We start from the raw sequence: 251,778 nt of genomic DNA on the forward strand, positions 1-251,778 counted from the left end.
TTTTTCACTCCAAAATACCCCTTTTTCACCAACAAATACCTGTTTATTACACCAAATCACCCTTTTTCTCACACAATACCTGTTTTTACACCAAATTACCCCTTTTTCTCACACAAATACCTGTTTTTACACAAATATACCCTTTTTCTCACACAAATACCTGTTTTTACCCGAAAATCACCTTTTGCTCACGCTAATACCTGTTTTTACACGTAAATATTCCTCCTTTTCTCCCCTCAAATACCTGTTTTTACCCAAAAATTAACCCTGTTACTCACACAAATACCTGTTTTTACATGAATAAAATAACCCTTTTTCTCCCACATATACCTGTTTTTACACCAATATCACACTTTTTCTCCAACAAATACCTGTTTTTACACCAAAATACCCCTTTTTCTCCCACAAATACCTGTTTTTACACGAAAATACCCCTTTTTCTCCTAAAAATACCTGTTTTTACACGAAAATAACCCTTTTTCTCCCACAAATACCTGTTTTTATACGAAAATACACCCTTTTTCTCCCACAAATACCTGTTTTTACACGAAAATACCCCTTTTTCTCCCACAAATACCTGTTTTTACACGAAAATAACCCTTTTTCTCCCAAAATACCTGCTTTTTACACAAAATACCCCTTTTTCTCCCACAAATACCTGTTTTTACACAAAATACCCCTTTTTCTCCCACAAATACCTGTTTTTAACACAAAATACCACTTTTTCTCAGAAATACCTGTTTTTACACCAAAATACCCCTTTTTCTCCCACAATACCTGTTTTTACACGAAAATACCCCTTTTTCTCCCACAAATACCTGTTTTTACACGAAAATACCACTTTTTCCTACACGAAATACCTGTTTTTTAACAGAAAAAATACCCTTTTTTCTCCCACAAATACCTGTTTTTACACCAAAATACCCCTTTTCTCCCACAAATACCTGTTTTTACACCAAAATCACCCTTTTTCTCCCACAAATACCTGTTTTTACACCAAAATACCCCTTTTTTCTCCACAAATACCTGTTTTTACATGAAAATAACCCTTTTTCTCCCACAAATACCTGTTTTTTACACCAAAATACCCCTTTTTCTCCCACAAATACCTGTTTTTACACCAAAATACCCCTTTTTCTCCCACAAATACCTGTTTTTACACAAAAATACCCCTTTTTCTCCCACAAATACCTGTTTTTACACGAAAATACCACTTTTTCTCCCACAAATACCTGATTTTACACGAAAATACCCCTTTTTCTCCCACAAATACCTGTTTTTACACCAAAATACCCCTCATTCTCCCACAAATACCTGTTTTTACACGAAAATTCCCCATTCTCTCCCACAAATACCTGTTTTTACACGAAAATACCCATTTTTCTCCAAGAAATACTTGTTTTTACACCAAAATACCCCTCTTTCTCCCACAAATACCTGTTTTTACACGAAAATACCCCTTTTTCTCTCACAAATACCTGTTTTTACACGAAAATACCCCTTTTTCTCCCACCAATACCTGTTTTTACACCCAAATACCCCTTTTTCTCCCACAAATGCCTGTTTTTCGTGTATAAACTGGTATTTGTGGTAGAAAAAGGGTTTTTTTTTTGTAAATACTCTTATTTCTGGTAGAAAACTGGTATTTTCTGTATACTAACTGTTATTGTGGGAGAAAAGTGGGTTTTTTTGTGGAAGTGAACAGGTGTTTCTTGTTGATTATTCTATCCTTTTGTTGTGAAAGTTTTTTTTTGGTTGTAAATGTCTTTTTTTTTATAAACAGATTTTCTGTAAGGTAATGTCATAGTTATGGGAGAAAACTTGTTTGTTTGTGATAGTAAGTCATATTTTTGCTGTGAAAGCAGTATGTGTGGGTAGTAATATTATTTTCTGGGAGGACAATATAATGTTTTTTTTGTAAGATTTGGTTTTTCTGGGTTAAATTGTTCTGTTTTTGAGATGAAATCTGCACTACAGTGTCTGATGTCTACAAGCCTTATTTTGAATAGGTTGCGTTAGGCACAACAGATTATAATACAAGAAGAGAATAGAAAGAAAGCTTATTTGTATCCTGGGTTCAGTCACCAAGCTCCAGCAGAGCAGATCTCCAGCAGAGATCCTTCCCCCCTGCAGCCAGCCCTTAAATGGGTCCAGGAGGGTGCAGCCAGGCTCCGCCCCTTCCTGCAGCACAGGTGAGTTGCCTGCAGCTGTGCTCATTGCTGACTCACTGCTGCCTCAGGTGATCCATCAGAGCTTCAGGCCACGACTCAGCAGTTTTCATACAGTCACCAGTTGGCATCAGGGACAGACTGGGATTAAAATATGTGGGTTATCGCAGGTCCTCCAGCTATAAACCCCTCAGCCATTCACGTTATTCATTTTCTTTGCCCTATGGCTGTACCGGCACTTTAAGGGCCGGCCTGAAGCTGTGATGGAGCACCTGGGGAGGGGTGCAGCCCTGCAGCACAGCTGGGGGCAGTTTGGCCGTGGGTGGGGCAGAGCCAGGCTCCACCCCTCCCTGATCCCATTTAAGGGCTGGGAAGGGCAGGGGCAGCATCTGAGCCTGGGGAGTGCTGCCTTTGGAGTGTGCCTTGTTTGGAGTGGTGTGAGTGGTTTTTTTCTCTATTGTGGAGCTGTTGTCTCTCTTTTTTGGCAGGGAATCCTGTCTGTTCTTAGGGGCTGGTAGCCGTTTGTACCTGGGAGTTGTTTCCTTCACTTCAGAGTGTGGGTGAGTGTTGGTCCTTGGAATGGGGTAAGTGGTTTCTTTTTTGATTTCAGGGCTTTGATCTTCTCTTTTTGGGGGATCCTAACTGCACTGAAGGGTTGGTAGCTGTAAGGTAGCATCTGAACCTGAAGACTGCTTCCTTTGGGGTGTGGGGTGAGCCCTTAAAATGAGGTGAGTGATTCCTGCTTTATTTCAGAGCTGTGAGATCTGCCTTTCTGGGGGATCTCAAGCTGGATTAGAGCAGCTGTTTCTGCTATGTGTGTTGTTTCCTCTTCAATCCAAATGTGATTTTTCTGCTCCCACATCATCCCACTTCATGGCTGTAATTAATAGTGTCATGTGTTAATTGCATCCATGCAGTGTTTTTTAAGGGCATTCTGTGCATCATTGCAGTGTTTTAAATTATGTTTAAGTTATGCTTTTCATACAGAGGGTGGTGACGCACTGGAACATGTGCTTTAGAGTTGCTTCTAGGAGGATCTGCTCTGTGATCGCTCTCAGCACAGAGGTGAGACTGACATGGTGGTAGTTCCCAGGGTCACACTTCCTATCCTGAATAAGAGGTGTGCTGTCACCTTTTTTCTACTCATCAAGGACTTCATCTGACTGCCTCGACTTTTGAAATACCATTGAGAGTGGCTCAATGACTGCAGCAGTGAATTCCCTCGGAACTCTGGGACTCATCTCGTCAGGACCCAAAGACTCCTGGATGTTTGGGTCCTCAGGTGATCCAGAACCTGATCTCCCATCACAGTGCGGGATGGGAAGGGGTCTGTGGGTCTGGCATTGCTTCCTCAATCCCCACCTACCAAACCAAAGGTGAGGGCAGTGCATAATGAGCAGTTATCAGAGAAGATGGAAGCAAAAATGTTGTTGGGTACCTGAGCCTTCTCTGGTGGTAAGCAGCGTCATGCACAGAGTGCAGCCATGTTGCTCTGAGAAAGGAGCGCAGGTTTGTGAAAGAGGCTACTTTGCAGGGCAGTGCCTTCATTACTGTGTTGTGTCCAACAGGTGGCAGCAGAGCTGCGGTGCTCCCGAGTGCCGTAATGACTGTGTGGAGATGTGGGTCTTCATAGGAACAGCAAGGAGCTGGAATCTGCATTTCCTGGAATGCCCTGGAAGCTCACTTTGCTGACTGGTAATTGTCTGCCCAGCAGGTAAGGGCAATGCACAGCCACCAGTGTTTACCCATTCCATAGCGTGGCACAAAATGGTGCTCCCAGATCTCTTAATTGCACTTCATGGTGCCCAGAAGGCTGCCTGTCCTTTTCTTTCTGCGTTCTCCTTGTCTCTGGCCTTTCACTGCAGTGTTTTCCTTCCCTTAGCCCTCTGTGTTCCCTACTGCATTCTCTTGTCCTCCTGTTTTTGTGTTCCACGCCACATTCTCCTGGCCTTTTCCTCTTGCTTTCTTTGCCACGTTCACTTTGGCATTCAGTTTTGGCGTTCCCTGCTGCGTTCTTTTGCCCTCCTGCTTTGGCATATCCTTCAGTGTAGTCTTGGCCAATGACCTTTGTATTTCCACGCCACGTTCTCTTGGCCATTGCCCTTGGCTTTCTGTTGCCACATTCTCTTCAGCATTCAGTTTTGGCGTTCCCTGCCGCGTTCTCTTGGCCATCATCCTTAGCATTTCCTTCCACATTCTCTTGGTTATTGCCGTTGCCTGGGCATTCCCTTGCTCTCCTGTTTTTGTGTTCCGTGCCACATTCTCTTGGCCATCGCCCTTGGCTTTATGTTGCCACATTGTCTTCAGCATTCAGTTTTGGCGTTCCCGGCAGCATTCTCTTGCTCTCCTATTTTGGCACTTCCTGCCATGTTCTCTTGGCCCTTGCCTGAGCATTCCCTGCAGCATTCTCTTTGACCTCCTGTTTTGGTCTTCCAGCTGCATTCTGCATTGGCCTTCTTTGCAGTGTTCTCTTTGGCCTCCTATTTTGGTGCTTCCTGCCATGTTTTCTCTTACCCTTGCTTGGGCTTCCATCCCATGTTCCCTTGGCCTTCGGTTTTGGCATTTCTTGCTGTGTTCTCTTGGCCTTTGCCCTTGGCCTTTCCTGCTGTGATCTCTTTGGCTGTATATTTTGGCCTTTCCTGTTGCGTTCTCCTTGCCCTTGCCTCACCTTGGCTTTCCATTGGGTGCTCTCTTTGCTTTTGGCCTTCCTTTAGATTGGCTGTTTGCTTTGCATTTACCTTGGCTTTCCATGGGAGTTCTGCTTCCCTTTGCCTTTGGCACTCTGGGATTGGCTGGGAGGCAGCATTAATGTTAACCTTGACCTGAACCCGTAGCTGAATTGGAGTTCTGATGATGATTATGTTAACCTGCAGTGTATCTGTAAACCCTAACCCTAAACCCTTAACCCAGTATTAAAAATGTCTTTGACCCTAAATGTTGCCATAAAAACAATGCCCCATGTTTTCTGTCAAAGTAACCTGAATTGTAATTGTAGTGCAGAACACTGTTAAACTAACTGTAACTTCAAACCTATCAATAGCATTAATTATATCCCTAATGCTCCCTTGCGTCATCATTAGAGCAATGTGCGGAGGGTGCAGCCCTACATATGTGGGGCAGTGCCTTCATTACTGTGTTGTGTCCAACAGGTGGCAGCAGAGCTGCGGTGCTCCCGAGTGCCGTAATGACTGCACGGAGATCTGTGGGTCTTCATGGGAACAGCAAGGAGCCGGAATCTGCATTTCCTGGAATGCCCTGGAAGCTCACTTTGCTGACTGGTAATTGTCTGCCCAGCAGGTAAGGGCAGTGCACACCCACCAGTGTTTACCCATTACTTAGTGAGACACAAGGTAGGGTTTCCAGAGCTCATTTCTACATTTTGTGGTGCCCCGGAAGGCTGCCTGTCCTTTTCTTCCTGCATTCTCCTTGCCTCTGGCCTTTCACTGCAGTGTTCTCCTTCCCTTTGCCCTGGCTTTCCCGTTGCGTTCTCTTGCCGTTCTGTTTTGGCGTTCCCCATGGCATTCTCTTGGCCATTGCCCTTGGCCTTCTTTGCCACATTCCCTATGCCTCCTTACGACTGTGAAGTAATTACTCAGAGGAGGGGCTTCTGATGGAGCACAGCCATGCTGGGAGGGGGGCTGTGGGGCTTTTATGTAAACCCAGTGTTTATCAAAGGAAAAAAAAAAAAAAAAATGTTTATCAAAGGAAAAAAAAAAAAAAAAACGAAAATAAGGCCTTTAATGCCTCTGTTCCTATAAAAAACAAACCATGTTTTCGCTGTCTTGAAGAGCACTGCAGTGCTGGGGTCCACACTGTGACAGGGAGGGAGGGGTTGAGGCTCAATTTCTCCTTTAATAATTACTTTTTTCCCCTTTTTTCTCTCCGCAGCTCCTGGGCCGCCATCAAAGCCTTCTCAGCACCCTCAGGACTCCACGTAGCGCAGCCCATCGCTTTGAGGCACTGCTGACCCTGGTCCCACAGAGCCCTTTTCCTCCCACCGTTGGTTTTGAAGGCCCCCCCATCACCGCTTCCCACTGTCCCCCCATTTTCTGGGGCTGTTTTTTGGTTTATTTTCCTCCCTCCTTCCTCCCCCTCCCCCCCAGCTCCCCTCCCATCGCAGCTGGAAAGTTCTGCCGTCGCCTGCCATGACCTCACCGCACTTCCAGCGGAACTCTTTTATTTTTGCTTTCCATTCCTGGCGGATGGCGAACCCCAGAGTAACTGAAATAACACCGGGGGGGGTGGGGGCAGCCCCAGGGAGGTGGAACGGCCCCACCTCACCTCAGCATTGTGCTTTTTGGAACGGCCCCCCAGCTGACAAACCCACAGCGTTGCCCCCACAGCCTGCAGGGAGGGGAGCTGACGCTGCCCGCTGATTGCAGTCAGTAATTCATTGGAGGAGGGATGTCAGAGGTCCCCGTTCCTTCTGTCCGCAGTGTGGCACAGCTCCTCCTTGCCTCAGTTTCCCCTTAGCGGGGCAGAGCACAGCCTTCCTCCCCAACAAAATGCCTTAAAACTTCTTTCGTAAGACAAAAAAAAAAAAGAACTGTGCAAGAAGGGAGAGGCCGTGTTCCGTGTCCCCCGCCCCCCCCCCCCCCCCCGCAGGCTGTGTTCCATGTCCCACCATGTGTCTCCTTCCCCCCATGGGGGCTCTGTGTCCCCCAGTCCCCACTGCAGCACAATGCTGGGGGCCCAAATCGCAGCCTCCCCCTCTCTTCTTTCCCTCCCACCCCACACTGCAGCCACAGGGATGTCCCCACTGCTGCTGGCACCCAAGGACACAGAGCAGTGGCCCTTGGCCTCTTTGCCTCAGTTTCCCCTTTGCCTTACAGGCAGTGCTGTGCCAATGGCGAAGGGACGAACCTCAGTGCTGCTGTGTCCCCGGGGTCAGTGAAGTTCCCTGGAGCTGTGCCCACCGGTGGGGCCAGGCCTGGTGCTGGGGAGGGCTGTGGGGCTTTATCTCCTCGCTGCGTGGTGTGGGTGGGGGCACAGCGCTGTCCCTAAACTGGGTCACAGCCAGCGCCGTGCAGGGCAAAGGTTGGCTCTGCCCCATTCCTCGGCCAAAGGCTGCTCTGCATCCCGGCTGCTGTCCATGCTGCCTTGGTAAGGGGGGAAGGAGGAGAAAGGGGGCAAATCCTCCTCCTGGCCCATTGTGGGGGGGCACATCCCCCTCCTGCCCCACTGGAGCAGTGTAAATCCCCATCCTGCACAACTGTGTTGGGGCGAATCTCTGTCCTGCTTCCCACTGCTTCCTGGTGGGAACAGCTGGAGGCAGATCTCTGTCCTGCTGCAGTATTCAGACGGGGTTGGGGGGATCTGGATACAGCCCCCTCTTTAGACTCCGCCCCACCAGCAGCTCATTACCTTTATCAGCAGCTTCCCGTGAGCACCCTTCAGTAGCTCCCTCACACTCCTCATTAGCACTCATTAAGACTCCATTCCCACTCCCCCCCAGTTACCCCCTTTTTCCTCTCCCCATTACTCCCATCCGATTACTCCCCTTTCCCCTTCACTCCCCCCATTCACCCCCTCATTGCTCCCCATCCACCAGCACCCCCTTACCCTTTAGCACCCCCCCAAAGTGGACACCACTATCCTCATTACCCCCCAGTATCCCCAGTAACCTCCCAGTCTGCCCCCCAATACCCCTCAGTTCGCCCCCCCGGCTGCGCTCTCGGCGCCCTCTGGTGGCTGCAGGTGTCGGTGCCCCTCCTGGTTGCGGTTCTCTGCTGCCGCCTGGCGGCCACGACTGACACTGCCACGTCCCGTCTATCCCATCCCTGTCCTGCCTCGTCCTGCCCCATTATTGTCCCATCCCACTGTCCCATTCCTGTCCCGTCCCTGTCCTAGACCCCATTTTGCCCACGTCCCCATTCTCATCCCTGTCCCCTTCCCACATCAGTATTAGGGACACAGGACAGGGATTGAGGCACAGCTGTGCGGGCACGGACCATAGAGGGCACTGGGAGCGGGGCTGGGGGCACAGGGACCAGTCTGGGTGCTGGGGGGATACTGGGATGAGGAATGGGAGCACTGGGATGAATAATGGGTCGCAGGGACCGCTGCGGGCAGGGATAAGGGGGCACTGGGATGGGTACTGGGGGCACTGGGATCGGTTTGGGGGGAATGGGTGCACTGAGGTGGATAACGGGGACACTGGGGCCACTCTGGGCCCTGGGGTGGTTCCTGGGGGTCCCCATGCCCTCGTGCTCCTCCTCTGGGACCGCCCTTCCCAACCCCCCCTCCGGCGGGTCGCGGCCGCGGAGGAATGAGGGCGACGCCGGGCGGCTCCCGGCAATTTGGGGCGGGGAACCGCAGAATGCGGAGCGGAGCTGCCGGGCCCGACCGCGGGGACAGGGACAGCGCATGGCGGGGGGGGCACGGGGGGGGGTCTTGGGCATCCCGAGGGGGAGTCCTATAGGAGGTCTCGGGCGTTTGAGGGGACCCAAGGGGTCGTAAAGGGGGGTTTCCTGTGTCCACGTGGGACACTGGGGGGACCCGAAGTACTGGGGGTTGTTGGTGTTTATGTTTTCACCCTGGGGGGGTTCTCAGGCCATTAGATGGGGGTCTGTTTTTACCCTGGGGGGGTCTGAGGACGTTGGGGGGGCTTCCCATGGAGGCCTCTGGCATCTGGGGGGACCCAAGGGGTCATAAGGAGGGGTCCCTGGCTCCAAGTAGGGACACTAAAGGGACTCAAAGCTCTGGGGCGGTCAGAGGGGCTGGGGAGACGGAGGGGGCACTCAGGTGACCTTGGTTGGGGGGGGGGAGGGGGGCTCTATTGACAGAGATAACCGGGTGGGGGATCAGGTCCCCAGTGCCCCCCCAAGGCCTCCCCCCCTCTCAACGCCACCGCTTTGATGTGGCTGCGGCACCGCGGCGCAATGAGAGCCACATGGCGGGGGGCACAGGGAGACAGATAAGGGACGGACGGACGGGGGTGGGGGGCGTGGAGCGGTGGTCTCACCGATCCCGGGGGTCGGTGCTGGGGGGTCCCTTCTCCCCCCCCACCCGGTGTCCCTGTGGGCCGGACCCGCCCCGGCGGTCGCCGCAGGTATTTATAGCCGCGGGCGGGGGATAATTACAGGGGGGGGGAGGAAGCGCCCGGGGCGTGGGCAGCGCTCGGCCCCGCGGTAACCTCTGCCCCGGCATCCCCGGGTCCCCCCCCACCTCCGGGGACCCCCTGAGTCCCACCAGGGCCCCATAGGACCCCCAAAGCCCATAGATCCCTCCCCAGGTCCCCATAGGTTCCCCAAACGTTCCCCCATAACCTGTAGGTCCCTTCCCAGGTCCCCATAGGTTCCCCAAACTCCATAGGTCCACCCACACTTCTCGGGTCCTCCCCAGGTCCCCATAATACCCCTCCAGTCCCCATAGGACCCTCAAATCCCATAGGTTCCCCCCATGTCCCCACGAGTCACCCCAAACCCATAGGTTCCCCTCAGGCCCCTATAGGACACTCAAACCCCATGGATACCCTCCCCCCTCAGGTCTCACTCGGTCCCCCCAATTCCCTACACCCCCAACTCCCCTCCTCTCCCCCATACCCCGCGGAACCCCCTGGGACCACCCCTCCTCTCCCCACCCCAACCACAAAATTAAAGCTCCTCCCCCCAGGTCCCACGACCCCCATCCCAAATACATCCCGAGGTGTGTGTGGGAAGAGGGGAGGGGAGGGGGGGTCGGAATAAGGCAGTGGGGCGCCAGGGGGTGCCTAACCCTACACGATCCCTTTGAGAGTCCCCACAGCCCCCCCTCCCCCACCGCCCCCCCCCGGCCCGCGGCCGCCCGGAGCCCGTGGGCGCTGGCAGCGATGCCCGGCGCACCCACACGTAATGGGGCCGCCGCTATTTTGGGGCCTCCGACCGCAAAAGAAACATCCGGGGGGGCCGCGAGGGGATGGGGAGAGGGAGGGGGAGGTGGGGGGGGGGGAACTCGGTGGTGGCTGCTGCCACCCCAAAAGCCGTGGGGCTGACGGCAGCCCTGGTGGTGTCCCCAGCCAGGGGAGGGGGGCTTAGGGTTGGTGTCCCCAATCCCAGTGTCCGTTATGGGGGGGGGGGGGGGCATGGTGCCACTGGGGACACCAGGCTGGGGAGGGGGATGGATGGACTTGGGGACGGTGAGAGGGGGGACATTATGGGGTGAAGGGGTTGGGGACACTGGGATGGGGGATGCTATGGGGTGCAGGGAGTGGGGACAGCGGGGGGGGGGGTGCTATGGGGTTGGAGGGGTTGGGGACACGGTGCCATTGGGGATGCCGGGCTGGGGGGCTTGGGGTTGGGGACGGCACATTCCCAGCACCTCCAGTGCTGTTTTTGCTCTGCTCCTCCTCCCCAGCGCCCCCAGTCACCATTCCCAGTGCCCCCAGTGCTCCTCATTCCCAGTGCTCCCCATTCCCAATGCCCCCAGTGCTCCCTTATTTCCCAGTGCTTCCCAGTGCTCCCCATTCCCAGTGCCCCCCAGCCCCCATTCTGAATTTTCCCATTGTCCATTCCCAATATTTCCAATCCCCATTTCCAATTCTCCCAGTTCCCATCCTGGGTGCTCCCATTCTCCATCCCCAATATTCCCAGTCCCCATTCCCAGTGCAACGTTCCCAGCGCTCCCCCCTCCCAGTGCCCCCACTCCCCCCACACACATGGAAGCCATTTGTGGATGGTTCTCTCCCTTTGAAGGGCTGCACAGCCCCCAGCCCCACTGCTGCGTGGTGACCACAGGGTGTGGGGGACTGGGGGGGGGGTGTCCCCCACCCTGGGATGGGGATGTTTCCATCCTGGGCTCAATGAGCTGCAACCTCTGTCCCATCCAAAATTATGGTGTGGAGGCAAAGAGCCCCCCTAAAGCTCATGGCATAAGGGCTGAGCCCCCCCCCCCCCCCAATTCATGTCACGTCCTGAGCCAGGTGAAGGAAAGGTGGGGATGGGGGGAGGGAGGCAGAGGGAGAGAGGGTCAAAGGAGAGAAGGGAGAGGGATGAATTGAGAGGGAGGGAGGAAAAGAGGGAGGGTGATGGGGGTGATGGAAGGGGGTGAGGAAAGGATGGGGAGATGGAGAGGGACAAAGTGACTGAGGGAGGGATGGGAGGATCAAAGGAGGGGAGAAGGTGCTTAGGAGGGTGGAGGGAAGGGTGGGGAGATGGAGGGATGGAGAGGAGCGGAAGGACGATGGGGAGATGGAAGAGATGGAGGGATGGTTGGAGTACGAAGGGGAGGATGGGGAGATGGAGGAAGGGAGGAAGAGATGGAGAGGTGGGAGGGAGGAAGGGAAGGGGAGATGGAGGAAGCGGTGCAGGAGGGATGTTGGGTCCTGGTGTGCAGAGTGGGGCAGCACTGAGACCCCCCCGGCACAACCCCCCCCTCACTGCCCCCCACTGCCCCAAGAATCATTGGGTCCCCACTAATTGCTCACACAGCAGAGCGCAGCTGGAACTGCCCTGCAACCACTGGGGCTGGGGGTCCTTCACCCCCCTCAACATCTCCCCCAAACCCCATAGGGCCATGACCCCCCCCCCCCAAAAAAAAAAAAAACCATAGGGTTTATCCCCCCATAGGGCCATGACCCCCCCCCCCAAAATAAAAAACCCATAGGGTTTATCCCCCCATAGGGATCATCCCCACCTCAGGGTCGACACGTTTGTTCCAGTTTGGGTGACGGGGATCAGTGGGCGCCCCATGGAGGTGGCGGGGGGGGCTGGAGGGGGGAGCTGTGGTTGTGGTGTTCAATGGGGGGAGGGGGGGACCGTGGTTGTGGTGTTCATTTAAAGGGGGGGGGGGGGGGCCGTGGTTGTGGTGTTCGGCGGCGCCGGTGGTTGGGGCCGTTATTCAGCGGCTGCGGAGCGGAAAACCCTGAGTCAGGGCTGGGAAAGGGCCCCGCTGGCTCCAGAATGGGACATTTGGGGGAAAAAAGAAGGGGAAAAAAAAAAAAAAAGGCCAAAAAATAATATTAAAAAAAAAAAAAAAAAAAAGTGGTTCGGATAAACTCTGCTCACAGGGAAATGGAGGTCCCTGTCCCCATCCCCATCCCCGTCCCCATCCCTGGGACCCCTCCATCCCCGTCCCCCTCCCCATTCCCTCCCATTCCCATCATTGCTGCCTCATTCCCAGCCCTCTTCTACCCCAGCCCAGTCCCTTTCTGTCCCCATCCCTACTTCCCCACTCCTGGTACCTCCAACCCCATCCGTGCTCCATCTGTAACCCCATCCCAATGCCACCCCCATCCCCTCTCCCCCATTTCCCATCCTGGATCCCCCTCCTGTTCCCACCCCTGCTCCCCCATTTCCAGACCCTGGCTCTGTCCCCATCCCTGCTGTGTCCCCCAGGCACCATTTTGGGGTGGTTTCACTCCACCTCACCCCGGAGGCCGTAGGGTTCCCCATCCCTTCCGTCCCTTCCCCTTCCTGTCCCTCTTTCCCTTCTGCCTTTTTCTTTCTCTCCTTCCCATCACTTTTCCCTTCCATCTCCCCTCCTCCTCCCAGCCCTTCTCTCTTCTTTTCCTTTGCCCTTTTCCTTTTTTTTCCTTTCATTATTTTCCCTATTCATTTTTCCTTTCCCCCTTTTCTCTTTCCCTTTTCCCTCTTCTTTTTCCTTTTCCTTTCCCACCTCTCCTTTTCCTTTTTTGCCCTTTCCCTTTCTCCTTCCCTCTTCTCTTTCTTTTTTCCCCCTTTCCCCTTTTCTTTCTCCTTTTTCCCCCTTTTCCTTTTTTTCCTTTCCCCCTTTCCTTTTCTCCTCCTTTTTTGTTTTTACTTTTCTCACTTTTTCCCATTTTTCCCCACTTCTTTCCCACTTTTTTCTACTTCCTTCCCCTACTCTTCCCCCAAACTTTTCCCACTTTCATCCTCATTTCTTCCCCTTTCCCATTTCCCTCCTCCTTCCCCCTCCTCCCCCCTCTCCTCTTTTCCTTCCCCCTTCCCCTTCCCTGTCCCCTCCCGCCCCGGCCCCGCCGCCCCCCGCCCTATAGGGGCGGTTCGGGGAGGGCTCCCGGCCCCGGTCCCGGCCCGGCCCAACCCCGGCGCAGCGGCACTGCGGGGCGGGCGGCGGCGGTGCTGCTCCGGCAGCGGACCCGGCACCCCGGCAGCCCCGAGCCGGCACCCCGGTACCGGCAGCTCCGGCCCCCCCGGAACCCCCCGTCCTTTCACCCATAGCACCGACCTCAGAGCAGCGGTAAGGATGTGGGGACAGCGTGGGGACGTGGGGACACGATGGGGATGTGGGGACATGATGGAGATGTGGGGACGTGGGGACACTGTGGGGACATGGGGACATGATGGGGATGTGGGAACGTGGGGACACGATGGGGATGTGGGGACATGATGGGGACGTGGGGACGTGGGGATACGATGGGGATGTGGAGACATGATGGGGATGTGGGGACGTGGGGACACCGTGGGGACATGGGGACATGATGGGGATGCAGGGACATGATGGGGATGTGGGGACATGGGGACACTGTGGGGACATGATGGAAATGTGGGGACATGGGGATATGGGGACACAATGGGGATATGGGGATATGGGGATACAATGGGAATACGGGGACACAATAGGGATATGGGGACACAGGGATACTGTGGGGACATGGGAATACCATGGGGATATGGGGACACGATGGGGATATGGGGACACGAGGACATTGTGGAGATATGGGGACAGACTCGGCATTGTGCGATTCTCTAGGGCTGGATGGGGGACATCTGGGGACAGGGACCCCACAGGCAGGAGAGATCCCACTCTCCCCATCAGGATATGGGACCTCCGTGGTAGGGGGACCATCAGGATACAGGAGTCCCCCAGTGGGATACAGAACCTGTGGGATATGGGATTCCCAGGATACAGGAATCCCAGGATAAGGGACCTCAGCACAGAGGACCTTTGGGATATGGGACCCCATGTGATGCAGTACCCTCAGCTTTGGGACCCTCCCTGGACAGGGACCGCCAGGATAAGCAGCATTGGGTTTTGGTGGATACGGGGACTTGGGGTTGTTTTCAGACTGCTGTCCCCATCCTTGCTGCTGTGAGGACCCCAGGGATGGCACACAGGGGACAGCGGGGAGCCGTGACTTTGGGGTGCAGTGGCTTTGGGGTGCAGTGGCTTTGGGTGCAGTGGCTTTGGGTGCAGTGGCTTTGGGGTGCCGTGACTTTGGGGTGCAGTGGCTTTGGGGTGCCGTGACTTTGGGGTGCAGTGGCTTTAGGGTGCAGTGGCTTTGGATGCAGTGACTTTGGAGTGCCATGACTTTAGGGTGCAGTGGCTTTGGGTGCTCACAGTGTTGACGGGGATGCAGTGCTGTGGGAGCTGCCACTGGGATATGGCTGTCCCCAGGAGCTCCGTGCCCCACACCTGGGGATGGGGACACGTCTTCCCCAGGACAGCGTCACCCCAGGATGTGCCTATGGGGGCATGTCTGTCCCCAAGGCGGTGCCACTCTGGACCTGGTGACAGGGCCACGTCTGCCCCTGGCACAGGGCCACCAGGACAGCCGCGGTGACGCAGCGCGGCCACCACAGCCCCTGGGAGCCGTGGGGACCAGGAGATGGGGACACACACACACACACACACGCACACACGTCCCCACTGTGTACTGTGTGTCCTTGTCCCCACGCAGGGTCTCATCCTCCCTCTTGCTGTCCCTGTGCCCACCTGGCTGTCGTCCACCCCAGCAGGGTCCCAGGGAGGGGACAGTACCAAGTGCCACCTCTGCCCCGTGCTGTCCCCAGGATCAGATCCACCCTGTGAGCAGGGACAGCCAGGGCCCGGACGGTGACATTTGGTGGCTGTGGATTGAAGGGAGGAGTAGGGATGGGGAAACTGAGGCAGGGGACAAGGCTGGGCGCTGGGTCTGGGACAGGCACTGAGGTTGGGGATGGGGACAGCGGCATCTTGGGGACGGGAAATGGGAATGGGGGCAGAGGACTGGGGGGTGAGGACCCAGAAATGGGGATGGGGGCACGGGATCGAGAATCTGGGATGGGGTTTGAAGACATGGGAGTGGGGACAAGGGAACAAGGGCATGGCGAGGATTATGGGCCAGAATGGGGACACGGGACCGTGGATGGGAACAAGGGACCGGGGACTGGGGACAGGAGATGGGGCGTGGGGACATGGGATGGGGGGCAAAGGATGGGGGATCAGAGACCGGGAAATGGATTTGGGAACATGGGACAAGGGGTGAGGGACTGAGAACGATGGGCCAGAAATGGAATTCAGGGACAAGGGAGCAGGGATTGGGGACTTGAGATACTGGGATGGGGTTTGGGGACATGGAACTGGGGACATGGGATTGAGGATTTGAGACCAGGGATTGGGAACATGAGATAAGGGCTGAGGTCAGGGGACAAGGGGAACTGGAAATAAGGGGAACAACTTCTGGGGGTGAGCAGCTGAGGATTGGGGAGCACAGATGGGGGACCACAAACCCAGGGGCAGGAAGCTGGGGACGGAGCGACCCCGACAGCGGCTCCGCTCGGGGGCTGAGGGGCACAGGAGGGGTTCAGGGGTGAACCCAGAGCCACCCCATCCCACCCATGCACTGAGCTCACACCGTTCTCAGCCCGCGTCTCCCTCGTATCCCGGAGCTGATCTATGGGAGCTGTGCACTATTTTCAGCTCCTCGTCGGACGCTGGTTTCAATTAGCGCGGCGGGGCAGCGTTCCCGGGGCACAGCCTGGCCTTGTTATCCTTGGAGGGCCGCGAGCGCTGCGGCCACGGCTTAAAAATAGGAGCAATAACCAGAGAGGGGAGGGGGGGTGGGGGGGATTATATATATATTTATATAGATAGATGTATGTAAAGCTGCAAAAAGCCATAAAGTGGGTGAAAGGAAAAAAAATAAAAGGGGGGTGCTGGTAGTGGGGGGGTGGGGGGGTTGCAGCTCGTGATGCCGGGTCTCAGCCCGCCGCCGTGGGGCTGCAGGGAATAAAGCAGAGGAAGTGGCTGGGGGGGGAAGGAGGGGAGGCCGCAGCATAATTTGATTAAAAGGGCATAAAGGCATCGGGAGCTGAGATTGGGAGGGGGGGAAGATGGAGGGGAGGGGGGGATGGGGGTCTCAGCACAGCCCCGCTATGAGCCCTCCAAGCAGCCCCTGTGTGTGGGGTGGGTGGGTGGAGGTGGGGTGGGGGTGGGGGTGCCCTCCTGGTGCTCAGATGCACCAGGTGCTGCTCCGCACCACGTGCCCCATTGAGGTGGGTGCCCCATTGCAGTGGGTGCCCCATTGCAGTGGGTGCCCCATTGAGGTGGGTGCCCCACTGCAGTGGGTGCCTCATTGAGGTAGGTGCCCCATTGCAGTGGGCCCCATTGAGGTGGGTGCCCCATTGCGGTGAGCGCCCCATTGAGGTGGGCACCCCATTGCAGTGGGTGCCCCATTGAGGTGGGTGCCCCACTGCACTGGGTGCCCCATTGCATTCCGTTGCTCTGAGTGCCCCGATGCACCCTCCCCCCCCCCTCCCCTCTCTCTCACCCCCCTTTTCCTCTCCCCACAGACCGCCATGGCTCCGTGCCCGCGCTGACGGCCGCCCCATCCCGCAGCACCTCGGGGTGCCTCCCCGCCATGGGGGATTCCTACACCGCCGCCTTCCCCAGCGCCGCGGGGCTGCTGTCCCCCTCCGTCAGCCCCCAGGCGTCCCCCGGCCCCTACGGCCCCGACTACGGCCCCTTCGGTCACCCCTTCCCCACAGGCACAGCCACGCAGGAGGTGTTGGGGGCTCCGGTGGTGGTGGCCACCAAAGGCCACCCGTCGGGCGACTGCTTGCCGGGGGTTTTCCCCCGCTGGAGATGCCCCATCCCTACGGCTCCTGGTATAAGGGCGGCCTCGGGGGGGGGCTGCCGGGGGGGTCGGGGCCGGCGGCCCCCGCTTGGTGGGACGTGCATCCGAACGGGGGTTGGCTGGGGGGGCCGGGGGGCGCCGAGGGGCTGCAGGGCTCCCTGCAGGCTCAGCCCGCGCTCAGCCCCCCGCTGCCCGCCTACGGCTCCGATTTCGGGGCCCTCAATCCCCCGCCCTACGGCGGAGCTCCGGGGGTGACCCCGACGGCGGCGGCGCCCCCGAAAAGCGAAGCGGGGGGGGGCAAAGCGCTGCGAGGAGGAGCCGGGGGGGGCGGCGGCTCGCCGGGCGGGCGCGCTTCGTGCGACTGCCCGAACTGCCAGGAGATGGAGCGCATGGGGGGAGCGGCGGCGGCGGGGGGGCTGCGGAAGAAGGCGGTGCACAGCTGTCACATCCCGGGCTGCGGAAAGGTGTACGGCAAAGCGTCGCACCTGAAGGCGCACCTGCGTTGGCACACGGGGGAACGGCCGTTCGTTTGCAATTGGCTCTTCTGCGGGAAGCGCTTCACCCGCTCGGACGAGCTGGAACGCCACGTGCGCACCCACACCCGCGAGAAGAAATTCACGTGCGTGCTGTGCAGCAAACGCTTCACCCGCTCCGACCACCTCAGCAAACACCAGAAGACCCACGCCGACCCCGCTGCTCCCAAAGCGCCCTCCGAGCCGCCCCCCCCCGCTCCCCCCGCCCCTCAGAACAACCCGCCCCCCCCCGGCCCTCCCGGATCCCCGCGCCGCCCCGTCGCTCCGTCGCCCCGGCGGGATGCGGGCAGCCCCGAGGCGGGCAGTTTGCTGGAGATCTGACGCCCCCCCCCCTTCCTTCCTTCCTTTCCCCCTCCTCGGTATTTATTTCGGGGTGCCCCACCCCCATAGAAAACCCGTCCGTCCCCCCCCACCGCTCACCCACTGGCCCATAGGCAGCGGCGCCGCGGTATCGTTTATAATTTATGTCTTAAATTATGGCGTGGGGGCCGTGCTGGGGGGTTAGAGGTGGGCACCCCCTTTGTTCCCCCCCCACCCACACACTTTGTTTTCTCTCCCCCCCCAACTTTTCTCACCCCGCACAGAGCTCAGGGACCGGGTTCACCCCTTCTCCTCCGCCTCATTAACCCGCCCAGGTCGTTTGGCGCTGATGTACCCCCCCCCCCCCTTTTAGCTGGCTACCCCCACTCCCAAAACATAAATAAACGATAAACGCAATAAAGGGATTCAAGGAGCAGCAGTAGCACGCAGCCCCCCCATCTCACAAGAGGGGAAACTGAGGCACGGGGGACACAGTGCAGACACAGCCCCGATATGGGATGTCCCACACTGTGAGGGTGGGGGTGGTTCTGCTTTGTCCCCTTCCCCACCCTCCGGTCCTTGTGGGCCCATATCCCTGTGCTCTTGTGTCCTCACGTCCCTCCATCCCCATGTCCCTGCGTCCCCATGACTCAGGGACCCCACAAACTGCCACAACCCTACACACACGTGTCCCTGTCAATCTGTCCCCAAACCCCAGGAGCACTCATAGAGGGGATCCCGCAAACACGTCTGTGCACACAAACACACACGTGTGCATCCCACCTTCACCCCGTGCTTCAGTTTCCCCCACTGCACGCAGACCTGTGACATGTATAGGGCCACGTGTGACCGAGGACACCCCAATGTTGCACACTGTGGAACACCCCCATGGCTCCTGCAACACCTTGGGGTGGTTTTTTTTTTTGGAAAACCCAAAATAAAGCCACGGAAAAAGGCAGAGGGAGGCGGGACAGGCCAGGTGCCAACACCCATAGGGACAGCGCTGTGTCCCCATGCCAGCGTGGCGCAGTCCCGAGTGCCACCCCCGTGTGCCACGTGTGCCACCACGCTGAGTCACCACCGTACGGCTGGGAGAGAGGGGGGGGAAACCCACGGGGGGAAACTGAAGCAGAGGACACCCCCAGCCTGCAGTGCCACAGCGCCGTCCCCACGCTGCCACCCCCACGAGGGTGGGATTTAGGGTGGTGGGTGCCAGCTTGCATCGTTAAGCCCCCAAACCTCCTGGGATTTATTTGGTTTTTAGGGTTTTTAGGGTTTTTTCCCCCCAAAACGCCGCTCGCTGTGGGTGGGCCGCTGCCAACGGGCGCCGAACACATCCGTCCACATCCCGGAGCCAAACCCCAAACGGGAGCCTCCCCAAAACCACGCTGGTCCCAAAGCCACCCTCGGCCCCTGAGCTCCCCCTCCCCCCCCCCCCCCATCCCTCCCGGCTTTGGGGATTTGGGGGGGGGGGGGGGGGGCACACCAGCGCTGCGGTGGCTCTGATGTCTCCCAGCAATCGGCGCCGTCCAAATCGTTGTCTCCTATCAAACCCCGCTCGCTCCGTAACGGGTGAGGAATGCAGGGCCCCCCACCGCAGCTCCCCCCCCCCCCCCGCCAGAGCGTTTATTTAATATCCTGAAAAAATTAAAATAACTCCTGCGGCCGCTGAAGGAAAACACGGAGATAAATGTCATAAAAGCGAACCTAAAATGGGATTGGGGCGGGGGGTAGGGGAGGAAGGAGGGAGATGAGAGCCCAGGAAGAGGGGCTGGGGGAGATCCAAATGGAGGGGATGGGATGGGGGGGAGAGGGGTGTGGGAACCCAGGGGACCCCAATAGAGAGGTATTTCCATATGGCACCCAGGGGACCCTAATGCAGGGGGATTCCCATAGGGGAACCCACGCAACCCCAAGGCACAGGGATGCAGGTATCCGTGCGACCCCCGTACAGGAGCATGGGCACCCATGGGACCCCAATAGAGCGGGATGTGGGACCTCGGGGACCCCAGTAGAGGAAAATTCCCATGTGGGGCACCCATGGGACCCCGACACGTGGGGATGGAGATACTGATGGGACCCCAACAGAACGGGGCTTCCCATAAGGGCACCCACGGGACCCAGAACAGAGAGACGCGGACGGAGCGAAACCCGCGCACCAACAGCGCCACGCGCCTTATTCCCGCCCCCGAGAGGACGCACCGCGTCTCTTAAAGGGGCAACGCTCCCCGGCCGTGGGCCCACCAAACGATCAGCTCCCGTTACAGCGCGACAGCCCCCGATTTCCCATTGCACCTTTGTACCAGGAGAGAACTGACACAGAACTGGGAGAGGGAAGAGGGGGAAGGGTTGGGAGACCTTCTGTGCTGCCCGAGCGCTGCTCACACAGAACCGCGGCCCTTTAACGCCTCCCCCCCCTCCCCCACACATACACACGCACACTGGGCGGAACGCGGCGCGGTTTGGCCCTCGCGGGGCTCCGTCGGCGGTTGAACGGCGCCCGCGGTTGGCGGTGCCGCCGGTGCCGGTTCGCCATGTGCTCCCTGGCGCTGTTTCCCCCTCCTCCTCCCCCGGGCGCCGTCACCCTCTGTGAGTTTAACAACGTTCTGCAATGCGGGCGGCGGGGGGAGCCGCTGCCGCTCGACTTCCAGAGCCTGGTGAGGAAACCCCCCACCCCACCCCCTCCAACACCGCGGACCCCCGGCGGGGGCTCGGGACCCCCAACCCTTCCCCCAGGGGGTGGTGGTGCTGGGGGTCCTCGGACCCCCGAAAGCGGATTTGTGCCCCCGTTTCTGCCCCTTTTTTTCCCCCTATGGTTATGCTGGGGACCACCCTCACTTCCCCTCAAAAGCGGGCTCGGGATCACCCACTTCTGCCCCTCCCCCCTCCAAAGTGTGTTTGGGACCCCCCAGCCTTCCTCAAAAGGTTGAGACCACCCCCCCCCCCACCCCTTTTCCCCTAAAACGGTGCCCTTCCCCCAAAGTTCTCTACGGGCTCCCCTCAACCCCGCACTTTTCCCCCACAAGAAAGCAGTTCGTCCCCCGTGCTCCAAGCAAACCCATCCCACACTGTAACCCCCCCCCCCCACCACCCCCCAGCTGGCAGCGCTGCCCACTCTCACTCTGCCTGAGGATGGTCTGAAGGGTCCCGGCCGCCCCGAATCGGGGGCTCAGCCCTTCCTGCACCACCGCGAGGCCCTGTGGAAGAGGGTCCTGTGTGCCTGGTGAGTGCCCCCCACCCCATAACAGTGATGGTGCTGAGCCCTGCGGAGCCCCGTTTGTTACTGCTCTGCATCTGCTGGGTCTGCGTGGGCTTTGCTGCACCTTCAGGACCCCACCGAGGTCCACACAAATTTCTGCAGCCTCCTCGCCTCCCCTGCTGCAGCCACGGCCCCATCCGGGACTTTGTGGTTCTGCTCTGAGGGCTTTTTTGAGAGTGGGGGGTTAGGATATAAGGGGGAGCTCAGTGCAGTGGTCTCAGTGCTGGGCCTGCAGTGGGGGAAAGGGGGGACCTTGTGGGGACACGGGGAAGGCGTGGGGTCCCCGCATCCACACTGATTTACTTTTGCTGCAGGCGGGACGGGGGGCTGTGTGGGCTGCTGAAGGAGATCGTCAGCGCCGAGGAGGAGGGTGAGTGGGGCCCGGGGGTCCCTGCAGCTCCACATCACCGCTCCGTGCTGCCCCATTCCCGGGGATCCCCTCCTGCTGGGAGCAGTGCTGATGTTCTGTGCTCTCTGCAGGGCTGCAGTGGGCGAAGACGGCCCTGAGCTGCGTTCTGACCGCGTGCCGATGGCTCTCCTCCCTGCACGGCTCCCTCCTCCCACACCTCTCGGTGGGTTTCAAAACACTGCGAGTTCCCTTCTGCGATGGGAGGAGAAACGGCGCTGAAAGGGCGCTGGGACAGCAAAGGGATGCGGAGGGGGAAGGGACTTTCTGCCCGCTCAGCACTGACTTCCCCACGTCTGTCCCTTCCCCTGCAGCTGACCAGTGAGGATATGATTGCTGCCTTCTCCCAGGCGGTCGACTGGTGAGTGCTGTGTGCTGTGAGACCCCATCCGTGCACGTGTGTGTGCATCACCCCGTCCTCTGGTATATCCACACCTGCAGAATGGTGCCATGGAGCAGAGGGAAAGGATGGCATCACCCCTCTCTTCTGTGCTCAGCCTCCCCAGCACAGAGATGCTGAGGGGAATAATTTCCTATTGCCTGGGGCTGCTTGGTACCCTGGTGCTGTGTTGTGCACGTAGGAGGAACAGCATTAAACCTAACCAGGGCTTGGTTAAGCGGTGAGCAGTGACTGTTTGTTGAGCAGCCTGTGAGAAACTGCCAGGAAGAGGGAAGTTAGCAGGGGATACCACCTTGCTGAGCAGTGAAAGCTGAGATTTATTTTGGTGGTGGCTTTGGGAGTTGGAATTGGGGGTGGCAGATGTGGGTCCGGGTTGCTCCCTGTGCCCCCTCCCTCCTGCAGGGCTGGCTGCAGCGTCCGTGCCTTCGCCTGGCATCCACACACCAGCAAATTCGCCGTGGCTCTGCTGGACGACTCCGTGCGGGTCTACAACTCGAGCAGGTGAGGAGGGGGGCAGCTTCCAAACCCACCATCCCAAACTCACCCCGAGCACATGCCCAGCACCCTCCCTCACCCCTGCCCCACTGTGCTCTCGCTGCTCCCTGCCCCCAGAGCTTCTCCCAGAGCTGTGTTAGGACCCTTCCTCACACCCCCAGCCCCCAGCCAGGCTTTCTCTCGCCCTTCAGCCTCATTTCTCCTCTAGGTCTCCCTGCTCCCCCGGCGGGTCTCGGCAGGCATATAAAGCCCTCCTTAAGAGAAGACTCTCCCGGCTCATGCTGCGGCCCAAACAGCACTGCCCCGCTGAGCCGCTCTCCCCCAGTTGGGATTTCAAGCCAACAAGTGCCAGATCTCCCCCCGGGCTGTGGGCACTGAATCACGCAAGGTGTGCTCCAGCAGCGCCGGTGTCACCTGCTTGGGTCCCCTCTGTCCCCCTCTAAGGGCACAGCTCACGGTGGGTCCCCCTCCCCGTAGGCTTTAGGCACCCACCACAGTCAGGGCTGGGGAGAGGTCCCCGGGGATGTCCCCTGTTGTGACCCCACTGATCCCACTCGGCCTCCCGTCACGCTCCCTCCTCCCCGCAGTGCCACCATCCCGTCGCTGAAGCATCGTCTGCAGAGGAACGTGGCCGCCGTCGCCTGGAAGCCGCTGTGTGCCTCCATCCTGGCCGTCGCCTGTCAGAGCTGCGTCCTCGTGTGGCACCTGGACCCCACGTCCCTCTCCACCAGGTAACGTTCCCCTGGGGTGACGTTCCCACACGGTGACAGCCCTACACTCGTGCCCCTGAGCCCACACCTCACAGCGAGGGCTGTCCATCCCATTTCTCTGGGCTTCAGGTTAAATTCAGGCTGGTGTCCGTCCGGCTGGGGGTACAGAACAGTGTGGTGCATCGCCAGGCCTTGGTGTCCCTCCCATCCCCCATCAGCTCTGGCTTCTGTCCCCGCAGACCCTCATCTGGCTGCGCTCAGGTGCTGTCCTACCCTGGGCACAGCCCTGTCACCAGCCTGGCGTGGGCACCCAGCGGGAAGCTGCTGCTCTCGGCCTCACCTGTGGACACGGCCATGCTGGTGAGTGTGGGGCGATGTTTGGGGGTCTGGGGCCGTTACCCCACCGCTGGGACACTCAAGAGGCTGTGTGACCACGGGGGACAGCAATTCCTCAAAGGACGGTCCTGAATTTGGAGGACTGAGATCTGAAAGCGTCAGCGCCCAGCAGTGTGCCACGTCTGGGCTCTGGCTGATGGTGGGAGCGCTGCGATCCCCCCATCCCTCTGTGCCCCTCCAGGTGTGGGATGTGTCCACTGAGAACTGCGTCCAGCTGCAGTGGTTCGGGGGCGGTGGGGTCACCTTCTTGGCGTGGTCCCCTGACGGCAGCAAGGTCCTGGCAGCCACTCCTTCAGCAGTGTTCAAGTGAGCTCCTGGCCCTGCTCCTTTCTCCTCTTGTTCACTCTCAACTCTATTACTGTTTCATTTGCCTGCCGTCAAAGCAGACCTGGCTGCTTTATGTCCTCACTGCTCCCCTTCTCCCCGTGTCAGATATGGGGCTAAAGTCAGGTGCAAAGCCTCGGGCTCCTCTCAGAGGAGCTGAATTGGGGCAGGTTTGGGGCAGTTTATCCCTTTCACGTCATTCTCTCTCTCTTACAGAGTGTGGGAAGCTCAGATGTGGACGTGTGAGAAGTGGCCCACGATCAAAGGGCGCTGCCAGGTGGGGCGGGCGCAGTGGGAAGGGGCATTTCCTACCACGTGGGGGTTCTGACATCCCCCTGTGCCTCACAGACGGGGTGTTGGAGCCCTGATGGCAGCCGGCTGCTCTTCACAGTGCTGGGGGAATCTGTCATCTATTCCTTGTCCTTCTCTGAGTACAGGGGTGAGTACCCCCCAAAGATCCCATTTGCTCCCCCAGCCGTCGTTTTGCTTTCAGCTATGGGTGGTTGTGGCCAAGAGAGGCTCTGTGTCCATCTCCATCAGGGAGAGCTTCCAACCTGCTGTGATGTAGCAAAGCCGGGACAGCAGGGAAAGGAGTGGAAGGAGGAGATCTGTGGGGGCCCTCAAAACAGTTGGGTGTCCGTATTTCCCCCCTTGTGTCACTCCTTCAGCTTGGAGCTTTGCAGGGAGATTTTCACAGCACAGCTGCTCAGCTCACGCGGCTGTTTTGCATGGAGGCAGTGGGTGCTCGCTTCTGTCGAGGGAAACCCTTCCCTGTGCACCACCCCAAACACCGCAAATGCTGCTGGGACAGCAGGAGGCTCCACAGCTCAAAGAGGCAGAAATTCTGCATCATTTTGGGAGCAGAAGAACAGATTTAGGGCAATAAGACAACCTGCACAGAGCAGGGAAGCAGAAGTGAGCGTGCTCTCTGGGACTTCATTTCAGGGGACATGCAGGGGCAGGTGGGAGGTTCGAAAACAGCTTCGATCGTGGCAGATCTGTCGGAGACCACCTTCGAGACGCCCTATGGGGAGGAGAGGTGGGTCTGACTGCATGCTGCCCCACGGAGAGATGCTGGGAGGTGGAGGGGCTCTGTGTCCCCCCGGCCCTGGGCTCACTGTGCTGTGCTGTGCTCCAGGATCGGCGGAGCTGTGCAGTCCATGGTGTGGGACCCCACCGGGGAGCGGCTGGCTGTGATCATCCGAGGTCAGAGCTGTGCTGCAGCGCTGCTCCCTGCCGGCTTTGCTCCGAATCTGCCCTTCCTGCAGGGAAACTCCTCGGGGGTTGGGGAGGCAGCGCCCGCCTTCTCTCCACTCTTCCTCACTGTGACTTTGCCTCCCTGCACAAAGCGTCCCCCCGCATCCCCACGGTGCAGTGCTCCTGGTTATCCCCTGAGGATAGAGCACTGTACCCTCCTCACTGCCAGACAGAATCACCTCTCCCAGCCCCACCGCCAGCTCTCTGCGTTCCCACAGCACCCACATTGCACCTTGAGCCCCCCCCCAGCCCCACTTGAGGAGCAGCTTTGGGATAATTGAGCCATTGAGGCCCTCCTGGCTGCAGAGACAGCACAGCTTTCACAGCCCCGAGGTGCAGTGTTGGGGACGCTGTGTCGGACCTGAGCTCAGCCGCTTGGTTTTGTCCTGCTTATAAAGCTGCTGGGGAGGAAATGGGGAGGGAAAAGCCCCCGTCCTGTGGGGGATCCCGTTTGGAAGGGAAGGGAGCGCTGCAGGCAGAGGTGGCTGCACTCCCCACATCGCTGCCCCTCACATCCAGCACGGCTCACGGCTGCTTCCTTCCCTCTGCAGGAGATCCCAGCGCTGTGGGGACACAAACCGTGGTGGCCGTGTTCCGTATCCGCAACAGCCCCGTGTTTGAGCTCCTGCCTTGGTGCGTAGCGGATGGCTTCGGGGCTCCTCGTGGTGGTTTGGGGTTGGTTGGGCGCCGTCCGCCCTCGGGATGCAGTGGGAAAGATGCTGTGCTGCTGCCATCCCACGCCGCTGCTTCAGGCAGTGCTGCAGTACCATTTTACCCCCAAAGTGGTCACGTTTTGGACGCGTTGTCTGTTATCCTGACAACCCTTTGTGGTTCTCTCTGGCGGTGCAGCAGAGATCCCACTTAACCCCGCAGCGCTGCGTCGCCTCTCACTGCAGCTCTCCTTTCCCTTCCAGCGGATTCCTGCGGGGGGAGCAGAGCGCGGAACCGCAGCTCATCGCCTTCCACCCCTGCTTCGAGAAGGGAGCGCTGCTGACCGTGGTGAGTGCAGCTTCGGCTCTCAGAGCTCTTTGCCGCATCACGGTGTGGAATGCAGCGGGTCAAATTGCCCCGTGGTGCAGAGAGAGCAGGGAAGGCGATGGTGACCCACTGCTCTTTGGGACGGCGGTGCCCTGTGCTGATCTTTGCTCCTTTGTCCTCTCCAGTGCTGGTCCACGGGGACCATCAGCCACATCCCCTTCTTCTTCCTGAGCTCCCGTGTGCCCTACAGCAGCCCCGGCCGCAGCCCCGCCGTGGTGACGGCCAGCAGCAGCGTGCGGGAGCAGCCGCTCTTCTCGGAGCTCTGACAGCAGCTCAGAGTGTTTGGGGTCTGTTTGCAGTTCCCTCTTCCCCAGGACACCGCAGGGCTGCGGTCCCTTCCTGTGCTCCCCCGGGTTCTGCACAGCTCCGTGCGCTCATTCTGTGGAATGTGGGGTTCAGCAGGTGAGCGCCGTGCAGATTAAAGGTGACTCTCTCCCCACGCCTTGCTCTGCTCTTCGCTCTGTCCTCATGCAGGGAAACAAGGGAACTTTCCCTGGAAGTTCTTTGGGGGATGCGTTCTCAAAGCCACTCGGGTTTGCTTCTGGGGCTCTGTGATGTCAGGTCATAGTTTGGAGTGCACCTGCAGGAAAGAGCCATTCTGTGCCTAAACGAAAACAGATTTAAGGCTCCTGCCACAACGTTTGCGTGCAGTAAACAAACACTTGGGGAGCCCCCAGGTGTGTGGGGGGTTTGCTCTGTGGTTAAGTGGCTGCACTGAGGGACGAAGGGGCTGCGAGGGCTCCTTGGCCCTAAATGCAGCCTTTGGGCTTCACCTTGAGGGCGCAAGGAACCACCAGAAGCGCTGCAGCTCAGCAAGACCCAGCACAGCACAGACCTTTCCCTCTCAGTCCATTTGATGAGTGCTGCTGCAGCCCCGTCCTGGCCCACGTGAGCAGATGGGCCAGAGTGGGATTAGGGGGAGGCTGAGGGGGGCAGTGCTTAAACCCCAGGATTACACGTGGTTAATCCCTGGGATTACGCTGTAATCGCTCTGCAGTGGAGAAAGGGAGGGCCCTGCTCAGCCTGCACTGCCAACACCACCCCCAGGACCCACATAACCCTCCTGAAAACCAAACCCCAAAATGAGGCAGGGAAACTGCCCCTCCACCCCACGGAAAAGATGGCAGCAGCAGCCCCCCGTGCTGGGAGAGCCACGAGGACATGGGGTAAACAACACGGTATGAACTCACACCAGAGACGTTTAAGGATGCTTCACCCGTGGGGATCCCCAGTTTGGATCTGCTGCTGGGAACTTCTGCCCATGGTGTCACAGGATGGTGCTGAGGGTCTCCTCCTCCCCAGAGCTCGGCCTCCGGCAGGGCAGTGCCCGCAGGTACTCGAGGTGCAGGTGGGTATCGGCGCGGCTCCTCCTCACGTAGCGTCCCACGTAGGCCAGGACAGCACCGAGCCACCCGCCCACAGCCACCAGCATGGCCACATCTGGCACCCGTGGCTGCCCGCTCCCTGCCAGGGTCTCGTTGTGGCCGCCAGCAGTGGGGGGAAGGCCCTGGGGACCCCCCAAAGGGCAGCGGCAGCCTCGGGAGCAGCAGGGTAGCCCCAGAGCCAGCAGGAACAGCCAGGCTGCCTGCATCGCCCCGCAGCTGCGGCGGGAGGCGGGGAGCGAGGGGGGGTCCACGTCCTCCCCAGGACAGCTGGGCTGGTGACGTTCCCCTCTCAGGGGCAGCTGGGATGGGGGGAATGGGGATGGGGAGGCTGCACCTGCTTCTGCACCCCAGCATGTGACCTTTTGGAACCCCACGTGCCCTCCTGTGCCCCACAGACACCTCCAAAGCAGCTTCCACTACGTGACCAGCAGATGTATTGGGAATGCACTGGTTTTTACTGGTGTTGGCAGCCAATGCATAACGGGCCAAGCTTCAGAGCACTGAATCCTAAAACCCTCTTGGTCTGCTCTGTGCTCTTGGACAAGTCCAACGCTGTAACTGGGACCAGTGGCAGCTCATAGCACAGCTGTTTTGGTGTCCTGCTGTGACCGTGCCAAGCGGGAATGGCATCAGCCATTCCCAACAACAGTCCATGGGAAGTCCCAGCACTGGCAACTCATTGGGGATGGCCTCTGCGGGGGTGGGGAACTATCCGCTTTGTGCTCCCACCCCTTGCAGTGCCAGTGTCCTCCGGGCCATCTCCAAAGCCCCCTCCCGTGTACGGTTGCCTCCGATGAAGCCGCTGGAGTGCACGAAGACACAGCCGGGGATGCTGGTGAGCTGAGACAGCGCCTCGTCACGAACACCCCGCCACGGCTCGGGGAGAGGAAGGCTGCAGTGGTGGGAAAAGGGGCAGGGGGTGAGATTCCTGTCCCCTCCTGGCAGGGGATGCGCTGGGGACGGGGCTCACCGGCTCTCGAAGCTGCGTGGCCCCACCGGGACGCTCTGCACCCGCCACTGCCCGCTGCGGTCGGGGAAAAGCACCAGCTGGAGCGGGTTGGGCAACGCCAGCTCCTTCTCCAGGCTGAAGAGGTGCTCCTTCCAGGGGCAGCCGCCCTGCGGGAGCTCCAGCATCACCCCGCTTGTGTCCACCTGGAGAGGGAACATGATGTGGCTGCGTGGTGGCACATGGGGTCCTGCCCTGCGCCTCAGTTTCTCCCCCCTTCATGTACATTTTTCCATCTGAATAGCACAGTCCCCCCTCCAAATGAGACCCTGCGTTGTGGGGATGCACCACCATCTGTTGAGGGTGCACGGAGAGTGGTGGTGGAGCACGGCAACGTGACAGTGTGTGGTGTAACAGGGGTGCATATAGGGGAGTGCATGTGGCTAAAAGGGTGCAGAGAGAGAAACGGGGTGCACAGCTGTGCCCTGAGCTGTGTGGGGAGGTTAATATCAAGGGGACCTGGCCTCCCCTTGCCCCAGGGTTCCACCCACCCTTTAAACCCCTCTCCAAAAAGCATAGGGAGCACCTCAAAGCGGCGCCGGATGGCGTCCTCCACGAGCGCCCGCGCAGGCAGCCAGGCACGGTGATAATAGTCGAGCCTGTCCATGAACTCACTGCCCACCAGCTCCATTGCCCGCTTAAACCCAGCCTGGGGACACAGCAGAAGATCAGCAGTGACCCCAAAGAACGCAGCTCTGCGTTCCCCCTTTCCCACGTGTCCCCACCTCAGTGTCTTGGTCGGGGTCGTTCCAGCGGGGGTTCAGGTGCCCCACGCGGGCGCTGAGGTTGGTGGTGAGGGCGTAGCGGGGCTCCCCGTCCGTCTGTGCGATGCCGTTGTCAATGGCGTCGATCTCCTCCACGAAGTTCTCATAGAGCTTGGGGACAGAGTGGGGTCAGAACACCTGGAACCCAACCCCTCTTATGGGGTGGTTTCCTCAAGGGAAAATCATGCTGGTGGGTCACAAATCCCCCATACCTTATCGTAGAGTGCAGTCACAACGGGGCTGTCCTCTGGCTGCCCCAGAAGCCCAGCAAGGATTTGGGAGCCAAAGTGGCAATAAACCAAGCCAGCGCTGCTCAGTTTGGTGGTCCAGGGCTTGCTGGGCTGGAGGCTCCGCATGGACTGGGTGAAAGACCTGTGGGGTCGCAGGGTCAGCCCTTGGGGGGGCTCCCTTATGTGGTGACCCCAATGTGGTGGAGTGCCTCACCTCTGGTGATGGTCGTAGCGGTGCCTCTCGGGGTCGTATTCACCCCCCACATCCACCACCACATCGCACTGGGCCAGGCGCTGGGGGTCCCGGGTCCGCACCACCTCTGCGTCCTGCTGAGGCATGGGGTGAGGCTGGGAGGGCCCAGAGTGGGACGGGGGAGACCAGGGACCTCAAGGGGGAACTGGGGACATAAGGGCAGGCACCACGTGGGATTGAGTACCCCAACAAGGAGCTGGGTAGTCCAGTATGGGGACTGGGGACCTGAAAGCGTCCTCCAGGTGGGACCAAGAATTCTGACAAGGCCAGGGGACTGCAGGGTGGGCCCTAAGTGAGACTGGGAACTCCAGCAGGGAGCCAGGGATACGAAAACGGTCAGTGGGTGAGACCGGAGACATTATAAGGGAAATGAGGGCAGGAGCGGCCCCCAGCGCAGACTGAGGACCCCAAAAGGAGGCTGAGGACTCCACTGTGGCCCCAATTAAGGATGGGGGACCTGAAAACGTGGGCCTGGAGACCCCAGGGAGATTCTTCAGTGGCACTGCAGGCCCCAGCAGGGCCGAGGGACCCACGGGCGGCCCTGAGGAAGGGCGGGACTCGGAGAGTGGGACCAGGCCCGGGTGCAGAGTGGCCCGAGCAGGCCGCGGCCGTACCCGGTAGCGCGGCAGCAGGCGCAGCAGGAAGCAAGCCAGCGCCTCGTCGCAGTGGAAGGTGCCATCGTGGGTGCCGATGCGCGGAACCGGGTCCGTTCGGGCCCGCTTGGACCCGGCCCCGCTCCCGGTGACGGCGGCGGCCATGAGGGGAACGGCGCGCAGAGCGCCGCGCATCAGTGCGCGTGTGCGGCTCCGCATCCGCGACACTGCGCATGCACGGTTCCGCCTCCGTGACACTGCGCATGCGCTGCACAGCCCCCAACCCCGCCTTTTGACGGCGCATGCCTCGCCCGACGGCCCCGCCCCGCCCTTCTGATTTGCACGTGAGTCGGCTCAGCCCGCCCCGCCCTTCCGTACTACGCATGTGCGGCTCCGCTCCGCCCTGACTCGCCCGCGCGTGCGCAGAGCGCGGAGTTTTGGACACACGGAGGGGCGGTGACGTGGGGACATGGGAGGGGGGGTACGTGGGAAGGGAGCGGTGACGTGGGGCTGCGGGGAGGGGAGGTGGGAAGACACGGTGTGACACAGCGATCCGTGGGGACACGTACACATGGGGACAGAGGGACATGCGGACACGGAACAGCATGAACAGACAGGAGGACACCTAGAGCAGCCCCACCCAGCCACAAACCCTGACAGACGGACACGGAGGGACATACGGACACTTCCAGCAGCTCCACACAGAGCCGGACAGACGGACACAGCCCCACAGCGCAGCCGGTGCTGCTCCCAGGCCACGTTTATTTGCACGGCGATGGAGCCCCGCTGCCCCGTGTGCCCCCGCGCAACGCCCATCCCCAGGCACTGTCCCCAGGTCCGGCTGCCTGCAGGGTCCCCACCCCCCGCTGTCCATGTAGGGAACCGTGACCTGGGGGTCCCACCAAGGCACTCAGCTCCCGCTGCTCCTCTGCATTTCATGGTCCCAAATCCGTCCTCGTGGCGGTGCTGCTCCCATTGACCCCTCCTGAAGGACCACCACCCTGCAGAGGTGGCTTCAGTGGGGTCAGCGGGGATGGGGCACCCTCCAGAGCTCCAGCATTGCACAGGAAACTTCAGCGTGCCCGATTAGCTCCGCCTGGCCTCGTTAACACGACAACAGACAACACCTGCACAGGATGCTGTCAGCAGTGGGGCTGATGTGGGACACAGGGTGGCAGTAGTGCTGGGAACACACATCACAGCCCGGCTGGCTGTTCCTGGCTGTGGTTCCCTTCTCCAACCTCTCACCACTGTCTGTGGGGCTCTGAGGAGCAGCCTCAGCATTTTCCTGCGTGGATCTGGGGTGTGCAATTCCATCAGCATCACATTTCCCAAACTGGGGGTGAGCGTAGGGGTCCCTCAAATTCAACAGATGCCATCGATGGTTCCCCAGTGCCATGAATCTGCAAAATGATCTCCTTCCGAGCAGCCCCAGTTTATGGTCAGAAGGAAGTGGTTCAAGGCAGCCCAGCCTCAAAACATCCATAAAGGGATAAGTCAGCTCTTGCAGATGAGTGAAAAAAACACTCATGGAGGGGGGGAAATGCACAGATCTGGGTCTGCAGCGAGCAAACCTCGGCCGCCGTGGCTAAGAAAACAAAGCAGGACCTGCAGTAGTGTGAAACCAAACTATGTACAACCTCCTCCCAGGGTCACAGCTCTCCTCTCAGGGCCAAGGCTGACTTATCCCTTTATATGCGGGTGCTCAAACCCACGGCTGGAATCAGGAGATCTCGTTGCCGAAGACCTCGAGCACCAACGGCGTGAGCTGCATGCTGTGCTCGGGCTGGAAGGAGAGGCAGCGGTACTGCTTGGAGTGCTCCTCGTTGAGGCTGCGCAGGTCGGCCAGCTTCTGGATCATCTTGGCGTACAGCAGGCGGCTGCCGGGCGGGGGGTGCCTGCAGCGGATGTAGGTCTGCAGGATGTCCGAGAGGCGGTCCTGGATGGATTCCACCAGCGAGGTGTCCTGAACGCCGGGTCGATCTAGGGAACACCAGCATCATCAGATCGGCCCTTGGAAAAGACCTTGGAGGTCATCGAGTTTGGCTGTTAGCCTGGCACTGCCAGGCTTGGGGACGTTGGTGGAGCCTTCATGCTGCCAAAGCCTGGCAGGGTGGGGAGTTGGGGACGAGCGTCCTCCTACCTGGGGACAGGATGCAGATGGCCATGAGGAGCACGTGCTCTTCCTCGTGAAGGTTCAGCTTCTTCAAGCCCACCTGGAACTTCACGAGCGGCTCGAGGAGCTCCATGCTGTGGCCGGCTGGGGACAGAGAGGAGCTGTTAGCACCTGGATGAGACCTCAGATCTGCAGCTGAGAGATGAGCGTGGAGCTCAGCACCTCCTCCTTTAGTGCAGCAAAGCGCCCGGATCACAGAATCGCAGGATGCCAGAGTATGATTTTTGATAGAGCTTTAAAAACATTTCAATCTTTCCTCCCCAGCGGTGTCGTTAAGGCAGGAGATTATGGAGCAGATGACTTCAGAAAGACAATTAACCTACAGGCAGTTTGCATCCTTATCACTCCCACGCTGCACCACGTTGTGCAGAAACACCAAAACACCTTTTGTGTGCCCACAGCACGCAGCAAGCAGATCCCATCCCTGCCCTCAGTGGCCCCACACCCGGTCCTGATGTGCTGTTTGCTCTGCCTGGGATCTCTCTGGGGAATCTCTGCCCTCGCACCAAGGATCTCAGCATCCCAGGGTTACTCCAAGGCTCTTCCCATGCTGGGAGAGGTTTAAGATCCACCTGAATATCTCCAGTTTACTCAGTACGGTTTTCTTACACCTGAATTTCAGGCTGGGGTGCCGTCTTTGGGCCCTCACCAGCAGCCCAGCAGCACCTTTACCTTGGGTGACATCGCTGACTTTGTACTTGAAGTCATTGCTTCCGCAGGTCCACGACATGTCCTCCATGGTGAAGGACTGGTTGGAGCGCAGCATGATCACCTCAATGGCGCTGGATTTCAGCAGGGCAATCTGGTCCTCTGCAGTCAGATCCCTGCGGGAGGGAATGAGGAGATGTCCACAACCAGAGGCATGATCCAGCTTCTCCCTCACCCTGAATTTCTGGGTAATTAAGCAGCGGGTATTTCTGCAGTTCCGTGTATCGAGTGGCAGCACCCGGTGCCCTGGGCTCCAGGCTGACTCTTACTGGGCTGGTGTTAAGTGGACACACAAGCAAGATAAGCACCACTCACATGGCCTTGAGCATCTTTCTCAGGGGCTCAGGCATTTTGTCTACGTGGCCAGGGTGAATCCAGCTAAAGATTAAAGAGGAATAACCCCAGGAAGGGAGAGGGAGGGAGAACAAGAAGGTAGGAACAGACCTGGGAAAAGGACAGTGTGAAATGGAGAAAAATGACTGTTGGAGGCTGGGACTGAATTCCTGAGAGCGGAAAACCATGGTGGGCACCTGGCGTGGGGACAACATCTCACCTGAATCCGGGGATCATTTTGGCGAAGCCAATCACCTTCTGTATGCTGTAGCTGACCAGGTCAGCCAAGTGTGGGAGCATGGGGAGGTGGGGCAGCTCGATGCTCATGGAGGGGCTCTCATCGCTGTCCTCGGAGAGGTCCAGGTTGGAAAACATCTGGGGCTCCATGGGCTCTGGAAAGAAGGAGGTGTCCACGTGGGTGAGATGTTACAGGGACAGGGAGGGGTGTCAGCCCGAAGCAGGGACGGTGCCTGTTGTGCTGGGAGGTCTTTGTGTTGGGCCGGGAGAGCACTTTGATCACACCAGCTGTAGGATTTGTGCAGAGGGATTTTTAGTTTAGGTCTAACTGCAGGCAGAGCAGCAGCAACACAGCTCACGGTCCCGATGCAGCCAAGCACTTAATGCTCTCAGGAGCCTTCTAAACACTCTCAGGAGGCTCTTAGAGTCAAATGCATTCCCTAGGAGAGCTGAGACAACTATTTCGTTCTCGGCCAGGCTTAGAAAAATCTCTTCCCCTTTTGTTTCCATAGCATATGGATGCCTGGAATGCCGCACGGAGAGCTGAGTGCAGTACCTGGGAATGCACCGAAGGCATCGGAGCCAAAAACATCACTGGAGTCCTCTGAGGAGAAATCCTGGGACACGACACAGGAGGATTCCGTTGCTGTCCTGCTGCTGACTTTGCTTCTCACAGGGGGCTGGAAGAGAGAGCGGGGTGTGAGGAATGGGGCTGGGAGAGCAGCTTGAGGGGAGCAGCGAGATATTTGCACCGGGTTTTATTGGGATGAAACTGATGAAGTTTCTTGGAGCTGCTGATGCTGAGGTGGGAATCGGGACTGTTGTGCCCCCGGCGTACCCGAAACTTGTTGAAGTCGGAGTATGTGGTGTCGAAAGTTTTGTGGTGGGCCTCGAGGAGGATGTCAATGACTTTCTGCTGCTCCTCCGACAGCTTGGGCTTCAGGCTCTCCTTCAGCGCTTCCTCCTCTTTGCGCTTCAGGATCATCTCACGCTTCCTCTGCACCTCCTCATCCGTCAGGATGACTGCAGGGATGGAAGGAAAGAGCAAAGGGTCACAAATAGGCACTGGGAAACCAAAGTGCCTCAGGTGTGTTGCAGCATCCCTCAGCGTTGCTAATGAGTTATTGAACCTGCATCGACCCTATTACTGAACGCCCTCCTGTCCTCGTCTGCTGGGTCACGGCTCCCTGCTGTGCACCATTTATGGCCCATTCAGGTGCTGTCGGGTGCAGTCAGGTCACGTCAGCACCGCCACGGGTTTGCTCCAGACCTCACTGTTTGCTCTGTGCTTTCGGGTGAAAGAAATCTCGAGATGTGGGCCAATGGGTTCACCCACACTGCCCTCAGCTCCAACAACAGAGGGAGCACAGTGCGCTGGGCTGCAGCATCACGGCTGTTTTTAAGCTGAGGGGACACGCAAACACGGTGGCGATGGGTGGTGGTTGGACCAGATGATCCTAGCGGCCTCTTTCAACCTCAGTTATTCTATAATATACCAATTTATTGCTTGTATTATGGGCAACAGCCTTCAGCAGCAGCCAAAGGTCAGATCCAAAGGCGACCATTAGATAAAAAAGGTTAGATCCAGAAGTGAGAAATGGGAGACCAGCCTTCTGGCCAAAAGCAAAGCTTCTTCTCCCATTTATTAGGGATGTGGGAACATCCAAAGGCAATTTGGGCTCCAATGTGACCCTTCTAAAGAACCTAAAGTCCTGAAGAGCCTCACAGGGTTGGAAAAGCAACAGCAAGCACCCACCCTTGCACCCAATGGCTCATTAACGCTCCCAATCAGCAAAGCACATCCACTGGTGGGTCCTATAAATAGCAGCGCCCCTTCATGGAGAAGCCATTAGCCCCAGAACCAGTTGTTAGCTGAGCGTGTTATCTGATGGCCGGGTGGAATCTGGAAGGAGAGGCTGACGAAGGCAGCGGGGCTCAAGGAGCCGTTTGCACTTCTTGGCCCCTTCTGCTGCCTATTGCCAACAGCATTTTTCCAATACGTTTTCAAACTTGCACAACAACCTCGGGGGGGATTTAAAGATCTGGAGGTACTGAATGAGCAGCTGAGGCCGAAAGGTCGCTCCCGTGACTGGCACGGTACGGTCAGTGCTGCAGGGGGCAGCCCGGACAAAATGGGGAATTCGCCATCTCCATCCTATTAGGAAAGTTTGGGATCCATCTAGGCGCTGCATGCGAGGGGGGAAATCACTCCGGAATGCAGCAGCATCGGGAAGCATCACGTGGGGCTGGAAGAGGGACAGAGCTGAGATGGGGTCAGCAGCTCCTCACCCACCCCAGCATGGAGGAAAGTGAGGAAGAGGAGTTGGGATGGGAGGAAGAGCGCATGCACCGACCCCTGTTCAAATCCTCTAAGGCAGATGGATTTCCCTGTATGGGATCTGTACAACAAAGCATCTTTCCTTATTTGACCCGGGGTTTCAGCGCTTTGAGGCCTGGCAGACCGTGGTGTGGGCTGAACCCATTGCAAAACCACTGCCAGGGATTTGGGTCGGTGCCGAATGCCCTGATGGGACTTGCCAGAGCCTACAGGAGTCTAAAACCCGAAGGAAGCCCCGCAGGCGGATCGAAGGTGTTTTAAAGATCAGATTGACATGATAAATGCAATTGCAATTCCCTTCCAACTCATCTTGCAAACAGAGGCGGTGCTGTGCGAGCCCCAACAGAGCCCAGCACCGGCTCAGCCAACGGGGAGCAGCAAAGCTGAAGCTTTGGGGTGACAAATGGTAACGGCGCAACGTCAGCGCAGGACTGATGGGCTTTATACAATTCCTGGGAAAAAGGCTTCATCTGCGCTCACCTCGTGCACACAGAAGGATGGATGGGGCCAACACGCCCCAGCCTGCATCTTCAGCTTGAGATCAGATCCCAGGGCTGCTCCCTTCCCCAGCGCTGAGCTGGAGCTCACAGCTCCTGGCACAAACAGAGCTGCAGCGGAACGGCTGTGGGCTGCCCTGACCCGAAGCACAGGAGGAGGAGAAGCCAACATCTGCACATCACTTCTATGCAGACGCAGAACGGACCTCTGCAGACACCACAGGGACAGAGGAGAAAGCCGCAGGGCTGCTCTGAGGTTACTGAGAGCACGAGGGCACAGCTGGTGGGTGAGGATCTGACCACGCAGCCTCGGCCAAAGCGGGGAGCTGGAGGTGCTGGGGATGGCATGGAGGGAGACGTGCTCCACTGGGAGAGCAAAGGGCAGCCGAACACCAACCAAAATGAAACGGAGCAAATATCAGTGCGAGACTGCTCGCTGGATGGCACTCAAGCACTGCATCGAAGCTTGGCAGGCAGCATTTCAGCTGGACGTGGGGACACCACGCAGCCCCCAAAAGCCCCCTGGGTTCCCTTCCATCCCCAGGGAGTGGCGCTGAGGATGGGGGGAAGCAGATGCAGTGATCTGCAGGTGGGTGAGGGCTGGGCAGCACAGTGTGTGTTTAATGTGCCACGAGGCGCTCACATCAGGGCAGGAATCATCCCCAAAGAGCCCTGCGGGGCGTTGTGACCCCACTCCATTGCCAAAAGCGCCCAGGATCGCTCTGCAGCCATTCTGATGAGATGCAGCCTTCACATCCAAGGCTGCAAACCTAATTCCTCCCCACTGCCTCTCCCACAGCTGTGCCTTCGCTTCCCCCACATCCCAGCTCCCATATAACACTGCAATCCGTCCACAGACAGACAAACTGCAGCAGGACACTGCAAGCACAGCTGGATCCTTCCCAAGGAGACTCTTAGATCCTGGCACGGTGACAGGCACCCTAAATCCCCCAGCAGCAGCACAGCAGGGAAAGGAGAGATGCAGTGAGGCTGCTGTGGCCGCTCCATTCAGCGCCGTGTTTTTTGCCTCCCTGCTTTGCACCAACACCTTTAGCCCATGCAGCACAGGGCAGCCAAGGGGAAGCACATCCCCTGCCCGTGTGTGCTGTAATGACTGCAGAGCTGATAAAAGCAGGGAAAGAGAGGGCAGCGAGGCCAAGAGAGGTGAGTTACCCACAGGTAACGCACGGCCCTGGAGGGATGGGGGCCCCTTCTGGAGCACCACGCAGCTGGCAGGAGGCAGTTTTGCGGGATGGAAGGGATGAGCTCAGCACTGCTTGGGCCATCTGAAGGGAAACATCCCGAAAACATTTCCAAACGAAGCGGCTTTCGCCTTCGCCCATGGCCTGACGCTGTCCCCTAGCTTGCCCCGTGCTTTACCCCACGCAGATAAGATGGGTGGAAAACCACAAATATTTGCTAACGCTGCTTGCAGATTGCAGCTGTGGATCAGCCCCCGGCCCTGACCCTCACTGCTGGGCTCAGCGTGTTCCTATGGCTGCAACTCATCCCCTCCTGGGTCCCTCTTGGGGACAGTGGCTGTCCTCAGCTCCCCAGGGAGTGCAGCGAGCCAGGGCTTCTGCTCTGTGTCAAGAAAAGCCTTCACCTTCTTGCACCTCTTTGAGAGCCCCTCACTGCAGCGTCGAGCCTGGAAGTGACGTCCCTGCAGATGTGGCTGGGGGAAATGCTAAAAGCCACCCAAGATTTAGGACAGGAGGAGGAGACGGAGCTGCCTGCATCGGACCTCAAATTAATGCAAGCACAAAGAGTGCCCACATCTGCCTCCTCCCCCTTATCCCGTTTTGCTCTCATTTCTGTTTCAGACCCATCAGCAGAGGAGCAAACCAAGCCCATCCCTACCCGTGCCAGCAACCGCAGCCCGGGGAAGACAGGAGCCCACCCCAGGAGTTCAAAGATCCACGATGCCACCTAAAAATAACAGCAGCACACCTTGTTCCCATTCATTGAACCAGCAGCAGGGGCTGCAGGAAGGCTATTTTTAGGCTCCTCGGTTAGGTTTCATTAATACAGAAACCGTCTGCTAAGGGGGGTCGCTTACAAGTTAACTCCGAGGCGGGCAGGCGAATCCCTCGCTGCATTTTCTGGCCCTTCCTGGGTAATTAACTGCTACAAGTCAACACGTTTCCCTTGTTAGCAACGGTGATGCCAAACAAGCTGCAGTAACCAGGGCTGGAGGCTCCCAGCCAGGCAGCCTCGTGCACTGGGGCATATCAATGCTCTCCTTTTCAAGAAGCTCAGTGCTTTTTCTCCCTCTGTGAGATAAGACCCATAGTATAAGCATACCATCAACGAGGACGGCTCTCCTGCTGCTCTGGGAACACCTCAGAGCCGGGTTTTGAAGCAGAAAGTGCTGTCCCAACCAAGAAATCAGATGTGACAACAAATGCCAAAGCAGCAGAACACCAAAAGTGTGCTTTGTGCAGCGCTTCCCACACCGCTCGGCCAACTTCAGGGAGCAGCAGTGGCTCTTTGCTCTGTCCCAGCCTTAAACCAAAGGGAGCAGCTGTTTCTGCAGGGCAGAACATGGGATGCAGACCTGCTCCAGTTTGCTTCCCCATCCCTGTGCTCTCACAAGAGGAGGATTCACCTGATGCATTGCCTGCTCTTTGCTTTCCTACCCCTCTACAGAGCACAGCTCCCACTTTACAGGATTTAGGGGCCTCCTATTCCTCAGGATCTGTTTGATCTGCGGGGCTCCTGGACATTTAGGCGTTTTTTCCTTCAAGTTCTTTGCAAGTTCTGATTTGCAGATTTGCACCCCGTGCCACCGGGCGCTGTTTGTTCTCTGCTCAGCACATAAGGAAACTGTCAGCACTTCCATTTGCCAAGCCAGCTCTGAATTTTCAAGCCCATCAATCATAGGACAGGCTGTCCTGTTTGCAGTCTCCTAGCAGAGGGCTGTTATTTTGGTTTAAACTCCTGAAGTCCCGGGGCGTAGAAAGCACGCGTGTGTAGGAGGAAATGTGCCAAGCAGCTTTTATTTTTAAAAGCCGCTTATCTATAAATACAGTTGAAAAAAAAAAATAATAAAAATAAATATTTGGACAACATTAGCCTGTTTGGATTGGGTTAAAAAGTACTTTACTTCCCTCTGCTATTTGTTTAAGTCTCTGTGGTGCACGTGGCGGGATGGACGGACCCTGCTGCAAGAGCAGGGGCCTGAAATAAAGTTATTGCAGAGCAAAAGGTGGAGCGTGAGTGCAGCTCCCCATCCCACACCATCAGCACTCAGAGGCTCTCCAGCCCTTCCTGCCTGCTCGGCCACGTGCTGACGGTGACTTTGCACGGACAGGACGTGAATGGGCTCCATCATGGGTTAATCAGCAACAGCCCCGGATGTTCAGCAGCAGCTCGCCGTGCAGCTGCCCCCGGCTGCCAGCAAAGCCAGCTCATTAATGCCTCAATCATTAAATGAGCCCCGCGCAATCATTACCCACACCGTCCCCTGCCCTTTGCATCCTCTTCGAATCCTCGTGCGGGTTTTAGAGCTTTGAGCACAGAGGTTTATAATTGAGAAGGAGAAGGAGGCTGAGCCCTGCACACCCAGCGTACTCACACTCCTTCATCATCCCAATGTCCACGCAGCGTTTCAGCCGGCAGGCCTGGCAGTGCCGCCGGTTGTCCTTGGTGATTTTGCAGTCCCCGTTGAACGGACAGGTGAACATCGCTTTCCTCTTCATGCTTCTCCTGCAGAGGAACAGGAGGGAAAAAAAAAAGAAAAAAAAAAAAACACACCCTGGGTCACACAGCGCTGTTTTCACTGCACGAGGGATGCTCCAAGCAGCGGGAGGGGGAGATGCAAGCACAAATCCAGCAAACTGCTGGAGAAAGGCTGCTGAGAGGGAATGACTGACCTGACACCAACAGCTCAGCTGGGCTCTCGGAAAGGCTCAGCTTGGAAGGCCACAGCTGTGTGCGTTGCACATTTGGGTTTCATCTTCCTGGTCTGGACAGCATGGAAAAGGTGCCCTCTCAAAAGGACACAACCTGTGGGCTCAACACTACTGAAACAGCTTTCTGGTTTCACGTTGTTTTGAAGCCCAACAGGAGGTGGAACTGTAGAGAAATGTCCATCTGAGCCTCCAGGGACAGAGAAACCAGAGAACGGAGCAGCATGTACTAAAGCAGCGTTATTAAACATTTACCAGCCTTTAAAGCCTGGCTTTGCTAGAATAACTGGCTGGAGTGCATGCTTGCATGTGCACGAGAAAAACCTCACTGCAGGACACCAGAGAAACAACACTTCACATAATAACCTCTTTTCCACCAAAACCACACCGTGCCACGTTAATCCGAGCAGGACTGCAAACCTGCCAAGTGCAAAGGGTCAAAGCCACAGCTCCCAGCTACAAACTCCTGATATCCCCTAATGACACATTGCAGGACATTGAGTTTGTTCATTAAGGGTGGCGATGCCTCATCTCTGCTTTGGAGAAAGTTACTCAACAATCTTCCATCGGCGAGCAAGGCTTATCTTTATGTGCATTTCTGCACACAGCACTCGTTTTAAATGGAGATGTGAGTTTGAATGGAGGCAAACCAAACCCCCGGGCTGGAAATCAAATCGAGGATTTGATCAGAAGGGTAAACGCAGCAGAGAAGCAGATGGAAAGAGAGCAGCACTGAGACACAGCTGGAATACAACAGTGAGAAACCAAACACAAGTGCCTGAAATTAATGCCCCCAGATGGAGTTCTGCAAGGAGGAGCAGTGATAAAATCCTCTTGCAATGCCAAGTGGACACGGTGCAGCCCTGAGCTCCGTGGGCACAGGACAGGGATCTCCAGCCAGGGCTGTGCCTATAGGGAATAAATATAAATGGTGCTCCTGGGCTGCAGACCCGTGAGGGTGCAATTAGAGGCAGATGTGAACAGCGAGGTTTTACTCTCCTCTCACCTCAGAGATGAATAAATGCATCTGGGGAAATGAATTCAGGGGAAGCTGATGGCAGAGCCTCCAGCACCTGCCTCCGCAGCCCTAACTCTGCACTCTGCCCTGCAGCTGGGTTTTGGTTTTATTGCTTTTCTCTGGGTTTTCCCCTTTCACTAAAACCAGCATCGTTCCAGGAATGAGGACGAAGACTGCCCAGCCCAGTGGCAAAGCAGGGTTTGGAACCAAACCCCCCTCAGTCCCCCAGTTTCGGTGAACAAATCTTTGTATTTTTGGGTATCTGGAGCAGCATCTTCTGCCCCACAGCCCAGGGCAAGGCTGGGGAGGACACAAACAAGAGGAACACGAGGCCCTGGGGCAGGGAAAGCTGCCCTGCGTGCAAGCCAACATTATGGTTTTGGAATGAAAATTGCAGTTTATTTGAACCCAGGGCGGCGGGGCACAATGGAGGGTTTCTGAGCAGCGCTTCCCTGCCCCGGGGTCGGCGGCCCCGCAGCGCCCAGCCTTGCATCAGCAGAGCGAACGCAGCCGTCTGGCTCTGGTGTATTTTTGTACAGCCCCACAAGTGGCTCATTTTTTCAGGGCTCATTTACAGCCCTGTCCCAGGCAGGGCTGCTGGATGTTAAATATAACCTTCCCTCCCTGCTCTGAGCTGGCGGCAGTAAACAAAGCCTCAGCTGGGGGGGAGAAAAGAAGGCTGCAGGGAGTTTGGGGTCCCAAGCTCTGCCCGTGCTGCGGTGGGGAAACAGGGAGAGAATTTCCACCAGCATTCCCAAAATTATGGCTCGGTGCCTGCAGAAGGAGGGATGGAGGCTGCAAAGCCTGGCAATGGGACACCCAGCCTACAGGGATAGGCAGAGCTGTGCTGAGCCCCATGGCGCTGATCTTTGTGTGAGTGAAGTGAGACCTCAGCACACACAGCAGCTCTCACACTTACGGAGCCCACGTGATGCTGCAGTTCCCAAAAGCAGCCCTACTCATAACCAAACCCCACTGCCTTCCCGACTCCACATTTCAGTCACCAGCCCTCTAAGCACCACTGGGATTCAGGATTCATTTTGGCACTGCCTTTACCCATGAAATGGGGCGAAGCTGTCACACTTTGGGGTTGGATAATCCTTATTTCTTCCTCACTGCACCCACACAGCCCCCAGGGAAGCCCAGCACCAACAGCAAGTCCACGCTTTGGCCCTCTGGCACCACTCACATTTTCTCCCCTATATCCTTCTGGGAGCTGCCAGCCCTCTCCTATCCCAACCTGTCTTTAGAGACCCCTTGGAACGTTCTTGTTGGGAAACAGACTTTAGGATGAGCCCTCGAAGCAAGCTGAGGAGTAAGGCTGCTGTGCCTGGTTTCTGCTGCTCACTTTCTACCACTTAAATCACCATTTCGGCACATCCGAACCATTCTCACCTTGGCCAGGTGCACATCTCCTGCTGGATGCACAACCCCACTCCCCAAGGTCTGGGATCACTCCTGGACTCTGCATCACCTGGATTTCAGCCTCCTTTCTCCCATGCATAGAGTCATAAAGGTTGGAAAAGGCCACTAAGATCACCAGTCCATCCATCAACCCATCACCCTCACGCCATCAAGTCAGCACCACACACAAACCAAGCAGCAGCTCGCAGGTTGCTTCCTTCCAGCAACAAGGACAACACAATGGGATGGAGACTGGAAGCTGAACAGCTCACGGCCCCGGGGATTTATTTCAGAAGAAAAGAATCATTAATCTCCCACTTCCATGTAGGACAGGGCAAAGACCAACTGGGGAGGATTACAGGAGTGGGAGAAACGGTGATGCAGACAGGATGGGTGGGGAGTTGTTGGGTTTTGAAACACGCAGAGCCTTTCCGAGCAGCTCTGCTATTAACACCCAGTGTCATTGTGCTGGAACTTCAGAATAAACCAGAGAAACTGTGGATGCTTCAGCCAAGTCGCAGCAGAATAAATCACCCTGGCTTAGATGCATTTTAAGAGCCCCTGAGCAAACAGCAGAGCTCAATAAAAGGCTACTGTTGCCGTTGGCATCATTAATAAACAGTGGACTTTGAAGCAAGTGGCCAAAGGTTGCCTCATGCCTGGTTGTGCTGCAGCTTACGTGCACGTTTGAGCACCCAGAGGTGCCAGTAAATTCCTGACGCCTTTTATAGGGCCATTAAAACCCTAAAGCCCAGGTCATGATTTCATGCTTGGGAATCATCCACACAGATACGACCCAAAGCAGATGAGACCGACCGGGAAGTCCTTCACCCCAGGTTTTGCCTGGCATCCCCTCGCCCCTTCTGCTCCTTCCAGGCTCAATTCTGACTTGCAAGGCAGGTAAGAGCCACCAGGAATTGGTGTCTGTGCAGTTCTTCTTCAGAAACCTGCTCAGGGAGCTAAAACCAGCCGCTGCACACAGGCACAAAGCGTTACAAAGGTGCTTGCAAAGAGATGCATAGATTTTCTGGGTGAGTTTTAAGGGGTCCAGCTTCCCCCATAGCAGTGCTGCGGTGTTTTCAGGCAGAAAGCACCTGCATATTGTGGCAGCAACAAGAATTACTCAATTCAGTGGTTCTAAATAGCTTGTAAACAAGCCTGGTTGGGCAAGAAGGAACACACCAAGACCCAGCATGGGGACAGCGTGCCTGGAAAGCAAGATGAAGGAAAAGTAGAGCCTTAAATTGAAAATCAAAGCCTTATATGGGGCATGAAGGGCGAGCTGAAGATGAGTGCTTTTCACACCATTAAAACATCTGCTCAGAAATGCTGTTGCAGCTGCGTGTCGTACATGATTACACCGGCGTGGTGACAGAGATGGGGAAGCAGCAGAGTGCTAAGGAGGGTTGGCAGCTGCACTGCAGCCAGTTAAGGACCAGCCCCATCCACCCCATGGCCACTGCAGGGGACAGGGAAGGCTGGGGCCACCAAACCAGAGCATGGAGGGCAGCACCTGAAAGCAGAGTTACTGACTGAGCAGCAGTAATTGAGGAAAATGTCGTTGCTCAGGTTGGCCAGGCTGCAAGACTGTGGGATGTGAAAACCTCCATCCAGCCCCAAAATTCCTGCAAGGTGAGGAGTTACGACTTTGCTCTGCAAACCTGGTTGCTGTAGCGGCCCTGCTGAACACACAGGGATGTGCTCTGGTGTCTGCAGCCCACTGCCTCCATCTCATTGCAGCACACAGTGCTTGAGCAAGGCTCTCCCCTGCCAGTCCCACGCCAGGCATTATCTCTCCTCGTCTCTCTTAGTCATTCTCTCACTTGGTGCAAGCGACCTGAATTCCCACGTGAATGGTTTGACACCATCAGGGCAAGTGAGCCACTAAAACACCCACCAACTTCCAGCTCATCAGGCCCTGGGATGGTTTTGCCTTCATTAGGAGCAGCTGCAGACTATGAGACACTCACCTGACTGCTGAAAAAAGCCTCAAATCAGCTGCAAACAAAAACTACAGCTGTTTAAACTCCCAGACCGCTGGCTCTGGCTCTGCTCTTCCCAGCCCAGGCTCACACTAGAGGCTGGCATGCTCCTATCTATGTGAAGTTTGCAAGGCTCCTAACAGATGGCTGACAGCCCCTGGTAGCCACAAGAAGGGAAATACAGGGAAACACCCTCCGAGGTCTGAATTATCGAGGACACGTTGGCTGTCTGCAGCGCAGACATGGGTCCAGCAAAGCCCTGCAGGGCTGCACCCTGAGCACCAGCAGCTCTCTGTGTGTCTGTGCGTGGGGTGGGAATCTTTTTCCCTCAAGCTCAGCTCACCTGAAGAAGCCTTTGCAGCCCTCGCAGGTCATGGCGTTGAAGTGGAAGCCGGTGGCTCTGTCCCCACACACCCCGCAGATTCGGGGCACGTTGCGGTCAAACTCACCAGCTGGGTCGGGGAGGGATGTGCTGGCAGCCATGGTTTCCATCTCTGGAGGGGCAGAGGAAAGCAGTGTTTGTGGCAGCTGTCACAGCTTTACAAAAAGCAAATCAGATGCAAATAAAGGATTTTTTTTTTTTTTTTTTTTTTTTTTTTTTTTTTTTTTTTTTTTTTTTTTTTTTTTTTTGCTCGTATTCAATGTGACAAGAAAAGCTTCTGTGTTCCTCTGGCTCTGCAAAATCACACCATCATCAAGCAGGCTCCAGGTGGTTCTTTGCACAATCACACCATCATCAAGCAGGCACCAGGTGGTTCTTTGCACACATCTGTGGATCTGCCTGGTGAGGGTAGGACCGACCCCCGCAGCAGAACCTGCTCACGTTTATTTGCTGCACTTCAGCAATAAGACCCCAACAGCCCACTCCAAACCCCGATCCTTTCTCCCCCACTCCTTTGCACTTGGTTTCCAAAAAACGAGCCTTGAAGGAAGCCAAATTCACCCAAAGCAGAGATGCAAAACCGCAGGGAAGGAGGTCACAGCCGGAGCAGAATTTCCCCCATGCAGACGGGAAGCAGCGCCAGCACTCACAGCAGCTCCCGTAAGTCAGACAAATCCCAAACACAAACCGAATGAGCATTGTTCCAAAAGTCCTCAAAGGGACAGAAAGAAGGAAGGAAGGAAACGGGGCTCCCAGTGCAGAGCATGCGAAGCTGAAAGGAATACCGGAATGGAGCTTGGCACGGGCTGTTTTCCTGGCTGCTTCTTTTCTCCTCTTCCCCATTTTTTTCTTTCCATTTCCCCTTCTTCCTCCCCCCCACCCCCTTTCTCCTCTCCTTTTTTCCCTCCTTTTCTCCCCTCCCATTTCTTAAAGTTATTTTTTTATTTTAAAGGCCACTAAATGCTTTCTCGAGAGGCACCACAAGCAGCTGCTGCCTCTTTGGCTCCACGCTGCTTTCTTGAGCCTCTCAGCTGATGCTGGGGATTTCCTGCATAAAACACCATCAGACAACGAAATCTGGAACAAAAGTGAGTTAAAAAACCCCAAAGAAATCGAGAACTAAGAGCACAGCTCTTCAATTTAAGGCTCAGTATGAGTGTACCCAACTGCTAGGGCTTGATCCCAGGGCAGCCCGGGCTCCTCTCAGCCCCTTTGAGGTGCAGTGGTTCTGCACAGCTTGCACACACAGCCCATGGGGGAACGGCCACGGGGCACCTGGAACCCAGAGCTGCTCCGGGTGCTTTCAGTTCTTGCTTTCACACCCGCCTTAATGGAAGCTCAGGACAAACAACGGCTCTGAGAGCCTTTAGAGAAGAGTTCTAATCTGCTAAGCTTGGAGAGAGAGAGAAACAGAAGGAGAATCCTGCAGGTGGGGTTACCTGCATCGGGGAGGTACGCCATGCTCTGCTGGTGTAAGTCCCAGGAGCTGCAGAGCTGAGACATGGAGGCACCTGCAAGGAAGCACAGCATGCAGTGAGACGGCCCAAGGGAGAGCACCCACCCCACCCCACAGCCCCCTCTGCACCCCACGCGGGGCACAAAGAACTGCCCCACGCAGCACAGCGCTGGGAGATGTCACAGCTCTGCATGCAGGCACGTTGCTAAGGGAGCAGGGAATGCAGTGCAAGGGCACAGGGAGGAAAGGAGGCAGTGAGGGAAGCACAAGGCGTGCCATTCACCCCGGTGATGTTTCCCCATAAATCTCAGTCCCACCATTCTGCCCGTCAGGCGTTCAGCGCTGTGCGACCCGACGGCGGCGTGGGATGGCACAAAGCAGAGCCAAATGGCTGCTATAAAACACGGGGCATCACAACAGCGGAGCACAGCTCCTCAATGTCAGTGGGATCACCGAGAGCTGAGGACGGGGATTTTGCTCCCACCTCGCATCACTTTGTTCTTTCAGCCTGCAGAGGGGAAGCACCACAACGACACCAGGCTGACAGCGGGCAGGGACACAGCCAAGAGGAGGCTTTAAGACGCTTTGCCTTCCTGAAGTTCTGCTGTCTTAAAGCAAGGAGTGGGGTTGAGGTTGTCCTCATCGCAGCACAAACTCAGAGCGCAAATAAGGCACCACAAAACAGCCCAGCCACGATGATCCCGAGGCATCCCTTAACGCTTCCCCAGCACCCAGTGCCAATCCTCGCTCTGCCAGCCCTTCCCAGCGCCACGCACGTGGCTGCTGACACCTCCAGGGTGGGGAAAAGAGGCACTGATGGCACGGAATCACCATCGCGGAGGTCCCCCACATCCCTTGCCAGCTCTCAGCTAAAGGGGAGCACGCAGCAATGAGGTCAGCAGCATTCGTGAGGCAGCAGCACGCCAATGCCAGGCAGTTCCCCACGGGATGCAGCTCTCAGCTGCCATCTCTGACTTCTTGGAAAACGTTACTCAGCCCCATAATGGAAATGACGTCGGTGTGGGGTGGAGCACATAAAGGAGTTTCCCTCCGCCCCCGTGAAAGGGCTCATTCATCAAACGTGACATTTAGCCTTTGCCTCCTGGAAGGAGCAAAATCATTTGTTGTAAAAGTGCCGACTTCTTCCAAGCGGGCACCTGAAAGGTCAAACTCATTTTGCAGCTGGTTACAGCAAAATGACAGCAGGTTCTGTCCCAGCAGAGCCTGGGGCTCGGCCCCAAACAGCTGCACCGTGCTGAGCTGCAGGTTTCAGAGAGTCACAGAATTGGGTTGGAAGGGAGCTCAAGGATCACGGAGCTACAACCCCCCGCCACACGCAGGGCCACCAACCTCCACATCTCACAGCAGCCCAGGCTGCCCAGGGCCCCATCCTTGCTGGCCTCGAACACCTCCAGGGATGGACGGGGATCCACAGCCTCTCTGGGCAGCTGTTCCAGCACCTCCCCACTCTCACAGCAAACAACTTCCCCCTGACAGCCAACTGAAAGCTGCCCTCCCTCCGCTTCCAGCCGTTCCCCTCGTCCTGCTGTTTCTCCCCTTCCCAAGAGCTGATCCCCTCCTGTCTGCAGGCTCCCTTGAGGTCCTGCAGGCTGCACTCAGCTCCCCCCCAGCCTTCTCTTCTCCAGGCTGAACGAGCCCAGCTCCCTCAGCAGGGCAGGAGCCGTCACGTTTCTGACGCTGCTTTTTGCTGCTTTGTGCACAGCTCTGCAGCTCGAAAGGCTGCACTCGGCGGCTCTCTCCCCTGGGATGCAGCCAGGTGACACCTGGGGGAAGAAGCAGCGCACAGCCGAGCTCAGAAGACGTGGGAAAAGCTCAGCTGTGGAGACAGCGAGCAGGGAGAGGAGCACCGGTTGGCCAAGCGCCACAGCTCCCAGCTCCGCTCCAGCCTCCTACTAAGCAACGAGTTATCTGGGACAGGGCTGCAACAGATCCCTGCTATTTGGGACGGGGCTGGGATGCATCCCGCAGACACGGGCAGGGAGGATGTGGCAAGGCTGACCGGGGGCTGCTCGCCCCACCGCTCCCTGTCTCACCCCGGGGCTGAGTCACCGCAGCACCGACGGCTCACCTGCGTGCAACCAAGGCGATGTGGTCCTTCCACTGCACGGCCCTGCGCTGCTGGGGCTGCACTGTGAACCCCAGCGGTGCTCAGAGGGAGCAGCAGGAAGGCTGAGAGGGATCGGGGGGGATGAACGCATCTGCTTCAGGAGGGGTTCGGTGCTCCCCAAATATAACCCAGCTCGAAGGAAGCTGTGTGAAGGCACAGATGAGAGCTGGGACCTCTGCTGGGGGTGCACCTGAGTGCAGGAGTTACCTGTTCTACTGGGAACACGCACACAGCATCTGCTCCTCTTCCTCCTCTTTAAAAGCAAAGGACCCCCCTTTAGGCTCAGTGTTATCACAGTTACTTCTGAGCCCCCCCTGTAGCCCCTCAGGCTTTGATAGGCAGCATTTTGCTGAAGTATTTTCTCATGCTTTGTCACTTTCCTTATTCTCCTGCCAACTCGCCGTTGCAAAACTCCCAGCTCCTCCAGACTTGGCAGAGGGGAAAAAGGCTGTGGAGAAGGACTGCTCCCACTGGCAGCCTGAGTCATCTGCACAGCAGCAGGTTTCCTTCCCAGCGTCACGGCGCTGAAACGCTGCCTTCTGACAGCACGTTTCTGCATCAGCTGCAAAGCAAAGGCCAAAGCACAGCTGGAGCCAAAGCACAAACCTCACTGAGGGACACAGCTCAGCAGCCCCACGCTCAGTCACTGCACAGAGCCAGAAATACAAAAGCCCAGGATAGAAAAAGCTTTACAGGAACGGTCTGTGGCTTTGCATGCATGCGAAACGCGGCGAGCTGAAGGCAGCAGTGCTGAAGCTGGGGGAAAACAGGAGATTGGATGGGAATGGGAGCCCGTGGGCTGCATGTGGTGGGGTCGGACCCCTCACACCTTGCACTTGAATGCATTTACACCTAAAAAAGAGAGCAGGAATTTGTCCAGCCAAGGATTCCAGGGTGAGGAACTTCCCTCTGTGCCAGGAAGGCTCCGACTTTGGGGGGAACGAAGACACTTTGGGAAGATCCGAGCCCTGCCCAGGCAGCAGAGGGGACATCTCAGCACGGAGGGTTTCAAGTCTGCAACGTTTGGAGACCAACATCCTTAAACAACTCCAAGATGCAGAAAATAAACCACAGCGATGCCACAAAAGCATCCGTCATGTTCTCAGTATCTTTGTTTTGCACTGTTGGGTTCATTTCTTTGCCAAGGAAAACAAAAGCTTTCCCCGCTCAGCCTGGAAGGAGCAGGATGGCTTCTGAAACCTCCATAAATCCTCAGCCCAGCGCTGCTCTGAGCGCTGCTGAGGGCTTTGCTGAGCCTTGGAGAGACCCATTCGCTCTCAGGGAGGCTTCACTATTTTCCTGGCTCTCACGCTCAATTAACACCTCTGTGACACGTCAAAACAAAGCGATGCTCCCTGAGCCTCTCCAGAGCCTCTGGCAATGCACTTGCATCCCAAGAATCTTTCCCAGTACAAATCAGCCTATTCAAAGCATCCAGTCGCAGCACGCAGGCAACCCCTTTCTCTATTAAAGAGGCAATTAAATCATTTCCTTCTGTAGCTCCAGGGAGCCCCGTTGCTCCGCTGCTTTCCACGAGATTTATTAGGCAGCTGACTGACAGCGTCCTGGGAAGACGAAGCACAGCCTCCACGTGCACACTTGGAGCTCAGCACCGCTCTGTGGATGCAGCCCCACGCAGTGCAGATGGATGGATGCACTGCTACCTCCTGCCCACAGAGACCAGCACCGTCCTTCCCAACTCCTCAGGGAGGGATGGTCGCCTTTCCCAATGGGTCAAAGAAACCCAAATCCCCCCAGAGTGGGGCTGGGAGATCTCTCAGGCACGGGGGAGCACACAACCCACCAAACACATCTGGACTCCCTCACCCACAGCGCAGCAACACGGCCCTCAACATGCACAGGGCAGCTCCAAGGATCGTGGATGCGTTCCCTCCTCATACCCATGGAGAGCAGAAGGGCTGCAGTCTGGCTGCAAAAGGCATCAGCAGCACGGAGAGGAGCTGAGGGAGCAGGGAACCCCAAGGCCAGAGATGAGCATCGTGGTGCAAACCCTCAGCAGCTTTCCCAGCATGGGGAGGTAGGAGAAAACCATCTGGCCATAGACAACCTCTTTTGCCACGTTAGCCAAGTATCTTCATGGGATCTCCCGTCACAATTAGGCAACAAATCCTTACAAGCACAGGTAAAAGCAGAACATCTCTCTGAAAGCTGTTTCCCTGACGGGTTGGAATGAAGTAAACAGATTTCCAGATTACTGCTCGGGCACCACATCAGGAATACCTCCAACCTGAGTCCTGGCTGGCCCAGTGCACTCATTGCAGCCGCAGGACTGCAGCCCACACTGCAGCAATGCTGCTGGAAATCCAGAGGGCACCACCAGCACTGCATCAGCAGCAGCCGGACTGCTTTAACATGGGGTTTGTGTGAGCACCACCACCTTCCTACAGCAAAGAGATGAACAGAGCTCTGCACATGGCAGAGCTAGCGGAGTTCCTCTTCCTTTCCCCCCTCCTCACATCTGTATTATGGCTTTGTGGCACTACTGCTGGGCACGAGGGCAGACAGAGGTTTGTTTTGCAGTCCACCTCACTCAGGTTCTGCCCTCACCCCAACCTTGAGCACGTAGCTTGCTGCAAGAGCCCGCAGACAGAGGCAGCTCCCTGCACCGTCTGCCAACCCGGATGAGGAAACCTGGCACACCCCACCAGGCCCTCGGCTGCTGATAAGGGCTAATGATAGAGGAGCAACGGGTTACAGCATCGCCAAAGCGCCCACAGACCCCCTGCCCCCACCCCAAGGGTTGGGTGTGAGGTGAGCACCGACGCAGCCCAGTCCTGGTGCTGCAGCAGTGGGGCACAGGAACGGGAGAGAAGCACAGAGGGAAGGATGCAGCAAAGCATCTCCAGACCTGGGGCTCTTCTTCTGTCTGCATCAGGCAGATCCTGGTGCCCCCTCCTCAGCCACGGGAGAACCACGGGATCAGAATAAGTCAAGTTGGAAGGGACCCACAAGGATCAGGGACTTCCACGGAGCATTGAGACCTGAAGCTGCTCAGGTCTTCGCTCTAGGCTGAAGGAGCTGCTCCATTTTAGGGTTTCCTATTCTCTGTGTTGATTCATTTAGAGATTCAGAGCCCAAAAGCATTTCTTGGGTAAAGGAAGTCCAAAAAAAAAAGAAAAAAGTTTTTGGACAGGAACACCATTCAGCAAAGCATTGATCTCACTGGCTTCTAATTCAAGGAAAACATCGAGCAGTGATTCAGCACTGACATCACACTGAATGGCCCCGAGAGCTTCACACACATTTCAGCCCTCGGACACATCGGCTGCCTTTATGAATTCGAGTTTCCTGGGCAGCTTCAGCTCTTTGTCCCCAAAAAGGCCAAAAATGGTCCTCCAGTAAATGCTGTTCCCAGCCCTGTGCCTCCCATTTCAGGCAGGTACTGAAAGCCAATCGCTCTGCAGGTCTGAGCAGCCCCAACCCAGGGCCAGCCCCACAGGTGGGGTCCTGCAGCACGGGGGTCCAGGTTTTGGGGAAGTTTGGGGGATTTACAGAAGGCAGACAGCTCAACGCCCCGCAGGGCTCTGCCACAACGGGGCTGATTCCAGGAATGGGACAAACTATTCCCATTTCCCTTCGTGGGAAGGGACAGGAGATGAGCACTTCTAAGGGAAACAGGAAAACAGGAGGTGCCTCTCCCAGCCCCGTCTGAGTCCTTTTCCTTTTTCAGCACCAAACTTCAGAGCAATGCAGCAGGAAGAACACCCCCACCTAAGGGGGGAGGGAAACGACAGCATTCGCAGCAGCTCCAACCATCACAGATAAGAAAACAACGAGCAGAAGGAAGGGTGAAAGTCTGCCAACGGACAACGCCAACAGTGGGCACAGATCAAACGGGACCGTGTGGTTCCCAGGGAGGAGAGATCAGCACCTGCCCCTCTGATCCCACCGAGAGGGGCTGCGTGCCATGGGCAGAGCTGTAGGGCTGCCATGGGGGGCTGCGTGCCATGGGGGAGATGTAGGGCTGCCATGGGGGGCTGTGTGCCATGGGCAGAGCTGTAGGGCTGCCATGGGGTCTGTGTGCCATGGGCAGAGCTGTAGGGCTGCCATGGGGGGCTGCGTGCCATGGGCAGAGCTGTAGGGCTGCCATGGGGGGCTGCGTGCCATGGGGGAGATGTAGGGCTGCCATGGGGAGCTGTGGGCCATGGGCAGAGCTGTAGGGCTGCCATGGGGGCTGTGTGCCATGGGGGAGATGTAGGGCTGCCATGGGAGGCTACGTGCCATGGGCAGAGCTGTAGGGCTGCCATGGGGGAGATGTAGGGCTGCCATGGGGGCTGTGTGCCATGGGGGAGATGTAGGGCTGCCATGAGGGGCTGCATGCCATGGGCAGAGCTGTAGGGCTGCCATGGGGGGTCTATGTGCCATGGGCAGAGCTGTAGGGCTGCCATGGGGGAGATGTAGGGCTGCCATGGGGGCTGTGTGCCATAGGGGAGATGTAGGGCTGCCATGAGGGGCTGCATGCCATGGGCAGAAGAGCTGTAGGGCTGCCATGGGGGGTCTATGTGCCATGGGCAGAGCTGTAGGGCTGCCATGGGGGGGGAAGGACCTCTCCTCAGCTTCCTCTCCTCTGGGCTGAACAAACCAAGGGACCTCAGCTGCTCCTTGCACTCTTTGTCCTCCAGACCCTTTCCCATTTTCATATTCCTCTTCTGGACGCTAATACTTTTAATATCCTTCCTTTATGACTTATAAAACAGCCCAGCACTGATCAGAGCAGGGAGAGCAGCACCGTGGCGCTGAGCTGAAGGATGCCTCACTTCCCGAGCAGAGCTGTGGGAGGATGTTAATCACTAACCAGAAGCAACAGCAGCCCCCGACAGACCGGGATGCTTGGGTGTGAGAAACATCGGGTCCGTGCAGCTGAAAGCTGGGAGCAAAGGGAATCTGACACACAGGTTTGCAGTTTGTTTAAGTAGAAAAGGTTGCTGTGAGGTGGTAAACAGGATTATCTCGAAAATAATTCGGGCTCTGGTCTGCACTGCCTAAAACAGTGCCCTGATGGTGCCCCAGCCCACTTACAGCACATCAGAACAGAACCAGATTCCTCCTGACCTCCCAGGAGGAAATCAACAACACGCTGAGCTCCCCAAACTCATCACTGTGCTGCTCCAGCCCTGCCTGCACCCGGACCTCCTCCTGCACACAGCCTGGCAGCTGGGACGCTGCTTTGTTGGCTTGCCTGAGACAGATGACAAAAAAGTCACGTGTTGGAGCTGAAAAACAGGTTGGTTTCGGCCCAGCCGTGCCCAGCAGCAGCACCAGCTCACAGCCCCGAGCACGCAGGGAAGCTGCAGCCCATGTAACTGCTTCAGGGGGCAGCTTTTATCCCTACGAGAGCACAGCATCTCCGTGCCCACGGGCACAGAGGCGGTCCCCAGCACTGCGGCTGTCGGCTGAGAGCGAAGGCTTTGGTCCGCGCACGCTTCCATCTGCCTCCAAACGCTCTGCTGTGCCTGAGCTGCTCCGCAAACACACGTGGCAGGTTCACAGCTCCTCACACCGCTGGAACCCCTAATTTCTCATCCTTTCGTGGCCGAGGATTCACGCAGGACCTCCCAGCTCTGAAGTCAGAGGGAGGCGGTGCGGGAGCGGCGGTTCGCAGGAAGGATTCGGCCCCGTCCAACTTCCCTTCTGACTCAGCGCAGCCCACAAACTGCTCTGCCCGGATTCGATGGAAAAGCCCAATCCCAGCCGGGCCCCGGGCTGCGCTGCTCACCGGACCCGCAAGGGCTGCGCACGGAGCGGCAACGGGAGGAGCTGCTGCTCTGCAGTGACAGCCAGCATCGCCCCGGCCCTGAGAATTCATTAGCTCAGGGGAAAAAAGGGACAAAGTTCAGAACAGAGGCAGTCCTGCGACATGGTTTTTCTCCCCTGGGTCTCTCGTGACAGCACAGGCTGTGGAAGCAGCCACGCTCAGCCCGAGCTCCAGCTGTGGAGGTTCTGCTCAGCAGCTCTGTGGCGCTCAGGGGCCACAGAATGAAGGCATGGGAAGCAGCTCAAAGGCATCAGAACAAACTCAGAGGAGCTCTGAAAGCACCTGGGGCTGTGAGCACCGCAGTGCCACAGGACTCTGTTTGCTTTTCATACCCATTTCATGAACAAATGTGCCCGCAGCCCCAGCACTGCACCCCCATCCTCCCCTATGGGTTTACCTCTGCTGTTGGAGCTCCCAGGTGGGAATGCAGCAGCTTGCAGAGCTGTGAGAGCACAAAGCGCTGCAGCAGCAGGACATGAACGCATCCAGAAATAAACCCACACAGCTGCACCACGCCATGTTCAGCATCAACAGCTGCAACCCTGACCCATTCAGGTGCTGTCAGCAGTGCCTGCCTCTCCTGCCCCTTTGCCTCACAGTTTTGACAGGCAGGAGAAGCAGAAAAATCACTGTTTTCTTCTCCCGCATTTCCACTCTTATCTCCAGGAGCGATTTCTCCAAGCTCAGAGTTTTCCAATGGAAACTCTGCCTTCGAGCAGCGTCAGTGTGATCTCCGTGCTGATATCGCTGTTGTTGTGCTGCACCACATCACTGCGGGGCACAGCGAGGACAGGGCTGAGGGAACGCTGTGTGCCAAGGAAACCACAGCAGCAGTCACTGCCACCCCAGCAGCATCACCTGAACCTTCCAAGATCCCGGGTCACCCATTCCCCTCAATCCAAATTCATTGCGCGCTTCGTCCACGCCTTCATTTCCCAATCACTGTTTCCACAGCACGAGCAGACAAGGAATCCTGGCTCTCACAGTGCAAGAATCCAGGAAGGACGGACAGACAGACAGACAGGAGCTGTTCCTGCACGTGGGGAATGCAGCAAAGGGCTCTTCCCCATTTCGAAAGGTATGCAAACAGGTTCTGGTGAAGAATGCAAATTGCTGTCCTCGTCCAGAGGGAGGAAAAAAGTCACACTGCGAATATGTAACACCCCCAGAGACTCTGAAGGAAATTCTATGTGGGGAACACGTTTAACATGAAGCTCGCTGGGTATTTTTGCTGTTGTTGAGTTGCGGAGGAAAAGCGTCAGCAAACACAAGTGGGCAGAGAAATAACATCTGCTGAAGGCATCACCTGGATCTGTGAGATCAGCTGGAGAGCAGAAGTGGAGCCTTCACCTCCTCACACACAGCAAGGATGGGGAGATGCTGCTCTGGGGGGCTCAGGGCTGGGAGGTCTCCCGTTTCAGAGCAGTGGCAGAGCCAAGGAAAGCAGGTCAGCTGTTACAACACAGCCATACTGCTCGAAACAAACACATTAAGCTTGGAATCAAGGGCTGGAGGAGAGCAGCTCCTCTTTGCTGAGTGCCAACTCAGAGCTCTGCAGGAAGAGCCCAGAACTCAAAGGTCTCAGCATTCACAAAATCATAACGCACGGAGCAAAGATAGAGCCCTTCAGAGGCTGCCGACCCACTCTGGTGGCCTTTGAAATAATAAACTCATTTATTAAGATCCCAGTAGATAGAGGACAACATCTGAAACCACTCCCAGAAGCTGAGAGCGTGCAGCTTTGGCCAATCCTGCTGCAATGGCAGGAGCTCAGTGCGGGGTGCCCACAACCCCCAGCCTTGCTCATGCACCCACCCTGTGGCAAGCAAAACCCATTCGTGCAAGAAAAGCTCTCTGCATCAATTTTAGCTTGCCCAGCTTTGCTGCGATCACAGACTTCCCATCCAGCTGTGTTTTCAGCTGTGTTAAGACATTTATTTTAGGGAAGGAGCAATGCAGAGAGAGCCAGGTTTGGAGAAGCTGAGCGACGGGTGCTGATGTGTTGGATTAATCACCTCAATCAGCTCCATGGAAACACAAGCCTTGACCAGCCCTCCTTACAAGGCACAGATAAACCCTCCAGGCTTCCCCTGTGGTGTAAAACAGACCCAGAGTCACCGCTGAGCACATTTCCCATGAATGTGACCTTGCAGCACACAGTAAGGGCCGCCACGAGTCTTACTGCTGAAGGAAAGTTTTAGCTTCCCAAATAATGAGTAACAGAACCCAAATCCTCACAGCAGCCTTAGGGTAAGATGGGACATGGAGTCATGGCAGCCCTGGGCTGGAGATACACAGCTGGTGCATCTCAGTGGGATATTTCTGCTTATGAGAGCAGAAGGCTGATCCACATCACCCCCAAGGCCATCCAGCAGTCAGGACTATTTGCATGGGAAGGACAGAAGCTGCAAATGATTATCTCTAGGACCAAACTCTCCAGCCTTCCCCGGTCCTTCCAGGACAGATTTCTGCCCTGCACAGGCTCCAAGAATCACAGAACCATCCAGGTTGGAAAAGACCACTAAGATCACCATCAGCCCATCACCTGGGGCTCAGCCTGTTGGAGCACCTCGTCAATTTTGTACTCATGGACTGACCTGAGGGCAGTTGGGATCCCTCCAAGCCTACACACCCCTCCTTCTCTCTATCCAAAGTGCTCCCAACAAACCCCACGCACAGAGCAGCATTTTCTCAGCAGATCTCTATCAGCCACACCGAGGGCAATCAGAAACCCAGCAGGTTGAAGACAGAAGGGAAGAAAAAAAATGGAGCAAGAAGCAAAACCTGAGTCAGACAAAAGAAAGAGGACTTCTCAAAGAGAGAAGACGAAGCAAAGCGGCCGCTGAACATCAGCGCGGATTGCTGCTCTCGATAGCACCTGCCCAAATTGCAACCTCCTGCTGCAGCTCCCTGAGGAAGAGAGCAGAACCACAGGCACGGAGCTCCTGCAGGTCCCTGGGTGGCTCCTTACCTGCAGAAGGAAGGTGGCTGTGAGGTGCTGCTCCTGGGGCTCTGCCTCTCCTGCCTGTCCGGGCGAACGCGGCGCTGAGCGCAGCACGTGACAGCCGTGCCCTGCCCTCCATTGCCAGCTCCTTCTCCAGCAATTTGACTGCTGCTCAAGGAAGTGAGTGGGTGAGCAGGGTGAAAATTGTTCCCCTCTGCTCAGAAACAGCAGAATTACCCACAGATTTCTCCTTCCCAGAGATGAGCCGCAATGATCCCATTACCCCACGTTGGCCAATTTCAGTTCGCCTCGCGCTCGAGCAGCGCTCCAAGCAGGTACGTGGGTTATTAGAGCTGGTAAACAGGGTGAGAGCAGAGAGTCCAGGAGACATCATCCCCACGCCGCCAGGTATGAGCAGGTTCACATCACCCATGGATGCAGGCACTGCCTCATCCTTTTGTCCCCGCAAAGGTTCTGCGGTGCAGATCGCCATGGTCAGGTTTTGTCGCAACGTGCGCCACTGGTTTGAAATTATGTCAGCCATGCAAAGCAAAATAAATGGAATAAAGGGCCTCTTGCAGCAGTTCTGGTGCAGACAGAGGGTTCCTACCTTTAGATATAATTGCTATTTGAAGAGCAGGCAGCCCAACCACCCCACTTTTTGCATCCCAGCAAAGCACCCTCAGGACAGCGTGGGGAGGCAGCAGGCTGAAGCCACCCAACGGGAGCACAGAAACTATTTCCTCCCTCTGTCCAGCACTGAGCAAACCACAGCAGTACACAAACATCTGAACACGATGCAGAGATGCTCAGAAAGCCATTGCCTCTCCTCTGAGCTCATCAGTGCACAACTTACAGGCAGAGGAACGCTCTGCACTCAGATCCCAGGGCATAAGGCTGGAGGGAAGCCACGTGCCACAGCTGCTGCTCCACTCCAGGTGGAAAAAGCTCCTAAGTGGGGACTGAAGCTCAGCACCCAGAACTGCTTAGCACCACCTTCCCATAGAGCATAACCCAGAGCTATCAAACTGTAGGACCATGGGATGGCTTGGGTTGGAAGGGACCTCAAAGATCACAGAACGTTTCTACACAGCGCCCAGCATTCTGCCCACCCTCACTCCCAAAGGTGAACCAACCAAGGACAACAACGTGTTCTGCAGAACTAAGCAAGTCTAAATATAGATCCCGCTTGTATCTTATCTACGTTCTGTTAAACAGGCGCATTCATCAGGTTATAAGAGTTTATCCATAAGAAACTTTCCAAGTCAGCACTATCCACGTCCCCACGGCAGGGCAAGGGAGAGGAGCCTCTGCCAACCTCGATGTGATGCCCCCAAAGCCCCCGTCCCATCTGCATCCCTGCACCACAGGGCACAGCCACAGCACCCATCACCCATCCCTTCCTGCCCAAACAGGAGGCGGTGGGGTGGGAACTCTGATAAAGCAGGAGGTGCTGCTGCATTGCAGGCATGGGTTGAGAAACCAAAAGGCACCAAGCAGGATGGGGCGCAGCACAGCACCACGAAAACACATGGACTTCTCAGGAATAAGGAAGAGGAGCATCCAGAAGAGCTCTTTCAACCACATCTCGCTCAACCAGAAGCCTCCATGAACAGAACCCATCAGGCTGGAGGCACTCACAGTGTCTGACTGCTGGAGGACCGCAGACGGGTCGGGTCAGCAGCTCCCTGGTGTTCCTGGCAACAAAGGAACCGCCTTGAGATACACAGATAGAAGTTCTGGGTATTGTTTTTTTAATCACTCCTACACCCCATTTCCAATTATTAGCAGACAGAAGTCACTTCCATGTGTGAGATGGTTTAACCACAGGTGAGAAAGTTGTGTTTTACAGTGGCTGATTCAGCTCAAAGGAAGGCAGACGCACGCAGGAGCTGCGCCGGTGCTCACCCCACCGCCTCGATCCTTTGGGTGAAGCCATGCTGAGCTCTCCTGGCCATGCAAAACCCACTCCTTGGCCACAGCATCTTTCTCCTTCAGGTCACTGAAGGCTTACTTTAAACTCTACGGAGTCATTGCCTTCCCTTATCTCCCAGACCTTTGCTCCCCTTGTCATTTACACCTCTCATGCCCTGCACCAACGTTCCTTCCCCCTCCCAGCCCCACGCCAGTTGCCAGATGCTCACACAGCCCCACAGCCCTCAGCACAGCAAGGGCTGAGCAGGGCTCTCACATCTGCATCACACAGCCCATGATGCCCACACTCATTAACCTCCTTCAACCATCACTATTTGCTCAGATAAAAGAGACCCATAGCTTAAAAATAACAATAATAACAACAACAACAGTATTTTTCCTTTCTGTGTGGTGCTTTGGTGTCCCCTCTGCAATGGGGCACACAACCTCATACAGAGCCCAATTAAAGAGACATTGCACAGCTGCAGCATAACACAGCTCTGAGCTGCAGCTCCCCCTCCAATGGCTCAGGGTCTATTTTCACAAGCTCTTCTTGCTTCTCTCTTATTGGGGTGTTATATTTTAACCTTGCAAATCTGCTCCAAATTCATGCCACCGCCTCTCCTCCAACCACAGGGTGCTGCACAGCAGCAGCAGGAGAGCAAACTGAGCTGCCACATCACAGCAGCCACAGAGCTGTTGGAACGCTCACAGAGGAGCTGCCACATGTGAGACCACTCCGGTCCCCCAAAGCAATCTTTTGGGTCAGAAAACAGCAAAATAATAATAATGATCCAAGTCCTGCCTGCCAAAGGCTGCGAGACAAGGAGCAATGGCTCGCAATGACTTCCACCTGCTGTCCAAAGAGGCAGCTTTGCTTCCAGCAGCACAGCGCTGTGACACTGAGATGCTGCTTTCCCTCATCCTTGCAGCCTCCTCCGATAGGGAAAAGCAGCACAGACCCACACAGAAACTGAGATTTACCCCTCTGATGCAAAGTCCTTCAGGAGAGCCCCTCTGGGCAGCGCCCACCCAACCCACGGAGGGGCAGCACTCAGTGACAGCCCCCAGCCCCCCCCTCCCCACTCTAACAGTGCACGCAGAGCTGTTTACCACCACTTCTATTTCTCTCTCAGTGACATCTCAGCGTTTCCCCCTTTGAAAGCCACAGGAAGTCTGGGCCGGACGGGCTCCCTTCAGCTCCGTGGGTTAAACATTATTCTGTGGGGCTGGAGGTGTGCTCAAGGGGGAGGCAATTATCAGAGTTACACATTAAGAGGTCAGATCATCCACTCGTTTTGCTTTGAGGACAGCAGGATTTGGGAGGAGGACGCCAAGGGAGAAGCTAACAAGTTCCTGACTAATAATAAACCCATTTCTGTGCTTTGTGCCTTTGATGCTGGGTGAGATCTTACACCCGATCTGCCAGAAGACGTCAGGCAGATGAGCAGCAGAACCCGGATGGGATCCACCGAACCTCACGTGGTTCTCACCCTACCCCTGGATCGGGACACCTTCACTGGACCCATCCAAAAGCAGCTACGAACCCAACGCTCCGAGTGCAAGAAGAGGTTTGAGGAGCAGCGACAGCCTCAACCCCCCTTCAGTACAGCAGATGGGTTAAACGCAGAGGAGGCAGCGGTGGGCTCCTGCCCCGACCACACAGCCAACCCCGTCCCGACATCACTGAGCTCTGGAGGAAGATGAGTCAGTGCCCGGCGTGGGAGGCAGCGCAGCACGGGGCGGCTGCTGGCACAGAGCGGCTTCTGGGGAAATTCTGCTGAGTGCCCCAAGCAGCTTCGGGCTCAAAGAGGGGTGAAGAAGAGGAAGAAGAAGCTCAGCTCCTCTGTAGCCGCCCCCCCTCCCCTCAAGTCCCTTTGGGCGCCCTACAGAGACCACCCCTCCCTTTAGGTCCCTTCAGATACCCTACAGCAGCCCCCACCCCCTGCCCCTCTTCCAGGTGCCCCCCCCCCCAGGCTCTTTCAGATGCCCTGGCGCTGCTTGCTGTAGGGAAAATCCCCCCCTCGTCCTCACGTAAATCCCCAGTGCTTTCCTTTTCCTTGCTCTGGGATCTTGAAGAGTCACAGCTGTCACATCCAACGTGGACACAGGCAGCCAAAGAAGTCACCGGGAAATTACAACCCAGTGCATTTACTGTGCTTATGATCCCACCTGGCAGAGGTGGTCTCCACATATCCCTCCAAAAAATAACCCAAAACAACAAAAAACACCCAATTGGGCAATTAAACTGAAGGTGCTCTTTAAGGCTGGTCATTCATCAGGCTCTGAGCTGAGTCAGAGAGCAGCACGTTGTTGTGAAAAGAAGCTGAAAGCTCTAAAACACAAAACAGGTACCCAGAGAGAAGGGGACTTGGGGACAGGGCACAGGAACTGGAGTGACAGCACACAACAGGGACGCTCAGAACAGAGAGATGCAAAGCTGGGGAAGGGGCTTTATGTCAGCATGGGATATAAGAGTGCCTCCCCCAGTCCTCAATGCATGGAAGGGGGAAGCAGCCCAGAGTAGTGAAAATCAGACAAACTTGGGGGGGGGAAATGAAGCCTTCCAATACAACCTTATCTACCCACCTCTGCTCAGACACCCCATGGCTCCAGCTGAACCCGACAGTGAGGGGGACTCTGACCCACACTTCTAGTTAAAAGCAACACCCAGAGGGATGGCTAGAAGGGGCAGGATCCCCCCCAGCCTAATGAGCCCCACTGGGGAAGAGGGGAATCCTTAGCACCCCCTTGGAAGAAAGTGGGGCAGAGCTCACAACGAGGAGGTAAAGGGGATCACATGGGACCCTAAACTAGGCAGGGGTGCACAGTGCTTCAGGGGGACAGATCTGGGAGGACAGAGCACCCCCCAAAGCAAGAGCAGAGAGACTGGGAGGCAACACAACACAAGCACACAGCAGTACAGAACCCCCAAGCTCTGAGAGCACCATGGGGTGACTGCGGGCCCCTGTAACCATAGGAAGCACGAGGGGATCCCCCCCGTAACGAAGAAGCCCCTATAGAAGCCCCCCAGCAACCACCAGAACTGCGACCTCCTCCCCCACGCTCCGGCACCGACACGAGGCTGCTCCCACCACACGCAGCACTCGGAGCCCACCCTCCCCAGTCCCCACAGCCCATTACCTGCACTCCCAGCGCTGCCACCCCCTCCGCCCCGGAGCCGCCTTTTGACGGGAACCGCCGGCTCCGCGTCCCGCCCCCTCCCTCGGCCACGCCCCCTCCCTCGGCCACGCCCCCGCTCATCCCACCAATGACAACGCGACGCCTCCTAGGCCACGCCCTCTAAGGGGTGGAGTCGCCCTGACACCGCCTACCGTTGCCATGTAAGGCGAGAAATGCGCTAAGCCCCGCCCACTATGGGCGTGGTGTGGGCTGGCGGGAAATTGCACGTGGCTGCCCGGCCCGGGGACCCCAGGAGGCGGCAGCGCGGCACCCCCCCGTTTCGGCCCAGCTTCTGCCCGTGCTGCTCCGCACCTGAGCCTTGTGGGGAGCCCCATGCACTGCCAGGGCCTTCTGGGCAGCTGCTGCTGGTTCTGCTTTGAGCTTTTGGGGTTCTGCTGCCTTGCATTTTTGGAGAGACAGACACTCTAGAAGGCGCAGTGGGGCGTGCAGTTTTGCTTCCTCCTGGCCTTCCCTCCTAGCTGCTTACCAGACAGAGCAAATTCTACCAGTACAAAAGTGCCCTCCAGAAGTCCTGGGCAAATCATCTTGCCGTTATAACAGCTCTTGAGGACACCCAGGTATCCTTGCAGAGTTTCACCTTTGCTCTGGTGGCTTCTGGAAGCTCAGGTGTCACATGGCTCTGTCCACAGAGCTGGCAGTGCTTCAGAGGCTGCTTCCCTTCCGGAGTTCTAAGTAACAATCCACCGTGTACTAGGAGCATTCATCACCTGGCAAATGAAATTCATTTCATTTATGTGCCTGCAGCATCTGCAGAGCTGGTCTCCATCCTCTCCCATTTTTAGGTTTACACTCAGAAGAGCTGCCACTGCAGACTGCAGTTCCTCTCCCTGATTGCATCTCTTGGAGAGTTCATGGATTTTTCTGATGCCTAGATCAGATTAAGGGCAGAAGGAGAGCTGATTCATCCCCTTCCTCCAGACCAGAGACAGAAGCATCTGCAAGTGCCCAAGCACAACTCCAAGCACAAGGATCAGTGTGGGCTCCCGGCAGTCAGGGCTGTTTGCAGCCCCCACTTTGTTTGGACTCTCTGCTCACCGCCGTCGTAGTTGGGGCTCCACATCCTGCACATGAACTGAGCCCATGCAAAGCCCTCACATGACTGGAAGTCAGGGACCTGCAGGTGGGGTGTGGCTGCCCTGCATGTCCTGGAGGTATCTGGGACTGTGCAATCAGCCATAAGTATTGATCATCATAAGTACTGATCTCAGCCACCCCAGATCCCCTTCTTGATGATGTAAATCAAACCTGGAGCACAGGGGTTCGAGCTGAGCCATTTCAGCTCACTGCAGCCCCAACCCAGACCTCTCAGTGTTCTGGGCACCTTACAGCCCTGCTCTGAAAACCTCCAGATATTTGTCAGCTTCTCCTTTTCCATCCTCCAAAACCTGTCCAGCAACATTTTATAAAGCGACAAGAAAGGCATCGAGAAAGTCCCCTCGTGATGTTCCAGGGTTTACCAAATGTCCCCTAAACCCAAACTCCCCAGAGAAACTGAACCCAAGCGCGGGCGGCACAGCAGACAGCAATCACCGCCCTGCAGCTGCGCTCATCGAGTTCAGCAGCTTTAATTTGTGTGGGGAAAGTGTTTTGCTGAATGTTTTCAAATTGATTTAATGAGACCAATCAGTGGGGAAAAAAAGAAAGAAAAAAAAAAGATCTGGGAAGAAATGAGAGTTCATTAGAGACAATTGGGTCGTATAAAACTTTTTCAGGGAATGAGGAGAGTGTTGTGGTAGAGGAGACAGACGGGGATGGTGATAGGGATGGGGGAAGGAAAATGGATAGGGATGGAGATAGGAATAGGGATAAGGATAGGGATAGGGGTAGAGATAAGGATAGAGATAGGGATGGGGATGGGAAGGGGTTAGGGATGGTGATAGGGATGGGGACGAGGATTGGGACTGAGATAGAGGTAGGGACAAGGACGGGGATGGCTCTCATACTATTGGGATAGACTTGTCCCCTACACCCAGACTGGCTTTGAAGGGAAAACGCCTTTAAAACTGGAACAAAAGGGATTACACCAGGACACCTGTCCCCTAACACGACTTCACGGTGTTTGGCACCCCCCAGACAGGACCTCACATTGAGGTTTCTCACCCATAACTTTCAGTGCAGCTTCTTTCTTCCTGTGGGGATTCTTCATTGTCTGCTACAGGGCTAAGCTCACCTTTCAGCCCCCCCTTAGTGGCTCAGTGAAGGCTTCCCTCTCCCCACCCCCTCCCCAAAATGCCCTGTGCAAAGCCCATCCATCCTCTGTTCACTTGAGGGTGATGGGATATGAGCAACTCACCCAATTAGGGGAGCAATTAGTGCGGACTGCAAGGCAGGGAGCCTCCCTCACGCCGGCGTTTTGCTCTCAGGAGGAAGAGAACAAATGATCCATTAAGCAACGCAGAGTTGGTACAAATATTTTCTTGCCATAAATTTGATTTTTATGGTTTGAGTGATTACGAAGGGAAGGAATTTGGTTTCCCATTGAGCCCACACATTTGTTGGGGCAGCAAAAAACCTGGGAGATCACAGCGGAGGCTCTTTGGGGTTATGTGAGCATCAGCTGACCCCAAAGATTCATTTCTTTTTCTGCTTCTGTCCCAGAGATGCAGGGCTTGGGGTGAGGGGGATGAAAGAGCTGGTTTGATTCTGTGTTCTCCCCCCCCCCCAAACCAATTGTGTGCTCCTATGCATCCATTTGTAACTGGGGAACGGGGGAGTGGGGAGGTTGGATTTTCCCCCTATTATCTGTGCATCCAGAGTGCAAAGCCCCGAAAATCCCAATAAATCGATGCAGATGGATCAGCACCCCCATCAGTGCGGAAATAAACCCTAAGGGACGATGCAGGAGAAGGAAGGGACAGCTGGGAAATGTGAATTTCTGCAGTAGCATGAGAAACCCTATGAACCTTAGAACTGCCAGTGAGAGGCAATTTCCCCCTTAAACGCTGCGTTTTGGGGTAATTTGTCTGCAGCGGTGCTTTTCCCCTCCAAACCCTCCGCAGCAAATCCCCGTGTTGGGAGCAGCAGCTCTGAGCTCGGGGAGGGGGGAAGCCTGGAGTCGAGCTTTTAGCAGAGGGCGCACATCTGTGCATAGAGCGGTACAGGAGCCGCTGTGCGCTGGGTGAGGCGACATCTAGTGAGCCTGCAGCGCAGGACAGAGAGTGCAGGGCTTGCACGGCCCTGCAGCACGGCCAGAGCATTGCATGGACACGCACAGCCCTGCACAAGCATGCACGACCTTGCACTAGGATGCACGGTATTGCATGAGCATGCACAGCCCTGCAAGAGTGCACGCAGACTTGAGTGTTTTGCACAAGCGTTCATGGTTTTGCATTGCCTCACAGTGGGAGTGGTGAACCTACAGCAGTCTGGGGGCTCATACTGGGATGGGTGTCCCCGTACTGGTGCAGGAAGGGTCCATACTGGGATGGGTGTCCCCATACTGGTGCAGGAAGGGTCTGTACTGGGATGGGTGTCTCCATACTGGTGCAGGAAGGGTCCATACTGGGATGGGTGCCCCCATACTGGTGCAGGAAGGGTCCATACTGGGATGGGTGCCCCCATACTGGTGCAGGAAGGGTCCATACTGGGATGGGTGCCCCAATACTGGTGCAGGAAGGGTCCATACTGGGATGGGTGCCCCCATACTGGTGCAGGAAGGGTCCATACTGGGATGGGTGCCCCCATACTGGTGCAGGAAGGGTCCATACTGGGATGGGTGCCCCAGTAATGGTGCAGGAAGGGTCCATACTGGGATGGGTGTCCCCGTAGTGGTGCAGGAAGGGTCCGTTCCGGGATGGGTGCCCCCATACTGGTGTAGGAAGGGTCTGTACTGGGATGGGTGCCCCAATAATGGTGCAGGAAGGGTCCATACTGGGATGGGTGTCCCCGTAGTGGTGCAGGAAGGGTCCGTTCCGGGATGGGTGCCCCCATACTGGTGTAGGAAGGGTCTGTACTGGGATGGGTGTCTCCATACTGGTGCATGAAGGGTCTGTACTGGGATGGGTGTCCCCATACTGGTGCAGTAAGGGTCCGTTCTGGGATGGTGCCCCCATCCTGGTGATGGTTCCATACTGGGAAGAGGTCCCACGCCCTGGGTGGGGGTCCATAATGTTGCTATGCACACACCGCTGCCCAGAAGCTCGTTCCCCCCAGCGCATGCGCACCCTCAGCGCTCTGCGCAGCACGTACGCATGCGCGAGGAGGGCAGCATCTGCTGCGCAAAGCGCATGCGCACACAGAGACGTGTCCTCAGAACACGCCCTGCCTCCTCCCGCGTGCGGAACCCTCGCGTGCGGAACCCCCGCGTGGTTGCGGCGCATGCGCAGTGCGGGACGGAACACACCCCCTCAGCCCCACCCAGAAGGCAGGGCCGTGCGCACCGCCCTAACGCTGTGCAGCGCATGCGCACTGAGGAAGCGGCACACCCGGGCGGGGCGCCGCGTTTCGTCACCGCGGGAGCGGCGCCCTCCTCAGGCCCCGCCCATTACCCCGTGGGTGGGGCGGTGACGCAGCGTTCGCCCCCCTAAGCGCATTGGGCGGAGCGTCAGCGCGGGGGGCGGGGCCTGCGGGCACCTCCTCTTCCTTCCGCCCTGCGCCGGAAGTGGAGGGGCGGGGCGAGGGTGAGGCGTCGTCGTCATAGCAACGGCGGCTGCGTGGCCCTGAGGCCATTCGGCTGCGGTGGGTGCGGGGGCCGCGCTGGGCTGCGGGGGTCGCGGTCCTGAGGGGTCTTTGTGTGGGGTCCTTGGGGTTCGTTTGAGGGAAGCAGTGCTTTTTGTGGGTGTTGGTGAAGGGGGTTTGTCTCTGAGGGGGCTCTCGTGGGTGGGCCTGTGTGGGAGGGGTTTGGGTTTGTTTTGGGGGGGGGGGGGCGTTTAGGAACGTTTGGCTCCTCGGGAAACGTTTCAGGGAGCGCTGGGTGACTCTGTGGGGTTTCTGAGGGGGTCTGAGACCCTCTGTGTGGGGGTGTCTCTGCTTTGGGGGGGCTGTGTGGGGCTGTTCCTGGGGGGAGATGTTCCCAGTGTGCTGGGAGGGACCCTGTGGTGGGGGATGGGCACCTGAGGGTGGGTGGTTTTCAGATAGGAGAAGGCTGAGGAAGTGGGGGCCTGTGTGTGAGGGTCTGTAGTGGGTTTTGGGGTTAGGAGGGGTTGTTCCCCTCCTGCCCGTGGTTCAAGGTGGGGTTTCTCTGTCCGCCACCAAACGCACTGAATTCTCTGCTGCTGTCTGTGCAGCTCTTCCTCAACAGCTGCAATGGGTTCTGCACTTTCTCTGTCTGCTGACAGCGCTGCCTCCAGGCGGAGGAGGAAGGCTGACGAGGATGATGATGGTGATGATGATTTACTCGACAGCCGAGACCGCAATGAGGACATTGCCAAATTTCCATACGTTGAATTCACGGGTCAGGACAGCATCACCTGCCCCACTTGCCAGGGCACTGGCTGCATTCCCACAGGTGAGTGCTCCTTTTGTCCTTAGCACAAAAAGCGAGGTGCTGCAACGTTCCTTACTTACTTAAAAGGTTTTGCAATTGTACGGAGTTGGTCACTGTTCCTTCTGCTTTCCAGAACAAGTAAATGAGTTGGTGGCTTTGATACCCTACAGCGACCAGAGGCTCCGTCCACAGAGGACGTAAGTGTGTAGTAGGAACATAATTAAACCTCTGCAAAGAGCAGACAGGGCTCTTCTGTCACTGACTGCCACAGCTCAGAGCTTTATGCGGTCTGCAGCTTTTCAGCTTTTCCTTCATCTCATGCCTTGTTTTCACTGAAGTGTGCCAACAAATACAACTTAAACTTTCACTTTAAATATTTTCTGTTAAGTCCCATCGTAGGAGTGAATGTGGAAACAGTCACACGCTTTGTTTTTGTGCTCTTTACAGAAGCTTTTAGAAAGAAACTGCGTTCCCAACAGCACCATTAGTAGATTCTGAGAATGCTTTGGGGGGGAAGAAAGATTGCTTGGTTACTCATTACCGAAAAGTGAACTGTGTAAAGGGTGGCTGTTTTGAGCAATTTCAGACATGAAAAATGTTAGAGCAGCACTTCTATGTATCTTTTAGGGAAGAGCAGATGCTTGGTTTTGCTGACAAGTTTGGGTTTCGGATACAAGATGTCTTGCAGTTGCAGATGCTGTGTTAGGGCAAAGGCTGTGACCCATTTCCTGCCTCTTCCAGGAAGCTCTATGTCCTCCTGTCGGTGCTGCTCTGCCTTCTGATCTCAGGGTTGGTCGTTTTCTTCCTCTTTCCACACTCTGTCCTGGTGGATGATGGAGGCATTAAGGTGGTTCAAGTCTGGTTCGACAGGAAGAACTCTGTTGTCCTTCTTGCCATCACGGTAAAGTTTTTGTGCATCCCTGTTCTTGAGGGGACGAATCCTGTGCTGAGCTGCCAGGAATGTTATTGCTACCTGTGTCTCCCTGCTGTCCTTTCAGGCCACTTTACAGATCAGGAACTCCAACTTCTACTCAGTGACAGTGGACAGTCTGACCAGTCAGGTGCAGTACATGAACACCGTGGTGGGCAGCCAGCAGATCTCCAACATCTCCAGCATCCAGCCACTAAGTGACAAGCTGGTATTTGTCTTTATTTGCCTTTGCAGTGTGTACTGTAAGCATCACTAAGTCATGTGTGGAACTGATGTGGTGTCTCAAGCTAACTTGAGGGCACTGCATCTGTGCCTTGAAGCTTTGCTTAGCAAATAGTCTCCTGGCTATGCTCTTTGCACAGCAGCTGAAATGCAATGTAATGCAGGAAATACTCTGACAGGGGTGTTTTGAAGTGAGTAATCAAACTGCAAGTGGATGTATTTTTGTCTTACAGGTGAATTTCACAGTGAAGGTGGAGATGGGAGGACCTTTCTCCTATGTGTAGTAAGGATTTGCTGTTCTTTGTGTATAGCAGGTTTGAGCTGCTTTAGTTATTGCTTGCTTTGGAAATGACTTGCTTTCTGCTAACTTTCTGGCAAACAACCATTTGCTAGAAATGACTTGAAAGGCCACTTTGTCAGGATGTTGTGTTGGGGTTTTGGATGTTGAGTTAACACCAGAGGTAAAACTACATCAGAAGATTCCAATAAGTGCAGTCATTTCTGCTAGGCTGCTTAGCCTGTGCTGACCACTTTCTCTCTTTTGATCTCTTCCAGTTTCTTTTGCACGTTTCCCAAGGTGAAGGTGCATAATATAGTCATCTTCATGAGGTAGGTTTAGCTCTGCTCCTGACTCAGAATGGAACTGGTGCCGCAGCAAGTCTGGGGCACACAGAACAAATTGTGCTCGGCAAGCACCCCAGCCTGGTTCACTGTGTCAGCTTTAATCCAGGCCAGGTGGCACAGGCAGGTAAAATGTAAGCTGGAGAGGAAGAGAAGATGCCAGATGGCTCCGAATGGAGCTTCTACATGATGGGTGCTGTGTTCTGGGGTTGGACTCAGCAGCTCTGCTCACCACTGCTCTCTGCAGTGAGCGCTCTTGGGTAGGTTTGCGAAAAACCTGAGAAAATCCCCAGCTTTACAGGGGGCACTTATGAAATGACGATGAAACCCACTGATTGCATTTAACGGAGGGATCTCCCCCTGGCCCCCCGCCCCCACTCAGCTGCTCTCCTTTCCCTCAGGACGTCGGTGAAGCTCTCCTCCATCGGCCGCAGGACGCAGAGCTCTGTGGAAACGTACCACTACATCGACTGCAGCACCAACTCCACGGCTGAGCCGCCCCCTCTGCCGGCCCCGTCCGGGCACGGCGTGGCTCTGAGCAAACCCTGAGCTCGCTGCTGTGTTCCGAGGGTGCTGATGGTGCAGATGGATTTCCCTGGTGAAATATGAAACGTGTAGCTGTAGAAAAGGAACTTTTTGAAATGGAAGCAGAAGGACTGCGAGTGACTTCAGGAGAGACTTGAAGGCTCTGGGTCCCTTTTGCACTTTGCAACCTGCAGCTGGGCTGCGTTGCTGGCCTGTCCCTGACATCCTTGGTGTTCACGTACAAGCCTCCAGGTCCCTTCCGAAGTGAGAGGCCTGACTTCCTCTTGAGTTCTTTAACTGGTTTTTGTGTAGAACTGAGGACTTGAGCTCTGTGCCTTGGGGTCCAAGGATCTCAAAGACTTAGATTTGAGTTTTGAGGTTTAACGGTCTGCTCCTTTCAGGGCAAGCTAACTGGTTCTGTGTGATTTATCCCAATTTTGTTTGCTGGCAGCCTGTCACTGGCATCTTTCAGAGCAGAACTTGATAAAAAGGGATAATTCTCTGCCAGGAATGAACAGATGAGGTGTTCAGGCTTTCACCTGAGTAACTTGCACTAGTAGGAGGAAAGGGAATTGAAACCACCGAAATGTTTTCTCCTTTGCTGGCAGCTGAGGCTGCCTCCAGCGACCCGATACTAAAACACCGGTCTTAATGAGGACAGCCTCATTAAGCAGGGTGCTATTGGTGTGGGGAAGGGTCCCTGTGGCTTTGACCCTCTGATCTATGCGTGGCTCTGAAGCCGCTGCTTGGGGCGTGCGGCATTCAGCAGCTTTGAGTTCCCTGGTGTTGAACCCAGGGAAGGTGCAGCTCAGTGCTGCTCTGTGTTTGTGCCTGCTGTGAGTGAGCGCAGACCTGAACTGATTTTTGTTGAAGATTGGGGAGTTTTGTGTTTCAAAGGCTCACCTCGCCGGAGCCCATCGTTCCCAAAGGACGGCAGAGCAAACAAACCTGATGCTGCAGTTCAGCCTGCTGCAGTTCTGCAGTCTGCTTGCTGTGTTTGCAGCTTGGAGAACTTTGTTCTGCTTTTGCCCTTTGTAGTTTTTCTGGAACCACATCACTGCAGCCTTCCCTGTTTCCTCTGTGCGCACCCTGTGCTGTTCTCCATCCATCTCTATGTGGAAACAAAGGGGCCAAAGGCTGCAGGGGAAGTGGCTCTGGTGTTTTTTCAATGAAGGAGGCTTTCTTTTGTGCAAGTGTGAAATAAAAATGCCCTTTGGTTTTTAAGAGGTGGAGCGTCTTCCCAGCAGAGCTTCTAGAGCTGAAGTCTGCTTACTAAAGCAGGGCCGTGTGATGAGTGGTGTCTTTACATCGAAACTGAGGAAATGCTGTGTCTGTGTCCTATGGAAATCAACCTTTTGTCCTAGAGGGAGCGCTCAGCGTTGTGACTGGCATCGTGTCACCTCTTGCCTGAGCACCCCTTGTCTCCTGCTGGTGATTTGGGGGAACGAGGGCTGAAATCCTCACCAGCAGAGCAGCCCTCCAAGCACCTCCGTTCCCATGCAGGCTGCAGGATTTGGGTTCATGGACCTCAGCTCTGCGGCTGCCGCTGCTCCGTCCCCATCTCATCACGAGCTCCTCACCCCCCATGCTGATAAACCCCCCATCAGCTTCTGACTCTGCTGAGTTGAGTTTTCTGTAAGGAAGCTGTAGGAGTCACACGCTCTGCCCTTCCTCGTCCTGCTGCCTGAGCTTCCTGCAGCCCTCAGCGTAGGGTGACTCTGTGCCCCCTCGTGGGTGGCAGCAGAGCTTCCTGATGACCCCCAACCCTTTGCTGTGGTGCTTTGGCTGCAGATAACAGATGCTCTCCTCCTCCCTGGAGCCAGGTCCTAAAAGCAGAGCTGCTTTTACCGGGTGAGGGAGAGCTCAGAGGGCTGCCTGCGGGATCCCCCCATCCTGCTGCTTATTTGAGCAGGGAAACAGCTTGTGGAGAGCCCTGGTAATTGGGGGTGCCCTCTGGGTCATGTGGCACTTGGCCTTATAAAGGGCGTTTATTTTGGAAAATCCTTCTTAATCCTCCAATCCTTTCTAATGAATTTCTTCTGCCAACGTTTCTTGCAGCTCCCAGCCCTGGAAAGCTGCCTCAGGTGCTTCAGCTGCAGCATTGCCAGCTGCCAGCACTTAAAACTGAGACCAGGGCCCCAAAGTAGCATTTCTTTAAAGGGGTTTTTAATCCTTTCAAGTTATAATTTCTCTTAATGAAGGACTGCTATCAGCTGGTGCAAAAAGCTGGCCCTGTAACAGCAGTGCTGTGGTGAAACCTGTGGGCCAGCAGCTCTCACGGGGTCACTGGGCTAATTTTTTTGAAGATAGTTAAAAACAATTAAACTTCCGGGGCTTTCCCTCCAATTAGCAAGCTGCTTAAGAGCAGCATTTACATATGTCGTGTTTTAATAAAGCTTAAAGGCAGAGCTGCTTTATTACAAGGAGTCCGTGTGTGCACCCCATGGCCGTGAACTCTTCCACTTTCAGTTCTGCAGAATCTGTCCTTAAATTGTACGTGCACAAAATGGGACCTGAGGAAGGAGTGTCAGAGGGATTTTTTCTTTGTCTGAGGGATTTGTTTAGTCGTGGTTTCTTCCTCTTTCCATATCTATAACCTGTAAGTCTGAGATCTGACCCCAAACCCTTAGAGGGGGGCAAAGGGAAGGGGCTGGACAGCAAACAAACACAAGAAGGACCCGCACAGCTGCTTTACTTTCCACCAAAAGTTTTTTTTTGTTTTTATATCAACTGATGTTAAAAAATACAGACTTGTTTTACAAGAATAGCACCATTTCTGTTGTATGATACATTAGCACTCCTGCTGTGATACACGGGGAGGGGAGGGGATTCACGATACCTGCGTTTGCCAGATCCCTTTATGGGGAGGGGCCGTCATACCTGCCAGATTGATTCCCACCTCCACCCGACTTAAAAAAAATAGGCCTTCCAGGAAGGCAATAAATAAATAAGCCCATGGTTTTATGTCGCAGTCTGCCCGGTGACGGCGCTGGAGGGTCCCGAAGGGGAGCACGGGGTCGTGCCATCCGTTCAGTGCAGAAGTTGTGATGGGAACGTACGGGTCCTCGGGGTGGGATTGGTTTGCTTTTATGGTATTGGGCTGGATTCCTTTTTTTAAAAAAAACAAAACAAAAACCAACAAACAAACAAACAACAAACACACAAATAAAACAACTCTTTTTACAAGAAGCAGACTGGGCCAATATCCACGCCAAACTCCTGCTCGGCTCCGCCAATGTCCATAGGTGCAATATCTACAATGGGCAGGCGCGAGGTCTTCTGCGACCGGTACTCGATGACAGTCTTGCCCCATTTGCCAGTGTGTTTCTGGGGAAAAAAGGAAGGCAGGGATGCTGTCAGCTGCTCCGGACCCATCCCCACAGCCTCAACCCCACCTCCCCATCTACACCTTTCTTTTGCAGGCGCCCGGCAACCTACCGTGCAGCCGTCCTCCAAGACGCTGTAGGTGAACCTGCTGTTGCCCTCAGCTCTGATCTCCACGTCGTTGGATCCCTGGATGAGGATGGCTTTCTTCAGGTTGCCCGTCTCCTCGTCCATGTAGGCGATGCTGTTCTTGCAGTGGTAGGTGACGTTCTGGGAGCCCTCGGTGGACAGGAGGCGCAGGAAGGTCATCTGGATGCTGGCGGTGTTGGGGGACAGGTTCTCATCGCCGTAGCTAAACTGGAGGGAAGAGGTGAGGAGTTAAAGCCTGCGGGCTTTTTGGGAAGACTTCCACACTTCAGGTTCCCAGATGGCTGAAAAAAAATCATGGAATGGTTTGGATTGGAAGGATCCTTAAAGATCATAAAACCAATAGAATAGCAGAATAGTTGGGTTAGAAGAGTCCTTAAGGATCACAGAACCATGGAATGGCTGGGTTGGAAAGGTCCTTAAAGATCACAGAACCATGGAATGGCTGGGTTGGAAAGGTCCTTACAGATCACAGAACCATGGAATGGCTGGGTTGGAAAGGTCCTTAAAGATCACAGAACCATGGAATGGCTGGGTTGGAAAGGTCCTTAAAGATCACAGAACCATGGAATGGCTGGGTTGGAAAGGTCCTTAAAGATCACAGAACCATGGAATGGCTGGGTTGGAAAGGTCCTTAAAGATCACAGAACCATGGAATGGCTGGGTTGGAAAGGTCCTTAAAGATCACAGAACCATGGAATGGCTGGGTTGGAAAGGTCCTTACAGATCATAGAACCATGGAATGGCTGGGTTAGAAAAGTCCTTAAAGATCACAGAACCATGGAATGGCTGGGTTGGAAAGGTCCTTAAAGATCACAGAACCATGGAATGGCTGGGTTGGAAAGGTCCTTGAAGCCCACCCATGAGCTGATTGCCCTCTGTACATCAGGATACACAGGACCTGACCCAAAACCCAAACTCGATGCCTGAGAGCATTTTCCCAATGCTCCCTGAGCTCCAGCACCTCAGGGCTGTTCCATGCCCAACACCCTCTGGGGCAGAACTTTTTCCTAACACTGCTGTAGGGCCATAAGGGGTCACAAAGGGCTTTAGGACCGTGAGGCCTCCCCTCATCCTCATCTTTTCTGGGCCAAACAAACAGAGGGACCTCAGCTGCTCCATCCCATCCTTTTCCTTTGATTTGTGGAGCTAAACTGACCCAACTCTATTCCTTCAAAAATCACCCTCTAAAACTTCATTAAAATCCATCAACATAACTGCAAGGAAGGACATCCCAGGTGGGATCAATCCTCCAAAAGGACGCCCGGGGGACACTTACGTGGAAACCGCCGTTGATGGTCTCTGCAAACCAAACGTGCTTCTTGTCCTTTGACTTGCTGGTCCACCAGTTCTTCTTGGGGATGCTGCTGGGGGTCGGGTAGACACAGGTCTCGCCCGTCTCCATGTTGCAGAAAACTTTGATGGCGTCCAAGGTGCAGCCCTGGTTCGGGTCAATCCAGTAATCTCCTGCAGCGGGGAGGACAAATGGAATGTTCACGGGGTTGGGGAGGGCTAGGAGTCATTAAGACCTCAAAGATCACCAAGTCTAAATGTCCACCCATCACCACCATGCCCACTGATAGAAGCACAGAGTCATTAAGACTGGAAAAGACCTCTAAGATAAGTCCAACTGCTGCCACATCCCCACGAAGCCACGTTCCCAGGTGTCACATCTCCACAGCTCCCCAACACCTCTGGGGACAGCGACTGCCCCACCTCCCTGCGCAGCCCAGTCCGGTGCCCAACCACTCTTATGGAGCAGAAGCCTTTCCTAACACCCAAGCTGAGTGCAGGTCGGTGCAAGGATGCTGGGGATGCTCTTCTTTGGGGAGGAGGGGAGGATGGGAGAGGCAGACACGGAGCTCTTACCGCTCTTCCAGTCGGGATGGCAGAGCTTGATGTCACGGCAGGTCCTGGCTGGGTTCTTCTTGGATCCCTCAGGGCTGCGGATGCTCTCGATCTGATTGTTGAGGGATTTGAGCGTGGCGTCCACCTCCACGTCGTGCTGTCGCAGCCCTCCGGCCGCCTCGTCTGCCCTCATGTAGCGGATGGGGTCGGGGCCCTTCTCTGTCTGACCCAGTCCGGCAAAAGCTGACATGTCGATGCCGGTGCCCGGGGGACCGGGAGGACCGGGAGGACCGGGGTTTCCAGGAGGACCCTATGGGAGAAGGAAGTGATGCTGATGGGCTGCTCTGCGAGCTGGACTCCATTCCCTGCCTCCCCACACTGGGACTCACCGCAGGGCCAGGTTCACCGCTCCGTCCGCGGGGACCGGGAGGACCGATGGGGCCAGGCATGCCATTGGAGCCGTCTTTGCCAGAGGGACCGACGGGACCAGGGGGACCCTAGGAGAGAGCCCCAAAACGGGGGTTGAAGGCATTGCACGGCCTCAGGTCAGGGAAGGCGATGGGGAGCCGTTAACTCCTGGTGCTAACGAGCAATCAGGAGCTAACAGAGGCTGCAGGTGCCCAGAGAGGGCACTGCTGCTCCTTCCCCTTTCACCACCCCAAACACCACTGCCAGGACTTACTCTGGGACCGGAGGGACCAGCGGGACCGGCAGCACCTTGGTCTCCAGAAGGGCCCTGAGGAGGAAGCCGGGGTGGTTACAGCTCTGTGGTCAGCATATCAGCCCTGGCAGAGCCTCGGTGGCCACAGAGACCCCAAAGGAGCCGCATCCCACAGGGGGGCTCAGCGCTCCCCAAACCAACTTACGGGTGGTCCAGGCAGACCCTGCAGACCGGTGAAGCCGCGGTGGCCCTTCAGCCCTCTCTCTCCAGCCTCTCCTGTCTCACCTTTGTCACCACGAGGCCCTTGGGGACCCTGAAGTGGGGACATGGCCGTGTTGGGCTCAGGGTGGGCAGAGCCCTGCCCGGCACGCAGCACCCCGCACTTTGCACGTGGGATGTGCTGGTGTGCTCAGCATCACTCACCGGCATTCCTCGAGCTCCAGCGGGACCAGAGGGACCCATGGGCCCTTGTGCACCCTGCAGGGAGAAAAAAAAGGACATCAGAAGGTGCCAGTGACCTCAAACACCACCTCGAAGCCGTGAATTTAGGATTTCAGGGGTGTCTGAATCAGTCCCTCCCACCATACCCCAAATCCAAGCAACAGTGACGATCAGCAGCTGCCCATGCCTCAAAGCATCTTTAAATGCCCTCAGCTGGAGCACTGGTGCAAGGAACAAACCTCGAGGGGAATCACAGCAGATTTTCAGCCATAATGAGACCCTAAACCCTCATGCAGCACTCACCGTCTCGCCTCTGTCTCCTTGTTTTCCAGTGGGACCAACGGGACCAGGAGCACCGGGGGCTCCGGGAGCACCAGGGGCACCCACAGGGCCGGTCTCACCACGATCACCCTGTGAGCAGAGGGTGGGGAGGTCAGATCTGTGCAAAACCCCATGGCTTTTGGCACAGGGACAGTGAGCACTGATGGGGTGCGAATGGGAAGCCCACCTTCACGCCAGCTGCACCATCCCTGCCCGGGGGTCCGTCAGCACCGGGGTTGCCCTAGGAGGAAGAGAGGATGTTACAACCCTGGGGTGGAGCAGCATTTGTGCAAAGTCTCCTTTCAACGCTGGAGAAAAGACACCAGGGAGCTCCGGGAGCTGAGCTGTGCCATGAGGTCGGTGATGCCCGGTGCTGGTGTGACGATGCTGGGGTTTTGCTTACCTCACGCCCGGGTTCTCCAGCGGGACCTGTCAGCCCAGGGGGGCCCACGGGGCCGGGGGGACCTCGGTCGCCTGCAGAGCCAGGTGCTCCTTGTTTTCCAGGTTCTCCCTGAAAGAGAGGGAAAAAGTGCATGAGTGGGAGAGACCCCAGCGCAGCCCCTTCCCCGTTTTTTATGGCTCCCAGACCCCCCTGCAACAAATAACCACCAATGGTTTTCCTGCCCCGGCTTTACGCCTTGCACCAGCGGCTCCTGGTGGGGAAAAGGAGCTTTGCAAAACCCCAAACCACCTGGAAACGGTGTCTCCACGGGCTGCACCGAGGGGCTAGAGACCCCTGAGACGGGCTCCAGAGCATTAAGGCCCCCACATATCTGCAACCACATAGGATTCAGTGCACCCGAATGAGAGCCACCCACTCACCGATGGCCCTGGCAGTCCGGGGAAGCCTCTCTCACCACGCTGTCCTGGGAGACCCACGATACCACGCTGTCCTGCCAAGCCTTGAGGTCCGGGGGGGCCGTCGGGACCCTGCAGGGCAACAGAGAGGGGGATCAGACCCAGAACAATGGCACCGTGCAGTCAGGGGGTGCACAGAGGGAGGAGACCCCCGAAATCCTCACCGCAGGGCCGTCCTCGCCGGGTTCGCCCTTCTCGCCGGGGGGGCCGGCGGGGCCTTGGAGGCCGGGGTCTCCAGCACGGCCAGGGGGGCCGGCATCGCCACGAACACCCTTGGGGCCATCTTTGCCAGCAGAGCCAGGGGGTCCAGGGGGGCCTGGGTTACCCTAAAGGGAAGGAAAGCAGCGTTGGCGCAAACCAGAGGTGGCCAATCTTCATCACCCACATCACAGCGCCGCTTGGTCGGGGAGCTCTTTTCCTTGGAAAAGTTCTTTTCTATCATTGGAATGGCCAAAAGTCGGCATCAAAGGCTTGAGGAGGAAAACCCCAGGTGCTCGTGTAGGGACACAGTGCCCCCTCCAACACGCAGCACAGGGAAGCAGCACCCAAAGCCCAGGTGGGGGCAATCCCAGAACGCCCCCAGACTCACATTAGGGCCGGGTGGTCCCACGCGGCCGGCGGCTCCGGGGAATCCCGTGGCTCCCTGGGGAGGGAATCATAGAATCAGTGAACAGAGAGAGAGGAGAAACAAGGCTCAGACACAGCTCAGCCCCATGACCACTCCTTCCCCATCCTGCAGCCCACCCCTCTGGTACTCACAGGGGGACCCTGAGCCCCGCGAGCTCCTTTGGGACCAGTGACACCAGTTGGACCCTGGGAAGGAGAGAAAAACAGGTTACAAATACAAACGGGAGCTGCACTGGGGCTGTGATGTCCCAAATTTGGGGATTTGCCCCATTTTGGGGCTGTACCTGAGGGCCAGGAGCGCCGGAAGGACCTTGGGGACCGGGAGCGCCGGCGTCACCCTTCTGCCCAGGCTCTCCCTGCTCGCCTTTGGCACCAGGTTGTCCGTCGGCACCCTGATGGGGACAGCAGCCACCATGAGTGGGGTGAGGACACGGGGTGATAACGTGGCTGTGTGATGGGGGCTTTGGGGTGAAACACTCACCGGGGGACCAGCAAATCCAGCAGGACCAGGGGCACCGGGCTCGCCACGCTCGCCCTAACAGAGAGAGATGGGGGAGGTTGATAAGGGGGGTGATGGGGGTTTAGGGTTATGGTTAGAGGCACCCAGGGGCTGTAGACATTGTGCTTACAGGGGCTCCACGGGCACCGGCAGCACCAGATGGACCAGGAGGGCCGGATTCACCCTGGAAAAGAAAAGATGGAGAGGTGGAGGCACTGGGGTCATTCCATGGGGCGCACCGTGGGGCGTTGTGATGCTGCTCTCACCTTCTCGCCATTGGGGCCAGCGGGGCCAGGGGGACCAATGGGACCCGTCAGACCCTATGGGAGAGAGACAGATGAGGACGTGGTCTCTGTGAGCATCCTTTGCCAGCCCACCTCATGGCCATGTCCCACTTACACGTGCGCCGTCCTTGCCCGGAGCTCCCTCAGGTCCTTTCTCACCAACATCTCCCTGTGGGATGGGATGAGTGTGAGCCGAGCCGAGACCTGATCTCACTCAGGACACTTATGGGATGCATCACCTTACCCGGTCACCCTTGGGGCCAGCAATGCCAGCTGCTCCTCTCTCACCAGGCATTCCCTGCAGCCCTGGGGGACCCTGGGCACCGTTGGGGCCAGCCGGACCGGTTGCACCCTAAAAGCAGAACAGCGATGCGGTCATTGGGGCTCCGATGGCATCACGGATCCGTGGTGGTGGCACTGTGCCACCCACCCTCTGTCACCCACCTTAGGTCCGTCAGTGCCAGGTGTTCCGGGCAGCCCACGGGGACCCTGCAGCCCTTGGGCACCAGGAGAGCCACGTTCACCGGGGAATCCACGTTCACCCTATAGTGGGGGGAGACAATGAGAGAGAAGCCCCCCAAGGTTATGGTGAGGGAGACAATGGCACTGTCTTCAGGCCAGAGGGCAGTGCATCCATCCCAAGTGGGATTGGGGTGAACTGGGAGGAGAGGGGACACTGAGTCACTGGAACTGTGAGGGTCCAGTGGCTTTGGTGGAGTTGTTTGGATTCTGCTCCCCCCTGAGCCCCCCAAACCTTTGTGGGACAGGAGGATCCCCGTCCCCAAGCAAGAGGATGAGCAATACTCACTCTGGGACCAACAAGACCGGGGGCACCAGCTTCTCCAGGAACACCCTGCAGAGAGGAGGGGAAAGCCAGGAGTCAGCACTGGGGGGAGTCAGTGCTGGGGGGGGGGTCAGAGAGGGCAAAGCCCCCCTTGCAGCCCAGGGATGAATGGCCTCACCTGGTCTCCGGGTTTGCCGCTCTCTCCAGGGGGACCTGGTGGTCCAGGCAGTCCCTGTTTGGGGACAAGGAGAGGTATTAGGGGGGTGCCCACCTGCATCACCCCAACCCCCCCCCCAAAATGTGTCCCCACTCACCTGGAATCCGGAAGGACCGGGGGCTCCTTGCTCTCCTCTCTCACCCACAGGACCCTAAAGGAAGGACAGCAGTGATGGCTCTGAGACACTCCCCCCCCATCCCGGATTCACCCCTTTGCAGCTCCTCACCCGCCCCAAGATTTTGGACAAAATCAAAATCACATCGGGATGGGGCATCTGGGACACAAAATCCCCAACATTTCAACACTGGAGGTTTTGCCCACCCTGTATCTCCAGCACACCTGGGGTGGTCTCCCACCCAGATCTGGGGGCTACATCCCCCAGCCCCACCTTTCACACATCTGTCCCCAAAAAGAGAAGCAGTGACACTCACAGCGGGTCCGGGGGGTCCAGCAGCTCCTGTCTCCCCATCCTTTCCAGGAAGACCCTGCAGAGGAGAAATCCCCGGCACTCAGCCCTGTGCCTCAGTTTCCCCAACCACACACAGAGCACAGTGCAGGGGAAACCCCAAAAGGTGATTTTATGGGGTCAGAGTGGCAGAAGGAGCTCACCCGCAGCCCTGGGGCACCAGGCAGTCCTTTCTCACCAGCTTTTCCAGGTTCACCCTACAGGGAGGACAGAGGATGGGATCAAACCTGCACTGACCTTCACTGCTCCATTTTGGGGCAGAAAACTCACAAAGATCAATACTCACATTAGCACCTTTGGGACCGGGGAAACCCATCACACCGGGCTGCCCACGAGCACCCTGAGGGCCGGGAGGGCCGGGGCGGCCATCCTCGCCAGGAGCACCCTATATGGGGAGGGGAACATCAGCGTGGGTCACAACAGCCACCCCCAACCCTCCTTCCTCCCCCTTCTCCCCCCATGGAGCATCACTTACAGTCGGACCAACTTTGCCTTGAGGTCCCGCATCGCCAGGGCGGCCGGTGAGACCCTGTGGGGGAAGGAAGCAATGGGGGCTGCAGCAGGTGGGGACCCCCAGCCGGGAGGGGGACACACTGGGAGCCCCTGTCCTGCCCAGCTCCAAGGCTGGGATGAGGGATGAAGGGCACAGGGGGCTGCATACCCTTTAAGAGCTTCTTTAGTAACCCCAAGGTGCATCTTTGGTAACCCCAAAAAGCAACTTAACTCATCCCAAATGCATCCTAAGTCACCCCACAGAGAACATTAATTAGCACCAAAGAGCACCTTCACCCCAAATGCACTGTAATGAGCCCCACCTGCACCATAACTACCCGTAAGTGCATCTCAGCTGATCCCAAAGTTCACCTTGATTAGAGCCAAAGAGCACCTGAACCAACCCCAAAGAGCACCTGAACTAACCCCAAAGAGCACCTGAACCAACCCCAAAGAGCACCTGAACCAACCCCAAGTGCACCTGAACCAACCCCAAAGTGCACCTGAACCAACCCCAAGTGCACCTGAACCAACCCCAAAGAGCACCTCAACCAACCCCAAAGTGCACCTGATCCAACCCCAAGTGCACCTGAACCAACCCCAAAGTGCACCTGAACCAACCCCAAAGAGCACCTGAACCAAACCCCAAAGAGCACCTGAACCAACCCCAAAGAGCACCTGAACCAACCCCAAAGTGCACCTGAACCAACCCCAAAGAGCACCTGAACCAAACCCCAAAGAGCACCTGAACCAACCCCAAAGTGCACCTGAACCAACCCCAAAGAGCACCTGAACCAAACCCCAAAGAGCACCTGAACCAACCCCAAAGAGCACCTGAACCAAACCCCAAAGTGCACCTGAGCCAACCCCAAAGTGCACCTGAACCAACCCCAAGTGCACCTGAACCAACCCCAAAGTGCACCTGAACCAACCCCAAAGACCAACTCAACCAACCCCAAACTGCACCTGAACCAACCCCAAAGACCACCTTCATGACAAAGCACTTCTTGGCTAAAACCAACAGAATCAACCCCAAAAGCTCCTTAACCAACCCCAAATGCTCTGTAACAAACCTCAATTGTTCCCTGACCAACCCCAAATGCTCCTGAATCAACACAAATGCTCCTTAACAAACCCCAAATGTTCCTTAACCAACCTCCAATCTCCTCAACCAACCCCAAATGTTCCTCAACCAACCCCAAACGTCCCCTAACCAGCTGCAAAACCCCCTGAACTGCCCCCAAATCCCTCCTCACTGACCTCAGCAGCCCCCACCACCACTCCACATCCTTCTGCCCCTACCTGAGCCCCCCAGCACCCCCACCCCCCCCATGGGGAGGAGGCTCCCCCCAGCTCTCACCCTCGCTCCGGGCAGCCCAGGCTCTCCGGGACGTCCGGGGTCACCGGTGGCACCTTTGGGACCGGCGAGACCAGCGGGGCCGCGTTCACCTGGAGCACCCTTTGTGGGGTGGGAGGGGGGCACAGGTTGGAGGGGGAGGGGCACAGGGAGTCAGCACTCCCTATAGGACCCCCCCATAACCCCATGATCCCACCTTGGGTCCGGCCAGCCCGTCCTGCCCGGGGAATCCACGATTGCCAGGAGCGCCCTATGGAGGAAGAAGAGGGGCGAAGTCAGGGCTGGTTGTGGGGTTTTTCTGTTTTCTTTTTGAAGGTGGGGGGCAGCACTCTGCACGCACCCTTTCTCCGGGGGGGCCCACAGGGCCAGCGGCACCAGGTTCACCACGAGCTCCTCTCTTGCCTTCCTCGCCAGCCGGCCCGGGGGCACCTTGGGGTCCTGCGGGGCCCTGAGGAAGAGGAGGAAAAGGGGTCAGAGCAGCAAACCAGGACGGGTTGGGGGCTGGGGTTCAGCTCGCAGCTCCCCCCCCCCCAACCAAAACCCCCCATCTCCGGGGGTCCACACGATGCCGCATGTCACGACGGCGCCGGGGCTCAGCGGCCCCACAGTGGGAAGCGGCCCCACGCATTGAGGTTGGTTAATGAAGCGATGGGGGAATGTCCCCGGCCCCGGGGCCGAGGGGGGGGCACAGCGCGGCCCTAACACAGAGCCCATTGTTCCCCCTCCACCCCCTGCTGCAGGAGGGGGGACGCTGCCCCTCGAGGGGCCTCGTTAGGGGAAGAGGTTCGTTAGAGACGCGGCCCCGCAGCGGGGTCCTCCCCAGATGGCGGGGGCTGGATGGGCCCCCCCAAAACTCACCGTCTCGCCCTTCGGTCCTTGCTCGCCCTTGAAGCCTGCGATGCCGGGTTCACCCTGGGGGAAGAGGGGGAGGTGGGCAATGGACTCTCAGTGCCCCCATCGTGGTCCCCATCTCAACCCCAGCCCTGTTCCCATCCCAATTCTCACTCCCATTCCTGGCCTCATTCCCATCCCATCCCCATTTATATCCCCATCCCATCTCCATCTCCGTCCCCATCTCTCCAGCACTCTTCCTGCCCCCTACCCCTATCTTCACCCCTATCTGCATCCTTGTCCCCATCCTTGTCCCATCAAATCCCTGTCCCCATGCCTTTCCCATCCCCATCTCCATTCCATCTCTGTCCCCACGCTGTCCCTGTCCCTCATCCCCTTCCTGCTCCCCAGTTTTGTTCCTGTCTCTATTTCCACTCCATCACTGTTCCCATTTTATCGCCATCTGTACCCCTGACTCCATTCCTCTTACTCTGCTCATCCCTCCCACTCCTGTCTCCATCTATTCCCAGCTGTGTCCCCATCCTCATCTCAATCCCAAACCATAGCTGTCCCCTTCTTAATCTCCACCTTATTCTCCAGCCCCATCCCCTTTCTCATCTCCCATTTCCCATATCCTCAACCCTATTCTTCTCCCCATCACCATCCATGTCCCCAGCTCTTTCCTCATCCTCCTTCCTGTCCCTATACCCATGTGCCCATCCCATCTCCATCCCATCCCATCCCCATCCCATCCCCCATCCCATCTCCATCCCATCCCCATCCCATCCCCCATCCCATCCCATCCCATCCCCCATCCCATCCCCATCCCATCCCCATCCCATCCCATCCCCATCCCATCCCCATCCCATTCCATCCCCATCCCATTCCCATTCCCATTCCATCCCATCCCCATCCCATTCCCATTCCATCCCATCCCATCCCCATCCCATCTCCATCCCATTCCATCCCACCCCAATCTCATTACCCATCCCATTCCCACCCCATCCCAGTGGCCCCTTTGGGGACAAGAAAAGGGTCTCCTGGGAGAGACTGTGGGGCATTTGGGGAGGGGGCAGAGAGTGACCCACAGCGGGGTCCTGCACGGGGGCGTGTCCTGTGGCACGATGGGCGGGGGCTGTGACAAAGTGGGCGGGGCTACTTCTGCAGTGGGCGGAGTCACACGGCAGTGGGCGGGGCTTCACCCGCGGTCCCCATGTGGGGTCTCAGGGGGTCTCTTACCGTCTGTCCTTTAGGTCCCAGTGGTCCGGTGGCACCTTGGGGTCCGGGGGGGCCGCGCGGGCCGGGGAATCCTGGAGCGCCTGCAATGCCTGGGGCGCCCTGCGGGCAGACAGCAGCCGTCAGGGGGGGGCACGGCATAGCCCCATGTCCGTTAATGGCCCCATGGCCCCCAGCATCCCACAGCATCCTGCCCACGACTCCACGGCCCCCAGCACTCCCACACATCCCCCAGCATCCCACAATCCTCATCATCCTCCCATACCCCCCCAGCATCTCACAGTGATCCCCGCATCCTCACAACCCCCAATGCCCCAAAACCCAATCCCCCCATCCCCCCTACAGCACCTCCAGTGTCCCCAGAATCTTCACCATACCCCCCAACCACCCTCCATCTTCCAGCATCCTTATGACTCCCAGCGTCCCCACTGTCCCACCAGCTCCACCCCAAAGGTTCTGGGACCCCTCCCCTCTTCCCACCCTGGTCCATACTCACCGCTGAGCCCTTGGCACCGGGGATGCCGTCAGTCCCAGGGTTACCCTAGAAGAAGAGTGAAACATCTCTCACCTCGTGCCTCAGTTTCCCCATCCCCAAGCACAGGATAACCCCCCTGCCGCTCGGATCCACCCCCACAGACTCCCCACAGCTCCCGAGCCAAGGGGGATGCCACGAGGATGGGACATCCCAGGGATGTGACACCAGTGGGGACACTTACGGGTGCGCCAGCGGGGCCGGGAGAGCCGGGGGTGCCGGATTCGCCGCGGGGTCCTTGGGCACCCTCGGGACCCCGTGCACCAGTGGGGCCAGCTTCACCCTGGGGGGAGAGAAATGGGGTGAGATGGGGCACCGTGCCTCAGTTTCCCCCCCCAATCCTCCCCGCACGTCCCTCTGCTCAGCCCTTACCTTCGATCCGGGGGCTCCGGGGAAGCCGGGGGCTCCGGCGGGGCCGACGGGTCCCTGGGGGGACAGGAAAGTGTGGGGGGGCTGCCCAGGCTGGGGGGGCTCCCGTACAACAGCAGAATGTACAGCAGAATGTTGGGGTGCGGGGTCAAAGCGGCCCCATACTTACAGGGGGTCCAGCAGGGCCGGGGAGACCATCATTGCCACGAGCACCCTGGAGGGAGACGGCAGTCACGGGGGGGGTCACAGCACCCCGATCCCCCCTCCCACAGCCCCGTGCCATAGGGCCATTGTCACACTCACCGCAGCGCCGGAGGGGCCGGGACGTCCTCTCTCTCCAGGCAGCCCACGGGGTCCCTGCCAGGGTGGAGGGGGCACAGTGCAGAGGTTATGGGGTCTGACCCCCCATTCTGTGCCTCAGTTTCCCCTACGCCCGCCCGCCGCACTCACCATAGGGCCAGGGGAGCCGTTCTCACCCGGTGAACCAGATTCACCCTATATGGGAAAAAGGGTCGAGAGAGGATGAGCCCGGGTTGGGGTGCACATCCCCACACCATGGAGGTGGTCGCCCCCCACTCACCTTGGCTCCGGGAGCCCCAGCCTCTCCTTTGGCACCGTCCAAACCGGGGTAGCCCTGGTTGGGGGGGGGGAAGGGAGAGAGGCAGAAACAATGTTATGGGGGGGGGCACAGTGGGATATAAGTGATGGGGGGGCAGCGTGGGGTGGGGGGCACTCACTCGGTGGCCTTTCACTCCGGGGAGACCAGGAGTCCCAGGGAAGCCACGAGCGCCCTGCGGGGAGGAATAGGGTGAGGATGAATTTGAGATGGAGAGGGGGGGAGAAAAAGGGTTGGGGGCAGCGAGGGGGGCAGCGTTCAGCCCAGTGCTGCCTCACCTGGGGGCCGGGGGGGCCACGTTCACCAGATTTGCCAGGTTTGCCTGTCTCACCCTGCAGGGAAATAATGGGGTTTTAATGGAGAGGAAGCAGCACTTGAAATGGGGGCATCAGTGCACTGAGCTGCCCGTGCTCAGCACCGCTGTTATGGGGGGACTCACGTCGTCACCGGGTTTCCCAGGTGGTCCCGGAGGTCCCCGGGGACCCATCGGACCCTAAAAGGGACAGAGAGACAGCGGTGAGGGGGGGGAGCAGGAGGTGTGTCCCCAAGTTGAGGGGGGGCATAAAGGGGGGCAGAAGTGGGGACAAGAAGGGGACACTCACAGCAGCACCGGGTTCGCCGGGCTCACCGGGGTTGCCTTGAAATCCTTGGGGACCCTAAAGTGGGGAGAGGGTAGAGGGTGGCATTGAGGGGGGGGGTGGGACACCCAACCAGAGACCCCCCCAGAGCACAGGGGGCTGCAGGTACTTACAGGTGCACCAGTGGGGCCAGGGGGGCCGCGGGGTCCCATGGGGCCCTGTAGGGAGAGAGATGAGGGACAATGTCACCACGGGGGAGGGGACGAGGTGGCTGTCGTCACCATCATCCCCCCCCACCAAAAACAGAAGTTACCCCCCCCCCCCAAGTTGTGGTGATGCTGCAGGTCCTCCACGTCCCACAGTGAGGCTGCAGGGACGAGACACCCCCTACATCCCACAATAGGGATGAGATACCCCTGCGTGTGTTGTTTTGTTGGTTTTTTTTTTGGGGGGGGGGGGAAGCAAAGTGGTCATCACTACCATCACCTCCCTCCCAAAAAATCAGAGGGTGACCCCTGGGAACGGTGGTGATGGCACAGGGTCCCCTATGGGACTCCCAGGTGTGGGTTTGGAGTGTTTTATGGGAGAGCTGGGAGGGGGGGCGGCTGTCACCACCATCACACCCCCACCCCAGACTGCAAAAACAGAGGGTACCCCTCCCCAGAATGGTGGCTATGCTCTGGGGTCTCCCGTGTCCCACAGTGGAGCTGCGGGGATGAGACCCCTGGGTTTGGGTTTGGGTTTTTTTGGAGGGAGAGGAGCTCGAACTCTGGAGGGACCCCTGGTTTTGGGGTGGGAGGGGGCTTTGGGAGGGGGAGGCTTTACCATGGGTCCCTGCATGACACCCATCTGCGCTCCACCCGCCTTCTCATCGAAGCCGCCCGCCATCTGCGCCGCAAAGTTCTGCAAACAGAAAAGTGCTCAGCCCTAAAACCGCCGTTTCTCACCCCAAAATGCCCCCCCCAACCCCCCATCCATCCCTCAATACTCACTCCGCCAAGTCCAGGGGGGCCAGGAGGTCCGGGGGGGCCGGGGGGCCGGGGTTCCCAGGGGTGCCAGGTTCTCCATCCCTTCCACGGGGGCCAGGAGCACCCTATGGGGGGGACACAGCACCGTTGTACCCCAAAACGCTCTGTGTTGGTTGGGGAGGGGTGGGGGGGGTGGGCTTTGTGCCCCCCCCCCCCCTCCCACCACCAGTTCTGGGGGTGCGCTCACCTTCTCCCCCTTCTCACCGCGGTCCCCTCGCTGTCCCTGCTCTCCTGCCGGGCCCTAAGGAGGTGAGGGGGGGATCAGTTCTCCCCAGCTCCACCCCCCCCCCCCCACCCTAAAAAATTCCCACCCCCTCCCACAAATATTCCAGCAATGCGCCCGGAGAAACGCGCTCCCACCTGCGGTCCAGGAGGCCCTCGGGGTCCTACAACCTGCATGGGGGGGGGGAGAAGAATGGGAGGGTGAGAGAAAGGCACGTGGAGACCCCCACGGTAATAACCCCCCCCATCCCATTTGGGGGCCCCCCCTGCTCCCCATCACTTACATCTTTAATATCTCCGGGTTCTCCCTTCTGTCCCTGCAAAGCAAAGATGGGGGTGAGAGAGAGTGGGGGTGCCCCTCTTGTGCCCCCCCCCCCCAAATTTCTGACGCCCCTCCCTTCCCCCCAGAAGTGACCAACCCACCCCAGGAGGTGAAACACCCCCCCAGGAGGAGATGATTCCAAATCCCCATGCCTAAGGATTCTGCCCCTACCCTTTCCCCACCTCCCCCGTTCCCCCCCCAAAAAAAAAATAGGTGAAAATCCCCAGAATTTGGGATTATGTTGGAAACGAGGAGGGAGGGGGGCACAGCCTCACCTTGGGGCCAGGTTGTCCTGTTGGGAAGGGAGAGAAATAATGAGAAATTAGATCGAGGAGGGGGGGGGGAGGGGGTGGTCAAACTGGGGGGCACTGGGGGGCACTGGGGGGGTTCAGGGCCCCCCCAGAAGCGAAGCACGCAGAAGCGGGGAAACACGCTTGGGGTTGGGGGGGGGATGCTCAACCCTTCACCCCTCCATGGCTGGGGGCAGGAAAGGGTTAAAAAAAGGCAACTTTGGGGTTTTGGGGGGATTGGGGTGGGGGGGGGGGGGCGTTGGGGTGATGTGGGAAAAATGGGGTCAGCGCCTCTTCCTGGGGGTGGAAATGGGATTGGGGTGAATAATGGGAGATTTGGGGCAGCCAAAGCCCCGTGGGGATGAAAAACAAACCCAAATCCAACCTGAGGCTGTGACCCCCCCGTGGGGTTTGGTTGGGTGTGCAAAACTGGGGGGGGGGGGGGTACTGAGAATGAAAAAAATGGGGAGAAAGTGGTCAAAACTGGGGGGAAAAGAGGGCAAAAAGGAGGGGAGAAGTGCAAAGGGGGGGGGACAAAAAATGGGAAAAGGGGAAAAAAACACAAAAATTAAGGGGGGGAATAAAAGGAATAAAAGGTAAGGCCAAAAAAGGGGTGAAAAGGGACCAAAACGAGGTAAATTAAGGCAAAAAAAAAGGGGGGGGGGGCAGAAATGGGTAAAAAAGAGGTTAAAAAAAAGCAAAAATGGTTAAAAAGGTCAAAATAGGGCAAAAATCAACAATAAAATGGAAAATAAAGCAAAAAAGGGGAGGAGAGGAAGGCCAAAAAGTGGGAAAAGAGGAGAAAAAAGGGGAAAAGGGGGGCAAAAAAAAGCCTGAAAATGGCCAAAATAGGAGAAAAACGGGCAAATGGAGATAAAAAGGGGCAATAAGTGGGGAAAGGGGGAACAGGAGGGACAAGAGGGGCTCCAAAATGGCAAAAAATGTGCAAAAAATGGCAAAATGGGGCAGAAAAAAAAAGGGGAGGGGGAAGAAAAGTCCCAAGAAGCCCCAAAAAGGGCTAAAAATCAACAATAAGGGCAAAAAAAGGGAAAACAGAGGTGAAAAGGGGGCATTAAAGGAGAAAAAAAGAGGCTAAAAGAAGGAAGAAGTGAGAATAAAGGGCCAAAAATGGCAAATAATGGGCAGGAGGGGGAAAAGGGGGCAATAAAAGTTCCCCAGGAGCCCAGAATGACAAAAAAGTGCCAAATGGGGGCAAAAACTGGGCAAAAAAGGGAAAAGGGGGGAAAGGGGGAATGAAAGACCCCCAAAAGGGGCAAAGAGTGTCAAGAATGGGGTAAAAAGTGCAAAAAAAAGGTAATGAAAGGATAAAAGGGTCAAAAAAGGGGGCAAATAAGGACAAAAAAGGGGAAGATGGAAGAAAAAAGGGGCAATAAAAGGAACAAAGGGCAAAAAGGGGTAACGAAAGAACCCAAAAGGACCCCCAAAAAGGGCGAGAAGGGGCATAAAAGAGTCAGAAAGCGGCTGTTTGGGGGCGAGAGGAGATGTCTGGGGGGGTTCCCTATAGGGGGGGTCCCTGTGGAGGGGTCCCTATGGGGGGGGAGGGGTCCCAAGTTGCCTTTTCCCCGCCGTCCCCATGGATCGGCCCCCATCCATGGGGCGAGAAGCGCACGGTAATTTATTTATCGGTGGGGGGAGGGGGGTCAATTAAAGTGATTATTTGGGGGGGGGGGGGCGTCATAAATAAATTACGGGCGGCGGCGGGCGGCTCTGCGGGGCAGACGGGGCAGCACTCTCCGAAGGGGATTTCGGGGCTGGGGCAATCCCGCAGCTCCTCGCAGATGATCTCGTCGCACAGGACGGTCCCCGTGTCGCACACGCAGATCCGGCACGGCTCTGGCTTCCAAACGTCCTTGTCGCTGTAGCTCTGCCCGTCCTGCACGCAGCCCCCGGCGGCCTCCGCTGCGGGGTTGATGGGGTGGGGAAGCGGGGGGAGGAGCGGGGAGGGGGGGGGACGGCATCACCCCCGCGCCGTGGTGGCATGGGGAACCCCCCACCCCCCTCCCCCCTTCTCCCCGATCCCACCCTCCTTCCCCTCCCGGTTTGCTTTTCCCGTGCGCGATGAATGGAGCGATTCATGGGACGGAGCGAAACGCGGGGATTTGGCAGCGGGGGGGGGGTGGATGTGATGCCCCCATCCCATCCAGAGGAGGAAAAGGAGGAGGAGGAGGAGGAGGAGGAGGAAGGCTCCCCAAGCAGCGAGGCGGTGCGCAGCGGAGGGGGGGGGAAGTGAGGAGACCTCCCCCGGAGTGTCCCCAACCCCGATGGCGTTTGGTGTCACTGTGCCACACGGGGACCCTCGCGGACAATCGGCACTTTTTGGTGGGATTGAACCTGGAGGGGGGGTTGGGGGGGCCATTCCCGGTGCTCCCAGGGAGCCCAAAGGGGACGTGGGGTCTGCAGGGTGTGTCCCCGAGAGGTGCCCACAAAAAGGATCCTAAGGTCCCCAGGTGATGCCCCAGGGTCCCCAGTTGTGCCTCAGGTCCCCAAGCGGTGTCCCCAAGGTCTTCAAAAGGTGTCCCACTGTTCCCAAACTCAGCCTCAGCATCCCCAGGTGGTCCCCTGAGGTCTCCAAAAGATGTCCCAGGGACCCCAAGAGGGGCCCCGAAGTCTCCAGGTTGTTCCTTGGGGACTCCAAGAAGTGTCCCAATGTCCCCAAAAGATGTCCCAGGGACCCCAAGAGGGGCCCTGAAGTCCCCATGTGGTGCCTGAGGGTCCACAAGAAGTGTCCCTAACTGGGGTCCCCCACAGGTGGTCCAAAGTCACCGTGTTGTGCCTTGGGGTCCCTCCCCAGGCTACACCCCAGGGTCCCAAGAGGCAACCCCGTGTGTTCAGGAGGCGCCCCAGGGTCCCTGGGACGTGTCCCCACGAGGTACCCCTGCATGGATGGAAGCTGTTCCTGAGATCCCCCCCAGGAGGTGTCCCCGTGCCTCACGGATGTGTCCTGGTGTCCCCACGAGGTGCTCCAGAGTCCCCAGAGGCCCCCTGGGGTGGCCAGGATGGACTCACGTCCCCAGTGGGACCCCACGTCCCCAGTGGGACCCCACCTCACATCCCCGGCTGGACCTGTGCCCCCAGGCTGTCCCCTGCTGCCCCACACCGCAGCTCTCTGTCCCCATACTGCGCCCTGCTGTCCCATCTGTACCCTATGGTCCCAATGCTGCCCAAACACCCCATTCCCAGGCTGTCCCCCCCCCTCATCCCAGACAATTTCCCCCCGTCCTTACACAGCCTGCAGTGTCCCACGCTGTCCCCACCCCCACTCACGCTTCCCCCTGTCTCACATCACCCCACTTTGTCTCCATCCGTGTCCCCCTATCCCCACACCGTCCCCCCTTTGTCCTCACACACCCCCTTCTGTCCCACACTGTTCCCTGCTGTGTCCCCCCCCCACCACCCTCACACTGTCCCCATTTATCCCACACTGTCCCCACATATCCCAGTTCCCCCCAATTCCCTCCGCAATCCTCACACTTTCCCACCTGTCCCCACTGTCCCCCTCCATCCCACGCTGTCCCCCCCACCATCCTCACGCAGTCCCCACAAATCCCACGCTGTCCCCCCCGCTTCCCGCTGTTCCCCCACTGTCTCTGCACCGTCCCATCTGCCCCCCCCACCCTCACGCTGCCCCCATCACTTTCCCCACTTATCCCAAACTTTCCCCACGTATCGCTCACTGTCCCCCCCGCCCCACGCGTCCCCACTGTCCCACACTGTCCCCCCCCATCCTCACACTGACCCCCCCACCCTCACACTCTCTCCATCACTTTCCCCACATACCCCAAACCGCCCCCCCCATCTCACGTTCTCCTTCACGCTTTTTCCCCCACCCCCCTCCACGCCACGCTGTCCCCCTCCCCACAACTTCCACCTCCACCCCACTTTCCCCCCACCCCGCACCCCCACCGCACCGCAGGGATCCCGCAGCTCCGCGTCCCGACGGGGTGGAGCGGGGGGAGGGGATGGGGGGCGGCGGGCGGCACTCACGGAGGTCGCGGTCCTGCGCGGCTGCGGCGGCCGCGAGGAGGAGGAGGAGGAAGAGAGCGGCGGAGCGGGGCGGGCGGCGGCCGTGCATGGCGGGCGGCGGAGCCCCTCTCACCGTCCGTCGGGCCGAGCAGTGCCGCACCGCCCCGACGCCGCGTATATGTCCCGGCGCGGCCCCCCGGGCTCTGTAACCCGAGCCGGGACGGCCCCCCCGACCCTCCTCCGGGACGGGACCGGCGGGTAGAGAGGGAGGGAGGGAGGGAGAGGGGAGAGGGGGGGTCAGGGTGAGTGCCCCCCCCCCACACCACCCACCCAACACATGCCCGCACGCACACACGGACGCGGCCGTGCTCGCGGTGATCCGACGGGTTGGGGTGTGGGAGGGGGAGAACCCCCCGTGCCGTCCTGGGGGGGGTTGGGGTGTTGAGATTCCCCGGTCTCATCCCGCCGGGAGGGATGGGGGGGCGGGCGGTTGAGACCCTCTACCGTCACATCTCGGAGGTCCAGGGAAGTTGAGACCCCCAGGTCATGTCCCATCCTGGGGGTCCCGCTGGGCTGAGATCCCCCCCCATCACACCCTGGGAGTCTCGGGGAGTTAATCCCCCCATTTCATCCCATCCTGGGGGTCCCAGAGGGCCGAGACCCCCTCCAGTGCCACCCTCGGGGTCTCAGAGGGCTCAGCTGCCCCCCCCCACCCCCACCCCCATCACATCACATCCTGCGGATCCCGGGGGACTGAGATCAATCCCTCCATCCCGTGCCATCCCGGGGGGGGGGGCAAGGGGCTGCGATTCCCCAGTCCCACCCCATCAAATCCTGAGGGTCCCACAGGGATGAACTCCCCCCCTCCATTTCATCACATCCTGGGGGCTCTCAGGGAGTGACTCCCCCCACCTCGGGGGTCCTAAAGACCCCTATTGAGGCGTTCAAGCCCCAATTCCTGACAGAGGACCGCCTTGCCCCCCCCCCCCCCCCCCCAGCTCGACAGAGCCCCCTCCCCTCGGCCATTCCTCTGCCTGGAATTGGCCCAGTACGTTCTCCCCTCCTCGAAAAAAAAGGGGGGCATGAAAATTAGGGGGGGGAGGGAGGGGGACAGTACCCAGCATGACTACCCAGCCCTCACAGCTTTATAAATGTGCCCCCCATCACAGGGAGGGGTTCAGGATGATGGTGGGGGTCCCCTCGCCCCAAGGCACTGTATGGTGTTGGGGGGGACATTTTACAGATCATATCAAGCTGCAAAAATGGGGGGGGGGGAGGGGGGAGCGATGGACTCTTCAAACCTCCCCCCCTCCTCCTCGCCACGTCTGCACCCCAGCTCTGCACTGGGGGGGGAAGGAGGGGACGAGCCTTCTTCGGACATCTGTGGTCCCCCTCCCAGGCAGGTCAGCCCCCCAGCCATGGGGAGGGCGCTGGGGGCTGTCAGGTGATAGCAGGGACCGCCCCCCCGGGTTTAAAAGAACGTGGGGGCTCCTCGAGCGGCCCCGGGCTGCAGGACGAGGGTCTCCAATAAAGGGATTCCCAACAAGTGCGGGGAGGGTCCCCAGATGTCCCCCTCCAGCCATGTGTGACCCGTGGAAATGAATGCATGGAGCTGGGGGGGAGCACGCTGAGATCAGGCTGTGCGTGTGTTGGGGAGGGGGGTCCTTGGGGCATGGGGGCTGTGTATGGGGCGGGGAGGGGGCTCACCCCATCCTTTCCGCCCCCGTTGTCCGGGTCGGGATGGGGTGTGGGGCTGGGGGTGGCGGGGAGGGATGGGGATGGATGCAGGGAAGGATGGGACCGGGGAGGGATGGAGACGGAGGGGGGGGAGATGAAATGGGAAGGGATGGATCCGGGGAAGGGGTGGAGATGGGGAGGAGTGGAAATGGAAAGGGATGAAGGTGGGAAGAGATGGAGATGGGAAGGATGGAGATGCGGAGGGACGGTCAGCAGCAGCAGAACTGGACCAGGGAGGGGTGGATGGAAGGGAGGAAGGATCCGGGAAGGACGGAGCCGGGGAGGGCAGCGCGGTGCTGCGAGCATCGCTCACGGCCGTCCTCATCCTCCAACCCCCTCGTCTTCTCTATTGCGCCCTCAGCCCTCAGACCCCCACGACCTCCCCGACCCTCTTCGCTTTCCGCAGCATCCCGACCCGACCCCGAACCTCCCGCAGCCCCGCCGTGTGTTCCCCGCCCCCCTCCCTCAGCCAAAACCCACCCACCTTTGGGGGATGCAGCCAGGAAGGTGACCCCCCCCGGACCCGGCTTTGGGACAACTCCCCTCCTCCCTCCCTCCCTCCCCCCCCCCCAAATAACCCACCACAGGTAGTACAAAACCCCCCTTTTATGTGCAAAGGGGATATGGCGACGGTCCGGCACAGACCCCTCCCGTGCCTCAGTTTCCCCAGGTGGGAACGGGCAGTGGGGGCCGTGAGGGGGGGTCGGCGGGAGTTGGGGCAGCACCGCCACGCAGCCCCCCCGGCCCTCTATGCAGCAGGTGGACCAACCCGGCCCTTGGCTGCATTATGGGCCGGGAGTGGGGCCAGGGCTTGGCTGCGGGCGGGACTTTCCAGTGGAAAAAAGGGCCGGGAATCAACAGCGACGCGCCGGCTGCCCCCCCCCCCCCCCCCCCGGCTCGGGCCCCTCCACCCCCCACCCTTTGTGGGGGGGCACCGCTGTCACCTGCAGCTCCCGCTGCCATCAAACCCTGTGGTGGGAATGGGGACACAGAGCAGCACGGCGAATGCGAGGATCTGCTCATTTTCACCCAAAATGGGGATGGTGTCACCCACTCCTGCTGCGGACCCCCCCCACCCCCCACAACGATGCTCCCATTGAGCACAATGGAATCATTTTTCTCACCCGCCCCCAAATGCGCTGCCCACGGCCCTGATCCCGTCCCCCATTTTGGGGCAATTTGTTGCTTTTTCCCCATTTCCCCGGGAGCGGAGGGCTCTGGAAAGGCAATCAGGGCCGCGCAGGGACGCATCCAAGTCAGCTCAGGAATTCGGGTGGAAGGAATGAGAGTGGCCTTAACTCTGCCCATCCCGGGGCTGCGCCGCTGCTGCCGTTGTCCCCATCACCAACATCATCACCACCATCACCACCATCACCACCATCACCAACACCACCACCACCATCATCACCGCCATCACCACCATCACCACCATCACCACCACCATCACTGCCATCACCACCATCACCACCATCACCACCACCATCACCACCATCACCACCACCATCACCACCATCACCACCACCACCATCAATCATCACCATCACCATCACCACCATCACCACCATCACCACCATCACCATCACCACCACCACCACCATCACCACCACCATCACCACCATCACCACCACCATCACCACCACCTCACCATCATCACCACCATCACCACCACCATCATCAATCACCACCATCACCATCAATCACCATCACCACCATCACCACCATCACCATCACCATCACCACCACCACCACCATCACACCACCATCACCACCACCATCACCATCATCACCACCACCATCACCACCATCACCACCACCACCATCAATCATCACCATCACCCTCAATCACCATCACCACCATCACCACCATCACCACCACCACCACCATCACCACCACCATCACCATCACCATCATCACCACCACCATCACCACCACCACCAGCCCACAGCAGCAAGGTTCCCCATTCCCAGGGATGCTCTCTAGTTGTGGCTGTCCCCATCCTGTGCTGCTGCCCAGGATGTTGTCCCCATCCCAGTGCCTCCGACTGCGATGTTCTCCCCATCCCAATGATGACATCCAGGGGCACTGCGGTCGTCCTGATGCCACCAGCCATGGAGAATGTCCCACTGCCACCCCCCAGGAGCATCATTCATCCCCATTTATCTGCTCTCACTTTGGAGATTTGGGGACAAACCACTTCCAGGTAGAACACAACACCCCTCTCCCTCCTCTTTCCCCACACAAACCCTTTGTTCCAAAATCACCCCAAACAGCCCCAAAACAAACAGCTCTTCTTGTTCTCCATTGGAGTGGTCTCGGGTGGGTTGGAGGTCTCCATTGGGTGTCCCCATTGAGGTGGTCCTTATGGGGACCTTTATGAGGTCCTTATTGGGGTTGGCACTGTTATTGGGGTCCCCATTATCATTGGGGTCTCCGTTGGGGTGGGGGGTCTCCATTGGGTGCCCCATAGGGTCTTCCCAGCATCTTCCCCTGAAGGGAACTTTTAACTCCCAAAGGGGGCTTTGCAGCTCCAAACAACCCGGGGATGTTCAGACAATTTGGCCCCATTTTGGCCCCATTCTGATCCCATTTCGGCTCCAATTTGGCCTCATTTCGATCCCATTTCAGCCTCATTTCTCCCCATTTCTCACCACACTCCTCACACCTCCCAAAATACATTCACCCCCCGCAAGGCCATCCATAAAAATAGCCTCAAAATAGTGGGACTTCCTCGAACACACGCTCGGTTGTTTGGTTTTATGGGCAAGGAGGGGTGACCCCCCCCCCCCCCCCCGGAGCCTTTTTTTTTTTTTTTTTCCCATATAAAAAGAGCGTTTTTCAGCAAAAGGCAAAAAAAAAAAAAAAAAGAGTCCACTTTTCTCCCCGGTGCAGCATGAGTCCAACCTGGCAGATCCCATTAACCTCAGACCTTCCCCCAAATATTTCCCCTGGCTCCACCATGGGAACAGGGAGCAGAAAGGAGCTTTGTCCCCGCCGTCCCCTGGGTGCGAGTTTGGGCCAAAAAAAGGCCATTTCAGTCCTTTGCACTGTGCTATCTTATTTTTTTTTATTATTTTTGTTCTTCCCAAAGATGCTGGGGTGAGCCCAAAAATTGGGTGAACCCAAAAGTTGGGTGATCCCAAAAGTTGTTGAATGCTCCAAAACCTCCTTAATGGCACAAAGGGCGCATGCCATGCACGGACTCCAATGGGGTGAATTTGCCCCAGTTTGGGTGAATTTGCCCCAAAACAGCCATTTTCTGCAGTTTCACCCTGCTGAGATCCTCATGGGTGTTTTGGGGCTCCAAACAGAGCAAACCCAGCACCGAATTCTGTTTCTGGGTGGGGCGATCCGAAGCATCCATCCTTCCTGCAGGAACCGTCCCCCCAAACCCCAACTGCTGTGTGATCCCCCAAATCCCAATCGTTGGAATTAACCTCAAAATCCCAATTGCCAACCTGAAAATCCCAGTTGCCAGAAACCTGAAAAAATCCCAGTTGATGTATTACCCCCCCAAATCCCAATTTCTGTCATCGTCCCTCCAAAATCCCCATTGCTGTATCATCCCCCAAATCCCAATCTTTGGAATCATCTCTCTAATCCCAATTGCTGGAATAATCCTCCAAATCCCAATTGATTTATTATGCCCCCCAAAACCCCATTTGTGGGAATCATCCCCCAAAAAATTCAATTTCTGTATTATACCCAAATTACCAGCATCCCATCCGGACCCCACATCCCCTCCTCACCTCCAACCCCGTTGGGTCAGGATCCAACCCCACAGTCAACCCAGCTCCACGAACGCACTAAAACCTCAAAAAAAAAAACCAAACCTAAAACCCACCCCATATCCCCTCGCTGTTTCTTCATATCATTTTTTCTCACGCCCCCCCCACCCCCCACCCAACCCCAAAACCCTTCTGCCCCAACCCCGTATGGCGGGAGGGGGTCCCTGTATGGCATTTTTGTGGGATGATGTCAAAGAACAGCGGCCGTCGCTCTGCCCCCAGCGCGGCCTCTTCCTCCTCTCCTCCTCTTCCTCCATCGGAGGTGGTGATGAAAAGGGGACTTTTTTGGGATCGTGGCACAAAGGGCCCTTTTGAGGCACGCAGACGCCGGTGCTGTCCTGCTGCCTCTCGGAGGAGGGGGAGGATTTTGGAGCGAAAAGTGGTGATTTTAGGGTCTTTGTGGGAAAATCCCCCCCACCCTGCAATGACACACTGGGATGGGGTGGGTGGGTGGGGGCCAAAACTGGGGGGCCATGGTGTGTTCCTCCCCCCCCCCCCCAAATGGGGTGTCTTGTCCCAACCCGTGCCAGGCTCTGCTCTCACCTTTCAGAAAGGGTTTTATTTTGGGGGGTGGGGGCAGCTCCCCCAAATCCCTGCTCCCAACAAACCCCTGGGGGGAGAGGGGGCTACAACCCCATAGCAGACAGCAGAGAACCCCCAGAGCTGTATAGCTTGGGATTTCTGCATGGCTATCCTGTAGGCTTGAAGCCCAGACCCTAAAGGATGGATCCCTTCATCCCATGGAAAAATCTATTGAACCTCTCCTCTCGACCCCCCCCCCCAAAAAAAAAACAAGAAGGAAAATGGGAAGGCGGCGGCGGTGCCAGGGAGCGCTGTGGGGTCGGACACCCCGCTAATGAGAGCGGCGATTATCCCAAATTAATGAGGGCTGGAGGGAGGCCGGCAGCATTGGTGGGGTCGGAAGGGGGAGGGTGGGGGGGAGGTGCTGGGGGGGGGGGTGGGGGGTGGCTGAGCCCTGCCCTCTGCCCCATAGATGTTGGGTTTGGGGAGAAATCCCTCCTGTTTGGGGCAGGCGGTGCAAAAAATGCCATTTTTGTTATCAGAAGGACAGAATCGGCTTTGATGTCCTGGGGGGGGCTTTGATGTCCTGGGGGGGGCTTGAGTTTGTGGGGCAGAAGAGGGGGGGGGGGAGGGAACGACTCTTCTGAGTGTCTCCTACAGGTGATGTCACATGGATGGAGGCAGCCCCCACCCCCCCAGCGTTACACCCCGCAACATCGGGTGAAATATCCCTTCAAAAAGGGCAGAATGAGGGAGAGAAACGCCCCATTATGGGAACAGAGCAACCCACCCCCCCAGCCCCCCTGACCCACACACGGCGGGGGGGGTGGAGGGGGGGGGGGAGGGCACCCACCCCACGAACCCACAGCACGGAGCTGAGAGGCAGAAGGGGATCTGGGGATCGTTTTTTACCTTTTAATTGATTTCCCCATCGAAGGAGCAGTTCAGACCCACCCCTCCCAAAATCTTAGAAACACTTTTCAAACCCCCCCACCCCCCACCCCCCCACCCCCCCCCACCTCCCCAAAGCCACCTATTTAGGGTGGAACGCAGCCAGGGCTCAGCCCGAAGCGCTGCCCCGCAGCGTCCTGCAGCCACACAAAGCCTCCCTCTGTGTCCTGTGGATGCTGGAAAAAAAAAAAACAAGAAAGAAAGAAAAAAAAAAGAAAATAAAAATTAAAAATATGTACACGTATATATAATAATAATAATTTTTAAAAAATCCTAAAAGTGGTGGGTTTTTTGTTTTTTTGGTTTTTTTTTTTGCAGGGGTCCCGGGGTTTGCATGGAGAAAGGGCTCCTGGGGGTGTGGATGGGTGTTGGGTTGTTGGGTTTTTTTTTGGGGGGGGGGGGGATGTGGATTTTTGGCTGCTTTTTCGCAGCTCCAACCCCACACAGTGCAGTCGTGGGGCCTAATGAGGGATTAGTGGGGGACCCCGTTGGGATGAGGTGGGGGGGAAGGGGGGGAGCACATCGTTAGCAGAAATTACGATCAGGAGTGTTGTGGAGTGTGCAGCCCTCCAGCTGGTTTTTGGGGGTGCCTTTAGGGTGCCCCACACGTTGGGCATGACCCCAGATTGCCCGATTTGGGGAGGAGGGGGGGTGTAAAACAAGGCAGATGTGGCATTTGTGGGGGGACAGTGACATCTAGAGGTGCCATTCCCCCCCCCCCTCCACCCCCCCTTTAATTAATTGAGATGGGAAACTGAGTCACGGCCCCCCCGCGCTGGGCTGGGTCACCCAGTGCAACCTCATGGTACGACGTGCGTCCGTCCCTCTGTCCATCCCATTCATCCCCTCCCCCCCCACCCCCAGAGCTCCTTCTGCAACCCCATGGGGGGAGGTTGGTGACTGGGTGGTGATGGGGCTCCGGTCCCATAGGACCCCCCAGACGTCACACAGCACCCCCAGATGTCACCCCTGGCTATGAGTGGGATGCAGGGGTTGATTTTCCACGCTGAACGCTGGGGGGTACAAATGGGATGGGGGGATTGATCCCCCCCCCCCTTCAGCCCCTGAACACCCCAAATTAACCCCAATGGCTCATCCTCACATCACAAGACCCCAAAAACACCTATTTAGGGTGCCCCCCCAGCCCCCCCCCCCAGGCACAAGGGCCCCTGTGTCCATACATGCCATAAATCTGGGGCTGGGCTGAGGACCGAGCCGCAGAGCCGGGAAGAAGCCCGGAAAGGCTGATGTTCCCGACAAAGTTTACCCAACAATACAGATGCCAATCGCAACACACAGCCGCGCTGCAACCTACAAAGGGTATTTTTGTCCAGAACGGCTTCTTTTTAATTAATGCTTCATCCCCTCGGTCGAGCTGATGGCCTTAACGAAGGCAGAGGGGAAAGGCACGATCTGAGATGGAGAAATCGGGGTGTGTGGGATCGGGGGTGACACCGTGGTGACACATCATTAGGTTGGGGGACAGGTGGGGTGTTGGGTTGAGTCGGGTCCATGGTGTGTCCTGGTGTCCCCACGGTGAGTTCAGGCGTCCCCATTGGATGCTGTGGCATCCTGGTCGTGTGCCGACGTACTGGTGTCCCCACGGGGCGTCGTGGTGTCCTCACAGCGCGTCGAGTTGTGCCCGCGGGGTGTTATGGTGTCCTGGTGGCGTTTCCAGGTGTCACCGTGCAGCGCTGTGATCGAGGGGCCCTGCGGGGTCCCCGTGATGCACAGAGGTGCCCCCACGTGTTCCCGTGACTCAGGTTCCCCACTGATAACCTGAGGTTTTCCCATGGGATCCCCATGCTGTGCTGGGGTCTCTCCGTGACTCTTTGCAGCCCCCACCCCCCAAAAACGGCCCACCAAGGACCCCGTGGAGCTCAGGGCTGTGCTGGGGACCCTCGAGGGCAGGGCGCATGCACGAAGACCTGAGCCGTTCCTCCTCACCAACCAGAGGTGGGGACTCAGCCCTGGGATCCTCCAGACGTGGCCTTTGCACACCTTAAAGCACCCAAACGTCCTGTGGGGCCGGGCCCACGGTGCCACCTCACAGCTGAAGGGGCAGAAGACCCCAGAACTGCAGCTCTCTGCTGGGCACAGCCTCACTCCAAGGGAGGGACAAGCAGCTCATCCCACCAAACCCAGGGGAGGATTAAACACGGAACAGCAACGTCCTGCCACTATGGCACAGCTGGGAACGCAGAATCCTAAGATCCTCAGTGATCCCAAATTGGAACCACAAGGACCGTGGAGTCCAACCTCTTGGGAACCGCGAGCCAAAGCCAGGGAGGAGCAGGTGGCGAAGGCTCCCCAGGCACGCTGGTGCAGGAGGGAATCTTTGTGATAAAACCCAAACAAAAGGGATCCGTTTCACAACCCGTGCAGGTTTGTAGCTGGTGCACGGCTGCGGGCAGAGAGGGACGGGAGCGTTTCAGACATCGATTTTGGGGTTGTTTCGCGCAGAATAGGCGATGGAGCGTCTTGCAGCACACAGCCCACGTCGGTCCCCACCTCTGGGCACAGCTCCGTGAGCAGCAATGAATGCAGCATTGAGGCTGCACTGGGGGGGAGGCAGCGCCGGGGGTGTTTGCAGAAGCCACGTGTGAGCTGGTGAGGAATGTCAGAGGAGCTCATAAGCAGCTCTTTGCAAGGATCAGGGAAAAAAAAAAAAAAAAAACACGTCTAGGAATAAGGATGGAGGAAGGAGGAAAAAGTCAATATGACCTGAAAATCCCCAGCTGGGGACGGGCGGGCGACGTGATTTATTCTATTAATAAGGCAGGGATAAATGCTGAATGCATTTTTGGTGGCCGCAGAGGCTGGGGCAGCAGTGGGACGCGGAGGGCACAGACCCCCTTTGACAGAGCGCTCCCTCCGTGGCTTTTTCGGAAGGAAAACAAAGGGCAGCGTTGAGCTCGGGCCACAAACTGCACTTCTGGAAAGGGGGGAAGAACTGAGAGCCTCCGAAATGAGAGCGGAGGGAGCTCAGCACGAGCTGCAAAGGGCCTTCGGCTCCCATTCGCTGCAGCGTTAAGAGAAAGCTGGGGCTGTTTCCTCCCTCTGCCTCGCCGAGCACTGAACTGCCTCTGTCTGCCCAGCGCCCCGACCTGCTGAGAGGGTTTATTTTAACGAGAAGTGAATGATGCAGAGCAGCCTTCCCCCCCAAAGCAGAGCTCGCAGCCCGTCCTGCAGCGGGCGGACAGGGCAGCACCACGGATGCAGACGAAGGAAAGAAAACAGGTTTTTGGATTTGGTGGTTTTGTTTTCTTTTTTCTCCTCTCAGATCTTTACTTGCAGTAAAAGATAGAAAAAGGTAATAAATGGAACTCGGTACAAAACACACAGAGGGGAGAGGGAGGATCCAAACCAGCGTACAAAGAACACAACCTGGCAGGCGCGAAGGAGGGCGAAGTTTTGTACAAAACTACTGCTTACAGGTACAGAAAATGTATAAAACGTTACTCCCCCCCCCCCCCCCAACATCTGGAGACAAAAATACAAAAGTGGACATTATTCCATTCTTTCCTTAGGCTTATAAAGGTTATGTACACGAGAGAACAGAACCAGGGGCAGCTGCAGGGGAAGCCTGGCACGCACCGCCGCTTCCTCCCACATCGCCACCGAGAATAAATTAAAACAGGGGAAAGGATCAGCACAGCCCATCGGAGCAAAACCTCCAGGAGCCTCGAGGGCCCCCAGTCCCAACTGCTGCTTTGAGTGCTTCTAAATGTTTCCCTTCTCCCGCTGGTTGGATGGGGATGCAGAGCCTCAGCTCCGAGCACCACGGATCCCTTGAGAAGCACTCGGCTGAACGCTGCAGCCTCTGCCCTGCTGTCAGCATTCAGCCCCCCCCCCCTCCTCCCCCCAACGCCCCCGACCACGGGTGAAACATGTGCAAAATATCAGGGAGAGAGGAGCGATTCATTCTGCTGGGCCGGGGCTGCCGGGCGAGGACAAAGGTGGCAAAGCCTCAACCCCCGCCAGGAGGAGAAGGGAATGGTGCAGATTTTGTTCTTTGTTGCTCTGAAAAACTGCCTGGAAACAGATATATGTGCAGAAGCAGCCGGTGGTGCGTCGGCTTCACTCTACAGTCAAAAGTGTACCTGAAGTTTCTGTAAACAGTCGATGCTCCACAATGGGGAGATGGGGTCCACGGGCAGAAAAGTGGCTCTGCAAAAATGAAGTGACACACAGAGCCCCCAGCAGCTCCTGCAGAGCCACTCAGGACACCCCCAGAGCTGCCCCACAAAACGCTGGCTGTGAGAACACAACGGGGGGGGAACACAGAGGGAGAAGATGCAGCAGAAACGCTCCGGATCAGAGCCACCTCCATTGGCAAAAAGGGGCTGAACCCTTCCCTGTTTTAACAGATGGAGATCCAAGCTGCTCACCTCACACTGGATTTTAAGGGCAAATCCTCCCTGCATCTGCCCCAAATACACTTTTGCCCACATCACTCAGAAGGGAGCAGAGCTCTCTGAGCGTGCTGAGCACCCGGACCCACATAAGTGCTTTCTCCTCCCCCGAATTCCTCCCCCCTGCCCCCCCAAGCACACACCCCAGAGTCACACCATCAGCACAAAGCTGGCTGCAAAAAGGGCTGAAAAAGCAGAAAAATAAGAGAGGAGTTCCTCCCATGGCCAAAGCTGCCCCCCTTGAATCTCAGCACCTGAAAATGCTTGTAAAAATAGGTCTCGAAATACAAAAAAAAAAAAAAAAAAAAAAAAAAAAAGGCAAGTGTGCTTCTGAACATTTCTATTGCGCATTGGTCCGTGAACGGTGGTTTTTATCAAAAATAACAGAGTTCATTTGCTGTTTCTTTGAGCCCTGGGCTGAGCAGAGCACAGCGGGGCATTTCTGGGGCAGCCGCACGAGGCGGCGCCGGGCATCAGAGCAGCTTGCGGTGCAGGATTTCCCAGGCCATCCGCTTCCGGAAATAGGGCATGTGTTGCTTTGGAGGGGGAAAAAAGACAAAGAAAACAAACATCAGTGCATCCTCAGCATCTCCTGGGGCAGCTTTTGTAGGGGAAGCCTTTCTTGGAGGGGGGGGGGGGGGTGGGAGGTGAGACTTTGAGGTTATTGAAAACAAAGCGGTGAATGAGAATTCAGAATTAACATCGCTTCAGTGAGATTCCCTGATCACAAAACACTCATGCAGGGGATGCTCCACGGGGGCTGACATCAGGTAATCCCAAATTCCTTCGGATTCAGGCTACAATGACCCGCTTTCATTACAGCTATGACTGGGACCCATTATGGGCTGACGTCGGTGACGTGGCTGCGTGTTTTAAGAGAAGACATGAGGAGGGCTCTTGAGGAATTTGGCGTGGTAGGAAGAACTGCCCCAGCGCCCCGTGTCGGCTCCGCTCCGAGGAATGGCAATTCGATCCCCACTGGGGGGCTTCAAACCAAGGGAGAAGGGAGCAAAAGGCATTTGGAAGCATCAGAACGGGTGCAAATACGCACCCCGAGCACGTGGCACGCGTCAGGGCGGGGATTACCTGAGTGAAGTTGATGGGTTTGTCTTTGGTAATGCAGTCGGCGTATTTGCAGGCAAACATCCCGCAGTCGCTGCCGTTCATCTGCTGTGGGATCTCCTGGAATGAGAGGACACAGAGCTGAGCATCGCGCCCTCGAGTCGGAGCCCTCCTGTCTGCTGGGAGAACCAGCAGCTCCCAGCAAAGGGCCTCCCCCAAACGAAGAGCAGGTGGGAGCTGCACAGCAAACGGGAGCTGAGGACAAGAGGGTGGGTGAGCCCCGTGCAGCAGGAATGGAGGGGCGCTGGGGCTCCCCCCCATGTCCTCCCCGCAGGGCTGGATGGGAAACTGCAGCAGAGCAGCCTGCCATCGAAGACCTGTGATTTGCTCACCCCCTACAGTTACCACGAGCACAGATCTGCCAGGAAAAAGCAGCCAAGGACAAAAGCAAGGACCAACCCAGACCCCTTCCGCACACCTTGACTGCACAAACCCACCTGGCTCTTCTTACTCAGCAACGACCACCCGTTGGTGTCGAATTCTTTCCTTTTCTTATCAAGGCTTTCCTGTTTTAAGTACTGCCTGTAGGAATGAGAGAATGAAAGAAAAAGAAAAAAAAAAAAAAAAGCTTATTTAGAAAAACAGGCAGAACTAGCCAGAACGCTATATGTCAGTTTACCTAAAGTGTCCTCTGCCATGTTTGCAGAATTAATGCAAAATGGAAGTCCAATATTTTCTTCTCGGTATCGGTCATTTTAATAAGGGCTCTGTAGACCCGGGCTTTGAGGCTGTCCAAAGAAGGACCGAGCAGAACCCAAAAACTCATCCAAAACAAGTACCTGCCAAGCAGAGAGTCAAAACCACAAATAAACCAGGGAGCACAAATCTAATTCATTGCAGGGTGACTCAGAGCAGAGCAAAGCTCAGCAGCCACCGGGCTGCTCAGCACTCTGCAAATGGAGCCTTGTGCTCAAGGAGACGTCTGGGATGGCTTCCGACACGTCCTGAGTCGCTGCCTCTCATCTTTTGAGGATCTTGCTTCGCAGAAACAGAGATGGCAGCAGATGTGTCAGAACCATAAGAGCGTCCCAGCAGCTCTGCAACAATCGCCCTGTGTGTGAGGCACCAAAGCACAGCACGGAGCTGCTCTGCAGGCTGGCAGCAGGTCGGACACGCTGGCAGATGTTCTTCCAGAGCTCTTCCTCCTGGTTTCCCTTCCGACACTGATCTGAGGTTTTCCTCACTACGGTGGGACAAACTGAGAGCGCTTTCAAGAAGAGACACATCAGGAGCTGAGAGACAAAAATGAGCCCAGCAGCCCTGATTTTCTCAAATGAGGTCTAAGAATGGAGGGGAAGGGATGCAGCCACAAGGACCCCCGCAGCCAGCTCTCAGACAGCCCCTCACGTGTGCTCTGCTCTTTCCCACGTAGACACAAACACCTTGTGCCATTTCCTTTACTGGGATGGATGGAAGGGGAGCTCAAGAAGGGCACTGACACGAATGTTCGCTATTGTCTCCTTGGGTGACCTCAAGAGCTGGGCCCAAGGTATTCTTCAGGGCCTAAAGGTTGGCTGCCACGTCAACAAGTGGCTTTCAGGTTTGTAGATGCCCTCATTTCATCTTGGTTAAGGACTGAGATGATGTGCGAAAACCACCTGGTTTCTATTTGGCATCTTCTCAAAACAATTTGAGAGTCTTCTCACTGCTGCTGCTGTGATCAGGAAGCTTGGAAAGGAGCAGAGGGGGCAATAGAGCCACCTGGCACGGACATGGCTTTGGTCACCAGTGAGGGGAGATGTGCCATCTTTTGGAAGCGTGATCCCCAAAGACTTGGCTATAAACCATCTCACCACGAGAAAACTCCAAAACAAGATGGGAGAAGGGGGGCACGCAGCCCACAGATGAGCCCAAGAGACGCGGGGGCAAGCTGGGCACGTTGGCTCCACAGCTCCAAATAAAAAGGGAAAAGAATACGCACGTGGCTCAAGGAAAGCTTTAGGCAAGTCAGAGGAAAAGCACTTACAGACGAGGGCAGACCTCTCTGAAGGCCTGAAGTGCCCTGAGATGAGCCCTTCCAAAGCTAGTGTAGCTGCTGGGGAAGTCACACTCCCGAGGGTCAGAGCTGCCACCTGCTCAGCACCACCATCCCCCTGCAGGATGCTGACCCCAGGCACATCAGAGACACAGAAGGAAGCAACAGAAAGAGCAGCAGAACCACACAGCATGGAGAGCCCCTCTCTCACCATCACATCTCTACAAAAGAGCCAGAAGTAGGTTTTGCTGGGTGTAAAAATGACGAGAAGAGAAGCCTCCCTTCCAGCCATCCCCCAAGACTCCATCAGGTCCAGACAAATGTTTTCTATCAGCCCTCATTAGCTGGACACACGCTCAGAGCCCAGTTTCCCAGCACAGGGGCTGCTGGCTGCCAGCAGCTGCTGTAATTGCTCTGGGGAAGCTCTGCTGGGCTGCTTTGACTGCTGCAGTTTGGACAAGACAACATCAGCAGGGGGTAAATCCCAGAACAGAAAAACTTTCATTGAGCATTACAAGTCTCCATATCTCACACCCAAAAATACCCTCGTGGATAGAAAGGAAGCTCCTTGCAGCAAGTTCAAAGTAAGGGTGAGCTGAATATCTGCAACCACAACACAAACACGGCACAAATGTTAATTAACAGCCTCACTTCAAAACAGAACAGGAACAAAAATCCTGGCAGTTACTGCCTGCCACCAGAACCCGCTCAAATCCTCAGATAAAGCAAAGAGCAGCACAGCACAGCCCAGGGAAGGGCTGCAGCCCACAGGGATCCGGGATGAGCACCACAGGATGCTGAGTGCAGAGCAGTGCTGCCCACAGAGCAGGGATGGAGCTGAGCGCGAGACTCCGTCTGGCACGGAGGGAAGAAAGCTGTCAGATTTACACAGCGTGGGTTGGGCAATCCGGTGCTTTCTGCCTCCCCTTCTGCTTTATCTGCAGCTATCACAAACCCACAGCTCCACTGCCAACACACACAGAGCAGCAGGAGGTTCTGAGCTGTCTTCTCAAAGAGCAAGGCACCAACCCGCCAAGCACAGCTCACAGTTCCTTGTGACCATCACCTCTGCTGCTTCCCAGAAGCAACCTCCAGCAAGCTGGCAGGCACACGGAACAGAGAGCATCACCACACGGCGCTGATCCCGCCTGGGTGACAGCTTGAACAACTTCCTAAGGAGGTAACTGAAGGAAAAATGCCTCAGCTTCAACCTGTGAGCCTGCCCTGGGAGGCAGGACTTCGTTGTGCCAGGTGAAGACCTCGAGGAGAGAAGCCTGACACAAAAGGCTTTTAAACATGATTAACTTGCCAAATCAGAAACCAGTACGCCTGACACCCCCTATCAAACACCGCAGGCTTTTCATCTCATTTTCCTGAACCTGAAGGTGGATTTTTGCCCTCTACACCTCACGCGCAAAATCCTGAGCAGGTGTCTCGAGGAATTATTGAAATCAACAACTGCAAATGTCTAAAAGCCCTGAAGAAAACGGCACACGAAGGTGAGCACTTCCAGTGCTGCTGCTAGCAGGAGATAAGATTTCACAGGCAGGACCAGCTTTGCGTGCTCTACCCCTTAAGCCTTCCTCCTCCAGCACCAGTACAGCAGAATCAAGTAACTGACTGTAACAGGTTGGTTTACATCTGCTCCAGTGCACGACCTTCCAGCAGCGCCAACACGCTGCTTTTCCTCAAGGAAAAGCCCCGACAAAGCAGGGGCAGCTTTCTGGAAACTCTCTCCAGGACTCACAGCCAAGCTGTGTGAAAGCCCAGATGCCAAACCAGGCACAGCAGCAAGGCCCAGCTACCAGGCTGCAAACATCTGCAGTCCCTGCAGCACCCAGCGGGCATTGTTTGCATCCACTTCCCTCTAAGGTCTGGCTAGTTGTGAGACACTCACCACCTTTAGGAAGCTCTAAAGATTGAAAGCATGAAAGGGTCACTAACCATGAATAGGACCTCCGTCCCTTCTTCCCGGAGTGATCCTCCCACTGCATTCAACCAATAAAAGCCTCCTAAAAGGAAACAGAGGGAAAACAATTACGTCCAGGGCAACAGTGACCTGAAATCCTGGGTCTCTACCACCGATCCTGCACGGGACCATACACCTCGTATCCTCTGGTGCTCACTACAGCCAGCTTGGAGACTTGCCTCCTCACCCCAGGCCCCTAAATGAACTGCAGATGGGACTCCTGCGTCCCCCTCTCACCTCCCAGGTGCTTTGCCTCACCAGCTGTCCGTGCTTTGTTCCTCAGACTCAAAGAAATTTGGGCTGAAAGGAGCCAATTTCACCCAGATCATCCCTGCCCCAAGGCAGGCCAGCTCTGCTTGCATCACTCTCAGACAAACGTTGAAGAAAGAGGTACAAGGAACACAGCAAAGCTAGGAAACACTGCTCTGAGCCATTTCAAAAGATCTCATACGTTTCCATTTCCTCCCTTCAAACCAACACAACGCTGCAGAAAACGGGAAACAACCATTTTTTACAGTTATTTAAATAAGCCCAGTATGTGCAGCCTGCAGAACACCTGAACTGGAAAAGGCACTAAATGGACTGGAAGTGATTAAATGGCATTTGTCTCCTGTCTGCCTTTATCATCATTAACATTCCTCGACTGAATGAGTGGCACCTCTGCTGACAAACTCAACCTCACGCCAGAAGACTCGGGATCAGGTTCCCAATCGACATCAGAGCTGAGATGAGAAACAGAACTGAAGGACGACCCGGGGTCAGCACTGCAAAAACAGAGGGGCCAGCAACTGCGATTCATTAATCACTTTGGAATCTGATTTGCATCAGCCTGACGGCCCTGCATGACAACGTGCCGTAGGGAAACGGCCTTTTTCCTCCCCTGGGAGGAGCAGCTCATTTTTAGCGTGCTCCCAACAACTGCTTCCAAAGATGGGAAAACGCAGCACCAAGCTGCCCAGTTCTGAATTAGCCAGGCAAGCACCTCTCCTCTACGAGAGGTCAGCAGAGCCAGGAGCCAGCTTCACTCCCACCCACAGCATTGCCTGGGAGGGTGAAAGCAAGACCCCTGGGGTCTGAACTCAAGAAGAGCAGCTGCCATCCAGCCCCATTTGGAGGCACGGGGTGTCCTGGTGGAGCTCAGATCTGCACAAACCTTCATCCACGTTCTGATCCGAGACTCTCCCGCGCCCTACAGCACCACTGTGCTTCTTCAGGAGCTCCTTGAAACAAAGGGCCAAATTACTGAGCTGTTCTTTGCCACAGAGAGGAAAAGTCTCCAGCTGTGGAATGGCTGGAAGATGCCACTTCTTCCAGCAGCTGCAGGACCTCTGATCCTCAGGGTCTGAGACATTGGTTTCCGCCTAAAGATGATGCCCAGGAAGGCTGGCAGCGCATGATGCCCTTAACAGAACGGGTCTGACACCTGTTTATACCTGCACAAGGAACAGCAGGCTCACTGAGGGATTTTCTGCAAAGACAGAATCTATGCAGGACTCTCTTGCAGACCAACTTTGTAACGGGGATGCATCAGCAGTGCGTGGTGAAACCAAGCAAGAGAACCAGAACGCTCCTCACTCCCCCTCTCAGGCCCAGACAGGGACTGCTCCCACACACCAGCCGGCGCTTTGCAACCTGTGCACACCAAGGAGCCACCTGGATTTTAACAGGTACAACTCAAGTGTTACTCACAACAGTATCCTGCAGGCTTCGCTGTTAATTCCACCCATGGAGTCGTAGTAGGTGATGGTCTTTTTCCTGAAATCGACCACCTACACAGAGAGATTCGTTACAGAATTAGCAATGCAGAAGACAAGAAGCTCGCCCCTATGCCAGGACGGATGCTTTGTGAGCCAAAGCCTTTGTTAAAAGGAAGTTTAAAACCACTTCAGAGCATTGAAGGGTTTGTAACTTCGTTTGCGACTTCGTTTGCAACTTCCTCGGCACGCCACAGCCCCCCAGACCTCCCTGTGCTACCAGGTTATTTCAGCACTCAGATCTCTCCGTCAGGCTCTCCTCAGAGCAGCCCAGTCGAACACAAGAGCACTGTTATCTGCACTGTCCCAGCAGCAGACCGACAGATCTGCTTACAGAAGGCTCTGCCCCACCTGACGTCTGTGCGCTGAGCTCTGTGCCTTGTGGCCCCACGTTCCATTTTCACACCACCCACCCCTGCTGGGCCTGAGGGTCGAAGGGATGAAGCAGAAGGAATCTGAGAGGCCACACGTGATCCAGCACTGCCCAGGTGCCACGAGAAGGGACGTAACACACCGGGGCAGGAGGCACAAAAAGCTGCACCCTATCGTTTGTCTGCATCTTTCTGAAGCCATCCCACAGCAGTGCCTCTAAAGGCAAATTGTGGGAACGTGGAAATGAGATCCTTCCCCAGAGAGCAGGCAACAACCTGATGTGAACCTCACAGCTTTTTTTTTTTTCCTTCTTGAAGACTAAAGTCAAAGACAAGACAGACAGCAAACCTGCAGCTCCCTTCTCCCTCCTCCCTTTGTGTTCTGCTTTTAGCCATGAATGTGCATCTTCCCCCTCCCCACACCCAAACCCCTCCCTGCAGAGCCATGAAATGCTGTGATTCAGTCACAGGTGACTTTTTAGGACGGTCTGCTCCGTAACAGAAGCACTCACTGCTAGGCACCAGTGCACTCCCAGATGAATAGGCACCAAGAGGAGATCCACTGAGAAGATATCCACTTTTTTAGTCCATCTTTTCACAGCTTGGTACCCCGCTGTTTTCAATTTGGTGAAGAAGAAAGTATTGAATGCATGAACTGCTGGTAAACCCTTTTCTTTGCTCCGCTCCATCAGCAAATTCATATAGAAATTAATTATCTGGGGGGGGGAAAAAAAAAAGAATTATTTTCACCTCCACTGCCACACTGTAGAACTGCCTCTGCCAGGATTTACAGCAGCTCAAACACTTGAAACCTTTCAAAAAAAAAAAATCCAGAAATATTTAAGCACACAGTGCCCCTAAGATTAAGCTTTACAAGTTCTGCCCTGATGGCATCCATTGCCAATTCTTCCCACCCCACTATTACTATTTTTACAAGTGCCTGCTCTACACGGGGATTTCTCCTGAGCACAAAGCACAGCACTGTTGTCCCATTCTGACTTCCTCAGGCAAGGAGAGGGCAGACATCTGCTCACTTCAAACCACTTTAAACCAAGTCCCAGTGGCACAGCACAGACTGCTCACCTCATCGTTGAGCCAGTTCAGATTATTGAGGGTCTGAATGTCTTTCCGGGTGATCGTTAACCGAAAAGCTTCGCTGAGGACCTCGTCCTGATTTCCTCCTCGGAATACATTCTTGATTTCCTTTTCCATTTCCTAGAGGGAGAACACAGAGTTGGAAGGGAGAGCTCCTACTGTAGCCATCACAAGGGCTACATTCAAACCCCCCATTTGTTCTTTGTTCCTCAAAGGATAAACCCACTGCAAAACACACAACAAAAGGTCGCAGCTATCAGCGACTCAGAAAATGATGTCTGTGTTCAGAAGCACATCCACGCAGATGGCTGACTCTGTCCACCACACAAAGATTTACCTCTGTGATTTCAGGGAACTCCTCTTCACCATCAGCTGACTTGGCACCCTCTTTCTTTTCTGGGACCACAGTGACTGGGATTTCCTTCTCAAGAGGCACACGAAGGTTCAAATCCACCAGGTCCTGCACCGAGTGCTCCTGCTCCTGCAAACGCTGAAGGGGAGACCTCTGGATTACACAGAGGAAAGGAGCCACCTCCATGGGGCTCGTGAAGAAGCCTCGTGGAGCCAATTGTTCCAGGAGATGCAGAAAGGGGCAGCATCCAGCCTGGCCACAGTGCTACTGCCACAGCAAGGAGAAGTAACAAAGCCACTGGATGTGAGAGCGCAGATTTTTGCCATTCTCTTCCCTATCAGCTTACTACTCTGTGGTTTGAAGTTCTGACTCAGAGACTGCTCATTCAGTAACTGTTCTCTCACCTGGCTCTGCAGCTGTAAGGCCAGAGCTTTCTGCTCCTCAATCTGCCGCCACCTCTCCCGAGCTCGCGAGTCGTAGACGCTGGTCCTGAAAAGCACAGTTTGAACAAGGCAGCATTTAGAAATACACGAGCACTTGTGACAGGAAAACAAAGCAGAAAACATCTACTTACAATTCCTTGATCCATAGTTCTGCCTGGAAGAACGGGAGGCTAGAAAGGGGAGAAGGACACGCGTAAGCATTCTCCTTTGCATGGAAAGTAATTGCCTGAAAACCAATTTGTGAGTAATATCTGAGGACATCTTTATTCTAAGAGTGATAAGAGCTACAGACAGATCTGACAGCGATTTGCATCCCGGTCTCCAGAAAGAGATTGATGCATCACTCTCCAGCGCTGGTATCTATGGCAAACTGCTCTCCCTTTGTGAAGCATTCACAAAGTCACAGTTCATCTGCAATCTCACCTCTCAGTGAAACCAAAAAAGACTTTGTGAACTTCCCCCTGCCCTTGTTTGCTCTAGATGCAATTTACAGCCTCTCACCTTGGAGCTGAGGTTCTGGAATCCTTTACTTTGAGCAAAATGACCGAGTCTGATCCTACAGAGGACAAAATTGAGGAATATTGTTATTCTTACAATTACTACCGAGTTACCAAACTGTGCTGAAGCCCAAGTACAGAGAAGGAGAGAATAAGTGCTTTCACCACATACATTTGACTGCTTGTTTGCTCTTGGTTTTTACCTTCAGACTGAGTGTTGGATGCTGGTAGATTTTCTTGCTGATGCTGGGCTGTGGAGTTATGGGACTCGAAGATATTGGAGGGATAGCTGGGCGTGGAGTAGAGCGGTGGTTTGTGCGATGGCTGCTCCTGCGCCCCGAGAATGCTGGTTGCTGAGCTGGCTGGTGCAATGCTGTGAGCTTCAAACAGCTTCGAGTTCTTGCTGGGAGTTTCTTTCAATACAGTTTTGCTGGAATTTGAGCACCTGGACCTAGGAACAATAGAAAGTTAGTTCCCAGAGAATGCATGCATAGAGAATACGTACTCTGTGCTGGAAATGAGCATTTTACATAACTCACAGATGGAAGGGGAAAAGCGAAGAGGGCTTGGACGTAGAAAACTGCTTTCCTGTGACCATCTGAAGCAACTGCCTGTAGATCTCTCGCTCTTCCTCTCGAACAGTCTGCAGAGAAACAACCAGAGTACTCTACCACGGTTTAAACAAAGACACCACGCACGAGGAAGTCGAAACGCTCTTGTTCTGTCAGACGGGGGGAGAGAATCCAGCACAAGGCAGACCCGCCTCGAGCTCTTTGCGATGCTCAGAAGCAACCAGCTCAGATGGAGCCAGCCACTGAGGAGCCTCCCACCCACCCAACCTTTGCTTTTACCTCCTCCGCAGTGCTGATGAAGCGCCGTGGAGTTTTCTTTGGGCTGAGCAGGCTGCGGCGGCACGGCCCGCTCCAGGAAGGGCTCTGGGCAGGTTTGATTGGAAACGCTGACCCATGGCAATGGTGGTTGGACTTCCCTACAAAACTGTTGGAGGTCCCACTGCGAGGAGAAACAAAACAGGTTCCTTTGGTTTCATGCTTGCTCGAGTCCGTAACCTCATTCTCCCCCATCCCTCAAAATCAGTCGAGAACCGAGTTATCCAACTCGGATCAGAAATTAGTATTTTATTTGAGTTTTTAGCACTGAAGCCTGGCTCTCCATCAGCTCGATCCAAAGGCACAGATGCCAGATTGTGCAGCCGGGCAGATGCCGGCAGGTGGCACTGCGAGGCCGAGGAAGCACAGCCTGGAAACCCCGAGCAAGACCTTCCCGCCAGATCCAACAGCTCCCCCTCTTCCCATCCACATCCACAAAATGGCTGAATCTCGCCTTGAGAAAAACCTCTGCATTCTCTTTTACAGAAACTGATGCTCTTCTCTCACCTCGATTCTCCCCCACTCCCACGGGTCAGGCTCACTTCACAGCCCGTTCAAAATCTCTGGGTTGATTTGGAATTTATCCCACTGAAATTAATTTTATAAACATTCTCCATTACAGGGATTTTCCAGAGGAGTAAGATTTGCACTGATTGGAAAGGCACTGCCCTACTGGGGAAAAACTCCTTTACAGGCAGCTGCACACAAAGCTCCTGCATCACACGCACTAAGCAGGACAGAACCACATCATGCCACGTCCCTCCTGGCTTCCCAGCAGCATAACCTCTTTCGGTACACCAAGGTTACTCTCCAAACCCCCATTTTCCCTCCTCCATCACACCCACTGCTGGGAAGAGCCTCACAAACATCTGAGCCTCTGTGCTGCTTCTGATCTGCAGCAAACACCTCCTGCTGAGAGGTCAGAAGAGGTTTCCTTGGTTGGTCAAAGCACAACCCGTTATTTTTTTCCCCCCACAAGAATGGAATTTCTCTGCCAGCTGCGTGTGGAAAACACCCACCCTGTGGGTGAAGGTGGATGCAGAACAGCCCTCACACACCTGGGGTTTTTGCGAGCCTCGAGGTAAGAGCCACGGCTCAGCCTCAGCTTTGGCAGCGCAGCACTTGGGGTGGGCACCAGACCCCTCCACTGCCCGTTGGTGCTGCACCCAAACCCCTGTGGCTCTCCTGCTGTCCGGTAGGTCTCAGGGCACGGGACTTCTGCAAGTGAGAAATGAGGCAGCTGTTAATAAAGAGGAATGTCTCCCTACCTGTGTTGCTGTGAGGAGGAAACAGGGGAAAAAAAAATAAAAAACACTTAAGGGGGAAAAAAAGAGAGTATCTTACCTTGGCTGAAATTGAGAGCGCATGAGGCATTTCCAGCTGGGCAAGCAAAGCTGCTGGTCTTGTTTGGTAAAAACTGCGGGGAGAGATTGCAGGTTTTTATTAGAAAAGTGCACAGCTCTGAATTTTAAACCCCAGGCAGTTCCTGTCCCTCCACCACCTAGCTATCATTAGTAATTGCTGATAGAAAGGTACCAGAAAACACCTGTGTCAGCCTGACAACACAGCACGTTGTTGGAAAGGTGCTAACGAGCCTCCCTTCTCCCTCTAAAATCCCCTCTGCCCCGTGTGATCTCACTTTCCATGAAAAGAGAAAAAACAAACATCATTTCCACATTACTACAGGGCAAAAAAAAAAAAAAAAAACAGCCTCCAGGCTACGCTGCCTCTGGCCAACTCATCAAGGCACAACAGGCCCACAGGCACATAAAGACCCAGTGCAAATTTCACCAACAAACTTCGATCTTTGCTTAGGATGCTAATCAGCAATTAGCACAAACAGGGGTCTTGCAGCACGCCTCTGCTCAGGAAGCATTCAGTGTTAGGAACACCAGGCACTTGGTGTGACTGCTGCTTGAAATGCCCCACTGCTTTTGAATAAAGCAAAAGTGTCCTGTTGCAAAGGAGCTACAAAAATGGAGCACGGCTGCCTGGCTCCTTGACAACTAACCTAAAGTTCTGCACTATGACTGAGAGCATCGTGCAAATGTGTCCCAAGCACTGTCAGGCACAGGGCATCACTCGCCTCCCTGGGAAGCTTATCCCAGCGTCTGACCTCCCTCATGGTAAAGAGGTTTTCCTTCAGTACAGTCAGAACCCCCCAGCACAGCCCTGTTCCTCTCCCACGTTCTGTCACCACTCACCAAAGGAGATGAGCACCTGCCTCCCCATTCCCCTCCTCGGGGCACAGCAGAGAGCAGTGAAGTCACCCCTCAGTCCCCTCCCCTCCATTCTACACAACCCCAGCATCGTTACAGACCACGCTTATCAAACAGCCACGTTTATCAAACAGCCTGACTTCCACACTGTTACCTTCCTCTGGAACCTTCCAAAGACCTCAGCGCCCGTTTCACACCGCAGAACCCAGAACCGAGCCCAGAACCCCACCGGACACATAAAAGGCCCCCCCTCCCTCCCTCTTTGGAGCCGCGGGGCACGGAGCGCTGCCAACCTTGGTGTCGGGCGGGCAGAGCGCGTCCCTCAGCCCGGCCCGGGGCGGCAGGGGGAAGGCCTTGAACCCCGAGCCGCGGCCGGCGGAGTCCCGGGTCTCCATCCTCATCGGGTCCGCGCGGCCATGTGGGGTCGGTGCAGCGTCCGGAGGCTGCGGAGCGGGGCGGCTTCTGCCCTGGGATCGGGATTTCCTTTAGGAGCAAAGGAAACGCTGCGGAAAACGGAGCGTCCCCGGCAGACCTCGCACCCAACAGCGGGAAACGGCGAGGGGAAACGGCCGGAGCCCCGAGCAGAGGAGCGGCCCCGGGGCGAGCGGGGTTCCGCGGTTCGGCTGCACGGAGAGGCCGCGCGGCTGCAGGCCGGGTTACCGGGGCCACGGGCCCGGGGGGGCTCGGGTACCGGGAGGCGCGGATCCCGCCGCCCGCCGGAAGGAGCCGAGGCGCAGCCCCGAGCCCAGGCCGCTCCTTCACTCGTCCCCCGCCTGCTCTTACCGGAAGCGGCCCCAACGCGCGCGCGTTTCCCGGGTTTGGCGGCAACGGCTGCAACGGCAGCTGCCGGCAACGAGGCGGACGGAAGGGGAAGTTGGCGCCGCCGGAAGTGACGCCATGATGTGGCGGAAGCCGCTCGCGCGCTCTCTGGCGGGCGGCAGAGAGCACCCCCTGGCGGCCTGGAGGGGGAGGGGAGGCCTTGGGGGGGGCGGTGTACGGGATGGGGGGGGCATGGAGGAGCTGTGGGAGCGCCCGATGGCGGGAGACAGCCTATGTGGGGGGGGGGGGGTATGGGAACCTATGGGGGTCTATGGGAGTCTACGGGGGCCTGTGGGGGTCTATGGGGCCTATGGGGACCTATGGGGGTCTGTGGGAGCCTATGGGGGTCTGTGGGAGCCTATGGGGGTCTATGCGGCCTGTGGGGGCCAATGGAGGCCTGTGGGGACTTATGGGGGTCTATGGAGGCTTATGGGGACCTATGGGGGTCTATGGGAGCCCATGGGGGTCTATGGGGCCTATGGGGGCTTATGGGGGTCTATGGGAGCCCATGGGGGTCTATGGGGCATATGGGGGTCTATGGAGGCCAATGGGGGCCTATGAGGGCTTATGGGGGTCTGTGGGGGGTCTATGGGGGGCCAAGGGGGTCTATGGGGCCTTTGGGGGACAATGGGGGCCTATGAGGGCTTACGGGGGTCTATAGGGCCTATGGGGGCATCTCTTGTGGGGGAGCCTCTGAGGGGGCACCCGATGGAGACCGCCGTGCGGGGCAGCGCCGCACTGCAGGGCTGGTTCGCACCCACGGGCAGCGCGGTGTCGGCAGTGCCGGCCCACGGGCTGCCGTTGGGGCCGGGATCACATGGGGACGGGGAGGGCCCGGCGCGCTCCGTCCCGTTATAGCCCATGATCCCCTCACAGCCGTCCCGTTATAGCCGATCCCCGCAGCCGATCCCGTTACAGCCGCTCCGGTTACGGCCGATCCCGTTACAGGCGATCGCCTTACAGCCCCGCGGCCATGGGCGCTCTCCCCGAGCTCTCCCTCCTGGCCTCGGCCGCTCTCGGCCTCGCTGCCCTCCTCGTCCTCCTCACCCTCCTGCCGCCAGGTCAGCGCCCGAGAGCGGCGGGGCGGCCCGGGGCAGCGGCTGGGGTGACGGAACGGGCTGGGAGCAGTGAGGGAACGGACGGAGCAGCGAGGAGCACGGAGTGGGACCGGGAAAGGAACAGAGCCTGGGAGTTGTGTGGGAATAGAGACTGGAACTGGAGGCGTTAGGGAGCGCGGGCTGGGATCAGTGGGAAGCAGGAACTGGAATCAACGAGGGAATAGGACTGGGACCAGTGAGGGAATAGGGACTGGAACAAAGAAGGGAATAGAGGCTGGGATCAGAAAGGAGTGCGGACTGGGACCAGTAGGGAATAGGGACTGGGACCAGTGAGGGGCCAGTCTGAGGCCAGAAAAGGAATACGGACTGGGATCATAAGGAGGATAGTGTGGGACCAGCAGGGAGTACAGACAAGCAGGGCCACCTCCCCTGGGGACGCCATCCCCCCCAGGCCTCCGTGCCCACGAGGGGTGCCACCTCCATGCCTCACTTTCCTCCCCAACCCCACCAGGCCTCGGAAATCTTCCCCCCTCTCCCCCATTTCCCATCAAAACAGCCCCAGTGGCGGCACTGGAATGGGGGGGGGGGGGCTGGGGACAACCCAGGGCCGTGTCCCCCCCCTCCTTTCCCTAACGCCTTCAGGGCTGAGCAGGGGCCACCCCCAGGGCCGTCCCTCCCTCCTGGAGCCTGATTTAGGAGCTGACGCAGCGGTTGGTGTCACTTTGTGGTGTGACACCGGGGCTGTGCTCGGTGCCACTCCGCCGCCACCTCGCCCCCAGCCCCCCCATTGTTTTTTTTTTTTTTGCCCCATTTCCCTCTTTTTCAGCCAAGAAGATGGCGCAGCCCCCGAAGCATTGCGGGAACAGGGAGCACATGGGTGCTGGCAAAGCCATCGCTGTCCTCACCTCAGGAGGGGACGCACAGGGTAAGGAGTGTCCTGTCCCCCAAAACCCACCCCGTGGGATTGCTTTGGGGGTAAAACAAGCAAAAATGGGGCTTGCATGTTCTTGAACCTTGCTGCTTGTTGCTAGTTGTGTTTCCTTGCGAGGTGTGTTTGTTCCATGTCTTTTTTTGGGGGGCTCCTTGTGGTGTTGTGTGGGGGCCAGGAGGGATTTTATTTCAGCTGTCGCTTTGGAATAACGTGCAATACCGATTTTTCCAATAATGATTTGCAGTAATAATTTACAGTGACATATTCCAGTGACAATTTGCTGTAAGTAGGGGCAGAGGGAAGGGGAAAGGAAGACAAAATTTTGGACTTTTGGGCAGCGTGAAGGAAAGCACTAAAAAGCGACAAGATTTTGCCCCAAAACACCCAGATTGAGCCCAATCTTTGCTTTCTGCCTGCAGGCCCTGGGGACGGGGAGCTCAGGGCTCGGGGGCTGTTTTGCTTCACCGCCACCACGCCGTGTCACCAGCTGTCCCCGTCACGGCGTCACGCGGCCTCGGCACCCTAAATGTCAGCAGGGCAAAAATAACCCGCAGCTGCGGGGCCAGATCCGTGCTGGTGGTGGGGGCTGGGGGGGACGACGCACACCGGGAGTTGTGCAAGCTTGGAGTCGGGGAGGAGGGGGGGGACATGATGGCTTTTGGGGTTCTCTATGGTTTGGGGACAGCGGTGACGCTCTCCTCTTCCTGCAGGCATGAATGCGGCCGTCCGCGCCGTGGTGCGGGTGGGCATTTACACCGGTGCCAAAGTCTACTTCGTGCATGAGGTTGGTGCCCCCCACCTGGATCCCACCCCCCCCCCTCCGAAGCCCACGGGGACCCGGTGTCACCACCACCGTCTCCCCCTCAACAGGGCTACCAGGGGCTGGTGGATGGCGGGGACAACATCAAAGAGGCCACGTGGGAGAGCGTCTCCATGATGCTGCAGTTGGTGAGCCTGGAGGGGGAGGGTGGTGACACCGGGGGGGGAAGGGGGGGGCACAGGGTGCTGCCACCCTGACCTTCTCTGCTGTAACCCAATGCCGTGGGGGCAAAGGGCTGAGCCTGAAAATAACCCGAAACCGGAGCCGCTTGCTGGCGGGGGCACGGCGCCCATTTCGGGGTGCGGGTGCCCATTTTGTTTGTGTGGGGGGGGGGCTTTGCCCACAGGGTGGGACGGTCATCGGCAGCGCCCGCTGCCAGGACTTCCGGACGCGCGAAGGACGCCTGAAAGCCGCCCGCAATCTGGTGAAGCGCGGCATCACCAACCTCTGCGTCATCGGCGGCGACGGCAGCCTCACCGGTGCTGACACCTTCCGTGCCGAATGGAGCAGCCTCCTGGCCGAGCTGCTGAAAACGGGTACGGTCTCCCCCCCCCAGAAAATTTCCCCCTGTTGAGCCTTGCTTTAAGCACATTTTGCACCAAAACGTGGCTTTTCCCCACTGGAAATAGCAGGATTTGGGGGCAGTTTTGTCCCAAAAGGATGTTTGGTGGGGGGACGCAGTGGGAAGGGGGCTTCCCAACCCACTTGCCCTTTTTTAGGGGGGATCACGGCGGAGGAGGCGAAGAAGTCGAGCTACCTGAACATCGTGGGCATGGTGGGCTCCATCGACAACGACTTCTGCGGCACCGACATGACCATCGGCACCGACTCAGCGCTGCACCGCATCATGGAGATCGTGGACGCCATCACCACCACGGCCCAGAGGTGACGCAGGGACATCCCCACCCCACACCTCAGGGAACTGGGCACCTGCGTCCCTGCTCTCTCCATGGGGTGTCACTGAGCTCTGCATCTCCTGCAGCCACCAGCGGACGTTTGTGCTGGAAGTGATGGGTCGTCACTGCGGGTACGTCCCCAGCGCTGCCACCAGGGTCTGCCTCCTGACGAAACGGGAAGGGAAAAGCCCCACACGGCCTCTTTTTCTGCACCCCCAGCTACCTGGCTCTCATCACCTCCCTGGCCTGCGGTGCTGACTGGGTCTTCATCCCCGAGTCCCCCCCTGAGGATGGCTGGGAGGACCACTTGTGCCGAAGGCTCACAGAGGTGGGGCGGGCTGCAGTGGCGTGCCCTGTGCCTGTCCCCATCCCCACTTTATCCCTGTCCTCGTCCCCATCCTCATCTCCATCCCCATTCCTGTTTTGAACCCATCTTGGACATCATCCCCGTTTCCTTCCCTGTCCCTATTTTGTCCCTATCCCCATCTCCGTTCCCATCACTGTCCCCATCTTCATCTCCTTTCCTCTCCCTGTTCTGTCCCCATCTCTGTCACCGACCCCGTCTCTGTCCCTATCCACATCCTGATCCACACCCCTGTTCCCATTGTCACCCCCTTCTCCCCCAGACCCGTTTGGGTGGCTCAAGGCTGAACATCATCATCGTGGCCGAGGGCGCCATCGACAGACACGGCAAGGCCATCACCTCTGACGAAGTCAAAGATGTGAGCGGGATGAGGAGACCCCCATTTCTGCTCCCATTGTTGGTCCCAGCAGAGTTTGGGCACCCCATCCCCACGCCAACCCTGCTGTCTTGCAGCTGGTGGTGAAGCGTCTGGGCTACGACACCCGCGTCACCATCCTGGGCCACGTGCAGCGCGGTGGGACGCCCTCCGCCTTCGACCGCATCCTGGTAGGCAGCTCCGTCCCTCCTGTGCCCATCCCAGCTGAGCAGGGCCGTGGTGACGTCCCCGTCCCCGTCCCTGTCTCTGCAGGGCAGCAGGATGGGAGTTGAAGCCGTCATGGCCTTGCTGGAAGGGACCCCCGATACCCCCGCCTGCGTCGTCAGCCTCTCAGGGAACCAGGCTGTGCGTCTGCCCCTCATGGAGTGCGTGCAGGTGGTGAGTGCAGGGAGGGGGGCGTGGAGCAGCCCGGGATGCACGTGGAGCTGCGGTGCAAACTCAGCCACTGCAGTGCAAACCTGGCCGGCATAGCACAAATCCAGCCAGCGCGGCGCAAACTTGTTCACTGCAAACCTGTCCATCTCTGCTCTCTGCAGACCAAAGATGTGACAACGGCGATGAATGAGAAACGCTTCGATGACGCTGTGAAACTGCGGGGCCGGTGAGCATCCACGGCACGTCCCCCGTTGGGGTCACGGGGCTGCAGCCATCCCCAGCACTCCCTCATCCCCTTATTTTTCCTCCCTCTCCCTCCCCACTTTCCCAGGAGTTTCCAAAATAACTGGAACGTCTACAAGCTGCTGGCACACATCCGCCCACCCTCCACCAAGGTAAGGAGGTGGAATGGGGTGTGGAGGGGGCACACCGAGCCCCCCCGACGCTGTCCCCTCACCCCACAGAGCGGTTACACGTTGGCTGTGCTCAACGTGGGCGCTCCGGCTGCCGGCATGAACGCAGCCGTGCGCTCCACCGTGAGGATCGGGCTCATCCACGGGCACAGGATGCTGGCGGTGCACGACGGCTTCGAGGGGCTCGCCTATGGGAAAGTGCGAGGGCAAGGGGCTGCACGGGGTGGGGGAAGGGGGTGCACGGGGAAAAGGGATGCATGGGGAAAGGAAATACATGGGGAAAGGGGGTGCGTATGGATAGGGGTACGTGGGGAAAGGGGACGCGTGGGGATGGGAGCTCATGAAGGAAGAGGAAGCACAGGAATGGGGGTGCACAGGGAAAGTTGCAGCCCTAAAAGCTGCAGCCCCCAGGAGGGGGATCCCTACCCAGCGGGGGGCTTCACACACCCCACAGCCTTGCATGCATGGGGGTACCGTGATAGCGACGTGCTGCGTGCTGAGGGTGGTGCACATCAAAACCTTTTGCCCCTCAACCCAACTTTCTTACTGCTGCTTTCCCCCACCCCCCCACTCCCGCCAGGTGGAAGAGAGCAGCTGGGATAAGGTTGGCGGCTGGACAGGTCTGGGGGGATCCAAACTGGGGACGAAGAGGTAACGCTGTCCTGTGGAAGTCTGGGTGCGGGGGCCCAAGCGAAGCCCACCCCCGGAGGCTTTACCCTCCCACGCTTCGGCCAGGACCTTGCCCAAGAAATACTTTGAGGAAATCAGCGCCACCATCAGCACCTTCGGCATCCACGGGCTGATCATCATCGGGGGCTTCGAGGTGAGTGGGGTGGCGTGGGGCTGCGGGGGCACCTCCCGGTGCCGTGCCCCTTACCCCCCATTCCCCCAGGCCTTCATGGGCAGCCTGGAGCTGATGGAAGGGAGAGCCAAGTTTGACGAGCTCTGCATCCCCATCTGCGTCATCCCCGCCACCGTCTCCAACAACGTCCCTGGTTCTGACTTCAGCATCGGCGCCGACACCGCCCTCAACACCATCACCACGGTGCGGCTCCCGCGACCCCCCGCGGCACACAGCCCCTGATCCCCGCTTACAATTAAACACCCCCCCAACCCAAACCTTTCCCTCCTGCCCCACAGACCTGCGACCGCATCAAGCAGTCGGCAGCGGGGACCAAGCGGCGCGTCTTCATCATCGAGACGATGGGCGGCTACTGCGGGTACCTGGCCACCATGGCGGGGCTGGCGGGCGGTGCTGACGCTGCCTACATCTTCGAGGAGCACTTCAGCATCCGTGACCTGCAGGTGGGGACCCAGCGGCATCGCCGTGGGGCTGGGGGGGGGCTGCATTTATCCCTGCTTGCATCCCCTCCAACCAAGCATCACCGCAACACCGCAGGGACGGGGGTGTTGCATTTATTCCCACAGCACTTCCAAAAGCCGAGCCTCAAACACCTCTTTTTCTCATCCTTAGATCAACGTGGAGCACTTAACCGAAAAGATGAAGACGACAGTGAAGCGCGGGCTGGTGCTCAGGTAAGGATGGGGCCATGGAGGAGGGGGGCTGGAAGGGCCCATCGGCTGCTCGAGCCGCCCTGAGCCCCCGCTGCCTCACCCAGGAACGAGCACTGCAATGAGAACTACACCACCGACTTCATCTACAACCTCTACACAGAGGAGGGCAAAGGCATCTTCGACTGCCGCAAGAACGTGCTGGGGCACATGCAGCAGGTACGGCCGTGCTGTGAGCTCCCAGCAGCGGGAAGGAGCCCCTCGGTCACAGCTCCCCCCCCACCTGCTGCCATCTCCCCCTACAGGGCGGCACCCCGACCCCCTTCGACAGGAATTTCGGCACTAAAATGGGCGCCAAGTCAGTGGCTTGGATCACTGGCAAGATCAAGGAGTGCTCCCGGCACGGTGGGTCCTGTGGGGGTATAACCAGGGGGCTCCCATCTGCATTTGCAAAGCCCCCTCGCCTTCCTGCAGCCACGCCGCAGATCACCAAAAGCAAACCTCAGCTCCTGCCCAAGCTACGCACGCATGCTCACGCTTCCTGCTCCTCTATTTCAAACCAAAGCACTGCTGTGCTCTGTGGGCTTGGCTTCTGCTGCCCACCCTCGGGGGGGCTGTGATGCTGAGCCCATTCCGGGCGCTCCTTGCAGGTCGCATCTTCGCCAACACAGCCGACTCGGCGTGCCTGCTGGGCATGCGCAAACGCAGCCTGGTCTTCCAGCCCCTCATTGAACTCAAGGAGCAGACAGACTTCGAGTAGGTGCCCACCACCCCCTCCCCAGCACTGCCACAGGAGCACAGGAGCTCACACCGTCCTCTCTCCAACCCCCCAGGCACCGCATCCCCAAGGAACAGTGGTGGCTGAAGCTGCGCCCCATCCTGAAGATCCTGGCCAAGTACAACATCGAGCTGGACACCTCGGAGAAGGCGCTCATGGAGCACGTCAGGCACAAGAGGGTCTCGCAGGAGTACAACATGTGAGGGAGGACCCTCTGAACGACCCTCCCCAAGTCCCCCGCAGCATCTTCTTGAAAGAGCAGTTTGGCCGAAAACTGAGGGTTTCCTCAGTGTAATTTTGGGCTGGTTTAGATCCAGCCAGGTGTTTTATGGGCTTTTGAAAGAGAAAAGCGTTCCGCGAGCGGCTCGCGTTGTGGCAGGACGTTGCATTGACCTAAAAGCAAAGGTCAGGTCTGTAGGGCATCACTTTAGTTTGAAACACAGAATTGTGACGCTTCAATAAAGCAGCACCGCTCCGTGGTGGTGACAAACACAAACTGTGCTCACACTCTCCACGCTCACCCACCAGCAGCAGCACACATGGCTGCCACGCACGCGCAGCCCTGGGAACGCAACCTTACTTTCTCCCCCAGAGTAATCATCCACATTTACCCTTCTCACCTCTCCTTTGGGAGCTCGAGGCAGCTCTCCCAGAAGATTCTCAGGTGACAGATGAAAACGGGGCACAATTCTGCTCCCACTGGCTGTGCAACACAAAACCTTCCAGAGTGTGGCTTGCAAGGAGCCATTTATTTCTGTGGACAGAAGCTGGGGACGGATGAGACACGGGGCAGGCAGCGGCTCTGCGTCCTCAGCTGCAGCCCTGCGTCCTTCCGCCATGCGAGGAGCTGCTGCCCCTGCCTCCAAACACACGCTTTACACACACGTATCAATAAAAGCAGCCCTGGCGCGGTGAGCTGGCAGTGCAAAACCAAACCCAGAACTCGGATGGGTTCTTGGACGGCAGATCAGAGGCGAAGCTCTCGCTCAGGACCATCCTGTGCTCGCGACAAAGCTGCTCGGGACAGCAGGGAATAGTTTCCTCTTTTTGCAGGAGTTGTGGCCAAGTTTCTGATGAGGGACAGTGAGCACAGGGCCCTGCTCACTGCTCAGGCATCCATCAGGACACTTCTCACTCCCCAGCGGTGCCACGAAGGGATTTCTCCTGCAAACACTGCAATCCCTACAGCTCCCCATCTTCTCTCTGTCCCTAAAGCGCTGATTCTCCCTGAATACATCCAAAAAAATCACAGACATGGAAGTGAACAAAGCTCTCCTGGGTGCCAGCAGGGGGGTCCCACGTCTGCCCCAGCGCTGTGTGCAGTGAGGAGGGTGTGGGTGCTCGCTCCAAGGAACAGACTCACATTGCATGTGCTCACCCACCGGGCCTCTCCACATCCTGCAATGCCTCGAGTCCTTTACAAAGGGGAGATTTCTCCGTTCTCACCCAGAAAGCCTTGCTTTCCCCAAGGCCTACCCCAACAGAAACAACAGGTTAATGCAGCAGGTGGGATGGAATTCACCGTTTGTTAAAGGGAGAAGAGTTCATTGGACAAGGCTGAAAACACAGAAAAGGAGCTCGCGAGGGGCAAGCGCTGCAGGCAAGGAGAGGACACTGTCGGTGGGTCCCACTGTCCATCCAGCGCCCGCCAGTCACACAGCAAGCAATGAATCCACACCCACGGCCGCCCCGTGCCTAGCTGAGGAGCAGCACGTACTCCTTCAGGCAGGTGGGCAGGGGCAGCTGCTCCACGGCCTCGGGCAGGAAGCGCACCCCCAAGCTGCGGCGCACGGCGTAACGCGACAGGGTCTGCAGAGTGCCGGGCGCCGAGCAGAGCAGCGTGAGCTTCTCGCAGAGCTGCTGGTCCCTGCTCACCTCCCAGGGCATGCTGCCGTTCTTGCGCAGCTCAAAGTGTCCGATGGCGCGGTGCAGGAGGTCGAAGCAGGAATCCTCGCGCTCCGTGCCCAGTCCCCGCACCAGCAGCGCTACCAGTCGCGAGATGGGGCTCTGCCCTTTTAAATTCACCACCCGCACCTCGGCCCCGAAGTCGAGCAGGATGCTGACGCTCTCCAGGTTGCCCTTCATGGCGGCCCAGCTGAGCGGCGTGTCGTCGTTGTAGTCGCGGGCGTTGACCAGGGCGCCGTTCTCCAGCAGTGAGCGCACGCACTCAGCCGTGTTCTTGAAGGCTGCCCAGTGCAGCGGCGTGTCCTTGTTGCCATCCAGGGCGTTGGGGTCGGCTCCGTACTCCAGCAGGATCTCCACGCAGGTCTCGTCCTTCTCGGCCGCGTAGTGCAGGGCCGTGCGGTTGTAGCCGTCCAAGGCGTTGACCTGCAGGAGGGCACGGAGGGGAAGATGCACGGTGAGTGATACCAGCGCGGCACAAAGCCCTCCCCGCATCCCATGGAATGGTTGGGTTGGGAAACTCGAAGCCCCCCCCAGCTCCACCCCCTGCCCTGGGCCGCTCCCATCAGACGTCCAGGCCCCATCCATGGCTCTGAGCACCGCAAGGCTGGGGCACTCACAGCTCTCCGGGCGGCAGTTCCAGGGCCTCACTGCAGTGAAAAACTTCTCGCTGACATCTAACCTAAATCTCCTCTCCTTTAATTTAAAGCTATTTCCCCTTTTCCTATTGCTGCAACCTGCCCACGTAAGAAGTTGTTCTCCCCCATTTCTAAGCTCCTTCTAAGCACTGGACGGTCTTCCCAGAGCCTTCTCTTCTCCAGGCTGGACACCCACAGCTCCTTCAGCCTTTCCTCATAAGAGGCACTCCAGCTCCTGAGCATCTTCACGGCCCTCCTCTGGAATCTGGTCATGTTCCTCCAGAGAATGATTAAATGAAGCACACACGAGGTGGGGGGTGCCATCTACCAGCTGCCAAAATTCAAGCAGGAAACCTACAGCACTTAACGCCCCTTTCAGGCTTTCTCCAAAAGTCTGTTTTCAAGTAGGTACACTTAAAATCTCAGGCAAAAACACTACTGGAATGTTGGAATTGCCCCTGTGCTTATGCAATATACCTTCACCCAGACCCATTCTATTCTAAAAGAGAGCAGAGCAGCTGCCACCAAGACAAAGCACAATTCTGGCAGCACTCAGAACCGATGGTTCCACCTTGCTAAGGAAGCAGAGTCCAGCACCACGACAACACGGCTCCATTCCAAAGAGGCGTTTACCTCTGCTCCCTTCTGCAGCAGCAGCTCCACACAGTCGGCGTCAGCCACCATGCAGGCGCAGTGCAGCGGCTTCAGAGTGCCATGCATGCAGTTCACATCCGCGCCCTGCAGAAACACGGCGAGCACGCGGGGTTAGAGAGTTCGGCCACCCGTAAGTCATACTGCCGGCTGGACAGAAAATAATCGGTCCCCTTGGCCAGCAGGGCGCGCTTCTGGCTCGCAGTTACTCTCTTCTGCGCCCACCCCCTTCTGGTGGGGAATCTCTTTCCTATTCCCCCCTCACCGACTCCCCCCTGACGCAGCTCCACGCCGTTCCCTCGGGCCCTGCCGCTGTCACGGGAGCAGAGCTCAGCGCTGCCCGTGAGGAGCTGCAGGCCGACGCGAGGCCTCCGCACAGCCGCCCCTTTATTAACGGGGGCGGTTCGGGACCCCCCCACCGCTCACCCGTCCGATCAGATCCTCCACGTTGTCCCTCGGAAAGGAGCGGATGGCGGCGATGGTGCGGATGAGGCGCTCGGACAGCGAATATTTGCTCTGCACGCTCTGCATGATGTACCACATCCTGCGGGCCGCCCGCCCGCCGCCGCCGCCGCCGCCCCGCCAGGCCCGGCCCGGCCCCCGAGCCCCGAGCGGCGCCGGGGCGGGGTGGGACGAGGAGCAGCGGGTACCGGAGGAGGGGGGAGTTCTGTACGGAGTAGGAGAGGCCGGGGCGCGGCGAGCTCCCGGAACCCTGGCCCCGGAACCGGCGCAGATTCTGCAAGGCCGCTGGAGGCGGAAGTCGCCGCCGCTACCCGGAAGTGAAAGGCGAAAGCGGTCGCGCATGCGCAGGGGATTCCTAACCTCGCTCCCCTACCCTCTTCGCCAATCAGCTCGCGGTGCCCCTCTAAGCTCCGCCTTCCCATCAGTCCCGCCCTCACGATCCGAGTTCCTCCAATCGCCAGGAGCCGCCCCTCGCAAACCCCGCCCCCAGCCGGCTCTCCGCCAATCATCTCTCCCTGTGCTCTCCCAGCGGGTGCCGGGGGCCCCAGTTGGGGGGTTCGGGGGTGCGGGGCGGCGCTGGGCAGCGGCTGTCCGTGGGGCGGGGGGGGGGGATGACAGCGAGGGGGGGCACCGTGAGGGTGACGTGGGGGTGACTCCGGGTCACCGTATTGGTGACACCGGGATGTCCCTGTGTTCCTATAAGGGTGACACCGGTGGCCCCATGGGGCTGCGGTTTGGGTATCGCTGGGGGGTGACAGCGGAGTGTCACCATGTTGGGTGACATCGGTGTCCCTGTGCTGGGTGACACTGGGACCAGTTCACACCGGTGGCTCCCAGTCCCGCCCTTTCTCCAGGCCCTGGGGCCAGAGTGGGTCAGAGCACCGGGACTGGGGGCACCCCGATGTCACCCAGACAGCGACCACCCGTGGGGAGCATTGGGATGCACTGGGAAGTGCTGCGTGTACTGGGACGTACTGGGATGCAATGGGATGCAATGGGAATGCTGCGTGCCCTGGGAAGTGCTGGGATGCAGTGGGATGCAGTAAGAAGTACTGGGTATGCTGCGATATACTGAGGTGTACTGGGACACGCTGGGTTGTACTGGGGGCACTGGGATTCACTGGGACGCACTGGGATGCGATAGGGTGCAATGGGATGCAATGGAAAGTGCTGGCTGCACTGGGATGCACTGGGACGCACTGGGATGCAGTGGGATACACTGGGATGTACTGGGATACACTGGGATGTACTGGGACACACTTGGATGCAGTGGATACACTGGGATGTACTGAGACGCACTGGGATGCACTGGGACACACTGGGATACCGTAGGAAGAGCTGGGATGCCCCCATGCCACCCCCCCGCCCCCCCAAGCCCCATGATGCAAACAAGGATGGGGGCAGAAAGGATCTCCCTGTACCCCCTCCACCCCCAACGCGCAGCACACGCACAGCACGGTGTGTGTGTGGGGGGGGGTCTCCAATTCCCCCATAACCCCTCTGAATCCCCCACCCACTGCCACCATTCACGAATAGGGACCCCCCGCGCTCCCCCCTCCGCCCCCCCCAGCACCACGCGGGGCCGCGCGCCGGGGTTCCCCGCAACCCCCGGCTGGGGGGGGTCTCGTCCCCGTCCCCACTGCGGGTGGGTTGTATTTTTTGGGGGGAGGGGGGCGGTCGGGGGACAAGAGCTGCGCCATCACTGGAGCCCCCACTGCCGCCCCCTGGCCCCGGTGAGCTCAGGGGGGAGGAGGCAAAGCCGCGGTGTGAATGCGGGGGGGGGTCCTGGTGATGCGGACGGTGCTTGTAACCCCCCCTCCTCCCCTCCCCCCCCCCCATGCTCACCCCGTTTCTTTGCTTTGCTTTACCCACCCCCGCCGCCCCCCCCCCCCCCAACAGCGTTTCCCCGTGTGAGCGTGATGGAGGCAGAGGGGGGGCCCTCCAGCCCGGACCCCCCCCGGGACCCTGAGAGCACCTCCACAGGTGAGCCCCCACTGCCCCTCCCCCCAGGACCGGGCCGGGAAGCTGAGGGGGGTCCCACCCGTGGGGGTGGGGGGGTGACCCGATCGTGGGGGGGGGGGGGGTCCAGGAGTGCTCCGATCCCACAGTGTGGGGGTGTTCTGTGCTGGGGGGTGCAGGGTACCCGCATCCCATAATATGGCAATACCTCAATCCCACAGCATGAAGATGCCCCGATCCCATAACATGAGGATGTCCCAGTGCCTCAGAGTTTGGGGAGACAGCAATTTTAGGGTGCAGGGATGTCCCCAAAGCAGGGAGGGGGTGGGGAGGTGGGTAGAGGGGATGGAGAACATGTGGAAAAGGGATGGGAACGGGGTGGGGGGATTGGGGATGGGGTGGGAAGGACGGAGAAGGGGAAAGAAGGGTGGAGGGGGTGGAAAAGGGACAGGGAAGGGGCAGAGGAGATGGGGAAGGTGGGAATGGGATGAAGGGTGGGATGAAGGTGGGGAAGTCGGGATGGAGTGGTGGATAAAGGGATGGAGAAGGGGCAGAGGTCACGGAAGTGATGGGGAAGGGGAAGAGGGGATGGAAATGGGGTGGAAATGTGATTGGGACAATGCAAAGGGGATGGAGAAAGGGAAGAGGACATGGAGAGGGTGATGGAAATGGGGTGGTAGGGATGGGAGGGCTGCAAAGGGGACGGGGAAGGAGAGAAGGGAACAGGGAATGTGCAGAGGGGACGGGAAAGGCACGAAGGGGACGAAGAAGGGGTAAAGGGGACAAAGAAGGCGCAAAGGGGATGGGGAAGGGATGCAGGGGTCACAGCCCCACATCTCGGAGCTCAGCCCCGCTCTCCCCGCAGCCCATCCCGGCAGCGAGGCACCGGGTCGCCCTGCGAAGCGGCGTCGGAAAGCAGCAGCAGCGCAGCCCAGGAGCAGAGCTTTGGGGCACCCGCGGGCTTTGGGGCCGCTGGAGGAGCTGCTGGGGTTGCGGGGCGGCCGCCTGCGTCCCACCATCTGCGGGGAGTGCGGGAAGGGCTTCAGCCGCAGCTCGGACCTGGTGCGGCACCGCATCACCCACACCGGGGAGAAGCCCTACACCTGCGGGGCCTGCGGGAAGGGCTTCAGCCAGAACTCCAACCTGGTCACCCACCAGCGCATCCACACCGGGGAGAAACCCTACAGCTGCGGGGCCTGCGGGAAGCGCTTCAGCGAGAGCTCGGCGCTCATCCAGCACCAGCGGACCCACACCGGGGAAAAGCCCTATTGCTGCGGGGAGTGCGGGAAGCGCTTCAGCGTCAGCTCCAACCTCATCCGGCACCGGCGCACCCACACCGACGAGAAGCCCTACATCTGCGTGGAGTGCGGGGAGGGCTTTCGCCACAAATCCCAGCTGCGCCGGCACCAGAAGCTGCACTCGGCGTAGTGGGGAGGCGGCTTTAGGGATGGGGAGCAGCGCTGGTCACGGTCCCCTCATCTGCGTTCCCAGGATGGGGACTGCGGGGTGGGTGTGCGGTGCTGGACCCGGCCCCCCACCCAGAAACCCCAAAAGCCGACGGGGGGAAAGAGGGATGGGGCATTGGAAGAGGGAACGCAATGGGGCGGTCGGGACTGCAGCCCAAACCAATAAAAGGTGCTGGAGCTGCACTGCCTGGCCGGGGTCGTGCTGTAGGGCAGTGATGGGGCTGCGCTTTGCATGGGGTGGATCAGTAGGGATGGATTTTCCAGTTCTCCCAGTTGGAGAGTGGGGTGGCAGTGGGAATAACACCCACATGGGGTGGCACACGCCTGCACATGGAGCTGGCATTGCGGGGTGAAGATAGGATGGGGATGGGGATGGGAATGGGATGGATGGGATGGGATGGGGATGGGATGGGATGGGATGGGATGGGGATGGGGATGGGGATGGGGATGGGGATGGGGATGGGATGGGATGGGGATGGGGATGGGATGGGGATGGGGATGAGGATGGGATGGGGATGGGGATGGGATGGGATGGGATGGGATGGGATGGGATGGGATGGGATGGGATGGGATGGGATGGGATGGGGATGGGATGGGATGGGATGGGATGGGGATGGGATGGGATGGGGATGGGGATGGATGGGGATGGGAGGATGGGATGGGGATGGGGATGGGGATGGGATGGGGATGGGGATGGGGATGGGATGGGATGGATGGGATGGGGATGGGGGGATGGGATGGGATGGGGATGGGATGGGATGGGATGGGGATGGGGATGGGGATGGGGATGGAGATGGGGATGGGGATGGGGATGGGGATGGGGATGGGAATTGGGTGGGGATGGGGATGGGATGGGGATGGGGATGGGAATTGGGTGGGGATGGGGATGGGAATGGGATGGGATGGGGATGGGATGGGGATGGGGATGGGATGGGATGGGGATGGGGATGGGGATGGGATTGGGTGGGGATGGGGATGGGGATGGGGATGGGAATGGGATGGGGATGGGGATGGGGATGGGGATGGGAGATGGGATGGGGATGGGGATGGGGATGGGATGGGATTGGGTGGGGATGGGGATGGGATGGGGATGGGGATGGGGATGGGATGGGATGGGGATGGGATGGGGATAGGGATGGGGATGGGGATGGGATGGGGATGGGGATGGGGATGGGAATTGGGTGGGGATGATATGGGTTGGGGATGGGGATGGGGATGATATGGGTTGGGGATGGGATAGGGATGAGGATGAGGACGATGAGAATAAAGATGAAGATGGGGATGGGATGAGCTTGAATAGGAATGGAGATGGGATGGGAATGGGGATGGGGTTGAGATGGGGATGGGATGGGGTTGAGATGGGGTTGGGATAGGGATGGGATGGGGAACTAGGGCCCCGGGTCAGGGGGGATTAAGGGCTCTGAGTGCTCAGCAGGCGCTGCCCTCATTGCATCATTTCCAGCCACGAATTAATGGGACGGGGAAGTGCTTGGGGTCAGATCCGGAGCCGTTACACAAAGCTGGAACGTGGGGCTGGGGGTGGGGGGAAGGGCTGCGTGCTTTCCCCCCATCCCTTTCCAAAACACTGTGGCAGCCCCCCCTCCCCCTCCTCCCCCTCTCCCCCCCCCCAGAAAAAAAGAAAAAACAAAAACCCAACTCCTCCCTATTGCAGTTTTGGGGAAATAAATTAAAATATTAAGAAATTCTGGGGGGAGGAGGGGGGGGGGACAGCGGTATTCTCCGCCCAATGACTGCGGGGGGATCGGGGAACCGAGCAGTTGCCCCCCCCCCCACCTCGCGTCCCCCCCCCCAGCCCCCCCCACCCCAATCTCCCGGCCCCGCCGCATCCGCCCGCCGCTCCCGGGGCCGGGGGGGTCCGGGCTGCGGCTGAGACCTTCCTGTTCCCGACCCCCCCAACGCCCCCCCCCCACCGCCGCCACCGCCGCTTCGCCGCCGCCTTTCCCCGAAGCCCCGAAACCGCTGGAAAACGCCCCAAAAGCGCTCGCCCCCCCCCCCCCCCCTCCTTCCAGCCCCCCCTCCCCCTTCCCAGCCGTGCTGCGATTCCCAGAGGTGAGTGATGCGGGGGGGATGCGATTTACGGACCCCTCCATCTTTTCTCCCTCGGTAGAATGGGGGTGACACGATGGGGGGGAAGCGATTTGGGTTTCCTTTGTGCCTCGCGGCCGCCGCTCCCCCCCCCCCCCCCCCCCCCCCCCAATTAAACGCGTGGGGGTGGGAGAAACTGAGGCACAGAGAGGGGTGGGGGGCGGCGTTGAGGTACTCCCACCCCCGGGCTGACCCCCCCTCCAGAGCCCCAATCCCCGGGTTTGGGGGCGCTGGGCCCGGTTTGGGGGGAGGAGGGTTTGTTGGGGGGGGAGGAGGAGGGGGGGGGTCGTGCCGTGCCTCAGTTTCTCCATTGTGAGAGCCTTCAGCCGCCCCCCGGGCTCCTTCTGTCCCCAAACTGGGGGGTCTGGGGGACAGGGAGGTGCTGGGCAGTGTTGGGGTACACTGGAAACCGGGGGGTTTATGGGGGTGAACTGGGCAAACTGGGAACTGCGCCGAGAAATTCTGTGGTGCAATGGGGAAACTGGGATACAGAGGGGATCCGGGGGGGCACTGGGGAAAATGGTGGGAAATGGAGTGGATTTGGGGTGCACTGAGCGGGCTGCACTGGTAACCAATGAGAGCACTGGGGCAACTGGGCTGACTGGGGCTGCACTGGATGCACTGGGAGCTGCACTGGGCAGACTGGGATGGCACTGGATGCACTGGGAGCTGCACTGGGCAGACTGGGATGGCACTGGATGCACTGGGAGCTGCACTGGGCAGACTGGGATGGCACTGGATGCACTAGGAGCTGCACTGGGCAGACTGGGATGGCACTGGATGCACTGGGAGCTGCACTGGGCAGACTGGGAGCTGTACTGGGTGCGCTGGGAGCTGCACTGGGAAGACTGGGATTGTACTGGGTGCACCAGGATTGCACTGGATGCACTGGGAGCTGCACTGGGAGCTGCACTGGGCAGACTGGGGGCTGCACTGGGCACACTGGGACTGCACTGGGTGCACTGGGAACTGTACTGGGTGCGCAGGGAGCTGCACTGGGAAGACTGGGATTGTACTGGGTGCACCAGGATTGCACTGGGTGCACTGGGAGCTGTACTGGGTGCTGCACTGGGTGCACTGGGAGCTGCACTGGGCAGACTGGGATTGCACTGGGAGCTGCACTGGGCGCTCTGGGATTGCACTGGGAGCTGCACTGGGAGCTGCACTGGGCACACTGGGAGCTGCACTGGGCAGACTGGGATTGCACTGGGAGCTGCACTGGGCAGACCGGGGTTGCACTGGGAGCTGCACTGGGCAGACTGGGGTTGCACTGGGAGCTGCACTGGGCAGACTGGGGTTGCACTGGGAGCTGCACTGGGCAGACTGGGATTGCACTGGGAGCTGCACTGGACAGACTGGCGTTGCACTGGGAGCTGCACTGGACAGACTGGGATTGCACTGGGAGCTGCACTGGGCAGACCGGGGTTGCACTGGGAGCTGCACTGGGCAGACTGGGGTTGCACTGGGAGCTGCACTGGGCAGACTGGGATTGCACTGGGAGCTGCACTGGGCAGACTGGGGTTGCACTGGGAGCTGCACTGGGCAGACTGGGATTGCACTGGGAGCTGCACTGGGAGCTGCACTGGGCGCACTGGGAGCTGCACTGGGCAGACTGGGGTTGCACTGGGAGCTGCACTGGGCAGACCGGGGTTGCACTGGGAGCTGCACTGGGCAGACTGGGGTTGCACTGGGAGCTGCTCTGGACGCTCTGCCGGCGCGCTGCGCTCCCTGCACGACCCCCCTCCCGTCCGTCTCCGCTCCCGCAGCTCCGGGCCGCGCTCCGTGGGGGGGCGGTGGTGGGGGTGGGGTTGGGGGGTCCGGGCCGCCCCCGCCACTCTCTCCCCCGGCGCCGGCGCGGATCCGCCGCCGCCCCCTCGGGTCGGGCCGGGCCGGGCCGGGCTGCGGAAGCGGCGGAAGCGGCGGCGGCGGCTCCGCGTCGGGCCCGGTGAGCCGGAGGGGGGGCGGGGAGCGGGGGGGGGGGGAGGGAAGGGGGGGCGGGGATGTCGTGCCGCGCTGTGCCCCCCCCCCCCATCCCCGGCGCCGCCGCTCCGTCAAAATGGCCCCGACCGCCGCCCGCAGTGCCCCCCCCCCTCCGCCCCCCCTCTGCCGCATCGCTCAGAGCGGGGCTGTTCCCCCCCCTCCCCCCCCCGGCCCGTGTGTTTTCCACCCCGGTCCGCCCCCCCCCCCCCCGATCCCCATCCCGGGATCCGTTTCTTCTCCGCTGAGATCCGGTTCCTCCTCCCAGTATCCGGTCCCCCCCGGTTTCAATGAACCCAACACGGAGCCCCCCCACCCCCGATCCGTTACCCCCCCCAATAGGATCCAGTACCAACCCCCTCGGCTCTGACCCTCCCACAGCTCGGCCCACCCCCCCCCCCCAAGTTGTGGTCGGGTACATCAGTAGAAGGGGGGGTTCAAATACATCATTGCCCCCCCCTGATTCTTTGGTCCCCAGGCTGTCACCACCTGTGTCCCCCCCCCCATCCCCAAATCTGTGCCGTTGTCCCCTTAGAGCCACTGACGTCCCCGGAGCAGAGGTGAGGGGGGGGGACATGAAGGGGTGGGAGTGGGGCACAAAGAGACACGGGGGGGGGCACAAAGGGTCTGCAGTGTTACACGAAGAGATGGGAAGTGGTGGCACGTTGGGATCTGCAGCACAAAGGGATGTGGGGCATCACGAAGGGATTTGAGGAGGCACAAAGGGATTGGGGGGGGGGGGCACAGAGGGAGTTGGGGGGGGGACAGGAAGGGGACTTTTGGGTGGCCCGAAGGAATTTGGGGGGGGCAAAAGGGATTTTGGGGGAGACGGGGTGGGGGGTGGGGTTAGGTGGAGCAATGGGATTTGAGGGGGCACAACGGGACCTGTGTTGGTACAAAGGGAGGAGAGGGGAGTCTTGTGCTCAACTGAGGTCTGGGTGCCCCCCCCAGACCCTCCCGGCTGCCCCCATGGAGCAGGATGAGCCCTGCGTGGTGGAACTCCACGACCCGGAGGAGGCGGGCATGGTGCGCAGGGTCTGCATCGGTGAGGAGGGGGCACGGGGGGTGTGGGAGGCAAACAGCCCCAAGGGGAGGGGGATGGGAGGGGGGGGGAAAGGGCAGAAATCCCATGGGGGGAGCGATCAGCCCCAAAAAGAGGGTGAGAGAGTCTTGATGGGGGACGGGGCCTAACAGCCCCAGGGGGAGGTCAGAGAGCGCCGAGGAAGGACAAACAGCCTTGGGGGGTCCCAGCCCCCTCCCCAGCTTCTCTCCATCCGGCCCCACAGTCGACGACGGCATTGTGAGCGACTGCAAGGAGGAGGTGCTGCCGCAGGAGATCATCCAGACCGTCATCCCCCCCCTTCCCCTGACCCCCAAGGGCAAGAAGCGGGGGGCAGCGGGGGGCCGCGGCGCCGGGGGCTCCGCCATGGGGGGCTACGGCGAGGAGGAGCAGGAGGGCGGCGGGGGGCGGCTGCGGGGGGGTCGGCAGCGCCCTTTTATCTGCAACGAGTGCGGGAAGAGCTTCAGCCACTGGTCCAAACTGCTGCGGCACCAGCGGACTCACACCGGGGAGCGGCCGAGCACGTGCGGGGAGTGCGGGAAGAGCTTCAGCCAGAACTCGCACCTGGTGCAGCACCGCCGCACGCACACCGGGGAGAAGCCGTACCGCTGCGGGGACTGCGGGAAGAGCTTCAGCTGGAGCTCCAACCTCATCCAGCACCAGCGCATCCACACCGGGGAGAAGCCCTACAGCTGCGGGCAGTGCGGGAAGAGCTTCACGCAGAGCAAAAACCTCATCAAGCACCAGCGCACCCACTCGGGGGCCCGGCCCCATCGCTGCGGGCAGTGCGGCCGCGGCTTCGCGCAGAGCACCAACCTGCTGAAGCACCAGCGGGTGCACGCAGCCTGCAGCCAGCCGCCCGCCTGCCCCGAGTGCGGGCTGAGCTGCTGCGACGGGGCCGAGCTGGAGCTGCACCGGGCGCAGGCGCACGGCCACGAGCCTTACATCTGCGTGGAGTGCGGGGACAGCTTCGCCAAAAGCGCCACGCTCAAACGCCACAAGCGCGTCCACAAACCGGTCTTCGCGCACTGAGCTGGGGGACGCCCTGCCCGAGGATGGAGCGGCTCAGGATGTGAGCCCCGGACCACCAGCCCGCGGTGAACGTGTAGGGTTGGACCCTATAGGTGTATATAGTGTGGGGTGGGGGCGTGTAGGGTAGAAGCAGCGCCGCGCCGCCAGCAATGCGAGGGGCTGGGATGTGGGGCGCGGCGGGACGGCTGTAGAATAAAGCACTTCTGTCTGGGGGATGTGGGTGAGTCGTGTTGGGGCGGGGGGGGCTCTGCTGTGACCTCAGCCCAGCGCACAGGGGAGGTGCAGGGGCTGGGAGCGATGCCTTGGATCACGCTGCCCCAAATCAAGGCGTTTCTTGAGGAAGCAGGACCCTACGAGTCTCAAATTATGAGTCCCATGGTTTGAGAAGCACTAAGTGGGGCGGCGGGCCGTGCCCGCATCATGTTTATTCTGTGTGCTGGCAGCAAAGTGCTGCTTAACAATAAGGGAAAGTTGGGCTCGTGCGTCGCATCGCAGTGCTGCACAGCTTCAGATCGGAGTGACCGCGTGAGGAGCATGGGGACAACATGGGGACGGAACGCTCTGCGTCCCTGCAGCGCTCTCCGATCCGCTCCCTGGCGGGATGAGGAAGGCAGGTGCTGAGGCTGAAGGTCACGCCTTGGTGGTGGCCCCCTGCGCCGCCCCCAGGGCTGTCAGCTGCTGGATCTTCTGGCTCATCATCTCCACCACAGCTGCAGGAAGAGGCACCGGGGTGGTGAGGGGCCGCTGACAGCCCCGAGTGCGGAGCAACAGCGGTGCCGGCCCTTACCCTGCTTCATGGCGTGCTTCTCCTGCAGCGCGGGCTGGATCTTCTCCATCTGCTTGGTCAGGAAGTCGATCTTCCGCTTGAAAAACTCTCGGGCGTCATCCGCAGTCTGAGCGGATAAAGGGCAAAAGCAGCGCCGAGGCGCTGAGTCCCTGCAGGGCCCCCCCACCAGAAGCAGCCCTGTTTGCCACCCAGTGCCGACAGGCGGCTGTTCAGGGATCAGCCCAAACCGCCCACACACCGCAGCACGGCCCCCGGGTGCAAAAAGGCAGCGAGCACCCCTGGGAACTGCATTCCCCTCCTGGGGCTCAAGAGTCGCACCCTGCGTGCGCCATCAGGGAGCAGCAGCAGCAGGAGCAGCAGCAGCTTGCCTGCGCCCTGCGGCACAAACGGGAGGAGCGGTTCCAAAGGGAACACGGCGCATTTGCCAAGCTGCCCCGCGGCGATCCGGGCGCACACCCCTCACCTTCTCCACGTAGTAGCCGGTTCCGACATCGACCAGCACGCGTTCGACATCCGAGAGCTTCCCAGGGACGTACATCTGGTGGGGAGGGGGTCAGGGAAAGTGGGAGCCGGGATGGTTACAGAGCTTTGGGAGCTGAGCTCAGCGGAGCCGGGGCAGAGCACGGGTGCCAGCAAGGCCACGCCACGCTGGTGTGGGTTTGTGACGGATCAAAGGCACTAAGAGCTGGAACTGCCAACCCTAAAGGCCCTGGAGAGGTTAACAACGTGGGGCTGTGGGGACTGCAAAGGATACAGAGCTGGTGAGAGGCACCAGCAGGTCCTTCCCTGCAGAAGAGCAAGCAAAGATGCATGAGTGCTGGGACAAGGGGAGCCCCCAGGGCCAAAACACAACCCAAAGCATCTGGGGAGGGTGTTACAGCCACATCTGTTCCCCCAGATGTTCATCACACCTGACCAACCCCCCCAGGGAAAGGGAGACAGAGCCCAGAGGAATTGAGAGGGACAGGAGGCGGAGCACTCAGTCACTCTCCCAAAGTGGGGGTTGGCATGCCTCAGCCCCAAGTAATTTTGAGAAGCAAAGCCAAGAAGGATGGGAGCAGAACATGCGGCCTCTCAGGAGTCTCACTTGCCTTCGTTGCTTTTGTTGAGCACATTGAGGCAGTCCTTGGCTTCCACATACTTGGTCTGCACCACCTTGAGCTGGGTGATGGAGGACGAGAGGAATTCCACCTCCTGGGAAGAGAGCGCAGCCCCGCAGCGGGGGAAATGAGTAGAGGGGACCCCAGGACCAAGTGGACTCTGGTGGGGTGGAGACCCAACCATGGGGTGGACGGGATGGGGAATAGCCCCAGATCTTACGTAGAAAGAGCAGGAAGCGAGTCCTGCAGGCCCTGAGGGGCAGGCACAGGGTGTGGGGGGAACAGCAGGAAACAGCCGCGCAAAGACGCGGAGCTGCGGGTGGCACTGAGCGCGCCGGGCTGTGATGGCCTTTGTCGCTGCCACAGAACAGCCTATGGACCAGCCCGGCCCCACACAAAGACCCCCGTCTCCCTCCCGGGTCCCACAGCCCAGCTCGCCCCGCCCACCCACCCCCACAAGGCCCAAATCCTGCCCCGCACGCCGCCCTACAGCCAGGCCCCGTTCATCTCCCCAGGCCCCACATCGCCCCCAGCCCCACACCCCCTCCTGGGCCTCACAAAAGCCTCCCCCCTAACTCTTCCCAACCCAGCACGGCCCCGCGCTCCCGTTACGCCCCACTCGCCACCCGAGGCCCAGCCAGAGCCCCCCGCAGTCGCCCCCACCTGGTCCAGCTGGTTCTTGAGCACCTCCAGCTGCGGCAACGACAGCTCCGCCACATTCACGGCCTGCGCCATCTTGGGCCGCCGCGCCGCTCTGGCCCCGCGCCGCCGCTCTCGGTGCGCCTCCGCACAGCGCCCCCTGGCGGCGGGAGGGCGGCGGCACCACCGCGCAGCCTCCCTGCTCCCCCTCTCCTCCCCCCCCCCCCCCCAAAAAAAAAAAAAAAAAAAAAAAAGACTTCAGGGTCTCCCAAAGGCCGCAGAGCCCTTCCCTGTAAAACAAGAGTGCGAGGAGCAGGAACCCCGTTGTTCCTCACTGATTCTGCCCCAATGGGGGAAAGCCGCAGCCCAGAAGGAGGCAGCACAGCCATGGCAGCCCCCAGGAGATTGGGGGAGGGGGGGGGGGGGGGGTCGAGTCAACCCTGCCCCCAACAAGCACAGGAAGGCCACGTTCAGTAGGAACGGCTTTATTTACCTCTGACAATACGAACGCAGCAATTAAAATAAATTATAACGAGACAAATGCAGCCCCGTGACCGTATGTGCGATGGGGGTCCGGTGCCCACCCCCATCCATGTCACCGCAGGGCCACAGGGAGGCCGTAGGCCACAGGGGCAGCGCCGATGAGGTGCTGGAGGCGGGGGGCGCGCCGGGCCTCGGCCACGTAGCGGAGGAGGGGGACCCCGGGGCCAGGAGCCCCCAGCCAGGCCCGCAGCAAGGCCTCGGCGTAGCGGTCGATGTCGCGGTCGGTGACGTCCCACAGGTTGCCCAAGACGAGGGGGCTGGGGGGAGCACAGGGTCAGGAGAACAGGGGTGGGAGGCAGGTTTGGGTGCCTCTGACCCCAAAAAGGGGAGAAAGTGAGCTAAAACGTCTTGTCCCAACGCAGCGCAGTGAGCACTTTGTGCTACTGCCACGCTGAGGGTTATGGCCAATTATGAGCCGCCCCTCGGCCTCCCTCACAACACAAAATTAAGGGAAAAGGAGATCGAAACACACCCATGAGTTGAGCTAACCTCAAGATCTCCTGCCATGCACCATCACGGACAAAACGGTGTAACAGGGGATGACCGAGTTAAAAATCACCCTTCCTTGGGCTGCTCGTGACCCAATGGGGAGAAACCAGGACGAAAACGGTACGGGTTGAGACGGTGATGAGATCTCCCAGCAATATAATGGGCAAAACAACGAGGAACCGGGGAAGACCGAGTTATTGCTAATGGACCCATTCCTCCTCAACCTCTCCGTGACCCAAAACGGGAAGGAAAGGAGAAGAAAACGTTTGTGTGTTGTGACAACAGCAAAGAAAAAATGCTCATGGGTAAAGATAAGCTGATCTCTTAGCGCTTACTGCCTTGGGCAAAACAGCAGAATGGGGGAAGATTGAGTTATTGCCAATTAAAAAAAGAAATCTCTCTCCTTCATCTACCTGTGACCCAAAGTGAGGAGAGGCACTAAGATGCAAACGCACGTGGGTTGAGATAACGGGGAGGAGATCCCTCGTGACTGAGCATCACAGCAAAACTAAGTGGGACTGAGGCAGATGGAGCTGCTGACCAAAACGGGGCACCCTGCTACTCACCAGCCAGCCATGATGTACTTCAGCACAATGCCTGCACCCTCCAGGCTGCCACGCACGGCGAGCGCAGCGCTGCTGCAGCCGAAGAGCAGAGCGACAGCACGGCACTGCAGCTGGGCGATGGTCTGCCCGTCCATCAAGCGGGCACCTGCTCCGTGTCCTGCGTAGCTGCGAGGGAACGGAGCGGGGTGAGCGAGGTGGAATGACGCCCAACCCAACCCCCAACCCCCAGCTCCATCCCGACGCAGGCTTCCAGCACCCAAACCCACCCCTCTGGCACCCCCAGCACTCACATGTACAGGTCGTGCTCCAGCAGCGCTGCCTGCATCTGCTCCTGGCTGGGGACTGATCCTGTCACCCCTCTCCAGCCTGGTTCACTGCGAGACAGGAGGTGAGAAAGGTGGGAGTGCGGATGCCCCCTCCCCCCCCCCCCCCGCAACCTGGTTCCTCTCACCTCTCGAACCAGCTGCGGAAACGCTCCTCAGTGCTCGAGAGGTTGTTCTGAGGGTTGAGGATGTAGAAGGTCCTGCTGGGGTCGATGCCGCGGCACAGCACGGAGTTTGCCTGCTGCTCCAAGGAAGGAGAGGAGCGACAGAAAGGAGGGAAAAGGAGAAGTCAGCCTCAGCCCAGAACTGGGGGTACCGAGCCCCACGCAGAACCGGGCTCCCCCCCCTCACCCTCTGTGTCAGGGCGTAGCTGAGGAGGAAGCGCAGGGATGGGAGCCGGGTGACAGGCAGGTCCCTGAGGCACGCCATGCTCTCCCAGGGCAGCTTCTGCAGGTGCTGCAGGAGGAGGAGGAGGAGGAAGGTGAGAGTGATGCAGCAAACAGCAGAGCCACGTGAGCAGCAGCAGCACCGGGATCTTACCTTATCCAGTACCAGGATGACGGAACCTCCAGGCTCCCCTGTGCCATTTTTCTGCTTGTCCAGAGCCTCCTGCAAGAGGAGCTGGGCTCTGCTGGGCTGAGCTGGGCACAACCCCACGGCCAGGGCTCGCACATCAGCAGGGCTGAGGAGGGCAGCGGCGTTCAGCACCACCTGCAGCAAGGGACAGGTGTGAGAGGGGATGGAAGCCCATCTCCCATCCCAACCCCGAACCCTGGCAGCTCCGTACCTTAAGCAGGGTCGGATCTTTGCCCCACCAGCCACACTGCTGCAGCTGAGCACATAAACGGGCAGCTTCCTCAGCCAGCAGGGGATCCTGGGCTGCAGGGAGCAGCGCTGCCTTCCAGCAGCCCAACACCTGCGTTTCCAGTGTCTCAATGAGGCTCTGCAAGAGAACACACGGAGTTACGGGCAGCCTGAGCCCCCCAGGGGGGTGTGGGCATGGGGTGCATTTTGCCTTTTGATGCTCAGAGGGCTGAAGCAGCCTTTCTACAAAGAAATGCTAAGGGAGACAGGTTTGCTCAGCCTGGAGAAGAGAAGGCTCCAGGGAGACCTCACTGCAACCTTTCAGTATTTAATGGGAGGTGATAAAGAGGAGAACAACTTTTATCACAAGTAAATGGCCATAGAACAAGGGAGAGTCTCTTTAAACTAAAAGAATGGAGATTTAGGTTGGATGTGAGGAGGAAATTCTGTACCCAGAGGGCAGTGAAGCCCCAGCACTACAGCCCAGGGAAGCGTGGTGCTCAGAGTCCACGGGTGGGATCCTGGGCAAACCTGACCCAGTGGTTGGCAACCAGCCCACTGCAGGGGTTGGGGCTGGGTGGGCGTTAAGGTCTCCTCCAACCCAACTATTCTGTGATTTTATGATTCTGCCTGCCTTCATCCTCTGGTCCAGCTTGAAACGGCACAGCCACCATTCCCGCTTGTCAGTGTAGCTGCTGGCATCCTTCTGCTCCTTCTGGATGGAGTCGAAGTCGCTCAGCACTGAGCTCAGTGGGGTCTAGAAGAGGACAGGAGCTGTGATCTCAACCCTGGGCTCATCCCCACTGCTTCACACCCCCAGCCCTTCCCTCACCTTGCTGAGTGCAGTTGGGATGCGGAGAGTGACGGGAGCGCTGCCCCTCTCCAGCCGTGTCAGCAGCAGCGTGTCCCCCACGGAGGTGGGCTGGATGCTCACCAGAGTCAGCACACACACAGTCATCCCTGAAAAAGTCACCCACGGACCTTCAGGTCAGCCTTGAGGGTTTCGGGGACCAGGCAGCACCCTCTGGGGCTCTGTTTGGATCAATCCTCACCAGCTGGGATCTGCTGCAGCTGCTCACTGAAGCTGCTGCGCTCTTGGGGCCCCAGACCTGTGGGGCTGAAGCTGAAGAGGTCCTGGAGCTCAGTGAGGTGGTGGTGGTGGTGTGAAGCAGCGTCCTTGTCCTGCAGGGTCAGCCCTTGGAGCTGCTCAGCCACATCTGCTGCTGATTTCTTCTCCTTACTGCAAAGGCAATCAGGGAGGAACGTCACTCCCAAACCGCCCATTTGCTGAGCCCCTTCCCAGCGATGCTCTGGGGACGATGGCAGGGAGTTGTGGGACCTACTGAAGCTTCCTGTGGACGATGCTGAGCAGCTGATGGCGTGTGGTGACCGAGACAGACTCGGCCAGCAGGTAGGCAGTGGTGATGGGGTCCTGATCACCCGTGGCCAGAGCCAGGAGCTGGCACAGCTGGCTGTACAGCGTGCCGGGTGGGCAGTGGCTGATGCAGCCGAAGGCAGATTTCAGGAACCCGCAGGCTGTGTCCAGCAAGGAGGTGTCTGGAAGGGACAGGGCAGCAAATCTGGGATCAGGCAACAAGCCCCGCGGTGACCCTGGTATTCCCTGTGCTGTGTGCATAGAATCACTGCAGTTGGAAAAGACCTCTGAAGTCATTAAGTCTGAGTGTTAACCCAACACTGACAAGCCCACCACTACACCATGTCCCTAAGTACCCCCAACTACACATCTTAAAAACCCGCAGGGATGGAGGCTCAACAACTTCCCTGGGCAGCTTATAACAATTCTCTTCTGTTTTCCTCCCACGTGGCAGTTTTGCTGACGCACCACCCCCCTCACAGCTCACCCTCACCTCCCTGCTCCCAAAACCCGACCCCGCAGCCCCACATTTGCTCACCATCCACAGTTGGCAGCACTTTGTGCAGGGCGCTGAGGCACAGGGGCTCCGTTCTGCCCAGCCTCTGCTGTGCCAGGACCTCCCCACCGACCTCCTGCCGCAGCACCTTGGGCTCCGTGTCTGCGCCCTCCTGCCTGCATCGGATTCTGTCTGTGGGATAAAACAGAGCCACTTGTTCCTCTTGCTGGGGCCAGCAGGGACAACGTGCAGCTTGGGGAGCTGCGAAGGCTCCCAGCAATCCCATTCCCTCTCCCAAACTCACCCTCAGCTCCATCCTCAGAGGCTCGGAGTAGCTCCAAGATGATGTCAAGCTGTTCCTCCACCTTTTCCTCCTCTTCAATGGCTCTCAGCAGCTCCCGTTCCTCGTCCCCTTTCCAGCTCGGAGCCCTGCGTGCCGCCCGCTCCTTTTTCTCTGTGCCCCCAACTCTGCGTCCCCGTCGGGACCGAGTGCTGCTCCCACAGCCTCTGCCCACGGAGGAGCTCAGCTGGGAGCCCCCCACCTCCACGGACCGGGGGAGCAGAGCTCTCTGCGAGCAGCACACCGACTGCGGCGTCTTGCAGCTGGGAACGGGTGCTTTGCTGGCGACGGGGCTCAGCACTGATTTGAGACCCTCAATGTCACTGTCGTCGCTGAACGTCACCTGCGAGAGGGGGACGAGGAGGTGGCAGGGCTGCACCTGATGCTACCCGGCCTCCTCCCGCCCCACTTACCGCCAGCCGGGACCTGGTTTTCCCACGGGCTTTGGGTGCTTTCAGGAGCTGTGACTTGCTGAGCGGCGGCGAGGCCTCGCTGAACACGGTGAAGGGAGCCCTGGGGCGTAGGGGCATCGCAGCCCCCCGGCTGCACGTCTTGGCTGGAGGACGGGACGACTTCTGGCGCGGGGTGCAGGGCGCCGCTGCCGGCCGGATCACAATGGGAGGCACCTCGCTGTCCGAGTCACCCAAAGCGAAGACGTCGTCGGTGTCCGTGTGCTTGGCTTTCTGGCTCTTCTTCCCTCTGGGTTTACGTGCAGGGGATGCCGCAGAGCCCCGTGCACGAGCTTTGCTGCGGGGCCGGGCGTTGGGGCGCGGGGTGCAGGACGTTGTCACGGTCTGACCAACAGCAGCGGGCAGCTCTGTGTCAGAATCGCTCACGAGAAAGGCGTCGTTGGAATCTGCCACCGAGGGCGGCTTCGCTCTCTGGGTCTTCTTGGCTTTGGGTTTGAGCACGGGGGATGCTGCGGTTGCCGCTTTGTTTTTAAGCCTCTTTAGTTGAGTTTTGTCCATCCTGGGCGCAGCCACCGCTGCTTTGGGCTCGGTGGGACTCGGCAGGGCTGGCTGCCAAGCCCAAGCGGAGGCGAAGACGGCATCCACAGAGCCTCCGTGCCCGGCAGCCAAGCGGCAAACAGCAGCCGTGGCTTTGGCGAGCAGCAGGCTGGCCCTAGAGACCCCCAGGCTGGGCAGGTGGGCGCTGCAGGATGCCAGGAAGGACAGACCGGCTTTCAGGTGCTCCTCCAGCTTCTCCTCGGGCCAGGGACCAGCCAGGCTGTGAAGGGCCAGCGTGGCGTAGCCGGTGGCCACCAAATCATCCAACAGCTTCAGCGCGGGTGCCTGGTGACCGTTGCCCAGCTTGTCCCGCAGCAGGACGGCGAAGCGAGGGCCCACGGTGCCGCAGCGCTGCAGGGTGGCCTGGATCAGCCCCAGCCCTTCGGCTGCGCTGCCGGCCGCCAGCTCCCCCCGCGCACAGCAGAGCAGCCAGCGGAGGCAGAGGGACGACAGGGTCAGGTCGGAGCAGAGGCAGCAGGGGCAGGCAGCGGGGTGGGCGAGGAAGGCAAGCCTCCTCTTCCTCTTGGGTTTCAGCTGCGGCGAGGAGCTGAGGTCGTCTGCTTTCTCCAGGCCGCTCACCATGGCCACGAACTCCAGCGCAGGGCCCTTCAGAAAGCCCTCGTCTTCCCCAGGGAGCTCGGAGCCTTCATCCCACTGCCTCCTGCTCTCTGGTTTGCCCTTCCTGGGCAAGATCTTCAGGGGGCCTCGCTGCTTCTCGTCAGCCTCGAACTCTGCAGAGGTGAGGGTGGTTTGAAGAGCTCCTCCAGCAGCCCCCTATTCACCTAAGCCCCAGAAGCAGCCCCCCCTTCTCTTTGCCCAAGCCCAGAGCAGGGACTCACCGGTGCCAGACTCCAGGAGGAACAGAGCCTGCTGCAGGTTCCAGTGGCTCAGCTCCAGCTCGCTCTGCTGCAGCTCCAGCTGAGCCTTCAGCACCAGGAAAGAAACACACCTAGGGGGAGAAAAACAGCCCTCAGAGCCCCGAAAAGCCACAGCTCAACTCCCACGTTGAACTGGCAAGCTGAACTGCTGGGATAACACGCCCCAGGACGAACATCAGAGGAGCTGCTTGCTCCAGATCCAACTGAGCAGGGGCCAACCCCTCGCCAAAGGCCATTCCCTGGGACGGGGCTGCCCGCACCCACGGTCACTCACCATCGGATTGCCTGCAGTTTCACAGCCAGCTTGACGGCCTCCAAGCAGAAGGCTTTGGCTTTGCACATCACCTCCACCCTGCTGAGGAGGACCACCAGGCGCTCTGAGCAGCTCAGCACGTCGGCCAACACTTGCCACTTCTGCAGTACGTTGTCCCCTGACAGGAAGGACGTGCTGGTGACAAAGCTGCTCCTCCCGGTGAGGCAAAAGGAGCACAGGCGTCCTTCCAGCTGTTCTGCGGCCCACGCCACCCATTCGCTCACCATAATCCATGAACTGGATGTCTGCCGTTGACTTGTGGGAGCCCAGCACGTTGCTGCCCATCAGGAGGAGGATGATGCTGCGTAACAACTTGTGGGCTTCGCTCAGAGCTGTCTCGGGCGTCTTCCATCCTGCACGAGAACTGCTGTGGGCACTGGCACCAATTACCTGGCACAAAACCCAGCTCTCCCTTCCCAGTCCCAAAAGGGGTTTGGGGGAACCTCTGAGCACTGTGCTTGCCCAGGGTTTTGCCTGGGGAAGGTTTCCAGCACCTCGGAGGCTCACCCTGTGCAAAGATGTGCTGCCTGAACTCTGGCGAGAGGTGGGCGGGCGACAGGCTCAGGTAGGTGGCAGTCAGCTGCAGGACTTGTGCTTGGAGCATGTACCAGACCTTGGCAGTCTTTTGCAGAGCTGGGTTCTGGAGCACCTCCAGCAAGAGGGCAGTGCCATCTTTGATCTACAGGAAGCAGTGGAGGCAGAAAAATCACTATTTGTGGTCCAGGGAGCCTCCGAGGCTAAGGTGGGCTCCAGTCAGCAGCAAGAGGATTGACTGCCAGACAGAACTGCCGAGGTCTCCTCTTGCCTCCCAGCAGCACAGCTGAGACAAAAAATAATAATAATAATTAAAAAAAAAGGGAGGCTTTCAGGGAGACTCACGCGGTGGCTGGCGCAGTACAGCTGGCTGCGGAGCACGAGGCAGGTCTGCTGCAGCAGCAGGTAGGAGTCACTGTCCCTGTCAGCTCTCTGCAAGCAGGTCTCTGCTTCTTCCAGGAAGAGCTGGAAGCCAAGGGGTCAGTATGAGGGCTGGGGGACCGGTCTCCAGCTGCCCTCCCTTCTCTCTCTTTGCCCAAAGTGGTGCTTGCCTGGGCATAGCTGGGGCACTCCAGCTGGAGAAGCAGTTTGGTGACCTGGCAGAGAGCGCTGGCTGTGCCCAAATCATCCCCAAGTGCACGGCACAGGCCTCGCACCAGCAGGTAGCTCTCCAGGGCTTGCAGGGGCTGGAGGCAAAAAAAACCCACACTGTGATCATGGACAATGCTGCTGTGCTGCTGACCTTCTGCCTCCACAGCCCCAGCAGCGTTACCTCGTCCATCAGCCTGTAGAGAGCTGCTGTAACACGAAGAGAGGCAACGGTCTGCTCCAGGCTGCGCACAGCTGGGACACCCTGAGATGCCAACAGCTGCTTCCATAGGGCCAAGGCATCATCCAGGCTCTTGGACTGAGCTGCGGGCACAGCATGGGGCTGAGCAGCTTCCTCGCAGCACTAAGCCACCACCAGCACCATCACTTCCAGCAATGCCACCACCTCCCAGAGGGCCCTTCCCTGCTCTGCCATGGAGCATCTCCCGGCACGCTCCTCCCTACCCACGTCGACCCCACCACCTCCCCTTCTTCAGGGGTTAACCTCACTCCCACCCCAAATCCAGGCATCCCAGGGGAGCCCTCCTTACAGGGTGAGCGACCCAAACCCGCTGCGCTCTCACCCAACTCTGTCACCAGGTTGAAGGAGATGCCACTGTTCAGGAACGCGTCCTCCTGCAGCCCGCTTTCGTAGTTGAGGTCATTGGGTTCAAAGTCTTCCAGGTTCTTCTGTCCCAGAGCTTTGACTCTCTGCTCCCTCGCTATGCCCTGCAGCAGGTTACGGGCAGCAATGATGCAGCTTAAAGGGCACTGCAAAACGTGGGGACACATCTGGGCAGCCATGGGTGCCCCCACACACCTCCTCGAGTTTGGACTCCAGTGTGCAGATGTAGAGCCAAAGCAGAGCCTGCGCCCGGTCATCGAGGAGCTGCTCCTGGTTCTCAGCACTCCTGGGCACCGAGTCCAACAGCCGCAGTGCTTCGTGGACAGAGTCCAAGGCAGAGCTGCAGGAGATGGGAGCTGAAAACGCAGCCTTCTGCCCCCGGAATGCATTGTAAAAAGAAAAGGCACCCAAACCACCCCAAAAACGGCGAACACCAGAGCAACACCACTCCAGCCCCCTCCCACTCCAGCCCCCTCCCACTCCAGCCCCCTCCCACTCCAGCCCCCTAAATCCCACTGAGGTCCCTCCAAAGCTCCCAAGGGGTTTTGCAGGGCCACAGGACAGAGCCCACCCTGCACACCCGTGGCACCCACCAGTCGGTTTGCTGGGCGTAGTTGTGGTAGCACAAGACCTGGGCCAGCTCCACCAAACCGGCAGCGCGTTCGTGCAGGCGGCCGCTGTCCTCTGAGCAGATCTCCAGCAGGTCGCACAGCACGTTGTAGCGTTCCTGCCCCGTGTCAGCACGGATGCTCTTGTAAGCCTTCAGCTCGGCGAAGAGCACGGCCACCAAGGTGTCCGTGTCCAGGTGGTCAGCAGACAGTTCTTCCTTCAGGGTTCTGCTGGAAACAGGGCTGCGTGGGGATGTGGTGCAGAGCTCCGCAATATCATTTTAACCACAGAATCGCAGCACGGTTTGAGCTGGAAGGGACCTCAAAGCCAGACTGCGCTCTTCCTCCTTACAGCCCCAGTTTAACACTGAAAGGAGCCCCCGGGTCCCCTCGGAGCCTTCTCTGGGCTGCACAGCCTCAGCTCCTTCAGCCTTTAAAAGCACGGGAAGCGCAGCTCCTCACCTCAGCTGCAAACCCTCCGCTCCCTGCTTCACGCTGTCTGTTTTCACTCGGGCCCAGAGGCCGATGGGCTCCGCCAGCAGCTCCCTGATGCGGCCCTGCAGCGACGTCAGCCACTGCACGCAGGATGCCAGCGCACTCTCCAGCCGGCCCAGCTTTCGGTAGCTTTCCACCTGCAGCCTGAAGCATCTGTGCAGCTGCAGGGAGAGCACAGAGGAGAAGCTTCAGGAGAAGCCCTGCAGCTGCTCCCCTTCCTGGGAAAAGTAGTTGGTCCGCATCCTCTCCTTCGCTCCTATGGCACCAGGTTGCAGCTCAAACCCTTCGACATGAAACTGCTCACTTTTTCGGGGGGTATCTCTGGAAATCCAAAGGCATCTATTTTCTTCAGCCTCTTGCAGAAGAGCTCAGAGATGGAGCTGGCTTCCTTGTGAAGGTTCTGGCTGTAGAAGATGTATGCCAGCTTAAATGTGCACGATGCTGTTGAGGGGAAAAAAATGAATATTGAAGACGTGTTGGGAAGGGATCATCCCTCTTGCTCCTCTCCCAGCAGCAGACCACCCCTCAGCCACGTGTGCTGGGAGGCAGAGGGACCCTTCTCCCTCGGTGCTCCCCAGACCACAAGCAGGAGAAGATGCTGAGTTGTGCGCGACCACGTTTGCCCCAACCCGATGCCAGGGAAGCAGGCTTGGTGCTATGAGGATGCTGACCGGTAATGTCGAGGTACTTGGCTTGCTCCCCCTGGGGAAGTCCCTCCAGAGCTTCCAGCAGCTGCATCACGGTGTCCTGGCAGCCCGATGTCAGCTGCTCCTGCCCTGACCACCCGGCCACCTGCGAGGGATGCAGTCAGAGCGATGAGGTTCCCATGGAGAGCCTCTCAGGGACTGCAGGCACATCCCCGAGGCCGCCCCAGCAGCCCCTGTGAGCCCCATTAGATGCCGTCCCCATCACCTGCAGTACCTGGGAGGCGCGGAAGGTGTCACAGGCCATGGTGGTGAAGAGCTGGAGGCTGTGGTACAGCAGCTGCTTCAGCACGAGCCGCTGCTTCACGCCGTCAGGAGGAACCTGAGGGAGAAAAGAGAAAAAAAATCAACTGCGTGGCCACAACAGCAGCGGGACCGGCAGGGAAAGGAGCACCGCTGCCAGGAGCGCAAGGCTTGCAATGCCTCCAGCGGTCCTAATTAACAGGAGAGCCCTCATTAACCCCCAAAGCCTTACCACGTCCAGCAGCAGGCTGAGGACACGGCGGTGGCCCTGCACAAAGGCGCAGAGCTGCAGCACGTCCTCCCGAGGCAGCGGCTGCTGCTGGCTGCTCCTGGCACGCTCACCGAGGGCCGCGGTGACGAACTGGCAGCCCTCGGCCAGCACCCTGAGGAAGCGCCCCGAGGCCTTCGCCGCACCACCCAGCGCTGCAGCCGCCTGCGCCAGGGCCGGCCCTGCTGAGCCCACGTTCTTGGCCAGCACCCAGCTCAGCCGCACGCAGGCCTCCAGCAGTGCCAGGGCCTGGCTGAACACCTCGGAGCCCCCCAAGAATCCTCGCGCGTCCCTCAGCGCCGCCTCCGCCTCCCCGTAGCAGCCGCACTTGCAGAGCTGCCGGCACTGCTCCAACGCCAGCTCCAAGAAGCAAAGGGCCTGGGGCAGAGCGGGCGGCCGCGCCGCATCCTCGCGCAGGGAGGTCAGGACGCCCCGCAGCTCCCGGCCAAAGCAAGCCGAGGATGGAGCGTGGTGGGCTTTGGAGAGAGCGGCAGCCGCCAGCGCCTGCCGGGCGGTCTGCGAGGTGAAGAAGGGCGGCTCCAGGGGCAGCACGGCCCCCTCCTCATCCTCCAGCAGCAGCAGGAAGCGCAGGGCCTGCAGGCGGTCCCCCAGCGTCCCCGCCGCGCTCCACAGCGTGCAGAAGCTGCTGTGGGCGACGGCACCGAAGTCGGCAGACGGCGCACGGCGCTGCCGGTGAGCGCAGAGCTGAGCGTGGAGGAGCTCCGCCGCCCGCCCGCGGGCATCGCGATGGCCCTGGGCAGCCGCGTTCTTCAGCAGGTGGAAGAGGATCTTCTCCAGGTAGAGAGGGGCCGGCGGGGCGGTGGAGGCGGTGACAAAGCCCCTGCAGGCCGCCTGGGCCAAGGCCAGCACTTTGTTGGTGTGCGCGAGGCTGCAGCTGGGCTCCGCCAGGCGCTGCACGCAGGCCCGCAGGATGCGGTCGCACACCGTGCTCTGCACGCTGCCCGGCACAGCCGTGCTGCTGGAGAGGCATTGCTGTACGGGGGGTGGAAAAGGAGTTGGTGTCCAACTGAGGATCGCTCAGCAAAGAGGTGGGGTTCCCCCCCTCCCCCCGTCCGCCTTCCCCCTTTCAGCTCACCGACAGCTCTGTGAGCAGCTCCTCTGTGCCCTCCGGGCTGGCGGTGCGGGACACAAAGTCGGCGCCTTTGAGGCGCTTCATGGCAGCGCTGGGGGTGCAGAGGTGGGGTGAGGTGGGCTGGAAGGGGGGCACAGATGCCCCACTGTGTGCAGCCCGCCCAACCTGAGCTCCCATTTCCCCCATAGTCAAAGGCGGCTCCCCACCCCCTCGGTGCTCAATGTCTCCCTGAGCTCCGTTCTCCCCTCCCTCCCACCCCCCCACACCCCTCAGAGCTCACAACCGCCCCACTCCCCATTTCCCAGAGCTCCCAATGCTCCACGCTCCTCTCAAATGCCCACAGCCCAACCCCCCAAAGGCCCTCAGGTGTTAGACTCCCACTTCCCCCTCAAAAAAAACCATTTCTTAGGGCGCACACATCCCCCCCACCACACCTCAATCCTCCCTGCAGTCCCCAGTCCCAATCCTCAGCCTCCCCAGGGACTGAACCCCCTCAGCTCTCCCTTTCAAGGACTGCAGCCCCACCTCCTGCCCCAGTCCCACACCACCCCGGAGCCTGAAGCCTCTCAGATCTCCCCCCCACACACACCCCATGGCTCCCTTAAATCCCCCCACCCGCTCCCTCCAACTCCTTCTCAGCCCACGAGGCCTTCAGGGTCCCTCCATCTCCTCTCATTCCCCATCTGCAGGCCCTTCAGGGACCCCCCGTCAGCCTTTCCCAAAGCCCCCGACCCCCCACCCGGACTCACCCCAGCCCCGCCGCCGCCGCCTCCAACTGAGTTCCGGCCCCGCCACGCGCCCCGTTCAAATCCCGCCCGCAGCCAATCAGCGCGCAGCGCCCCGCGCGGGGCACGCCGGGAGTTGTAGTCCTGAACTCCGCGCCGCGAAACCGGGCCGGGAAAGGGGGAACGGGAACGGCCCGAAACGCGGGGTTGGGCGTGAGCGCCGGGAAAACGCTTCTTTATGGCCCGGAAACGTTAAACGGAATCGGAAAGGAAAACGTGCGGGAAGGACCGGGCGCTGGGCGCTGTGGGGCAGCGCTGCCGCTCCGCTCCTCCCCCGCGCTGCGCCGTCCTTGGCGAGGAGCGGCCGGAACACCTGCGAGATACCGGCGTTATCTCGGAGCGCAGCACGGCGCTGCGCCCGTGGGGAGAAAACCGAGAGCGGCGCGGCCGAACAGCGAGCCGGCAGGCAGAGCGGGGCTCTTATCAGAGCGGTTCGACTCCCGAGCGATCGCTGCTCCGCGCGGTGCGGGGGGAGGATTTGTGCCCCGCTGTGTCACGCAGAGGCAGCGATGTTTATTTCTGTGCCGGTCTGGGCGCCGAGTTCCCCAAAACAAAGCGAAAGGAAAACCTCCCGTTCGTTTCCACGGATGCTGCAACAAAGAGCGCGGCGAGATGAGCTGACGGAAGAAATTCTCATGCCGTTTTTCAGCGCAGCTCTGCGTTCCCATCGGTGGAGCAGAGCCTGCAGGGCTGTCCCGCAGCTGCACTGACGGCAGCGTTGCTCAATGCTGCCCACGCAAAGTCGATACGATATCCTTATCGGCGTGTGCTGCTGTATGACATGATTAATGCTTGCTTGCAGCACCATAGGAGCCTGTTGTGGTTGTGATGCAGGGCTGCAGATGGGGAGGCACACAGCACGACTGCCCTGCCTTAGCAAAGCAAAAGAAACACAAGAGAAAAACGGTGCCAGCTTTATGGAGCCCTTAAACCAGGATCCGAACACTGGGCAGAATTGGCCTAAAATGTGATTGAGGGCATTAAGACATTCCCTGTTGTTGTCCTTATCCGTGTGTGCAGAGACTTCTCTGGCTGTCCTCGCAGTCCACAGCATCCTTTGGGACAAAAGGAGTCGTCGTGAGGCTCTCGGGGGGTTAAAGATAACGGAGGTGTTGGAGGCGACCACAGAGGGCCAACAGCGGACTGACAGATGGTCACAGCGCTGTGAGAACGGGGTGGAGGACCATCAGATAGGGCTGCACGTGTTGCAGTCACTGGGAGCGGATGGGATCGCGATTTGGGGAGTGCAACGAATGTGTAATACACGAGGAAACGCAATCTGCCCACGAACGATCAGCTGGGGGGGATTTTTGGCGGGTTATCCCGAAGCTGCCCATAAGAATGCCTTCTTAGCCTAATTAAGTAATAACGCTTTTGCCGGTACGTTTCTTCAAATCGATTCCTTCGTTTCACGCCTTTCTTTGGCGCACGCAGACGGATGTCAGACGGATGTCAGACGGCTCCACAGCCGGCCGGGCAGCGCTGCCGGGATGGGCGCTGCGCTCCCCGCACCGCCGGCTGCGGGCCGACCCTGCCGTGATGGCGGGGCTCCGGACCGCCGCTCAGCCGCGATGCGGCGGTCGGAGGTTGATGTCAGGCGCGGACCAATCGCCGCGCGTCTTTCACCCGTCCAATGGGAGGCGACGCTGCTCTCCACGTCCCCCTCGGAGCCAATCAGCAGCGAGCTACAGAGCGGTGGGCGGGGCCACCTCCGCGGAACCGAAAGCAAAAGCAAAACGTGGCCGTGAGGGCGGCGCGAGGCGCAGCGACAGCATCGCGACACCGGCACCTCGCCGTGACACCGCCCCACAGCGCAGTGCCACCGTCCCACGGCGGGATGTCGCAGCCTGGGGCCGCGTGCTACGTCACGGTGCGCGCGGTGCTGCTGCGGCTGTTCCGTGGAGCTGCTGTGCTGCTATGGCTGCACTCTGGTTGTCCCATGGAGCTTCTGTGCTGCTATGGCTGCACTCTGGTTGTCCCATGGAGCTGCTGTGCTGCTATGGCTGCACTCTGGTTGTCTCATGGAGCTGCTGTGCTGCTATGGCTGTTCCATGAAGCTGCTGTGCTGCTATGGCTGCACTGCGGCTGTTCCGTGGAGCTGCTGTGCTCCATGTGTTCCATGTGGTACCGCTGCAGTCCGGCTGCCCCATGGTGCAGCACGGTGGTCCCACCCCCACTCCTTGCCCCCCTGGAGCAATGGGTGCTGTTCGTGCCCAGTGTGGCCTGCAAGGTGGTGGGTGTTGCCACCCAGCTGTGCCTCTTTCCGCTATCAGTGGTTCATGCAGCATATTTACTAACAGAGCCCAGGCATTTTCACTTTGGGGCAGCGCGGGGTTTTCTGGGAAAGAACAGGAAGCAGCGGCTGAGGGCGGGCCGGGGGGGGTTTCCTGTTCTGTTGCAGACAGCAGCAAAACCATGGAGGCCGCGGTGCCCCCAGTGTCAGCTCCGCTCTGCCTGGTGCACAACCAGGACTGCAAGCTGTCCCTCAACCCCGCAGCGCTGGCAGTTCTGCGCAGCGCCACTCAGCCAGTGGTGGTGGTGGCCATTGTTGGGCTTTTAAGCACTGGGAAGTCCTTCCTGGCGAAGCGGATGGCGCAGAAGTGCACCGGTAAGGTGGGGGGGGAAGGGGGAGGCGGATGTTCTCTCCATTCTGGGGGCATTTGGGAAGATTTCTGATGGCCCACAGGCTCCCCACTGAGCAATGCGGTGCAGAAGCAAACAAAGGGCATATGGATGTGGTGTCTGCCCCATCCGTGCAAACCTGGGGTGACGCTGGTGCTGCTGGACACCGAGGGGCTGGGAAAGTCCTGCGATGTGAGTGCGGGGGGGGGGAGGGGGTGGCTCCATACCTCCCCCACGCCCCCCCAGATCCTCTCTAACACGGCTGCGGGCGCAGGATGACATCCACAACGATGCCTGGATCTTCACGTTGGCGCTGCTGCTTTCCAGCACCCTGGTGTACAACAGCATGCGCACCGACAGCCGCACGATGCTGGGGAGTTTGTGGTACGGGGACGGCTGGGAGGGTGGCGACGTGGTGACAGTGGTGACAATTTGAGCGGTGACATGGCGACACGTCCAACAGTTTCCTGACGGATCTGAAGAATTACGTGCGTGTGCGAGCGCAGGTGGATGGCACTGAGCCGGCAGATGAGTTCGCCCGTGTCTTCCCTGACTTCGTCTGGGTCGTGCGTGACTTCAGGCTGCAGGAGGGCGACCGGCCCATCAGCGCGGATGAGTACCTGGATCAGATACTGCGCCCACAGTTGCGTAAGGCGGTCACTGTTCCCCTTCTGTCACCGTGCGTCCCCGAGGGCAGAGCGCTGTGCTGACATGTGGCGCCTGAGCCACAGACTCAGATGTGAACGATCCAAAGCCTTTATCGCAGATTCTAACATCCCCTATATACGTCTCCAAGCTCCCTCCTGTAACTTTCCATCCCTACAACACCTAAATCTCCTTCATGTCCAGGCGGTAGCGGCCCACACAGATGCTCACCCGCTCAGAGCCACGCGTTGCTTCTAGTCGTGCTTCTCCAGCAGGGTCACCATCCCGCGTCGGTTGTTCGCCCCTGGAAACAGCCTTTGTTCTCAGTGTCTTCTTCCACACCCCATCAAATCTGTAGGGTTCACTCTACTGAACTACCAGGGGAACAAACAGGTGCAGCAGTGCCTACGCAGCTTCTTCCCCCACCACAAGATGTTCATGCTGGAGCGGCCGGCGGCTGACAGAGACCTGGCGCAGCTGGAGCTGCTGCGGGAGGATCAGCTACAGCCACGCTTCAGGCAGCAGGAGGAGGCCTTCTGCCAGCACATCTGGAAAGAGGCGCCAGTGAAGATGCTGCTGAACAGCAGCCCGGTGACAGGCAGAAGTGAGCAGTGGCAGCACGAGGACGGGTGGCGGGGGGGGGAGATGTGCGTGGGGGTGACGTGCGTGCGGGTGATGTCACCTCTCAGTGCTGGCGTGCCTGGTGGAGACTTACATGGCAGCCATCAGCGCCGGCTCCGTGCCCTGCGTGGAGAGCGTGCACACGGCGGTGACGGAAGCTGAGAACATCGCAGCGGTGGAGGCGGCGGTGGCTGAGTACCGGCGGGGCATGAAGCAGAACCTGGTGCTGCCCACGGCCTCGTTCAGCGCGCTGATGGCCGTGCACCAGGACTGGAAGAAACGCGCCATCACCCTCTTCCTGTCCCAAGTCGTTGACAAAACCGAGCAGCATCACCAGGCGCTGCTGATGGTACGTCACCAGCACGGCGTGGGGCTGGGGCCGATTTCTGTGCACCGAGTGCTGCTTTTTGGCACAGGACAAACTGGAGGTGGCCAAGGAGGAGTTCTGCCGGCGCAACGAGGAAGCGTCGGAGCAGCGGTGCTGGGCGGTGCTGAGGGAGCTGTGGCTGGACATGGAGCTCCGCATGCAGCGTGGGGACTACGTGGCGCCGGGGGAGACGCGGCTTTTCCTGAAGGACCTGAAGCGCATGCAGGAGGAGTACAAGAGGAGGCCTGACAAGGGCGTCAAGGTGAGCAGGGTGGGCGCAATGGGTGCGGTGGCGATGGCCGTGCCTCATGGTGGTACCGTCAGGCAGAGGCAGTGCTGGAGAAGTTCCTGCGGGTGAAGGGGCTGGAGATGACCGAGATGTGGCTCGATCGGGTGGACCAGCAGTGCAAGGCGGTGCTGGCTGAGGCGAGAGCTGCCACGCAGGCTGTGGTGAAGCAGCTGGAGGAGCACCAACAGCAGCAGGTGGTGGAGATGAGCAAGATGTGGATGGCCAAGGAGATGGTGGAGCTGAAGGTCTGCTTTTTGGAGAAGCAGCAGAAAGAAATGTTGGCTGAGGTGACTGCAGCCAAGAAGGTGGTGGAGAAGCAGCTGAAGGAGCAGCAGCAGCAGCAGCAGCAGGTGATGATGGCTGAGGTGACTGCAGTCAAGAAAGCGATGGAGAAGCAGCTGGAAGAGCAGCAGCAGCAGCAGCAGCAGGTGATGATGGCTGAGGTGACTGCAGTCAAGAAAGCGATGGAGAAGCAGCTGGAGGAGCAGCAGCAGCAGCAGCAGGTGATGATGGCTGAGGTGACTGCAGTCAAGAAAGCGATGGAGAAGCAGCTGGAGGAGCAGCAGCAGGTGATGATGGCTGAGGTGACTGCAGTCAAGAAAGCGATGGAGAAGCAGCTGGAGGAGCAGCAGCAGGTGATGATGGCTGAGGTGACTGCAGTCAAGAAAGCGATGGAGAAGCAGCTGGAAGAGCAGCAGCAGCAGCAGCAGCAGCAGAAAGTGATGTTGGCTGAGGTGACTGCAGCCAAAAAGGCGGTGGAGAAGCAGCTGGAGGAGCAGCAGCAGCAGGTGACCCTGGCCAAGCTGACAGCTGGCCGAGAGGCAGCGGAGGCACAGCTGGAGGAGCAGCAGCAGCAGGTGATGTTGGCTGAGGTGACGGCGGTCATGAAGGCTATGGAGAAGCAGCTGGAAGAGCGCTGGCAGCAGTGGGCGCAGCAGCTGCAGGAGGAGCAGAGCCTCGTGCTGTCCCAGCGCCTGGAGGTGAGCGCCGTGCCGGTGCTGTGGGTGCTGTGGGTGCTCTCTGGCTGTGGGTGCTCTCTGGCTGTGGGTGCTCTCTGGCTGTGGGTGCTCTCTGGCTGTGGGTGCTGTGGGTGCTGTGGGTGCTCTCTGGCTGTGGGTGCTGTGGGTGCTGTGGGTGCTCCCTGGCTGTGGTGCTGTGCAGTGCGGCTTTGGAGTGGTTTCGTGCTGGCAGCTGCGCTGTCGATGCACCGTGGAGGTGCTGCGGGGCGGTGGCAGCGCCTTGTGGTCGTGCCGTGGAGATGCTCTGCGGTAGCACCAGCACGGTCTGTCTGTGGCACCGTGCTGCGGCCGCGCCATGGAGGTGTTGCGTGGGTCCTGAGCCCACTCCTCATCCCACAGGAGCTCGAGGTACGGCTGCAGGAGGGGCACGGGCGCGAGGCGGCAGCGCTGCAGCAGGTGGAGCTGATGCAGGAGGAGGAGCAGACAGTGCCCTCCTGGCGCTCCACGCTCTTGAAAGTCCTGGACAAAGTGGTCGTGCCGATCCTGATCAGAGTGGTCAACAGTATGGTGAACAACGCCGCCTAAATGGACTCCTGTAAGCCGTGGAACAGCCCCCCGCCCGCTGCTGCCACAGTAAATCCAGTGGCACTACACAGAAGTTGTCGCTTTGGGGCAGCGCGGGGCACCCTGGGGACACACAGATAGCAGGGGGTTGGGGGGGGGCGTGATTGGACATGGCGATAATTGTGGAACGGTGACAACAGTGACATGGTGACAGTGGTGATAACAGTTATGTGATAAGGCAGTGACACAGAAAGGCTCCGGCCCCCCGGGGATCAATAAGGTGTGAGGGGTGGGGGTACCTCAGGCCATGCCCCTATGGGATGGTTGGAGAGGATCCACCCCCCATGGGGAAAACGTGGGGAAAACGTGGGGGGGCACGGGGGACGTGGAGGAGAGGACCACAGGAACACACATGGACACTGTGAGAGTTCCTCGGGGACAGTGGGGGAGGGGAGGAGCACAGGGACCTTTGGGGACCCAAGGGGGCTGTGATACCATCCCCAGACTGCCCCAGAATGGTCCCAAAATGTCAACTATCGGTCAACCATTACACCAGCGACCTTTTCGGTCACCAGGGCACACTGCTGGCTCACGGTCAGCTGCTGGCCACCAGGTCCCCAAAGGTCTTCGCAGAGCTCCTTTCCAGCAGCTCAGCCCGACCCGCACTGATGATGTGGTTGTTCTTCCCCAGAACAGAGCGTGGGCTCTATAACTGCCCACGCTGAACCTCGCCGGGTTCCTCCCTGCCTGCCCAGCTCCCCTGAATGGCAGCATGGTGCTCTGCTGCGTCAGCCGCTGCTCCCGGCTCTGGGCCATCAGCAGACTTACAGAGGATGGATTCTTCCCCTTCCTCCAGGGCGCTCATGAAGATGTTGTTGAACAAGACCGGACCCTGCACGACCTGAGGAGATTCTGCCAGTTTTGCTCCGTTTTTACTCTTGGTGGCACTCGAGTTGCCCGTGGTGGTGCTCAGGATGCTGGCTGCAGAATCCAAGATGCTGGTGGCAGCACTCAGGATGGGGACGCACTGATGGGACATCCCAAATTTGGGGGTTATTTTGTACTAAAAACGGCACAGGAAAACCATATTTGTTTCACCCATTTCAGTGTTTATTGAGCTGCAGTGTGCAGCACGTGGGAGTGTCTTCGGTCCCCGGTGTCCCCACATTGCTGGGGAGGGGGACAAGGGGGGCCCTACAGGTCACGTCCGAGCCGCTCGATCTCATCCAGGAAGAAGTCGAGGTCAGCCCTGGTGACAGCAGGGCTGGTGACGATCTGCCGGAAGAAGTTGGGCCTGGCGCCGTGGGGCTGGTAGCCCACCATCATGGAGCCCTCCTTCATCATCCTCTCCTTGATGGCGGGGGCCACCTGCGGGGGGACAGGCGCTGGGGGTCTGCGTGGGGACAGGCACTGGGCAGAAGGGGGGACCACCGGATCCCACGCTCACCTTCCCCAAACGCGGCCCGAAATCAGCGCAGCCCTGTTGGCCCCGCAGGCTGGGAGGCACAAACCAGAAGCAGAGGTTGAGGAATTCGGGCTGTGGAGAAAGGAGAGCGGGGGGAACGGCGCTGGGGGGCTTCGTTCCGGGAGCTGCTGTGCACCCCGAAGGGGCTCACGGAGTGACGCTCCCCGCTGCCACCCCCATGGGGCTCAGCCCCCCTTCCCGTGGGGCACAGCAGCGCATCACAGCCTACCTCCAGCACCAGCTGGAAGCCGTCCCGTCTCTTCACCTCCGCGGCCAAGTAGCTGGGGACGGAGAGGAGAGTGAGAACCCGGTGGTGGCACCTGGGGGTGGCACCCGGCAGCGGTCGCTGCGCTCACCGGGTGCAGGCGAAGGCTCTGTCCACGCGCTGCTCCAGCCCTTCGGTCCCCACCGCCTTCCAGAGCAGCCAGAGCTTGAAGCAGTCGACGCGGCGGCCGCACTGCACCGTCTTGTCCCCGGTGTCGAACGTCACGTTGTAGAATTTGTCAGTCTGGAAGAGGTACGTGGCGCCTGTCCCGTGGCAGCGCTGCAGCAGCCCCTGTGGGAGACGGGGGTCAAAGTCTGAATGTGGGGGTCACCAGCGGTCCCCGGGGGTCTCAAAGGGATGCAAGGGGTTCCCAGGGGGTCCTGGTGGGGAATGACGGGGGATCCCAGAGGATCTGAGGGGTTCCCAGGGGTTCCGTGAGGGTCTTCTTAGGGTCCTGGAAGGTTCTGAGGGGGTCTTGGTGAGTTCCAGGAGTTCCCAGTTGGGTTCTGATGGCCTTCGAGGAGTGCCAGGGTGTCCCGAGGGTCCCACTGGGGTCTAAAGGGGCTCTGATGAGTTCTATTGGGTTCCTGAGAGGGACTGCAGGGCATAACAGGGTGGTGCCAAAGGGGCCAGGAGGTCCCAATGGGCTCCAAAAGGCTCCTGTTGGGGTTTCAAGGGGATCCCGTTGGCATTCTGGGCAGGTCCCAGGAAGTTACAGTGGGTTCCAAGGCATCTCAGGGCATCCCAAGAACTTCCCAGTGAGTTCCAGAGGGTTCCAAGGGAGTTTCTGTATGGTCTGAGGGACTAGAGAAGGTGCCAGGGGGTTCCCAGTGGGGTCCTGAGGAGTCCCAAGGGGTCAGAGGGGAGTCCCGATGGGATCCCAGCAGCCGTGGGACTCACAGAGTCATCTCGGAGCAGGAAGGCCGAGCACTGCAGCCCCACCGTCAGCATCTTGTGGGGGTTCCAGGCCACCGAGTCAGCCCTGCAGTGAGAAGAGGGTTGGGGGGCTCCACGGGATGTGGTTCTGTGTCCCCACAAAACACGTCCTGCGCCCCTTTGGTGGTACCTCTCGATGCCGGCCAGGAGGTGCCGATGCTTCCTGGAAAGCAGGGCGCTCCCACCCCAGGCGGCCTGCGGGGCAGAGCGGGGTGGGTGCGGGGAATCGGGGCTGGGGGTGCACAGCAGGACCCCCCCGGCACTCACGTCCACGTGCAGCCACAGGCCGTGGCGCTGGCACACGTCTGCCACCGGGCCCAGCGGGTCAAAGGCGCCCAGCACGGTGGTGCCGGAGGTGGCACTGACAAAGAATGGCACGGCACCCTGGGGACAGGACGGCGCGTGGGGATGGGGGACATCCATCGGGTGTCACGTGGGGACGGGGATCCCCTGGCAGTCATCCCTGCCCCGGCCTCACCTCACTTTTCGCCCTCTCGATCTCCTTCTCCAGCTCCTCGGGGATCATCTTCCCCCTGAGGGACGCAGTGGGGCCGGGGTCAGCAGCGGGGCCGGGGGTCCCGGCGCAATCCCAGCATTAACCCGGGGCGATCCCGGCGCTCCCACCTCTCGTCTGCACGCACCAGGACGACGTTGTCAGTGCCGATGCCCAGGAAGGCGGCTCCTTTCTGGACGGAGTAGTGGCACTGTGGGGACAGCAGGCGGGGGGCTCGGGGCGCTGCTCCCACTGCCACCCCCCACCCGCGCCCATCGCCGTGCCCACCTCCTCCGAGGCAAAGAGCACCAGGCGTGGCAGCACCCGGCCGCCCTGCCGACGGCTCTCGGGGAAGCGCTGGAAGCGGGCCACGTTCATGGCATACATGTTGGAGATGGAGCCCCCTGCCCAGGCACAAGGACAGCAGCGTTGGCACCGAGGACGTGCCTGGAGCTGGGGGTCCCACGGCAGTCTCCCCCCTCACCGGGGCAGAAGATGCCGTCGCCGCTTTTCCAGCCCACCAGCTCTCGCAGCTTGGCCAGCACCACCTCCTCCATCAGCACAAACACCGGGGCGATCTCGTAGGTGTACCTGGGGGTGCAGCAGGGCGGAGTGAAGCCACTCGTTGAAGTGAGACCCCCGCCCGCACCCCCAGGCACGCACTGGCTGGTGTTGAGGGTCTCGGTGAGCAGGCGTCCCGCCAGCGCGTGGTGGTCCAGGCCCGAGAAGAGCTGGTTGAAGAAGCGGGGGTGGCCTGGGGGTGGGGGGTTGACGGGGCTTCAGTTGATGGAGGGGCTGAGAGACACCGCGCCAGGGGTGATGGTGACACGGTCCCAACGGGGCCTTGGGGACAGAGCTGCCAGAGGGAAAAGATCGCCCGGGAGGGAGACAGCCGCTGCTGCGCGGGTAGCAGAGAGGTGAATGGGGCTGCTGGGCTTATCGGGGTGGCGGAGACATGAACGGCACTGCTGGGACCCAGCTGGGTGTCAGGGACACGAGTGGGGCCGCTGGGACCTTTGGGCGTGGAGGGAGGTGGTCAGGGCTTCTGGATCCGTGATCCCGGGATCGGTGGGGACGGGCTGAGGGGAGGGGCTGGGGTGGCTCCCAGCTCTCACAGGTCTTCACGCTGTAGCGGATGACGTCCCGGCAGCGCTCCAGCAGGCGGCCCGCCGGCTCCCCGCGGCTCCGCAGCTCCAGGTCCAGCAGCTCCCGCAGCTCCTGGGGCTCCTTCCACTCACAGACCTGCGGGCAGCGCCCGGCCCTCAGCCCCCACGCGAGATCCCCCCGCCCCCCGCTTCCTCCCCCGCGCTCCCACCTTCTGAGCCACGTCCGTGCCCTTCCTGACCGCCTCCTCCAGCAGCACCTGGAAGGCCGCACGCAGGAACTCCTCCCCGGCCGCCCCGTCCACCGCCGGCCGCTCCAGGTCGCCCCGCTCCGCCATGGCGGCCCGGCCCCGCTCTCCTCCCGCGGGTCGGGGTCACCTCGGCGCGTCTCCCGTCCTGGGGTCGAAGCCCCCCCGGCTCCCTTTACCCCCCTCACCCAAACCCGCGCGGCGATCTCTGCTGTTTCCCAGCGGTGCCCTCTGCGCACACGGGGACAAAGTCTGCAGCGCCGCCGGCACCGGCTGACAGCGGCCCAGGGAGGGGTCAGAGGGCTGCCAGCTCATCCCGGCCCTTCGGTGTGTGATGGGGGGGGGGGAACCGTGGCCTGGAACAAAGGGGACAGCGGCGGCCGGGGGGGCTGTGGGGAAACAGAACTGAACACATCCTCAGCAAGTCTGGGAGGCTGCAGGTCGGGGTGGTCGTCAGTGGCTCCGTGTGCGGGTGGAGGCCGGAAACCAGCGGCGTCCCACAGGGGTCTGTGTTGGAACTGGGGCTCTAAAACATCTTCATCGGTGACACTGAAGGTGGAATCGAGTGCGGCCTCAGCAGGTTTGCTGACGGCACCAAGCTGGGCGTGGGGTTGGAAGGAAGGGATGCCGTTCAGAGGGACCTGGAGAGGCTGGAAAGGTGGGCCTGGGCGAAGCTGATGAGGTTCAGCACGGCAAAGTGCAGAGTTTGGCACTTGGGCCGGAGGAATGGCAGGCATCCGTACGGACTGGAAGGAGGGTCCTTGAGAGCAGCCCTGCAGAGAAGGAGCTGGGGGTCCCGGGGGGTGAAAAGCTGACCGTGAGCCAGCAGGGTGCGATTGCAGCTCGGAAAGCAAAGGGGATCCTGGGCTCCAGCAGCAGAGGGGTGGCAGCAGGGACAGGGAGGTGATCGTCCCCCTCTGCTCCGCTTTGTGAGGCCCCGTCTGCAGCGCTGCGTCCAGGGCTGGAGCCCCCAGCACAGGAAGGACAGGGAGCTGTTGGAGAGGGTCCGGAGGAGCCACAGAGATGAGCAGGGGCTGCAGCACCTCCCTGCAAAGCCAGGCTGAGGGAGCTGGGCTCGTTCAGCCTGGAGAAGAGAAGGCTGGGGGGGAGCTGAGTGCAGCCTGCAGGACCTCAAGGGAGCCTGCAGACAGGAGGGGATCAGCTCTTGGGAAGGGGAGAAACAGCAGGACGAGGGGAACGGCTGGAAGCGGAGGGAGGGCAGCTTTCAGTTGGCTGTCAGGGGGAAGTTGTTTGCTGTGAGAGTGGGGAGGTGCTGGAACAGCTGCCCAGAGAGGCTGTGGATCCCCGTCCATCCCTGGAGGTGTTCGAGGGCAGCAAGGATGGGGCCCTGGGCAGCCTGGGCTGCTGTGAGATGTGGAGGTTGGTGGCCCTGCATTGGTGGGGGGTTGGAGCTCCGTGATCCTTGAGCTCCCTTCCAACCCCACCCTTCTGTGGTTCTGTGAACCCCCCCGATCCGTCCCGCAGCGCTGGGCCTGCCGGCAGGGGACGGGCGGCCTCCATCCCAGCCCCAACCGAAAACAAAAGGGCCGCGGGCAGCCGGGAGGAAGCGGGGGGGACACAAAGCCTGGGGGTCACAGAGGGACGGGAGGGGGACGAGAAGGCCGCGGCTGTAAGAGGCAATTAGAGGGCGGGGAGCGACTTCCCAAGGGTCGGTAACGGGGGGAAGGAGCCCCCCCTCCGGGGGCAATACCGGGGAAGGACCCCCGGGGCCGGCACCGTCCCCCTCCCACCCGTCCTCGGCCGCCCGGGCAACTCCCGCCCGGCCTCAAAATGGCGGCTCCGCGCTCCGCCTCATGGCGCTGCGCTGCGCATGCGCGATGCCGCCCCCGCCCTCCGGGCTCCTCGCCGGAAGTGCTGGAGGAGGCAGAGGGGAGGGGCGGACGCTTCCGGTTCCGGGTCAGCGGCGGCGGCCGGAGGAGGGGGGCCGCGGCTGTCGGTGCGGTGCCGGGGCGGCGCGGAGCGGCACGGGGAGGGCCCGCGGCAGGTACAGGCCCCGCGGAGCCCCGCTCGGCCCCGGAGGTGGGGGCGGCCCCGGAGATACGGCTACGGGGCGGGGCGGGGGGGAACCGGGGGGATGGGGGGCGCCTCCGCCGGCCCCGCCCCCACCCACCGGGAGGCACCGGGATGGGAGCGGGGGGAGGGGCGCCGGGACGGGGAGGGGCGGCGGCGGGCCTTCCCCAGCCCCGCTCCCCGGTTGGGGCCTGCACCGCGCGCCCCTCCCCCACCGTCCGGGCTCGTCCTCCCGCCCCCTCCCCCAATAACCGGGGTTACCCCCCCGCATTGTGTCCCGTCGGTCACCTCCCCCCTGTGTTGCACTTCTCCAGCCGGTCACCCCGACCCCCGGGACGCGTCCCCGTGTCACCCCCTCCCAGAAACGTCCCCATCTGTCACCCCTCCCCCGCCCTGCAATGTTCCCCACGGTCCTCCTTGTGCCTCTCCACTACAAAACGTTCCCTTCTGTCCCTTCCCACCCAAGTACCCCCCTCAAGCTGTCCCTGTGTCACCTCCCCCACAAGTCCCCCCAAAAGCATCTCCATGTCTCCTCGCACACCCCTGGGCCCCCCCACGATGTCACCTCTCTCCACCACTCATCCCATTGTAGTCCTCCCTGTTCTTTGCTACCTGTCACCCTGACACCCTTCCCCACTGCCGCCCCCACCCCCATGTAGCATCGTCCCCTCCCTATTTACCCCCACGCCCCATAGCATCCCCCCCAATACTCCCTACGAGCCCCCCACAGCGTACCACCACAATACTCAACACCCCCCCAGCCCTTCTCATACCCCATATCACCTCCCCACCCCTTGCCGCCCCCTTTGCCTTTCACCTCCCACGAGGGGGTTCCTCTGCCCCCCCTCCCCCCCCCAGGCTAAGAACACAGCGCCGTTTCCTTTCCCCCCCCAGGCCAAGACTCACAGCAGCATCTTCCTCCCGGAGTCGGGGGGGGGGACCGGGGATGTCCCCTCACTGAGGACAACGCCGTCCCCTCCCACCCGCTGCCGCCGCCCCCCCCTACAGCCGGGGGGTGACCGAGGAGGACAGCAGCCACCGGGCGCCCCGATCCCACGCGATGTCGGCGAAGTGGAGGGTACTGGGCAAGGCCGGCCAAAAAAAAATGATTAACTGAAACCAAAGTTATATAAATCCCGGCTTTCTAACGGTAAAATCCTTCCCTGGGAGAGCGTTAAGGCCAAAGGATTGTTACAATCCCTTTGTCGAGGACAGACAGACAGACCCAAGATGGCTCAGGTAATGAGCCCCACTGCTCCCACCCATACCCCGAGACCACTGCAGCCCCCGGGGCCCCCGGCGTCCCCATATCCGCCCCCCCATCTCCACCGCCACCCACCCATTAGCGATTAGGTCCTCGGTTAATTGATCTCCACTTTGGGCGGGCTCGGGGTGCAGCGGAACGGCTTCTGCAGCTCGCCGGCCTCGTGTGTTGTTCTGCTTTCTTTTCTATCCCCCCTCCAACCCGACCCCCTCGTCCCCCCCCCCCCAAATCCAGGCGAGCCTGCTGGCGTGCGAGGGGCTCTCCGGCGTCTGCCTGGTGCCCACGGTGGCCAGCAAGAAGATGATGCCGAAGCAGAGCTCGAAGCAGGCGGAGGGCAGGGAACGGGGCAGCAGCCCCGACGTGCTGGTATGGCGCGGGGGGAGCGGGCTGGGCGCTGTGACCCCTGGGGAGGGGGGGGGGGGGGGGGTGGCTCACTGTGGGGTTTTGGTTTTGCGTGCCAAGGCACTGCGTCAGGATGGGGAGAAATCCCGCAGCCGAAAGGAGGAGGAGACGGCGGAGGCGTCGCAGCCCAAAAAGTCCATTAAAAAGGCAGGTTGGGGTTGGAGGGGGGGGCGGCTCGCCCTGGGCGAGGGGCTGTGGGTCAGGGGGGCTGACGGGGCCGCCCCCCCCCGCCCTGCAGGTGGTGGTGATCAAGCAGAACTGCTCCTTCCAGCTGAGGATCCACAAGAACTTCATCTGCGAGCAGTGCTGCGGGGCGTTCCGCAGCAGTTACCACCTCAAGAGGCACATCCTCATCCACACCGGTAAGGGGCGCCGCAAGTCGTCCTCGGCGGGGTGAGGGGCAGCCCAAAATTGTCCACCCCCACACCACCTGGTGCTCGGGGGCACCCCAAGTCAGCTGCGGCAGTGAGGGATGCCCCGAAAGCATCTATAGAGGAGCGGGGAACACCCAAAAATACCCCCAGTGGTGAGAGGCACCCGAAAATCATCCGCTGCGGGGAATGGGTACCCACAAATCATCCCCTGCGGTGGGGGGGTACCTAAAAACGCACCTCTGTTGGGGTGAAGGGCACCCAAAAAGATGCCCGCGGTGGCGAGGGGCAGCCAGAAGTACCTGCAGTGCAGTACAGGCAGCCCCAAATGCCCACAGCTCCGACAGCAGCCCCGCAGTCGCTGTCATTGGGCTGAAACCCCGCTGCTCGCGGAGCCCGGAAAGCCGCTCTCTCTGGGGGCGATGCGTTCCCTGGACGGGGGGAGGGGGGGTCAGATAACGAGCTGGGAGGAGCCGCCCAGAAAAGCCCGTCGCATTGCTGCAGCCCACCCAGGACCCGGCTCTGTGCTGCGTTAATTACAGTGCCGCGGCTCATTAGGGAGGTGGAGGAGCAGCAGAGCTCCCGGCAGGGGAAGATGTGTGTGGGGGGGGGGGTGACGTGGGACAGCGGGGACACGGGATGACGCGGGACACGAGGCAGCAGTGGGACCGGGGCGGGCGTGGGAAGGGAGACGTGGGACAGCAGAGCTCGCGGGGCGGGGGGGGCACGGGGTATCGGGGGTGGGGGGGAGGAGCGGGGGGCCACGAGGTATCGGGGGGGGAGGGGAGGAGCGGGGGGCCGCGGGACGCTCCCGGTGACGGCGTCCCCGCGCTGCCCGCAGGCGAGAAGCCCTTCGAGTGCGACGTGTGCGACATGCGCTTCATCCAGAAGTACCACCTGGAGCGCCACAAGCGCGTCCACAGCGGCGAGAAGCCCTACCAGTGCGAGCGCTGCATGCAGGTACGTGTGAGGACACGGGGGGGGGGGGGACACGGCTCTACGGCTCTCGCCCCGCCGCGCTCCTCACTCCCCACCCCCCCCCCTCCGCCCCCCACTCCCTCCCCCCCCCAGAGCTTCTCCCGCACAGACCGGCTGCTGCGACACAAGCGCATGTGCCAAGGCTGCCAGACCAAAGGCCCCGAGGCGCAGCTGCTGCTGTAGGGCCGAGCGTTGGGGGGCGGCCGCGTCCCCCCCCGCGCCGCCCCCGGACTTCCCGACCAGGTCCCGACACTGTACATAGGCTGAGGATGAGTTGGAACCCTTCTCCCGCGCAGCGGCGGGGGCGGGGGCGGCTCTGCCCACCCCCCTGCCTCGAGACCCCCCCGCCCCATCCCGGCTCCACCGTTGCCTCTCGGGTTGGCTCCGAGTGGGGGGAGCACCTCCAGAGCGGCCCCCAGCCCACAGGAAGGACGTGGGGCGGGGTGGAGCCCCCCCCCTCCCCCCAGCTTCCCCCATTTTGCGAGAAAAGAGAAGCAGAAGGCAGAGCAGCCCCCCTTCCCTCCCCCCCCCCCCCCGGCTCTCGGGGCTGGGGCACTTTTCCTTCTCCTTGCAGTCGTTCTTTTTGCCCTTTTCGGTGCCATTTCACCCCCTGTCACCTCTGCCTTTGGGGGAAAGGGGGGGCCCCAAATCCACCCTGACCCCCCCCCCGACGGTGGGAGCCCAAAGCCATCACAGCCGGGACGGGGAGAGCGTGGCAACCCTACAGCTGAGGACTTACGGGGTCCCCCCCTCTGTGAAGGGGTCCCCCCAGTGTCACTGTAGCCCCACCCCCTTCGCCTGCCCCTAAAAACAAACGGAACTGCTGGGAATGGCCGGGGGGGGTTGGGAGGGGGAAGGGGGGGGTGCGGCGGAAACTCCACCCCAACCTGAAACCCCACAGCGGGAGGAGCCGCGCCTCGGGGCCGTTCCCACGGGTGGGGGCGGAAAGGGACCCAGCGGCCCCACTGGTGTCCCCATGGTGTCCCTGTCATCGTCCCACGGCACTGCTGGGGGGCTGGGGGGGGGTCCTCAGGGGACACGGGAACCCCCCCAGTGCAGCCATAGTGCCAGCACTGCGCTGGATCAGAGCGGGGTGGGGTCACCCCAAACCCCATGGGGGCTTCGTGAACTGTGGGGGGGGGACAAGGAAGGGGAGCAAAGCCCCCTGCCCGCGCCGACCCCCCCGACCCCCCCCCCCAATGCTGCCTGGAAAGCCCCACGGCTTCATTTTTCTGTTTTTTTTTTGTTTTGTTTCGTTTGGGGGGTTTTGTTTTGTTTTTAATATACTTATTTTGCTATGGGGGAAGGGAAGGACTTGGGGTGGGGGGGGTTGGGGTCGGGAGGGGGGGAGGGGGGCGTCACTTTTAAGCTGTAGTTTTTATAAGATGTCATAAAGTCGTCTCTTTTTACCAGTAGCGTGGTGTCGGTCCTTGGTGGCGTTCGTTAGGGTATTTAAATAAACGTCATTCTCCTTTTCTACCCTCGGCTCTGCTTCTCGGTTTGGGGGGGGTCCCCAGCGGTGTCCACCCCCCCCCCCCTCCTCCCCCCCAACCCTTCCGGCACTGCGGGGACATTCCGGAGTCACTGCGGGGTCCCGGCGGCGCCGTCCCCGTTGTCACCCCCGAGGTAGTTGGGGTTGACGGTGGTGGTGGTCGCGCTCCTGAACAAAGGGTTGTCCTGGGGGAGGTGGCGGGGGGGGGGGGACAGGACGACGGAGACACAGATGGGGGTCACGCCGCGGTCCGGACCCCCACGTCTCTCCCCTCCCCCCGGGTTGGGGTCGCTCACCTGATCCCACGTGGCGCGGAGCCGCTCTCGCTCGAAGCGCCGGAACTCGCGGCGGTCGTGGAGCTCCACGGAGATGCGGCCCCACGCGGCCACCAGCAGCAGCCCCGCCGCCACCGCCGCCGCCACCACCGCCACCAGCAGCGGGGACTGCAGCAGTGGGGCTGCGGGATGGGGTCAGTGCGCCGCCAGCCTCCCCCCGTCACCGGGCCGGGGGCACCGGGACCCACCCCGTAGGGACCAGGAGCTCCACAACCCACCCTATGGGGTCCCGCGAGTGCCAGGGGTCCGCCCTATTGGGGTCTCGCGAGTGCCAGAGGTCCCGTAGGCACGGGGACCCGCCCCTCGGGGTCTCTTGGGTGCCGGGAGCCCCTCCGCCCATCCGCGGGGTCCTTTGGGTCGCAGGGTCCCTTGGGGTGCAGAGACCCCCGGCCGCGGGGTGCTTTACGGTTGGGGGTCCCACGCACGGGGTCGCTGCGGTTTGGGGTCCCTGCGGGGTGCGGCTCCCGCACACTCACCCTCCTCAGTCCACACGGTGATGGCGACGTCCCCCCCCTCCTCGTCCTCGTCCCCGTCCCCGCGCCCCACCAGGAACACGAGGACGCGGCCGTCGGGGGTCCGCTCCCGGCACAGCGCGGCGCCGAGGGGCGCGGGGGGGGGCAGCACCCGCAGCGCCGTCCCGTTGCACGCGAGGCTGCAGTTCCCCCGCAGCGACCCCCGCCCGAAGGCAGCGCAGTCCGCGCAGTCCCTGGGCCGGAGGGACCCCGGTGAGGCCGCCGACCCGCGGCGTCCCGCGTCCCCATCCCTCCCCGTCCGCGCTCCCCCCGCCACCCCCGCGCCCTCCCGTAACCCCATCCCCGTATCCTTACATCCCCGCACGTCCCCGCACCCCGTAACGCCCCGCGCCCCCCACCCCACCCCCCAGCCCCGCTCACCGCAGCCTCTCGCAGCGCCCGGCGCAGTTCGGGCAGCGCTCGCACAGCGCTCCGACGAACCCGCGCCGGCAGCGGCAGCGCCCGCACTCGCAGTGTCCGTTCCCGCTGCATTCGGTGCCGCCCCGCACGCAGCCGTCCCGCGCCAGGGGACACCCGCAACCGCGGCCGCCGAACCCTGGGCGGCACCGGCAGCGCCCGCACACGCATTCTCCCCGCTGCTCTCCTGGGAGCGGAGGAAAAGCGCGTGGGGATGCGGGGCGGGAGGCGGCGGGGGGGGGGGGTGCGGGAGTTGGGGGGGGGGGGAACGGGATTCGGGGCTGGGGGCGAGAGATGGGAGCCAAAGGGTGGGGATGGGTTGGGGGCGGGACCCAGAGAACGGGACCGAAAGGTGCGGGAAGGGATCCGCGGGGTGGGACCCAAAGAATCGGACTTAAAGAATGGGAATGGGAGCAACGGGGGGGGGGGGACGGGGACGGGACCCAGGGGACGGAACCCAAAGGGATGGGACGGTGGCGGTGGGGACGGGACCCCACGGACGGGACCCCCCACGGGACGGCAAACCCCCCACGCCCCCCGTGCCCCTGCCCACCTCCGCACGGCAGCCCCTCGTGCCGCTCGCACGCCCCCTCTTCGCATTGGCAGAAGCGGCCGCTCAGCCCGGGGGGGCACCGACACGCCCCGCAGACGCAGCGTCCCCTCCCGCTGCAGGGGGGGGCCGTGCTGTTCTGGGGTCGGCAGCCCCCCTCCGCCTCCTCCGGCCCTTCGCACTCACAGCGGCGGCCGCGGCGGCCATCGGGGCACCTGGGGGGGGGGGGGGGTTCGAGGTCATCCCACGTGCCCCCCCCGGGCCATCCCACCGCCCCCACTCCTTGACCCCCCAACGCGTCACCTCATTGACCCCCACACAACTCCCCGGTGCCACAACCCCCCGCACCGCCCCCCCTCCACCTGTTGCCCCCACCCCCATTTCATCATCCTACTCCACAGGCCCCGTTCCGCCCCTTATTGCCCAACCCGCCCCATTTCCTCCACCCTTTGCCCACCCACTTCTCCCACACCGCCCCATCGCCCCCCCGCCCCCCCCATTTGCCCTCCACCCATTTCCCCTATCTCACTCCATTTCACCCTATCGCCCCCTCCCCCCCCTCCCCACCTGCAGACGCCGCACTCCAGGTCCCCTCCCCGGCAGAAGGTGGCCCCCCCCCGCCGTGGGGCGCAGGGACAGACGCAGGGGACGCTCAGCAGCAGGGTCAGCTCCTCGGGGACCCCCACCACCCGCAGCCCCACCCGCTGGGGGGGGGTCAGGCACTTCTCTGCCCTCACCCGCACCGTGAAGGTCACCTGGGGACACGGGGGGGGAGAAGGGAACACGTGTGGGGTGGGAAAACCCACAGTAAGGGGACATCCGTGGGGGGGGGGGGGGGGGGCACCGATGGGGGGGGAGACCCAACCACGGATGGGGACATCCGCGACACGGGGACATTCGAGGTTTGGGGACACCCCCCCCGCCTCTCCGACCCCCATCCCCACCTCCTGGTTGATGCCCACCCCAGTGCAGCGGGCGCTGTGGGGCTGGGGGGGTCCGGGGGGTCCGCCGCAGTGGGGCTGGATGCTGAGGCTGAGCCCGGGGGGCAGTGCCGAGTGCCGCAGTTCCACCGTGGAGGTCAGGCTCTGGGGACACCCACCGCGTCACCACGTCACCCCCCCATGGACCCCATCGCCCCCAGTGCCCCCCAGTGCCCCCCACACCTCCAGTGCCCCCCATCGCCCCCTGTGTTCTCAACGCCCCCCTCATTCAACAGCATCCCCAACGTCCCCAACGCCCCCCACGTCCCCGGCGACCCTCAGACCCCCACTCCCCTCCACACCCCCACATCCCCAATGCCCCCAGTGTCCCCAACGTTCCCAATGCCCCTCGTGCCCCCAAAGTCCCTCGGCCCCCCCATCCTCTCCACGCCCCCCCCCCCCGCACGCCCTCCCCCACCTCATAGGCGTCGGTGATGAGCTGCACCACATTGCTGGAGTCCTCCCGCAGTTCCCCCACCACCGCCCCGGGGATCAGGCGGCTCAGCTCCTGGATGGGAAACAACGCGGCGTCACCCCCCAACCCCCCCGTGCAGCCCCATAACTCCCCCCCCCGCACCCCCCCACTCCCCCCTCACCCGGTACACGGGCACCACGGGCGCAGTGACGGCGAAGATGGGCAGAATGTCGGCATCCGACAGCACCTGAGCCAGGTGTCCCACCGACGGGTAATCCTGCGGGGGGAGCGGTGCGGCGCCATCGCAAACCGCAGCCTCCCCCCCCCCCAACCCCGCGCGACCCCCCCCCGGCCCCCTGACCCACATAGAGGTGGCTGCTGCTGTACTCGCCGTGCACATCCAGGTGGCAGCGGCCGTCGCAGGGCCGTGCGATGCCCCCCAGGCGCCCATCCCCCGCCGTATGGAAGACGTCGTCCGATGCGAAGAGCAGCAGCCGCCGCACCGGGCGCCAACCGATGCGCTCCTGGGGGGCAGGGGGGGGGGCGCGGTGTCCCCACGTGACCAACGGGTCCCACTGCCCCCCCACCCCCCGTGACACCGCACCTTCACGGCCCGCTCCACATCTCCCCGCTGTCCCCAGTGCCCCCCAGGGTCCCGATGCCCCTTTGTGTCCTCATTGAACCTCGTGTGTCCCCCCCCCCCCGTGTGCCCCATCTCTCGCACACACGTGGTCTGTTGCACTCGCACAATCCCTTGCACACCCCTTTGCACACCCCGCTCCTTTGCACTAATTCCTTCTCTTGCACTCGCACAATCCCTTGCACACCCCTTTGCACACCCCACTCCTTTGCACTAATTCCTTCTCTTGCACTTGCACAATCCCTTGCACACCCCCTGCACACCTCCCCGCACACCCCACTCCTATGCACTAATTCCTTCCCTTGCACTCACACAATCCCTTGCACACCCCCCTTTGCATACCCCCTGTACACCCCGCTCCTATGCACTAATTCCTTCTCTTGCACTCGCACACCCCCTTGCACACCTCCCTGCACACCTCCCTGCACACTCCGCTCCTTTGCACTAATTCCTTCTCTTGCACTCGCACAATCCCTTGCACACCCCTTTGCACACCCCGCTCCTTTGCACTAATTCCTTCCCTTGCACTCGCACAATCCCTTGCACACCCTTTGCACACCCCCTGCACACCCCCTCCCCTCGCACAGCCCCGCTCCCTGCACGCGCCCTCTTGCACACTCGCGTTCCCTCGTGGAGCCGCCCCCCCTCTTGCACGCACCTCCTCCCGCACAGCCCATCTCTCTCACAGCCCCTCGCACACCCCTTCCTTTGCACGCCCCCCACCTGGCACACGGCCACCTGCACCATGGCGTCGAAGCCGCCCTCGGGCGCATCCATGTTCGCCGAGACTCGCTGGCTGCTCACGCGGCGCCTGAACTCGGCGCTGTCGTTGGTGAGCGGCAGCAGATGGCGGAAAGCGGCCGGGGGGGCGCAGGGCTCCGCGGCGGGGCAGGGGCTGCGCTGGGGGGTCACCGCCGAGAAGGGCAGCAGAGGTTTGTCCACGAAGGAGCCGAAGCCTGAAGGGCGGAGGTCAGGAGTCGGGGTTAACGGCGGGCGTCGGGGTCGCCGGGGTGAGCGCTGGGAATTGGGGCTGGGGGCGGCGTTGGGGTGGGGGTCGGCGTGGCACCGATGCGGGCGGCGCTGGAGGCGTTGTGCAGAGCACGCAGCAGCTCGCTGCCCAGGCGCTGCAGCAGCCGCAGGTCGTCGCGCATGGAGTAGGAGAGGTCCAGCAGGAAGTAAAGGTCCACCGGCACCGCCCGCGCCCGCCGGAACCGCACGGCGAAGCTCAGCTCCTCACCTGGGGGGACGCCGTCAGAGCCCCCCCACACACACACATGCCCCCCTCTCCCCATTTTCACCCATCGTCCTCCCCCTCAGCCCCCCATTCCGTCTCTCGGTGCCTCCCCTCTCCCACCCCCCACCCCCTATTTGTCCCCCCTCCATCTCCCCATCCCTCCCTCTTTCCGTCTCCCACCCTCCCCGTTATCCCCATCCCCCCCCACTCCCTCCACGTTCCCCCCCATCTCCCCTCCATCTCCCCCTCCCTTCCTCCTCCCCCCCCACCCCCCCATTCCCATTTCCCCCATCTCCCCACCATCCCTCCATCCCCGTCTCCCCCTTTCCTCCCCACCGCCCCTCCGTCCCCCCCCCTCCCTCTCCTCCCTCCGCCTCCCCCCCCCCTCACCAGCCCTCAGCTCCATCTCCACGCTGTGGGGCTGCAGCTGCCCTCCGCCGTCCCCCCCCCCAGTGTCCCTCAGGACCCGCAGACTCCCACGGGGATCCACGATGGCCCCGGGGGGGCACCCGGCGTGTTCCAGGATCTCCCGTGGGGCGCAGCGCGACGCCTCCATCTGTGCCCCCCCCGGGAAGTCCTGCAGGAACGGGACCGGGTTGGGGGGGGGGGGGGGAGGGGGCAGCGCCCGTCACCCTGCACCCCAAACCCAGCAGGAGCCCCACAGCCCCAACCTCCTACCCCAACACCCCACCCCCCCACCCCATAAATTCCCTGCACCCCCAGCCCAGCGCCCTGCACACCGCACCCATCGCCCCCCACCCATCGCCCCCCACCCATCCCTGTGGGGCCACGTGGGGCTGCGGTGTCCCCAGGTGCAGCCCCCCTCCCCCCCCCCCCCCCCCGTGCTGTTTGTCACTGCGGTTTCACTGCTTCCTCATGCCACCCGCAATGCCGGGGGGGGGATTGGGGGGCACCCCAGGGCGGGGGCTCCCACAGGGTGGGGACGGTGGCATTATGGGGACAGTGGCGACTATGGGACCTACGGTGACCCCTGGGGACGGTGGGGGCCCCGTGGCACAGTGGGGTCAATGGAACAGGGAGGTCCCCACGGATGCTGAGCGCCCCACAGAACTCAGTGACCCCCCCGCATCCCCCCGGCACCCACCCCCACACTTGTCCTGTGACTCCGCACCTCAGCACTCCCCCCCCCAAATCAAAGGGACACCCCCCGGGACACGGGGACATCATCTGCCCCAATTGGATGGGGTGCATGGGACCCCCTCCCAAAGTTGGGAGGGTTCAGGAAGGGGGGGGGGGGGTCTTGGGAGCTCTAAGAGGGTCCCAGGGGAGTCACGGGGGTAGGGGGGTCACAAGGGGGGGGTCCGGGGGGAGAACTCGGGGTTACCCCAGGGCAGACCTGAGGGGGGCACAGGGGAGCGCTGGGAGAAGATCCCAGAGAGGGTCCTGGGGGTTCCTAAAGAGAAAGGGACTCCTGGGGGCTCCGGGGGGGGGGGGGTCCCGGGCTGTGGGGGGGTCCCGGAGGGTCCCAAAGGGGCCTCGGGGGGAGTTTTGGGGTTTCCCAGGGGATGATTCTGCGGGGATCCCAGAGAGGATTCCGGGATGCTCCCAAGGTGATGCTGGGGGAGTCAAAGGGGGCAGGGAGAGGGGGGAGAGGGGGGTCCCATGGGGAGGCCGCGGAGGGTGACCCCCCCCCCCCCGCACTCACCGGCTCCTCGCACCACGCGCACCGCGGGTGGGAGCTGATGCACTCCTCGCAGGAGGGCTGCGGGCGGCACGGCGCTGCCGGATGGAGGGAGGGGGGGGGCGAGTGTCAGGATGTCCACGGGGGGGTCCCGTTCCACCCCCGCCTCATTCCCAGCCCTCACCTCCTGCCTCCCTCGGGGCCGCCCGCGGCGGCAGCAGCAGCAGCAGCAGCAGGACCCCCCCCAGCCCCATCGCCCCGCGCTGCCCGATGGAGGAGGCGGTTATGGGCCCCCCCCCCGGGATGGGCGGGGCGGAATAGGGAGGGACGGGGCGGAGGGGCACGGGGTGTGAGTGGGGTAAGGCGGGATGGGGCGGGGGATTATAGGAAGGTATGGGGGACGTGGAGGAGTACGGGGGGCTGTGGGGGGGCTGTGGGGAGGTCTGGTGGGTCCGGGCGGTATTGGGAGGGATGGGGCACGGGGGCCATGGGGGACACGGAGGTCTGTAAGGAGGCTACGGGGGGGTCCGGGGGGGGCATAAAGGGGTACAGGCGGTTTAGGGGGAGATGAGGAGCACGGACGGCGTGTGGGGAGAATACGACCGGGTATGGGGGCGTGGGGGGGGCACGGAGGTATGGGGGGGATATGGGGCACGGAGGGGGGGGGGCATAAAGGGGGGCGGGCGGTGCAGCGCGGAGGTGGGGACGCGGAGCGCCGCGGGGCTCCCGGGGGAGGGGCGGATCCGGAGCGCCCCCCTGCGGCCACCCGGCGCCGTGCCCTGAAGGGGGGACCCCGGGGTGACCCCGCGATGTCGGGGGGTCTTAAGCTGCCCCCACGTGCCCCCCCCCCCCCCCCCCCCGACCTCGCGGTGAGCCCGTTGTCCCGTGTCCCCCATCTCCCATTATTATTATTATTATCCCCAAAGTTCCGGGGGGGTCCTCAATGTCCCCCATTATTCGGGGGGGCCGCTGCCCCCGAGCACCACTCGCTCCCCCCCCTTTGTTTCCATCACTTTATTTTGCAAAAATAGAAAAGCCCCGACCCCCCCCGGGATGGGGGGAGCTGTAAACATGGCTGCGGGGCCCCCCCGAGGGGGGGGCAGCTCGGGCACGGGGTGGGGGGGTGAGGGAAGGAAGGCGGCAGGGGAGATGTAAACGCAAAGGAATAAATAACGGGGGGGGGGGGAAGTGCTGCCCCGCGGGGGAGGGCACTCCCGGGTGTAGTGTAACAGAATGCCCCCCCCCGCGGCCCCAAACTGGGGGGGGGGAGCTCCAGCACTGGGCGGGGGGGGGGGGGAGGCAAAAGGACCCACCCGCATCCAGTGGGGCTGTGGGTAACAGACATGGGAGGGGGGGTTGGGGGGGCTGGGCAATTTGGTCCCGGGGGCAATTGGGGTGCCCCCCCTTGTAAGTTGCCCTGTGAAGGAAACGGGGGGGGGGGAGTCAGGCGACAGCCCCCTCCCCCCGGCATTGCGCTCTCCTATGGCTTAGGACCCCCCCACGAATTGGGGGGGGGGGGGGGGAGCAGCGTGTGCTCCCCCCTCTTTGGTCTCTATAGTGTTCTGTGCCCGGGGGGGAGGGGGGGGGGGTGGGAGGAAGGGGAGATTGCGAAGAGTTGTGCCCCCCCCCCCCACCAGCATAGAAAAGCAGAACCCAGGAGGCCCCCCGCGCCCCCCCCCCCATTTTGTATCTATATAAAATCACCCAGCAATAAAAACGCGGCCCCCACCTCGTACAGCGAGTAGGGGGAAAGGGGGGGGCAGTCCAACCTCACCCCCAAACACCCCCAACTAGGGGGGGCCAAGCGGGATACGCCTCCCCCTCCCCCCGTCTCCTCTTGAATAAATAACGGCCGGGGTGCCCCCAGCGGGGGGGCGGCGGGCGTTCAGTTGGGGTGGGGCGGGGGGGCGATTTCTGTCCATCGGTGCCCCCCCTCCGCAAGCACTTTGGCACGAAGCTGAGGTGGTAGGGGGCACACGGGGGGGGGGGGGGGGGGCCAGGTTAAGGCATCAGCGGCACCGCGGGGTTCGCCCCCCCCGCCCCGGGCCGGGTCCGTCAGTCTGCGGAGCCCCCCCAGAAGCAGAGCGCTGCGGGAGCGGGGGGGCCGGAAGGCAGCAGAGTGGGGGCCCTTCCCCGGCCTAAGGCGAGGCGGGGGCCGCGGGGGGGTCCGGGGGGGGCTCCTCCTCGAACATCTCGGGGTTCTCCAGCATCTCCCGGATCAGCGGCGGCATGGGGCCCGGGATCTCCATCTTCAGCGTGATGGCACGCTCCGCGCCTGGGGGTGCGGGGGGGGGGGCACGGGTCACCTCACATCCCCCCGCAACCCCCCCTAAAATCCCCCCTCATCCCTCCAGCCGCATCCCCCCCCGTCCCTGCGTGCTCTCCCCGTAAGCTTTACACCCCCACCTCCCCCCCAAAAACTGAACCTTCCCCCCCCACCCCGCGGACCCCCACGCATCCTCCCCCCTCCCCCCGTAACACTGCGAGGACCCCCCGGCCGGGGCTGGGGGAGCACCTGCAAGTTCCCCACTCCCCCCAGCCCTGCACGTTTCCCCCCTTCGCGTCCCCGCGCGTCCCCCGCCAGGACCCCCCCCCCCCCCAGCTCTCCTTCCATCGCTCCCGCCGAGCCCAGCCGCGCCCGCCCCCCCCCGCCCCCCCCCGCACCCTTGGTGCTGATGCCGCGCAGGTCGGTGATTTTCATCAGCATCCTGGGGAACATGTGGGGCTTCGACGGCCGCCGCCGCCGCGCGTAAACCCTCAGCGCCTCCAGCAGCGGCTCCTGCAGCCGCTCCACCTGCTCGGGCTCCTCCAGGTCCTGCCGGTCTGGGGGGCGGGGGGGAGGGAAGGGGGGGGGTCACAGCCGGCCCCATCTCGCCGGCAGCATCCGCTCCTCCCACCAGCCGCCCCACTGAGCCCCGTTCCCCCCCTGCGGCACAGAGCACAGAGTCACAGCGGGGTTGGGTTGGAAGGGAGCTCAAGGATCACGGAGCTCCAACCCCCCGCCACACGCAGGGCCACCAACCTCCACATCTCACAGCAGCCCAGGCTGCCCAGGGCCCCATCCTTGCTGCCCTCGAACACCTCCAGGGATGGACGGGGATCCACAGCCTCTCTGGGCAGCTGTTCCAGCACCTCCCCACTCTCCCAGCAAACAACTTCCCCCTGACAGCCAACTGAAAGCTGCCCTCCCTCCGCTTCCAGCCGTTCCCCTCGTCCTGCTGTTTCTCCCCTTCCCAAGAGCTGATCCCCTCCTGTCTGCAGGCTCCCTTGAGGTCCCTGCGCCCCGTACCCACAGACCCCCACCCCGCCTTCTATCCCAGGACGCTTCCCCGCCTCCCCCCGCCGCCCCCACCCCCGCAGATGAGGCAGATGGCGCTCAGCAGCCCGGTCTCGGTGTCGTCCATCTCCAGCGGCAGCAGCTGCCCGGCGAAGGCGAACACCAGGTCTGTGAGCGGCCCGAAGCCGGCGTTGTGCATCTGCGTGCGGTTCAGCGTCAGCCCGTCCGAGAAGGTCATGGTGTCCTGCTCGGGGGTGTAGCGCGTGCAGATCCGCAGCATCTGCGGGGAGACCAAGGGGTGGGGGGTGGGAGGGGGGCTCAGCGCCGAGCTCTGCGGGCCCCGCATCTCCCCCCCCTTCTCCCCCCCCCCCCCCCGACTCACCAGGATGTCCAGGCAGGCGGCTTTGAGCAGCGTGATCTGGTCGGCGATGCTGAGCGCGGTGAAGCCGGGCAGGCGCTTGGCGAACTCCACGATTTTAATGATGCATTTGGTGGCCAACTCGCTGAATTTGTCCCACAGCCCCGGGTCCAACTGCACGCGGTGCTGAGCGCTTGAGCTCTGCAGGGGGAGCGGGGTGACCGACGGCCCCACGGGGTGACCGACGGCCCCATGGTATGGTCACTAGCCCCATGGGGTGACCAACAGCCCCATGGTATGGTCACTAGCCCCATGGGGTGACCAACAGCCCCACGGGGTGACCGACGGCCCCACAGGGTGACTGACAGCCCCATGGTATGACTGATAACCCCACAGGGTGACCAACAGCCCCACGGGGTGACTGACGGCCCCAAGGGGTGACCAACGGCCCCATGGTATGGTCACTAGCCCCATGGGGTGACCAACAGCCCCACGGGGTGACCGACGGCCCCACAGGGTGACTGACGGCCCCATGGTATGACTGATAGCCCCATGGGGTGACTGACAGCCCCACGGGGTGACTGACGGCCCCACGGGGTGACCAACGGCCCCATGGTATGGTCACTAGCCCCATGGGGTGACCGACAGCCTCACAGGGTGACCGACAGCCCCACTGGGTGACTGACAGCCCCACTATGTGACTGACAGCCTCACAATGTGACCAACAGCCCCACAGTGTGACTGATGGCCCCATAGTGTGACCGACGGACCCACGGGGTGACGACAGTCCCACACAGTAACCAACAGCCCCACAGTGTGACTGACGGCCCCATGGGGTGACCGACGGCCCTACAGTGTAACCAACGGCCCCATGTGGTGACCAACGGCCCCATGGGGTGACCAACGGCCCCATGGGGTGACCAACAGTCCCACACGGTAACCAACAGCCCCACAGTGTGACCGACAGCCCCACAGTGTGACCGACGGCCTCACGGGGTGACTGACAGCCTCACAGTGTAACCAAGGGCCCCATGTGGTGACCAACGGCTCCATGGGGTGACCAACAGTCCCACACGGTAACCAACAGCCCCATAGTGTGACCGACAGCCCCACGAGGTGACTAACGGCCCCACGGGGTGACCGACAGCCCCACTATGTGACCAACAGCCTCACTATGTGACCAACGGCCCCACTATGTGACCGACAGCCCCACAGTGTGACCGATGGCCCCACAGGGTGACTGACGGCCCCACAGGGTGACTGACAGCCTCACAGTGTAAACAAGAGCCCCACAGGGTAACCAACAGCCCCACAATGGGACTGACAGCCCCACGGGGTGACCGACGGCCCTACAGTGTAACCAAGGGCCCCATGTGGTGACCGACGGACCCATGGGGTGAACACAGTCCCACACGGTAACCAACAGCCCCACAGGGTGACCGACGGCCCCATGGGGTGACCGACGGCCCTACAGTGTAACCAAGAGCCCCATGTGGTGACCAACAGCCCCATGGGGTGACCAACAGTCCCACACGGTAACCAACAGCCCCATAGTGTGACCGACAGCCCCATGGGGTGACTGACAGCCCTACAGTGTAACCAAGGGCCCCATGTGGTGACCAACGGCCCCATGGGGTGACTGACAGTCCCACACGGTAACCAACAGCCCCACAATGTGACTGACAGTCTCACAGGGTGACCGACAGCCCCATGAGGTGACCGATGGCCCCACGGGGTGACCGACGGCCCTACAGTGTAACCAAGGACCCCATGTGGTGACTGATGGACCCACAGGGTGACCGACAGTCCCACACGGTAACCAACAGCCCCATAGTGTGACCGACAGCCCCATGGGGTGACCGATGGCCCCACGGGGTGACTGACAGCCTCACAGTGTAACCAAGAGCCCCACAGGGTGACCGACAGTCCCACACGGTAACCAACAGCCCCACAATGGGACCGACAGCCCCACGGGATGACCGACGGCCCTACAGTGTAACCAACAGCCCCATGTGGTGACCAACAGACCCACGGGGTGACCAACAGTCCCACACGGTAACCAACAGCCCCACAATGGGACTGACAGCCCCACAGGGTGACCGACAGCCCCACAGTGTGACCAACAGCCCCATGTGGTGACCGACGGCCCTACAGTATAACCAACAGCCCCACAGGGTGACCGACAGCCCCACAGGGTGACCGACGGCCCCACGGTGCCCCCGCACTCACCATGGTGTATTTGCCCAGCTGGCACAGTGAGGGAAAGGTCTCCTGATGCGCCCTGCTGACCTTCTGGATCAGCTCCTCCAGCGCCGGGCTCAGCTCAGGGCTGTCGGCCGCCTCCTCCTTCACCTCCTTCTTCTTCTTATTGCGGTCGTTGCGCACGGCTGTGGGGGGGGGACGACGACGACGACACCGTGGGGATGCCGTGGGGCAGCAACACCCAGCGGGACCCCACGGGCGTCCCCCCACGTAGGACTCCCCACGCCGGTGCTGCCGCCGTCCCCAGGCTGGGGGAGCTCCAGGGGTGCCCCCAACTCCCATCCCCTCCCCAGGCGGTGCTTCCCCCCCCCCCGGGGCTCCTGGCCAGGACACGGCAGCGGCAGGACGTCCACCCACATACAGCACAACGCGGCCGCGGGTCCCCCACCCCGGGGTGGGGACACGAGGGGACGACCCCGCTCGGCCCCCCCCACCCCAAAAAGGCCACCGAGCGCAGGGAGCGTGGGGACACGCGGACAGCGGGGACGGCCCCACGGTGCCGGGGGACGGCAGAACAGCGGGCGACAACGCAGCTGAACCGCCAGCCTGTGGCAGGGGGTCGGAGCTTCGTGATCCTTGAGGTCCCTCCCAACCCCGGCCGTCCTGTGTGACGGCGCACAGCCCCACGGTGACGGCGGGGCACAAAGGACGGCCCACGAGGGACACGCGGAGGTGGCTGCGGCCCCCAGGGCGACGGCAGAGCCCCCACCCACCCCCCGTTCCCCACACACACCTTCCTTGGACATGCCGACGTCGAAGCACTTCTGCAGGCGGCAGAACTGGCAGCGGTTGCGCGTCACCTTGTTGATCTGGCAGTTCTTGTCGCGGTGACACGTGTACACCATGTTCTTCTGGATGCTGCGGCGGAAGAAACCCTGCGAGCGGGGCGGAGAAACGGGCTGACAGGAGAGCTGGGGGGGGGAACGGGGGGGGAAGAGGGGGGGGGCACGCGGGAGCTGGGCCGAGACCCCCCACCCAACCCCCCCCCCCTTCTCCCCCCGGACGCCCACCTTGCAGCCCTCGCAGGAGCTGACGCCGTAGTGATACCCCGAGGATTTGTCGCTGCAGACGAAGCACGGCTTGTAGACGCGCGGCGGCGGCGGCGGCGAGGGCGAATTGGGCACCATCTCCTCCGAGCTGCTGCTCTGCGTCTCGGCGCCTGGGGGGGGCACGGCGTGATGCCCGCGGGTCCCAAACCGTGGAGCCCCCCCCCCCCCCCCATGGGACCCCCAGCGCAGCAGGACGGGGCAGGAAGACGGGAGGACGTCGGGATGGGACAGAAGGACAGACGGGAAGGGGACGCGGGACGGGGTGTCAACCATGGGGACAGAAGTGGGGGCTGCGCCACCCCCCCCCCCGTGGGCGTCTGATTTTGGGGGCTGTGTGCGTGTGTATTTCAGCACGTGTGTGAGCGTGTGTCTGTGCGTGTCTGTGTGTGTGTGTACGTGTGCATGTGTGCGCGTGTACATGTGTGTGCATGTGTGTGTGTGTACATGTGTGTGCATGTGTGTGTGTGCATGTGTGTGTGTGTACATGTGTGTGCATGTGTGTGTGTGCATGTGTGTGTGTGTACATGTGTGTGCATGTGTGTGCATGTGTGTGTGTGCATGTGTGTGTGTGTACGCGTGTGTGTGTACGTGTGTGTGCATGTGTGTGTGCGTGTGTGTGTGTGTACATGTGTGTGCATGTGTGTGGGAGTACGTGTGTGTGTGTGCATGTGTGTGTGCGTGTGTGCATGTGTGTGTGTGCATGTGTGTACATGTGTGTGTGTACGTGTGTGTGTATGTGTACGTGTGTGTGTGCATGTGTGTGTATGTGTGTGTACGTGTGTGTGTGTACGTGTGTGTGTATGTGTACGTGTGTGTGTGTGCATGCGTGTGTACGTGTGTGTACGTGTGTGTGTGTACGTGTGTGTGTGTACGTGTGTGTGTGTGTATGTGTGTGTGTGCATGTGTGTGCGCGTGTGTGTGCGTGTGTGTGTGCGCGTGTGTGCGTACATGTTTGCGTGTGTACGTGTGTGTGCATACGTGTGTGTGTGTAAATGTGTGTGCAGGTGTGTAAATGTGTATGTACGTGTGTGTGCACACATGTGTGTCTGTAAATGTGTGTGCATGTGTGTGTGTGTACATGTGTGTGTGCCTGTGCATGCACATGTGTGTGTGTGTACATGTGTGGGTGTATACGTGTGTGTGTATATGTGTGTGTACACGTCTGTATGTGTGTACATGTGTGTGCCTGTGTGTGCGCTTGTGTGTGTGTGTACATGTGTGGTTGTACACGTGTGTGTATATGTGTGTGTACGTGTGTGTGTACATGTCTGTGTGTGTGTACATGTGTGTGTATATCTGTGTGTGTACATGTGTGTATGCGCACATGTGTTGTGTGCGTGTGGGCGCGTATGTCTACATGTGCTTGAGTGTGCACGTGCATGTACATGTGTGTACATGTGTGCGTGCGTGTGCGCATGTGTATTTGCATGCTCATGTGTGTGCGTGCCCATATGTGTGTGCACATGTGTGTATGTGCGTGTGCGCACGCGCGTGTATGTAGGCATGTGTACATCTGTGTGTGTATTTCAGCACGTGTGTGCACGTGTGTGCGTGTGCATGTCCGTGTGTGTGTGTGAGCACGCTGAGTGTGCGCATTAAGAAAAGGAAGGGCCGGAACTGCCAGAGCGGAGCTCAGCCCGCCTTCAGTCTCACCCCCCCCCCCCCGCATTCCTGGTGTGCCCCCCCCGCCCCCGCCCCCCCCCCACCCCTTTATTTTTTTTCTGGGGGGGGGGGAGGGAGGGGTGGGCACACTTTTAGAAGTCCAGGGAACCTCCCGCCCCGTCCCTGCCGTGGTCACCCGACAACAAACAGCCGCCCCCCCCCCCCCCCTCCGCCCCCCCCATCCCGAAACCCAGCCGCAGCCGCAGGCACGCACCACACCCAGCTGCACCCCCGCGCAGGCGCTGCGCCCACGGGGGGGGGCCGCACGGCCGGGGGGGGATGGGGGGGGGGCGCCGCCAGGGGGGGTCTCGCCTTGGGGGGGCGATTCCAAGGAGGGGCACCGCTGCGGGAGGGGGGATCTGAGTGCGGGGGGGCTTTGGGGGGTGGTTCTGTTTCTGGGGGGGGGGATCCTGACTCTGGGGGGGAGCGTTTCTAAGGAGGGCTCCCGCTTCTGTGGGGTCTCGAGGGGAGAAGCTCTATGGGTGCCCCCCCCCCCCCCCCGCCCCCCGCCCCCCATCTGGGAGGGATCAGGGAGGCGGCACGGGGCGCTGGGCTCTTCGTGCCTCAGTTTCCTTCCTTTATCCTGGGGATCCCCGCATCGCCCCACTCCCCCCACTTCGGGTGCAGGCGGGGTAGGTGGGGGGGGGGGGGGGGCAGCCCCATAGGGGTTAATATGGAACCGCTGGAATCTCCCCCCCCCCCCCCCGCCCCCGCATCACATCACCAGCACAGCCCTCGGGGTGCCAACGGGGCCCCCCCCAACAGCGGGTCCCAAAAGGGATTCTGCACCCCCACCTCAACGCCGGGGGGACAGCGGGGCCCGGGGATGGGTGTGCGTCCCAAAATCACCCCCCCACACCCCCCCTCCACACACACACACACACCGCCCTGCACACCCCCACATTTCCACACCCTCCCACACCACATCACATCACACACACAACCGGTTTCCACACCCCCCCCACGTCACGCCAGAGGGGCCCAGCCACACACACACAGTCACACACGCACACGCTCGGTGTCACGCTCGGTGTCACGCTCGGTGTCACGCACACGTCTGTCACACTCACACCTGGCACAGACCCCACGCACGCAGCACTCACACAGCCTGAGGGTGGCACACGCACCCCCCCCCCCAAATCCACCCCCCCGGCTCACAATCACGCACACGCACAGCCCTGTTGTGAACACACGACCCCGTCGTGAACACACGACCCCGTTGTGAACACACGACCCCGTCGTGAACACGCAGCCACAGCCCTCAGCAACTCACACGCCTTGTGTCACACGCACGACTGACACACAGACAGACACACAGACAGACCCACGCACAAAATCACGGCCCCTCACACTCACTCACACTCACCGACATCCCTCACTCACACTCACGTTCTCGCACTCACACTCACGCTCTCTCCCCCCCGCACTGACTCACCCCGCCCCGCCCCAGCTCTGAATCACGGCCCCGGGCGGCCCCGCGGGCCCGGGCGGCCCCGCACCAACGCGACGGGACGGGACGGAACCCGCTACGACCCCCCCCCCCCGTGGCCGACCCCTCCCCACAGCCCACCCCGCACAGCCCCCGTCCGGGCCTCGAACCCGCTGTGCTCGGACCCCGTCAGCGCGACCCGCACCGCCCGGGTCTCGAACCCGCGGCACCAAAGCCCCGACCCCGCACAACTCCGACCCCGCACAGCCCCGATCCGCACAGCCCCGACCCGGCACCAAAAGCCCGGCCCCGCACAACTCCGACTCGGCACCAAAACCCTGACCTCGCACAACTCTGACCCCGCACAGCCCCGACCCCGCACAGCCCCAGCCCCGCACAGCCCCGACCCCGCACAGCCCCGACCCCGCACAGCCCCGACCCCGCACAGCCCCGGCCCGGCACCAAAACCCTGGCTCCGCACAACTCTGACCCCGCACAGCCCCGGCCCCGCACATCCGCACCCCCTCAGCGCGGCCCCCCCGCCCGCTCCCTCCTCCCGGCTCTCGAACCGGCGGCCCCGTCCCCGCAGCGCCGATCCCCGCAGCGCCGCCCGCCCGCCCCGCTCGCCCGGTCCCCGCGCGATAGATACGCACCGTGCGGTGCAGCGCCGGGCCAGACGCACGGCAGAGCCCCGCAGCGCGGCCCGTAGCGCGGCCCGCAGCCCGGCCCGCAGCCCGCCTTGCGCAGCGCGCACGCCCCGCGGTTGGTCACGTCGTGCAGCCGCCGCGGGACCGCCAGAGCCTCCACGCAGTCGTACATCGTCCCGAGAGCCCACCGGAGCCACGCGGCGCGGGACGGCCCCGCGGCGGCTGCGGCCCCAACCGGGCACGGCCCCGCCACGGCGGAGCCGCGGAGAGAACCGCCCCGGGGTGGGGGGGAGAGGGGGCGGGGATATGGGGACGTGGGGGGGTGGGGACGGGGAGGGGGCGGGGGGCAGAGCGGGGGGCGGGGGCAGAAGAACGTGGGGACGGGGAAGTGGGGACGGGAGGGGACGCGCGGACATGGGGACGGGGGCAGACGGGGACAAAGGGACGCGGGGACACGCGGGGACACGCGGGGACACGGGGACGGGGAGAGGAGAGGAGAGGAGGTACGGGAACAGGTCCCGGAACGGGAGGACGGAAGGATGGACGGCCACGGGGACCGGGTGGCGGTGACGCGGGGACGGGGGGACGCGGGGTGGGACACGGAGAGAAGCGAGCGTGGGGAGAACGCGGACGGCGATGTGGGGGCACGGACCGGGGGGGCACGGTGTGGAACAAAGGCTCGGGGACACGGGGACATCGCAGCCACGGTGTGACGCGTCCACGGGACACGGAGACGGGGGATGTGCGATGGGGACATAAAGGGTGGACACGGAAAAGGACCACGGACACGTTGTGCCACACGGGGACACACGGACAGAGGAGGGCACGAACGCCGTGCGCCCCCCCGCGCCCCCCCAGTGCGCCCCCCCGCGGGCTCCGTATGTCGTTGCGTGACGTTGCGTGACGTCGCACGGCGTGGCACAGCTCCGCGTGACGCCGCGCAGCGCTGGGACGTCGCCCGGCGTCCTGCAGCCCCGCGGTTTTGCACGGCGTGGCACAGCTCCGCGTGACGCCGCGCAGCGCTGGGACGTCGCCCGGCGTCCTGCAGCCCCGCGGTTTTGCACGGCTTCGCACGGTTTTGCACGGCTTCGCACGGCTTCGCACGGCTCCGTGCAGCGTTGCACACCTCGGCCCGGCCGTGCACGCCTCCGCCGCGGCCCTCGCACGCTTTTGCACGGCGTGGCACGGCTGTGCGCACCCCCAGCCCCCGGGGCGTGGCGGGATGGGGGGGTTGTGCTGGGGCCCCGCTGCTGCAGCACAGAACAAAGCCCCCATTGAGCACAGGCGTTTCCACCCCAATTTTTTTCCATGATCGCATTCCCCCCCCCCTCTCCCCGCCTGGGGAAGGGGGAGGGCAGGGATGGGCACCACATGTGTGCCTCGCACACGCGTGTGTTCGGGGCTGCGGGAAGCGAGGCGCACGCCTGCACCGGGCTGGTGCTCTGCTTGCACGCGTGTGTGCCCACATTGGCGCGGCTGTGCGAGGCTGAACCGCGTCCCCCGTGCCCCCCCCCCCCCCCCGTGTCCCCCCGCTCCTACGGCCCCTGTACCCCACGTTTGGCTCCACTTCTCCTACGCCTCCATTTCTAGGTGCCTCCCGGCCCCCGTGTGCCCCGTGTCCCCATATCCGCAGTGCTTCTTCTGTTCCCGTGTCCCCATATCCCCAGTGGTGTCCCCGTGTCTCTCCACGTCCCCGTGTCCGTCCCCACCTCCTGTGTCCCCAGTACACCTGAAGTCCCCCTTCACATCCCCCCATGTCCCCCTACGTACCCCCGTGTCCCCACATCTCCACGACCCCACGCTTTCTTGTCGTCGTCCCCCCCCCCCGCCCCGGTTCCCCCTCCCAGAGCCGCCCCGCGGGTGGGGGTCACACGAGGATGATGATGGGGAGGAGAGGATGAGGACAGCAGCTTCCCTCCCCGGCCGCGTGCACGCGTGGGCACACCCACGTGAACCCCCCCCCCTCCCCGGCTGAGCCCCCCCACTGAGCCGGCTTTGGGCTATAAATACATAAATACCGGAGGGGGGACGCGGGGGGGGTGGGGGGCAGCGCTATGGGGCTGGCGTGGCACGGGCAGCGGCTGCACAACCCCCCCTGTCCCCTGTGTGCTCCCCCGGGGGTCCCCCCCTGCTGCCACCCCCCATATTGCCCCCCCTCCTGCTGCCCCCCCCCTTGCTGCCACCCCTCGGGTCCCCCTCCCTGTTGTTCGCCCCCGTTCTGTCACCCCCCATATTGCGCTCCCCCCTATTGTCCCTCCTCCTGCTGCCACCCCCCTGGTCCCCTCCTCTGCTGCCACCCCCCCTACTGTCACCCCCCCTGCTGCCCCCCCTGTGGCTGCTGCCCCCGATGCCCCCCTCCCTGCTGTCACCCCATCTGCTGCCCTTCTCCCTGCGCCCCCCAGCCCTGTCCCGTCCCCCCCTGCTGTTCCCCCTCAGAGCGCTGCCCCCAGTGCCCCCCCTGCTGCCTCCCCCCACCCCGCCGCCACCGGCCCAGCATCAAGTGACGCTCCCCCCTCCCCCCCCCCCCCGGCAGGTGAGTGAGGGAAACTGAGGCACGGGGCGGGAGGGGGGGATTTGCAGGAGAATTGGGGCATTTGCTCCAGGGTGGGCAGTTGCACCAAAGTGTTTGTCCCCGGGGGGGGGGCATCTGCACGAGGCCCGGGGCAATTGCACTGTTTCTCAGGGCAGTTGCACGAGGCGTTTGCCCCACGCTGGGGTATTTGCACGAGGAGCGGGGCAATTGCACGGCGCCGGGCGGGGCAGAACGCAAAGCCCCCCTCACGTGACGCGCACCAAGATGGCGGCGCCCGCGACGGCGCCCGGCGGAAGCGGAAGTGAGTGCGTGCAGGCGGCGGTGCGCGCCGTCGCTTCCCCCACTGAGGGGCAGGTGGGGCTCGGGCGGTATGGGGCCTGTGAGGGGCTGGGGGGGCTCTGCGAGGCGCTATGGGAGCTGTGAGAGGATGGGGGGTTTTGGGGGGGGGTCTGTGAGGCTCTATGGGGGCTGTGAGGAAGTGGGGGGGGGCCTGGGGGGGCTCTGTGAGGCTCTATGGGGGCTGTGAGGCGCTGTGGGGGCTGTGAGGAAATGGGGGGGGTCTGGAGGCGGCTCTGTGAGGCGCTATGGGGACTCTGAGGGGATGGGGGAGTTTTGGGGGGGCTCTGAGGTGCTATGGGGGCTGTGAGGAAATGGGGGAGTTTGGGGGGGGCTCTGTGAGGCTCTATGGAGGTTGTGAGAGGATGGGGGGCTCTATGAGGTGCTGTGGGGGCTGTGAAAAAATGGGGGGGGCCTGGGGGGGCTCTGAGGTGCTATGGGGGCTGTAAAGAAATGGGGGGGCTGGGGGGGCTCTATAAGGCGCTTTGGGGGCTGTGAGGAAATGAGGGGGGTCTGCAGGGGCTCTGTGAGGTGCTGTGGTGGTTGTGAGGGGATGGGGGCTCTGGGGGGCTCTGTGAGGAGCTGGGGGGCTCTGTGAGACTCTATGGGGGCTGTGAGGGGATGGGGGGGGGCCTGGGGGGGCTTTGTGAGCAGTTATGGAGGCTGTGAGGAAATGGGGGAGGTCTGGGGGGGCTCTGTGAGAGGTTATGGAGGCTGTGAGGAAATGGGGGAGGTCTGGGGGGCTCTGTGGGGTGCTATGGGGGTTTGGGGGATCGCTGTGTGGCTGTGGTGAGGCCTGCGGGGCGCTGGGGGGTTCTGGGCGGCTCTGTGAGATGCTGTGGGTGCGGGGGGGTCTCCGTGGGGGGATCTGCGGTGTGCTTTGGGTGTTCTGGGGCACGCTGTGGGGTTCCAAAGGGAGACCTGTGGGTCTGCGTGTGGTCCTGTGGGGCCGTATATGGCACTGAGGGGGCGAGGAGCGTCTGTGGGGCCAGGAGGGGCCGTGTGGGAAGCGGGGCTGTGGGATCAGCCCCTCTGTGGGGCCGGGGGTCGGTGTGTGGGGCAGAGCTGGGGGTCAGAGAGGGGGCCGGGTTGAGGTCGCAGTGAGGGGATACGTAGGGAGCAGGTCAGGAATCTGCGGGGGATGTATAGGGCTGAGCTGGGCATCGGTGAGGGGATGCGCCTTACGGCCTCGCGTTGCACCAGGGTGACTTTGGGTTGGCTATTAGGAAACACTTCTGTACAGGAAGGTTGTGAAGCGCTGCAGTGGGTGGTTGAGTCACCATCCCTGGATGCGTTTAAAATCCGCCTGGATGCGGTGCTCAGGGACGCGATTTAACGGAGGGTCGTTGGTTTACGGTACTACGCTTAGGTCATGGTTGGACTCGATGATCTGTAGGGCCTTTTCCAAGCTGAGAGATTCTGTGATTCTGTGTATAGAGCAGGTGTGGGGTCAGTGTGGGGCTGCACAGGGGATCAGTGCACTGGGGCTCGGGGCCAGGCAGGCGTGGGGTGAGCTGCAGGGATGACGGGGGGCAGCAGGGGGTCTCTGCGGGCACAGGGCGCTGCGGAGCCCCCAGGGCTGCCCCGTCCCGTTCCCTCTCCCCGCTGACCCCCGCCCATCTCCCGCAGCCCCCGGGATGCCCGGCCCCACGCCATGCTGCTCGCCGCCTACGCCTCCCTCGCCGCGCTGCTGGCGGCCGCGCTGGGCCTGGAGCTCTTCTCCCGCCGCCAACCCGGCCCCGCCGCCAACCCGGCCTTCGCCCGCTTCCAGCACCGCTTCCTGCGCGCCTACCTGCCCGCGCTGGCGGCCGACTGGCTGCAGGGCCCCTACCTCTACAAGCTGTACCGCCACTACCGCTTCGTGGAGGGGCAGATCGCCATCCTCTACGTCTGCGGCTTCGCCTCGGCCGTGCTGCTCGGCCCCCCCGCCACCTCGCTGGTGGACCGCCTGGGCCGGCGCGCGTCCTGCGTGCTGTTCTCGCTGAGCTGCGCCGCGTGCTGCCTCACCAAGCTGTCCCGCGACTACCTGGTGCTGGCGGCCGGGCGCGTGCTGGGCGGGCTGGCCACCGCACTGCTCTTCTCCGCCTTCGAAGCGTGGTACGTCCACGAGCACGTGGAGCGGCACGACTTCCCCGCCGAGTGGCTGGCCGGCACCTTCGCGCGGGCGGCTTTCTGGAACAACGTGCTGGCCGTGGGGGCCGGCGTGGCGGCCACGGCCCTGGCCGAGTGGTTGGGGCTGGGCCCGGTGGCCCCGTTCGTGGCGGCCATCCCGCTGCTGGCGCTGGCGGCCGTGCTGGTGCTCAAGGACTGGGAGGAGAACCGGGGGCCGCCGCGCGCCTTGGCCAAGACGTGCGGAGACGGGCTGCGCTGCCTGCTGGCCGACGGGCGCGTGCTGCTGCTGGGCACCGTGCAGGCGCTCTTCGAGAGCGTCGTCTACATCTTCGTCTTCCTCTGGACGCCGGTGCTGGACCCGCACGGGCCGCCGCTGGGCATCGTCTTCTCCAGCTTCATGGCGGCCAGCATGCTGGGCTCGGCGCTGCAGCGCGTGGCCGTGTCCGCTCGGTACCGCCTGCAGCCCGTGCACCTGCTGGCGCTGGCCGTGCTGCTGGCCTTCCTCTCCCTCTTCATGCTCACCTTTTCCACCGGGCCCGGGCAGGAGAACCCGGCCGAGTCCTTCCTGGCCTTCCTGCTGCTGGAGCTGGCCTGCGGGCTCTATTTCCCCTCCATGGGTTTCCTGCGAGGCAAAGTGATCCCTGAGAAGGAGCGTGCCGGCGTGCTGCACTGGTTCCGCGTGCCGCTCAACCTGCTGGCCTGCCTGGGGCTGCTGCTGCTGCACGGCAGCGACCATCGCAGCGGCACGCGCAGCATCTTCGCCCTCTGTGCCGCGCTGATGCTGCTGGCGCTGCTCGCCGTCGGCCGCCTCTTCACTGTCGGCCGTCACGACCCGGAGCTGCGACTGCCGCCCTCCCAGGGCCCCCCCGAGAGCCCCGAGCTGTGAGGGGGGTGGTGTGGTGGTGGTGGTGGTGGTGGTGGTGGTGGGTGGGGGGGAGGTGGTCCCCAGGTTTGCTGGGAGGCGGGGACACGGCGCGGTGGGACAAGTGATCCCTGTGCACCTTTGCGGCTGTCCCTTCTTTGCTTTGTAAAGAAAATAAAGTGTTTCTATAGATCCCCCACCTTTTTTTTTTGAGGGGGGGGGGTTAAGGGGGGTAGGAATAGGGTGACTTTTGCTGTTTGGCACCACGCTTCCATGCCGTGCTCAGCACCTCCTTGGGGAACTGCAGCCCCCAGACCCCCGCTGAGCACCCATGCGCAGGGTGGGCGTCCTCCTGCTTCCTGGGGCCACCCACGCCCCTCTGCCCCCCCGGTTATTTGCTGGGGGGGGGGCAATGACCTCGGGGCAGTGCAAACGTCACTCAGCACTGCCCAAAGCACCGGGGAGCGCCGGGTCTGCAGCTCTGCGCTCCATTGCGTGAGGTCCCCACAACCCAGGGGGTGAGGAGTGGGAACGGAGGAGCCCTGCGGGCCCCGAAAGGGGAGACTGAGAGCCTGAGGGTCCTCGCAGGCCCTGCGGGGGGGTTCTGCAACCCCACCGTGTCCCAGCCCCACACAGTGCCAGAGGGGACGCGCAGAGCCCCATGGCTGTGCTCCAGCCATCACCCGCTGCAGGGACTCCCATGGGACCCCTCAGAGACCCTCTCACTCCCCTGGACCCCCTCTGGCCTCCTCAGAACCCCACTGGGACCCCCTCAGGACCCCGCAATGGTCCCCTCCAGATCCCACTGGGACCCTCTGCACCCCTGGACGTCACCGGGTGACCCCACACTGTGCACAGCAGAAACACCACAACGTGTGAAACAAATCCACATTTACTGCCCTGTTGCTGTTTTCTGCATAAAACGACCCAAAAAAGCCAGGCTGTCCCACCGGCGCATTCCTGCCCCACCTCAATCCCCCCCGGTCCTATTTCCTCTGCTACCCCCACCCCATCCCGGTCTCATCCTATTCTCACCCCCATCCCGGTCCCATTCTCGCCCCGCTCCCGGTCCCACTCTCGCCCCCATCCTGGTCCCACTCTCGCCCCGCTCCCGGTCCCACTCTCGCCCCCATCCCGGTCCCACTCTCGCCCCGCTCCCGGTCCTACTCTCACCCCCATCCCGGTCCTCCTCTCACCCCCATCCCGGTCCCACTCTCACCCCCATCCCGGTCCCACTCTCACCCCCATCCCGGTCCTCCTCTCACCCCCATCCCGGTCCCACTCTCACCCCCATCCCAGTCCTCCTCTCACCCCCATCCCGGTCCCACTCTCGCCCCCATCCTGGTCCCACTCTCGCCCCGCTCCCGGTCCCACTCTCACCCCCATCCCGGTCCCACTCTCACCCCCATCCCGGTCCCACTCTCACCCCCATCCCGGTCCCATTCTCGCCCCCATCCCGGTCCCACTCTCGCCCCCATCCCGGTCCCACTCTCGCCCTGCTCCCGGTCCCACTCTCACCCCCATCCCGGTCCCATTCTCGCCCCGCTCCCGGTCCCACTCTCACCCCCATCCCGGTCCCACTCTCGCCCCCATCCCGGTCCCACTCTCACCCCCATCCCGGTCCCACTCTCGCCCCCATCCCGGTCCCATTCTCGCCCCCATCCCGGTCCCATTCTCGCCCTACAGCTGCTGCAGCAGAGTGAACACCTCGGGGTCGAGCCGCGCCGGGCGCAGGCAGTCGCTCAGGCGGGGGGCCGTGGCCGCAGCCCCCTCCCTCCGCCGCCACTCACGCAGCATCTCGAAGCTGCACAGCGCCGTGCGGTGCGGGTTGTTCTCGCGGATCTGCTCCAGGAGGCAGCGCCGCAGCCCCAGGCACAGCACGCCCACCTCCTGCCACTCGTGGCCCAGCAGCTGCGCCACCCGCAGCAGGTCCCGCTCCGACAGCAGCCGGCCGCCGCCTGCGGAGACCCGCGGGGACGTCAGGGGGACGCGGTGCCCGCCCCGCCGGCTCCGAACGCCCCGACCCCCGCCCCGCCGCGTCCTCACCGCATCCCGCCGGGTCCGCGGCGACGTCCGGAGAGCCGCCGGCGACATCCCGAGGATCGCCCGCTTCCCGAGAGCCGCCCCCGGCAACCTGCGGGCCACCGGCGGCGTCTCAACGACCGCCGTCGGCAACCGGAGCGGCACAGGCGGCACCTCGAGAGCCGCCGATTTCATCCCGAGCGCCGCCGAACGGCGCCACCGACGGCGTCCTCAGCGGCACCCACCTCTCCGGGAACGGCGGCGGCCGCGTCCTCGCCGGGCAGGCGGTACCGCGCGATGAGGTCGCGGCGCGGCAGGAGGCGGAGGATCGCGGCGACCACGTGCAGCGCCCGGCCCGGGAAATGCTGCAGCAGCATCGCGCACAGCTCGGGCCGCGTGGCCGGCAGCAGCCGCGATAAAGGCAGCCGCTCCTCCAGGAAGTACTTGAAGGTCTGGAACTGCTCCTCCGACAGCGACCGCTGCACCGCCAGCAGCACCTCGCGCTCCGTGGCGGCCGCGGGGCAGCGCTGCGGGCCGAGCTGCGGGTCGAGCTGCGGGCTCGGGTCGCCCATCGTCACGCGCCCAGCCCCGGGATGCTCGCCCGGCGCTCCGACCGCGGGGAGGGCGAGGGCTCAGCCAGCGCCACGCGCTGCCTCGCGTCCGCGGGATCCCCGCACGTCCCGGTGTCCCCGCGGACCCCGCCGAGCCCCCGGCTGCGCCGCTCCCCACCGCGCTTCCGCCGGGGCGGGGCGGGGCCGCGAGTTTCCCGCCGCTCTCAGCCAGTGGTTACCATGGCGCCGGGGGCGGGGCTTTGTGAGAATGGGCGTGGAGAAGCGGGGGGGCGGGGCTTGTGATTGGAATAAGGGTGCGGTCTCAGGGCGAGGCATGTGAGAGGGCGGGGCTTTCCGTTGGAGGTGGGCGTGGCTTGGCGCTGTGGGCGGGGCTTGCGCCTGAGCGCGGTCCTGGCGGTGAGGAGTCGCGGCCGCGGAGCAAAGGGGGAAAATCCCGTCCTGCCGCATCGCGCCCCGTCTGCTGATGCACCCGGATCACAGAGCCACGGGGCGGTCGGATTGCACGGTCCTTGAAGGTCACACAACCGTAGGGATGGAAGGGGCTTAAGGCCTATCAAGCTCCAGCGATGGAGCCTCGTGGTCCTACAGCCGCTTTGGGGTGTCCCCGCCCTATTTTGTAGGGGTCCCGGTCCCCTGGGGGGACACCAGCCGAGTTCCGCACTTCGGAGTCCCCCACTACCCTCCCGCTTCGGGTCCCGCCGTGACACCATTGCAGAACGCAGTGCCCCGTCCCGTCACCAGAGGGCGCGCTTTCTCCGCTCGCCATTCCGGATCTGAGGGAGGTCACGTGTTCCCTCCTCCGTCGCTCACGCCCCCCCGCTCGGCCCCGCCTCCCGATTTCGATTGGCTCAACCCGGCGTCCATCGGCATGAGAAACGTCGCGATTGGCGGAGACTCGGCGGCGGGGTCGGAAGAGGTGGGGCAGAGGAGGCGGAAGTGCCGGATGTGAGTGGGGCGGCGGGGCCGGGGGCGGCCGCAGCTGCAGCGGAGTCCATGGCGGCGGCGGCGGTGATGATGGTGAGGGGGCTGGTGGTGATTGATGGTGGTGGTGGTGGTGGTGGTGGTGGTGATGGTGATGGTGATTGATGGTGGTGATGGTGGTGGTGATGGTGGTGATTGATGGTGGTGGTGGATTGATGGTGATGATGAGTGGTGGGGGTGGTGATGGTGGTGTGATGATGATGGTGGTGATTGATGATGGTGGTGGTGATGATGATGGTGGTGGTGATTGATGATGGTGGTGGTGATGATGATGTGGTGGTGATGATGGTGGTGATGGTGGGATGGTGGTGGTGATGATGATGGTGGTGGTGATTGATGATGGTGGTGGTGATGATGATGTGGTGGTGATTGTGATGATGATGGTGGTGGTGATGGTGGTGGTGGATGATGATGGGGTGGTGATTGGTGATGATGATGGTGGTGATTGGTGATGATGTGGTGGTGATGATGGTGGTGGTGGTGGTGATTGATGGTGGTGATGGTGGTGGTGATGATGATGGGTGGTGGTGATTGGTGATGGTAATGGTGGTGGATGATGATGATGATGGTGGTGGTGATTGATGGTGGTGATATGATGGTGGTGGTGATTGATGGTGGTGATGGTGGTGATGGTGGTGATGGTGGTGGTGGTGATGGTGGTGATGATGATGATGGTGATGGTGATGATTGATGATGGTGGTGGTGATTGATGGTGATGATGGTGGTGGTGATGATGATGGTGGTGGTGATGATGATGGTGGTGGTGATTGGTGATGGTAATGGTGGTGATGATGATGGTGGTGGTGACTGATGGTGGTGGTGGTGGTGAGGGGAGCAGAAATGCCCGGGTGGGGGGCGTGGGGGCAGAACCCGGGGGGAGATGGGGCGGCTGTGGGCGCTGCAGGCGCAGTGCGGGGCGCGGTTGGGCCGTGGGGCCGCGCAGGGACAACTGCAGGGCTTTGCAGCGGCTGCGGGCGCCCATGGGGGGACGTGCGGCTGCGGGGGGTCGGGGTCCCACGGGGATGTGGGGCGGGAATCGCAGAAGCACAGAATCGCAGGGGTTGGGAGGGAGCTGCAGAGATCCTCGAGTCCAACCCCCTGCCAGAGCAGATCCCCGCAGCAGGTCGCGCAGGTCGGTGTGCAGCCGGGTCTGCAACATCTGCAGAGAAGGAGACTCCACCAGCTCCCTGTTCCGTCACCTCACCTGCAGAAGTTCTTGCCCACATTTGTGCACAACTTCCTATGCTCCGTTTCTGGCCGTTCCCCCTCCTCCTGTCCCCACTCACTGCTGAAAAGAGTCTGGCCTCGCCGCTCTGCCCCCCGCACCTCAGATATTTACAGACCTGGATCAGGTCCCCTCTCGGTCCTCTTTTCTCCATGCTGAACAGACCCGGTTCACCCAGCCTTTCTTTATAGGGGAGATGCTCCAGGCCCTTCACCATCTTTGTGGCCCCCCGCCGGACTCTTCCCTGTCTTTTTTGTACTGGGGAGCCCAGGACTGGGACACAGAACTCCAGATGAGGCCTTACCAGGCCAGAGTAGAGGGGGAGGCTCAGCAAGTCAAATCCCTCCACTTGCTGGTTCTTTTTAATGCTCCCCAGGATGCCGCCGGCCTTTTTGGCCACACACTGCTGGCTCACGGCCGACCTGTCGTCCTCCAGGACCCCCAGGTCCCTCTGTGCAGAGCTCCTCTCCAGCAGCTCATCCCCCAACCCAATCATTCCTCCCTCGATGCGACACCCTCCGCTTGAACGGGGCGAGTTCGGGCCACGTGGGGGGATCCGGGGTGCTGGTTGGGGAGGGGGGGGTTTGATCTCCCGTGGGGATGCGGGGGGGGGTTTGGGGCAGGATATCCCCGCTGGGGGGCTGACGCACTGCCCCGCAGGTGGGCGGGCGCCATGGATGATCTGCGCCTGCATTACCGCTTCCTGAGCTGGCGGCGGCGGATCCGGGAGATCCGGGAGGTTCGCGCCGTGCGCTACCAGGAGCGCAGCAAACACGTGCTGGTGGACGGGGACACGCTCAGGTGGGGGGGGTTGGGGGTTGGGGGGTTGGGGGGCTGCGAGGTGAGCCGAAGTGACGCGGGGCTCTGTCGGTGTGTCCGGCTGTCCGTGTGTCCGTCCAGCTACCACGGCGACTCGGGTGAGGTGGGCTGCTATGTGGCGCCGCGGCCGCTGACTCGGGACAACAACTACTTTGAGGTGAGGAGGGGTCGCGGGGGTCCCTGTCCTCATCCGGGATCTCCATTCTCACTGGGGGTCCGCAGCCCTTTTGGGACCCTGTCCTCACTTCAGATCCCCAGAGTTGTCGCGGGATCCCCGTCTTCACTGGCGGCCCCAACCTTCGTTGGGATCCCCGGTGTCACCGGCGCTCCGCGCTCCCCTTGGTGCCGCCGTCCTTCTCGCCGCTTCGGGTCCCATCACCGTTAGGCGTCCTTGTCCCTTTGTCCCCTTCACGCCTTGTCCCCTGCCGTCCCCCCCCCTCACGCCGTATCCCCGTCCCGCTCGGATCGCAGTGTCCCCGTTTCCCCACAGGTGTCCATCGTGGACAGCGGGGTGCGGGGTGCCATCGCGGTGGGGTTGGTGCCGCAGCACTACAGCCTGGAGCATCCCCCCGGCTGGCTGCCCGGCTCGGTGGCGTACCACGCCGATGACGGCAAGTGAGTGAGCGGTGAGGTTGGGGGTGGGGGGACGCAGGGACCCCTCGCTATCGTGGGCCCCCCCTCCCCTCCCCTCCCCCCCCCCCAGGCTGTACAGCGGCCGCGCCAAGGGGCGGCAGTTCGGCACCAAGTGCAGCTCCGGCGATCGCATCGGCTGCGGCATCGAGCGCGTCTCCTTCGAGGTGCAGACGGCGCAGGTCTTCTTCACCAAGAACGGGAAAAGGGTGAGAGCCCCCCCCCGCCCCGCCCCCCCCCCAGAGCCCCGTCTTCGGCCGCTTCCCGCACCTCCGCCGCCGTTCTCCCTCCCCGCCGCGTCCTCCCCCCGAGACCCCCGTCCCACCCTCCGTCCCGTCCCACCCTCCGTCCGTCCCTGACCCCCGGCGCCGTGCCCCCCCAGGTGGGCTGCTCGGCCATGCCGCTGTCCCCCGAGGGGCTGTTCCCGGCCGTGGGGCTGCACTCCCTGGGGGAGGAGGTTCGGCTGCACCTCCGCGCTGCGCTGGAGGACGACAGCGCCATGATGGTGGACAGCCACGAGGAGGAGTGGGGCCGCCTGCACGACGTGCGAGCCTGCGGCACGGTGAGCCCCATAGCCGCGGTGCCGGGCCCCATAGGGCAGCACGCCTGGCCCCACGGTGGGCTCAGCCCTAGAGCGCAGCGTTCCTGGCCCCTATCAGTAGGGAGGGGGTGCGGGGCCGCCCCCCTCCTTCCTATAGGTTCCTCCTGTTCCACCCAACTCATCGCTCTCTTTGCGCTCCGTCCCCTCTGCCCCCCAACCCCCCCCCCCGGACCCCCCCCAGCTGCTGGAGTACGTGGGGAAGGGGAAGAGCATCGTGGACGTGGGGCTGGCGCAGGCGCGGCGCCCGCTCAGCACCCGCAGCCATTACTTCGAGGTGGAGATCGTGGACCCGGGAGAGAAGTGCTACATCGCGCTGGGGCTGGCGCGCAAGGTGGGGGGGCCGGGCAGGCGGGGGGGGGTGGGGGGGGTCTCACTGTGTGCCCCCCAGCACGCGGCATGAGGGGGCTTTGTTCTCTCCTAGGATTACCCCAAAAACCGGCATCCTGGCTGGAGCAGGGGATCGGTGGCGTACCATGCGGGTCAGTGCCACCCCAAGTTGGTGCTTATGGGGTTTTGGGGGGGGGGGGGGAGATGTGACACATGAAAGGGGGGGGGGGAGGGGGGCTTCCTGCGTCACATGGGGGTCTGCGACCGTCGCTCCCACAGATGATGGGAAGATCTTCCACGGCAGCGGGGTGGGGGATCCGTTCGGCCCCCGCTGCTACAAAGGGGACACGATGGGCTGCGGCATCATGTTCCCCCGCGACTACAGCCTGGATAGCGAAGGTGGGTGGGTGGGACCCCCCCCCCCGGGGTGAGTTTGTGGTCACCCCCCCTCATTTTGTGCCCCCCCCACCCCCCAGGGGACAGCGATGAGCCGTGTGACACGGCGCTGCCGGCGCGGCGTGCGGTGCGGAACGTCACCTACGTGTCCCCCGAGGATGAGGAGGAGGAGGAAGAAGAGGAGGAGGAGGAGGAGGAGGAGGAAGAAGATGGGGGGGGCACGGAGCAGGAGCGCGGCGGCACCAAAGTGGTGGTGAGTGGTGGGGGAGGGGGGAGCGCCTTCCTTTAATGAGTATCTGGGGGGGGGGGACATCAGCCACTAGGGTGTCCCCAATCTGGGGGGGGGGCGGGGAGGGGACATCAGCCATTAGGGTGTCCCCAATCTGGGGGGGGGGGGGGAAGGGGTGTATCTGGGGGGGGGGGGGACATCAGCCATTAGGGTGTCCCCAATCTGGGGGGGACATCAGCCACTAGGGGTCCCAATCTGGGGGGGGGGGGAGGGAGTGTCTGGGGGGGGGGGGACGGGGGTGTCTGGGGGGGGGGGGGACGACATCAGCCATTAGGGTGTCCCCAATCTGGGGGGGGTGGGGAGGGGAGTGTCTGGGGGGGGGGGGGACATCAGCCACTAGGGTGTCCCCAATCTGGGGGGGGGGGACATCAGCCATTAGGGTGTCCCAAATCTGGGGGGGGGGGGGGGGCATCAGCCACTAGGGTGTCCCCAGTCTGGGGGGGGGGTGACATCAGCCATTAGGGTGTCCCCAATCTGGGGGGGGCGGGGAGTGTCTGGGGGGGAGGGCACACATCAGCCACTAGGGTGTCCCCAATCTGGGGGGGGGGGGGAGGGGGTGTCACCGTGTCCCCCTGTAGAGCCACGACCCCCCCCACACTCCAGCCCCACACTCTTCTTAAAGACGCACTGAATTGGGGGGGGGCACAACCCCTTTTATTTTCCTGGAGGGGGTGGGGGGGGGGGGGCACAGCATCCATCCCCATCCATGGGGCACAGCGCTGGGTTCTGGGTGCCCTCAGCCCCCCCTCAGCCCCCCCCGCCCCCCCCCCAGGTGTTCTTCACACGCAACGGGCAGATCATTGGCAAGAAGGAGGCGCGGGTGCCGCGGGGGGGGTATTTCCCCACCGTGGGGATGCTGAGCAGCGGCGAGAAGGTGAAGGTGGACCTGCACCCCCTCAGCGGGTAGGGGGGGGATTCCCCCACCCCCCTCGCACTTTAATACTCCCCCCCCCCAGGTGGATGCTCCCTCCCCCACCTGCTTGCCAACCCCCCCCCCCCCAGCACAGGAGGGGGGATGGGGGGGGCACTGTTATCGTCCTTATTCTGCTGAATGTAAAACACCCCTAAAGTTTGGGGGGGGGAGGTAGGAACAGCCTTTGCTACCCCCGCCCCCCTCCCCACCCCCCTCCCCCGTGGAGGAGGGAGGCTGTGCCCCCCCCCCCGTGTACCAGTGTACAGCTTTATGCCCCCCCCCGCTATAAAACATCTCTATATTGGAACAGCTGCTGTCGCTCCTTTGCTGCAGACAGAGGCTGCCTCTGTGCCCCCCCCGCCGTGCTGCCCCCCCCCCCAGCAAGGTTCCATATCGCTGTCCTCCCCACTGATAACCCTGACCCCTCTCGGGGGGCTTCCCCCCCCCCCCCCCATAAGGCTTGCTCGTGCAGGAGGGCTGCCCCCCCCTCCCCCCCCCAGAGGAGTGCTGCCCCCTCCCAACATAACACAGCTCCCATTTAAAGATGCTGCCCCCCCCCCCCCCCCACCGCTTTCCCCACGTAGTGACGACCTCCCCCAGTGTGGTGCCCCCCCAATGTGGTGCCCCCCCAGTGTGGTGCCCCCTCAGTGTGGTGCCCCCCCCGTCAGGCGCTGTTCCATCCGGGGGGGGGGGCTTCGTTCAGCGGGGGGGGGCGCGCAGCATCACCTTGGTGATGAAGCTGACGATGGCGCGCGCCGGCTGCTCGGGGTCCAGCTCGGCAAACAGGTGACACGCGTTGCCCCCCGCCCCCCCCGCCTGCTTGGCCACGAACCCGAAGATCCTGCGGGGGGGGGGGGCGGGGGATGACAGAAGGATGGATCCCTCTGTGAGGGGGCTGCCCCCCCCGTGCCCCCCCCACTACTCACGTGGAAGCCGTGCCGTCCGCATTCGCCCACCTGTGTGCACGGAGCAGAGTCAGGCTGTGCCCCCCCCTCCCCCCCCCCCCCCGGCACAACTGGGTGCTCCCCAGCCCACCCCCCCACAGCCCCCCCATGTTGTCACCTGCGGTCCTCGGGGTCGGTGCTGCAGAAGGTGACGCTGGCCACGGGGTAATGGCGGCGGAAGAAGAGCCTGGGGGGGGGGGCAGCGGGGGGGTGGGGGGCAGAATGGTGGTACTGGAGGGGGTGAGACTGCGTGTGGGGCGGCACCGGGATGGGGGGGGACTGGGGAAGGGGGCTGTGTGGGGTTGGGGGGGGCTGCGTGGGGCTGTGGGGGCGGGGGGCTGTGTGGGGCTGAGGGGGCTGTGTGGGGTGTGGGGCTGAGGGGGCTGTGTGGGGTTGGGGGGGCTGTGTGGGGCTGAGGGGGGGCTGTGTGGGGCTGGGGGGGCTGTGTGGGGCTGAGAGGGGGCTGTGTGGGCTGGGGGGGGCTGAGGGGGCTGGGGTGGGGCTGTGTGGGGCTGAGGGGGGCTGTGTGGGGTTGGGGGGCTGTGGGGGCTGAGGGGGGCTGGGGGGGCTGTGTGGGGCTGAGGGGGGGCTGTGTGGGGTTGGGGGGGCTGTGTGGGGCTGAGAGGGGCTGGGGGGGGTTGGGGGGGCTGAGGGGGGGCTGTGTGGGGCTGGGGGGGCTGTGTGGGGCTGAGGGGGGCTGTGTGGGGTTGTGGGGCTGGGGGGGGCTGAGGGGGGCTGCGTGGAATTGGGGGGGGGCTGTGAGGGGACTGTGTGGGGCTGAGGGGGACTGGGGGGTGGCTGTGGGGCTGAGAGGGGGCTGTGTGGGGCTGAGAGGGGGCTGTGTGGGGCTGGGGGGGTTGTGTGGCTGTATGGGGCTCTGGGGGGGGCTGTGGGGGGGCTTTGTGTGGGCTGTGGGGCTGGGGGGGGCTGTGTGGGGCTTTGGGGGGGGGTTGTGGGGCTGGGGGGGGCTGCGTAGAATTGGGGGGGGGCTGTGTGGGGCTGTGTGGGGCTGGGGGGGCTGGGGGGTGGCTGTGGGGCTGAGAGGGGGCTGTGGGGCTGAGAGGGGGCTGTGTGGGGCTGAAGGGGGCTGGGGGGGCTGTGTGGGGCTGGGGGGGCTGTGTGGGGCTGAGGGGGGCTGGGGGGTGGCTGTGGGGCTGTGAGGGGGGCGTGTGGGGACTGCTTGGGGGTTGTGGGGGGGGCTGTGGGGCAAGGGGGGGGGGAGGGGCTGGGTTCGGGCTGGCCCGCGGCTGCGTGGGCGGTCGGTCAGCGTGAGGGCGTGCTGAGAGCTGTGGAGGTGCGCGGTGCAGGGCGGGGGGGGCGGGGCTCGCAGCACGGGGTCTGGGGCCAGCGCCACCGTGTGGGGCCCGTCAGCGCCTCGGTCGGCATCGAGCCCAGGTTGGGGGCCGTGCAGCCTGCGGTCCGCGCCCCCGCCTCGTCGGTCAGCCCGCGCGCGACACTCGCGTGCCGCCGCTCCCCCGGCGTCCGGCCGCCCACCGTCGGCGGCCCGTCTCCGCGACCCCCGTCGTCCCACCGCCCCCGCACCCGATGCCCACCCTCGGGACCCCCCCCTCTCCGCCGCCCCCCTCCCATGGTCCCCCCACGACCCCCATCGTCCCACTGCCCTCCCGTTCCATCCCCCCCCATCCCGATGCCCCTCTCCGCGACCCCCATCATCCCACTGCCCCCCATCCAATGCCCGTCTCCACGACCCCCATTGTCCCGATGCCCCCCCCACCGCCCCCCCTCCCGATGCCCACCTCCATGAACCCACCATCCCACCGCCCCCCATCGCCCCCCCCCCGTTCCATCACCCCCCATCCCGACGCCCACCCCCAGCGCCCCCCTCGTCCCACCGCCCCCCATCCAGACGCCACCATGAACCCCCCGTCCGACCTCCCGCTGACCCGATGCCCCCCCCCCGACCCTCCGATCCCACTGCCTCCCCTCGTACCACCGCCCCCCATCCCCCCCCCCTCCCAATGTCCCCCCACGACCCCCATTGTCCCACTGCCCCCGTCCCACCGCCCCCCCTCCCGATGCCCACCCCCAGAGCCCCCCATCCCACCGCCCCCCATCGTCCCACTACCCCCCCGTTCCACCGCCCCCATCCCGATGCCCCCCCACGACCCTCCTCGTCCCAATGCCCCCCTGTCCCGATACCCACCATTCCACCACCCCCATCCCATTGCCCCCCATCGTCCCACTGCCCCCCCATTCCACCCCCCCATCCCACTGCCCCCCATTACCCCCCATTCCACCACCCCCCCATCCCAATGCCCCCCCATTACCCCCCCATTCCACCGCCCCCCATCCCATTGCCCCCCATCATCCCACTGCCCCCCCATTCCACCACCCCCCCATCCCACTGCCCCCCATTACCCCCCCATTCCACCCCCCCCATCCCATTACCCCCCCATCCACTGCCCCCCATTACCCCCCATTCCACCACCCCCCATCCCTCTGCCCCCCATTACCCCCCCATCCCTCTGCCCCCCCATTACCCCCCCATCCCACTGCCCCCCATTACCCCCCCATCCCATTACCCCCCCATCCCTGTGCCCCCCACCTGCTCCCTGACGCAGCAGCTCAGCGGCAGTGCTGACATTGGGGGTCCCGGTGCCCCCCCTGTCCTGCAGCGGGTCTGGAAGGGGGGGCGGGATGAGACCGTGGTTGGGTATGAGGGGGGGTTCCCCCCCCCGGGGGAGCGACACACGGGGCGGGGGGGGCCAGCACACACACGCACCGCTGCAGGGGATGCGCAGCACGCAGGGCAGCGACATGGGCCGGATGGAGTGCTGCAGCACCAGCGCGGGGAGGCTGCCTGCGGGGGGGGCACAGCCACACCTACAGCCACGGACCCCCCCGTGGGGCCCCCCGGATCCCGCACCCGTGGATCCCCCGCACGGACCCCCCCCCCAAAAGAAGCCCTTCCTCCCCACGGCCCCAGAATCCCACATCACTCACACCCCCTCCCCCCCCCCCCCGTGGACCCCCCCCCGTGGACCCCCCCCGGTGGACCCCCCCTCCCATCAGACCTCCAACCCCCCCCCCCCCCCCCCCCCCCCGGACACCCCCACTCCGACCCCTTCAGGACCCCCATCATTTTATGGACCGAATCCCCTCGGGTCGCCCCGCCCCCCCCCGTGGATCCCCCCCCGTGGACTCCCCCGTGGACCCCCCCCCCGTGGACCCCCCCTCCCACCAGACCTCCAACCCCCCCCCCCCCCCCGGACACCCCCACTCCGACCCCTTCAGGACCCCCATCATTTTATGGACTGAATCCCCTCAGGTCGCCCCGCCCCCCCCAGGACCCCCCCCCCCGTGGACCCCCCCACCAGACCTCCAACCCCCCCCCCGGGAAACCCCCACTCCGACCCCTTTCAGGACCCCCATCATTTTATGGAACAAATCCCCTCGTGTCGCCCGCCCCCCCCCGTGGACCCCCCCTCCCACCAGACCTCCAACCCCCCCCCCCCGGACACCCCCACTCCGACCCCTTCAGGACCCCCATCATTTTATGGACCGAATCCCCCCGGGTCGCCTCGCCCCCCCCCGTGGACCCCCCCCGTGGACCCCCCCCCCGGTGGACCCCCCCCGGTGGACCCCCCCCCCACCAGACCTCCAACCCCCCCCCCCCCCCGGACACCCCCACTCCGAGCCCTTCAGGACCCCCATCATTTTATGGAACAAATCCCCTCGGGTCGCCCCGCCCCCCCCGTGGACCCCCCCCCGGTGGACCCCCCCCCGGTGGACCCCCCCTCCCACCAGACCTCCAACCCCTCCCCCCCCACACACCCCCACTCCGACCCCTTCAGGACCCCCATCATTCTATGGACCGAATCCCCTCGGGTCGCCCCCCCCCTCCCCAGGACCCCCCCCTCACCAAAGTGCGGTTCCTCCGCCCCCCCCCGGATTTTGACGCCCCGCGGTCCCGTCTCGATCAGGAAGTGGCGGACGAGCTGCTCGCGGGGGTCTCCTGGGGGGGGCGAAATGGGGCGGGGGGGGCGTGAGGGGGGGTCGGCAGTGGGGGATGTGGGGCAATACGGGATTTTATTGATGGGTGTCTCAGTAACTTATGGGGGGGTCGCAGTGATTTGTTGGGGGGGGTCCTTACAATCGAGGGCTGTGGTTTGGGGGGGTCGCAGTGATTTGTTGTATTGAGGCTGTGACTTTTTTTTGGGGGGGTCCTTATGATCGAGGGCTGTGATTTGGGGGGGGGTTGCAGTGATTTGTTGGTGTTGAAGCTGTGACTTTTTTTGGGGGGGGTCCTTATGATTGAGGGCTGCGATTTGGGGGGGGTCACATAATTTGTTGTATTGAGGCTGTGACTTTCTTTGGGGGGGGTCCTTAAGATTGAGGGCTGTGGTTTGGGGGGGGGTCGCAGTGATTTGTTGGTATCAAGGCTGTGATTTTTTTGGGGGGGGTCTTTACAATTGAGGGCTGCAATTTGGGGGAGGGGTCGCAGTGATTTGTTGTATTGAGGCTGTGACTTTTTTTGGGGGGGGTCCTTACGATCGAGGGCTGCGATTTGGGGGGGGTCGCAGTGATTTGTTGTATTGAGGCTGTGATTTTTTTGGGGGGGGTCCTTACGATCGAGGGCTGTGATTTGGGGGGGTCACATAATTTGTTGGCATTGAGGCTGTGATTTTTTTGGGGGGGGTCCTTACAATTGAGGGCTGTGATTTGGGGGGGTCACATAATTTGTTGGCATTGAGGCTGTGATTTTTTTGGGGGGGGTCCTTATGATCGAGGGCTGCGATTTGGGGGGGGTCGCAGTGATTTGTTGGTATTGAGGCTGACTTTTTTGGGGGGGTCCTTATGATTGAGGGCTGTGATTTGGGGGGGGGTCACATAATTTGTTGTATTGAGGCTGTGACTTTTTTTGGGGGGGGTCCTTAAGATTGAGGGCTGTGGTTTGGGGGGGGTCGCAGTGGTTTGTTGTATTGAGGCTGTGATTTTTTTGGGGGGGGTCCTTATAATTGAGGGCTGTGATTTGGGGGGGGGGGGGGTCACAGTGATTTGTTGTATTGATGCTGTGATTTTTTTGGGGGGGGTCCTTATGATTGAGGGCTGTGATTTGGGGGGGGGTCACATAATTTGTTGGCATTGAGGCTGTGATTTTTTTTGGGGGGGGTCCTTACGATCGAGGGCTGCGATTTGGGGGGGGGGTCGCAGTGATTTGCTCAGTCATTTGGGGGGGGGGGTATGGTGGTAACTTATGGGGGGGCCGCAATCTACTTGGGGGGGGGGGGGAATCCCAGACACTTCGGGGCAGCCCCATTTGGTGGCATTGAAGGGGGGGGGGCTGTGATTTCTGGGGGGGGGCCGAGCTGATTTCAGCCCTCCGGGGATCCCTCCATGGATTGTGGTTTTTTTTGGGGGGGGGTCCCTACCTTTCCCTGTCGGGGGGCAGCCGGGGGGGGGCTGTGCCACGCGCAGCGCCAGGCCGTAGCCCCCCCTGAACGAGGTGCTGTCGCGGATGAGGAAAGCGCCCGGCTCGCAGTCCTTCAGCAGCGCCACGGCTGTGGGGGGGGCACGGCATCACGGGGGGGGGGGTCCCTAATTAACGCCCCCTCCCCTAATTACGCACCCTCCCCTAATTCACCCCCCCCCCCCCCGTACCTTGCTCCCGTGACATTCCCGGTTTGTACCAGAACCTGGATGTGTCCTGGGCGAACGTGGGGGGGTCCGCCGTAGCCGGGGGGGGACCAGGAGGGGTTGTGGCCCCCCCCGGGGCGCTGCGCTCCTCTCGGGGGGGTCCCAAGGCGGGGGGGGTGCAGTAAGAGGAGGGGGAGGGGAAGGAAGGGAGGGGGAGGAGGGGGGGGGGGGAGGGCTCCTCCTGAGCGGGGGGGTCCTGGGGGCTGCTGGGCTCTGCGGGGGGGGGGCAGTAAGGTCCCGAGTGACCCCCCCACACACATCTGATCTCCCCCATAACCCCCCCGCCATAGACCCCCAACAAGAGCCCCCCAGCGATCCTTCATCAGACCCCCCCGTAACCCCCATCCCCCGATCCCCCTTTTAACACCCCCCCAGCACCCTAAAAATGCTCCCGCTCCCAATTCAGCCCATCAGACCCCCCCCATAAGTGCCCCACACCCCCATAACCCCCCCATAAGTGCCCCACACCCCCCATAACCCCCCCATAACCCCCCCATAAGTGCCCCACACCCCCCATAACCCCCCCATAACCCCCCCATAAGTGCCCCACACCCCCCATAACCCCCCCATAACCCCCCCATAAGTGCCCCACACCCCCATAACCCCCCCATAACCCAGGATGCCCTCACACCCCCCATCCCCCCCCATCCCCCAGGATGTGCCCCCCCCCCCTGCCCCCTATCACCCCTTACCACCCCCCCCCCCACTCACCCTCCTCGTTCTCTCCGGGGCTCCCTGGGGTGACGATTTTGGGGAGGGGTCCCACGGGGAATGGGCGTGGCTCGCAGAGGGGGCAGGGGGGCGTGGCCAACGCAGACCCCGCCCCTTCGGACAGCGATCGCTGCGCGCGGCGCCGCCCCCCTCCTCGGCCCCGCCCTCCGGGCACAGACAACGAGGGGGCGTGGCCAAGCTGGGCCGGCGCTGGGGGGCGTGGCCGAAGTGGGCGTGGCCACGGCTATGGGGCGCCGTTGGGATTTGGGCGCTATGGGGCACGTAGGCGCTATGGGGCGCTGAGGTGCTGCTATGGGGTGTCGCAGTGCTGCTGTAGGGTGTCAGTGTGCTATGAGGCGATGGGCTGCTATAGGGCGATGGGCTGCTATGGGGTGTCGCGATGCTGATATAGGGCGATGGGCTGCTATGGGGTGTCGGGGGATTGTAGGCACTATGGGAGGCATTGGGCACTTGAGTGCTATGGGGCGTCGAGGTGCTCCTGTGGGGCGATGGGCTGCTATGGGGTGTCGGGGCATTGTAGGCACTTTGGGTGCTATGGGGCACTTAGGTGCCGCTATGGGGTGTCGCAGTGGTGCTATAGGGTGTCAGTGTGCTATGAGGCGATGGGCTGCTATAGGGCGGTGGGGTGCTATGGGGTGTCGCAGTGCTGCTATAGGGCGATGGGGTGCTATGGGGTGTCGGGGGGCTATGGGGCACATGAGTGCTGTAGGCACTTTGGGTGCTATAGGGCACCTGGGTGCTGCTATAGGGTGTCAGGGTACTGTAAGGCACGGGAGGGCTGTAGGAGGCTGTGGGTCTGTAGGTTGGGGGGCTGGGGGGAGGGGGCTATAGGGTGTCAGGGGCTGTGGGGAGACGGGGGGCTGTAGGATGCTGTGGGGCTGCAGGTCATTGGGGTGCTATAGGGTGTCGGGGTGCTATAGGGTGGGGAGGGGCTGTAAGGTGTGGGAGGGCTGTAGGATGCGGGGGGCTGTAGGATATTGGGGGGCTGTGGGGCGTGGATGGGGCACTGTAGGCTGTGGGGCTGCTGTGGGGTGCTGTGGCACTGTGAGGCACTGAGTGGCTGTGGGGCGGCGGGGTGCTATAGGGCTCCAGAGAGCAACAGGGTGGGGCAGCGCTATGGGGCACAGGATCACCATGGGGGGGCAGGGCACTATAGGGCACAAAGCAGCTGTGGGGCACGGGGCCACTACGGGGCGGCACTGTGCTATAGGGTGCTGAGGCGCTACGGTGCACGGGGCAGCTATGGGGCACGGGGTCCCTATGGGGTGCCAGAGTGCCATAGGATCCCGCAGCGTTACGAGGGTCCCTATGGGGGACAGGGCCGCTATGGGGCACCGTGGTGCCATAGGATGCTGCGGTGCTATGAGATATGGGGCCGCTATGGGGAGAGGGATCTCTATAGGGCACAGAACCTCTATGTGGTGCCGCGGTGCTGTAGGGCACTGGGTCTCTGTGGGGCGCAGGGCTGCTATGGGGCATGGGGCCGCTATGGGGCACGGGGCCACTATGGAGCATGGGGCTGCTATGGGGCACAGGGCTGCTATGGGGCACGGGGTCGCTATGGAGCGTGGGGTCGCTATGGAGCGTGGGGCCGCTATGGGGCACAGGGCCACTATGGGGCATGGGACCGCTATGGGGCACAGTGTCACTATGGGGCACGGAGCTGCTATGGGGCATGGGGCTGCTATGGGGCACGGAGCTGCTATGGGGCATGGGGCCGCTATGGGGTACGGAACTGCTATGGGGCACAGGGTCGCTGTGGGGCACGGAGCTGCTATGGGGCACGGGGCCGCTATGGGGCATGGAGCCGCTATGGGGCACGGAGCTGCTATGGGGCACGGGGCCGCTATGGGGCACGGAGCCGCTATGGGGCACGGAGCCGCTATGGGGCACGGAGCCGCTATGGGGCACGGGGTCGCTATGGGGCATGGAGCCGCTATGGGGCATGGAGCCGCTATGGGGCACGGGGGTTCCCTGCGGGGCACCGGGGGGGCTCTCCTCCTGCCCCCCCCCCAGCCCACAGCCCCCCAGCAGCTGCTCCAGCTCCCAGCGCTCTGTGGCTGTGGGAAGGGGGGGCCGCCCGGGGGGGCTCAGACGTTCGGCCGTGGGGGGGTCCGGTTCCCACGGTGCCCCCCCGTCCCGCACGAGGAGCTTCTCGTCCTGCAGCCCCCCGATCTGCGTCAGGTCTGCGGGAACACGGCGCCTTTAGGGGGGGCGGGACGGACCCCGGTGGGTCGGGGTCCTTTGGGGGCGGGGTCCCGCGGAGCTGCGCCCCCCGCCCGCCCCCCCCCACCGTCGCTGCTGTCCTGGTGGCGCGCATTGAAGCCCTGGAAGGAATCGCGCCGCACCGCGGGGTCCCACGTGCACAGATCCACACAGACGGCGTCGCGGGGGGGGACCCAGCCTGGGGGGGGAATTGTGGGTGTGGGGCGGGGGGTTCATGGGGGGGGGGGTTACGGGGTTATTATGGGCCGCGGGGTCGCCCCCCCTCACCTTCCACCTTGTCGGGACCGGAGGAGAACACGAACTCCACGTCGGCGTCGGGGGGGAAGCGCTCATCTGGGGGGAAGGGGGGGGGGGGGGGTAGGAAATGGGGGGGGGGCGAACCCCCAGCCCGCACCGGGACCCCCGCCCACCGAGTCCCACCCCCACGGACCCCCAGGATCAACGGGACGCCCCCCCCCCCCCCGACCCGCCCACGCCCTCCGACCCCCAAACCACCAACCGCCGATCGGCCCCCGACCCCCACGACCCCCCGACCCCCCATAGCCCCCCACGGACCCCGCCGACCCCCGCTGACCCAACGACCCCCCGTGACCCCGCGGTGCCCCCACCCCCACACGCCAGGTCCAGCTCCTCCTTGCCGAGCCGCAGCCGCTCCCCCTGCAGCGCCCCCGTGTGGAACTGCGCGCGGAACACGGAGCGCCGGCCGGGACCCCAGCGCTGGTAGCACTGCACCTGCACACGTGTGTGCGTGAGTGTGAGCGGGAGTGTGTACGCGTGTGTGCGTGAGTGTGCGTGTGTGTGTGTGTGTGTGTGTGTACACGTGTGTGTGTGTGTGTGTGTGTGTGTGTACACGTGTGTGTGTGTGTGTGTACACGTGTGTGTGTGTGTGTGTACACGTGTGTGTGTGTGTGTGTGTACACGTGTGTGGTGTGTGTGTGTACACGTGTGTGCGTGTGTGTGTTGTGTGTGTGTACACGTGTGTGTGTGTGTGTGCACGTGTGTGTGTGTGTGTACACGTGTGTGTGCGTGTGTGTACACGTGTGTGTGTGTGTGTACACGTGTGTGTGTGTACACGTGTGTGTGTGTGTGTACACGTGTGTGTGTGTGCGTGTGTGTGTGTACATGTGTGTGTGTGTGTGTACACGTGTGTGCGTGTGTGTGTGTGTGTACACGAGTGTGAGCGGGAGTGTGTACACGTGTGTGTGTGTGTGTGTGTACACGTGTGTGCGTGTGTGTGTGTACGTGTGTGTGTGTGTACACGTGTGTGTGTGTGTGTACACGTGTGTGCGTGTGTGTGTGTGTACACGTGTGTGTGTGTGTGCGTGTGTGTACACGTGTGTGCGTGTGAGTGTGCGTGTGTGTGTGTGTGTACACGTGTGTGTGTGTGTGCGTGTGTGTGTGTACACGTGTGTGCATGTGAGTGTGCGTGTGTGTGCATACACGTGTGTGTGCGTGAATGTGAGTGTGTGTGTACACGTGTGTGTGTGTGTACATGTGTGTGTACGAGAGTGTGTGTGCGTGTGTCACACCTGGCACACAGCACACGTGTCACACGCCTGGGCACACACGTGTCACATGTGTCACAGGCCTGGCACACATCGCATGTGGCACACACCTGGCACACACCTGGCACACGCCTGGCACACATCACATACGGCACATATGTGTCACGCACCTGGCACACACCACACGTGTCACACACCTGGCACACAGCACATGTATCACACGCCTGGCCCATGCCTGGCACACATCACATATGGCACACACATGTTACACACCTGGCACACAGCACACGTGTCACACACCTGGCACACACCTGGCACACATCACATATGGCACATATGTCACACACCTGGCACACACCACACATGTTACACACCTGGCACACAGCACACGTGTCACACACCTGGCACACACCTGGCACACATCACATATGGCACATATGTGTCACACACCTGGCACACACATGTCACACACCTGGCACACACCACACGTGTCACACGCCTGGCCCACGCCTGGCCCACACGTGGCACACGTCACACGAGTCAGACATGCAGTGCCCCGCAGGGACTGCTCCCCCCATTGCACTCCCTTGTTGTGCACCTTTTGCACTCCTCCTTGCACGCTCACCCCTCGCACACTCACCAGGACGTCGCCTTTCAGCAGCAGCGCGGGCTCCAGGCTGATGCAGACGCTCCGTGGGCCAGGGGAGCTGGGGGGGGGGGGGGGTCAGGTTTGAGGGAGCTCAGATGGGACGGGGATCGGGGGGATGAGGGGCTGGGGGGGGGGGGGCACTCACTAAACGCCCGAGGTGTGAACCAACTGCAGCGCCTGGTACAGCTTCAGGAACGGCTGGAAGTCTGGGGGGGGGGGCAGGAGGTGAGGATGGGGAGGGGAGGTTGGGGGGGGGGGGTTGGGATGGGGGATGGGGGATTCGGGTTCCCGTCGGAGACGTTTGGGGTCGGGGTTTGGGGTCGGGGGGCTCACCGGGCTGGAAGAGGGGCAGGGGCGGCAGCAGGACGTGGTGCAGGAAGACGGGGCGGCTGTTGACCCGCGCGGCGCCCGACAGCAGCGCCCCGAAGAACGTCGTGTACCTGGGGCAGCGCCCGCGTCAGCACAGCGCCCCCAAGCGTCTGCGCCGCAAACCGCACGCAGCCCCACGGCTCACAAACACGGCCCCAAATCCCGCCCCCAAAACCCACAGACCACAACCCAGCCCCAAATCCACCCCAAACCCAACAGACCACAACCCAGCCCCAAATCCCACCCCCAAACCCCACAGACCACAACCCAGCCCCAAATCCCCCCCAAACCCCACAGACCACAACCCAGCCCCAAATCCCACCCCAAACCCCACAGACCACAACCCAGCCCCAAATCCCACCCCCAAACCCCACAGACCACAACCCAGCCCCAAATCCCACCCCCAAACCCCACAGACCACAACCCAGCCCCAAATCCCACCCCCAAACCCCACAGACCACAACCCAGCCCCAAATCCCCCCCCAAACCCCACAGCCCACAACCCAGCCCCAAATCCTACCCCCAAACCCCACAGACCACAACCCAGCCCCAAATCCCACCCCCAAACCCCACAGACCACAACCCAGCCCCAAATCCCACCCCGAAACCCCACAGACCACAACCCAGCCCCACAGACCCCCAAACCCCACAGACCACAACCCAGCCCCACAGACCCCCAAACCCCACAGACCACAACCCTCCCCCAAATCCCACCCCCAAACCCCACAGACCACCACCAAACCCACAATCCCACCCCCAAACCCCACAGACCACAACCCAGCCCCAAATCCCACCCCCAAACCCCACAGACCACAACCCAGCCCCAAATCCCACCCCCACCTCCCCCCCACCCCCCTACCTGCGCTGGGATGGCTGCACGTCCCCCCCCACTCTCTCTTCGCAGAACTGCTGCATGGTGGCTGTGCCCAAAGCCTGCTCCGCACTGCGGGGTCAGCACAGCCCCGCTGGGCCCCACAGATCCTCTAATCCCCACAGCCCCACAGATCCCCGCAACAACCCCCCCACAGCCCCACAGATCCCCACAGCCCCACAGATCCCCGCAGCCCCACAGATCCCACAACCCCCCACAGCCCCACAGATCCCCGCAGCCCCACAGATCCCCACAGCCCCACAGATCCCCGCAGCCCCACAGATCCCACAACCCCCCACAGCCCCACAGATCCCCACAGCCCCACAGATCCCCGCAGCCCCACAACCCCCCACAGCCCCACAGATCCCCACAGCCCCACAGCCCCACAGATCCCCGCAGCCCCACAGATCCTCTAATCCCCGGCAGCCCCACACATCCCACAACCCCCCGCAGCCCCATAGATCCCCGCAGCCCCACAGATCTCGGCAGCCCCACACATCCCACAACCCCCCACAGCCCCACAGATCCCCGCAGCCCCACAGATCTCGGCAGCCCCACACATCCCACAACCCCCCGCAGCCCCACAGATCCCCGCAGCCCCACAGATCCCACAACCCCCCACAGCCCCACAGATCCTGTAACCCCCTATAGCCCCATAGATCCCCGCAGCCCCACAGATCCCCGCAGCCCCACAGATCCCACAACCCTCGGCAGCCCCACAGATCCCCGCAGCCCTACAGATCCCACAACCCCCCACAGCCCCACAGATCCTGTAACCCCCCACAGATCCCCGCAGCCCCACAGATCCCACAACCCCCGGCAGCCCCACAGATCCTGTAACCCGCTATAGCCCCACAGATCCCGGCAGCCCCACAGATCCCGGCAGCCCCACAGATCCCACAACCCCCCGCAGCCCCACAGATCCTGTAACCCCCTGCAGCCCCACAGATCCCCGCAGCCCCACAGATCCCCGCAGCCCCACAGATCCCGACAGCCCGTTGCCCAGCGCTCTCCCCAAACACCCCCACCCCCCCTAAGCCGCAGCCTCCCGTAGCCCCCACACCCCACAACCGTCCCAACACCTCCCCCACCCCCAGAACTCCTCACAACCCCCCCACCGACACCTCCCCCATAATCTCCCCATTACCCCACCTTCCCCACCCCACACCTCGTAGATCCCCCATCCCAACCCGTAGCCCCCCCCCCCCCTGCAGTGCCACCCCACAGCCCCCCCCTACCTGGCGCAGACGCGGCTGTAATGCAGGTAAGCCGCCACCACGACGCCCACCTTCCCCCTGTTGCCCTGAGGGAGTTGGGGGGCAGCACTCCTCAGCCCCCCCCCCTTACAACCCCCACTGACCCTACAGCCCCCCATCCCGAGACCCCACGACCCCGATGCCCTATAATCTCCCCAACCCCACAAACAGCCCCGACCCCACGGCCACCCCCCAAACCCCACAACCACCCCATGACCTCCCCCCAAACCCCACAACCACCCCATGACCCCATGACCCCCCCCCAAACCCCGCAACCACCCCATGACCCCACGGCCCCCCCCAAACCCCACAAACACCCCATGACCCCCCCTAAACCCCAGAACCACGCCATGACCCCATGACCCCCCCCCAAACCCCACAACCACCTCATGACCCCCCCCCAAACCCCACAACCACCCCATGACCCCCCCCAAACCCCACAACCCCATGACCCCATGACCGCCCCTCCAAACCCCACAACCACCCCTCAAACCCCAGAACCACCTCATGACCCCATGACCCCCCCCCCAAACCCCACGACCACCCCTCCAAGCCCTATGGCCACCCCCCCAAATCCCACAAACACCCCCCGTGACCCCACGACCCCCCCAAACCCCACGACCCCCCCAACCCCACGACAACCCAAACCCCACGACCACCCCCCCAAACCCCACGACCCCCCAAACCCCACACCCCCCAACCCCACAACCCCCCAAACCCCACGACCCCCACCACCACCCCCCCAGACCTCACGACCCCCCAAACCCCACGACCCCCCCAACCCCACGACCCCCCCAAACCCCCCAACCCCACAACCCCTCCAACCCCCACAACCCCCCCAAACCCCACGACCCCCCGCCCACCCTGCAGTGCAGCACGGCCACACGGGGGGGCAGCGCCCGCAGGCAGCGCTCCAACGCTTTGCAGATGGCGCACAGGGTGTCCAGGGGGGGGGCCAGCAGATCCGGCCAGCCGAACTCCTGCACCTGCGGGCAGCCACGGCGTCACCCCGACCCCGACCCCCCTCAGACCCCGACCCCCCCTCGGACCCCGACCCCCCTCAGACCCCGACCCCCCCTCAGACCCCGACCCCCCTCAGACCCCGACCCCCCCTCAGACCCCGACCCCAACCGCCGACCCCGACCCCCCTCAGACCCCCGACCCCCCTCAGACCCCGACCCCCGACCCGGACCCCCCTCAGACCCCCGACCCCCCCTCAGACCCCGACCCCCCCCTGACCCCGACCCCCCTCAGACCCCGACCCCCGACCCCGACCCCCCTCAGACCCCAAACCCCCCTCAGACCCCGACCCCCCTCAGACCCCGACCCCCGACCCCCGACCCGGACCCCCCTCAGACCCCGACCCCCCCTCAGACCCCGACCCCCCCTCAGACCCCCACATCCCGCCCCCGCTGGATCCCCGCACCTCAGCCCCGTGTGACCCCGCCCCCCGCGGTCCCGTTCCCGAGCCCCCGCCCCCACGCGGCCACGACCCCCCCCCTTTGACCCCCCCCCCCCCCCCTGTGCTGACCGCGGGGTGCAGACGGTTGAGGTCGTGCCGCTTCTCCGAGAGGTTGAAGAGCTGCGATGAGGAGATGCTCAGCATCAGCCCCAAGGACCCCCTGTGCTGCCCCCCCCCAAGGACCCCCTGTCAGACCCCCCCCCAAGGACCCCCTGTGCTGCCCCCCCCCCAAGGACCCCCTGTGCTGCCCCCCCCCAAGGACCCCAAGCGCTGCCCCCCCCCAAGGACCCCAAGCGCTGCCCCCCCCCCCAAGGACCCCAAGTGCTGCCCCCCCCCCAAGGACCCCCTGTGCTGCCCCCCCCCAAGGACCCCAAGCGCTGCCCCCCCCCCAAGGACCCCAAGCGCTGCCCCCCCCCCAAGGACCCCAAGTGCTGCCCCCCCCCAAGGACCCCCTGTGCTGCCCCCCCCCAAGGACCCCAAGTGCTGCCCCCCCCAAGGACCCCCTGTGCTGCCCCCCCCCCAAGGACCCCCTGTGCTGCCCCCCCCCCAAGGACCCCAGGCACTGCCCCACCTCCAGCCCCCACCTCCCCCTCCTTTGTCCCTACGTAACCCCACGTCCTGTCCCCACTCTGTCCCCACGTCCCCATTCCCGTCCCCAAGGACCCCACGTCCCGTCCCCGTCTCCCCCCCGGCTTCCCCATCCCTAAGTCCCGTCCCCAGGTGTCCCATCTCCGTCCCCCCAAGGACCCCACACCCAGACCCCACAGATGCTCTGTTCTGCCCCCACTCCATCGCAGTGCTGACCCCACACCCCGTCCCCATCTTCCCCCATCCCCCACGTCCCCACCTTCCCATCTCCACCTCCCCATGTCCCCGTGTCCCCGTGTACCTGTGTCCCCACGCCCCTCCCTCACCGTGTCCCCCTGTCCCCACGTCCCCCCCTCCCCGTGTCCCCGTGTCCCCGTGTCCCCCCCTCATGTCCCCATGTCCCCACGCCCCCCCCTCCCCGTGTCCCCACGTCCCCCCCTCCCCTTGTCCCCGTGTCCCCACGTCCCCCCTCCCCGTGTCCCCACGTCCCCCCCTCCCCGTGTCCCCGTGTCCCCCCTCCCCGTGTCCCCATGTCCCCACGCCCCCCCTCCCCGTGTCCCCACGTCCCCCCCTCTCTGTGTCCCCATGTCCCCGTGTCCCCACGTCACCCCTCTCCGTGTCCCCATGTCCCTGTGTCCCCGTGTCCCCACGCCCCCCTCCCCGTGTCCCCATGTCCCCACGCCCCCCTCACCGTGTCCCCATGTCCCCACGCCCCCCTCCCCGTGTCCCCATGTCCCCCCCTCCCCATGTCCCCGTGCCCCCCTCCCCGTGTCCCCATGTCCCCATGTCCCCACGCCCCCTCACCGTGTCCCCGTGTCCCATGTCCCCACGCCCCCCTCCCCGTGTCCCCACGTGCCCCCCCTCACCGTGTACCCATCGCGATGCCTGGCTCTCAGCAGCGCTGCCACATCTCGGAGGTGGCCGCTGAAGAGCCGCTCGTCGCCGCCCCCCGGGAAGCGCACGGCGATGATCCGCTCCGTCACGTAGCTCAGCTCCGCGGGGGGCGGCGGGGGGGGCGGCCTGGGGGGGGGGGGGGTCACGGGGTTGTGGGGGGATGGGGGGGGGCGGGGGTATTTATGGGGTCATGGGGGTATGTGTGGGGTCATGGGGGTATTTATGGGGTCATGGGGGTATTTGTGGGGCCATGGGGGTATGTGGGGTCATGGGGGTATTTATGGGGTCATGGGGGGATGTGTGGGGTCATGGGGGTCTGGGGGGTCATGGGGGTATTTGTGGGGTCATGGAGGGATGTATGGGGTCGTGGGGGGCTGGGGGGTCATGGGGGTATTTGTGGGGTCATGGGGGTATTTATGGGGTCATGGGGGGATGTGTGGGGTCAAGGGGGTATTTGTGGGGTCATAGGGGTATTTATGGGGTATTTACGGGGGTATTTCTGGGTCATGGGGGTATTTATGGGGTCAAGGGGGTATTTATGGGGTCATGGGGGTATTTGTGGGGTCATGGGGGTTTATGGGGTCATGGGGGTATTTGTGGGGTCATGGGGGATGTGTGGGGTCATGGGGGGCAGGGGGGTCATGGGGGTATTTGTGGGGTCATGGGGTATTTGTGGGGTCATGGGGGGCTAGGGGGTCATGGGGGTATTTGTGGGGTCATGGGGGTATTTATGGGGTCATGGGGGTATTTGTGGGGTCATGGGGGTATGTGTGGGGTCATGAGGGTATTTGTGGGGTCATGGGGGCAGGGGGGTCATGGGGGTATTTGTGGGGTCATGGGGGCAGGGGGGTCATGGGGGTATTTGTGGGGTCATGGGGGTATTTATGGGGTCATGGGGGTATTTGTGGGGTCATGGGGGGATGTGTGGGGTCATGGGGGCTGGGGGGTCATGGGGGTATTTATGGGGTCATGGGGGTATTTGTGGGGTCATGGGGGTATTTGTGGGGTCATGGGGGGCTGGGGGGTCATGGGGGTATTTGTGGGGTCATGGGGGTATTTATGGGGTCATGGGGGTATTGTGGGGTCATGGGGGTATTTGTGGGGTCAAGGGAGTATTTGTGGGGTCATGGGGGGCTGGGGGGGTCATGGGGTATTTGTGGGGTCATGGGGGTATTTATGGGGTCATGGGGGTATTTGTGGGGGTAGAGGTGGGGTCGTAGGGAGATGCGTGGGGTCATGGGGGGATGTGTGGGGTCAAGAGAGTATTTGTGGGGTCATAGGGGTATTTGTGGGGGTAGAGGTGGGGTCATGGAGGGATGTATGGGGTCGTGGAGGAATGTGTGGGGCCATAGGGGTATATCTGGGGTCATGGGGGTATTTGTGGGGTCATGGGGGTATTTGTGGGATCATGGGGGGATGTGTGGGGTCAAGAGAGTATTTGCGGGGTCATGGGGGGCAGGGGGAGTCCTGGGGGGATGTGTGGGGTCATGGAGAGATGTTTGGGGTCGTGGAGGGATGTGTGGGGTCATAGGGGTGTATCTGGGGTCAAAGGGGTATTTGTGGGGTCATGGGGGGCAGGGGGGTCATGGGGGTATTTGTGGGGTATTTGTGGGGTCATGGGGGTATTTGTGGGGTCATGGGGGTATTTGTGAGGTCATGGGGGGATGTGTGGGGTCATAGGGGTATATCTGGGGTCATGGGGGTATTTTTGGGGTCATGGGGGGATGTCTGGGGTCAAGAGAGTATTTGTGGGGTAGAGGTGGGGTCATGGAGGGATGTATGGGGTCGTGGAGGAATGTGTGGGGCCACAGGGGTATATCTGGGGTCAAGGGGGTATTTGTGGGGTCATGGGGTATTTATGGGGTCATGGGGGGATGCATGGGGTTGTGGAGGGATGTGTGGGGTCATAGGGGTATATCTGGGGTCAAGGGGGTATTTGTGGGGTCATGGGGGTATTTATGGGGTCATGGGGGTATTTGTGTGGTCATGGGGGTATTTATGGGGTCATGGGGGTATTTGTGGGGTCATGGGGGTATTTATGGGGTCATGGGGGTATTTATGGGGTCATGGGGGTATTTGTGGGGTCATGGGGGTATTTATGGGGTCACAGAGGATGTACGTGGGGTCGCGGGGTCACGAGGTTATGGGGTTGCAGGGACACGGAGTCCAGCTCCATGCTGGGGGCGGGGGACGTGGGGACCCGCGATGGGGACCGAGGGACATTGAGAGGGACGGCGGCGCGGAGCCCACAGCCCCCAACCCCCCCGGCACCTGGGCAGGGAGCGGTGCTGCCGGAGGGCGCTGAGCTGCGGGGCGCCGTCCTGGGGGCACACAGAGCTCAGCCCACAGCGCGACCCCAAACCCACCCCACCCCAACCCCAAACCCAACCCGCCCCCCAACCCCAAACCCAACCCCCCCAACCCCAAAACCACCCCCATCCCAACCCCAAACCCAACCCCAAACCCAACCCCCAAAACCACCCCATCCCAACCCCAAACCCCCCCAAACCCCAACCCATCCCAACCCCAAACCCAACCCACCCCAACCCCAAACCCAACCCCACCCAACCCCAAAACCACCCCATCCCAACCCCAAACCCAACCCACCCCAACCCCACCCCAACCCCAACCCACCCCAACCCCAACCCCAACCCATCTCCCACCCAACCCCAACCCAACCCACCCCACCCCAAACCCAACCCCACCTCAACCCCAAACCCAACCCACCCAACCCAAACCCAACCCACCCCAACCCCAACCCAACCCAACCAACCCCAACCCCAAACCCAACCCCACCCCAACCCCAAACCCAACCCCACCCCACCCCAACCCCACCCCAAACCCAACCCGCCCCAACCCCAAACCCAACCCGCCCCAACCCCAAACCCACCCCAACCCCAAACCCAACCAACCCCAACCCCAAACCCACCCCATCCCAACCCCACCCCAAACCCAACCCACCCCAACCCCACCCCAACCCCAAACCCAACCCACCCCAAACCCAACCCACCCCACCCCAACCCCAAACCCAACCCACCCCAACCCCACCCCAAACCCAACCCATCCCACCCCAACCCAACCCAACCCCAAACCCAACCCCACCCCAACCCCAAACCCAACCCACCCCACCCCAACCCCAAACCCAAACCCAACCCATCCCAACCCCAACCCAACCCAACCCCAAACCCAACCCCACCCCAACCCCAAACCCAAACCCAATCCCACCCCAACCCCACCCCAAACCCAACCCATCCCAACCCCAACCCAACCCAACCCCAAACCCAACCCCACCCCAACCCCAAACCCAAACCCAACCCCACCCCAACCCCACCCCAAACCCAACCCATCCCAACCCCAACCCAACCCAACCCCAAACCCAACCCCACCCCAACCCCAACCCCAAACCCAACCCACCCCACCCCAACCCCAAACCCAACCCACCCCACCCCAACCCCAAACCACCCCATCCCAACCCCAAACCCAACCCCAAACCCACCCCACCCCAACCCCAACCCACCCCAACCGCACCCCAAACCCAACTCGCCCCAACCCCAACCCCACCACCACCCCACCCCAACCCCAACCCACCCCAACCCCACCCCACCCCCACCCCAAACCCAACCCACCCCAACCCCACCCCAACCCCACTCCAAACCCAACCCATCCCAACCCCAACCCCAACCCACCCCAACCCCACCCCAACCCCACCCCAAACCCACCCCAAACCCAACCACCCCAACCCCAAACCCAACCCACCCCAACCCCACCCCAAACCCACTCCAAACCCAACCCGCCCCAACCCCAAACCCAACCCACCCCAACTCCACCCCAACCCCAACCCCACCCCAAACGCAACTCCATCCCAACCCCAACCCCACTCCCACCCCACTCCCACCCCAGCCCCCCCTGCCCCCCTCACCAGCTTCTCTCCATGCCTCGCTGGCGCTGTGTTCCTCCGCTGTGGGGCACACAGAGCTCAGGGCTGCTGTGGGTGCTGTGGGGCAGGGCTGGGTGCCAGCCCCAAACTTACCAGCTCAGGAGGGGGCAGAGGATGGCATGGGGCCGTCACCTGCAGGGCAGAGCAGCAGAGAGAAAACCTGGCCCCATAGTGGGACCCCAGCCCCATAGCGGGACCCCAGCCCCATAAGCGGGACCCCAGCCCCACAAGCGGGACCCCAGCCCCATAAGCGGGACCCCAGCCCCATAAGCGGGACCCCAGCCCCACAAGCGGGACCCCAGCCCCATAAGCGGGACCCCAGCCCCATAGCGGGACCCCAGCCCCATAGCGGGACCCCAGCCCCAAAGCGGGACCCCAGCCCTATAAGCGGGACCCCAGCCCCATAGCGGGACCCCAGGCCCATAAGTGGGACCCAGGCCCCATAGCGGACCCCAGGCCCATAAGTGGGACCCAGGCCCATAGCGGGACCCCAGCCCCATAGCGGGACCCCAGGCCCATAGCGGGACCCCAGGCCCATAAAGCAGGACCCCAGGCCCATAAGTGGGACCCAGGCCCCATAGCGGGACCCCAGGCCCATAAGTGGGACCCAGGCCCATAAGCGGGACCCCAGCCCCATAGCGGGACCCCCAGGCCCATAAGCAGGACCCCAGGCCCATAAGCAGGACCTCAGCCCCATAAGCGGGACCCCAGCCCCATAGCGGGACCCCAGCCCCATAAGCGGGACCCCAGGCCCATAAGCGGGACCCCGTCCAGCTGCAGCCCCTGGCCCACAGCCAAGCACTGGGTGGGGGGGGCGGGGGGGACGACAGAGGGACGTCATGGGGACGTGGGGACACGGATGGAGACGTGGGGACGTGGGCCTCCCCCCCCCCCCCCCAACCGCGTCCCCATGACTCTGGGCATCAGAAGGGAGGGGGCCACCAAATGTCACCCTGTGGGCCACCACGTGTCCCCCCCCCCTTGTCCCCCCCCAGCCCTTACCTTGGCTTCACAGCGCTTGTGGGAGACGATCTTACAGACTGTGGGGACACAGCGGGGACATCGGGGTGACACCTCCGCCACCCCCAGAGCCCACGGCTGGGGGGTGGCAGCGAGGAGGAGGACGTGGGGGGGGGGGGGGGACGTGGGGGGGGGGGAATGTTGGGATATGGGGGGGTGGGAATACTGGGATATGGGGAGGTGGGAATGTTGGGATATGGGGGGGTGGGGGGTGGGAATGTTGGGATATGGGGGGGTGGGGTGGGAATGTTGGGATATGGGGGGGTGGGGGGTGGGAATGTTGGGATATGGGGGGGTGGGAATGTTGGGATATGGGGGCGTGGGGGGGGAATGTTGGGATATGGGGGGGTGGGGGGTGGGAATGTTGGGATATGGGGGGTGGGGGTGGAAATGTTGGGATATGGGGACGTGGGGGGTGGAATGTTGGGATATGGGGAGGTGGGGGTGGGAATGTTGGGATATGGGGGGGTGGGGGGTGGGAATGTTGGGATATGGGGAGGTGGGGGGTGGGAATGTTGGGATATGGGGGGGTGGGAATGTTGGGATATGGGGGGGTGGGGGGTGGGAATGTTGGGATATGGGGGGTGGGGGTGGGAATGTTGGGATATGGGGGGGTGGGGGGTGGGAATGTTGGGATATGGGGGGGTGGGAATGTTGGGATATGGGGACATGGGGGGGTGGGAATGTTGGGATATGGGGACGTGGGGGTGGGAATGTTGGGATATGGGGGGGTGGGGGGTGGGAATGTTGGGATATGGGGGGGTGGGGGGTGGGAATGTTGGGATATGGGGGGGTGGGGGTGGGAATGTTGGGATATGGGGACGTGGGGGGGGGAATGTTGGGATATGGGGGGTGGGGGGTGGGAATGTTGGGATATGGGGGGGTGGGGGTGGGAATGTTGGGATATGGGGGGGTGGGGGGTGGGAATGTTGGGATATGGGGGATGGGGGGTGGGAATGTTGGGATATGGGGGGGTGGGGGGGTGGGAATGTTGGGATATGGGGGGGTGGGGGGTGGGAATGTTGGGATATGGGGAGGTGGGGGGTGGGAATGTTGGGATATGGGGGGTGGGGGGTGGGAATGTTGGGATATGGGGGGTGGGGGGTGGGAATGTTGGGATATGGGGGGGTGGGGGTGGGAATGTTGGGATATGGGGGGTGGGGGTGTGGGAATGTTGGGATTTACGGGACTGCGGAGCTGTGGGGACACCGGGGTTTGGGGCCAGGGGGACACTGGGGGATGGGGACCGACGGACATGGGGACGTGGGGATGGAGGCAGGGAGACGTTGGGGACGTGGGCGACATGGAGATGCTGGGGCTGCAGGGACACGGGGACAGAGGGACAGCGGGGACAGAGGGACAGCGGGGACACGGGGCGCTGCGTCACCTCGGCAGAGCAGCCCATGGGCGCCCACGCTGTCCCGACAGACGGCGCAATATCGCGACCTCTTCCGGAACGATTTCTCCTGGAAGGTGTGGGGCGGCGCCGGGGGGGGCTGCGGGGGGGGGGGGGGGGGGGACGGACGGGCAGCGTGGGAAGGCGGGTCGCGACGGGGATGCGGCGCTCGGGGATGTTCCCCCCCCACGCCCCCCCCCCCCCACGCCCCCCCCCACGCCCTCCCCGCTGCCCCCGTGTCTCCGACCCACGACCCCCCCGCGCTGCATCCCGCTGCAGGAAGCGCTTCGGACACAGCCCAGGAAATGGCCGGAGAGGGGGGGGGGGGGGGAAGGGGGGGGGACAGGCGTGGGAAACAGGAGGACACGGGTGGGGGGGGTGGGGGGGGGGGCAGTTCTCCCTGTGCCGCTGTGGGGCTGCATCGCAAATGGGATCGCAGCAATGGGGCTGAGACACCCCAACCACAAATGTTGACCCCCCCACCCCACGCGTGTCCGTCCTCCTCCCCCCCCCCCGCCCCCCCCCGGGGAGCCCCGACCCCAAGTGTGAGCCACCCCCACTTCACCCGCGGCTCCGCCCCCCCCCCCCGAATTCCTGACCCCAAACCCCACAGATCTGCCCCACCACGGCCCACCCGTGACCGTCCCACACCCCAGACGTGCCCCCGTTCCCCCCCACGGAGCGCTCTCACCCGACACGCGTCCCCAACCCCCGTGGAATCCCCCCCCCCGCCCGCACCTCCCGACCCCCCCACACCCCCGTCCCGCTCCCCAAACTCTCGTGTCCCCACCCCACGTGTGACGCACACCGTCGTCCCGTCCGCGCGGCCACGCGTGGGGCCCCCCCTTCCACCACCGCCGCTCCGCCACCCCCACGCGTGACCCACACCTCCGACGCGGGACCCCCTTACGCCCCCCCTCACGTGACACCCTCGCGCCCCCCCCACGCTCGCCCTACCGATGCCGTCCCGCGTGGGGCTCCCCCCCCTCCTTCCCACGCTCCCCTCCACGTCCCCCCCCGTCACCCCGTACCGGCTGAGGTTCCCTCCGCCCCAGGACCCTCAGGAGCCCCCCCACGGCCCCGCGTGGGTTCATGGCGTTGCCACGCACGGCGCTCGGGAGGCGATTTGTCCGGGGTGGGGGGGGGGGGACACACACCGCGATCCACCCGCCGCCGCCGTTTCCCGTCCGAAGTGCCCCCCCCCGCGAGGGGGAGGAAATGGGAGGAGGGTCGGACCCACGCGCGGCCCCTCCCCCTTCACCGCCCCCCGTCCCGACTTCGGGGCCGTTTAACCCCTTCGGGGTCGGAGCGGAGACGAGGGGGGCAGGGGTTTCCCCGCGGCGGGGACGGGGCGCCCAGCGGGGCTGTGGGACATCAGAGATGGGCGCCCCGGAACCCCCGGCGCCCTGACCCCAAACCCCACAGATCTGCCCCACACGGCCCACCCGTGACCGTCCCCCCCCCCGCGCCCCCCCCGTCCCCACGGAGCCCAGCGCCTCTCAGCCCCCGTCTCCCCGTAAATCACGGACCCGCAGCCGCCGCTCGCATCCCGGCTTCTCGGGGTCCATCGGAGCCTCATCCGCGCATCGCTGCGTTTCCTCGTCCCGGGGTCCGTGAAAATTCAACGAAGGCACCGCGGAGGGGAATTTCGCAGCCCGGGAAACGCGCGTGTCCGCGGGTGGAGGCAAACTTCCCTTCCTGTCCTCCTGCAGGGGAGCCGTCAATTCCCCCCACCCGCCCCGCACGGACGCGCTGGCAGAGCTGGCGGTGCCGGCGCTGAGCTGCGAGCCTTCAGACACCGATAATTAACCGCTAATCGCCGCCTCCCGGCTGCTTCCCAACCCGCCGCTTATTCGGGCCGCGCGTGGTGGAGCCGATTTGGCTCCGCTTCGTCTTTTCTCCGAACCTCTCCTCCTCCGCCGCCGCTGATTTCGGGCTCCCGGAGCCGCACGCCGTGCCGGCACTGCAGCCACCGCTGCTTTGGGTTTTGGGGCGGATTTCCGAGCCCGAAAAACCCCTAAAGGGTTTCAGCCACCGAGGATCAAATCCTGAATCATTTTCACGGCGGCGTTTAAGTGCAAAGCGAGCGGATAACGGCGATTAGCGGCCGTGATGCCCGAGATCCATCGGGATGGGGAGGAGACGGGCTGGGAGGCTGCAGGTCGGGGTGGTCGTCAGTGGCTCCGTGTGCGGGTGGAGGCCGGAAACCAGCGGCGTCCCACAGGGGTCTGTGTTGGAACTGGGGCTCGAAAACATCTTCATCGGTGACACTGAAGGTGGAATCGAGTGCGGCCTCAGCAGGTTTGCTGACGGCACCAAGCTGGGCGTGGGGTTGGAAGGAAGGGATGCCGTTCAGAGGGACCTGGAGAGGCTGGAAAGGTGGGCCTGGGCGAAGCTGATGAGGTTCAGCACGGCAAAGTGCAGAGTTTGGCACTTGGGCCGGAGGAATGGCAGGCATCCGTACGGACTGGAAGGAGGGTCCTTGAGAGCAGCCCTGCAGAGAAGGAGCTGGGGGTCCCGGGGGGTGAAAAGCTGACCGTGAGCCAGCAGGGTGCGATTGCAGCTCGGAAAGCAAAGGGGATCCTGGGCTCCAGCAGCAGAGGGGTGGCAGCAGGGACAGGGAGGTGATCGTCCCCCTCTGCTCCGCTTTGTGAGGCCCCGTCTGCAGCGCTGCGTCCAGGGCTGGAGCCCCCAGCACAGGAAGGACACAGTGGGGACACAGTGATGTGGGGACACCGAGAGTTTGGGGTCATGGGACACGAATGGGGACGTACAGGGACACTGAGAGAGTTTGGGGTCACGGGACACAGATATGGGGACACACAAGGGACACTGAGAGAGTTTGGGGTCATGGGGACACAGATATGGGGACACACAGGGGACACTGAGAGAGTTTGGGGTCATGGGGACACGGATATGGGGACACACAGGGGACACTGAGAGAGTTTGGGGTCATGGGGACACAGATATGGGGACACCGAGGGGACACTGAGAGAGTTTGGGGTCATGGGGACACAGATATGGGGACACACAGGGGACACTGAGAGAGTTTGGGGTCATGGGGACACGGATATGGGGACACACAGGGGACACGGAGAGAGTTTGGGGTCATGGGGACATCGATATGGGGACACAGAAGGGACACAGCCAGAGATTGGGGGATGGGGACACAGCGCCATGGGGAAAGGAGGAGACACCCCTGGGGTGACGGGGGACACAGACAGGGTTTGGGGGACAGTGCCAGAGATGGGACAGTGCCAGAGATGCGGACACAGTGCCACAGAGAGGACGCTGCCAGAGCCTGGGGTCATAGAGGGGACACCGAGTTTGGGGTGATGGGGACACAAAGGGGACACTGCCAGAGATTGGGGTGAGAAGGACACAGCATCCTGAGAAATGAAGGGGACACAGAGGGGACACTGACAGAAGGACAGGGAGCTGTTGGAGAGGGACCAGAGCAGCCACAGAGATGAGCAGGGGCTGCAGCACCTCCCTGCAAAGCCAGGCTGAGGGAGCTGGGCTGTTCAGCCTGGAGAAGAGAAGGCTGGGGGGGAGCTGAGTGCAGCCTGCAGGACCTCAAGGGAGCCTGCAGACAGGAGGGGATCAGCTCTTGGGAAGGGGAGAAACAGCAGGACGAGGGGAACGGCTGGAAGCGGAGGGAGGGCAGCTTTCAGTTGGCTGTCAGGGGGAAGTTGTTTGCTGGGAGAGTGGGGAGGTGCTGGAACAGCTGCCCAGAGAGGCTGTGGATCCCCGTCCATCCCTGGAGGTGTTCGAGGGCAGCAAGGATGGGGCCCTGGGCAGCCTGGGCTGCTGTGAGATGTGGAGGTTGGTGGCCCTGCGTTGGCGGGGGGTTGGAGCTCCGTGATCCTTGAGCTCCCTTCCAACCCAACGCTTCTGTGACTCTGTGACTCTGTTTCTCACTGGGGAGCCATAAGCTGAGCCCAGCAGTTGGCAGCCATCACCCCAATAATCCCATCCCTTTGCTGTCCGGGCTGCGGCTTCTTGCTGTGCCGCTACTGAAAGCTGCGCTCCCCTGACTTTTAGAAACGCCTCCAATCGCCTTTGAGAACAGCCTGGAATCAAAATATTTGGGCAGTGCAACTCATCCACTGCTGGCCTCCCCTCGCAGACACGCAGACCCCGTTGCTGCTGCTCGAGATCTGTTGGTTTTTGTGTCTGGGGGGGGGCTGCAATCCCAGCTGCGGGACCGGATGGGGCTGAGCCCGGCCCCCCCCCCCGCAATTAAGGCAGCATCTTCCCTGCAGGTTTTCCTCCTTTGCAGTTTGAGCCTTGGGAAGCTGCGATTCCTTTATTTCGGGGCTGTTTCTGCTCGTCTCGAGGGATCCTGAACTGGTTTAAGGGAAGCCGTGGCTGCTGTGCGCGTCCTCACGACGCCTTTCGGTTCCTCTTTAAAGGATCCCGACGACGGGACGGTGACGGACAAGGACCAGGGGAAGGCGTCACAAAGGGAAACTGCCAGCAGGGATCCTGCGCTCCCGGGGCTGACCGGGTCCTTTCACAGCCCTCAAGCATCGGATCGGACCGGGACTCGGCATTTCCCCGCACTGCAGTTCTGCGAGCTGCTGATGGAGGCACTGACGGCCGTTTCTCCCTTTCACTGCTGCCCCGTTTCTGGAATCGCAGCTCCGGGAGCTCCGAGCCGATGCTGGGATTCTGCATCATCGTGACTTTGTTTGGACTTTTCTCCTTTCGGAGATTCCTTTGGAATTCTGGATTGCCTGCAGGTTCGTTAGGAGCCAAAGCGGCGCCTTTTATCGCCTTAACAAAAACCAAATGTAAAAACAGGAAGAAAAAAAGTGTTTTTAAACAAATGCATTAATTTGATCGGCGATTCCGTGACTTTGTGAAATGCGTTAAAGCAGAAGCAAGGCAGGGGCTGGGAGGACATTCACACAGCCCCGTGCTTCCTAACGCCGCTTTATTTCCTTACCCTTCTTTGCTCGGCGCAATTAAAAACAAGCAATTAAAAACAGCGCGACGGATGCCGGCAAGAAGCAAAGCACGTCAGCACCGGTCCAATTATTATTATTTCTCACAAATAGCCATAAGCGCTTCGCACAGCTTTCCATGGAGAATTTTTCCTTCTGTTTTCTTCCTCATTTTTTTCCTTATTTTTCCCCCTGCCTCCAATTTCGGTTCCCCCCCCGCGCAGCGCCGCGCTCCGCCTCGAGCGGCTCCGAGTTTTTGCCGCGGTCTCTGCTGCCACCTGGTGGCTAAAGCACGGAACTGCAACCACCGTCCTCGGTCCTGCGGGCAGCACGACGCATGCGCCCAAAACGCGGAAGTGACGTGTGCTCATTTTGGACCGCTCTAAGCAGCGAATCCGCTGATCTCTATTGTGATTAGTCCTCCACGCGACAGCGCGCGTGCGCCCCGAGAGTTATAAAAAGAGTCGGTAACTACGGCTCCTAAGGTGCGGGCGGGCAGGCAATTCCGGGGGCGGTCGCAGCCCATTTTCGGGGATTTATCCCCGAGCCCAGCCCGGAAACGGACCGATTTTGCTCCACGAGGTCCCTGCACCCTTCGCGGCACCCGATTGGCTCAGCGCTGCACGTGACCACCAGGTGCCCGCCCCAACACTCACGCGACTAGCGCAGCGCTGCTCGCTACTGCCGCCTACTGACGACAAGCCGGTACTGCCGGCTACGCTCAGGTCTGGCAGGCAGCACGGCGCATGCGCGCAGGAATACGGAAGTGGCGTGTCTGAGGTCCGGCCGCTCTGCGCGCACGGCCGCCGATCCTGATTGCGAAAAGTCCTTCGAGCGCTCGAAGAGGTGCAGAAGGCGGGGATTTCCCGAACTCCGCGAAGTGCGGGCAAGCGGAGCGGTCGCGGATCGTCAGCTTTGAGCAATGCTCTCCCATCACCTCCGTGACGCCTTTTTTCTATTTCCGCGTTTTTACGCCCGGGCATAAAACATAAATAGCATTGATGCATCAAGCCGAAATACAGAGCGGTAGGGAGTGGCGGATCAGCTGCGTAAAATACAACGGAGTCACGCAAGGCTGTAGGAACGTGCGCATGCGTAGTGCTGTGCCGGGAACTGGCGCATGCGTAGTGATGTGCCTAAATTGGCGCATGCGCAATGTCGACGCCGGACCTGGCGCATGCGTATTGCTGTGTCTAAATTAGCGCATGCGTATTTTTCTGAGGGGGGGTCGCTCACCTCCCCCCCCCCCAGTACCCCAGCCCAAAGCTCGGCCCCCCCCCCTCCAGGACCCCCCCATGACTCCCCCCCCCCCCCAGAGCCCCCCACAGCCCCCCCACAGTCTAAAGCTCTGCCCCCCCGCCCTCCTCCCCACAGCCCCCCCCATCAGGACCCCCCCAGCCCAAAGCTCTGCCCCCCCCCCCCCACGACCCCCCCCCATGACTCCCAACCCCCCCATCCCCCCCACACCCCCCCAAAGCCCCAAAGCTCCGCCCCCCTCCCCGCCCCCCCTCCCCCCCAGGACCCCCTCCCTGCCCCCCAGCCCCACAGCTCAGCCCCCCCGGACCCCCCCCTCCAAACCCCGCCCCGTCCCCCCATAGCCCCAAATCTCTGCCTCCCCCCCCCGGGACCCCCCATAGCCCCCCCCAAATCCCCCCTCCCAGGAACCCCTATTAAACCCCCAACCCCCCCAGGTGCCCCCAACACCCCCCCCCATGGACCCCCCCAAGGATATGGGATATATGGAGATTATGGGATATATGGGATATGGGATATATGGGATATATGGAATATATGGGATTATGGGATATATGGGATTATGGATATATGGAATATATGGGATTATGGGATATATGGGATATATGGAATACATGGGATTATGGGATATATGGGATATGGGAATATATGGGATATTGGGATATATGGGGGATATGGGATATATGGGATATATGGGGGATATGTGGGATATGTGGGGGATATGGGATATATGGGGTATATATAAGGAATGTGGGGGGATATGGGGTTTATATATGGGGGATGGGGGGTGTGGGGTTATGGGGTATTATATGGGGGATGTGGTGGCAAAAACTGGGGGGCATGTGGGGGTTGTTGGGGATACAGGGGACAAGGGGGCCGTGGGGGACATATGGGGGTGTGGGGCTCTGGGGGATATGGGGTATATATGGGGAATGGGGGGATATAGGGGATATGTGGGGCCATAGGGGCTCCCATAGGGCCGCACTGCACTAACAGCCCCTGGCTCCGTCAGCCTCTTTATTCCCCATTACATCCCATTGCACAGCGGCCCCATAACAACGGCTCCATAACAACGGCCCCATAACAACAGCCCCCATAAGGACCCATAACAACGCCCATAACAACAGACCCCTACTAACATGACCTGGGTTGAGGGAGCGCAGTGACCCCTATTGTGGTGGGGGCACAGCGACCCCTACTGTGGGTTGAGGGAGCGCAGTGACTCCTATTGTGGGCTGGGGGGCACAGCGACCCCTACTGTGGTTGAGGGGAGCGCAGTGACTCCTATTGTGGGCTGGGGGGCACAGCGACCCCTACTGTGGGTTGAGGGGAGCGCAGTGACTCCTATTGTGGGTGGGGGGCACAGCGACCCCTACTGTGGGTTAGGGGAGCGCAGTGACCATGTGGTGGGGGCACAGGACCCCTACTGTGGTTGAGGGACGCAGTGACCCCTATTGGGGTTGGGGGTCGCAAAGCCCCCTCTGTGGGTTGGGGGGGGGGGGGGGGGGGGGGAAGGTTGTTGAGCCCCCATGGTGGGTTGGGGAGGGTCGCAAAGCCCCCATTGTGGGGGGATCCCACGGCGCTCAGCGAGGCAGCAGCTGCAATGCAAGGCGGTCCGCCGGCTCCAGCAGGGTGCCGGTAACCGGCCGGACCGGAACCGAACCTGGAGCCAGGCGGACATCAAAGCGCTGCAGGATCTGCGGGGGAGACAAAGGGGGGTGAGGGGACATCATTGGGGTGGGGGGACATTGGGTGGGGGTGTGGGGACATTGATGGGGTTGTGGGGACATTGGGGTGGACACATTGGGTGGGGGATATGGAGACATTGGGGGGGGACATTGGGATGGGGGGACATTGGGGTGGGATGTGGGGACATTGGTGGGGGAACATTGGGATGGGGGGATATGGGGACTTTGGGTGGGGGATAGGGGTCTTTGGGATGGGGGGACATTGGGGTGGGGGGATGGGGGTCACAGGGACGTGGGGACATGGGACATTGGGAAGGAGAAAGGGGGAACATGAGGGGACATTGGGATGTAGGGACATTGGGGTGGGGGGGTGGGGGCCCTTGGGATGGGGATATGGGGACATTGGGGGGGGGAAAACTTGGGGTGGAGAGTGTGGGGACATTGGGATGAGGGGAGGGGGAATGGGGGGGTCAGAGGGACATGGGGACATGGGGATGTGGGGGGGGTCACAGAGAGGCGGGGACATGGGGACATTGGGGAGGCAGGGAGGGGGAACATGAGGGGACATTGGGATATGGGGACATTGGGGACATTGGGATGGAAAGGATGTGGGGGGGGCATCAGGAAATAGGGATGGAGGGACATGGGGATGTGGGGGTGTGGGGTGGGGGGACATGGGGACATGAGGAGACATGGGGACATTGGGGACATTGGGGATGGAGGGGATGTGGGAATGTGGGGAGATTGGGATGTGGGGACGTGAGGGACATTGGGGACACTGTGGGGACATCGTGGGGACATGGGGGGGGAACATTGGGACATATGGGGACATGGGACACAAGGGGACATACAGGGACATTGGGACACATGGGACATTGAGACATAGGGACATGGGACATATGGGGACAAATGGGGACACAGGGACATATGGGGACATATGGGGTATTGGGACATGGGGATGTATAGGGACATATGGGGACATTGGGACACATGGGGACATTGAGACATATGGGGACATAAGGACATATGGGGCCATAGGGGGCCATATGGGGACACTGGGACACATGGAGACATGGGGCCATATGGGGACAAATGGGACACAGGGACTTATGGGGACATGGGGACATATGGGGACAAATGGAGACACAGGACATATGGGACATGGACATATGGGGACAAATGGAGACACAGGGACATATGGGGCATGGGGCCATATGGGGACAAATGGGGACACAGGGACTTATGGGACATATGGGACATAAGGCCATATGGGGCCATATGGGGACACTGGGATACATGGGGACATGGGGCCATATGGGGACAATGGGGACACTGGGACACATGGGACATACGGGACATAAGGCCATATGGGCCATATGGGGACACTGGGACACATGGGGCCATATAGGGACATAGGGCCATATGGGGACAAGGGGCCACATGGGGTCACTCCGACCTGCGCCAGCGCCAGGTGGATCTGCAGCTCCGCCAAGCGCCGACCCACGCAGCTGCGCTTCCCCACCCCGAAGGGCAGAGAGGCGAACGGGTGGGGGGGGGGGGGGGGGTCCCGGGGTCCCGGGGGTCGCTGGGAGCCTCAGAGCGGCGCCGCAGCCACCGCTCGGGACGGAACGCGTCGGGGGCGGGAAGGAGCGGCCATCGCGGGAGGTGGAGTAATGGCACAGCGTGATCAGCGTCTGGGGGGGGGGGGGAGCGGACACCGCGGGACCCACCCGCCTCCGCACCCCCCCATTCAGCCCCCCCATTCATCCCCCCGCATTAATCCCCCCCCATATCCATTGCCCCCCATTCATCCCCCTCCCCCATTCTCCCCCCCATCTCATCCCCCCATATCATCAGCCCCCCCACCATTCATTCCCCCCATCATCCCCCCATCCCATTCATCCCCCCCATTCATTCATCCCCCCATTCATCCCCCCCATTCATCCCCCCCCATTCCATTCATTCCCCCCCATTCATTCCCCCCCATTCACCCCCCCATTCATCCCCCCCCATTCACCCCCCCCATTCATTCCCCCCATTCCATTCCCCCCCATTCACCCCCCCCATTCACCCCCCCATCATTCCTCCCCCCCATTCACCCCTCATTCATCCCCCCCATTCACATCCCCCCATCCCACCATTCATCCCCCCCATTCCATCCCCCCCCTTTCCCCCATCATTCCCCCCCATTCCATCCCATCCCCTCCATTCCCATTCCCCCCCCATTCACCCCCCCATCATTCCCCCCATTCATCCCCCTTCCCTATCACTGCCCCCATTCCCCATTCCCCCCATTATTCCCCCCCATTCATTGCCCCCCCCACTCCTCTCCCCCAATCTTCCCCCTCCCCCCCCAGTCATCCCCCCCATTCACCCCCCAATCCATTCATTGCCCCCCCATTCAATTCTCCACCCCATTCACCCCCATCCCATTCACCCCCCACCTCATTCCCCCCCATTCCCCCATCCCCCCCATTTCCCCCATCATTCCCCCCCCATCCACATCCCCCCCCCATCCTCCCCCCCATTCCTCCTCCCACCCCCCCCGCAGTGCCTCCCCAACGCTGTGTCCCCCCCCAGTGCCCCCCATTCCCCCCACCACATCCTCGCACCCCCCATTCCATCTCACCCATCCCCCCCAGATTCCGGCACCGCGCGTCCGAATCCCTGCGCCCCGCCCATACCCGACCCCATACCGGACCCCATTACCCTGACCCCATTACCCTGACCCCATACGGACCCCATTACCTGACCCCATACCCGACCCCATACCCTGACCCCATAACCTGACCCCATAACCGACCCCATAACCTGACCCCATTACCCCGACCCCATACCTGACCCCCTACCGGACCCATTACCCTGACCCCATACCGGACCCCATTACCCCTGACCCCATACCCAACCCCATACCGGACCCCATTACCTGACCCCATAACCTACCCCATTACCCCATTACCCTGACCCCATACCGGACCCCATTACCCCTGACCCCATACCGGACCCCATACCGGACCCCATTACCCTTCCCTGACCCCATACCGGACCCCATTACCCATTACCCCATAACCGACCCCATAACCGAACCCCATTACCTGACCCCATTACCCTACCCCATTACCCTGACCCCATAACCGACCCCATTACCCTGACCCCATACCCTGACCCCATACCTGACCCCATTACCGACCTCATAACCTGAACCCATAACTGACCCCATAACCGACCCCAAAACCTGACCCCATTACCCCCTGACCCCATAACCGGACCCATTACCCCTGACCCCATACCGGACCCCATTACCCCATTACCCTGACCCCATACCGGACCCCATTACCCTGACCCCATTACCCCTGACCCCATACCGGACCCCATAACCTACCCCATACCGGACCCCATAACCGACCCATTACCCTGACCCCATTACCCTGACCCCATACCGGACCCCATAACTGACCCCATTACCCTGACCCCATAACCTGACCCCATTACCTGACCCCATACCCGACCCCATACCGGACCCCATTACCCCATAACCGACCCCATACCCGGACCCCATACCGGACCCCATTACCCCATAACCTGACCCCATAACCCCCCATGACCCCATACCCATACCCGACCCCATACCGGACCCCACCCCCCCCATCCCGCTCACGGTCTCCACGCCGGCCTGCAGCAGCTCGGTCACGCAGCCGTGCACGTCCCTCCTGCTGACCCCCAGGCGCAGCAGCTGCTCTGCGATGCAACCCGCAGCCGCTGGCGGCGCTCCTCCAGCTGAGCCTGGGCTGGGAGACCCCAAAGGGACCCCAAAAGATTTCTGTGACCCCAAAGGGACCCCAAAGGCTCTCCGTGTCCCCAAGGCGTCCCTAAAGAGTCTCTATGGCTCCCCAAAGGGTCTCTGTATCCCGAAAGGGTCCCCAAAGGGTCTCTGTGTCCCCAAAGGGTCCCCAAAGGGTCTCGTGCCCTAAAGGTCCCGAGAATTTTGTGACCCCAAAGGGACCCCAAAGGGTCCCATGTCCCCAAATGTCCCCAAAGTGTCCCCAAAGTGTCCCCAAAAGGTCCCCAAAGGATTTCTGTGACCAAAGGCCCAAAGGGTCTCCGTGTCCCAAGTCCCAAGGTCTCTTGTCCCAAAGGTCCAAAGGTCCCCAAGATTCTACCCAAAGGGACCCCAAAGTGTCTCCATGTCCCAAAGTGTCCCAAAGGGTCTCTGTGTCCCTAAAGGGTCCCCGAAGAATTTCTGTGACCCCAAAGGGACCCCAAAGGGTCTCCATGTCCCCAAAGTGTCCCCAAAGTCTGTGTCCCCAAAGTGTCCCCAAAGGGTCCCCAAAGGATTTCTGTGACCCCAAAGGGACCCCAAAGGGTCTCCGTGTCCCCAAAGGGTCCCCAAGGGTCTCTGTGTCCCTAAAGGGTCCCCAAAAGGTCCCCAAAGGATTTCTGTGACCCCAAAGGGACCCCAAAGGGTCTCCATGTCCCCAAAGTGTCCCCAAAGGTCTCTTGTCCAGGTCCCAAAATTCTGGCCCCAAAGGACCAAAGGTCCCCAGCCAAGAATTCCAAGGTCTCTGTGTCCCCAAAGGGTCCCCAAAGGTCTCTGACCCAAAGGTCCCCAAAGGTCTTGTCCCCAAATGTCCAAAGGGTCCCAAAGGGTCCCCAAAATTTGTACCCCAAAGGGCCCCAAAGGTCCCCAGAATTTCTGTGACCCCAAAGGGACCCCAAAGGGTCTCCGTGTCCCCAAAGTGTCCCCAAAGGGTCCCCCAGAGGGTCTCTCTATCCCCAAAGGGACCCCAAAGGGTTTCCATGTCCCCAAAGTGTCCCCAAAGGGTCTCTGTGTCCCCAAAGGGTCCCCAAAGGGTCCCCAAAGGACTTCTGTGACCCCAAAGGGGGACGTCTGACCCCAAAGGGTCCCCCAGAGGGTCTCTGTGTCCCCAAATTGTCCCCAAAGGCACTCCGTGTCCCCAAAAGGTCCCCACAAAGTCTCCGTGTGTCCCCAAAGGATCCCCAAATTGTCCCAAAGGGTCTCCGTGTCCCAAAAGGGTCCCCAAAGGGTCCCCATGTGTCCCCAAAAGGGTCCCCAAAGAGTTTCTATGGCTTCCCAAAGGAACTCTGTGTCCCCAAAGTGTCCCCAAATTGTCCCAAAAGGTTTCTGTGTCCTCAAAGGGTCCCCAAAGGTCCCCATGTGTCCCCACAGTGTCCCCAAAGGGACCTGTGTCCCAAAAAGGGACCCCACGTGTCCACCAAAGGGTCCCCAAAGGGTCCCCATGTGACCTCAAAGGATCCTTCTGTGTCCCCAAACGGTCCCCACGTGTCCCCCGGTGGTCCCCAAGGGGTCTTCATGTCCCCAAAGGTCTCAGTGTCCCCAAAGGTCCCCAAAGGCTCTCCGTGTTCCCCATAGGGTCCCTGTGTCCCTGGGGTTTTCTACTGCCACATGGATTCCCTGCTGTTCCCCACCATGTCCCACTGTCCCCATGGTGTCCATCTGTCCCTATGATGTCCCTCTGTCCCTCTGATGTCCTTCTGATGTCCCTCTGTCCCCATGGTCTCCCCACTGTCCCTCTGATGTCCCCATGGGCTCCCTGCTGTCCCTATGGTGTCCCACTGTCCCCATGGTGTCTCTCTGTCCTTCTGATGTCCCTCTGTCCCCATGGGCTTCCCGCTGTCCCTATGATGTCCCTCTGTCCCTCTGATGTCCCCCTGCTGTCCCTCTGTCCCCATGGGCTCCCCGCTGTCCCTCTGCTGTCCCTCTGCTGTCCCTCTGTCCCTCTGATGTCCCTCTGTCCCTCTGCTGTCCCTCTGTCCCCATGGGCTCCTGCTGTCCCTCTGGTGTCCCACTGTCCCTATGTGTCCCTCTGTCCCCATGGGCTCCCTGCTGTCCCTCCGATGTCCCTCTGTCCCTCTGCTGTCCCTCTGTCCCTCTGATGTCCCTCTGTCCCTCTGCTGTTCCTCTGTCCCCATGGGCTCCCTGCTGTCCCTCTGCTGTCCCTCTGTCCCTCTGATGTCCCTCTGTCCCTCTGCTGTCCCTCTGTCCCCATGGGCTCCCTGCTGTCCCTCCGATGTCCCTCTGTCCCTCTGCTGTCCCTCTGTCCCTCCGATGTCCCTCTGTCCCTGCTGCTGTCCCTCTGTCCCTCTGATGTCCCTCTGTCCCTCTTTGTCCCTGCTGTCCCTCCGATGTCCCTCTGTCCCTCTGCTGTCCCTCTGTCCCCATGGGCTCCTGCTGTCCCTCTGGTGTCCCACTGTCCCTATGGTGTCCCTCTGTCCCCATGGGCTCCCTGCTGTCCCTCTGCTGTCCCTCTGTCCTCATGGTCCCCCTGCTGTCCCTCCGATGTCCCTCTGTCCCTCTGATGTCCCTCTGTCCCTCTGCTGTCCCTCTGTCCCCATGGGCTCCCCCGCTGTCCCCACGCTGTCCCCCCCCGTTTCCCCGCGGGCCCCCCGTCCCCTCCTCACCCCCAGCCCTCACCGAAGTCAAACATGTCATCCCACGCACGGCAGAAGCTCCTCCACGGCCCGGGGCAGAGGAGGCGCAGGGCGGGGGGCGTCGCCAAGGCCAGCAGGTCCCCCCCGACACCGCACGGGCGCCGCGCAGGAACCGGGGCCGGACCGCGGGGCAGCTCCGCCTGCAGGCAGCCCAGGCGGCAGCCGAACAGAACCGCGGCCATGCCTGGGGGGGCGTTGGGGGGACGTGGGACATCGGGGGATATGGGGACATCGGGGGATATAAGGGATATGGGGACATTGGGGGATATGGGGACATCGGGGGATATGGGGACATCGGGGGATATATAAGGGATATGGGGACATCGGGGATATGGGGACATCGGGGGACATTGGGGGAATATGGGGACATCGGGGGATATGGGGACATCGGGGGGATGGGGACATAGGGGATATGGGGACATCGGGGGACATTGGGGGGATATAGGGGACATTGGGGGATGGGGACATTGAGGGATATGGGGACATCGGGGATATGGGGACATCGGGGGACATTGGGATATAGGGAATATGGGGACATCGGGGGATATGGGGAAATCGGGGGGATTGGGGGGACATAGGAGGGATATGGGACATCGGGGGGACATTGGGGGGATATGGGGACATTGGGGATGGGGACATTGAGGGGATATGGGGACATTGGGGGATGGGGACATTGGGTGGATGGGGGACATTGGGGGGATGGGGGACATCGGGGGATGGGGACATCGGGGGGGTAGGGGACATTGGGGGACATGGGACATTGGGGGGATATGGGGACATCGGGGAATATGGGGACATGGGGGGGACATTGAGGGGACATTGGGGACATCGGGGGATATGGGGACATGGGGGACAGTGGGGGGACATGGTAGGATATGGGGACATGGGGGGCATTGGTGGGAACAGTGGGGATATGGGGCTATGGGGCTGTGGGAGATAATGGGGACATGGGGACATTGGGTTCATATGGGGGGATCATAGGGACTATGGGGAATGGGCTATGGGGCTAATAGGGCATGGGGCCATAGGGCTATGGGGCCCAGTAGGGCTATGGGGGTAATAGGGCTATGGGGCCAGTAGGGATATGGGGCCAGTAGGGTATGGGGCTAATGGGCTATGGGCCAAAGGCTATGGGGCCAGTAGGGCTATGGGGCTAATAGGGCTATGGGGCCAACAGGGCTATGGGGCCAGTAGGGCTATGGGGCTAATAGGGCTATGGGGCCAGTAGGGCTATGGGGCCAACAGGGCTATGGGGCCAACAGGGCTATGGGGCCATAGGGCCATGGGGCCATAGGGCTATGGGGCCAATAGGGCTATGGGGCCAAAGGGCTATGGGCCAAAGGGCTATGGGGCTAATAGGGCTATGGGGCCAATAGGGCTATGGGGCAATAGGGCTATGGGGCCAGTAGGGCTATGGGGCTAACAGGGCTATGGGGCCAGTAGGGCTATGGGGCCAGTAGGGCTATGGGGCCGGCACCTTCGAGGCCAAGGGCAGAGCTCGGCCCAGGTGCGGCAAACGCGCTGCGGGTTCCGATCCCGCAGCCGCGCATGCCGCCGCCCGAAATCCTCCGCTACGGCGCTGAGAGACGCAAGGAACGAATCCGCCGCACGGGGGCGCAACAGCAGCCGGGACAGCAGGGAGCGCTGCCGCTGCCACTCCGAGCCTTCCCTGAGGGACGGAGGGGGGTGAGGGGCTGGGGGCATGTGGGGGGGTGGGGGGGGGGGGTGGGGGGATGGGGGATGTAGGGGGTATGGGGGGTATGGGCGGGATATGGGGAGTATGGGGGGTGTGGGGGTATGGGGGATATAGGGGATATGGGGAGTATGGGGGGATGGGGGATGTGGAGGGATGGGGGGAATATGTGGGGGATGGGGGGGGCGTGGGGGTGTGGGGGCATGTAGGGGGCATGGGGGGGATACGGGGAGTATGGGGGAATGGGGGGATATGGATGAGGGAGATATGGGGGGTGTGGGGCTATGGGGGGATATAGGGGGTATGGGGAGGATTGGGGGGATGGGGGATGTGAGGGATGGGGGGATAGTGGGGTATGGGGGGGTGTGGGCGGTGTGGGGGCACGTAGGGGGCATGGGGGGTATGGGGGGGATATGGGGGAATGGGGGATATGGATGCGGGGGGATATGGGGGATGAGGGGGTATGGGGAGGATGGGGAGGATATGGGGAGTGTGGGGGTGTGGGGGGGATATGGGGGGTGGGGGATAGAAGTGGGGGGGGAATGGGGGGACATGGGGGGGGAATGGGGGGCACAGACAGGGGTCAGCGTGTCCCAATAGGTGTCAGTGCTGCGTGGGGAGCGGTGGGGTGGGCGTGGGGGCTGGGAATGGGGTTGTGGGGCTGGGAGGGGATCTGTGGGGCAGGGAGGGGATCTGTGGGGCTGGGAATGGGATCTGTGGGGCTGGGAGTGGGGGCTGAGAATGGAATCTGTGGGCAGGGAGAGAATCCGTGGGGCAGGGAGGGGATCTGCGGGGCTGGGAATGGGATCTGTGGGCTGGAGGGATCTGTGGGCTGGGAGTGGGGGCTGAGAATGGAATCTGTGGGGCAGGGAGAGGATCTGTGGGGCTGGGATCTGTGGGTGGGAGTGGGGCTGGGAATGGGATCTGTGGGGCAGGGAGAGAATCTGTGGGGCAGGGAGGGGATCTGCGGGGCTGGGAACGGGGTTGGGGGCTGAGTGTTGGGCTGGGAGGGGATTAATGGGCCGCGCGTGGGTCGGGGGCTGGCAGTGGGAAGGGGTCACGTATGGGGTGGGGGTGGGGGGTCCACATATGGGGGCGGGGGGGGCCACGTGTGGGGCGCAGCCGTTCCGGGAAGGGGTTCGCTGTGACTCAGGGCTGATTCAGCGCCCCCCCCGCCCCCCCCCGGGGCCGTGAGTAACCCAGGAACCCCCGGAGCGCCGGGCGTGGGATGGGGGGGGGGGGGGGAACGTGGGAACGGCCCCGAAGCGCCACGCGGTGCCCCCCCCCCCCCCCACGTGCAGCCCCCATCCCCACTGCCCGAATTCAGACCCCCGCTGACGCCCCCCAAATACCTCCACTCCCACCCCCCAACCCCCCACCCAGACCCCCACTCCCACCCAATTCCCACCCCCAGACCCCCATTCCAACCCCCGACTTCCCACCCCGACCCCCAATTCCCACCCCCAGACCCCCACTCCCCCCCCCCCAACCCCCACCCCAACCCCCACTCCCACCCAATTCCCACCCCCGGACCCCCCATTCCAACCCCCGACTTCCCACCCCAACCCCCACTCTGACCTCCACTCCCACCCCCAACCCCCACCCCGACCCCCACTCCCACCCAATTCCCACCCCCAGAACCCCCATTCCAACCCCCCAATTCCCACCCAGACCCCCACTCCCCCCCCAATTCCCACTCCTCACTCCCACCCCCCAATTCCCACCTCCAGACCCCCATTCCAACCCCCGACTCCCACCCAGACCCCCACCCTGACCTCCACTCCCACCCCAAACCCCACCCCCAGACCCCCACTCCCACCCAATTCCCACCCCCAGACCCCCATTCCAACCCCCGACTCCCACCCCAACCCCCACCCAGACCCCCACTCCCACCCCCCACCCCCCACCCCCAGACCCCCACTCCCCCTCAATTCCCACCCCCAGACCCCCACTCCCCCCCAACCCCCACCCCGCCCCCCACTCCCACCCCCAGACCCCCACTCCCCCCCACTTCCCACCCTCTGACCCCCCGCCCCCCACTCACGCAGTCAGCAGCCCCCTGCCGTGTCCCCTCAGCTCCCGATGCTCCTTCCAGGGTGACAGCAGGGACCTGACGGCAGCGGCCCCTCCTGGCGCAGCACCTCCTCGATCAGCGCCGCGTCGGCGACGTAAACCGACAGCACCGGCCGAAGGGCACCCGCCACAACCGGGCCGTACCGCGCGCGGCCCTCCACCTGCACCCAACGGCACCCGAGGGCACCCGGTGTCACTCAACGGCACCCAGTGGCACCCAGTGGCACCCGAGGGCACCCGGTGTCACTCAATGGCACCCCGTGGCACCCGGTGTCACTCAATGGCACCCAGTGGCACCCAATGTCACTCAATGGCACCTCATGGCACCCAAGGGCACCCGGTGTCACTCAACGGCATCTCATGGCACCCCATGTCACTCAATGGCACCTTATGGCACCCAAGGGCACCCGGTGTCACTCAATGGCACCTCATGGCACCCAGTGGCACCCAAGGGCACCTGGTGTCACTCAATGGCACCTCATGGCACCCAAGGGCACCCGAGGGCACCCGGTGTCACTCAATGGCACCCCGTGGCACCCCATGTCACTCAATGGCACCTCATGGCACCCAGTGACACCCGGTGTCACTCAACGGCATCTCATGGCACCCCATGTCACTCAATGGCACCCAGTGGCACCCAAGGCACCTGGTGTCACTCAATGGCACCTCATGGCACCCAAAGCACCCGAGGGCACCCGGTGTCACTCAATGGCACCCCGTGGCACCCGGTGTCACTCAATGGCACCCAGTGGCACCCAATGTCACCTGGTGGCACCCAGTGACACCCCATGTCACTCAATGGCACCCCATGGCACCCAGTGGCACCCAAGGGCACCTGGTGTCACTCAATGGCACCCCGTGGCACCCCATGTCACTCAATGGCACCTTATGGCACCCAAGGGCACCCAAGGGCACCCGGTGTCACTCAACGGCACCCAGTGGCACCCCATGTCACTCAATGGCACCTCATGGCACCCAGTGGCACCCAAGGGCACCTGTGTCACTCAATGGCACCTCATGGCACCCGGTGTCACCCGGTGTCACTCAATGGCACCCAGTGGCAACCAATGTCACTCAATGGCACCCAGAGGCACCCGAGGGCACCCCATGTCACTCAATGGCACCCAGTGGCACCCAATGGAACCCAGTGCCACCCAAGGCACCCGGTGTCACCTGGTGTCACTCAATGGCACCCCATGGCACCCAGTGGCACCCAAGGGCACCCGGTGTCACTCAATGGCACCCCGTGGCACCCCATGTCACTCAATGGCACCTCATGGCACCCAAGGGCACCTGGTGTCACTCAATGGCACCCAAGGGCACCCGAGGGCACCTGGTGTCAGTCAATGGCACCCTGTGGCACCCAGTGGCACCCAATGTCACCTGGTGGCACCCAGTGGCACCCCATGTCACTCAATGGCACCTCATGGCACCCAATGGAACCCAGTGGCACCCCATGTCACTCAATGGCACCCTGTGGCACCCAATGGAACCCAGCGGCACCCAAGGCACCCGTGTCACCTGGTGTCACTCAATGGCACCCTGTGGCACCCAATGGAACCCAAGGGCACCCAGTGTCACCTGGTGTCACTCAATGGCACCCTGTGGAACCCGAGGGCACCCGGTGTCACTCAATGGCACCCCCGTGGCACCCAGTGGCACCCAAGAGCACCCAGTGGCACCCAAGGGCACCCGGTGTCACTCAATGGCACCCCGTGGCACCCAGTGGCACCCAGTGGCACCCAAGGGCACCCGGTGTCACTCAATGGCACCCCGTGGCACCCAGCGGCACCCAGTGGCACCCAAGGGCACCCGATGTCACCCGGTGTCACTCAATGGCACCCCATGGCACCCAGTGTTACCTGATGATGCCCAGTGGCACCCAGTGGCACCCAATGGAACCCAGAGGAACCTGATGGTACCCAGTGGCACCCAAGGGACCCAGTGTCACCTGGTGTCACTTGGTGTCACCCAGCGGCACCCAGTGTCACTCTGCCACCCACCCACGGTGCTCCCCAAGGACCCACACGGTGACCAAAGTCGCAGTGTCACCCAAGGGCACTGATGTCACCTCACTGTCACCCAATGTCACCCGGTGTCACCCCATGGTGCTCCCCAAGGACCCACAGGGTGTCCAAAGTCCTGGTGTCACCCAGTGTCACCTCGTTGTCACCTGCTGTCACCCACCCACACTGCTCCCCAGGGACCCGCATGGTGACCAAGGTTGCCATGTCACCCAATGTCACCCAGTGTCACCCAACGTCACCCAATGTCACCCAGAGTCCCCCCCCCAGGTGCCCCCCACAGCCCCATGCGGTTCCCGCTGTCCTGGTGTCACCAATGTCCCTCGATGTCACCCAATGTCACCCAATGTCACCCAATGTCACCCCACCACAGCGCCCCCCATTGGAGACCCTCAGTGTCCCCCCCCCAGCCCCAGGCTGGTGGCACTGGGGGTCCCTGTGAACCCCCCCCCCTCCAGGTGCCATTGTCCCCCTGTCCCCCCCCGTGTCCCCCCCCCATATCACAAAGTTCAGGTCCCTCTGCCCCCCCCCCCAGCCCCAAATCCGAGTGACCCCCACCCCAAAAACAATGGATCACGACCCCCCCCGGGGTCCACCCGCCCCCCTCCCCCCCAACCCCAGGTCCCCCCCCCCTGAACCAGCCCCCCCCCCATGTCCCCCTCACCCCAGTCTCAAACCCGGGACCCCCCCCCTTCCCGAACCCCATATTACCCCCCCACGCCCTTCAGGATGGGGGAGGGGTCCTCCTGTCCCCCCCCCCCCATTTCACACCCCATTGATCCGGGTCCCCCTGTGTCACCCCCCCCCCCCCCCCCAACCCCACAAATCCCAAAGATCCCCGTTCCCCCCCCCCCCCAAAGTCCATTCTGCCCCCCACTCCCCACACTGTGGGGTCTCCTTGTCCCCCCCCCCGCCCCCCCATGTCATACAGTTCAGGTCCCTCCGTCCCCCCCCCCCCCCCCCCCGAGCCCCTCACCTGAGTGACCCCCCCCCCATATCTCCCCCCTGCCCCCCCATTTAAGAACACCGGGACCCCCGGGATCCACCTGACCCCCCCCCCCCAAACAAATTCCAATGTCCCCCCCCGCCCCCCCCCCGCTCATATCATAAAGTTCAGGTCCCTCTGCCCCCCCCCCCAGCCCCAAATCCGAGTGACCCCCACCCCAAAAACAATGGGACCACGACCCCCTCCCACCCCCCCTCAGCCCCCACCCCTGGGGGTCCACCTGCCCCCACCCCCCCAAAACCCAGAACGGTGCCACCTGGGACCCCCTGTGCCCCCCCCCCATAGACCCCCAACCCCCCCCAGTCCTATGTCCCCCCCCCGGACCACCTGGGACCCCCTGTGCCCCCCCCTCAGAGAGGTGACACCGTACGCCCCCCCAACACCCGCCCCCCCCATAGCCCCCCCCCCATACCCCCCCCCAATCCAACACCCCCCCCCCCGAGGCCCCTAAACTCCATAACGCTGCCACCGGAGGGACCCCCTGTGCCCCCCCCCCCCCCACGAGTGAAAGGTGCCCCCCCCCACCAGATCGGTGACACCGATCCGTGCCCCCCCCCAACCCCCCGCCCCACAATCCCAACCACAGAGGCAGCAAATTGTCCCCCCCCCGCCCCCCCCCCCAAATTACCTGCAGTTCGTGCAACCTCCGCAGCCCCCCCCGGCACAGCAGTTCGTAGAGGAAAGCGGCGGGGTGGGGGCCCGGCATCTCTTCATGGGGGGGGGGCGCGGGGGGGGGCGGCTGCGGAGGGGGGGGGGGGCGGGGGGGCGAAGGGCGAAGCGGAGGGGCAGCGGCATAGCGGGGATATATGGGGGGGGAGGGGGGGCAGACGAAGGAGCGGGGAGAAACGGGGGGGGGGGGGAAGTCTGGGATCACACGGGGGGTCCTGAGGACGAGGGGGGTCGTGAGGACACAGAGGGGCTACGGGGACACGGAGGGGGGCTGAGGTCACACGGAGGGGGGGGGGGGCTGAAGACACGGGGGGGTTGTGAGGACAGAGGGGCTCAGGGGGTCCTGGGTCGGGGGGGTCCTGAGGACGGAGCCGCGGGGGGGGGGGACCTGAAGCCACGGGGGGGGGGGGGCACCGCGCCGGCTCTGAGCGCTGCCATCGCCGCGGGGGTTTTTATAGAGGCAGCCGCACGTGGATGGCTGCGGACCGCCCCCCCCCGCCCCCCCCCCGTGGTGGAAACCGCCCCGGGGAGCGGACACGGTGGGAGCCGCGTGGGCACGGCGCGAGGGGGGGGAGGGGGGAGAGCATAGGGGAATGGCGCTGGGGGGAGGGGGGGCACTCTTTGAAGGGGGGGGGCAGCCCACGCGTGGGAACCGCCAGGAACGGACCCCCCCCCCACGAGACCCCCCCCCCCTCCTCACCACAACACCCCACTCGTGAACGCCCCCCCACAGGAGAACAGCCCCTCCATGCCCCCCACCCGGAACGCGGTTGGTCCCCCCAGTAAGAAAATCCCCACTCGTGAACAGCCCCACGTGTTGCCCCCCCCAGATACGAACCCCCCCACTCGTGAACACTCCCACGTGTGCCCCCCCCAGACATGACTCCCTCACTCGTGAACACCCCCACGTGTTGCCCCCCCCAGATACGAACCCCCCCCACTCGTGAACACCCCCACAGCAGAACAACCCTCCTCCCTCCCCCCTCCAACTCTGACCCCCCCCCCCCCCACGGCTGGGCTCCCCCACTCGTGAAGCCCCCCGCAGGACAACCCCCCCCCCCCAAAGGTATGAACCCCCCCCCCAGAAGAACAGCCCCCCTCTTTCCCCCCACCCAGGACACAGTGGGACCCCCCCACCCCACTCGTGAACAGCCCCCCTTTAGAGCAGCCCCCCCAGTTCTGACCCCCCCACTCGTGAACACCCCCACAGCAGAACATCCTCCTCCCCCCCCCCTCCAACTCTGACCCCCCCCCCCCCACGGCTGGGCTCCCCCCACCGTGAAGCCCCCCACAGGACAACCCCCCCCCCACAGAGCACCCCACGGGTGCCCCCCCCCCCAAAGGTATGAACCCCCCCCCAGAAGAACAGCCCCCCCTTTCCCCCCACCCAGAACACAGTGGGACCCCCCCACCCCACTCGTGAACAGCCCCCCTTTAGAGCAGCCCCCCCAGTTCTGACCCCCCCACTCGTGAACACCCCCACAGCAGAACCTCCTCCCGCCTCCCCCACCAACCCGGCCCCCCCCCACGGATGGGCTCGTGACCCCCCCCGGACAACAACACCCCCACCCCACAGTGCCCCCCCCCCCAGGTAATTACATCCCCACTCGTGAACACCCCCACTGAAGAGCAGCCCCCCCCCCCCCCAACACCCCCACTTAAGACCCCCCGAGTCCCCCCCCTCCCTCAGTCCAACAGTTCCCAGCCCCCCCCCAATGTAGGATGTGGGGGGGGGGAGGGGCCCACGCGTGTCCCGTTCCCACGGGTGTGATGGTGGCTGTGTGTTGTGTGGGGGGGGGGTGCTGGGAAGGGTGGGCCCCCCCCCCCCCCCCGAATTCTCGGGAATCTCCGCCTTGCAACACAGGAAGCGCTGCTGGAAATCACCCCGGGGGGGGGGGGGGATGGGGGGGCACACGTGGCCCCATTGCACCCGATGGGGGGGGAGCGGGGCAGAAATACCCGGGGGGGGGCAAACATATTTGGGGGGGGGAAGGGGGGTAAACACGTGGCCCCATTGCACCCAACTGGGGGGGGACAGAAATTGGGGGGGGGGGGCACACTGGCCTCCATTGCAGCCAGATTGGGGGGGGGAAGGGGGGCAGAAATTGGGGGGGGGGTCACACGTGGCTCCATTGCACCCAGATTGGGGGGGGGGCAGAAATTGGGGGGGGGGGGGCCAGTGGCTCCATTGCACCCAGATTGGGGGGGGGCAGAAATTGGGGGGGGGTCACACGTGGCCCCATTGCACCCAGATTGGGGGGGGGGGGCACACGGGCTCCATTGCACCCAGATTGGGGGGGGGGGGGGCAGAAATTGGGGGGGGGCACACGTGGCTCCATTGCACCCAGATGGGGGGGGGGGCAGAAATTCGGGGGGGGGGGCACACGTGGCCCCATTGCACCCAGATTGGGGGGGGGGCAGAAATTTGGGGGGGGGGTCACACGTGGCTCCATTGCACCCAATTGGGGGGGGGCAGAAATTTGGGGGGGACACACACGTGGCTCCATTGCAGCCAGATTGGGGGGGGGGGGGGGCAGAAATTCGGGGGGGGGCACACGTGGCCCCATTGCACCAAGACTGGGGGGGGGGGGCAGAAATTGGGGGGAGGGCACACGTGGCTCCATTGCAACCCAGATTGGGGGGGGAGGCAGAAATTCGGGGGGGGGGGGGGGACAGGGCCCCATTGCACCCAGATTGGGGGGGGGCAGAAATTCGGGGGTGGGGGGCACACGTGGCCCCATTGCACTGGGGGGGTGGGGGGGGGGCACACATATGGCCCTGTTGTACCTGGGGGGGGGGGAAGGGGGGAAGGAAACTGAGCACGGAGCTCTGGGAGGGGGGGGGGGCATCAGACCCACCCCCACTTGGGGACCCCCAAAATGGGGGGGGGGGGGTAAATGAGGGGGGGGGGGGCAGAGCCAATGTGAGCCCGGCAGAGCTTTATTAACAAACTGGGGGGGGGGGGACAAGGGGGGGGGGACAACACCAACATGGGGACCATGGGGGTGATGGGGGGGGGGGCCAACTGGTGACAGCGGGACCCCATGGTGACAGGAGGGACCTCAGGGTGTCCAGGAGGACCTCAGGGTGACAGGAGGGTCCCCAAGGTGACAGAAAGGTCCCAGGGTGTCCAGGAGGACCTCAGGGTGTCAGCGCTGTCCCCAAGGTGACAGGAGGGTCCCCAAGGTGACAGGAGGACCTCAGGGTGTCCAGGAGGACCTCAGGGTGTCAGCGCTGTCCCCAAGGTGACAGGAGGGTCCCCAAGTGACAGGAG

General features: G+C 61.4%; 22 protein-coding genes, 1 long non-coding RNA gene and 1 pseudogene across 55 annotated transcripts; 10 read left to right on the plus strand and 14 right to left on the minus strand.

The window, feature by feature from the left end:
* The first annotated feature begins 13,179 nt into the window (after positions 1 to 13,179).
* Positions 13,180 to 18,163, plus strand: SP7 (Sp7 transcription factor). The gene is given in 3 exon segments (XM_085212355.1): positions 13,180 to 13,322; positions 16,637 to 16,918; positions 16,921 to 18,163. Coding segments are annotated over 2 exon segments (1,068 nt in total). The 5' UTR covers positions 13,180 to 13,322; positions 16,637 to 16,704; the 3' UTR covers positions 17,775 to 18,163.
* A 2,022-nt stretch (positions 18,164 to 20,185) lies between these two features.
* Positions 20,186 to 26,567, plus strand: AAAS (aladin WD repeat nucleoporin). 4 transcript variants are annotated; one of them, XM_010726809.4, is made up of 17 exons: positions 20,190 to 20,410; positions 20,852 to 20,976; positions 21,327 to 21,382; positions 21,493 to 21,584; positions 21,733 to 21,779; positions 22,221 to 22,319; positions 22,522 to 22,701; positions 22,901 to 23,044; positions 23,263 to 23,383; positions 23,601 to 23,725; positions 23,960 to 24,020; positions 24,092 to 24,182; positions 24,689 to 24,782; positions 24,882 to 24,949; positions 25,552 to 25,633; positions 25,915 to 25,999; positions 26,164 to 26,567. In XM_010726809.4, exons 1-17 carry the CDS (start codon positions 20,288 to 20,290, stop codon positions 26,302 to 26,304), a joined length of 1,734 nt encoding a protein of 577 aa, XP_010725111.3. In that variant the 5' UTR covers positions 20,190 to 20,287; the 3' UTR covers positions 26,305 to 26,567. The 4 variants fall into 4 exon arrangements, 3 of the variants coding, with proteins under 3 accessions (XP_010725111.3, XP_085068442.1, XP_085068443.1); XR_014880258.1 differs by lacking the exon at positions 26,164 to 26,567 and having other exon boundaries at positions 20,186 to 20,410; positions 23,153 to 23,383; positions 25,915 to 25,979; XM_085212316.1 differs by lacking the exon at positions 22,522 to 22,701 and having other exon boundaries at positions 20,192 to 20,410; positions 26,164 to 26,497.
* A 1,288-nt stretch (positions 26,568 to 27,855) lies between these two features.
* MYG1 (MYG1 exonuclease) lies at positions 27,856 to 30,516 on the minus strand. 2 transcript variants are annotated; one of them, XM_019611069.2, is made up of 7 exons: positions 30,291 to 30,516; positions 29,638 to 29,753; positions 29,406 to 29,565; positions 29,155 to 29,304; positions 28,956 to 29,078; positions 28,394 to 28,575; positions 27,856 to 28,315 (listed from the first exon to the last, which is right to left on the minus strand). In XM_019611069.2, the coding sequence occupies exons 1-7, from the start codon at positions 30,486 to 30,488 to the stop codon at positions 28,132 to 28,134; spliced, it is 1,113 nt and encodes a 370-aa protein (XP_019466614.2). In that variant the 5' UTR covers positions 30,489 to 30,516; the 3' UTR covers positions 27,856 to 28,131. The 2 variants fall into 2 exon arrangements, with proteins under 2 accessions (XP_019466614.2, XP_019466615.2); XM_019611070.2 differs by having other exon boundaries at positions 29,638 to 29,750; positions 30,291 to 30,515.
* A 490-nt stretch (positions 30,517 to 31,006) lies between these two features.
* On the minus strand, positions 31,007 to 62,697 carry VDR (vitamin D receptor). Of its 3 annotated transcripts, none has more exons than XM_010726813.4 (10): positions 62,618 to 62,697; positions 46,695 to 46,766; positions 45,217 to 45,367; positions 40,136 to 40,266; positions 34,562 to 34,746; positions 34,280 to 34,403; positions 33,707 to 33,878; positions 33,118 to 33,269; positions 32,413 to 32,529; positions 31,007 to 32,252 (listed from the first exon to the last, which is right to left on the minus strand). In XM_010726813.4, exons 2-10 carry the CDS (start codon positions 46,756 to 46,758, stop codon positions 31,993 to 31,995), a joined length of 1,356 nt encoding a protein of 451 aa, XP_010725115.1. In that variant the 5' UTR covers positions 46,759 to 46,766; positions 62,618 to 62,697; the 3' UTR covers positions 31,007 to 31,992. The 3 variants fall into 3 exon arrangements, with proteins under 3 accessions (XP_010725115.1, XP_010725113.1, XP_085068463.1); XM_010726811.4 differs by lacking the exon at positions 62,618 to 62,697 and adding an exon at positions 57,587 to 57,659; XM_085212337.1 differs by lacking the exon at positions 46,695 to 46,766 and having other exon boundaries at positions 62,618 to 62,640.
* Positions 62,698 to 67,216: 4,519 nt separating this feature from the next.
* On the plus strand, positions 67,217 to 71,625 carry TMEM106C (transmembrane protein 106C). 3 transcript variants are annotated; one of them, XR_014880265.1, is made up of 9 exons: positions 67,217 to 67,354; positions 67,903 to 68,123; positions 68,236 to 68,299; positions 68,844 to 69,003; positions 69,101 to 69,241; positions 69,489 to 69,538; positions 69,811 to 69,864; positions 69,975 to 70,136; positions 70,278 to 70,417. XR_014880265.1 is itself a non-coding variant. In XM_085212371.1 (8 exons), exons 2-8 carry the CDS (start codon positions 67,922 to 67,924, stop codon positions 70,423 to 70,425), a joined length of 819 nt encoding a protein of 272 aa, XP_085068497.1. In that variant the 5' UTR covers positions 67,217 to 67,354; positions 67,903 to 67,921; the 3' UTR covers positions 70,426 to 71,625. The 3 variants fall into 3 exon arrangements, 2 of the variants coding, with proteins under 2 accessions (XP_085068497.1, XP_085068498.1); XM_085212371.1 differs by lacking the exon at positions 69,975 to 70,136 and having other exon boundaries at positions 70,278 to 71,625; XM_085212372.1 differs by lacking the exon at positions 70,278 to 70,417 and having other exon boundaries at positions 69,975 to 70,271.
* Positions 71,626 to 73,091: 1,466 nt separating this feature from the next.
* On the minus strand, positions 73,092 to 92,924 carry COL2A1 (collagen type II alpha 1 chain). The gene is given in 55 exon segments (XM_085212247.1): positions 73,092 to 73,728; positions 73,840 to 74,082; positions 75,152 to 75,339; positions 75,742 to 76,030; positions 76,110 to 76,217; positions 76,403 to 76,456; positions 76,587 to 76,694; positions 76,805 to 76,858; positions 77,126 to 77,233; positions 77,331 to 77,384; positions 77,547 to 77,654; positions 77,966 to 78,073; positions 78,166 to 78,327; positions 78,591 to 78,644; positions 78,761 to 78,814; positions 78,913 to 79,020; positions 79,110 to 79,163; positions 79,258 to 79,311; positions 79,394 to 79,447; positions 79,527 to 79,580; positions 79,656 to 79,763; positions 79,856 to 79,954; positions 80,220 to 80,264; positions 80,374 to 80,427; positions 80,510 to 80,563; positions 80,844 to 80,897; positions 81,022 to 81,075; positions 81,165 to 81,263; positions 81,354 to 81,407; positions 82,731 to 82,829; positions 82,924 to 82,977; positions 83,068 to 83,175; positions 83,586 to 83,639; positions 84,798 to 84,896; positions 85,291 to 85,335; positions 85,511 to 85,609; positions 85,699 to 85,752; positions 85,865 to 85,909; positions 85,999 to 86,052; positions 86,146 to 86,190; positions 86,276 to 86,329; positions 86,433 to 86,486; positions 86,590 to 86,643; positions 86,751 to 86,804; positions 86,914 to 86,967; positions 87,063 to 87,107; positions 87,715 to 87,792; positions 87,882 to 87,934; positions 87,937 to 87,982; positions 88,105 to 88,158; positions 88,278 to 88,310; positions 88,424 to 88,456; positions 88,737 to 88,753; positions 90,462 to 90,671; positions 92,757 to 92,924. Coding segments are annotated over 55 exon segments (4,467 nt in total). The 5' UTR covers positions 92,845 to 92,924; the 3' UTR covers positions 73,092 to 73,581.
* A 10,048-nt stretch (positions 92,925 to 102,972) lies between these two features.
* SENP1 (SUMO specific peptidase 1) lies at positions 102,973 to 117,755 on the minus strand. 4 transcript variants are annotated; one of them, XM_085212308.1, is made up of 17 exons: positions 117,614 to 117,755; positions 117,124 to 117,313; positions 115,956 to 116,028; positions 115,670 to 115,829; positions 114,576 to 114,735; positions 114,264 to 114,367; positions 113,928 to 114,175; positions 113,729 to 113,783; positions 113,359 to 113,397; positions 113,189 to 113,273; positions 112,770 to 112,922; positions 112,421 to 112,552; positions 111,850 to 112,053; positions 110,902 to 110,981; positions 105,706 to 105,790; positions 105,233 to 105,328; positions 102,973 to 104,682 (listed from the first exon to the last, which is right to left on the minus strand). In XM_085212308.1, exons 1-17 carry the CDS (start codon positions 117,727 to 117,729, stop codon positions 104,620 to 104,622), a joined length of 2,043 nt encoding a protein of 680 aa, XP_085068434.1. In that variant the 5' UTR covers positions 117,730 to 117,755; the 3' UTR covers positions 102,973 to 104,619. The 4 variants fall into 4 exon arrangements, 3 of the variants coding, with proteins under 3 accessions (XP_085068434.1, XP_085068435.1, XP_085068433.1); XM_085212309.1 differs by lacking the exon at positions 102,973 to 104,682 and adding an exon at positions 104,714 to 105,132 and having other exon boundaries at positions 117,124 to 117,297; positions 117,614 to 117,728; XM_085212307.1 differs by lacking the exon at positions 102,973 to 104,682 and adding an exon at positions 104,715 to 105,132.
* A 1,663-nt stretch (positions 117,756 to 119,418) lies between these two features.
* On the plus strand, positions 119,419 to 125,668 carry PFKM (phosphofructokinase, muscle). 2 transcript variants are annotated; one of them, XM_085212292.1, is made up of 22 exons: positions 119,420 to 119,632; positions 120,349 to 120,422; positions 120,509 to 120,586; positions 120,805 to 120,994; positions 121,178 to 121,343; positions 121,441 to 121,485; positions 121,574 to 121,682; positions 121,981 to 122,076; positions 122,172 to 122,264; positions 122,347 to 122,472; positions 122,631 to 122,695; positions 122,801 to 122,864; positions 122,934 to 123,080; positions 123,463 to 123,533; positions 123,618 to 123,705; positions 123,775 to 123,927; positions 124,023 to 124,187; positions 124,357 to 124,418; positions 124,502 to 124,613; positions 124,700 to 124,799; positions 125,045 to 125,150; positions 125,228 to 125,668. In XM_085212292.1, the coding sequence occupies exons 1-22, from the start codon at positions 119,542 to 119,544 to the stop codon at positions 125,373 to 125,375; spliced, it is 2,349 nt and encodes a 782-aa protein (XP_085068418.1). In that variant the 5' UTR covers positions 119,420 to 119,541; the 3' UTR covers positions 125,376 to 125,668. The 2 variants fall into 2 exon arrangements, with proteins under 2 accessions (XP_085068417.1, XP_085068418.1); XM_085212291.1 differs by having other exon boundaries at positions 119,419 to 119,632; positions 123,618 to 123,927.
* Positions 125,669 to 125,892: 224 nt separating this feature from the next.
* ASB8 (ankyrin repeat and SOCS box containing 8) lies at positions 125,893 to 129,170 on the minus strand. Of its 2 annotated transcripts, XM_085212353.1 has the most exons (3): positions 128,790 to 129,167; positions 128,346 to 128,450; positions 125,893 to 127,500 (listed from the first exon to the last, which is right to left on the minus strand). In XM_085212353.1, exons 1-3 carry the CDS (start codon positions 129,165 to 129,167, stop codon positions 126,868 to 126,870), a joined length of 1,116 nt encoding a protein of 371 aa, XP_085068479.1. In that variant the 3' UTR covers positions 125,893 to 126,867. The 2 variants fall into 2 exon arrangements, with proteins under 2 accessions (XP_085068479.1, XP_085068480.1); XM_085212354.1 differs by lacking the exon at positions 128,346 to 128,450 and having other exon boundaries at positions 128,790 to 129,170.
* A 274-nt stretch (positions 129,171 to 129,444) lies between these two features.
* Positions 129,445 to 132,433, plus strand: LOC104916023 (uncharacterized). 3 transcript variants are annotated; one of them, XM_085212384.1, is made up of 3 exons: positions 129,445 to 129,881; positions 130,725 to 130,808; positions 131,650 to 132,433. In XM_085212384.1, exons 2-3 carry the CDS (start codon positions 130,745 to 130,747, stop codon positions 132,210 to 132,212), a joined length of 627 nt encoding a protein of 208 aa, XP_085068510.1. In that variant the 5' UTR covers positions 129,445 to 129,881; positions 130,725 to 130,744; the 3' UTR covers positions 132,213 to 132,433. The 3 variants fall into 3 exon arrangements, with proteins under 3 accessions (XP_085068510.1, XP_085068509.1, XP_085068511.1); XM_085212383.1 differs by lacking the exon at positions 129,445 to 129,881 and adding an exon at positions 130,357 to 130,470; XM_085212385.1 differs by lacking the exon at positions 129,445 to 129,881 and adding an exon at positions 130,360 to 130,558.
* A 1,867-nt stretch (positions 132,434 to 134,300) lies between these two features.
* On the plus strand, positions 134,301 to 138,638 carry LOC146542428 (uncharacterized). The gene is made up of 4 exons (XM_085212368.1): positions 134,301 to 134,320; positions 136,812 to 136,893; positions 137,285 to 137,378; positions 137,620 to 138,638. Exons 3-4 carry the CDS (start codon positions 137,303 to 137,305, stop codon positions 138,423 to 138,425), a joined length of 882 nt encoding a protein of 293 aa, XP_085068494.1. The 5' UTR covers positions 134,301 to 134,320; positions 136,812 to 136,893; positions 137,285 to 137,302; the 3' UTR covers positions 138,426 to 138,638.
* Positions 138,639 to 138,804: 166 nt separating this feature from the next.
* Positions 138,805 to 141,132, minus strand: PFDN5 (prefoldin subunit 5). Its single transcript, XM_010727954.3, has 6 exons — positions 140,976 to 141,132; positions 140,304 to 140,406; positions 139,967 to 139,998; positions 139,676 to 139,750; positions 139,213 to 139,318; positions 138,805 to 139,135 (listed from the first exon to the last, which is right to left on the minus strand). Exons 1-6 carry the CDS (start codon positions 141,045 to 141,047, stop codon positions 139,056 to 139,058), a joined length of 468 nt encoding a protein of 155 aa, XP_010726256.2. The 5' UTR covers positions 141,048 to 141,132; the 3' UTR covers positions 138,805 to 139,055.
* Positions 141,133 to 141,420: 288 nt separating this feature from the next.
* ESPL1 (extra spindle pole bodies like 1, separase) lies at positions 141,421 to 154,102 on the minus strand. Of its 5 annotated transcripts, XM_085212242.1 has the most exons (31): positions 153,993 to 154,102; positions 153,247 to 153,334; positions 152,115 to 153,143; positions 151,857 to 151,961; positions 151,607 to 151,727; positions 151,240 to 151,376; positions 150,903 to 151,096; positions 150,426 to 150,683; positions 150,028 to 150,172; positions 149,792 to 149,936; positions 149,392 to 149,531; positions 149,171 to 149,305; positions 148,965 to 149,084; positions 148,593 to 148,764; positions 148,310 to 148,438; positions 148,047 to 148,203; positions 147,734 to 147,843; positions 146,301 to 147,625; positions 145,852 to 146,230; positions 145,590 to 145,739; positions 145,020 to 145,302; positions 144,729 to 144,916; positions 144,509 to 144,636; positions 144,311 to 144,433; positions 143,660 to 143,815; positions 143,413 to 143,583; positions 143,224 to 143,328; positions 143,001 to 143,113; positions 142,840 to 142,923; positions 142,550 to 142,714; positions 141,421 to 141,751 (listed from the first exon to the last, which is right to left on the minus strand). In XM_085212242.1, exons 2-31 carry the CDS (start codon positions 153,325 to 153,327, stop codon positions 141,547 to 141,549), a joined length of 6,753 nt encoding a protein of 2,250 aa, XP_085068368.1. In that variant the 5' UTR covers positions 153,328 to 153,334; positions 153,993 to 154,102; the 3' UTR covers positions 141,421 to 141,546. The 5 variants fall into 5 exon arrangements, with proteins under 5 accessions (XP_085068368.1, XP_085068365.1, XP_085068364.1 ...); XM_085212239.1 differs by lacking the exon at positions 153,993 to 154,102 and having other exon boundaries at positions 150,426 to 150,671; positions 153,247 to 153,432; XM_085212238.1 differs by lacking the exon at positions 153,993 to 154,102 and having other exon boundaries at positions 153,247 to 153,432.
* Positions 152,824 to 161,183, plus strand: LOC100547242 (guanylate-binding protein 1-like). Of its 6 annotated transcripts, none has more exons than XM_085212280.1 (11): positions 154,248 to 155,898; positions 156,430 to 156,636; positions 156,715 to 156,842; positions 156,925 to 157,034; positions 157,114 to 157,298; positions 157,654 to 157,899; positions 157,985 to 158,265; positions 158,333 to 158,545; positions 158,608 to 159,552; positions 159,931 to 160,164; positions 160,787 to 161,183. In XM_085212280.1, exons 1-10 carry the CDS (start codon positions 155,478 to 155,480, stop codon positions 160,114 to 160,116), a joined length of 2,922 nt encoding a protein of 973 aa, XP_085068406.1. In that variant the 5' UTR covers positions 154,248 to 155,477; the 3' UTR covers positions 160,117 to 160,164; positions 160,787 to 161,183. The 6 variants fall into 6 exon arrangements, with proteins under 6 accessions (XP_085068409.1, XP_085068406.1, XP_085068405.1 ...); XM_085212279.1 differs by having other exon boundaries at positions 159,931 to 160,126; XM_085212281.1 differs by having other exon boundaries at positions 159,931 to 160,126; positions 160,792 to 161,183.
* On the minus strand, positions 161,184 to 166,153 carry CSAD (cysteine sulfinic acid decarboxylase). Of its 2 annotated transcripts, XM_085212334.1 has the most exons (14): positions 164,570 to 164,918; positions 164,370 to 164,496; positions 163,918 to 164,008; positions 163,739 to 163,845; positions 163,543 to 163,658; positions 163,386 to 163,465; positions 163,240 to 163,294; positions 163,029 to 163,145; positions 162,892 to 162,956; positions 162,726 to 162,807; positions 161,917 to 162,116; positions 161,790 to 161,841; positions 161,543 to 161,632; positions 161,184 to 161,463 (listed from the first exon to the last, which is right to left on the minus strand). In XM_085212334.1, exons 1-14 carry the CDS (start codon positions 164,693 to 164,695, stop codon positions 161,290 to 161,292), a joined length of 1,482 nt encoding a protein of 493 aa, XP_085068460.1. In that variant the 5' UTR covers positions 164,696 to 164,918; the 3' UTR covers positions 161,184 to 161,289. The 2 variants fall into 2 exon arrangements, with proteins under 2 accessions (XP_085068460.1, XP_085068461.1); XM_085212335.1 differs by lacking the exons at positions 161,184 to 161,463; positions 161,543 to 161,632; positions 161,790 to 161,841; positions 161,917 to 162,116 and adding an exon at positions 162,123 to 162,629 and having other exon boundaries at positions 164,570 to 166,153.
* Positions 166,154 to 166,473: 320 nt separating this feature from the next.
* ZNF740 (zinc finger protein 740) lies at positions 166,474 to 171,130 on the plus strand. 3 transcript variants are annotated; one of them, XM_085212389.1, is made up of 7 exons: positions 166,474 to 166,610; positions 167,531 to 167,875; positions 168,135 to 168,266; positions 168,363 to 168,449; positions 168,541 to 168,664; positions 169,515 to 169,633; positions 169,745 to 171,130. In XM_085212389.1, exons 2-7 carry the CDS (start codon positions 167,867 to 167,869, stop codon positions 169,832 to 169,834), a joined length of 561 nt encoding a protein of 186 aa, XP_085068515.1. In that variant the 5' UTR covers positions 166,474 to 166,610; positions 167,531 to 167,866; the 3' UTR covers positions 169,835 to 171,130. The 3 variants fall into 3 exon arrangements, with proteins under 3 accessions (XP_085068515.1, XP_085068512.1, XP_085068513.1); XM_085212386.1 differs by having other exon boundaries at positions 167,531 to 167,714; XM_085212387.1 differs by having other exon boundaries at positions 166,488 to 166,645; positions 167,531 to 167,714.
* On the minus strand, positions 170,879 to 178,199 carry ITGB7 (integrin subunit beta 7). The gene is made up of 15 exons (XM_085212293.1): positions 178,053 to 178,199; positions 177,893 to 177,966; positions 176,617 to 176,803; positions 176,059 to 176,229; positions 175,716 to 175,948; positions 174,718 to 174,876; positions 174,534 to 174,629; positions 174,356 to 174,445; positions 173,902 to 174,042; positions 173,525 to 173,712; positions 172,961 to 173,172; positions 172,372 to 172,594; positions 171,955 to 172,184; positions 171,440 to 171,600; positions 170,879 to 171,328 (listed from the first exon to the last, which is right to left on the minus strand). Exons 1-15 carry the CDS (start codon positions 178,120 to 178,122, stop codon positions 171,233 to 171,235), a joined length of 2,331 nt encoding a protein of 776 aa, XP_085068419.1. The 5' UTR covers positions 178,123 to 178,199; the 3' UTR covers positions 170,879 to 171,232.
* Positions 178,200 to 178,867: 668 nt separating this feature from the next.
* Positions 178,868 to 188,854, minus strand: RARG (retinoic acid receptor gamma). The gene is made up of 8 exons (XM_085212347.1): positions 188,559 to 188,854; positions 184,776 to 184,924; positions 184,499 to 184,640; positions 183,733 to 183,890; positions 181,528 to 181,704; positions 181,221 to 181,425; positions 180,533 to 180,691; positions 178,868 to 180,143 (listed from the first exon to the last, which is right to left on the minus strand). The coding sequence occupies exons 1-8, from the start codon at positions 188,722 to 188,724 to the stop codon at positions 180,007 to 180,009; spliced, it is 1,293 nt and encodes a 430-aa protein (XP_085068473.1). The 5' UTR covers positions 188,725 to 188,854; the 3' UTR covers positions 178,868 to 180,006.
* Positions 188,855 to 191,100: 2,246 nt separating this feature from the next.
* On the plus strand, positions 191,101 to 194,452 carry SLC61A1 (solute carrier family 61 member 1). Of its 4 annotated transcripts, none has more exons than XM_085212338.1 (2): positions 191,101 to 191,453; positions 193,051 to 194,452. In XM_085212338.1, the coding sequence occupies exons 1-2, from the start codon at positions 191,350 to 191,352 to the stop codon at positions 194,417 to 194,419; spliced, it is 1,473 nt and encodes a 490-aa protein (XP_085068464.1). In that variant the 5' UTR covers positions 191,101 to 191,349; the 3' UTR covers positions 194,420 to 194,452. The 4 variants fall into 4 exon arrangements, with proteins under 4 accessions (XP_085068464.1, XP_085068465.1, XP_085068467.1 ...); XM_085212339.1 differs by having other exon boundaries at positions 191,102 to 191,439; XM_085212341.1 differs by having other exon boundaries at positions 191,109 to 191,386.
* Positions 194,453 to 195,977: 1,525 nt separating this feature from the next.
* Positions 195,978 to 197,219, minus strand: LOC146542432 (uncharacterized). The gene is made up of 3 exons (XM_085212378.1): positions 196,663 to 197,219; positions 196,442 to 196,529; positions 195,978 to 196,353 (listed from the first exon to the last, which is right to left on the minus strand). Exons 1-3 carry the CDS (start codon positions 196,987 to 196,989, stop codon positions 196,076 to 196,078), a joined length of 693 nt encoding a protein of 230 aa, XP_085068504.1. The 5' UTR covers positions 196,990 to 197,219; the 3' UTR covers positions 195,978 to 196,075.
* A 640-nt stretch (positions 197,220 to 197,859) lies between these two features.
* On the plus strand, positions 197,860 to 203,342 carry SPRYD3 (SPRY domain containing 3). Of its 2 annotated transcripts, none has more exons than XM_085212343.1 (11): positions 197,860 to 198,006; positions 199,856 to 199,996; positions 200,096 to 200,171; positions 200,505 to 200,629; positions 200,718 to 200,853; positions 201,027 to 201,302; positions 201,427 to 201,576; positions 201,667 to 201,724; positions 201,852 to 201,971; positions 202,049 to 202,221; positions 203,030 to 203,342. In XM_085212343.1, exons 2-11 carry the CDS (start codon positions 199,869 to 199,871, stop codon positions 203,162 to 203,164), a joined length of 1,377 nt encoding a protein of 458 aa, XP_085068469.1. In that variant the 5' UTR covers positions 197,860 to 198,006; positions 199,856 to 199,868; the 3' UTR covers positions 203,165 to 203,342. The 2 variants fall into 2 exon arrangements, with proteins under 2 accessions (XP_085068469.1, XP_085068470.1); XM_085212344.1 differs by having other exon boundaries at positions 201,027 to 201,206; positions 203,030 to 203,331.
* Positions 203,343 to 203,755: 413 nt separating this feature from the next.
* Positions 203,756 to 227,895, minus strand: TNS2 (tensin 2). Its single transcript, XM_085212076.1, has 27 exons — positions 227,709 to 227,895; positions 226,669 to 226,777; positions 225,264 to 225,301; positions 224,355 to 224,393; positions 224,244 to 224,282; positions 222,596 to 222,645; positions 220,297 to 220,450; positions 218,912 to 218,962; positions 218,244 to 218,366; positions 217,363 to 217,427; positions 216,113 to 216,196; positions 215,218 to 215,324; positions 215,030 to 215,090; positions 214,876 to 214,942; positions 213,339 to 213,462; positions 212,998 to 213,063; positions 212,798 to 212,908; positions 211,393 to 212,690; positions 210,484 to 210,727; positions 209,737 to 209,985; positions 209,508 to 209,636; positions 207,998 to 208,090; positions 206,858 to 206,935; positions 206,616 to 206,755; positions 204,233 to 204,345; positions 204,097 to 204,126; positions 203,756 to 204,011 (listed from the first exon to the last, which is right to left on the minus strand). The coding sequence occupies exons 1-27, from the start codon at positions 227,769 to 227,771 to the stop codon at positions 203,870 to 203,872; spliced, it is 3,867 nt and encodes a 1,288-aa protein (XP_085068202.1). The 5' UTR covers positions 227,772 to 227,895; the 3' UTR covers positions 203,756 to 203,869.
* LOC146542435 (uncharacterized) lies at positions 213,828 to 214,869 on the minus strand. The gene is made up of 2 exons (XR_014880266.1): positions 214,536 to 214,869; positions 213,828 to 214,345 (listed from the first exon to the last, which is right to left on the minus strand). It is a non-coding gene; the product is annotated as an uncharacterized LOC146542435 (long non-coding RNA).
* A 6,494-nt stretch (positions 227,896 to 234,389) lies between the features above and the next one.
* On the minus strand, positions 234,390 to 248,567 carry LOC146542436 (25-hydroxyvitamin D-1 alpha hydroxylase, mitochondrial-like; annotated as a pseudogene). Its single transcript, XR_014880242.1, has 5 exons — positions 248,464 to 248,567; positions 244,777 to 244,966; positions 242,543 to 242,708; positions 236,025 to 236,262; positions 234,390 to 234,577 (listed from the first exon to the last, which is right to left on the minus strand). The product of XR_014880242.1 is annotated as a 25-hydroxyvitamin D-1 alpha hydroxylase, mitochondrial-like (transcript).
* Between the last annotated feature and the right edge of the window lie 3,211 nt (positions 248,568 to 251,778).

This window comes from Meleagris gallopavo, chromosome 31 (genome assembly GCF_905368555.1).
Source record: "Meleagris gallopavo chromosome 31, MGAL_WU_HG_1.1, whole genome shotgun sequence".
In the NCBI taxonomy this organism is placed as follows: domain Eukaryota; kingdom Metazoa; phylum Chordata; class Aves; order Galliformes; family Phasianidae; genus Meleagris; species Meleagris gallopavo.

Excerpts from the sequence above, each read along its gene's own strand:
- AAAS (XM_010726809.4), top strand. The coding sequence starts at position 20,288 with ATGTGCTCCCTGGCGCTGTTTCCCCCTCCTCCTCCCCCGGGCGCCGTC. Across the intron at positions 21,383-21,492 it reads CGTCAGCGCCGAGGAGGAGG|GGCTGCAGTGGGCGAAGACG; the intron begins GTGAGTGGGGCC and ends TGCTCTCTGCAG. Across the intron at positions 23,045-23,262 it reads CCCACGTCCCTCTCCACCAG|ACCCTCATCTGGCTGCGCTC; the intron begins GTAACGTTCCCC and ends CTGTCCCCGCAG.
- MYG1 (XM_019611069.2), bottom strand. The coding sequence starts at position 30,488 with ATGCGGAGCCGCACACGCGCACTGATGCGCGGCGCTCTGCGCGCCGTT. Across the intron at positions 29,079-29,154 it reads ACCCCGACCAAGACACTGAG|GCTGGGTTTAAGCGGGCAAT; the intron begins GTGGGGACACGT and ends CTGTGTCCCCAG. Across the intron at positions 28,316-28,393 it reads CCACGCAGCTTCGAGAGCCG|CCTTCCTCTCCCCGAGCCGT; the intron begins GTGAGCCCCGTC and ends CCACCACTGCAG.
- VDR (XM_010726813.4), bottom strand. The coding sequence starts at position 46,758 with ATGTCTCAGCTCTGCAGCTCCTGGGACTTACACCAGCAGAGCATGGCG. Across the intron at positions 40,267-45,216 it reads GGCTGCAAAGGCTTCTTCAG|GAGAAGCATGAAGAGGAAAG; the intron begins GTGAGCTGAGCT and ends GTTCCTCTGCAG. Across the intron at positions 32,253-32,412 it reads CATCTGCATCCTGTCCCCAG|ATCGACCCGGCGTTCAGGAC; the intron begins GTAGGAGGACGC and ends GGTGTTCCCTAG.
- TMEM106C (XM_085212371.1), top strand. The coding sequence starts at position 67,922 with ATGGGTTCTGCACTTTCTCTGTCTGCTGACAGCGCTGCCTCCAGGCGG. Across the intron at positions 68,300-68,843 it reads AGGCTCCGTCCACAGAGGAC|GAAGCTCTATGTCCTCCTGT; the intron begins GTAAGTGTGTAG and ends TGCCTCTTCCAG. Across the intron at positions 69,539-69,810 it reads GGACCTTTCTCCTATGTGTA|TTTCTTTTGCACGTTTCCCA; the intron begins GTAAGGATTTGC and ends GATCTCTTCCAG.
- SENP1 (XM_085212307.1), bottom strand. The coding sequence starts at position 117,729 with ATGGCGTCACTTCCGGCGGCGCCAACTTCCCCTTCCGTCCGCCTCGTT. Across the intron at positions 113,784-113,927 it reads ATCCAACACTCAGTCTGAAG|GATCAGACTCGGTCATTTTG; the intron begins GTAAAAACCAAG and ends TGTCCTCTGTAG. Across the intron at positions 112,553-112,769 it reads AGTTCCCTGAAATCACAGAG|GAAATGGAAAAGGAAATCAA; the intron begins GTAAATCTTTGT and ends TTCTCCCTCTAG.
- PFKM (XM_085212291.1), top strand. The coding sequence starts at position 119,542 with ATGGCGCAGCCCCCGAAGCATTGCGGGAACAGGGAGCACATGGGTGCT. Across the intron at positions 122,077-122,171 it reads CCTCTGACGAAGTCAAAGAT|CTGGTGGTGAAGCGTCTGGG; the intron begins GTGAGCGGGATG and ends GCTGTCTTGCAG. Across the intron at positions 124,419-124,501 it reads AAGCGCGGGCTGGTGCTCAG|GAACGAGCACTGCAATGAGA; the intron begins GTAAGGATGGGG and ends TGCCTCACCCAG.
- ASB8 (XM_085212353.1), bottom strand. The coding sequence starts at position 129,167 with ATGCGCGACCGCTTTCGCCTTTCACTTCCGGGTAGCGGCGGCGACTTC. Across the intron at positions 128,451-128,789 it reads TGGAGGATCTGATCGGACGG|GGCGCGGATGTGAACTGCAT; the intron begins GTGAGCGGTGGG and ends GTGTTTCTGCAG. Across the intron at positions 127,501-128,345 it reads TGCTGCAGAAGGGAGCAGAG|GTCAACGCCTTGGACGGCTA; the intron begins GTAAACGCCTCT and ends GCCCTCCTGCAG.
- LOC104916023 (XM_085212384.1), top strand. The coding sequence starts at position 130,745 with ATGGAGGCAGAGGGGGGGCCCTCCAGCCCGGACCCCCCCCGGGACCCT. Across the intron at positions 130,809-131,649 it reads CCCTGAGAGCACCTCCACAG|CCCATCCCGGCAGCGAGGCA; the intron begins GTGAGCCCCCAC and ends CTCTCCCCGCAG.
- LOC146542428 (XM_085212368.1), top strand. The coding sequence starts at position 137,303 with ATGGAGCAGGATGAGCCCTGCGTGGTGGAACTCCACGACCCGGAGGAG. Across the intron at positions 137,379-137,619 it reads GGTGCGCAGGGTCTGCATCG|TCGACGACGGCATTGTGAGC; the intron begins GTGAGGAGGGGG and ends CCGGCCCCACAG.
- PFDN5 (XM_010727954.3), bottom strand. The coding sequence starts at position 141,047 with ATGGCGCAGGCCGTGAATGTGGCGGAGCTGTCGTTGCCGCAGCTGGAG. Across the intron at positions 139,751-139,966 it reads TGGTGCCTCTCACCAGCTCT|ATGTACGTCCCTGGGAAGCT; the intron begins GTATCCTTTGCA and ends CCTCCCCACCAG. Across the intron at positions 139,319-139,675 it reads CCGGCTACTACGTGGAGAAG|ACTGCGGATGACGCCCGAGA; the intron begins GTGAGGGGTGTG and ends TTATCCGCTCAG.
- ESPL1 (XM_085212238.1), bottom strand. The coding sequence starts at position 153,429 with ATGGGGGAAATGGGAGCTCAGGTTGGGCGGGCTGCACACAGTGGGGCA. Across the intron at positions 150,684-150,902 it reads GCGGAGGGTTTGCAGCTGAG|CCCTGTTTCCAGCAGAACCC; the intron begins GTGAGGAGCTGC and ends ATCCCCACGCAG. Across the intron at positions 147,626-147,733 it reads CCTCCTGGAGTCTGGCACCG|AGTTCGAGGCTGACGAGAAG; the intron begins GTGAGTCCCTGC and ends TCACCTCTGCAG.
- LOC100547242 (XM_085212278.1), top strand. The coding sequence starts at position 155,478 with ATGTCAGACGGCTCCACAGCCGGCCGGGCAGCGCTGCCGGGATGGGCG. Across the intron at positions 155,899-156,429 it reads GGGCCGCGTGCTACGTCACG|ACAGCAGCAAAACCATGGAG; the intron begins GTGCGCGCGGTG and ends GTTCTGTTGCAG. Across the intron at positions 158,266-158,332 it reads ATCACCAGGCGCTGCTGATG|GACAAACTGGAGGTGGCCAA; the intron begins GTACGTCACCAG and ends TTTTTGGCACAG.
- CSAD (XM_085212334.1), bottom strand. The coding sequence starts at position 164,695 with ATGGCGGAGCGGGGCGACCTGGAGCGGCCGGCGGTGGACGGGGCGGCC. Across the intron at positions 163,659-163,738 it reads CGACGGCATCTTCTGCCCCG|GGGGCTCCATCTCCAACATG; the intron begins GTGAGGGGGGAG and ends GTGCCTGGGCAG. Across the intron at positions 162,117-162,725 it reads TCCTGCTCCGAGATGACTCT|GGGCTGCTGCAGCGCTGCCA; the intron begins GTGAGTCCCACG and ends CGTCTCCCACAG.
- ZNF740 (XM_085212386.1), top strand. Across the intron at positions 168,450-168,540 it reads CCAAAAAGTCCATTAAAAAG|GTGGTGGTGATCAAGCAGAA; the intron begins GCAGGTTGGGGT and ends CCCGCCCTGCAG. Across the intron at positions 168,665-169,514 it reads GCACATCCTCATCCACACCG|GCGAGAAGCCCTTCGAGTGC; the intron begins GTAAGGGGCGCC and ends CGCTGCCCGCAG.
- ITGB7 (XM_085212293.1), bottom strand. The coding sequence starts at position 178,122 with ATGGGGCTGGGGGGGGTCCTGCTGCTGCTGCTGCTGCTGCCGCCGCGG. Across the intron at positions 174,630-174,717 it reads ACAGCAGCAGCCACCTCTAT|GATTACCCGTCGGTGGGACA; the intron begins GTGGGTCAGGGG and ends CTCCCCCCGCAG. Across the intron at positions 172,595-172,960 it reads CGAGGGGCTGCCGTGCGGAG|GAGAGCAGCGGGGAGAATGC; the intron begins GTGGGCAGGGGC and ends CTCCGCTCCCAG.
- RARG (XM_085212347.1), bottom strand. The coding sequence starts at position 188,724 with ATGTACGACTGCGTGGAGGCTCTGGCGGTCCCGCGGCGGCTGCACGAC. Across the intron at positions 184,641-184,775 it reads GCTCCTGCGAGGGCTGCAAG|GGTTTCTTCCGCCGCAGCAT; the intron begins GTGGGCGTCCGG and ends CCCCGCTCGCAG. Across the intron at positions 181,426-181,527 it reads CCGCCTGCCTGGACATCCTG|ATGCTGCGGATCTGCACGCG; the intron begins GTGAGTCGGGGG and ends GTCTCCCCGCAG.
- SLC61A1 (XM_085212338.1), top strand. The coding sequence starts at position 191,350 with ATGGCGGCGCCCGCGACGGCGCCCGGCGGAAGCGGAAGTGAGTGCGTG. Across the intron at positions 191,454-193,050 it reads GGGCAGGTGGGGCTCGGGCG|CCCCCGGGATGCCCGGCCCC; the intron begins GTATGGGGCCTG and ends CATCTCCCGCAG.
- LOC146542432 (XM_085212378.1), bottom strand. The coding sequence starts at position 196,989 with ATGGGCGACCCGAGCCCGCAGCTCGACCCGCAGCTCGGCCCGCAGCGC. Across the intron at positions 196,530-196,662 it reads CCGCCGCCGTTCCCGGAGAG|GTTGCCGGGGGCGGCTCTCG; the intron begins GTGGGTGCCGCT and ends GGTGGCCCGCAG. Across the intron at positions 196,354-196,441 it reads CGCGGACCCGGCGGGATGCG|GCGGCGGCCGGCTGCTGTCG; the intron begins GTGAGGACGCGG and ends GGGTCTCCGCAG.
- SPRYD3 (XM_085212343.1), top strand. The coding sequence starts at position 199,869 with ATGGATGATCTGCGCCTGCATTACCGCTTCCTGAGCTGGCGGCGGCGG. Across the intron at positions 201,577-201,666 it reads CGCTGGGGCTGGCGCGCAAG|GATTACCCCAAAAACCGGCA; the intron begins GTGGGGGGGCCG and ends GTTCTCTCCTAG. Across the intron at positions 202,222-203,029 it reads GCGGCGGCACCAAAGTGGTG|GTGTTCTTCACACGCAACGG; the intron begins GTGAGTGGTGGG and ends CCCCCCCCCCAG.
- TNS2 (XM_085212076.1), bottom strand. The coding sequence starts at position 227,771 with ATGAACCCACGCGGGGCCGTGGGGGGGCTCCTGAGGGTCCTGGGGCGG. Across the intron at positions 226,778-227,708 it reads GGCGGAGGGAACCTCAGCCG|CCCCCCCCGGCGCCGCCCCA; the intron begins GTACGGGGTGAC and ends CCCCCCCCGCAG. Across the intron at positions 220,451-222,595 it reads CAGCACCGCTCCCTGCCCAG|GCCGCCCCCCCCGCCGCCCC; the intron begins GTGCCGGGGGGG and ends CCCCCCCCCCAG.